Source organism: Giraffa tippelskirchi, chromosome 12, assembly GCF_054371585.1.
Source record: "Giraffa tippelskirchi isolate mGirTip1 chromosome 12, T2T-mGirTip1v1.2.pri, whole genome shotgun sequence".
In the NCBI taxonomy this organism is placed as follows: Eukaryota; Metazoa; Chordata; class Mammalia; order Artiodactyla; family Giraffidae; genus Giraffa; species Giraffa tippelskirchi.
This window is the reverse complement of record NC_137286.1, coordinates 5,299,291-5,585,052: the sequence shown is the minus strand read 5'-3', so window position 1 is coordinate 5,585,052 and position 285,762 is coordinate 5,299,291. Positions and strand designations below refer to the sequence as shown.

At 49.6% G+C, this 285,762-nt stretch overlaps 3 protein-coding genes across 20 annotated transcripts; all 3 read left to right on the top strand.

The window, feature by feature from the left end:
• Positions 1–13,451: 13,451 nt before the first annotated feature.
• Positions 13,452–39,207, top strand: HHIPL1 (HHIP like 1). The gene is made up of 9 exons (XM_081549762.1): positions 13,452–13,761; positions 20,442–21,088; positions 24,367–24,510; positions 27,222–27,550; positions 28,017–28,143; positions 30,631–30,776; positions 32,661–32,742; positions 36,204–36,286; positions 37,806–39,207. The coding sequence occupies exons 1-9, from the start codon at positions 13,468–13,470 to the stop codon at positions 38,324–38,326; spliced, it is 2,373 nt and encodes a 790-aa protein (XP_081405888.1). The 5' UTR covers positions 13,452–13,467; the 3' UTR covers positions 38,327–39,207.
• Positions 39,208–46,156: 6,949 nt separating this feature from the next.
• Positions 46,157–74,870, top strand: CYP46A1 (cytochrome P450 family 46 subfamily A member 1). The gene is made up of 15 exons (XM_081549761.1): positions 46,157–46,506; positions 53,171–53,251; positions 53,978–54,059; positions 56,735–56,808; positions 57,255–57,341; positions 61,720–61,858; positions 62,592–62,702; positions 64,684–64,834; positions 64,961–65,023; positions 66,241–66,313; positions 70,057–70,141; positions 70,798–70,908; positions 73,098–73,186; positions 73,877–73,943; positions 74,130–74,870. Exons 1-15 carry the CDS (start codon positions 46,340–46,342, stop codon positions 74,298–74,300), a joined length of 1,551 nt encoding a protein of 516 aa, XP_081405887.1. The 5' UTR covers positions 46,157–46,339; the 3' UTR covers positions 74,301–74,870.
• Positions 74,871–81,160: 6,290 nt separating this feature from the next.
• Positions 81,161–276,887, top strand: EML1 (EMAP like 1). Of its 18 annotated transcripts, none has more exons than XM_081549745.1 (23): positions 83,580–84,043; positions 192,466–192,648; positions 210,708–210,843; positions 224,539–224,673; positions 240,732–240,760; positions 241,675–241,731; positions 244,139–244,268; positions 247,026–247,175; positions 248,120–248,189; positions 251,584–251,694; positions 252,496–252,591; positions 254,051–254,185; positions 254,867–254,966; positions 256,988–257,142; positions 259,364–259,489; positions 259,965–260,096; positions 263,576–263,643; positions 266,399–266,487; positions 271,552–271,649; positions 271,761–271,848; positions 273,180–273,275; positions 274,701–274,831; positions 275,377–276,887. In XM_081549745.1, exons 1-23 carry the CDS (start codon positions 84,016–84,018, stop codon positions 275,500–275,502), a joined length of 2,469 nt encoding a protein of 822 aa, XP_081405871.1. In that variant the 5' UTR covers positions 83,580–84,015; the 3' UTR covers positions 275,503–276,887. The 18 variants fall into 18 exon arrangements, with proteins under 18 accessions (XP_081405878.1, XP_081405871.1, XP_081405870.1 ...); XM_081549744.1 differs by having other exon boundaries at positions 251,581–251,694; XM_081549748.1 differs by having other exon boundaries at positions 83,782–84,043; positions 241,705–241,731.
• The last annotated feature ends 8,875 nt before the right edge of the window (positions 276,888–285,762 follow it).

Genomic DNA, 285,762 nt, shown 5'->3' with positions numbered 1-285,762 from the left:
CGTCCTGGATGATACAGGGCATTCATCCGGGGACCCACTGACCACAGAAAGTTGATACACAACCTTCTGTGGGCGGGCCCCAGGAAAACAGGTCTTCCATCTCAGCCTCAAGAGATGCTCATTTAAAAGAAGACAATTTGGGGGAACAGTCTGTGCATTTGACCTTTCTGACCTTTCTGCACAAAGGCAGGTTATTCCAGCTCTCCTTGTTCAGTTCCATTCTGTCCCCTGTTTCACCTGCTGAGGTTCCTGGAAATGCTGTGTTCTCGTGGGATGTTGCCACTGGCACATCTGATAAGCAAGCCTCCCGGGGCTCCATGCAGATGCTTGATTGAAATGAGCAGAGCAGAAGGCCGAGTCCTATGGCCCACCTTTAGAGCTCCTCTCACATCAGACTGCACTGATTTACAGGCACGCTTTGCCCCCAGGTCACTGTGTCCGGGGAGTGACGGCTGCCCTCCTCTCTGCCCTCCTCTCCAGCCTGCATCCTCCATTCCACCGAAAAGACAGTGTGAAGAGCTTGCCTCCTAGACCCGCTCTTACCTGTCACAACTCCACGCCTTGGGCCACAGTGTTCCCTGTGCCTCGGATGCCCTGTCCCTCTTCCTACCACGCTGCCTGGACACAGGTTTGTAAAGTCCCTCTCCACGCACCCTCCCAACCCATCAGGCTCCCACAGGCCCCTGGGCTTCCCATTCATGCCCCCCGCCACCCCAGGCCCAGTGCTGTGGCCCTGTCTCCTGGCCCCTCACTTACACCCTGGGATCTCAGGCTTCTCAGAGCCCAGGCAGGACCAGACCCCTGCAGAGGCAGTTCTGTGCTGCTGAAAGGGCCCAGGCTCAAGGCTAGTTGGGTTTAAACCAATGGTTGAACCTCTCTGAGCCTTGCTTTCCTCGCTTCTCCAATGAGGATGCTCGCCAGGTCAAGGGTTAGTGAGGATCACAGACTCTCTTGCGCAAAATGCGGGCTGGGGTGGGCTCTCTGCGGTCACCAGGTGAATGAATGAGCCAGGAGCCACGATCCCTGTCCTCAAGTTCAGTAGAGAAGGGGACAGAGTCACGCTATGGGAACTGCCACGAGGAGCCGTGATTGACAGGAAGCGAGGAAAGCTTAATGGCAGAGGAGATTCATGCGCTGCAAGGGGACTCCTGAGTTCTGTAGGCAGCAGAGCTGGGGGAAAACATTCTAGCCTTCCTGGGTGTGCTATTTCCTACAGAGCCGCCGGCACTGGCTTTTATCATTTTAATGATGAGCATGTGTGTATGTCTGTGTGATTTAATAAGGGTGAATGGTGTTAGAACAGCCTTATTCTGCATGTCTTTGAATGCCTGTTTCCCTTTAAGGCTGGCTCTGAGAACCACGCATCTCAAAAGTATGTATGAGTCCAGGGAAGTCCTCTATTAGCTCAATATTGTGAAACGAGCTCAGCCCTGGAGCACTTGGGTGCTTGTTGGAAGTGGTGCATTTCAGATGATGAGAACCCCACTTGGCAGGGAGGAAGGGCAGGACCCTGGCATGCCCCAGGCGGCACCAGCCTCCCTGGGGCTGCCGCTCACTGCGATCTGAGAAACACGAAGAGTCTTTCCCAGCCGCCTCCTGGCCTGACACGACCCGCCGCCGCCTCAAATTCCAACATCCTTCACGTTCCTTCTTAAGGCAAGCGTTTCTCCTAGAATGTAAATATTTTGTCTGGGAGAGAACGCTTGGCTTTATCATCAAGAGAGTGGAAGATGGAAACTTACATTTATCGAGCACCTACTAGGTGCTTTATTGTCAAGGGAAAGGAAGCTGGAAACTTGCTGGTGTTGAGCTCTCAACACGTGAGCAAGGCAGGGAGTTACCCAGGGCTGCAGGGGGTGGGGGAGGAGCTCTTGGAAGGGCCAGGGGCTGCCAAGGGCTTGGCAGAGCCAGGAACTGGAGCCCAGAGCTGACTCTCCACCTTGCTCTGCTCACAACACCCAGTGGCTTCTCCTTCTTGGCAGGTGGCTCCCTGGAACGTGCGGTGAGACGGTTCTAGAATCCCAGGGCTCCCTGACCCGGGTTCCAGGGCAGCCCTGCCTCCCACTCGCTGTGTGGCCAGAACCATCAGTTCACCTCATCTGTGGATAGGACAGCAATAATACCTACCCCGTGGGGCTGTTGTTGGAGACAGGAGACATGCGAAGCTGGAGACACGTGGTCTGGACAAGGGATCAATCAGGGACACATCTGGTTTTCTTATCAACTGACAGGCTAAAGCCTGTGCAGCCCCAGCTCCCCCACCCCGGGGACATGCTGCCCCTTCTCTGACTCTGGTAGATGCACAAGTGGGACCTGCCTTCCCCTCCCCCGTGTCCCCACCCTGGAATCTGAGGGGACAGGGCAGGTGGCGGCTGGAGCGCCCGGCCTATAAATGCGAGTTGTTCACGAGACTGGTGGCCTGTGTCAGCCACCTGGCTCCCTTCCTACCCCATTCACATGACCATGAACTGGGCCTCTTTCTCTTGCCCCCAGGAGCCTCGTTCACTATGCAGAGGAGGCCAGATTCAGAATCCCACACTGGCCTTGGGCCCTTTGGCCCAAAGCAAGCCCCTAGCCTCAGTCATCCTATCTCTGAAATGGGTGTGTGTGCCAAGTCGCTTCAGTCATGTCCAGCTCTTTGTGACTCTATGGACTGTAGCCTTCCAGGCTCCTCTGTCCATGGGGATTCTCCAGGCAAGAATCCTGGAGTGAGTTGCCATGCCCTCCTTCAGGGGATCTTTCTAACCCAGGGGTCAAACCTGTGTCTCCAGCATTGCAGGCAGATTCTTTACAGCTAAGCCACCAAGGAAGCCCCTAAAATGTGCAGCCCATCCCATTCGCGTCTCCTTAGCAGAGGGGAGTCTGGAGAAATACCCAGTCCCTGGCTTAGTGAGAACTTCCTTAAGGTTGAAGTGCCAGAGATACCAGTTGAGGGGTCTGCCCCCAACAGGCAGGTGCTGCAGCCCAGGGAACTTGGAACTGATGGTCCCCTGGGAGCCCGGTGGGCTCAGGCCCCCCCAGGTGGCAGCGTCGCAGGGCCTCCTTTCCTGTGGCCACAGCTCGGTCCCCACCAGCCCGGCCAGGACTCCACCCTATGCAGCCCCACCCCGGGGGGCAGCCCACAGGAACTGACACCGCTCAACAACCTCATCCCTTTTTGCAGAGGAGAAAACTGAGGTCGGAGGGGGCGGGTCACTGGCCGAAGGTCTTGAGGCGAAGGTGTGCCGGTCTACCTGACACAGAGTCTGGTCTCTTGGCCGTGATGCCAAAACTGCTTCCAAGGTTATTATCGTCATTACAATAGAATATTCATAATAGCTGTAATTACCACTGTGGAGGGCAGTGCCCTCAGCAGACAGGTCTGGGTGGCGTGTCACTGGGGCCAGGTGCCTGGCTGGTGTCCAGAACTCAGTAGAGTTCTGTCCCAGCTGCCCCAGGACCGCACTGAAGATGTGAGGCTCCACCGTGGGGACCGAGTCTGCAGGCTGGGTCCACAGCGTGGCGCCTCGCCCACCCTCCAGCAGATCCTGGACTCCGGCAGCCACCCAGTGCCCATCTGCTCCTGGAAGCATTTGGTGATGGAGACAGCAGAGCTTCACGGATGGGAACACTGAAAATTGAACCAGAGGCACTCACTGTTTGGATAAAGCACAGTCTCCCCACACCTGCTCCTAGGCAAGCTAAGTAGCCCTGCTCCAAAGGGCAGTGTATACTGCTGGTTTGGGCATGGTTGCTGTTGTTCAGTCACTCGGTGTGTCCGGCTCTTTGTGACCCCATGGACTGCAGCACACCAGGCTTCCCTGTCCTTCACTATCTCCTGGAGCTTACTCAAACTCACGTCCACTGAGTCGGTGATACCATCCAACCATCTCGTCCTCTGTCATCCCCTTCTCCTCCTGCCTTCAATCTTTCCCAGCATCAGGGTCTTTTCCAGTGAGTTGGCTCTTCGCATCAGGTGGCCAAAGTATTGGAGCTTCAGCCTCAGTATCAGTCCCTCCAATGAATATTCAGGGTTGATTTCCTTTAGGATTGACTGGTTGGATCACCTTACAGTCCAAGGAACTCTCGAGAGTCTTCTGCAGCACCACTATTGAAAAGCATCAAAAGCGCTCAGCTTTCTTTATGGTCCAACTCTCACACTCGTACCTGACTACTGGAAAAATCATAGCTTTGACTACACGAACAAGTGACTTCACCTGCCGCTCTGTTTCCCCATCTGCACGACAGGAAAAAGCTCAAGGTCATCATGAGGACTGCAAGCTGGAACCACGTCTGGCCCATGCCCATGCTCCATAAATGTTTGCACCATTATCCCTGCAGGTGGGGACAGCTGGAGAAGGGGCTGCCCTGATGCTGTAGAAGAGGCGGACTTGACGGTGATGAGTCCTCGTGGCGTGGTGGCCCCCATCTGTGGCTGGGACAGCCCTGTGGCCCCAGTGGGCATTGGCTCTGGGCTGGGGAAGCCAGAGGGCTTGCTGCCCCAGGGGTCCAAGACCATGTGTTTGAGCCCCTCAGGCCTCCCTGGTTCCCTTGGAGCTGAGAGGCCCCGGGGAAGCCTGACTAATGGGTTCCTGCTCCCCACTTCCAGCTAGGATTCCAGCTCCACCTTGTTCTGCTCTGTCCTGCTCCTGGGACCAAGGGAAAAGGGGTAGAAATCTGAAAACCTAGCTCCAGCCTCTGGGACACAGCCCACCCAGCTGCCCAGCTCTGGGTTCAGAAACCAAGTCTGCAGCCTCAGGACGGGGAGCCCAGCACCAGTGTCAGCCCACAGCTGGCCCCGTGGGCTCCCCACGGGATGGGTGCCTGGCCTGGAGCCTGCCCAGAGGGCTGGGTTGCTGGCACAGCGTTGAGAAAGCCTAGGGCACCCGGAGGGAGACACCAGCATGAGCAAAGGGGAGGGCAGGGTGGATTTTCAGGTGCCTTCAGAAAATGGGCTTCCCTGGAGGTCAGACAGTAAACAGTCTGCCCACAATGCTGTAGACCTCGGTTCCATCCCTGGGTTGGGAAGATCCCCTGGAGAAGGGAATGGCTACCCACTCCAGTGTTCTTGCCTGGAGAATTCCATGGACAGAGGAGCCTGGCAGGCTACAGTCCATGGGACCGCAAAAAGTCAGACACAACTGAGCAACTGAGACTTTCACCCTTTCACGTCAGTCAGTAGGCAGCATGAAGGCGAGGAGGTCCCACAGGGGCCAGGATTCTCGGGGAGCGTTGCTAAGGCAGAGGGGCGTCCCAGTGACCAGGAGCAGCGAAGGGCCCGGGGGCTAAGGGGATCCGATGGAGGCGGGGCAGGCTGTGCGTGGGACAGCATCTCACTCTCTGTCTTCTCTGAATGAAAACAACACCCCAAAAGATGGCTTAAAATCTGTTGTCCTTTTCTTTTCAGGAGAGGTAACTGGGGTCACAGGGGACCTCTGCGTCTTGCCCTGGCATTCCTGGACAAGGACAGGGGCAGGATGGAAGAAGAGGCAGTGCTCCTGGAAATCCAGGATGCTGAGTCCCAGCGCAGGTTCGCCTCCCTCCCTCTGCGGAGTCTCCGGTGCTGTGTTGGTCACCTCTGGACATGACGCGGCCGCTAACAGGACTGGGCAGCTCCATGGGGCCCCCTGGTGGCCTGAGGAGTTGCTGCAGCCACACGGGCTGGGGTAAGCTCACCCGGACTCCCCCTGACACAGGACCTTTCTTGGGAGAATCAGACCGCGTGTCAGGCTCTTTGCTAGGTGTCATCGGGGAAAGTTCATCTCCCAACAGTCCTGTGAGGTGGACATTACCCCCATTTTACACATGTGGACATCTAGAGGGGACTGTCCCAAGTCATTAGGCTGCCACCAAAAATCCATTGTTAGAGAAACAAGCAAGAGACAGAACATAAATAAAAATAATGTAAACGTGTACTGACTTGAAGAGCAAGTGTGCTCTGGTGGGTGGTACAGAACCTGGTATCACCCTGTGCTTCCAGGAGGGGAGCTGAGGCCTGGGTGCAGGTGGGAAAGGAACCTTTCTCACTGGTTTAATTTTGTGCTTTCTGGTTTTTGAACCCTGTAGAAATATTGCCTGTAGTTAAAAAATACATGAAAGGTCTAAGTATTCAGAGACTCAGGGACAGAAAAGAAAATGGAAGTAACTGGATTTTCCCTGGGTCACAAAGGCACTGATAGGGAGCTGCTGGACAATTACTTGTATGCCTACAGCAATGGGGAATTTGCTCCTTAACGAGTCAACTCCCAATCTGGAAAGACTCTCTTTCTATGGGCTGAACCATATCTCTCTGGTTTAAACTCCCTCTCCTGGGATGACCTTTGGTTATTGGTAGGATTCCAGTACTGGCTGAGCATCCCCTGGGGCCTTGGGTCCTGGTTTCAGCCCCTAACAAGCTCAGAGGCCAGTTTCTGCAAGCCCAGCAATAGATGGGATTCTGAGACCATTGGGTACAAGATTGCAGCCAACACAGGACTTGACCACCACACACAGGGTTGGCAGCTGTTTGTAACAACAACACCCATTCACAGCACCCATAAATTCTTGTTGCATTCTCTTGTCCCACTTCCTCCCATCCAGTGTCTACAGATATGCCCTTGTATTACAGTATTTGATGGGTGTATCTGATTGGTCTTGCAGTATCAATGTCCTGAGCCTCAGTTTCCTCATCTGTAAAATGGGGTTAATATTAATTTTCACTCTGGAAGGTTGCTGTGAGGTGCCTGCCAATCTGCTGGTCTCTTTTTAAAACATCTATGTTTAATTTTTAACTTGAAAAAGAAAAAAAAATACAAAAAACGGAAGAAACCGGGCATGATGCAGCTTTGTGCTGCCTCTATGACCTCACACCAGCACGACTGCACACGTGAGCTGTCTGCAACCAGGTCTCAGCCATCAGGTCCCGGGGGCCACATGAGTCAGAATGCTGCCCCCACCCCTACCCCATGCCTGCAGGATCCCCAGGTCTCCCCAGTTACTCTGAGTCTCTGGGGGTCAGGTGTGAACTCAGGGGCAAGCTTGCTGGTGTCTTCCAGCCCCTGAGACCTTCTCCCACCGCCTGCCTGCACCAGCCGGTGTCACCGCTAATGTCCTGGTCACATGCAGATGGAGACACTCAGGCACAGGGTGCTGAAGGAATCACAGTGGGGTCAGGAAATGGGGGGACTGGGATTTGAGCCCAGGGCTCAGTGTCAGGACACTTCACTGAGGCCCTGAGGGTGGCTTCCTGAGCCCCTGGGACCTGACATTTTGAAAAGAGACCAGCAGATTGGCAGGCCAGTAGGTCTCCAGGGACAGGCTGAGCTGCCTTTTGGTGACTGGCAAGGCAGACAGAAGGTAGCCCTAAGCATCTGACGTGGCCTGGACAGCAGTTCAATGAGCAAGCTCCCATATTCACACGATCGAATCTCCAACACCGGGTGAGGGGACAGAAGCCAGTCATAGGTGTGAAAGTACACAGCACAGTTCAGTCATTCAAAGTTAGAGAAGGTGCTAGACGATGTTCTGAGTTCTCTGTGGTACCTGCATGCACCTGCCTTCAGGAAAGACCTCCCCCAGGAGCAGAGGAAAAGGCCGTGATGTCAATGTCAGGCACAGAAGGTGGGAGCCAGCCAGGTCTATATCAAGCACATACTATGTGCCAGGCCCCACCTGCCAGCCCATTTAACAGATGAGTAGACCGAGGTACAGAAGGGTTAAGTGGCCTGTCCAAGGTCACAGTTAGTAAGTGGCACAGAGCCCACGCTCTTGGTTACTAATCCTCCTGGCCTCTCACACTGTCCCTCACAGTTCCTCTTGTTTTGAAATAACACTTGAGACATCTGAAGCAAATGTGGTCAAATATTAATGTGGGTAAAGTCTGGTGGTGTGTCCTTGGCTGTTCTTTCTCCCACGCTGTATGATTTCTCGTAGGCGTGAGTTGTTTACAAAAGCCTCTGCTGGCCTCAGGCCCTTTGCCCAGCTGTGATCCACATCACACAGGTAGTCCAGCTGCCAGGCTGACTGAGCAGGGACCAGCCCAGCCCCCAGCTCTCACATTCTCCTGTGCTAGGATGCCGAGCAATCTCCTGCTGTGGCTGAGTGGCCTGGGACCTGGGGAAAAAGGATTAGCTGATTCGGGCTGCCCCCTGGAGACAGGGAGGGCAAGTGGCCCCCTGCACAGACAGGCGGGTCGGGGGCCTTTCCCGTCACTCTGGAGAAGGAACCAATGGCTGTGTAATTAGCAGGCGTCTGCTCCGCAGGGGCTGATGCATGGCTGGCTGCCCACACTGGCCCAGTCTGGCTAGAGTAAGCTTTAGGTGTTCCTGTGGTCTGTGTGTCCTGGTTCTGGCAGCCGACTCCTGCAACCTCAGACGATCCTCAGGCCCGCTGGGCTGGGACCCAGAGTGGCCAGCAGTGGCCTGGTCTCACCTCCTCTGCACCCCCTACTCAAGAGGTAGGGCAACCAGGGCTGAGGGTGGGGAGGATCCTGCACGGGGTCACCAAGGGTGTCGACGGGAGAACCGCATGTCCCTCTCATTCCAGGCGGGACCCAGATGGGCAAGAAGGCAGCCTTGGGGCCCAGAAGTAACTGCTGAAAGTACCCACGAAGCCAATGTTTGGGGAAGAAAGTCCGGAGGTTTCCTTAGCCACAGGCCTTGCTTCCGTCGCTGTTTCCATCACGTGGAGCTCGAGGGCACATCAGCTCAAAGGACCAGCTTTGTTCCTGCTGCCCAGGCAGTGTCCCCACAGCCCCCGAATATCCCTGGCCCCAGACGGCATTTGGTGAAAAGGTTCAGGCCATCTAGTCCGTGGCCTCCGGCTCAGCCCTCAGGGGCTGTGACATTCACTAGTGTTTCTTAGCTTGTCCCCTCAGGTAAGACGGGCAGGCTGGAGGTTAGGTTAGGGAGGGCTGGAGTTGGGGCAATGCTTTGCGAGGGGTGTTGGGGGTAATGTGGATGGGGCTCTGGTAAAGCCTCTCTCTCTCTTTTTGATATGCATATGCTGATTAGTATTCTTTCTTTTTTTTTTTTTAAAGTTATTAATGTGCTTGGGTGCATCAGGTCTTAGGTGCAGCCCCTGGGACCTCCTTTGTGTCCTGCAGCTTCCTCCACTGTGGCAAACACAGGCTTTCTAGTTGTGTTGTGCAGACTACAAGGCACATAGGATCTTAGTTTCCCGACCAGGGATCAAACCCACATCCCTTACATTGTAAGGCGGATTTTTAACCACTGCACCACCAGGGACGTGCCTCTGGTACGGTTCTTAATCCTGGAGAACGGGTTTGGTTATGGAGACGGTTGTGAGAGTATTTCGCGGTGGGTAGGGAGGGGGCCACAGACTTTCCCTTCTCCCTGCAAGAGCTGTGGGTGTCTTTGGTGAGGCTCCCTAGCGATAAAGTCCCTCCTCCTTTAGACTGTGACCCCCCCGCCCCAACAGGAGTTCCTCAGCCTCACTAAGCCTCCTGCAGTTCATCAACATGACCTCTGAGGCCATCCGATAGGTTCTGGATCCAGTACCTTCTGCTCCAAGTGACCGCTCACCCTTGGCACCCTGGGCTCGCTTGTCTCTTCAACTTTGGGGGTGGCGGTTGACCCTCAAACCTCAGTTCTCAGATGGGTCCAGGAAAAGTCACCGATCCAGTTTTCAGTCTGTTCATCCTTTTTCTTTCTTCTTCTTTTTTTTTTTAAGGTTCATTTATTTATTTATGGCTATTCTGGGTCACTGTTGCTGCCTGGGGGCTTTCTCTAGGTGCATCGAGCGGGGGCTACTCTTTGTTGCCGTTGCTGTACAGGCTTCTCACTGCAGTGGCTTCTCTTGTCACCATCACAGACGATAGAACACAGGCTCAGGAGTCGTGGTGCCCGGGCTCAGTTGCCCCGTGGCCTGTGGGATCTTCCTGGGCCAGGGATCGAACCCTCGTGCCCTGCATTGGCACTTGGATTCTTAATCACTAGACCAGCGGAGAAGCCCCGCCCTTTGCCTTACTGGGTGAGACAGGCGTAAGAACTTCCAAGCTGTGACACGACAGAGAGGAACCGGAGACCCTGGCTCTCCGACACCAGCTTGCTGCGTGCTGCAGCCCATGTTCCCGCCTCTGCATAGTGGACCTCAGCACAAAGGCTCTGCGTCCACACTGCCAAGACCTGTAAAGAGTGTTGGGGACCCTGGCAAGCGTGCGCCCATGATGGAGGCACCAGTCAGAGGAGTGTGGGCCCCCAGGCCCTCCTCCTCGTGACCGGAGGCAGCAGGTCTTCTCTGAGGTCAGACAGCCCAGCATGCCAGCAAACAGCCAGGTGGGGACAGGGGCCTTGAGCCAAGCGCCCTGTAGCTGCTTAATGAACATTTGTTAAATGAACTAACAAACACATCTCTAAAAGTTGTTCCACCCAGCTGGGGATGGGGGCTCCGCAGGACATCGTGGTCTCAGAATCTGCCTGAGTGGCTGGCGGTGTCCAGGTGTGTATGTTGGAGGGAAAGGTATCTGCCTGGCCATCTCCAGAAACTCCTGTGGCAATGACATTGGGCACTGGTGAGGCTGTCCCCAACCCCGGAGCTCATGGCTATGGCCCAGGCTCTGTGTCCCCCCACTCCCGCCTTCCCAGCCCCTCACACACATTCCAGGAGCCTGTGTTGATGTGCTGTTATTACCATCTGAATGCTTGCGTCCCTGCAGGACTCCCCTGGTGACTCAGCGGTAAAGAATCCGCCTGCCAATGCAGGAGACATGGTTTCAATCCCTGATCCGGGAAGATCCCACACACTGCTGGGCAACTAAGCCTGTGCGTCCCAACTACTGAGCCAGTGCTCGAGAGCCCGGGAGCTGCAACTACTGAAGCCTGCGTGCCTAGAGCCTGTGCTCCACACCTAGAGAAGCCACCGCAATGAGAAGCCCACCCACCCCACCTAGGGTGTAGCCCCTGCTTGCTGCATCTAGAGAAAAGCCCAGGATCCAGGAGAACCAAAAATAAATACAGTAATTAAATAATAAATTTTTAAAAATCTTATTTGAATGTTCATGTTCCTCCAAACACAAATCCTAATCCCTAAGACAGTGAGTGGATGGCATCACTGACTCAATGGACATGAGTTTGGGTAGACTCCGGGTGTTGGTGATGGACAGGGAGGTCGCAACGAGTCGGACACGACTGAGCGACTGAACTGAACTGAACTGAACTGAACTGAAGACAATGGTATTAGGAGATGGTGCCTTTGGGAGGTCATTAAGTCATGAGAGTGGAGCCCCCATGAGTCAGATTAGTGCCCTTGGAAAAAGACACGAGCTTGCTTCCTCTCTCTCTCTCTCTGCCACATGAAGACACATCGAGAAAATAGATGCCTGCAATGCAGACGAGAGCCAGCACCAGAACCCAACTGTGCTGACACCCTGATCTTGAACTTTCAGCCTCTGGAACTGTGAGAAATAAATTTCTGCTGCTTACAAGCCACTCAGTCTGAGGCAGGGACCATCGCCCTGTGTGGCTCCAGGCTGGGAGGAAGGGGCCGCTGCACAAGCCCTTCGCAGCTCCTGTCTGGCCCTGCCCTTGCCCCGATGGCCTGTAGAAGGGCTCCAGGGTCGTACTTCCCAGGCTGCAGCCCCAGCCTCCCCTGCAAGGTAGGCCAGTGAGAGGAGCCGGAAGGCCAGAGGAAGGGAGAAGCTGGGGGGTTTCTCTCCTTCTGAAACAGGCAGAATCTCTAATGGGGAGTCTCCAGTTCCACCAGACAGGCCCGCTGACCCTCCAGCTCTGGCCAGGTCACCCTAGCCCCTTGGTTTTAGTGACACGCCCTGCTGTTCCTCCATTCAGGTACTTGTAGAATCTTCCTGCTGGTCTCAAGGTTGCCTCACTGTTTCCTGTACAGCTTCTTGGTCATCAATTCTCTACATTAAATTCCCCATTTTATTGTATTTATTTATTTTTTATAGGGCATGTTGGCTATGGTAGAGATTTTATTTTAATTTAATTTATTTGGCTATGACACGAGGTATGTGGGATCTTAGTTCCCTGACCAGGGATTGAACCCGTGCCCCCCTGCAGTGGAAATGGGGAGCCTTAACCACTGGACTACCAGGGAAGTCCACCCTCACCCCATTTTAAATACTTAAGAGATGTTTGACCTGCTGTGGACACCCTGGCTCATACATGGTACCTGTTCAGGCCTAAACCACAGACCTCAGGAGCTTAGAGTCCTGCAGAATGGAATTCACCCTCAGTCCTGCCACGAGGGCTGGCACAAAGACACAGTTCCTGTCCCCCAGGGCAGCCCAAAGAGACCTGCCCAATGTGGCTGTGTGAGTTGGGGCCATGAAGGCCGAGTAGGAGTTTGCCAGACAAAGAAGACGGGGAAGAGCATTCCTGGGAGAAGCAAGTGCTAAGACCCACCTGAAAAAGTATACCCTGGGGGGATTTGTTGCTCTGAGATTCTGGCAGTGGGAGGCAGTGTGTGGGTGTGGGTGTGGGTGTAGAGGGGTCCTGTCTGGGCAGTGGGAGCCGTGGGTGAACTCCATATTACCCTGTGTGTTGTATACCAGGGTAGCTCAAAGAGTAATTCCAGAATTTCATGCATTAGAGTTCTACAGGGGGGCCATCAGAATCTCTGGGCCTCAGAAGCTGCATTTCAGGGGGGCTGGCTTGCTCAAGAGAGTTTGCAAACCCCTTCCCTGGGCTCTGAGAGGCCTCAGGCTTGGTCAGCAGGGCAAGGACCCCCATGGTATTTGCCTTTCTAGGGCTCTGTGGAGTGGAGCTGATCGGGAGAAAGGAGAGGAACAGGGCTGCGGCAGCTGCCCGGCCATTACCCGAGTGTTGATGCTGGTTCTGTTACCCGGGGGGTGATGCACGGCAGAAGCTGGAGGGTAGACAGCTGGAGGCTCACCCAGGCAGGAGCTGGAGGGAGGAGGCCCTGCAGTGCCAGGCTGTCGGAGTCTGCTGCCCAGTAGGGGAGAAGGCCAAGAAGCCTGGAGTGGGTGTCCACGGTGGACTCTCCAGGCGGCCCCAATCTCCCTCCCCACCTTGTGAGTCCCAGGGCAGCGCCACCACCCCTTTACATGACTGTGCTCCCATTTTAAGTGATTTTGTGAGAATTCCCACCACGGGCTCCATGGTGTCCCTCCCCTGGCCCAGTCAGAGTCTCCTGCACCTCCTGGGCTAAAAACCCCAAGGGGAGACAGCTACATCCCATATGAAAACGGGAAACACAGTCCGCACCCGGCCCCAGGAGGCCAGGTCACGGCCACGGTAATCGGAAAGACTCCGGATTCAAGAGGTTGCGCCGAGTTCGGCACCGCGCCCTTCTGCGCTCAGCCCCGGGTCAGAGGTGACCTCCTACCACCGGAGGTCTCCAGGTCTCCCAACCCGAGGCTCTGCGGGGCGGGCGTCCCGGGAGGCTGCCGGCGGGGCGGGAGGCGGGCGCTCAGGGCGCGGCCGGCGGCTACTCGCGGGCCGCACTGGGCCGGGGGTGCTTCCCTCCGCCTCTTCCTCCGCCGGCCGGGCCGGGGCGGAGCGGGGCAGCGGCATGGCGGGCCGGCTGGCCGGAGCCGGGGCCGGGGCCGGGGCCGGGACCCGGACGCTGCTGGCGCTGCTGGCGCTCCGGGCGCTCGGGGCCGCGGCGCACCCGCAGTGCCTGGACTTCAGGCCGCCCTTCCGGCCACCGCAGCCGCTGCGCTTCTGCTCGCAGTACTCGGCCTTCGGCTGCTGCACTCCCGAGCAGGACGCGGCGCTGGCCCGGCGCTTCGGGGCCGTGGCGGCGCGCGTGGACGCCGCGATGTGGGCCGAGTGCGCCGGCTACGCGCTCGACTTGCTGTGCCAGGTGAGCGGGCGCGCGGGTCGTGCGGGGCGCGCGGCGGGAGGGCGCGCGCCCGGGGCCTCGGTCCCAGATGCTAGGGTGGCGGCGGTGGCAACCCTACTGGGCAAGGAGGATCGAGACTGGGCATCGGGCTTCGGAACTCGAGGCCCCCGGGCGGGAGTCATTTGGCAGGGGGTGGGGAGTCGGGCATACTGGGATGGCTGTGGGCTTTGCCATCACTAACTTTGTGACTTAGGTTTTCTCTGGGTCTCAGTTTCTCCTCCTGATGAAATCATCGCTCCCTCCGAGTCTGGGGGGCTCTTCTGCCCTGGCACCTAAAGATGCCCCCAGTGTCCCAGCCCCAGAGAGCCCTGCCCTTGTCCAAGCTCCAGGATGGGAAGCTTTTGTCCTGCTCGGAGCTCCCTTGCGTTGCCCCTGGGGGGAGGTGGGCGCCCACCAACCCTTGCAGAGGGCATGATCGGCACGCTGGTCTTGGGTTTGTCGAGGGGTTTGGGGGACCCTACTCCCAATGAGGGCCCTTCCTCCCAACCTGAAGGAGTGCTCAGGGCCCCTCTGGACTGCGGGACCCTGACACGCCCTGGGGCTCCTATCCTGGGTAACCCCAGTAGTGAGATGTACCAGACGGTTCCAGACCCCCTAGGTTTGTGCTGTGCCCTCTCCCTGGGATGGTGCTCCCACCCAGTGTGGGTTCTCTCATCCTCAGAGACCACCCAAGACATCCCTCTGGTGAAGCTTCTTGGCCCCCGCCCCTCCTCTGAGAGCTGAACCCCGGCTTCTCCTCACACCAGATTGTGCCTCGGTTCTTCATTTTCCTGACTCCAGAGTGCCTGATGACCCCAACCCCTGGCGGGTAATGGGTCAAGGCTGAGAAGTCTGAAGGCTGGCCCTGGCCCAGCCCCGGACAGTGAGAGGACCCATGGGTGGAGGGCTCCTGTCCACGCAGCACAGAGTCCTAACCTTCAGCTATCAGAGGCAGGTGCTGGTGGGAGGGGCGGGGCCTACGGGGGCTGGCTTGGGTTCAGACCTACTAGGGTCTGATCCTGGCTCTGCCACTTCCTGGCCTTGCAACCCCGGACAGGTCATCACTCTACTTCAGTTGCATCATGTTTACATTGGGGGAGGTCTAAGTTGCCCTGCCCTCCCACACTCCCGCTTGCCATGAAGGCTGAATGACACACACTCAGGGCTCAGTGAGCCATTCTGCCTGGATTTCTCTAGTGCCTCCTTGGTCCCCAGTGGCTGCCCAGCCCCGAGAGGGGACGGAGTGGGGCCCAGAGGCTGGTTCAGGGAAGGCCCGGAGAGACAGGGACTGGCTTGGTGATCATACAACCCGGAAGTGGCCATGGTGACACATGGACCACACTCATTGCCAGTGTGAGTGAGCCATCATCTGAGCAAGAAATAAGAGGGGCTGGGAGGGCTCTCTCTTTTGGTGGACTCCCCTGAGCCCCTGCACTGGGCATCTCAGGGGAGCGAGAATGGTGCAATCAAGTGTCCATCCCTCGACAATCTGGGGACCCTGGAGGATCAGATCCTGTAGTCTTCCCATGTCGGTCACGTAGAAGAGTTCACGCATCCATTCCGTGGTTTTTTGCCTTTTTGTTTTAATTGAGCATTTACTACGTGCCAGGCTCAGCGGGGCACTGAAGATAGGCGGGTCTGCGGAGGAAGAAGGGAAGGGCCAGTCCCTCTACCCTCCCCCTGGCAGGAGGCTCCCCTCTGTCCTTAGGAACCGTCCCAGCAGGCCTGGCCTTGAGCAAGCTGTGGTAGAATGGCTGCTAGCAATTCACCCCAGGCGTCTTGGGAGTGACCTCATGTCTGGAGCGAGCTCGGAGAGTGCAGAGGAGGCTGGATCATGGTTTCCCTGGAGGGCCTCGTGGGAGGGAGGGAGAGCGCTGGGCCGGAGACAATGTTCCCAGCAAGCCAAGGCCGTGTCTGGACTCAGCACCTCCTGATTTCCACCAGGGGAGGGGGCCGAGGTGCCTTGTTTACAAGTTTTGGTCAATGGAATTCAGGCACTCACATCTGCCTGGACTCCTGATGGTGAAAGAGACCATGAAACCATGCCTGCGCCCACAGTCCCCCCAGAACATGCACCCATCTGACACCTATGACTCCTCCAGACGCCCACGATGGCTACCTAGCCAGAGGGTGGTGATCTCTCCTGGCCCCTTCAGACCCTTTCCTGAGGCTTTGCCCTGGTCCATCTGCTGTTGTAGGAAGGAGAAGAGAGAGCTTGTGACACAGGGTAGCTCAGGTCCCAGGCTGATGAGAGCCAGTCCACGCAACAAGCTTCCATATGACCGTGATGGCCTCTAAGTACTGTCATCGAGGCCTGTTTCTGATAGAAGTCTGTGCATAACATGCTTGCAGGTGCAGCCTCTGGGCAGACAGTGCTTTGGAGCCTGTCAGGAGCTGGCCCTGTGCTGGGTGCTGGGCCCAGGGGCAGTGGGCCAGTCACAAACCCAGTTCTCAAAAGTCTCCTTGTTCAATTCAGGAGACACCGAGACCCTTATCAGAATGGGCCAAAGCCTCCCCAGGGGTCACCATGGAGGCAGAGCTTGCCCTGAAAAAGTCAGGGAAGCCTTCCTGGAGGAGGGAACACTGAGTCGCCTCTTGATAGTTCATATTGTTTGAGCACTTACTCAGAAAACACATGTGTCACTTCAGTTTATTTATCCCAATAACTTATGCTTCAGTTTATTTCTCTAGGAAATTTTTTCCCCTTTATAGATGGGGACATAGGCACAGATAGGTTACGGAACTTGCCCAAGGTCACTCAGGGAATGGTAGATTTAGTCTCCCGTGGGCTCTGACTCCAGAACCCCTCTTTTAATCACTTTGCCATATTGCCTGCCTTCTTGAAGCCCCACCATGTGCTGGGCCCTGGGGTCCCTGCCCTGAAGGGTCCCACAGCCTAGCAGGTGGACAGACACACAAAGAGATAACTAAGTCCCAGTCAAGCAGAGCACCTGAACAATGGGGAGGTGACAGCAGAAACAGAGAGCTCACGCTGCAAGCTGTAGGATTACAGTTAGGTGAGTGTTGTGTCTGAGGTGTGGACAGAGAGCAGGAGGAGCATCCACAAGGGCTGGGGGAGTCAGGGAACAGAGGTGTAAGAGAAGGCTATTGAGTTGGGCGTTGAGGCATGCATAGGAGTTTGCCATATGCAGCAGTTGGGCAAGGAGGGAATGTCCTACAAGTGAATATTGTGTACAAAGACTCAGTCTTCCTGGGGAATTCCCTGGTGGTCCAGTGGTTAGGGCTCTGTGATTTCACTGCTGAGAGTTTGATCCCTGCTCAAGGAACTAGCTACATGGCACAACCGAAAAAAAAGACTCAGTCTTCCTAAAGAGTAGATGGTGGACATAAGAAGCCTTTGGGACTCTGGGCCATGGGTCATGAATGTCAGCAACCACACAGAGGCAACCTTGGGCAGTAATGTGGGCAGGCTGTTTGTCCCTGTGCTGAAATGCGCAGACAGCTAGGCAATGTGATACTGGGTTGGTTTTCCACGGGTTTTCTGCTGCCTGCCCCCACTGACCACTGTGAGGCTAGTTGCTTTTTTTTTTGCTCTTTATCTGTTTGGCTGTGCCAGGTCTTAGTTGTGGCAGACAGGAGTTTTAGTTGCAGCATGAGAACTCAGTTGTCACATGTGGGATATAGTTTCCTGACCAGGGATGGAACCTGGGCCCCTGCATTGGGAGTGTGGAGTCTTAGCCACGGGACCACCAGGGAAGTCCCGGGGATTGGGTTCTGATGTGTGGAGGGCACTCAGATTGGCTTGCAGAAATCTGTTTTGCTGCCCACTGTGTCTGGAGCTGAGGACAGTGCCTGGCACAGAGTCTGATCGCAGTAACACTTGTTGAATGAAATTCCGTTGAGTAATCTGAAAAGAGCCCTGGTCTGGGCGTCATGAGACCTGGGTCTGAGCTGTGGCTTGGCCACTTCTTGGCATGCGGCCTTCTTGAAGCCTCAACTTCTCATCTATATAGTAGGCATCACCATGACCCTACCTCGCAAAGCAGAAATGAGGTGTGTGCACGCACAGACCCTCCTGGTCCACCCACAGCTGCTGGCGGGACTCACGGGGCCTCCAGGGGAAGCGTAAGAGAGGGGACACGGGACCCAGGCCAGGGCTGGGCCGTCTGGAACACATGGAACACGGCCTCCCTGTCTGGGTCCGGGACGGTGCTCACCAGACCACAAGCACGTCACCAAGTGGCCCTCAGCCCCACGGTAGCAGGAGACAGGCCAGGAGGACTGGCCATGGTGTGACCACAAGCCACAGTCGGGTAAAAGGAGGGTGTGGCCTCTGGCCAGGAGCCTGAGAACACAGCCAAGAGGGCAGCCTGCCACCCACGGCCCCTGGGGGCCTCCTGTGGGAGCCCAGCCGGGCCCTGCCTGGGAGCGGGCTGCGTGTGCCTGTCTGTGCCTCCCCTACTGGGGGACGAGCATCCCTGGCCTGGTGAGCTCACGGTGGGGGCAGGGGGTGGGGGATGGGGGCTGTCAGACCCAGACACAACTACATAGGCTCGGTCAGAGGCTCTAGCTGAGGGACGTCCTTAGAGAGCCTGGGGTGCTGAGGCCTTTTTGCTCTGGGGGGTGGGGGGTAGTTGAGAGGGGGCTTTCAGCCCTCAGGTGGTGGGTTCTGGATCTCAAAGCTGGGAGAGGCCTGGTCACGTTGGTTGTCTCCAAGTGGATTCTCAGAAAGCAGAACCTGGGCCAGAACTCATGGGTTTTTTCCTTATTAGGATGAGTGGACCCTGCCAGCAGGAGTGACCAGGGGCAGAGGGAGACCCATCAAGGATGCAGTTGCAAGTTGGCTATTGCCAAATGTGACTGATGCTTGAGCTGGCGAGACCATGGGTCCAAGAAACCGTATAGACGGCAGATCAGGACTGGCCCCGGTAGGGGGTGAGCCCAGAGGAAGACAGAACAATTTATCTATCAGCTTCCTTCTCCCAGGGGCCCAAGGTTTGCCACATCAGGCCTTAACTCCCCCACATTCCAGATCCTGCCCACGTGGGTGCTGAGTGGGGTCCCAAGTGTCTCATCAATGAGGAAGCCCCCGGGGGGAGTTGAGGGGGGAGCCATAGCTGTTGGGATTTGCCCCGTGGAGTCACAGCCCAGCAGAGCCGGAAAAGGGGCCAGCGAGGTCAAGAGGCTCTGAAGAGGTGCTGGAGGGGAGGGGGAATAGGGGAGGAGCGGGTCTGATTCATCTCATGGAGAATCTGGTCTGGCCGCAGGGGACAGGCTCAGGGCTCCACCAGGAGGGGCCAAACCCAAGGTCAGAGGGAAGGAGGAAGCGGGTCCTGGTGGCCAGGGGGACATGAGGGCAGGAGTGTAATCAAGGTACTCACATTTGTACACGCGTCACCTCTGCGGTGCTGGGGGGATGGGGTCCACCTGAGACCAAACCCACACCCTCCATGCTCACCAAATGATGCTGAATGACACTGGGGGACCCACACCTCGGTCTCCCCGTGTGTAGGAGGGAGCTCCCCGCCATGGGCTCTTGTGGGGATTAAACGGTGGAGGCAGGAGCACTTATTCCCACGCAGGGCTGGTCAGGGTGAGTCAGTGTTCAGCATGGTGCTTGGGTATTCACCATGGGCCTCCTATATGCCAGACACCATCTCAGGCTCTGGGATACGACAGGGACCAACGCAGGCAAAATTCCTGCCCTCGTGGAATTTAGGTTCCGCGGAAGGCAGGCAATAAACATGTAAACCCATTGAGTTTTATTATATTATCAGGGAACGTTACAGTGTTTTTTGTTGTTGTTGTTGTTTTCTGTTTTAAGCCAAAACAGAGGTCAGGAGGAAATGGGGGTGATGGATGGGTGGTCAGTGAAGACCTTCCTGGAGGTGCCCCTTGAGTAGGGATCTAAAAAAAAGTGGAGTGAATCATGGAGGTATAAGGCAGAGGCAGCATATTAAGAGAGAAAGTGGAACTTCCCTGGTGGTCCAGTAGCTAAGTCTCTGCACTCCCAATGCAGAAGGCCACGGGTTCGATCCCTGGTCAGGGCAATGGATCCCACATGCTGCAACTAAAAGTTCACATGTGTTAGTCACTCAGTCATGTCCGACTCTTTGGGACCCCATGGTCTATAACCTGCCAGGCTCTTCTGTCCATGGAATTCTCCAGGCAATAGTACTGGAGGAGTGGGTAGCCATTTCTTTCTCCAGGGGATCTTCCTGACCCAGGGATCAAACCCTGGTCTCCTGCATTGCAGGCAGATTCTTTACCATCTGAGCCACCAGGGAAGCCCTGTAACATACTACAACTGAAGATCTCGATGGCCAAAACTAAGACCTGGTGCAGCCAAATACATAAGTATTTTTTAAAAAATAAATAAATAAAAGAAAAAATGTATTAAAATGCCTCAGATCCTTTCTGGCAGACAGTAGGTGCTTAAGAGTAGCTCCTGATGTTGTTAGTAGCAGGAGTAGTCATAGTGTGGTTATTCTAACAGAAGCATCAAGGCAAGAGATAGGAGGAAGGTGAGGAGATGCAGGCCCCCTGGAGCTGTAGTTGAGACAGTGGGTGTAATGGACAGAAGGCGTCTTCCCATTTTACAGATCAGCAGACTGAGGCTCTTGGAGATGGGGTGAACCATCCGCGGTCACACGGCTGGTAAGCCCACCCCAGAGCATCCCTGCGCCTGCCTGTCTCTGCAGGAATGCTCGCCCTACGCGGCCCACCTCTACGACGCGGAGGACCCGTCCACGCCCCTTAGGACGGTGCCCGGGCTCTGCGAGGACTACTGCCTGGACATGTGGCAGACGTGCCGGGGCCTCTTCCGGCACCTGTCTCCGGACCGCGAGCTCTGGGCGCTGGAGGGCAACCGCGCGAAGCTCTGCCGCTCGCTGTCCCTGGACGACATCGACTACTGCTTCCCGCGCCTGCTGGTCAACGAGAACCTCAACTCCAACCTGGGCCGCGTGGTGGCCGACGCCGAGGGCTGCTTGCAGCTGTGCCTGGAGGAGGTGGCCAACGGGCTGCGCAACCCCGTGGCCATGGTCCACGCCCAGGACGGCACCCACCGCTTCTTCGTGGCCGAGCAGCTGGGGCTGGTATGGGTCTACCTGCCCGACCGCTCGCGGCTGGAGAAGCCCTTCCTGAACATCAGCCGCGCCGTGCTCACCTCGCCCTGGGAGGGCGACGAGCGGGGCTTCCTGGGCCTGGCCTTCCACCCCAGCTTCCGGCACAACGGCAAGCTCTACGTCTACTACTCGGCGGGCGTCGGCTTCGACGAGTGGATCCGCATCAGCGAGTTCAGGGTCTCGGAGGATGACGTCAACGCTGTGGACCACGACTCCGAGAGGTGGTAACCCCCGGGAGCCCAGGCCGGGAGGGGGCGGGGCTGAGATCCGGCAGGGATGCGTACCTGCGTGACCACAAAACGGTCCATTTGATCTGCGCTGTGCCCCAAGGGGTGTGACATATTTTGACGGTCACACCCAGTAAGGGGGCTGAGTCCCCTAGGAGTTCAGGGGAGGGGCAGTTGCCAAACAGACATCACAGGGACTTGAGTCCAGCTCCTGGATCAGGTACTTTAGATGGTTCATTTCACTTGGTTCTCATACAGCCCCATTTTACAGATGAGGAAGTGGAGGCTCAGAGAGATGAAAGGACTGCTAGGTCACACAGCTAGAAGTGTCAGAGCTGGAACTCTGATCTGTCTGCTTCCCTCCCAAGCCCAACCCACTGCTCCCACCCCCCCAGCTCTGGCCCCAGGGGACCATTGTCACCTGGCTGGCCCCCACCTCTTACTTGTCACCTCCACACTCCACCCCCAGGCAAACTGCTCCTTCCCACCCTCCCCCAGCTGCATGTTTATCCGTTCTTTGCCTCCAGGCTTCTGCTCCTCCCAATACCCAGCCTGCTTTTTGGGTATTAGTTATGCTCCAACTGTTTTCAAAACAGATATGACAGGGCTTCCCTGGTGGCTCAGACCATAAAGAATCTGCCGTCCTGCCATGCGGGAGACCCTGGTTTGATGCCTGGGTTGAGAAGATCCCCTGGAGAAGTATTCTTGCCTGGAAGAATTCCATGACAAAGGAGCCTGGTGGTGCTGCAGTCCACTGGGTCGCGGAGTCAGACACGACTGAGCAACAAACAATTTTTGACCTAGCCTGGCGTGAAGGGTATACATAATCTGTCTCCAATAGGAAAATAAGTCCTGTGCCAGGTATTCAGATAGGCAGAATTTGATACCAGGAATTAGTTCCTCAGGTGTTGGAAATGAAGAATGAGAAATGGGGGCGGGGGGAGAGGGAGAAGGGAGGCAACTCCGAGTTCAGCAGCCAAAGGGAGCTGCCCTTACCTCTTGGACTGCGAGAGGCAGGGTTCCCGGAGCCCCTGAGCTGGGGCCACTGGGTAGAAGCTGGAACCATGGTGGGCCTGGGTGGGGGCAGCTGGAGCCAGGGAAGAGGTGTCGCTACTGCCAAGACACTGCCTGAAGCAGAGAGGAGAGAGGGAGGGAGAAATACCCCTGAATCTCCCCCTCCTCATCTCCTGCCAACGCTTTCCTTGGCTGAACCTAGCTGGAGGCCAGTTAGCTGGGGAGCATGGGAAATTTAGTTTGTAGGAGCTGGTAAAGTATCTGCCTGCAATTCAGGAGACCAGGGTTCCCATCCCTGGGTTGGGAAGATCCCCTGGAGAAGGGAATGGCACCCCACTCCACTATTCTTGCCTGGAGAATTCCATGGACAGGAGCCTGGCCAGCTACAGTCCATGGAGTCGCAAGGAGTCAGACATGACTGAGCGACTAACACTTTCACTTTCTCCCCCCCAACTCCAGTCTCCTGCCAATGCTTTCCTTGGCTGAACCTAGCTGGAGGCCAGTTAGCTGAGGAGCATGGGAAATGTAGTTTGCAGGAGCTGGCCCTCTGAAGTGGAGAGCAGGTAAGAGGAGGACCAGGGCTGATCTGAGGACAAATAAGCAAATAGCAGGACATCATGCATTTGATAAAATTGTAAACTCTTGACACTGAAAGTACAAAAAGAAGGAATCAAACTGGCTAATGTGAGGATCTAATGTATTAATAGATTTTGCCTGTGAGCTTCTTGGCAGCCAGGGCAAAAAGAGAAAGCATAATTCTTGTTATCTTTTATGAGGCCACACAACTGATTCTCCAAGAGAGGCCAAGTTTGTCATGTGAATCTCACAGAGGGGAGACAGAGGGACAGAATGAATGTGTCTTCAATGATGACTTTAAAAAATGGATTCCTGATGAAGACTGAAGGTGGAACACAAGATATACAGATGAACATATTTTAGAATTGGGGTTCAGCAAGGGTCCCTCTGGGGACCTCACAGTACAAGCCTAGAGCCTGACTCTTGCAGGGGAAGAAGTAGGCATGGCTGGCTTAGGGCAGAGCCAGGAATGAGTGGTCATTTTTGCCTGAGTCAGCTGTCAGTCTCTGTTCTCAGGGCTGGGATCCCAATGGGAGATGGATGTCCAACAGTCTGAGCTGTCCTTTCCGTGGAGGACCTGGTTTGGGGATTATGTGTGGCTCCCCGTGTCATGTATGTTGGTCTCACAACAGAAAGGCTTCTGGTCTTGGTTCTGAAGTTCTAAAGTCCTAGGTTCAAGGTACCTGACCTTTCTGTATCTCAGGTTTCTTATCTGCATTAATAAAGGATTGGCCAGTCAGTCGCCAATCCTGGAAAACCTAAACTAGCCTAAGCATTTTGGTCAAAGGGAATTTAATACAGGGAATTGGCTGCTAAGGTATTGATGAGGGCTGGAGAAGGAAAAGGAGAGGGTCAAGTTCCCTAGATATGAGTTCTTGTGAGAAGCGAGGGGAACAAAAGGCAAAAAGGTCTTGGTGCTGCTGGGTTTTGCCCCTCCTGGTACCCAGATGTCTGGGCAGAAAGCCAGGAGTCCACATTCACCAGCCACTGTCGCCCTTCCTGCAACCATTGCTTCTGGAGGCAGTGCCAGAAACCAGGGACATGTGACTCCTCCCTTCCCCTTGCCTGCCACCCTCTCCTGGCAAGCCCTAACTGGAAGCTAGCTGACTGGCAGTGTGGTGGAAGATTCCCGCCCTGGCAGTAAAGGAGGTCACTGAGAAGTTAGTGTGGAGCTGAGCACAGGCCACACCATCCAGCCCGCCTCCTTAGAAGTTAAAACCATAACAAATGAGAGACTGTGTCAGAAGTGCTCAGCTTAAGTGGCTGGTGTGTGCGTAGCTATGATGATGAAGAAACCAGTCGTGCTAGTGATTGGGTCAACAGTTTCACTTGACCGTAACAGGCAGGGGCTAGTTGTGGGGGAGCAGTGGAAAAAACACTAGACCAGAACCAGAAGTCCTGAGTTCCTGTCCCAGCTCTGCTGTCTATGGGCTGTGTGACCTTGGGAAAGTTGCTCAACCTCTCTGAGCCTCTTGGATCTCATTGGCACAGTGATGTGAATTATCCCTTCCTAGCCTGCCACATCTTTATAAAAATCACTTCCTATAAAGGATATGGAAAGTCTTTCCAACTACAAAATGGCATCTAAGAGAGAGGAGGTTTTATTGCTGTAATCTTGTTTTGTGTTTCTGGCTGAGATTTTCTTTGTGTGTGTGCGTGTGTGGTGGCTTATCTTCTCTTAGGATAATCCTGGAAATCGAAGAACCAGCCTCGAACCATAATGGAGGCCAGCTGCTCTTCGGGGATGATGGGTACCTCTACATCTTTACCGGAGATGGCGGGATGGCTGGAGACCCCTTTGGGAAGTTTGGAAACGCCCAAAACAAGTATGTTCTGATTTGGTTGGTGGGTGGGTTGGTTTATGTACTCTCCTGGAGGGGGAATGACTTCCTCAGCTGTGAAACTAGGGCAATAGAAATGGCTTTGGGTCCCAGCTCAGCCTGCAGCTAGCCAGCTGGGGAACCCAGTGCCTTCCCCTTATCAGTTAGAAAGGAATAATGATCGTCTGCATGGGGAGGCTTGTCATGAGGAATAAAGGTGATGGCTACCTGAAAGGCGGCATCACAGAGCCTCTGGGAAGGTGAGATTTTTCTTTGAAGTTCACCCAGCCCTGCTGGAGCCAGAGAAAGGAAAAGGGTGCTTCCCAGACCAAATGGGGAGTGTGAGCTGGCAGGAGCAGGGCTGTATGGATGGGCATGTGGGTTTTCTACCCCAAGGGTCACCAGAGATGGCCCCGAAATTTGAAGCAAAGTCTTGCTCTCAATTCCTCACTTCCGGGCTTGAGAAGATGGCCTGTCACCATTCCCCTCCTTACACATACACACACACACACACACACACACACACACACACAGAGTCTCAAGTTTATAGATGAGGATGCCCAGGAGTCTCAGGGCAGCCTCCTCCATTCTCTCAGCCCAAATCACAAAACCTTCCTCAGCCCAGAGAGTAAAAATAGCCCATATGATGTTGATTACAGTAATTAAAGTGTTCCCAGTTTGTGACTTGTGCTTTCATATGTGACAGCGTAAGAATCATTGCAGCTTTCTCATGTTTGGGATGTATTTAGAGATGAAGTTGAGAAAATAGAAATTAAGGATTTGAGGATAATTGGACAAGACTTAAAACATTATTTTGCTGCTACGAGTTTTGCCCAGTTACATATCAAAGCCTGGAGCGTGGTGTGTGGGCTCTGGGGAGTAATCCGTAGCTCGGTGTGGAGCAGGCTGGGGAGTGTGAGAGGAACTCACTGGAGCAGAACCTAGAAGTCCACAATAGGGGATTACCTGTGGGGCAACTACTGGGGCAGGGGGGAGCGTTTTATCATCATGAAAGAGGACACTTGTGTGGTGTCTTTAATGATGACGGAAATGCTTGGGTGCTGATGCTCTGTGAGAATGTGGGGTACACTGTTGCATCAAATGGGCAGACCAGCCAGTCCTGCCTGAAAAAGCAGCCCAAAGGAAGTGCACCCAAATACTAGGGGAAAACCTTGCAGTAAGTAAGTGCATCAAAAAATCACAGATGAAGGGACTTCCCTGGTGGTCCAACGGTTAAGACTCTGCTCCCAGTGCAGTTCAAGCCTTGGTCAAGGAATTAGATCCCACATGCCACAACCAAGAGTTCACATGCCCAACCTAAAGATCCCACATGCCACAACCAAGAGTTCACATGCCCAACCTAAAGATCCCACATGCCTCAACTAACACCGGACACAGCCAAATAAATAAATAAATACTGTAAAAAAAGCCACAGGTGAAGAGGGTGTGTTCCCCTCTGCACATCTTTAAGCACGTCCCAGATTCCATCGTGTGTCGCTTTTGTCCTGCAATGAATGAGACCCAGAAGCTGCTCACCCCAGTGGCTGCGTGGAGGTCCGGGCTGCAGCTGCACCCTGTTCCGCGTGGCTCTGGAGGCAACGTGCTGAGGTCTCGCTCCCAGGCCCCAGAAGCCGATGTTGCCGGGCACCCTGAAGGGACCTCACTTCCTGTCCAGAGCTGCCTGGGAGACTGGCAAGTTGTTCCCCTCTCAGAGCCTGGGTTCAGGATGGTGTGTGTGGAGTGTGGGGTGAACTGAACTGCTTCGGAGGCGTGTTTGGCCTGACATGCTGCGATGGCCCTGGGCACGTGTGAGAGAGAAGGCAAGAGCCCCATCTCCCGTTTCCTGCTAACATCTGCTGCGTTCTCACCCGTCTCCCTGCCCTCCTTGTACTCTTGAATGGTGCACTTGACTTTGACTGCAGTTATTCATACATTCACTCACCAAACACTAAATGAGCACCTACTGCATGCCTGTTGCTGTGCTGGGTGCTGAAAGTAAGCTGTAAATAGGCGTTATTTTTCTAGTATCATTTTCACCGTGTAGCACAGTTCTGCAAGTAGGCAGGAAACAGCGGGACCATCTAATATTACAGCAGAGAACCCCAGGGCCTGGGGAGGTTAGAAAGTGCGATGAAGAGCTTGGGTTTCTGCAGCCAGGCTACCTAGGCTGGATGAGGGGTGAGGCAATTAGGGGTGCTCTATGGCCTCTCTGAATTCAGCTGTCCCGTCTGTGAAATAAATGATGATCACAACAGCACGCACTTACCTAAAAGACTGGGGCTTCGCTGGTGGCTCAGTGGGTTAAGAACCCGCCTGCCAATGCAGGAGATGGAGGGTTCGATCCCTGGATCAGGAAGATCTCCTGGAGAAGAAAATGGCAACCCACTCCAGTATTCTTGCCTGGGAAATCCCAGGGACAGAGGAGCCTGGCGGGCTACAGTCCAGGGAGTCACAAGAGTTGGACACGACCTAGCAACTAAACAACAACAAAACCTGAAAGATTTCTTGTGAGAATAAAACAAAGCAACAGATGGTATGTAAGTCAAATGCTTAGGATGGCACATGGTAAGGTGTCTGAAAATGTCAAATGAATGATTGGGGTTACCCAGCCGGTGCATGGCTGCTGAGGACTTGAACTTGGGGTCTCTGGCCTCATAGCCAACGCTTGCCCTGCACCTGGGGCGGCCTTGGGCCCCAGTCGGTGCTTTCTCTCGCAGATCGGCGCTGCTGGGCAAGGTGCTGCGCATCGACGTGGACCGCAACGAGCGCGGCCCGCTCTACCGCATCCCGCCGGACAACCCGTTCGTGGGCGACCCCGCCGCGCGCCCGGAGGTCTACGCCTTCGGGGTACGCAACATGTGGCGCTGCTCCTTCGACCGAGGCGACCCGGTGACAGGCGCGGGCCGCGGGCGCCTCTTCTGCGGCGACGTGGGCCAGAACAAGTTCGAGGAGGTGGACCTGGTGGAGCGCGGCCGCAACTACGGCTGGCGCGCCCGCGAGGGCTACGAGTGCTACGACCGCAAGCTGTGCGCCAACGCCTCCCTCGGTGACCGCCCCACCCCACCCCCCTCCGCGCCCCCGGGGGCCCCTCTCCCCAGATCTGCCACCCCCCACTCCACGGCTGTGCGCCCACGCCTCCCTCGGTGGCCCCCCAACCTCACCTACCGCCCGCGCGATTGGCGACCCCCAGTCCTGGTACAACCCGCCCCCCATCAGGATGCGCGCCAGTGCCTCCGTCTGTAGCCAGCCCGCGCTCACCCCAGACTTCCCTCGCCCGCTCTTCCCTCCGGAATGGCTCCCCCGCCGACCTCCCCTAATCACTTCCTGGCTGGCAAACCCTTGCCCTCTCCCCACCTGACAAACTTTAAGCATCACCCTTTCTCGTTGACTCTCGGGCCCCATCTCGGGCCCTCCTAGGGACCTCCCACCCCCTGGCCTGGCAAGACTCAGGACCACCTGCGGAGCCTCCGCGGGACCTCCGCAGGCTCACCCGGCGTCTCCCCACTCTGCAGATGATGTACTGCCAATTTTCGCCTACCCGCACAAACTGGGCAAGTCGGTGACTGGGGGGTACGTGTACCGGGGCTGCGAGTACCCCAACCTGAACGGCCTCTACATTTTTGGAGACTTCATGAGCGGGTAAGTGACCTGACAGCAGTACTGAGGGGTAGGGACCGCAGAGGTGAAAGGTCGGGGAACCCGAACACCACCTTTGACGGCTCTGGGTCATCTGTCTCCTGGGAGCCAGGATCTGTCATTGCTGCCGCCTGGCCAGAGAGGTCACCTTGCTGGAGGGAGGGGACCCGGGGCTCCAGCTGAGGTCTGACCACTGGGCCCCATGGAGCCTTGCTGCTTCCACCTACTGAGCCCCCAGAGGCAGGTGGGTGTGTTGCCGGGGAAGGAGGGTGGGATAAATCACATCCCAAACAGGTTTCAGAGGGGGTTTGAGACTATACCTCCCAAGTCTGACGTGGGTCAGACTCTTTACCCCGGGGAGCTTACAAAGCCTCGTGACCACCTGTTTCTCCCATTGTACAGAGGGGAAAACTGAGGACCAGAGAGGCCCAGGGAAGCCACACACTTGGCATGATGTTTTAAAGTATAGCTGAGATGACCTGTGTCCGAAGCCTGGCATGCTTATTAGCTGTATGACCTTGAGCCAGCTACTTCACCTCTCTGAGCTTTAATTTCCTCATCTGCAAAATGATGATAGTACCTGCTTACTAAGGTTATTTGAGTCCTGTTCATACATATACAGCAGTTAGAATCTAGAACATGTCCAATTTCTAGTTGTTTTGTTCTATTAATAAAATAGAAGGATCTGTTGGTGGTCTTAGGACTTTCCCAGCCTCTTGTGAAATGAGTTTTTTTGTTGTAGTTGTTGCGCTATGCAGCTTGAAGAATTCCCCAACCAGGGATCAAAACCAGGTCCCCTGTAGTGGAAGTGTGGAATCCTAACCACTGGATCGCCAGTTCTTAATTATTCACACCCTAGCCTCTCCACGTAAGGGCAGTTGAAAAGGGTCTCTGTTCAGAGAGGAAGTAAGGAAGCCTGAGGCTGGCAGAATTCTTACCTCTCACAGGCTGCTGAACTGGGGTGGGTTTGTGGCCATTCGTCTATAGCTGGAGCTGACAGAGAACCCTGACCTGGGCCTCTGGTTGCTGGGTCCTTCTCCCAGCTTGGAGAGTCTCCCTCTGGACTCAGTTATCCCATCTGGAAAATGGGTCTAGATGAAACCTCTCTTTTTACTCCGATTCTCCTTTTACTCTTCTACTACCCCCCTACCCCCACCCCAGGAATGCTCAAGCCACCTGAACACAGAAATTCAGTGAATTTTGCTGGCACTTCCCAAGCTCCTCTGCTGGGTCAGGCTTCATGCCAGGGCTAGAGCAACGAAGTTGAAGAATACCTCACACCCAAGTCAGGAAGACAGACTCTCACTGGGTCCATTTGAGTCTGGCCTCAGAGAGCCTGTGCTCTTTGGGGAAGCCCAGCACAGGAGCAGTCAGGAGGGCTTCTCAAAGGAGGGGACAGACAAGCAGGGCCTGAAAGTATCCGTAGGTGACTGACAAGCGTAGAAGGGAGTAGGGACAAAATCAGCATATTCTGAAGATGCCAAATTCTCCACTTCAGGACTTCCCTGGCAGTCCAGTGGTGAAGACTTTGCCTTCCACTGCAGGGGGCATATGTTCATCCCTGGTGGGGAGCTGAGATCCCATGTGCCTTGCAACCGAAAAACCAAAACATAATCAACAGAACGAATATCATAACAAATCCAATGACTACTTTAAAAATGGTCCACATCAAAAAAAAAAAAAAAAAAAACACTTAAAAAAACCCCCCAAAACAAAAAACAGATTCTCCATTTCGTGCTCCCAAATGGAGGCAGCTCCCAAGTCTATGCAGCCTCCGTAGCTTCTGAACCCGAAGTCAGCTCCTGACTGTCTCCTGCTGGTCAGTGGTTGGAACTGAACTGAGGAGGCTGAAACCAAGTCGGTCTTGTTCATCCATACGCTTCTCCTGGGCTTCCCTGATGGCTCAGGCGGTAAAGAATCCGCCTGCAATGTGGGAGACCTGGGTTGGATCCCTGGATTGGGAAGATCCCATGGAGGAGGGCATGACAACCCACTGCAGTATTCTTGCCTGGAGAATCCCAGGGACGGAGGAGCCTGGAGGGCTACAGTCCATGGGGAAACAAAGAGCTGGACATGACTGAGTGGCTAAGCATACATGCTTCTCCTGCTGTGTATTAGGTTGGCCAAACCGTTTGTTCAGGATTTTCCATAACGTCTAACAGAAACACCCAAACGAACTTTTCGGCTGACCCAGTAGCAGGTGCTCAGTACAGGCTGCATGTGGGGCAGGCTTCCTGGATGTGCAGTCTGTGAGCTTGTACAGACATGCTCAGAAGGGCCCACGCTCGGTTTAACGATCTGCCATCACTGTCTTGAAACTTTTAGTACATTTTGAATAAGGGTCCTTGCATGTTTGTTTTGCATTGGACCCTGCATATTATGTGTGGTCCTGGTTGCGTAGCTAACAGATGAGTGGATGGATGGGTTGGTGGGTGGGCTTCCCCCAGGCACCCTGCCAGGCAGGACCCCACAGCCCATCCTCTTTTGCAGGCGTCTGATGTCCCTCCGGGAGAACCTGGAGACAGGCCAGTGGCGGTACAGCGAGATCTGCATGGGCCGTGGCCAGACCTGTGCGTTCCCAGGCCTCATCAACAATTACTATCCACACATCATCTCCTTCGCAGAGGACGAGGCTGGTGAGTACTCCTGAGGCCTTTCCATCCGCGCTGCGCCTGCCTGGCACTGACCTCTCCCACCCCTGGGTCCTTCTGGCCTGGGATTCCCCAGATGGTGTCTCAGGCCTGAGTCACCTTCAGGCAGGAGGGTGACATGTTCACCTTCAGGCAGGAGGGTGACATGTTCAGAGGGCTTGAGCCTTGCTTGGGTGTCAGTTCTCACCTGTCTGAGCCTCCATTTCCTCATCTGGAAAATGGGAGCAGTGGTCCCCCACTCCCACCATGGGCAGAGTTACTGGAAGGGATCACATGACCCCACAGGTAAGAGTCCGGGGAGGTTATGGGACCAGGAAAGGGTGTGATGGTGGAAAGGCAGGCAAGTGGTGGGAGAGTGCCTCCCTGGGGACCCCCAGCACCCTGGATTCCTGATGGCAAAAGCACTGGGGCCTATAAATGAAGCCGCATTGTCCTCAGAGAGTGGTGGGCACTGCTTTCTTGCCTGTTAGTGGGTCCCCTTTTCAGGCGCTTGTGTTTTCAATGCCAGGAGCAGAGGGGGAGGGGAGAGGAAGAAGGATCCTGGGGGCTGGATCCCGCCTTTGTCCTTGGCCCTGGATTGTTCCTGGACAAAAGCTGAGGGGCCCCCAGTGGGGCCCAGTGGATGCTTGGCCAGGTTACTAGGCAACACCCTCCCGAGGGCCTTTCGAGAGGTGTCTCCCTGCAGGGCCCAGTGCCCAGAGCCCCCCGGCCTAAGTCTGGGAAACCTTTGTTGAACCGACACCCGTCAGAATCTAAGTTTTCAAAAGGGCAGCCCAGCCCCCACTGCCCTCCCCAAGCCCACTGGGCCCTTGAAAGCCTTTTCTTTGGGTCAGTAGGGGGTTAACATGTTTTGGAAGGGGGAGTGCCCTTTCCTGGTGCCCCCTCACAGAACCCAGACCCCAGAGGCAGGCCCAGGGGGCTCTTCTTCTGAGTGACACCGAGGGACAGACACGTGCACCCCAAAGAGGAGGCCCCTCAAAGACAGACAAGCCGAGGGACAGCATGCTGGTGAGCTCAGGCAGGTGGCCCCTGAAGGCACAGAGATCCGGGGAGCTGATGCCAGCAAACTCCCCCAGCTCCCTGCAGCCTCTGCCTCTCAGCTTGATCTTCTGATGCTTGTAAATTGCACAACAAGGACCTCTGCTGGCCCCCAGTGTCCTCCAGGGACAGTCCGCACTGCAGAGATCAGGAGGACAGTGTGGCCCTGGGCAGAGCTTAGCAGCGCCATCAGGGCTCCCTGACTGTGCATGGGGTTGGGGGGCCATGGCTTCCCACAAATTAAGGCTGAATGGGGCCTTAGAGTGCTCCCGGTCCAGGGCTGTCACTTTACAGATGGGGGAACTGAGGCTGGGTGCAGATGACAATAACAACGGCGGTAATAGTTCATCCTGATGGAGCAAGTACCACGTGCTCTTGTCATCCTTACAACAGCCTTACGAGGCAGGCCCACTGGGGAATGCGGAAGCTGGTCACCAGTAAGCCGTCGGTGGGGAGCTGGGCTGTGGACCCCACTGGTGCTCAGAGGTGTGTGTGCTGGGCATGAGGCCAGGCAGGGACCAGGGGTGGGGCCTGGGTGCCCCTGGGGTCACCAGGAAGGAGGCACGAGCAGAGATCAGAGCCGGGGTGGGTGTGGGCAGAGTGGCCAGCACCCCAGGAGGCTGTGCTGCAGAGACCCCAGGATGCGTCTGGATGCCTTTCTCAGGCTCATTTCCCTGTTCTGGGGATGGGAGAGGTACACCGACCTGGAGCATCTCCCCTCCTGGCTCACTGAGGTTGGGGTGCATCCCGAAGCCTGAGGTGGGGGCGTGAGGCTGGCCCGGATGGTGTTCCAGGCAGCAGTCTCACCCTTTGCTTTGTTTCTTGTTCAAGGGGAGCTGTACTTCATGTCAACGGGCATGCCGAGTGCCACTGCGGCGCATGGGGTGGTCTACAAGATGATCGACCCTTCCAGGTGAGTACCCGCCTCCCGCCCACCCCGCCCCCAGCAGGGCCTGAGCTGCTTCTGTCTGTCAGGAGCACTCCCCTCCATTACCTCATTTCCCCTCTCTATTGCATCCTAAGGTGGGTGTGATTAACACCCCCATTTTTCAGAAGAGAAAGCTGAGGCCCAGAGAGGGGAAGTGACCAGCTAAGCTCATACTGCTGGTAAGGGCAGATCTAAGATTCAGAACCTATCTGCCAGCCTCGAAGTTCACCTGTATTCATAGGTGGCGCTATTGGTTAAAAAAAAACAAAAAACTAAAAAACCCACCTGCCAATACAGGAGATGCCAGAGATGCAGGTTCGATCCCTGGGTCAGGAAGATCCCCTGGAGGAGGACATGGCAACCCACTCCAGTATTCTTGCCTGAAAAATCCCATGGACAGAGGAGCCTGGTGGGCTACAGTCCCTGGGGCTGCAAACAATCAGACACAACTGAAGCAACTTAGCACTCACGCTTCCATCCTTAGAAAGGTGCCAAAGATACCAATGGGGGCTGATAACCATGGAGCCCACCATCACATTTTTAAAAATTCTTTTAAAAATTTTAGAACAGTTTTAGTTTTACAGATAAGTTGCCATGATAGCACAGTTTCCCATATATCCACCATTCAGTATTCCCTATTATTATGGTACATTTGTCGTGATTAAGGGCTTCCCTGGTGGCTCAGATGGTAAATAATCTTCCAGCAATGCAGGAGAACCAGGTTTGATTCCCTGGTCAGGAAGATCTCCTGGAGAAGGGAATGGCAACCCGCTCCAGTATTCTTGCCTGGAGACCGTGGACAGAGCACCCTGGCGGGTTACAATCGATGGGGCCCAAGAGAGTCAGACACAGCTGAGCAGCTAACACTATCACAGTTAATGAACCAATACTGGTACTTTACCATTCATTAAATGCCACACTTTTTAAAAAGTCAGGTACCTCCATACTTTTAAAATAAGGATTCCTCTGGTTTTTCCCTCATGTCCTTTGCTTTGGGATTCCATCCAGAATTCCACATTGTATTTAGTTACTGTGTCTCGTTAGCTTTCTCTGGTCTATGACCGTCTCTCAGACGTTCCTCGTTTACTACACTGTTTTGTTGAGAGCACAAAGCTCTTCATTATTGATGTAACTATTAAGGAAAACATAAGTGCTTGTTTCTTTCCCTCCTCTGAGGTCCTGGCCCTCTTTGGAATGCTGTCATCATGGAGGAACACATGCAAACTTTACATTTTTCTTCGTAGGTCTGTCCTTATTTTGCATAAATATTTCCACGTTGCAACATCACCCTCAGAAGGCTCGTTTTTGATGGCTGCATAATTTTCTGTTGAGTCACTGTGCCGTGACTGCCTTATCCATCCCTTGGACATTTAGGTTATTTCCAATTTGGAGGGGAAAAATGCTTCTGTAAGGAAATATCACCTAATTCATGCCAGATGCTGCCTGAGACCCACCAACTCCTTTAGTCTGTACAGCATCCTTCTGGGCTCATGTGTGCAAGATCAGTCTTTTCAGTTGTGTCCGACTCTTTGTGACCCCATGGACTGTAGCCCGCCAGGCTCCTCTGTCCATGAACCAACATTGGATTTTTCAGGCAAGAATACTGGAGTTGGGTGCCGTTTCCTCCTCCAGGGGATCTTCCTGACCCAGGGACTAAACCTGCGTCTCGTGCAGCTCTCTGGGCTCACGACCCCCTTAGAACAGAGAGACCTGAGGCTTAGGGATCTCTACTCGAGGTCTCATGGGTCAGAGGAGCAGGCAATAGGCTAGACTCCCCTTTCCCCCACCCTCTCTGACCCTTCTCATCCCTTGCAATTTTCTCTTTTGGAATCCACGTAATTTTTGCACCCACAACATATGGCAGAGGGGCCACATTCCAGAACATTTGGAAAACAAAGAAATGGGAAGTGGAGGGGGTGGGGTGAGGGTCCTCTGCCCAAACATAGCCACTGTGGGATTTTTCTGGGTGCATCTCCTAGATGCACTTTACCCCTTTGGCAAAGTAAAAAATTTTTTACGTAATTTCTTTAAGGAACAAAACCCAGCTGGGTCGGTCTGACGCGTGTGGCTATTATCTGGAGCTCAGAGCAGCCGGAAAAACCGCCCTTTCTGCAGCTTGGAGAAGGCTGTGAACCAGGCTGTGTTTCAGCCTGGGGCGGGGGAAGGGCCCACATCCCCCCTCGCTTTCTCCCTTCTGCCGGGGCTGTTTGAAAGCTCCCTGGGGTCACGTGGCTGCTTCAGCCCTTGGGCTCTCCCCTCGAGCTCCTGGGACCCATTGAAGTCTTGGACCCACGTGGGCTGGTCTCAGAATAGGGTCGGTCCCATTCAAAGACTCACAGATCAACGGCCAGAAGCTCATTAAAATGGGATTCCATTCCTTCCTTGTGCCCCTCCAAGATGCCCAAGGAGACCCAATTCAGAGCCCTGGCAACCCTTCTCAGGCTCTGTTCTCTCCCGGCGCTCTCCAACCTGGCGCTGCAAGGCCCCCGGTTCCCTCAGCTCTGCCACCAGCCCCGAGGCTCTCTCTCTCTCTCTCCCCCCGTTATTCTTCAGATCGACTTAACCTTTCCCTTTGATTTGGCATCACCAGAAATCTCAGAACCAGAGGGGCAGAGAGAGACCCTCCTCAAAGGCTGTGGGGGATGGGGGCCAGGGTAAGATGCAGGGATGGGGCGCGGTGACAGCCACCGGAGTCAGACGGGCAGGCTGGGGAGGAGGAGTGTGACGTTTGATCGCATCCCAAGGATGCTTCATGCCCTGAATTAGAAGTGGCCGCCGGGGCCCTCGTGCACTTCAGGAAGAGGCTTGAGTGGGTGTTCGGCAGGCAGTTCAGAGGTTCCTGTCCTGGGGTTGGGCTCTTGGGGTCCGGGAGGCGTGGTGCAGCAGAAGTGTGCTGTTGTGTCCGACTCTCGTAGCCCGCAAGGCTCCTCAGTCCACGGGATTCTCCAAGCAAGAGTACTGGAGTGGGTTGCCATTTCCTTCTCCAGGGGCTCTTCCTGACCCAGGGATTGAACCTGTGTCTCCGGAGTCTCCTGCATTGGCGGGCAGATTCTTTACCACTGAGCCACCTAGGTAAAAGTGAAACCCAAAGTGAAAGTCGCTCAGTCGTGTCCGACTCTTTGTGACCCCATGGACTATACAGTTCATGGAATTTTCCAGGCCAGAATACTGGAGTGAGTAGCCTTTCCCTTCTCCAGGGCATCTTCCTGACCCAGGGATCGAACTCAGGTCTCCTGCACTGCAGGCGGATTCTTTACCCCTGAGCCACCTGGGTGCTGCTCCATAAATGTCCACCCTTGTTACCGTCCACACCTGCCCAAGGCCTGAACATACACCGGCCCTTCCCCTTCGTGTGTGGCTGCAAGGGGTGGGTGACACCAGAGGGACACACTCAGGGTGGGCTCCCAGGGGGGTGGGGTGACTCATGACGTCCTGTGTGTCGGCAGACGGGCACCACCGGGCAAGTGTCAGATCCAGCCCTCCCAGGTGAAGGTCAGGAGCCGCCTCATCCACTTCGTGCCCAAAGAAAGTAAGTGCCTGCCAACGGGAGACACAGAGGGGGTTTCTGCAGCCCACACTTGCCCCCCACCCCCCCAGATGTGCATGCTCCTAGCTGGGTCTGGATGCCCTTCCTCAGTTCCCTCACTGTGCCCAGCACTGTGCCCGGTGCACAGCAGACACTCGGAGGGCATGGAACTCCTGAAACTCCCTTCCACTGGTGTGTATCAGTCGCAGGCCATGGTAGGCGGCTCTGAGGGGCTGCAGGCCTCAGAACCAACATGACAAAGGGAGAAAAAGGGGGTCCCAGACAAGGTTCACTCAGAGTTCTAGGGAGGGACAGAGAAAGAGGAGGGTAGATCTACATTTGAGCGGAAGGACTTATTCTCCGTGCAAGGGCACCTAGGGGAGGGAACGTTTGGGCCAGGTCTGCTATAAGCCGGTTCTGTTTTTGACAAGCTTCGTGGGGAGGGAAGGGGTGCCAGTCCTCCGGAGGGGCCAGGCAAGGCCACAATGACCGCCTGTGGGATCTGGGGCCCTCTGAAGAGGGTATGCCCCGAGGAAGGGCTGTTCCACTGGGCCCAAGCTAGGTGGGAATGGAGACAGACCCCGTGTTGTCACATCTTCCAGTTCTCAAGACAAGCAGGATATGCATGCTTGCATCCATCCAGCACATGTACGTGCTTCAATCTCGGGCTTTAACGCTGAGCAAACAGTTATGGTCCCTGCCTTCTTGGGTTGTTGCTGTACAATCTCCTGATTTGAAAATATTGGCGACTAGTTCACAATTTTAAAAACCACCCTGCGGGCCAAAGGAAATACTTTAGTGGGCTGAGTGTGCCCAGCAGGTCTCCAGTTGGCAGACTAGAGTTGGGGTTGGGGGGGCAGGAAGAGGGACAAGCTAGGCAGCAGGGCGGGTGGGGGTGCCTGGCCTTGAAGAAGGGGTGCCCCACCTCCAGGGAAGGAGTTTGGGGGAAGGGGGGAGCTGGGTGTTCGGGGTGCAAGTTAATCCTAGCCGCAGTTGGTTTCAAACCTTGGCCCTTTTCCACTCACTCATGTGGCAGTTTTCTGCTCTTCTGTGAGGTTCCGGCTCTGTGCTAGATGCCAAGGCTACAGGAGAAGTCAGACCAGGCCCTGTCCTGGCTGGGGCAGACAGAGAAGTCATTCAGTGTCCCAGGCCCCAGGAGAGAAATTGTGCAGGGCGCCACCGGACCCTGAGCCATAAGGAGCTGCAGGGCAAGGGGGCGGGTGGGAAAGGCCCTGGAGCCGATGAGGGTGGAGCCTGGGTAGGGAGGACCGTGTGGTCCAGAGGTGGGGGAAGGGCGGCCTGGGCACTGAAGGCAGCAGCAGGGGTTTGCAGAATGACCGGAGAAGCGCCTAGCCCCAGCTCCAGGTTGGCACCTGTGGGGTCAGGGTGACCCTCATTCTCAGGGTCTGAGCAGAGGGCAGAACTAGGACATCTTTCCCTGGGGTCTGCCTTCCGGGGTGGAGGACTGGAGTGGGCTGGGGCGGCTGGGGTCCCTCTGACCGCAGACTCTTCCTCTGTGCAGAGTTCATCCGGAGGACGGAGAGCACCCCACGGGCCACCAAGGCTCCCCGCCGCAGCCGCCCCACGGCCGCTCCGCCGGCGCCCACCTCGCGGCCCGCAAGGCCCACCCCACGATCCGGGCGCCGCCGGGGCAGCGGGCGGCGGCGGGGACGGCTGGGCACAGCTGACCCCGAGCCCTCGAACGGCGCAGTGCGCCTGGTGCGGCCAGCGGGCCTGAGCCCGGGCCGCGGGCGCGTGGAGGTGTTCGCGGGGGGACGCTGGGGCACTGTGTGCGACGACGCCTGGGACACCAAGGCGGCGGCCGTCGTGTGCCGCCAGCTGGGCTTCCGGTACGCGGCGCGGGCAGCCAAGCGCGCCGAGTTCGGCGAGGGCCGCACGCTGCCCATCCTGCTGGACGACGTGCGCTGCACGGGCAGCGAGCGCAACCTGCTGGAGTGCGCGCACGCCGGCCTGGGCTTGCACAACTGCGGCCACCAGGAGGACGCCGGCGTCGTGTGCAGCCGCGAGGACCCCGATCTGTAGAGGAGCCCGGGAGGCCCCTCCACCCAGGGCGCGCGCCTGGTGCGTGCGCCGGGGTCCGAGGGTGGAGCGGAGCGTGGGGCGGTTGCCTGGGGTGACCCATCTGCAATGCTGTCCTGTGGATGCCTGGGAGGCGTGTGCGGTGCGCACGTGTTCTCTATGTGTTTCTGCCCCTGCGTCTACCTGGAAGCGGCGGAGTGTGTGCTGGGGGTCGGTGTGGTCCCTGTGGGCGCGGGCGGAGGTGTTCTTACCTCCAAGCATCTCAAGCAGCCGGCCGGGAGCACAACCCTGAGCACCGAGGGCAGCTGCCCTTCAAGGGTGGACTTGCCTACTGGTTGCATTAACAGAGGTCCGCCGGTGGATGGAGGGAGGGGACCAGGCCTGCCCTGCTCAGCTGGTGAGTGGAAGGCCTGCAGACCAGCTGGACCATGGCCTGAGAAATGCGACCCAAAGGATGTGGACCGGTGGCCTGGCAGTCAGAGTTGTGGAGGAGAACCTGAAGGCATCTAGTGGGAACAAGGGAAGTCTTCAGATGGGTGGGTCCGGAGTGACCCGTGGGCCGTGGGAGTCAGGCTGCCCAGGAGGAAGCAAGTACCTGGGGAGGGCAGGCAGGGGGCACTACGTGACTTCAGGGAGAAGCCTCCTGGGCCCAGCTGGTCCAGGCACCGCGGTTGCTGGTGAGGCTTCAGGTCTCTCCACTTTCAAGCCTGTGCCAGGGCCACCTCTCCCATCTCCACCCTCCACCCCAGCCCCAGTGAAATCCCAGGGAAATTTCTGCTTCCTCCGGCCCCACCCCAGGGGCCGGCCAGGCTATGGACCCAGTGAGACTACTGATGCTCTGTCACCCAGGGCTGTGCCAACAACGTGACTGTTTACAAACCCTCCTTCCCGCCTCTTTTCTCTGACTCGCCCCTGCCTGGAAGCTGGGGGTGGGGTGGGAGAAGGGGCCCCAGGCCTGCGGTTGCCCTCTTGCTCACAGGTGGAAGGTCCTTTGCCCACTGATGGCCCCAGCCTGGGCTCATGCCAGGCCTGTCTAGAGACATCAGTGTGGCTGGATTCAGCCTCTGATGGAGGGGCAGGGAGGAGAAGCAGAGGGGTGGTCACCGGGCAGTGAAGACGGATATGGCCCGTGTCCGGGAGGGGGTTGTCGAGAGGGCTCCGGATGGGGCATCCCAACCCAACCTGGGTGTTGTCCTGAGTGCAGCTGGCACTGGGTAGTGTGCCTGGCAGAGAAAATGGTGCAGGCAGAAGACTGTCAGGGTCTCCCAGCTGCTTGATGAAGCTCATTGTGGAGTACGGGGCTGCAGAGAAAAGCTTTAGAGGTTCTTGCCCAGAGAATCCCATGGACAGAGGAGCCTGGCAGGCTACACAGTCCATGGGGTCACAATAGTCAGACATGACTTAGCGACTGAATCACAACTACCACCACCCTCTCCAACGCCCCCTACCTCTGCCCTAGGTGGGGGTGGCGAGGGCCCCAGACCCTTGTGGCTTGTCTAACTCTGTTGAGCCCCACCTGGAAACCACAGTTAACCCCCCACGGGGTATGGCTTCATCATAAGAAGGTGAAGCACACCTGAACTCATTCAATCCTCAAAACGGCCCTCGCCCTCCCCTTTTACAGGTGGGGAAACTGAGATGCACAGAACTTCAATATCTTAGTTGAGATATCACCCTGCCAGGGAGGGGAAGCCAGATTTGAACACGAGCTGCCTAGCCCTAACACCTGCCAGCTCCCAAACCACTGAAGCCCCTGGCTATACCTGCAGAAAGTCTCAGCTTGGCCCAGGGTCCCCCTGCCCCCTACTGTGGGCTGCCAGCCTCTCCAGGAAATAACTGATGGAGACCCCCGTGGGTCTCCACGGGCAAGCGGGTGGCCCACGGGGACCATCCCAGCCAAACTCCTCACTGGGCATCTGGGGAAGTGAACCTGGGAGGCTGAGTGTCCCAGGCCTTTGTTCACATGGGGCTGACCTAAGACTAGAGTCCAGGGGAGGCAGGGTGGCCCCCAGGACCCTCAGAGAAGGCAGCGCCATGGCCCTGCCCAGCGAGAGGATGACCTATTGGTCCCTCTGGCCGGAAGCCAGGGGATGGGTTGCAGCAGCCTCTGCCTCCCCGTCCAGGGGCTCCTCTGTGCTCTTCCCTGCCCCTCCCCACCCGACAGAGCTCCCCTCTAAGTTCATGGCCTGGAGGACATGACCCTACAAGGCAGGGCCTGGGAGGTGGGCACCTCCCACTCACCTCAGCACCCACAGCCTGGGCCACCATCTGCGGCCCCGGCATCTCCCCCAAGTGGTGAGATGGAGTGGTCCAGCCCTCTGCTAGGCCCTGAGTGACACTGCTGTTTGTGGGGGTAAGCGGGGGAGGTCCCAGACCCCATCGCTCCTCTGGGCACTGCTGGCCTTGGCCCGCCAGTCTTCCAGGCAGAGTGTTCCTCCTCCCCAACCCAAAGACCCATCACCCCCTCAGGCTCTGAATGAGGCTGAGGCTGCAGCCTAACTCCTGAGAAGGAGGCTCACAGACTCACTGCTCTTTCATTAGTAATAACAAGGGCGGGTAGCTGACATTGGCTGAACACTTACTGTGCCAGATGCTGTCCTAAAGGTTTTACATATTAGTCACTTTTTAATCCTCCTCTTATTAACTCTAGGAGGTAGGTGCTGTGATCACCTTCCCACCCATTTTACAGATGTGGAAGCTGAGGCCCCAGGGCCCGAGTTACTTGCCCAATGTCACACAGCCATATTAGAAACTAGGCTTTGGAACCACCCCACCCCCCCCCCTGCCGCCCTGGGCCCTGTCATGTGTAGTTGGGGACACAGCCCCAGGGAGGGGCAGAGTTGGACGTGGACTCCCTGTCCAGTGCTCCTCTCATTCTGCCGCCAGCCTCAGCAAGTGGAGGGAGCAATCACAAGTGACCCTGTCCCCCAGGGACTTGGCTCCTGACCTCCAAGTCTTCCAAGATCTCTGGGGATGGAGGCGGGTCTGGGCCAACACTCCCTCTGCTCCCTAGAGGCCTCTTCCCTCATCTCCTCTAAGCTGGGCTCCGGTCAGCAGCTAGAGTGGTCTCTCAGAACCTGCCCAGAGAGGGCCTGCCTCCACCCAGTATCACACAGCTCAGCCTGGAGCCCTCAGAGTCACCTGCGGCATCCGCGGCATGAATGTCCCAGGTGTGGCCCAGAGCCAAAGACTGCATCCTGGGTGTCAGCCTAAGGTAACAATACTCCAGGTCCCCGGTTGGCCCCATTCATTCCCTGTTCACCTGCATCCCTCCAGCAAGCCCCCTCTGGGCAGAGCCCTGGGTGACCACTTTTCTCCTCTGACGACAGGAAGTGCCCACTGCCCCACCCCACCGCAGCCCTGACAGCTAGAGTCAGTGGCTGAAGGCCACCCACATACGGGGCAATTTCCAGCTCTGCAAGGCATTCCTGTGTTTCCACCCTGCAAATGCTCGGCTCTGAGATGCTAAAGAGCAGGGTTCCAGCCTTGACTGTGTGACCTTAGGAAGGTCACTTAGCCTCTCTGAGTCTCATTGGAAAGCAGAAATCGTCAGCAGGATTGTTGGAAGAAAAAAATGAGATAATCTTTACAAACATGCCCAGGCTGTTCCATGTTGCTTTCTCGATGGAAAGCTCAGTAGTAGGTTGGTGGTGTTCACACCTACTACTTGTCAGCTGCACAAGACAGGGTGGGGAGAGGCATGTCATGTGGAGGGACCAGCGTGAGAATGGTCTAGCAGCAAATCCTTAACATGGGGGGATATGAGCTCTTCAGCTCACATGGAGAACCCACATCTTCCGTGGGAGCATCCGTCTGCTCATCCCCCTGCTGAGAACTAGACTCAGGTGTGCAGGATCATTTAATCCTCACATTTGCTCCATGTGGTACCCCTGACACTTGGAAGAAAAAAATGTTGCCTGCCATTCCAGGTAAACAAGGAACGTTGCCCGCCATCAAGCCATCAGCCACTGCAGCCACCCCCTACGGTGTGCCATGAGGGATTTTCAAGCTGGAGAAAAACTGGACACTGGCCTTATACAGTTAAGAGGCGTCTGTCGCCATTCAGTCACTAAGTTGTGTTCGACTCTTTGCAATCCCATGGGCTGCAGCCTGCCAGGATCCCTGTCCCTCACTATCTCCTAGAGTTTGCCTAAGTTCATGGGCAAGGTTGCTCAAGATGCCTACCTGAGGAATAATTTCAGTGAGCCCAGACTCTTGCGTGTCCAGCACTAAAATCATTAACTTGAAATGTCTGTTTTTTATGGTTAGCAGTCATCTTTTGATGTTTGACTACATGCTTTTTATTTTTGCAAAAACTCACATATATATTAATATATGGCAGTAGAGGTGGTTTTTGCCAAGTCGTATCCGACTCCTACGAACCCATAGACTATAGGCCACCAGGCTCCTCTGCCCATGGGATTTCCCAGGCAAGATTACTGGAGTGGGTAGCCATATCCTTCTGCAGAGGATCATCTTGACCCAGGGACTGAGCTCACCTCTATATTTATGGGGTTTCCCAGGTGGTGCTAGTATTAAAGAACCTGCCTGCCAATGCAGGAGACATTATATATTTATATGTAGTAGTAGTGCTTAGTCACTCACTTCAGTTCAGTTCAGTTGCTCAGTCGTGTCCAACTCTGCGACCCCATGAACCGCAGCACGCCAGGCCTCCCTGTCCATCACCAACTGTCTGAGTCCACCCAAACCCATGTCCATCGAGTTGGTGATGCCATCCAACCCTCTCATCCTCTGTTGTCCCCTTCTCCTCCTGCCCTCAATCTTCCCCAGCATCAGGGTCTTTTCCAATGAGTCAGCTCTTCGCATCAGGTGGCCAAAGTATTGGAGTTTCAGCTTCAACATCAGTCCTTCCAATGAACACCTAGGACTGATCTCCTTTATGATGGACTGGTTGGATCTCCTTGCAGTCCAAGGGATTCTCAAGAGTCTTCTCCAACACCACAGTTCAAAAGCATCAATTCTTCGGCGCTCAGCTTTCTTTATAGTCCAACTCTCACATCCATACATGACTACTGGAAAAACCATAGCCTTGACTAGACAGACCTTTGTTGGCAAAGTAATGTCTCTGCTTTTTAATATGCTGTCTAGGTTGGTCATAACTTTCCTTCCAAGGAGTAAGTGTCTTTTAATTTCATTGCTGCAATCTCCATCTGCAGTGATTTTGGAGCCCAGAAAAATAAACTCAGACACTGTTTCCATTGTTTCCCCATCTATCTGGCATGAAGTGATGGGACCGGATGCCATGATCTTAGTTTTCTGAATGTTGAGCTTTAAGCCAACTTTTTCACTCTCCTCTTTCACTTTCATCAAGAGGCTCTTTAGTTCTTCTTCACTTTCTGCCATACTCAGTCATGTCCAACTCTTTGTGACCCCATGGACTGTAGCCCACCAGGCTCCTCTGTTCATGGGGATTCTCCAGGCAAGAATACTGGAGTGGGTTGCCATGCCCTCCTCCAGCAGATCTTCCCAACCCAGGGATCAAACCTGGGTCTCCCACATTGCAGGCGGATTCTTTACCATCTGAGCCACCAGGGAATATATTTTTCTCCTCCCTTACTTCTTTGGAACAGTTCCTCAGGGCTATCTGAGAGGTTATCTCAGGCTTCAGTTCTCAGTAATGTCCCCAAATAAAACGTAACTCCCAACTTTTAGGTTGTACGTTTCTCTCATGGTCAGCCACTCCTGTCCAGGTGATCTCCAGGGTGGCTGTGTAACCGGGTCCCAGTTCAGAGCAGAAGTGAACTTTGAGCCAAGGAGCCTGCTCTTTCTTGTTCCCTGGGCTACCACTGGACCTGTGCCCTGCCAGACCACTCAAGTGGAAGCAGCCACTTCAGAGCCATTTCTTCTGCCTGCACCTCCCTCAGTGATTCCTGCTGGGAAACCACTTCCGGTATGGAAGCCACATGGCCAGAGTCCACCACAGTGGATAGCATTTGTCCAGACCTTCCCAGAAAAGGGCCAGGTCGTTGGCCACGTGCTTCCAGGCGGTGCCCTCTGCTGGGGACTCCCAGGCCAAGGGCTTCCCACCCGAGCCTCAGTGTTTGGTCCTAACAGTCTCTACTGCTCCCAGGAGAGCTGAGAGGATCAGAGGAGATGGCGAAGGGACAGAGCTAGAGATCACTGGTGTTGACCGATGCACCAGAGAATATTAATGCCCACTTCTCTTCCTTTCTTAGTTGGACAGGCTCGTACTCACAAATGTACCCTGAGGCTGTTCCATGGCTGCCCTGCCCTGTGGCCAGAGCAGGTTAAGATCTGACCCTGGCTTCCCAGGGGGTTCGGTCCCTGAGTTGGGAAGATCCCTTGGAGAAGAAAATGGCAACCCGCTCCAGTATTCTTGCCTGGAAAATTCCATGGACAGGGAAGTCTGGTGGGCTCTAGTCCAGGGGGTCGAAAAGAGTCACACACAACTGAGCACACACTGCCCTCAAGGAACAATCGTTTGGCGTCCTCCCTTCAAATGGCCACGGCCCCTGGAAGTTTCACAATCTAGAAGAGTCTGTCTGCTCTCCCTGCCTCCCTCTTCCCTGCCCCACAGGGCAGGCCAGTGCGTGCCTGTGGCTGCTTCTCACCACTACATGCGGGCACAGTGGCAAGCCACGGTCTCCCAGCCCTAGGGAGAGGCTGGTGCGGTCTCTGAGCTGGGATGGATGTCCAGCTTGCAGTGGGGGTGGGGGTCTCTTCCATGCTTGGCCCAGCTCTTAAACCTTGGCTCTCTCTGGCATCCTGTATCCCACACACCACAAACACTCATGCCCGTGGTGGGGACTGTCCCCGGCTGTACCTAGGAAGGAGGTATACAGACCTTCTCTGTTTTCCCCAAATCTCTCAGGATTCTGGGACTCCGGCCCACGAGTGGGGCCGGGGAATGTCCTTTTCTCAAAAACCCAGCAACATGTAAACTCTTTGGACGCTTCCTCCCCGGGCTAGAGGATCTTTATCTGGGTGAGAACGAGGGGCACACCTGGTCATTTCCATCCACTCCTTTCATCCTGGGTATAAAAATTGGGAGCTAAAAAGCCCCAGACGGAAGAGCCGGGCTCTTCTTGTCATACCTGGATCGGTAAGAAGAAACAGGTTATAAAAGGGAAGGAGGTCTTGGTTATTAGTTCAAAAATACCCTTTGGCCACCATGGGCACACTGCCCGTTTTCCCGCTTGACCGGGACTTTCCGCACGCAGATTTTCAACCACTCCAACTCTAGGTCCTTCGGACCTGGATCAACGCCTGGGACGTTGCACCCGCGGTCCCCCACTGGGGCTTCCCCTTGGCCTGGGTGGCAGCTTTGGGTCCAGCCGTGTGCTCTTCATTCGCAGACACAGGCCTCCCTGCGTGCGCAGGGTCCTCTTCCCCTGCCCCGTGAAGGGGACACCCGTTTTGGAGGTTGGGGCTTCCAGAGAGAGGGCTGGGAACAGTCGGCGTAATACAGAAATTTGGAGGCTGGGATGGGGTTTCCAGGAAGGTTTAGGCAGAAAAGAAGGGGCCTGGGACTGCGCGCGGAGGAAGGCCATTATTCGCCAAGGAGGGCGGACCAGCCAGCAGGATTTAGCGCCGCCGCCAGGGCAGCAAGAGCGGAGGAATTAAGGTTGCCCGGGACAACGCGTTCTGGGCGGAGCTGCTGTTGGGGTGGAGCTTATGGGGATGTGGGCGGAGCCTGGGGAGGAGGGAGAGGGCGGGGTTGAGGGGGGGTCTGGGCCAGAAGCCTAGTTGTGATTGGTGGAGACCACGTGCTATGGGCGTGGCCTAGGAACTGGGCGGGGCAGTGTTGCTGTTGGGGCGGAGCTTTAGAGTGGGCGGGGCAAATATGGGGCCGGCCCCGAGAGCTGGAGTCGGAGGCGGAGACGTGGTTGGCGGGGACCAAACGCCCTGGGAGGGGTCGGAGCTGGCGGGGGCGGAGTCGAGCGGGCGGGGGCGGTGCTGGGTCGCGCCGGGCCTGGGGCCGAGGCGGCGCGCGGCTCTGACAGCTGAGTCGGCTAGCGGCCTCCCGCCCCCTCCATGCCCGGCCCCGACCCCGACCCCGGCCAGGCCGGCCCGGGAGCCATGAGCCCCGGGCTGCTGATGCTGCTTGGCAGCGCCGTCCTGGTAGTCTTCGGCCTCTGCTGCACCTTCGTGCACCGCGCTCGCAGCCGCTACGAGCACATCCCCGGGCCGCCGCGGCCCAGGTGAGCGGGGGGAGTGGGGGCGGGGGCCTGGATGGGGCGCTGGATTGGGGGGGTCGAGGAACCGCGTCCAAGCTGGCATCCGGGCTGGGGGTCCAACCTTGCCACTGCGCGCGGCCGCTTGGAAACGGCGGCCAGGAGAGGGGCGCTAACTATTCTTAGTAACAAATTACTCACAGCCGCAGCAGCTGCTCGGCGCCCACCGCGCTCTGCTGGGCCCCGACAACGTGATGGTAGCGACAACCCTGTTAGGTAGGCGCTATTGTTACCCCATCGTTCAGACGAGGAGACTGAGGCGCACAGAGGCAAAGTCACCTGCCCAAGGTCACACAGTTGGTAAGCCTAGATTTAAACCCGAGTCAGCCTGGCTCTTAAAGTGGGCGCTCTTAACTTTGGGACTTGGATGAGGTCACTCAAGCTGGATTGGGGTACACTGTGCTTTGGTCACATTACCCCCCCCCCTTTTTTCTCCCCTGTTTCTGTCCTGGTATCTCCTTTTTGTCTTCTCCTTAGCACTTCTATTCCATCCTCGGCTCTCACCCCCATTCACGTTCCCTCCCCCCTCCCCACCGGAAGCTTACCTTTCTGAAGCTTAAATCAAACGTGTTGTTTCTTTGCTTCAGAAGCTTCCCATCACTTCAGAACTAAATCTAAATCAAGTCCATTCTGTAGCCAGCAAGGCCCCTGATGAGCTCTCAGAACCTGCTCTCCACTGTTCTCTCCCCTTGCTTGCTCACTGCTGTCCTCAGTCTTTCTGCACCCACCCACCCCAGCTGCATCCCTCCTCCAGGCTCCTCCTGTTCCCCAAGCCCACCTCCTAGCTCCAAACTCCTCAATGGGGCCCTCACCCCCGAACTTACCTCCTTTTCACCTGTTGACTGTTCACCTGTTGACTGTCTCCCCCTTTAGAATGTGAGCACAGGGAGGGCAGAGATCCTGTGTGTTCACGTGTGTATCCCCAGCGCCTGGCACTTTGCGATGCTCAATAAATATTTGTTGACTGAATGAATAAACCATGGTATTAGAACACCCTTTGTAAAACCTCAGGATACCAACATTCTAGAAGGCATCCATCTCCAGTGCATGCCAGATGCCCTGCCTGAGTCACTGTTTGGTGGATTCAGGACAGATCTCTGTGACTGGGGACACAGGGAGGCATGTTCTCCCTGCTGCCTCTTTGTCCTCCCAGGTGCCCTCTCCCAGCCTTTTCCCTTACTTCACAGCTGTGTTTCCCCCTCCTTCTAGATGATTCTTCCCCAATCTTCTAGGCTTGGCTTAAATGCCAACTGTTCAGGGAGGCCCTACCTGCTCCCACACCCGAATACATTAGGATCATTTTATAAAGTCACCCAAATGGTGCAACCTCTTGTTAAGTGTCTGTCTCTCCCATGGGCCTGTGTCTGTCTTGTTCACTGCTGTGTCCCTGACACCGAGCTCAGCAGTACCTGGTCCATGCACAGTAGACCCTGGATAAACTCTGATTCAGGATGGATGGTAAAAGTCTCTTGCCATTTTGGTTAGGTACACTGTCACCCTTTCAGGTTTTCCAATCAGCCATCAACAGCTTGGAATTGTGAATTTTGCGCTCATTCAGATAGGCCTCCTCCTGACTTGACCTTCTTGTAAACCCAAGTGCTTCAAACACTGCAGGCCTGGGCCAGTCTCTGTGTCTTGAGAAGACAGAACTTAAATCAAGCCCCTTTCTGCTACTCTACCCCATCAATTATTTGAAATTGTGTTTAAAAAAATAAAATTAGGTATGTTGTAACATGTCCCCCTTTAAAGTGTACAATTCAGTGCTTCTTAGTATAGTGACAGAGTTATGCAACCACCACCGCTAGCTCCAGAACATTTTAATCATCACAGAAAGAAACCCCATACCCGTTAGCTGTCACTCCTCATCCCCCCGAACTCCCTGACAACCACTAATTTGCCTCTGTCTCCATAGATTTGCCTGTTTTGGACATTTCATATAAATGGACCCATACAATATGTGACCTTTGTGTCTGGTTTCTTTAGCTTAGCAGAATGTTTTCCAGGGTCATCCATGTAGTAGCATGTGTCTGTGTTTCTTTCCCTTGTATGCCTGGATTCTCCCTGAGATCTTATACTGCAGAATTGACATGTGACCTACAGGGATGCGGGTGGGTGGGTGGAGGAGTGGGAGGAGGCTGGATATAATGTGGGTTGGGGTCTCTATTCTAGTGAGGTCAACTGAACAGTGCATGTGCAAAAGATTTTGGATTAAAAATTGGTTGCTGGTCAAATACAAAACTGCACTAAAGTAAGGTTCTGGAACCTCTTTTTAGCACAAATCAGATGCTTTGGCATTCAAAGTTTGGGTCCCTAAGCCATGACTGGCAACATCACGGTTGACAAGAAATCTGTGTGTGTATTGAGTTTCCAGTAGTGGCATTCACCCCTTGTGCTTTGGGGCTCTGCCAGCTTGCAGGCAGGGAACCCTCTTCCCTGCAAGATGCAGCTGCTGTGTTATCCCAGCCCCAGTCCTCATCCTCTTTATTCTGCAGGAGTCACCAGGATGCCCCCTCCTCCACGACACCCTCCCTGATTGCCCCAATTCTGTGTGCTCATTACAAATTACATCCTACTGCAACAATCCATGTAACATCTGAAAACACAGACCTCATGTTCAGATCCCACACAGACACTGTAACTTCTATATTGTCACTACTCTGAACTTCCTTATCAGCCCCACACCCTCCCAACCCCCACCCCCCGGGAGTGTGGGATGAATGTAAACTTGACAATGAAAAGTCTCTCTCTCTCTCAGTTTTTATTTTGTAATAATTTTTTTTTTCAAAACTCCTGGGCAACATTTGTTCTCTCTGCCCTCTCCTACTTGCCAAGGTGCCAGGCATGGGGGCAGTCTAACAGTTGCTGGAGGTTTCCCAGCAATGGTGGAGACCCATGGCTGGCTCTGTTGGGGGGGTGCATCTAGTAGACTTGGGGTGCCCAGCTGAGCACTCACCCCCACCCCCATCCCTCTGGCAGGAAGCAAATACATGGCCCCTCACCCTCACTTCCAGTGGGTGGCCCACCCCTGAACCATTTTGTGGGCTCCCTGCACCCCTCTGGGTGGCCTCACAGTGGGCCCTCCAGATAACTTCTGCTCCAGTAAGTGTCCCACACTTTCTCTGCCCACTGGAAAACTCAGATTCCCACGGTGCCCATCGTGGGATTATCAGAAACTAGGCTTGCTGGGCACCAGGCAGGGGAGGGGCATTTTTGCCCGCCCCTCGCTCCCTGGGCTGCTCTGCCATATCCCATCTGCTACCAGAGCCACACCAGGTGGGCTTCTGTCTCCCCCTCCCGGTGCCAGGAGTCTCCCTCCACTCTTTCCCTCATCCTCGCCTGCTTATTTCTAAGGCCTGGTCTCAGCGCTCCGTCTTCGCCTCCCTGGCGCCCCCTGTAGGAACAAGGAGGAACGGGCCTTAGACTCCTTTCTTGCCTGGCAGTGGGGACCCCACGCCACTCCATGCCTTTTACCTTCTTGAGGTGTCTCTCATCTTCCTGCCCAGGTGGCTTTGGACTCTGCTGCTTAGGATGGAGACTCTCAGACAGGCCTGGGGATGTGAGGAGGGTCTAGATTCTGTTCTCGCTCAGGGGATTCAAAGCTGAAAGCATTCTCCCCAAACATGCAACTTTGGGGAGTGTCCAGGGATGCTGGATTATTCTGGAAGTAAAGCCAGTCATGTGAGATGTCCACAGTCCATCTTGCTGCAGGCGGCGTGGTGTAAGTTCAAAGCCACTCCCCTCGAGTGGGTTTGGCGGCCCGCTGAACTCCCTTCCATTCAGCCACTGGCACCGAATCCTACAGTCCCTCATCTCTCTCCTCCAGCCAGCACACGCTTAGCCTTTATTCTGGCCTGAGCAGCCTGAGCGAACTTCCTTCCCGGGTTCTGCCGTCACAGCGGCCCCCTGCCCTGCACCCCCTCCACTGGGACCTCGGTGCTCCTGGCCGAGGACGCCCTCCACCTCCGCCACTCAGCACCCCCATCTCTTCTGTCATCACTCTTCCATCTCTTCTGCGTAGTTCCTATTTTTACATAATAGGCTGTAAAACAAACCTCTTCCCCCTCATTCCCTCCAGCTGCCACCCCCCCATCCTGGCTTTGCACCCCCATGGCAACACCCCCTCCAAAGCCTGCCTGGTTTTGGCCCCCATTCACCCCTCCCCTTCTCGTTTGAATCCCCCACGCCCTGGGCTCTGACCCCCACCTCTCCACCCCGTGGGTTTTGGTCAAGGCCCCAGTGACCTCCGTGGAGCTAGGCAGCTCGGTCAGTGCTTGGTCCCCATCTTGCCTGGCCCCTCAGCAGCCCAGGGCAGGGCCAGTCCCTTCCTACCTCTTGGAGCTTGTCTTCACAGGTTTCCCCTCTCTGTCGCTGGCCTCCCCACCTGGCAACTCCTGCCCCATCTCCCTGGCTCGTTGTCCCCTTCCTATCTGTCCCTCCAACAGCGGCTCACTCTTGGGACTTCTTCTCTGTCTGCACCCACCGCTTGTGGTCTACCCGTCTGTAAACCGCACTTCTTTGCTGAGGATTCACACTGACAGCTCTAGCCAGTCTCAGGGGACTGCCTGCATCCCTTCCACGTGAAATGTGCAGCGCACACCTAGCAGCTCCAAGGCTGGCTCCCAGTTTCATCCGCTTGTCTCAGGCTGGTTCCCAGATGCCCATCCTGAGACGAGAGTTGACGTGTAAGCAGTCTGGGGAAGGTGATTCTGGTGGGGTTGGAGAGAGAAGGTCAGAAGCCTGATAGAGCAAGTTACCTCTGGGGGCAACTGAGATGCAACCCCCCGGGGGAACTCTGGGACCCGTCCCTGCCCGGAGGTGGAGGGAGAGGGGGTCACTGATGGAGGGCTGGGCTAGGGGCTGCTGGGCTGGGATTTCCAGCCTGCCCCTCCCACAGGCGGAGCCAAGAGAGCACAGAGCAGGGTCTCTGGCTGGCTCGGAAGCCCCCACCTGCAAGGACAAGGGCAGGGGACGGGCATGGAGAGTTTGCTGCTGCCAGCATGCCCCCCCGGTCCTCCTCACCTTGATGAACAGCAGCTCCAGCCAGCCTCCCAGTGGCCCAGGCCAAAAGCCCCAGGGTCATCCCTGACCCCTCTCTCACACCCCACGTCCAGTCCATCAGCAGGTCCCCTTGGCTCCACCCACCTTCATGCATTCAGAGTCTGACATTTCATCTCCACTTACAGCCCCTCACTGGTGCCCCTGCTTCCACCTCTGCCTGCCCGGTTTACTCTCCGCCTTGTAGCAGTGAGGACAGTTCGTTTAAAACCCAAGCCAGATCCCATTTCTGTTCTACTCAAAACCCTCCCTTGACCCCCACCTCAACAAGGTCAAAGCAAAAGTTTGGATAACAGTCTACAGGGCCGCACATGATCTCAACCCCATCCTTGGCGATCCCATCCTGTACCACTTTCCCTCAAGCATTCTGCTCCAGCCACACCACCTCCTCGCTGTTCCTTGAACTCACCAAGCATGCTCCTACCTCAGGGCCTTTGCACCTGCTATTCCCTTTGCCTGACACGCTCCTCCCCCAGATACCTGTGTGACTGAGTTCCTCACTCCTTGCAGCTCACATGTCACCTTCTTAAAGTGATGTTGCCTGTTTAAAATAACCCTCCTACGTCCATCCCCAGCTCTCTTTATTTCCCCCAACTCTGATTTTTCTCCCATCTGACTTCCTGTTTACTTACTTATTTGTTTATTCATTCTGTCTCCCCCACCAGGAGAATGTGAGTTCCTTGCCCCAGAAAACCCCAATTGCAATTTTTTCATCACCCATTCTGGAAGCTATAGTAAGTGAACTTGATGGGAATAAAGTTAAACAGGAGACAGGAAGTCACTGGTACCTTGAAATGTGCCTAAAGTGACACCAAACAGGCTTGTTTACAATCTGGTTATCACACTGCTGAGTTAGTGTGACCAAAATATGCCCCGGTGAGAAGGGCTGCAGGGCACTCGGGTACCAGCCATGCACCTGGGGCCAGGTGACTTCTTTTTCCCAGGTTCAGCTGCCCTGCCTATGAACTGGGTTAGTAACAGACCTACTTCCAGAAGGTGTGAGGAGTTCAGATGGAGTCAGGCTTAGCATGGTGCCCGGAATTTAGTAAATGCTCAGTGAATGTCTCAGGTTATTCCCCACTGTGGTTCAGTTGCTCAGTCGTGTCCGACTCTTTGTGACCCCATGGACTACAGCACGCCAGGCTTCTCTGTCCTTCACTGTCTCCCAGGTTTGCTCAGATTCATGTCCATTGAGTCAGTGATGCTATCCAACCATCTCATCCCCTGCCGCCCTCTTTTCCTTTTACCTTCAGTCTTTCCCAGCATCAGGGTCTTATCCAATGAGTTGGCTCTTTGCATCAGGTGGCCAAAGTATTATTCCTCATGCCAGCCCCCAACTTCTGCACCAGGGAGATTGTTTTATTCTTCTCCGTCTTTCTAAGAAAACTTCTGGAGCCAGTCAGACTGGGATTTGCGTCCTGCCTGGTAACCCTGAGTCAGGGCTGTACCTCTCCGTGCCTCAGTCCTCCCATCTGTGAAGTGGGCCTGATAACACCGACTCCACAAGGTCCTACGGGGAAGGGAGCAGTCTTTGATGGTGACTTCCAGAGACCTTAATGTTTCCCATTTCTTCTAGTTTCCTTCTAGGACACCTCCCCTACTTTTGGAAAAAGGATGAGGTTTGTGGCCGTGTGCTCCAAGATGTGTTTTTGGATTGGTGGGTCCTAACTTGGTATTTGTTGCTCCTACCCCAGCCCCCACCCCTCATGGGCCAGCTTCCCCCCACCCCCAGTCCAGCACACACTCCCCACCCCGGCCCAGGCCATTCTCACCCCCAGCAGTTCCTCTTCTAGGTAGAGAGTCATACAAGGCTGGTTCAGAAGGCAAGCTCCGGGAAGTTCCTGTGGTCCAGTGGTTAAGAGTCTGTGTTTCCAATGAAGGGGGCAGGGGTTCGATCCCTAGTTGGGGAACTAAAATCCCATATGCTATGTGGTATGGCCAAAAAAGTGAAGAAGAAGACAAAGAAGAAGGCAAGTTCTCCCTTTAGCCAATGGCATGGCTTTAGACCAGCCATCAGAAGCTCTCTGAGCCTCAGTTTCTTCATCTGTAAATTGGGTGGGTGGATGACTACGTAACAGTCATTAGTGTTTGGGGTGGGATTTTACATTTCTCAAAGCCATGATATTGCTTGATTCACAGCACAACCTTTTGGGGCAAAGGAGGAGAGTAGGGACCCTGTTTTCAAGGATGTGGAAACTGAGGCCAGAGGGGGATGTAATTCAGCAGAGTTGGCACCAAGGCAGAACCTAGGCTCCAGACCCCTGCTGAGTGCCCCCCACCCCTGGGATGGGATGCCCTGTTTCTCCAGCTGAACCTGGGTTGATCTGATGATACTGACATCTCTGGTAGTTGACAGCCTCCTTCGCATCACTTTGGTTTCCAGGGCTAAGAAGTATGGGCCCGTCGTGCGGGTCAATGTCTTCCACAAAACCTCGGTCATCGTCACAAGCCCCGAGTCAGTCAAGGTAGGAAGAAGCGTGGTTTCGGAGGAGAGCCCGCCCTTTCCCTGGTTGGATGCACGAAACGCTACCCCAGGGACTGTGGGAGAAACATTCCAGAGTCACACGAATTTGGGCTGATTTCCCAAGGATCCCAAAGGGAAGAGCATCTTCCTCTCTAACCACCCACCGTTTGTTGGTAGCCGTGGGCGGGGGGCTCTTAAAGCAGAGCTGTTTCATGTGGACAGTGAGTTATTGTTAGACTCTTCTGGGTTGGGAACTGGTACACATACGTTTAGTTAGTCCACCTCTCTTAGCAGTTCCTTCCTCTGCAAGGTGGGGCTATAACCCCTCTCTTTTATGGCTCTGATGAGAAAGAAATGTTGATCCATTTATTTAACAAATAAAGGGACAAATAAAGGGTCAAAATTTGCTTCAGCATGCACTTCTGTGTACTTTACAATTATGAACCCACTTAATCGGTAGGGACTTTTTCTGTTCCTCATCTTGGAAGTGAGGAAACAAAAACAGGCGCATTAGTTGGCCTATAGTATGTGCAGGATCACGTCTGCCATGCTGGCACAAAGAATGGCCATCAGATAGTCTACTTTGAAGTTGGCAGAGCTGGGCTTTTCCACCAACTGGCTATGGAACCTCGGACAATTTACCTTATCATTCTGGGCCATCGTTTCCTTGTCTGTCACATAGGGATGCTGCCAATCTTGCAGATGGTTATAAGAATGGAGCTGAAATAATGTATGTGAGCCGTCCAGCCCATGCTTCGTGCACAGCAAGCGCTCAGTAAATGATGGTGCTGTTATTCTCCTAGTGGGTTCCAAGCTGACTTGTGGGTGTGGTACTCTGCTTGGAGAGTGACTGTGGTGATGAAGAGGGATAAAACACAACTCTGTGTCTCGATCATGAGACAAGTTGAATGACCATGATGTCTCTAACAGAATGTTAAAAGTCATTTTATTTATTTATTTATTTTTTAAAAACTCATTGCAAATTCAGACACAGTTTAAGACTTTTTAAAGCATGCTACCAAAAACCATACACAAGACCTTCATGATGTTCAATGAGTAAAGAAGATGAAAGATATATATTAACATGATGAATTACATTGACTAGCATTCAAGTGTTAAACTAACCTTGCATTCCTGGGCCTGATAACAATTTGTTCCTGGTTACATGGATACAATTTACACATCTTTTGTTAAAAACTTTTGTTTCTATATTTATTCTCTTCTTGATCCCTGACTTTGGAATCAGGTTAATAGGCCTCATAAGATGAGCTGGGAAATGTTTGCTCTCCTCTGTTTTTTGAAAGAGTCTGTATAGGAGTAGTGTTATTTCTTCCTTGAACATTTGATAGAACTTACCGGTGAAGCCATCTAGGCTTGTCATTTTGTTTAAGGGAAGTGTTTCTGTTTTCTTTAAATTATACAATTAATTTTTAAGATGATATATGGTCATTCGGATTTTTTTATATTTTCTTAAGTTTTGTGTCATTCAAGGAACTTGCCTATTTCTTCTAAATTGTTGAAATTACTAGCATAAAGTTGTCTGCCATATTTCTTTATTATCTTTATCATGTATACTAGTTCTGTGGTGTTGTTCTCTTTTGTTCCCGAGAATAACAATTTCAGTTTTATCTTCTTGAACAGATTAGCAAGAGGTTTTTTTCCCAACCATGTTAGTTTTATTCCTTGAAAGACTGCTGGACTTCATCAAATTGCCTGAATTCAAATCCTCTGTCCACCATTTACCATGTCTGTGACCTTGGGCCAGTTTTTCATCTAGATGTAAGAAGAGTATAGAAATGCCACCCACATCTTTGGGTTGATTGGGCATTAAATGAATAGCGGGATGCTGTCGTGCTCTGGCACTTATAGAACACCTGCTATGTGCCAGGTGCCATTCTCCATGCTTTTCATGTAGAACTAATTTACTCTCACAGCAATCCTACCAGGCAGGCACTCTCCTGATTCCCATCTTGTAAAATAAGAAAACGGGCAGAGGAGGTGAGTAACTAACCCAGGGTCATAGAGTTAGCAAGTGGTAGAAGAAAGATATTTGAGCCCAGATTCAAATTTAAGCCAGCAGAGTCCACAGCCTGAGCTGTCAAACCCTGGGCAGTGCTGCCTCCAAAGCTGTTTGCTAGTGTTACTGTTGCTACCATCCTGCTCTTGGTGAGGAAGTGGACCCTTCTTCCAGGAAGCCTTCCTTGACTTCCATGTTTGGGTTGGCACTAACAACACCGAATCTTTGCTGATTGCCTCTCCTGTGTCCTAGAAACCCTCCTACCAGGTTTTCCCCCTTCCCTATTCTGGTTTCAGAGCAGCCCATGCCTTTTCTTGTTTTAGCCACTGTGCAAGGTGGTGTGGTGTGGGCTCCTGGGTGTGGGCTCCTGAGCGTGGGCATTGGAGTGAGGAAGCCCCCTCCCCGACATCATTCCCCAGCTGTGTGACCACAGGAAAAAAATCCCTTCACCCCTCTGTGCCCCACTTTTCTCATCCCGGAAAGACAGGACTTCCAGAGGAAGTAGGTGAGATCACACATGAGGGTGTTCCCACTGTAGCTGGCACTCAGCTCAGGGTGACTTTTCGGAGGTGTGTTTCACAAGAGCCCAGAAAACTGCTGAGTCCTCTGCAGCCTCTCATGGGGGCACAAACTCATGTTGCTTTTTTGGGGATATTTAGAAGTTCCTGATGTCAACCAAGTACAACAAGGACTCCAAGATGTACCACGCGATCCAGACTGTGTTTGGCGAGAGGTAGGATTCAAGGAGGGGCCCAGGGGCAGCCTGGGAGAGCCTCTGGCTGCGAGTGGAGAGTCCACGGGGTCCAGAACGTTGGATGTACCATTCAGTCCCAATACCCTGGCTACTGGGCACACAACAGGGGCCATCCGCTCTTGACATCAGCACCTTCCCTGTCCTCCTTCCCCTCTAGGTGGTGGGTGGAAATACGGGGGGTCATGAGGTTGGAACGCATGGTCACCCCGTTTCTTACGTATTTGTCATGGTAAAATTCACATCACATAAAATCTACCTTCTTAACCACACTGGGTCTGGTACATTCTCCTCGTGTGTGATCGTCACCACTGTCTGGTTCCAGGACATTCTCATCATCAGCAATGAAAGGTGAGATGACCCCGTCAGGTAGTCAGTTCTCATTTCTTCACCTCGTTTCTCACATCAAGCGTCTGTCTCTCTTGCAGGCTGTTTGGCCAAGGCTTGGTGTCCGAATGTGACTATGAGCGCTGGCACAAACAGCGGAGGGTCATGGACCTGGCCTTCAGCCGGAGGTGAGTGTAGCCGCAGATGGGCCCCCGTGGGGTCATGGCTGGTTGCTCAGAGGTGGTGCTGGGCTCCCAGCCCGGCGGGCTTAGCGAAGGTGCGTCTTCATTTGAAGGGGCCTCACTTGGGCTGAAGGGAGAGAAGAAGGACACGGCATTACTGATCAGAGAGAAAGACAGGCAGGCCTGGGGGCGGGGGGCGGGCGGGAGTACAGAGGCTCCCACGTGCTTTGTGAACATCAGGAGCTGAATGACCTCAGTGCTGGGAGGTGTGGGGGTCCTTGCCCACCAGCCACTCCCCTGGTTCAGATCTCATCTCTCCTCATCTGGACTTCTTCATTTATTGTCGTTTTCATTTGTGGGTAACTTTTTTTACTTTTATTTTCTGTTTTTAAAATTTTGTATTGGAATATGATTGATTGACATTGTATTAGTTTCAGGGGTAGAGCAAAGTGGATCGATTGTACATATACACGTATTCACTCTTTTTAAGATTCTTTTCCTATATAGGCTGTTACAGAGTATTGCTGCCCTGCCCTGCTAAGTCGCTTCAGTCGTGTCCGACTCTGTGCGACCCCATAGATGGCAGCCCACCAGGCTCCGCCGTCCCTGGGATTCTCCAGGCAGGAACACTGGAGTGGGTTGCCATTTCCTTCTCCAGTGCATGAAAGGGAAAAGTGAAAGTGAAGTCGCTCAGTCGTGTCCGACTCTTAGCGACCGCATGGACTGTAGCCTACCAGGCTCCTCCGTCCGTGGGATTCTCCAGGCAAGAGTACTGGAGTGGGGTGCCATTGCCTTCTCCAACAGAGTATTGAGTAATCCACAATCCATATTCAAATTTTGTCATTTGTGTAATGACAGCTATTTTTTCCTCATCTAGGATCTAGTCCAGGTTCACGTGTTATATTTAGTTACCATATCTCTTTAGCCTCCTTTGTTCTAGAACAGTTCTTAGTCTTTCTTTGAATTTCTTGACCTTAAGATTATTGGCCGATTTTGCAGAATTTCCTTCAACTGTGTCTGTCTGCTGTTTCTTGCTCAGTAACCCTCGGGTTGTGCCTTTTTGGCAGGAATGGCCCAGGAGTAACGTTGTGTCCTCCTGAGGGTGTCGTATGGGGAAGCTTGTACTGATTCGTCCCTTTGCTGGAGATGTTAACTGCTTGCTTGCTTCAGAGGGCGTCCTCCAGGCTTCTCCACTATGAAGTTACTGTTTAGTATAAATCTGAGCGACGACCACATAAACCTTTTCACTTAGAGTTTTATTCCAGCCTCCTCCCTGGCCTCCCTGCCTCCTGTCTCCCTGCTCCGATGTGTCCACCTCACCACCCTCAGGAGATCCTACTGACTCAGATCTAACCGTATCTCTCCCCTGTCCTGAAGCCTTCAGTGGCTCCCTATGATCTGAAAGATGGAGGTCAGACCTCACTGCCCTCAATCTGCTCCCGAGACCCCCGCCAACCTTTGGACCCTTTCGCCTCCAGCTTTCTGGAACTGCTGGGTTCTCTCTGGCATCTCTGCCTATGTTGCTGCCACCCCCCTGCCCTCTGTGTCACCCCAGGGAATTCCTGTGCCTCCGTTGATACCCAGCTAAGATGTCACTGCCTTGGGGACGTGTTGCCTGACCTCCTAAGACTGAGGTCATGTCTCCGTCATGGCTCCTATCACATCCGCTGCAATGCTTCTCTTTCAGTCTGCCTCCCCCACTAGATGTCAGGCCCTTAAAGGCAGAAGACGCACGCTGTCCCTGGACCCCTGGACCCAGCCTGGCACCCGGCCCTTCACAGACCCTCCAGGAACGTCCCTAAAGTGAATGAATGCGTGGAATGGTGTTGGTTTTACTGGAAAGTTTCCAGGAATGATAAATGCCTACTAGGAGGAGGCATTTATTGAATAGATACTTGTGCTAAACACCAGGGTTATGAAGGCCAGTCAACGTGACATAGTCCTGCCCGCAGGAAGCTTTGAGGTCATCGGAGGACATGGATTCTAATCACGTGGCCGCTCACAGAGCTCATGACATCATTGTCTTGGTGGACTCTCTGTAGCACACTGAACCTCACGCTTGAACTGCACTTTACATTTTACTAAATGCTTTCACAGATATTTTTATTTAAAATTTTTAAAATTGTGGCAAGACACACATAACATCACATGTACCATCTTGTCCATTTTCAGGTGTACAGCTCAGTGGTATTAAGTATATTCATGTGGTAGCGCAACCATCACCACTATTTTAATTTTTTATTTTCACAATAAGGTAGTTGTCTAAGTTACATTTTATTGGAATTACAAAATTCACAAAGTTGTTTGAAAGAAACTTTGGGTGATTCCTGTGTTTATGAAAGTGTCAGTGACCCTTGGTGAATCTGAATTCACTACTGGGAGTAAAAAGCAGGAACCACTGGTGAGTTTCATCTCCCGCCGTTGTACACAGAGAATATCATTATTTACCTTTAATAAAATTATGAGAGTAAACTGCCAGTTTCTGCTTTTCCAGGTATTAATTTTACTGAAAGGCCTTGGTCCCAGTCACTCCATCATAAACAAGGGGTTGGGGCTTTACTGTCCTGCTAACATTCCAGTCTGATATTGTGTATGTGCAGTAGCTGTAAGGGATTCAGTACTGGTGTGATAACTGTCCCATGGGACCCAAATAGTCAATTAGAATGTGACATTTTTAAAGAAAAAGACAACTACAAGGAATCTTGCAAATTAATATATACTTGCAAGCCACTTGTAAGTGTTGTGTGAAACAAATCAAGAGTACTTTGGGGGGCACCTATTGAGGGCTTCCCTGGTGGCTCAGTCAGTAAAGAATCCACCTGCAGTGCAGGAGACTGTCTGCAATGCAGGAGACCTGGATTCGATCCCTGGGTTGAGAAGATTCCCTGGAAAAGGGAATGGCCACCTACTCCAGTATTCTTGCCTGGGAAATCCTATGGACAGAGGAGCCCAGTGGGCTACAGCCCATGGGGTCACAAAGAGCTGGACACAGCTTAGTGACTAAACTACCACCACCACCACCCAGGCTTAGGAGACATTTTCCTGAGGATGTGGCATTTGGGTGTCCATCTGGAGAGAAGGCAGATGTTAAGGTGCTAATGGAGTGTAGGGGTTGAGTCTGGGAGGGGAGAGAGCTCAGGCAGAGGGGACAGCATGTGCAAAGGCCCTGAGACAGGAAGGACCATTGTGCTTTGGAGGAGATGAAAGGCCATTGTAACAGGAAAGCAATGTGGCAGGTGGGAATGAACAAGAGCAGACAGCCTTCTGGGCCCAGGTGAGGGTTTTCCCCTCCCTCCTGAGAGCAACAGGATGCTTCAGAGGATTTTAGGTGGGCAAGGATGAGATCAGAGTGGTGCTTTCAGTAAAGTCCTGGACCACAGAGAATAAGATATGCAGCTGACATGGGATGGGGGCAGTAGTGACCATAAGGATGCCAGGACCTGTACTAGAGTTGGAAACCAAAGTAGAGCTGGCTGATTGGAAATGAAGAACTAATAGTCTTTCCAAACTAAAAAAGTCACTCTTTTTTTTTCTCTCTCTTCCACAATTTTCTCTTTTTACTGGTTTTAAAAACCTCTTATTCGAAAATAATTTCAAATTTCTAGATAAGTTTCAAGAATAAGAATAGGAGAGAAAACATTCTTATGCCTTTTACCCAGATTGCTAACATTAAAAATTACTTTTAATTTCAAAAACAGCACTTTCTCTTTGTAAAAATCAGAAATATGTAACGTACAAAGGAGCAATCCTCCCTCTTGCCAACCCCTCAGGGATACCACTTTTGTGAGTTTGGGATACATCTTTCCATACCTCTTTCTAAACTGTTTGCCAGGCAGACAAGTCAGGTAGCTATCCTGGGGCAGGGACACTGTGGGGTGAGAGTTCTGGGTCAGAAGACTCATTTCTGTCGGGCACTGTGGTTGCTCAAGGAAGAGAGTGAAATGGGATGATGAAGGGCTACGGACGGTGGCCTGGGTAGGGCAGATAAGGAGAGTGGGTGGTGTGAGCAGAGCGGTCAGAGGGGAAACCTCCCGGATTCTTGGAGGCCCCAGAGGCCTTTCTCCCCTTCCTCCCCACTGTCTTCTGGAGTTTCTACACATCTCCTTGGAGTCAGAGTTGAAGGGCCCAGTGGCAGAAAGGGTACATGTGGAATCATTAAAAGAAGCATAAAGCCATCCTAAGTGGAGGGGGATTGTGAACCCCAAGGCTTAGTTTGATTATTGCAACCCCAACCTGTGAGCTGGGCCTTGTGGGGAGACCGGAAAGGCTGGGGGGAGGCCCCCATCACCACTCTGCACACTGTCTCCCTCCAGAGAGGGGACAAAGGATATCTGCAGGTCTGGGCTGGTCCCAGTGACTGCTGATGCCTGTGCTGTTTCTCCAGCTCCCTGGTTGGCTTGATGGGAACGTTCAATGAGAAAGCGGAACAGCTGGTGGAGATCCTGGAAGCCCAAGCGGATGGTCAGACCCCTGTGTCCATGCAGGACATGCTGACCTGTGCCACCATGGACATCCTGGCCAAGGTGACGGGAGGATGGCGGGGTGGGGGTGAGGCGGGCCGCACGAGCAATGGGCTCTTCTTCCCTCCCGTTTCCCTTCCTTGCTTCCCTCCCCTCCCTCCTGCTCCCCCACGTATCAGCCACCCCTTCTCTGGGCTGGGAGGGTCATCTCCTTTATTTCCTTGAACATTCAAAACAACCTGTTGTGAGATTGGAGCTACTAACTCATTCTCTAGAAATGGACCCAAAGAAATACGGGGACTGGCCCTTGGCTGGTCAGTCGCAGGACCAGGACTGGATCTCAAGTCTGCCTGACTCTCAGCCCAAGCCTACCTCCCCCTTGGCAACCCTCCTCCCCCAGGCTCCTTCCTGCCATGGAGTATGGCTTGGCTTTTTACCACCCTGGCCATCCCAGCAAGGGCCCAGATAACTTCAAACCCAGGTAAAAGTTGGAGTGCAGGCATAATGAGTGAGGAGTTGTCACCATTCAAAAATTCACTGGGAGGCTAGGTTTAGAATAAACACCCAAGGAAGGCTGCATTTCAGGGGAAACATGTCTTGTCAAGGAAAGAAGCCTAGGTTCACTGAGTGGCTATTATGTGCCACTTAATCCTACCACATCCCACAGGGTCGGGATTGTCGCAGGTTGTCGTAAGGAGGCGATGACACAGTGCACGCAACGCTTGCCCAGGCTCTGCCCTGGGTCTTCAGTCCTCCCATCCCCCACATGTGACCTCACCCTTCTCTCTCCCCCCAGGCAGCTTTTGGGATGGAGACCAGCATGCTGCTGGGTGCCCAGAAGCCTCTGTCCCGGAAAGTAAAACTGATCCTGGAGGGCATCAGCGCATCCCGGAACACTCTGGCGAAGGTACCAGCCATCATGGCTTGTCTTGTCCTCCTTTGCTGGAGCACCTCCTCTGGTGATTTTTTTTTCTAGAATGGGTTTTGAGTTCTGATATGTCTGAAGTGACTTCTGAATCAGTCAGGATTTGCATGCATCCCCTAAAGTAGAGGCAGAAAATCAAAGTGGTTTAAGAAAATTAGGAGTAAATCTTTCTCTTATGTAAAATGATCCTGAAGCAGGTAACCCAGGATGGCAGTGATGACTCCACAATGTCAGATATTCCTGGGTTTTTCTATCTTTCTGTTCCAATGTGTTTAGTACACCACTTCATTGTTATAAGATGGCTGCTGCAGCTCCAGCTATCACCTCCTTGTTCCAGGCATGAAGGAAGAAGGAGGGGGAAAAGGTGGTACTATTATTGAACCAAATTTGGGTCTGCTTGCCTGCACACAGTAAAGCCCATCTATTGATACTGGGTTGTGGTAAAGGAAAGTGCAGTGTTTACTGCAGGGCACCAAGCAAGGAGTCTAGGCAGCTAGTGCCTAAAAAGCCTGAACTCCACTAAGGCTTTCAGGGAAATGTTTTCAAAGACAGAGAGAGGGAGAGGAGTTGTGAGGGGTGAGATCAGTTTGTGGATATTCTTCTGACTGACTGGTGGTGAGGTAATCAGGAAGCAACATTATCAAACTTCTGGTTCTGTCTGGTCTGGGGTCTACATGCCTATGGGCAGCATACTGTTAACTTCCTCCACCAGAGGAAGTATCTGCAAAACAGCTCAAAAGATATGGCTCCCAATATTATCTATAGCCCTTGAGGAGGAACTAAATGTCCTTGACTTTATTTAATGGCTAAACTATTTTTATTTTGTCTTCCTTGGCTGCTTTCCTTTCTTCCTGCATTTTCTCACTTCTCTGATTAAATTTAACCTTTGGAACTCGGAGAAGACCTTGGAGGCTAAGGTTTTCCTATACACCAGAGGCAGGTGGAGGATGGCAGGGGGCAGGAGGGGTTGGGTTCTGCTCTGGGAAGACCCCATAGGGTCACGCTCAGCTACAGTACTTGAGCTGATTCCCAGACAGATGCCCTCCTGTTCCCTGGGACTTCAGACTCTGTGCTTAGAATCCCGATGCCACTGCATCTGTTGGCAGTTACTTCCACTCCACTTCCCTCTGGCTTCTGTCCCTTCCGCCTTCAGTGCAATCCTAACAGTATCCATCCTTCAGGAATCCTTAAAAAAAAAAAAAAATATATATATATATATATATATATATATAAAATTTATTTTTGGCTATACCACCCACGACACATGGGATCTTGTTAATAGTTTCCTGACCAGAGATTGCGCCCACACCCCCTGCAGTGGAAGAAGCATAGAATCTTAATCACTGGATCACCAGGGAAGTTTCCCCAGGAATCCTTTCCTATTTTCCAGTCCTTCGTGGATTTTTTTTAAAAAATGATTAATTTATTTTTAATTAAAGGACAGTTGCTTTACAGTCTTGTGTAGGTTTCTGCCAACCATCAACATGAATCAGTCATAGGTATACACGTCTCCTCCCTCTTGAATCTCCCACCCCTGGAGGTTGTTTCAGATCCCTGCTTTGAGTTCCCCGAGTCATACAGCAAATTCCTATTTTACATATGAAAATGTATGTTTCCAGATTACTCTCTCCATACATCCCACCCTCTTCTTCCTCCCCCCACCCCCAGCACCACCGCCGCCCCCCTCAACTCCCCATCTGTCCATATGTCTGTGTCTCCAGTGGTCCATGAATATTTTAAGGCATCTTTCCCAACATTTCTAGGGATTCAGGGCAGGAAGGGGAAGCCAGTGCTTGGGCTTAGCCCACCATCTTGATAAAGTCTGGCTACTTGGTCTTTTCTAGAATGTTCCCAGATTCTTCTGACTTCCTAGCCTGCTGTGGATTTCTGAAGTCATTTTGGAACTGGGGGGCCAGGGGAGTTGGGGGGAGCACACTGACATGGAGCGGGAACTCTCCTGCAGTTTATGCCGGGGAAGTGGAAGCAGCTTCGGGAGACCCGGGAGAGTGTCCGCTTCCTGCGCCAGGTCGGCAAGGAGTGGGTCCAGCGGCGGCGCGAGGCCCTGCAGAGGGGGGAGGACGTGCCGGCCGACATCCTCACGCAGATCCTCAAAGGTGCCGGGGCTCAGCCAGGCCCCGGGAGGGGGGTGGGGTGGGGGTGCCCCTCCCCGGCCAGGGTGACCCATCACAGGGGAGAGGGGACCGGGCTCCCGGGGCCCTGAGATGCGCCTTGTCTTTCAGCTGAAGAAGGGGCCCAGGACGACGAGATCCTGCTGGACAACTTCGTCACCTTCTTCATCGCTGGTCTGTAGCTTCAGTGGCCACCAAGGGTTCCGAGCTTTTCAGGAACGCTGGGGACCATGGACTACCTGACTCAGAGGTGGTCTTAGACAGGCTGAGCAGAGTTCTACTCTGGGGTGGGCTGGGGTGAGGGGAGCAGACTCCCTCTCTTGCTGCTTGGAGAGGCCCAGGAGGCTCTCTTGGTGGCCCCCCCCTCACCTGGTTGCTGTCGCTGTCCAGTCGCTAAGTCATGTCCGACTCTTTGTGACCCCGTGGACCGTAGCCCACCAGGCCTCCCTCACCATCTCCTGGAGTCTGCCCAAGTTCGGGTCCACTGAATCGGTGATGCCACCCAACCATCTCATCCTCTGTCTCCCCCTTCTTCTCCTGCCCTCAATCTTCCCCAGCATCAGGGGCTTTCCCAATGAGTCAGCTACTTGCATCAGCCACCTGGTTAACTCCTTAACGCACCTGGTTAAGGAGCTGGCAATTGTGAAGTTTCGTGAAACTGCCTTTGGGGGCTCAGGAGAGCTTGGCTACGTGAATGCAAGGCTCTGCCTTACTCAGAATTGGTGGCGAGGCCTTCGGTAGATTAGCACCAGAAGACACGCTAAGCATGTTGATTCGTTTGCTCATCAAATACTTCTTGAGCATTGTCCTTCACCTGGAAAACTCCTCCTCACCCTTCAGCGATCCCGCAGGTGTCTCTTCCTCAGAGAAGCCCTCAGGGATTGCCCAGACTCATCTGGTCCCAGTTAGAAGCTCTCCATGGTGACCAGACAGGAGATGTACCCTCTCCAGACCTCAGGAGCTGGTGCCCGCAGCTTAGGCAGGTCACGGGCCTTGGCCCTGAAAGCCTTGCTTTGCTTGAGTCCCAGCTCTGCCCCTCCTGCTGTGTGACCCGAGAGAGACATATTCCTCTCAGCCTCAGCTTGCTCTTCCTCAAAATGGGGAGAAATATCCTTCTAGGCCAGGTGAGGCCCAAGGAGGGTTGGAGGAAAGGTCTTCCAGGGTGTGATACCTGGATGCATGGGGGTGAAGGCTGGTCCTTTGCCTGCGCTGGGTGGCACCGGGTGTGACGCTGGATGGCTGTCTCTGTATCTGTAGGTCTGGCTCAGCCATGGGGGAGAGGTAAGGCCTGGAACTGCCTCTCGGGGCTCGGGGTCTCAGAGGCCCGGCGGGCAGGGCCAGCCGCAGACCTGGAGGCCACATGGGGCTGCCACTCTCCTCCGTCCCCGCAGGTCACGAGACTTCTGCCAATCACCTGGCATTCACGGTGATGGAGCTGTCACGCCAGCCCGAGATCTTGGCGAGGTATGGGGAGGGGAGGTGGGGTGGGGTCCCCCTGAGGTCGGTGAAGGGGGCTGTCTGACATCTGGTTCCCAGAGGGCCACCTGCTCCTACCTCCCACGGCTGAGCCCCCCCAGCCCGGCTCAGTGAGCCCTGCTCCCCTTTACCCCAGGGTCTTTGCACATGCTGTTCCTACTTCTAGAAGCTCCTCTTCCTGCTTTTCTCCTGGAGAACCCCCCTCCTCCCCTCCCCCCTCCTCCCCTCTCCCCTCCTCCTCTCCCCCTCTCTTCCCCTCCCCCTTCTTCCCCCTTTCTCCTTCCTCCCTCCTCCCCTCCCCCTCCCCCTCCCCCTCCCCTCCTCCCCTCCCCCTCCCCTCCTCCCCTCCCCCTCCCCTCCTCCTTCCCCCCTTTCTCCTTCCTCCCTGCTCCCCTCTCCTCCTCCCCTCCCCCTCCTCCCCTCCTCCTTCTTCCCCCCTTTCTCCTTCCTCCCTCCTCCCCTCCCCCTCCTCCCCTCCCCCTTCCTCCCCCCTTTCTCCTCCTCCCTCCTCCCCCTCCCCCTTGCCTACCTTCCCCTCCCCTCACCCCCTTCCCCCTCCCAAAACCTTTCTGACCCCAAAAGCAGCCACTCTGTTTCCCCTCCTTGCCTGCTCCCCGCTCACACATGCACCTTCTCCTCGGACCGTCTGCTTTGAGTCTATTTCAGTCGTGAAACCGGAAGCTCCAAGAGGGCGGGGCCTTGGCTCTTTCCCTCCCAAGGTGTGTGCAGGGCCTCTCCGGGGCTGGCACTGAGGACTGAACCGAATTCCCAGCACAGTGCTGAGGGAGCGCTTGTCTTCAGCTGGCGAGACAAAGGCAGGCCTCCCTGGGGAGGTGGCATTTGAGCAGGGCCGTTGGTTTCCTTAAATACAGACAGGGTCCCTCAAGGACTGGGGCCCAGATGGGCTGAGCCAAACCCCAAGGACAGGCTGGGGGCTGGGAGCTCTGGGGGCGAGGGGAAGGGCCCGTTGGGGCAACGGTTGTTATCCCCAGCAGAAAGAGCAGACTGAACGACTGCCTGGGAATATAAAGTAACACATAGGGCTTCCCAGGTGGCACTAGTGGTAAAGAATCCACCTGCCAGTGAAGGAGATGCAAGAAACATGAGATCCATCCCTGGGTAGGGAAGAGCCCCTGGAAAAGGGAATGGCAACCCACTCCAGTATTCGAGCCTGAAAAATCCCTGTTTGAATCCCAGTTCAAACAACAGGGTTTGAACTGTGGGGCCCCCTTATACGTGGATTTCTTCCACTCAGTACTGGCTCCAGCACCACACGGTCCCCGGTGGGTTGAGTCCAGAGATGTGGAACCACGGACACGGAGGGCCGATTGTCCAAACTTATACTCAGATTTTTGACTATGCGGAGGGTCGGTGCCCCAACTCCTGTGTTGTGCAAGGGTCAATTGTAGCTTACTGGTGTTTAAAAATACATAATAAAAATATAATTATAAAAATAAATCAAATGAAAATACATAATAGTATTTATTAAAAATTTGGAATAAATGGAAAAGTTTAATTAATTATTATAATAAGTCGAGGGACTTCCCTAGCAGTCCAGTGGTTGAGACTCTGCACTCCAATGCAGGGGGTGTGGGGTCGATCCCTGGTTAAGGAACTAAGATCCCACATGCCACAGGGCACGGGCGAAAAATCAACAACAATAAATCCACCTGCGCTGCCCCCATCCGCCCAGTGACCGTTCATGGTTAATTCCTGAATTTCACCATGTATATTATCACGACCTTGCCCCACATTTCTGCAACCTCTCCCCAAGTCCATTCATTCTTTTTTTTCTTAAACTTTTTATTTTGTATGGGGTATAGCTGACTAGCAATGTTGTGGTAGTTTCAGGTGAACGCTGAAGGTGCTCAGTCATACATATACATGTATCCATCCTCCCCCAAGCCCCCCTCCCCTGTCATTCTTTTTTAAATATTGTGGCTGTGTGTGTGTGTGTGTGTGTGTATCATATATATTATATCACATATATAATAAAGTTTACCATTTAAACTATTTTCAAGTGTGCAGTCCAATGGCATTAAGTAGTCACAGTCAGGCAGCCATCCCCACCATCCATCCCCAGAACGTTCCAGCATCCCAAACAGAAACTGTCCCCATTAAGGACTAACTCCTCACTCCCTGCCTCCCTTCCTCCAGCCCCTGGCCACCACCATTCTGTTTCCTGTCTCTGTAAATCTGATTCCTCCAGGTACCTCATACCAGTGGAATCACACCGTATTTGTTCTTTTTGCTTGGCTTCTTTCACCCAGCATAACGTCCTCAAGGTTCAGCCATGTGGCAGCACGCAGGGGTGCCCTTCCCTTGTAAGTCTGAGTGATACTCCATCGTACGGACGGGCCACCTCTTGCCTATCCGTTCATCCATCAGTGGACACTTGGGTGACTTCCAGCTTTGGGCTATTGTGAATCGTGTTGCTACAAACGTCGGTGTGCGAATAATCTATTTGAGACCCAACTTTCAGTTGTTTTGGGTATTAAGCACCAAGCACCAAGAAGTGGGATTACCATCACATGGTAATTCTGTGTTTAATTTTTTGAGCAGCCTCCATACCATTTTCCATAGCAGCTGCACGATTTTACATTCTCACCAACAGTGTACAAGGGTTCTGGTTTCTCCACATCCTCACAACCCTTGTTACCGTCTGCCTCCAGCATGGGTAGGAAGTGGTCCAGGTCCGCTTGCACTGCTACATGTTATTGTTTAAAATTTATTTATTTTTAATTGGAGGATGATTGCTTTACAGTATTGGGTGCGTTTCTGCCGTACATCAACATGAATCAGTCATAGGTGTTCACATGTCCCCTCCTTCCTGAGTCTCTCTCCCACTTCCCACCCTACCCCACCCCCTCTAGGTAGTCACAGAGCACCAGGTTTGAGCCCCCTGCATCAAATAGCAAACTCCCACTGGCTATGTGTTTTACATACGATAACATGTATGTTTCAATGCTTCTCTCTCTATTCGTCCCACCCTCTCCTTCCCCAACTGTGTCCACAAGTCTGTTCTCTATGTCTGCATCTCTACTGCTGCCCTGCAAATAAGTTCATCAGTACCATGTTTCTAGATTCCATGTGTATGCACTAATATATGACAGTTGTTTTTCTCCTTCTGATTTACTTCACTCTGTATAACAGGCGCTACCGTGCTCATCCTAAGGCTGGTACCTATATCGTTCATGCTACTGTTTCCAGCTACTTTGAGCCCAACTAAAATAGGCCTCTTTGTGCTTCTCTTGTCTGTTTCAATGTCTAAAGAAAATTCAACTTGCATTTCATAAGGATGGCATCAAATTTATATTTTTGATAGAATGGGATTCTGAGAATAATTATTATTATAAAGACAATTTATAATCCTGAGAGAATGGGCATCAATATAATATTAAGTCTTCCAAACAAAGATATGGAATTTAATCTTCATTTATGAAATAGGCACCTTTGTGCAAAGACCCTGTTCTGAGGTGGTTTACCTCCTGCAGCTGATTCCAAGCAGCACACAATGATGGGTGAATGTTTTGAGGGCGGGAAACGTAGTTCCCAACTGCTTGGGCATCTGGGTTTGGACGTGGTGGTTCCTCCAAGAACAGGGCCCGTGGGCAGTGTGTGCACTGGGGGGCCCCAGGCTTCTCTCCTCACGCTTCCTGCCATGCCCCCTCTTAACACTCAGGTGGGGACCTCTCCCCTTGGAGACGAACTTGTCTTTGTCTGACCGACAGGCTGCAGGCCGAGGTGGACGAGGTCATTGGGTCCAAGAGGCACCTTGACTGCGAGGACCTGGGGAGACTGCAGTACCTGTCTCAGGTGTGGGGGTGGGAGAGAAGCTTCTGGGCAGAGGTGGGTGATTCACTGACCAGGCTTGCTGCCTCCCTGGACCCTATAGGACAGGGATTCTCCAGTGTCCTGGCACCTGAGAATCCCCTGGGAGGTTAAAGACCTGCCTGTGTCCAGGCTGCTCCAGACCAAGGATATTAAGCCGCTGGGGGCATGGCTAACGCTTCCCAGGTGATCCCAATATGGAAATCAGCCCATTAGTCAAAGGTGCTGTGTTCGAGTTTCCCAAGGAGCCTGGGTTCCAAAAGTCTTAGACTTTCCACCAGGGGGCCAGTCTTGGCCGGCAGAGTCCCATCCAGTCCCCGACAGAGCACAGGAAGAGGCCTTCCTCCAGCTGCCCTGGGTCCTCGGAATGGTGGGGGCCCCGGTTTAGCGGGAACCCTGGCTCCTGGCGCGGTGGCTTTGCTCAACCCCCTCCCCGGGCCTCAGTTTCCCCTTCAGTCCCATGAGGGGTTGGACATGGAGATGAGGCTAACCTTACAGGGGCTGGGGACCCAGTCTGGCTGTGGGCACACATGCAGCGCCATGAATGGGAGCAGAGAAGGGTCTGGGACATGCTTCTGGCACTTTCCATGGGGGTTCTCCTGACATCTGTCTCTAATCATCTGCCCTTGTGGTGTCTGCAGGTCCTCAAAGAGTCGCTGAGGCTATACCCGCCGGCGTGGGGCACCTTCCGTCTGCTGGAGGAGGAGACCTTGATTGACGGGGTCCGGGTCCCCGGCAACACGCCGCTCCTGGTGCGTGGGGGCCCTGCCTGCCCACCCTCGAGTGGCCAGCTCGGGGCTGTCCTCTGAGGTCAGGGGCTCCTCCCTGGCCACCCTGTGCCTTCTCTTTTGAGTCTGACCATAACCCTGTGATGTGCCTTCTTTCCCTGCCACACTTTCCAGTGTGAGATTACAGTGGATGCTTTTAAAACGGAGAGGCCTCATTTACAGCTGAGGCCACTGAGGCTCAGGGAGGTTAGGTTACTTTCCTGAGGTCACACAGCTAGCAAGGGGCAGATACGGAGATGTGCCCAGTTTCTGAGCTGGCCCAAATTTGCCCCAGTTCCTTTTCTGTCCACAGCTCCTGCTCCCACTAAGGCTGACTTTCTCCCCCTGTTCTCCTTTATTTGTGTTTCTCTGGCTGTTCCCTCGTTCATTCATTCAGGCTCCGTTCATGCACAATGACCTCCCCAAACTCACTACCCATCCCAAACCAGAATGTAACCCACCTGGGTATACATGGCTCTCCTGGTTGCCCCCAGAAGCTGTCACTCTCCCGAATTCTGTGCTTGCCACCCACTCACCTTTGTGTGTGTATGTGTGTGTACCCACACAATATGTTCTAGGACTTGCTTTGTGACTCAGCACAACGTCTATTAAGATTGTGTAGATTTCCACGTGCAGCTATAGGACGTCCATTTTCACTGCCATGTAACATGACATCAGTCATTCTGGATTGCTCTGTGCTATGCTGAGTCATTTCAGTTGTCTCTAATCCTTTGTGACCCCATGGACCATAGCCTGCCAGACCCCTCTGTCCACGGGATCCTCCAGCCAAGAATACTGGAGTGGGTTGCCATTTCCTTCTCCAGGGGATCTTCCCGACCCAGGGACGGAGCCCAAGTCTCTTATGTCTCCTGCATTGGCAGGAGTTACCACTAGCACCACCTGGGAAGCACCATATTGGATTAAGGGCCCCAATGACCTCATTTTCACCTAATGACCTCTTTGAAGAGCCTTTCTCTAAATAGAATCACATTCTGAAGTTAACTTCAACATATGAATTTTAGGGGCACACAATTCAGCCCAAATAAGACCCAGTTTTATTTTCACAAAGAAGAATGATGTGTCCCACCTGTTGAGCAGCTCCCCCTGCCCAGGGCCTGGCCACGTTCTCCCCAGCACACACCAAAGCTTCATCCACGCGTGCTTCTTTATCCTGTTTATCTGTGGTTTTTAAAAAACTACCAGCTACTGCAATGACCATCTCTTCAGAATGTCCTTACATCTGACAGGGTGAGGCCCCGGGGCTGACTCTCAACCCCTGTGTCCAACCTGCAACCCCGTGACCTTGAGTGGGCAGACCCGGGCTCTAACCCCAGCCCTGCTCCCTGCTGGCTGAGTCATCCCAGGCAAGACCCTGAACTCCCAGGCCTCAATACTCTCCTGGCAAGATGGGGATGCTGGTACCCGAGTCAACAGGATAATGTACATCCTGTGTCTGGCAAAACTCCCTGGCACGTAGTAGGCACCTTTTGCTGCCCCCAGACCCCTCCCCATCTTACGCTCCCACTCCAGCCCTGGCAGCCCTGAACCCCACACAGAGAAGGAGCAGTGAAGACTTGGAGAGACACTTTGTGCAGAGACCAGCACGCAGGGCCCAGGGCTGGGGCACAGAGCATCAGCCCCAATCAGGAGGCGCCAGGTGTGCAGGTGAAAGACTACTGGGGGGTCGGTGGCATCCCTACCCCTACTCCACTGAAGCAAGTCTTGCGTTGAAGACAAACTTTGAATAATAACGGCTCTCAGCAATCGAGAGAAGGATGGCCTTGCTGCAGACCTGAGCTTGCATCTCGTTTTGGCCACTTACTTGCCAGGTGACTTCAGGCATGTCATGAACCTCTGAGCCTCAGTTTCCTCATCTGTAAAATAGGAATAACTGTGGCTCCCCCACAGGGTAAAGCCAAGCATGGGATGATGTAGCGTGCCCAGCTGGTGGGCGACACATTGGGCTGCCCTCTTTCTTCCTCTTAGACACTTTTCAGGGGCCAGTGGGATCCCACCCTGGTCCAGATGGGCAGGTGGAGAGATGGGCGGGTGGTGGGGAGTTGAGGAGGGGGTACTCTACTCCGAGTCTCCCCAGTGGGTGACTGTAGCAGGTGGGGGAGGTGTGAGGGGACCTACCCTTGGACGCAGAGACAAGCAGATCCTCTGCCCGGCAGTTCAGCACCTATGTCATGGGGCGGATGGACACATACTTTGAGGATCCTCTGACTTTCAACCCGGATCGCTTCGGCCCCAAAGCACCCAAGTAAGTCTGTCTTCAAGCTGTCCACGAGTGGAGGCCTGGTGGGAGGATGGCCCCAGCGGCCTCTGGTCTGAGCTGCCTTGACCACTGATCACTGTGAGGGAACTGAGATCCCCACTCTGCCCCCATTTACAGGGAGGAAATCACAGCTCAGAGAGGTTAGGTAACTTGCCCAAGGAGGCACAGCCAGCAAGGACTGAGACTGGTTTTAAAGTGTGTGCTTATAACCAGTCCCTTTTACCGGAAAGCCCTGTGACTCGGGCAGGTGGCTGAGCCTTCCCCAGCCCAGATGATCCTATCTGAGAAATGGGAATACCGACAGCTCCCTCTGGAGCTGGCTGCGGGAGTGACCGCTGTTAAGTACCACAGCTCTGATGGGGATGCGAGTCCAGACCCAGACTGCCCGGAGCTGGACGTGTGACCAGCTGAGTAAGCAGACCGAGTGATGTAGGATCTTGGGAGAGTGACTTTGCCTCTCTGAGCCTCAGTTCCTCCATCTGTGAGATGGGACTAATAACAGCTCCTTCTGGAAGGCTCAGTGGAGGATAAAATGAGAAAACGCTGACCCAGAGCTCAGCAGAGTCAGCCGGTGATGTCTTTAGCATGGTCAAAAGCAGCCCCAGGCCGAAGCCGTCATCACAGGGGTGGCCTTGTCACGACTGTCACCTCCTGACACCCCCCTCCGGTTCGCAGGCCCAAGTTCACCTACTTCCCCTTCTCCCTGGGACCCCGCTCCTGCATCGGGCAGCAGTTTGCTCAGGTAGGAGGCCAACCACGGGGTTTTGGCTCAGAGGTGACCGCGGGGTGGCGTCTAGTCAGGGAGCCACTTCAGAACTCCCCTGCTCCAGGGTCCCCGGGGCTGGGGGCTGGGGGCCTAGGCAGCCATGGCACCTCACATCCCTCATTTGCGCCGCTGACTCACCCTCCCCGCCCCCTGCGTGCACAGATGGAGGTGAAGGTGGTCATGGCCAAGCTGCTGCAGAGGCTGGAGTTCCGGCTGGTGCCTGGGCAGCGATTCGGGCTGCAGGAGCAGGCCACGCTCAAGCCGCTGGACCCTGTGCTGTGCACACTGCAGCCCCGGGGCTGGCAACCTGCGCCCCCACCCCCGCCCTGCTGAGGGGCCCAGGCAGGACCACACTCCTCGGTCAGGGCCCTGGGCACCCTGCTCCCCAACCCCCTTCCCCGGGAGCACCCTCCACGCTGGCTCCCAGTGGGCCCTCGGCCCTCCACTGACTGCTTCACCCCCTCCGAGCTCCCCCTCCCCGCTAACCCCGCCACCCCACCCCACTAGCCCCTGCCTAACCTCCAGCCACCACCCAGATGTGCTGTTGTCTCTCCCCACCCACCGCCTCTTTGCACACACCACTCCCTCTGCCAGACACCCTAACTCTTGCTCACTCCCTAAAGCCCTCTCCAGATGTCACCTCTTCCAGGAAGCCCTCCTGCCATCCCCCGGCTGTGCCAGGGGCCCCTCCTCTGTGCTCCCCGCCTCCATCACCTGTGCTACCTCTAACACCACACTGACCACACTGTATCATGAATGTCCTTTGACGTGACCGACTGCCCTGCCAGGCTCTGAGTGCCTCGAGGGCAGGGCCAGCGTGTGATTCATCTCTGAGCCCCCTGTGCCCACCCAGGGCCTGGCACAGTCGATGCTCAATAAATAAATACGTGTTGACTGCACAAATGAATGGCCAGACTGGGCCAGGGTGCTCTGGCCTCTGTTTGCTCATCTGTAAAATGGGGGCCATGTTGAGACCGATCTCCCTGAGGGCTGACGTAGCTCTGGAAGCTGCCCCCAGAGATGCCTAGACAATGCCACATCGAGAGAAGACCGCCCAGGTTCCCAGGTGGAGTTAGTAGAAGCCCAGTCCCTTGTGTGGAAGACCATGCTCCTGGGGTGAGGCTGGGACTGTGGGCAGTGTTGAGAGTTGAATTGAGGGGTTCGGGGGTCCCGGGGCCTTTGTGGTCTAGTCTACTCCTAACAAGGCCATGGACACCCCAGAGGGCCTCCAACAGGTTGGAGCCCCCAGGACCTCTCTTGGGGGCAGCCTGGTGGAGCTGAGCATGAATGCCCACCGCACCCTCTGCATCTGTTGGCACAGGGCTGCCCCTCTGGGGCTCGGGTGATGAGACTGCAACCCTCACGGCGGTGGGCAGGTAAAGAAATTTCTGCTTCCTGCTCAGGGCCAAGGGGTGGCCAAGGGGCAGGAAAACCTGGCCCCACCGTGTCCTCTGGGCCTGTCCAAGGAAAGAGCCACCCCCAGTTTCTCCTTCAGCACTTGGGAGTTTGTTTAGGAAAAAGAAACTGCCCCCAGACTTCCTTGGTGGTACAGTGGATAAGAATCCGCCTGCCAGTGCAGGGGACACAGGCTCGATCCCTGGTCCGGGATGATTCCGCATGCCGCGGAGCAGCTAAGCGCATGAGCCACAACTACTGGGCCTGTCGTCTAGAGCCTGTGCTTTGCAACAAGAGAAGCCACTGCAGTGAGAAGCCTGTGTACTGCATCTAGAGAGTAGTCCCCACTCTCCTCAACTAGAAAAAGCCCACACACAGCAATGGAGAACCAGCACAAACAAAAACACCAAAAATAATTAATTAATTAAAAAAAGAAACTGTCCTGGGCCCCCTGCCTGGGGTACGTGTCCCAGACAGATTCCCCCTGCTACACCCGGGAGGGTATGGATTTGGGATGTCCTTGCTCCTTAACCCTTGCTGCAGTCTTGAATGACAGCTCCTAGGGATCTTCCCATTTAGCAGATGAGAAAACTGAGGCTCAGGGGAGGCAGTGACATGCTCGGCACAGGTGGGTGCTCTGCACTGGGATAGAGCCACTGGACATGGGAACCTACAGTAAGAGCGGGTGCATCTGCGCCACTGGGCAGGGCGTCGGACCTCCAGGTGTGGCTGTGGCTGCAGATTCCTTGCTGAGTGAGGGTCCTATGCTCTCCCAGCCCCCTGCCAGACCTGAGCTCTCAGCTGGGCCCTTATCAAGCTACACACCACCCCCTCTATTTCCATCTACCTGCCTTGAGGGGGGGCCCGGGGGAAAGGCCAGAACCTTCTGTGGTTCTGAGATGGCTGTGCCAGCTGGACCAGCCTATGGGGTGGCGACCGGAAACTTTTCTTTTTAAGGCCCCCCCATCAGGAGATCCAAGCTTCCCTGGTGGCTTAGCTGGTAAAGAATCCGCCTGCAATGAGGGAGACCTGAGTTCGGTCCCTGGGTTGGGAAGATCCCCTGGAAAAGGGAAAGGCTACCCACTCCAGTGTTCTGGCCTGGAGAATTTCATGGACTGTATAGTCCACGGAGTCACAAAGAGTCGGATACGACTGAGCGACTTTCACTTCACAGGAGACCCCAGGATGCACAGGGCTGGTACCAGCCCCTGGGGCCCAGGCAAGATGGAGGAGATTAAGACCAAGGTCCTGCAGCCTGACCTCCTGGGGTCAAATGCTACCCCATCTGTCACTGGTTATGGGGCTTGGCCCCCACTCTCCCCATCATAAGGGAGGACAGATAATAGTACCCACATCCTAAGGTTGGTGGGAGAGTTAAGAGCGTCCTCCTTGGATGGTGCCCAGCACAGAGTCTTCCCCCGTGGGCGATGGCTGCACAGCCGCCCGCGGCGGCATCTTGACTGGCTGTTGCCTCCAGAGAGGGGAAGAGGCCGGACAGTGCAGTTCCAAGAATGGACGCATGGTGGCGCCCCGGCGCAGCGCTCGGATCCGCGTTCGGCGCCCGGCCGTGTGGACGATGCCTCCACGCCGCTCCGAGGGTCCGGAGGTCCGAAGGGCAAGGGACTCGAGGCGACGCCAGCAAGACCAGTCTCCCGGAGGAGGGGGTCAGGGCGAGAGGGTACGACGCTGGCCTTTCCCTGGTCAGGCGCAGGTGGTCTGGGGCCTTCAGTGACCCTGGGATGGCGGTGGGGAGGCGGGCATCGCGGTCCCCATTTCAGAGCCGGGGCCACTGAGACGGGCGAAGGTCAGGCTGGTGGGGCGGCCGGGGCGCCGCCACGCGTGGGGGTGCGGCGATCACTCGGTGCCTCCGTCTCCCCTCTCCGGTCTGGGGCCCTGGGTCTGGCGGGGGCGATGCTGGCAGGCCCGCAGTGGGACGAACTGGGCCGTCTGGACTCACCCAGAAAGGGCCCTGGGGGAGAGAAACGCATGAAGCTGAGTCCGGGGTCAGGCTGTTTGCTGCTGCTGCACCAGGTGGCTCTGATCCCCTCCCTGGCCTGCCGTTCCCTCCCACAGGACAGTGGGCAGCGATGGTCCTTTCCTAGCTCGCAGCCTCTCTGTCAACCTGGACAAGATGTGATGGGTCTACACGCTCAGCCTCAGGACGCTTCCAGCCTGCACCCTCACCGGAGCGCCCCTGATTCCTCAGTGCTGAGCTGCTGTGACACCCCGACTGCTCCCTGGACGGCATCTCCCCGTGCCCTCCCCTGCCCCAAGGGCCTGGAGACTTGGGGGGGACCCCTGGGATGTCTCTGGCCAGGCCTCAGGAGCCTTGTCTGCTGGTGTGGCCTGGCCGCGGTCGGGTGGCTGGTGTTTTTTTGTCTGTGCTCCGGGCTCTGGTTCGGGTGCTGGTGTGGAGGTGCTGTGCGAGGGCTTGGTGGCAGCCCGTGTGGATGGACAAAGGACCACAGCAAGCTGCCCCGCTAGAAAGGCACTGAGAGGGGTTCCTGGTGGTCTCGGCCAAGCAGGCCTGCTGTCCTCTACCCTGGTCTGGAGTCAGGGAGGTCCAACTGGGGGGACCCCACAAACACAGTGTGGGCAATCAGGAGCAGGGCTGGCCACGTGCAGGTGACCTCAGGGCAGGCGCCAGTGGGGACTCAAGCCGGGCCTCGGTCCTGCGTTGCACCCCCTCTGCACTGATGCTTGCTCTCCTCCAAGGGGAGAATCTTGCATCTCCAGGGGGCTTCCTGACGAGTGCGTGACCCAGATGGGTCCTGGTGGGGCTCTTTCTGTAGCCCTGTGGTTTGTCCAGTGCTGGGCATGCCCAAGGAGGGTCTTGATCCCGTAAATGCACGTCTGCCCAGACATTACCCTGGGCTCCAGGCAGTCCCGGACATCTCTGGCTGGATGTCCAAAAATAAGTCTGGCCGGGGGAGGGGCAGACACTGGGGGTATTTCTGGCAGGCGACAGGAGACTTGCCCAGGAGGGTCATTTCTCTGAATCAGGGAAAGGGTAGGGACGGATGGTCTGGAGCTTTAAAAACACTCATTTCTCCCAGAACATGGCTCTCCCTCACTTCCTTCTCCCCGGAGGAAACCATGGTTACCTTCCTGGTCTTGCCCAGCTTAGGCAGTCTCAGCTGGGGAGCTGGACCCAGCCAGTCAGGCAGAATGGTCACCCCCAGGGTGGGGGCCGTGAGGGTCTCTGCGGAGGACAGGGACCAGTGGAGGCCTTAGCCTCCTGCTCTTGGCTGGCTTGGAGTGGGGCGCAGCCCCCGCCTGCCATGCCTGGGTCCCAGGCCCACCTGGGAGGAGGCTCCATGGGCTTCAGGGTGGAGAGGCTGGGCAAGAGGCGGGGGGGGTAGGGGGGTCCAGGGCCTTTCATTCAGAAGCCCGGCCTCCCGGGTAGGGTGTGGAGGGCCCCAGAGTCAATGCCAGGTGGGCAGGGGCAAAGTCTCGTCTCCTCTCCCCACTCCTTGTCCTCGGGCCCAGCTCTGCTGGTCCAGGATCGGGGGGCGCAAGGGCGGTGACCCATCAGGGGCAGTCTCCTGCCTCCCCCAGCCCAGGGGCAGGGTCTTCGAGCAGCCCCGGGATCCTGGCTGAGGAGGAGTCTGGGGTGATGGGGTCCGTTCACCCATCGAGCCCCGGCTGCTCGGTCAGCCCCAGGCCCAGCTGTACTGTGACCCTGGGCCCCTTTCTACAGACAAGGCCCCATTGGTGGGGCCTCACTCTTCCTGGGGAGCCTCACCCCTGCTGTGAGCCCAACAGCCTGAGGAGAAGGCCAGCGCCTCCCCACCAGCTCCGTGTCCCCCCCCCAACCCCCCCACCCCACCCCCCCAACCCCCCCACCAAGTGATGGCAGCTCCTTGGCTCCCACCCAGGGGGAAGGGGAAGGGAACCCACACACGCCCTCACACCCTGGGGACCCCCAGAGCAGCTAATGGGTCCCTCAGGCTTCTTTCCTGGCCAGGAGCCTGGAGACAGGAGGCTCCCCCAAGGCCACCCAGGCGGTCGTCAACTTAAGGGGGGCCTTGGGTACGGGAAACCAGCTCCCAGTTCTACACTGGAGTGTGTATGTGTGTGTGGGTGTGTGTGTGTGTGTGTGCGAGCTGTACACATATATGTCCATTCATGGGCTTCCCTGGTGGCTCAGATGGTAAAAAATCTGTCTGCTATGCAAGAGACCCGAGTTCAATCCCTGGGTCAGGAAGATCCCCGGGAGAAGGGTATGGCAGCCCATGCCAGTATTCTTGCCTGGATAATTCCATGGACAGAGGAGCCTAGCGGGCTGCAGTCCATGGGGTTGCAAAGAGTCGGACACGACTGAGCGACTAACAGTTTCACTTCATGTCTCTCATGTATCTCTCTGTGTCTGGGGTCTCCCCATCTCTGTGTATCTCTGTCTCTCACATGTGAGGCTGAGTGTGTGGGTCTCAGCGTCCACGTCTGCTTGTCTCGGGCTGCGTGCATCTGGGTGCATCTGCCGTGACCTTAGCTGTGAGGAGCTCTCGTCTGTTTTAAGCTAAGGTGGTAGGCAGACCCGGGAAGTATTACAAGGCCCACGGGTGTTTGGCACTTACTGGGCATTGCACACCCCCTCCTAACCCCAACAGGTTAGGTGGCCTGCCCCGGGCCACACACGGGGTGGGGAGGGTCCACCCAATGGGCACGTCCTCTGTCCTTCTTCAAGTCATGGCCACCAACGCCCCAGGTGAGGCTCCTTGTTTAAAACCTTCCTGCCTCTATGTACAGGGGGCCCCAAGGCCCAGGAAGACAGGTCTCCAGCAGGGGGGAGGTGCCAGGACCCCTGAGACCCAGCCAGGGCCCACAGGAAGCTGGACCTCCACCTTGACCCTGCCACGCTCCGATACCCTCCGGCCTCTGATCAAGCCAACCCCGATCCTCCCACCCTCCCGGGTCCCTTCTCTCCCAGCGCCGGGGCTGGTTGGCTGAACAGTGGGAACTTGGGGGGCTGGTGGGGGAGCAGGTGTAGGGGTATGGGGAGGTGCAGAGCTCACAGTCCCCAGGCGAGGTCACTGCAAGGCTGGTGGTCACCCTCCCCTGGGAAGGGGAGTGCGCTTCCCCCTGAGACCACAAGGTGTAGGGGAGGACCCCAGCTCAGGGCTACCCCTGCAACCCTTCCAGCACATCAACTCCGGCCGGCTGCCAAGGCCGCAGGGGCAGCCTGCCCGCCCCCTCGCCCTGTCTCCCGCCTCGTCCATTCCCCAGGTGCCCCGAGCTCTGGGCCAGGGCTGACCTCCACCCTGAAGCTGACCCTCTTCCAGCCCAGGTGTCGGCTCCCCGGCCAGGTGTCTGCCTGCTCCTCCCTGACCCCGCCCTCGCCCCACTGCCCTCCATGTGCCCATGAGCCCCCCAGGAGGCTGTGCCCACGTCCCACTCAGGCCCCAGCACGAGTGCCCGCGGGTGACTGAAGTGGCATCAGACATTCATGAGCCAAGACTGTGCCAGCTTGTTTGCTGTCCCCCGACAGGGACACCAATGACCGAGCAGACAGAGGGTGGAGGTGAGAGTACACACCGTACATACATGTGCACACATGGACCTGCCTCTGCACACGCAATAATGTACACACACACGCTCCCATGCACACAGGTGTACACCACACCATTGCTGCACACATGCTCACAGACACGCACGCAGTGGGCCCGTGGCTGCTGCAGTGACCTCTGGAGCTGAGGAATCAAGTTGTTTTTTCCCCAGGACACAGTCCCACACTAAAGAAAACAGGAAGGGACTTGGGGCCGGGACAGGAAGAGGAAGTGGCCTGCGCACAGGGAGCCGGCTCCAGCCGGGTGGACCCCAGGCGGCTGGTTTGGGTGGGACTCAGGAGCAGACAGACTGACAGACAGACGGCTGCAGATTGGGGAGGTGGAGCGTCCTCCAGGGCGTCTCGGTCTTGGCGCCGGTCCTCACTGAAGGCCCCTCCTGCTTCCAGGTGAGAAACCGAGGTGGGGGTCAGCTCGTCCCAGTTACCAAGGAGGGCAGGGGGAGCTGGCATGGGACCCAGCCCCTCTGACGTCACACTCCCTCAGCCCTGGTCCTGCAGCCCACATGGCAGTGGGCAAGGCAGGGCCTCTGCCTAGGATGCCAGAGGCCTTGGTGGGGCTCTTTCTGTAGCCCTGTGGTTTGTCCAGTGCTGGGCATGCCCATGGCACCAGGCCTGGCCTCTGGAAGTCTCGGGGGGCACCCTCTAGGGGGCCCTGAGCACGCACTGCAGAACACACACAAAGGAGCCATCAGCCCAGCCTGCAGGCACCCCTCCCTCCCCGGGACCGGGCATGTCTGATGGCAGGGACTCTGTGGAGTCCCTGCCCCCAAGCCTGGCCCAGGTCTGGGTACAGGAGGTGCTTGTAAATGCTCCACCGATGTGGCATTGGAGGCACAGAGAGGGACCATTACTGGCCCAAGGCCACACAGGGAGGCAGGTCTGAACCCACTTGTGTCCTCCTGCTGCAGCTCCAGGGGAAAGCAGGGTGGAGGCCTGGTCACGTGGTCCCAGCTGGTCCCAGACCCTCCCAATCCAGCAGGCGAGACTCCTCCCAGCTCTGCAGGTGAGGGAGTCCAGGGGAGCTTCCTGTCTTTGCTGACCTGCCTCCTTTCTTCCCTGAACGCCCTCCAAAGGCACAGCGCAGTTGGGTGTCCACTTTTACCTCCAGAATCCCAGTCTTAGAATCACATCTAGATGGTGTGAAGGAAGGAGGAGGTTGGGGGCGGAGTTAGGGCTTCAGAGACAGATTGTCTTGTTTAGTCTTTTTATTTTTTCACTTAAATAAAAATCTTGCTTAGGAGGGACCCAGGATGACCAACAGTCCTGGTTTGCCTGCAACAGAAGTTTTGCAGGATGCATGAAGACTTTCAGGGCTAAAACAGGGAGAGAGGTCCAGGGAGAACAGAACAAGTTACCCTAGAGGGACTCCAGAGACATTTAATGTAAGTCTACCTGATGCTTGAATTCTCCACTGTGTCCCCAGCCAGTGTCTGTCCAGCCATGCTTACATACCTCCAGTGACAGTGAGCTCATTACCATTCAGAAGAGCAATAGCCAACCAAGAGGCAGAAACAGACAGGACAGGGCAGTGACCACAGTGAGGTCAGAGTTTGCAGAGCAGAATGCAGGGGCCCCTGACCAGCCTTTAGGGGCAATCTGACAGGGATTCCCGGAGGAGGAGACTGGAGAAGAGGACCAGGAATTCCCGAGCAAGAGAATAGTGCAGGCAAAGGCCACGAGGCCTAGACCCACTTCCCAGGAGTGAATTTCTTTGCTGTTCACTCTGACAGCTGGTGTGACTTTACCCACCCCACCCGGCCCGCTCTCTAGGCTGGGAAAGGTCTCACTGCCAATGGAAGAGCTGCTGGATGCCTTGGAATGCCATTCCATCCCTGCCCCCATTTTTCTGAGGCACCAACATCTGCCCCCTCCTCCAGGAAGCCTCCCCTAGCTTCCCCAACCCTGGATGACCCCCCTTCCGCCGGGACCAACCTTCTTCTCTTCTTGGGGTCACCCTCCAGTTGAGCTTTCCTGCCTCTTACTTTTACACCTACTCGTCTCTCTTCCTGAAATGTCCTCTCATCCCCTGAAAAAAACTTTATCTGTCAAAGATGGAACTCAAATGCCAGCTCTTCCAGGAAGCCCTCCGGTATTTCTCTGACTGGAGTTGATACCAGCCTTCCCTTTCAGTCACTGCACTCCCCCTGTGCTGACCTCGGGCCTGGGTCGGGGGTGGGGGTGGGCAGCCACAGGCCCCCAGCCCTGGGAACTCAGCCCAGAGCCCTCCACCTGCCTCATTGCCCTGGTCTCTGGTCCTTGTGGGGGACCCAGGAACAGAAGTGGGTTGGCTCTTAAGGCAAGCACAGAGCAAGTGCATACTAAGTGCTTGCTTTGGTATGTTCATTCAACCGATATTTCCTTAGCACCCCTCTGTGTCAGACAGAGTCACATGGCTGCCCTTGAGGGGTCCCTCTCCATCCCCCAGCACACATGGAGCAGTTAGAACCCCCGAGGAGCCCCTGCTGTCCATGGCTCTCATCTCCCAGACAAAGGCAAAGGGCACACCTTCTGGCCACCTTGGAGCCAGCCAGCTCCAAAGCCTAGCTCCAGTCACACACCTAACCTGTCAAGTGGCCTGGGATGGGTCATGCCCTCTGTGACATGGAGACAATAGGGGTGGCTGCCCGGGAGAGCTGAGAGAGGGGACAAGTGTGGCAGCTCTGGGTGGCATCACTCACTCTTATCCTTCTCCAAGGACTCTAAGTGCCCCTCACTGGGTGGGTGGGACCAGTCCCCAGGAGAGCTTGCAGGCACTCTGGGGTCCCAGGCTGGCAGAGAGGGGTCTTGCAGCCTGACCAAGTGCCCAGGGGTGCAATGGTCTCTCGGCAACCTTCTGAGTCTGCCGGAGAGGCTGGGGGCAGGGGAGGGCAGTGCCCAGATTTATCCACCAATCCCGCAGGCTCCTGGCCCTGGAGCTCGTTATCTGCCCGGCCCAGCATGGTGGGGGGGGTGGTGGCTGGGCCTGCTGGGGCGAGACGCCGCCTGGGGACTGGACGCAGCCGGGAGCCCCACCAGGTGGGCAACAGCCGCTGAGGTCCCTGAGCGTCCCCGCGGGCCGTAGCCGGCTGCCTGCCCATCTCCTGCACCATGTCGGACGGCGAGGGCCCCTCAGCCGGTGAGTGGCAGCGCTATATTTACCCACCGCGGCTCCGGTTGCAGAGCCAAGGCCACTGGTCACCGAGGACACAGGCCCCCCCACCGCAGGCTGCAGGCAGCTGCGGGGCTGGACCCCCTTCCTCTGAGCCCAATGCCTGGGGGTGGGGGGGTGGCTGTGCGTCTGGCGGGAGGTGCGTGACTTTCAAAGCTCAGTAGTGTCGCACCCCCGGCTTCCCCGTGGGGCTAGAGCAGGAAGCAGTTTCTGCTGCGGACCCTCCCGGCTGTCATCTGGGCCACGGAGCTGACCCACCCCCGGAGCAGGGGCCCTGGCTGCGGCTGGACCCTGGGTGGGCGCAGGGTGCGGGCTCCTGGAACCGCGTGTAAACGAGTGTGTGTAAACATCTACTTGGTGACGGGGAAGAGGGGAGCACACAGCTTCCATTAGACTTCCCAGAGGTCTGAGACCGCCAGGAAGTTCTGAGCTTCTGGTCTGCCTACACAAGACAGGCCCCCTCCACCCAGGGGCGCCCAAACCCTCTAGGCTGGAAACCAGGCAGGAAGAGGGGTGGTCAGACACTGGGGTCTGCCCACATGCCCTCTGGCCTGCCCGAGGCGAGGGGCTACGGTGGGGGCTGGCTGCCCGGGTCCCTGGCTGGTGGCCCCTGGCTCCATCCAGCTGAAGACGAGCTCTGATGTGGACGTCACCCTGAACCTGCCTTGGGTGAGGTGGGGTGGGGTGGTGGGCAGCTGGAGATGGCTTAATTCAGGGAACATATCGGGGACTTTGGAGTCAGGCTGCCCAAGTTCCGACTCCAGTTCCTTCACTTCCAAGTTGGGTGACCTTGGGCGAGTGGCTGAACGGCTCGAGCCTCAGTGGCTCCAGGTGAGGAAGGAGCAGTGATAACGAACCCCCAGGTGGTTGTGAAGATTGACAGCGATGATGCGTGCAAGCATCCACAGGTGTGTGGCGAGCGCTTAGCGGTGTCTTTGTGGGAACGGCAAGTGGGGGGTCCCGGGCTGGCCCCAGAAGCCCTCAGGTCTGTGCAGCCCTGCCAGGCCCCTTCCAGCCGTGCCTTGTCGCCTTAGCCACGTCTGTGGCCCACGGATTCCTTACCCTTCAAAAGCCACCATGGAGAATCTCGGCACATCAGGCTGTGATGGAAAGAGGGCCCTGGGGTGAGCAGGGGGCAAGAGCATGTGCCCCCACCCTGCACAGAGTCTGAGGGGCAGTTCCCTGCCTGGGCCTGGCCGAGTCAGGCGTGGAACAGAGTGTGTGTGTGTGTGTGTGTGCGCGCGCGTGCGTGCCTGGGCCTGGCCGAGTCAGGCGTGGAACAGAGTGTGTGTGTGTGTGTGTGTGCGCGCGTGCGTGCCTGGGCCTGGCCGAGTCAGACGTGGAACAGTGTGTGTGTGTGTGTGTGTGTGTGTGTGTGTGTGTGTGTGTGTGTGTGTGTTTGGGGAGGGGGATACCGACAAAGCTGGCCTGACCGCACCCTCTTCTGCCGGGTGCCAGTGGCGCTGACTGCCAGGAATTGTCCGCCGTGGTTGTGAAGAAGCCAGCGTGGGGCTGGGAAGGGGAGTACAGGGGGTGCAGACAGGCCCTTTTCTGGCTGGCTCTGCCCACACCTGACACCAACCCGGAATAGCTCTCTCCCTCCACCGGGGACATGGCCCTGCTTTTAGCAGCTTGTAAAACCACCCTGCTGTGGGGATGGGTATTTCAGGAAGCCCAGGACAATATTAACCCGTCAGGGCGATGGAATGGATACTGAGTATGTGTGTGTGTGTGTGGCCTGCCTGGAGCCTGGGGGCAGACTGCCTTCCCTGTTGGGGTTGGGAGAAGGTCAGCTGGATTGGAGGCTGGCGGGCAGCATCCTTGCCCTGCCCACCCTGGCTAGGCTGGTGACTCCTAGCTTCCCGCCTGTAGGATACAGTGTGATCGTCTTTGCTGTCTGATGCGCTGGGTTGCGATCGCTCTAGGTTGGCAGGAGTAAAGACAGCTCCTGGGTGCAGGGATGCATGCTTGCTTATGGTGAAGGTAGGGGAATCTCCTAGGGTGTGTTGTCTGCAATTCCAGTCTTTCTCGGATTCCTTCTGTGCAGTAGCGATTGGGCCCGGCAGGCTGCTGTGAAATGTTTCCACCTGTTCTCAGTAACCAGATTCTGTGTCCATGTGGACAGCAGGAAAATTCTCAGCTCTGCGCCCACAACCTGTGTGACCTTGGGCGGATTACTCAAGGGCGCAGAACCTCAGTTTCCTCATCTATTAAATGGGGACAATAATAGGATATCAGCGCTTTAAGTTCCAGGGAGCATTAAGTGACCGAGAGCATGCAGCACACTGAAAATCATGCCAGGCTTATGTCAGCTGTTGTAGCTGTTGTTTTCTATTATTCAACCAGTAAATGAGCTGTGACCCAAAAAAGGAAGCAAAGGGACCAAGTTGGCTGCTGTGTCTTGTGTCCCGGCCATTGTGGACGCACTCTCTGTTAAATCCCTGGAGATCGGTGGCGTGGACTTCACTGTATAACTAAGGAAACCAAAGCTCAGAGAGGCAAACAGACTTGTCCAAAGTCACTCAGCTGGTCAGTGGTAGAGCTGGATTTCAAACCCAGCTTCCTAGGCCCTGTCTGTGCAGAGCTCAGGTCAGATGCCTTTTCTAGGAAGTCCCCCCCCCGCCGCTCCCCTGGGGGTGGGGAGTCTGGCCATCTTGCAGGACTTTTTGGCTCTCCTCTGAGCAATGGCCCTTCTCATCTGGGAGACTGCTAGCTCAACATTGCCTCCAATGATTCGGAGCCTGTAAAAAAACCGTGGTACCTTGTTAGGGTTGTCAGGAGGATTCCCCAGCGCAGGAGTGCAGTGGCAGGTGGTCTGCTCCAGGAGTTATGGCCCTGAGCCTGGGCAGGGGAGCCTGGAGGCTAATGTTACCGGGAGTCAGCATCATATTTATAGCAGGAGCTTGCCTGCACCAAGAACTGCCAGCCCGTCACTGGGTCCAGTGAAGGTGCTTCCCCTACAGTCGCCTGGCTTCCAGACCTGGCTCTGCCCCTTGGCGACACGGAGAGCTGGATTGGTCACTTCCGCCCTGAGGCCCAGCTTCCTCATCCGTAAAGTGGGGTCTTGCCAAGTCCCTCACTGGAGACGGTGTGTGTAGGTGCCATCATGGGTCTGGGTGGAGGGGCTCCTCACATCCTGGGTCTGTTGCTTGGCTTTCCCTGCCTCTGACCTTGCGGTACCTCTGACCTCTCAGCTCTGGAGCTCCACAGGAAGAGTCCAGCCCCTGTGCTGTCCAATCCTCTCATGTTTGGGAAAATTTCCAGCAAAGCAGCTCTATTACTCCAAGCACCAAAGAACAGGCCCCTGGATTCGCAGCAGAGCGCCCCAGTGCGGGTCCATCAGAGCCCAGGGCTTGAATCCCTGCTCTGCCATTCCCTGGCTCTGTGGCTTTGGGCAAATCACTTAACCTCTCTGAGCCTCAGTGTTGGGTGGACATTTGTCCTGCCCCGGAGGGTGTGGCGAGGATGGACACCCCTAACCTGAGTAAGCGCTCAGCCAGTAAAGTGACCTTCTTCCTCATCCTGTAAAACCTTCCATCAATCCCACTGCCCACCCACCCCGACCCCCATCCCTGGGGGCTGCAGCCACATTGTTTGCACAGTGGGAAGTGGTTTTTCTGGGGCAGGTGGTGGCTGATATTGGGGTGGCCACCCCGTTTCTCACTCAGCTCCTGGCATCCCAGAGCCCAGAGACAACCTGCCCCAGCTTCGTGCTCCCGGTCATCATGGGGAGCCCCCTGCCAGGGCGCAGGGACCCCCCACCTCCCTCCGAGGTGGGCTGGGTTCTGCTCTCCTCTGTGGTTACCGACCGGCCTCAGGGTCACGGACCCGGTCTGTGCCGAGCGTCTCCACAAGCAGATAAAAGCAAAATGCTTTTACTATACAGGCCCCGCTCTTGGAGAGGAAGGGTCTTCTCCCAGGAGAGGCGGGCTTGGCCCCAGGCCTCAGCATCTCTCTACCTGCCTTCCCTCCTGTCGGTGAGGGCTGACCCCCACCCCAGACAGGCCACTGGGCTCTGTCTTTACAGACAACAGGGAGCCAGCAAGGTCTTGACCCGGGGAGGTGCCTGGATTGCTTCCGGGTAGGGGTGCGGGGTCAGGAGAGACTCCGGAGGCCAGGAGGCCCAGGAGGAGGCTGGTGACGTAGGTCCTGAGCAGAAGGGGTGAGGCCCGCTGGGGGGAGAATGGGAGGATCTGGAAAGTGCTGGGGGGGATGGGGGAGGGAGTGGGGGGGACATTGAGGCCCAATGCTGCCTCTCCTGCTAGGAGGGTCGGGGGCCTGGGGGTGGGGTGGGGTGGGGTGACCAGGCAAAGCCCCAGAGGCCTGTTTGTACATCCTGTTGGTGTCCCTAGAGAATGATTTCCAGGGTCAGGCAGACCTGCCTCCCGGACACAGGTGGGTCCTTCTCCTCTCTGACCCTCAGTCAACTCATCTGTAAGTGGAGGTGACGCCATGACCTCGGGGGGTTTTGTGGGGGTTAGATGAGATGTCACCTTCAAACTCCTGTGAACGGGGGGCCAGGGGAGGTGTGGGTGGTAGCCGCTCGACCCCAGGAATGAACCTTTAACCCATGGCCCTCGGTAGTCCAGGTGCTGTGCTGGCGATGGCAGGAAGGGTTTAACCCGAGGAGCATCTGACCTGGTGCAGGAGGCTGCCAGTGCAGGAGATATAAGAGATGTGGGTTCGATCCCTGGGTCAGGAAGATCCCCTGGAGAAGGAAATGGCAACCCACTCCAGTATTCTTGCCAGGAGAATCCCATGGACAGAGGAACCTGGTGGGCTACAGTCCAGGGGACTTCAAAAGAGTCAGACACGACTTAGAGACTGAACGACAACAAGAATTGCTTTACAATATTGTGTTAGTTTCTGTTTTACAACATGAATCAGCGACATGTATACATATATCCCCTCCCTCTTGAGCCTCCCTCCCACCACCCCCAAATGACTTTTTAAAAAATAGCCTATTTTAATTATGAAATGCTCAGAGCATATCTTACGCACTATGGTCAATAAGCCTTTGAAATGTATAAGTCTTTCTGATAAGCAGATCTCAAAACCAGGGGCAAGATTTCTCAAAACATGTTCTCTCCCTCAGCTCTGAACTTGCCTTTAAAGTCCAAAAATAAATTTCTGAAAGATCTGGTCACAGCACCGCAAAGAAAAGCAGAAGCAAGAGAAACGTTTAGCTGCTTGTTGCCAAAAAGCTCTCTTGATTTATTGTTCCCTCAGGCACAAAAGAGGGAGCTGGGATGGATAGTCCATGAGCCAGTTTAATCACTGAGACCGTCGGATGAAGACGTAGGATGTGATTTTAGAAGGAAATGGTTATGGAAATATATTGGAAGATAAAAATTGTGAGTCTGTACTTCATCCTTCTCGGTCAGACTCTGTTTCCTTGATTCTGTGACATCACCAAATAAATATAGCATCGTCGGTTTAGTTACAGGCTTTCCCACCAGACTTTAGTATGTTCCTGTTGTTTAGTCACTAAATCGTGTCCTACTCTTTGTGATCCCATGGACTGTAGCCCGCTAGGCTCCTCTGTCCATGGGGTTTCCTAGGCAAGAATACTGGAGTGGGTTGCCGTTTCTTTCTCCAGGGGTTCTTCCTGACCCAGGGATCGAACTTGCATCTCCTGCATTGGCAGGCGGGTTCTTTACCACTGAGCCACCAGGGGAAGCCCTTTAATAGTATACAACTAAGCAAATTTAAATAAAAACACGCAGCCTAACAGAGGCCTGTGGCAATGAACACCCACACTGTTATGCATGATGAGATCAGACCTGATTTAAAAATAATGTTTGCAGAGACTGGAGGTGGTCCGAGCCCTGTTTCAGAAGTCGATGATGTCACCCAAATCCAAGACTTAAAACTGGAGTTTGCGGTTGTTGAGCTCCGTGTTGGGGTGCGGACGCTCCTGCAGTTCTGGGCCCCATATTTCAATGTCTGAGCCAAACTGTTTAGAGTACTCTCTACCAGGTTTAAACACATTTCTAGGAATCCTGCTTCATTTATTTCAGGTGGAAAAACATGGCAAAGCACTGGTGCATTTGCTGAAACACCCTTCCTGCCTCTTCTCACTGGAGAGGTGAGCCTGCGGTCTGAGCGGACCTCCTGATTCATGTGTCCCGCCAGGTGCTGTGGTGGGAGTGGAGAATTGGGTCTCCTCCCACAGACTTGCCTTCAACAACCCACTTCAGTTTCCTCCTCCACAGGGTTAATAGGTTCAAGTTATGAGAGCAGCAGAGGAGAATGTATATAGTAGGAAAGGAAAGGAAAGGAAAGTCGCTCAGTCGTGTCCGACTCTTTGCGACCCCGTGGACTGTAGCCTGCCAGGCTCCTCTGTTCATGGGATTCTCCAGGCAAGAATACTGGAGTGGTTTGCCATTTCCTTCTCCAGGGGATCTTCCCGACCCAGAGATCGAACCCAGGTCTCCCGCATTGGAGGCAGACGCTTTAACCTCTGAGCCACCAGGATAGTAGGCACTACATAAATGCTGCCTCCCCTTCTCCTAGGTCCTTTCACATACTTAATTCTGCATGATTCTCCTTATAACCCTATGAGGTAAACACTGTTGTTCCATTTTACAGATGAGCAAACTGAGATTTAGAGACATTGAGTGACTTGCCCCAGAGCACACAGTGGCAGAGATGGGGCCTGGTTGCAGGTGTGCTGGCCCCTTCCGGGCTCCTCTTTTGCACTGAGCAGCCTTGCAGCCTGAGGAGGGCCTGGAGGCCTTCAGTCCTTCCCAAAGAAGGCCGGTAGATCAGGGAGCAGGGTTGGGAGAAGGGCTTTTATCAGGAGACAAGACAGCAGATGAGATTCCCTCTGAATTTCTTTGGAAGGCAAGGGTCTGCCAGGGAGAGCACTGGGGTTCAAGACTGAACAGCTGGACCTGAGCTCGGTCCTGATACTAAAGTACTCAGTGACCTCCAGCAAGTCCTATGCTCTTTCTAGAGAGGTTTCCATGAGAATCTAGGCCCAGGAGTGTCCCATGAGATAATCAGTTCTCTTTCCTGTAGCAGAATCTCAGGATGCTCAAGGGGCCTTGAATGGCTCAACATCTCTCTCTGGAGCAGTTCCCCGCTCACTCAGTGATGGTGAGCCAAGCCCCTGGCTCTGCCCCTGGACTAGGGTGGGCTCAGCCACACCCTCCACGCCCAGGGCCACACTACATCCCCAAACCGCTGCTGCTGGGTGCTCTGGGCACCTTCATGCCCAAGAAGTGTGGCTGAGGCTGGAACAGGGCCTGGACTGTGGCCACACCCCTTGGCTATCCCAGCCCTCCCCAGCTCCTCCCAGAGAGAAGCACCAAAGACCACAAGCTCCAGTTTACTGAGCATCGGCCATGTGTCCCGCTCTGGGCGGCTCCCTCCCACCTGCACTTGCTACCCCGTCACAGCTCTTCAAGGGACACTGTGCCCCTCTCACAGGCCTGGACGCCGCTGGGTGACAGATTGCCACTGAGTTCCAACCCGGAACTTGGAAGCCTGCCTAGCCGGTGCACCTTCCTGACATCTGGGGGCGCTGTCCAGTGACCAGGAGGAAATCCAGCACTCAGCGCTGTGGGAGGCAGACATGGGGAGGGTGAGGTTGCTGCAAAAGCCCCATCCCGCAGTCCCCATGGCATTCCTTCCCTTTTCTTTCCACCTGGAAACTTGTTGAGAGAGAAGGAGTCTCAGCCATGACCCCAGTCCAGGAGGCAAAGTGCTATAAATAGGTTCCACCAGGACTTGTAGCTGAGCCATCAAGAGACTGTGCGAGTCCTGGGTGCCTGGGGGGAGCCCCACTCACCTCTGATCAGCATCCATTAGGGCACACCCGGGGGAGGAGTGGACACAGCCGGATTTCTCTGTCTTGTGGGGTCTGGCAGTGGCCTTCGCCCAGAAGATCAGGAGAGCACGTCGTTGCTTACAGCATGCGGGGGTCCAGGCTCCCAAGCCTGCCCTGAAACTGTGGGATCAGCTGGGGGGTCAGTCCCCCAGGGAAGTTGAGCTCAGGCCCCTCTGAGTCTCCCAGGGTGGCTGGAGGGTAGAACCAGTGACCTTCAGAGCTGCAGGCTCTGTGGAGAGTCCTGGGCCGTCACTTTTTAAATTTTTTGGTGACAGCCTTATTGAGATGTAATCTACATACCATACAACTCACCCATTTGACCTGAATTTTATAACCATCTCCACAATCAATTTTAGAACATTTTTATCACTTCCTGGTGATAAAGTAACCCCTGGGCTTCCCTGATGGCTCAGGGATAAAGAACCCACCTACCAATGCAGGAGATGGGGGTTCTATCCCTGGGTCAGGAAGATCCCCTGGAGAAGGAAATGGTAACCCACTCCAGTATTCTTAAATGCCTGAGAAATCCCATGGACAGAGGAGCCTGGTGGGCTACGGTCCATGGGATCGAAAAGAGTCAGACACGACTTAACTACTAAATAACAATCAAAGAAACCCCTAACCCATTAGCAGTCAACCGCCCAGCCCCTGGCAACCGCTACTCTACTTTCTGCTTCTATCGCTTTGCCAATTCTGGACATTTCACGAAGGTGGACTCGTACAGTATGTGGCCTTCTGTGATCAGTTGCTCTCTCTCAGCATTTCGTTTTTAGGTTCATCCATGTTTGGATGTGTGTCAGTGCTCTGTGCCCTTTTGTGGACAAATAGTTTTCCACTGTACAGATCTAGACCTCATTTTACTCATCCATTCTTTTAGTGGAGGAACATTTAGCTTGTTTCTACTTTTTGGCTATTATAGATGGTGCCGCTGTGAATGGTCGTGCACGAGTTTCTACGTGAATGTGGGTCTTTGTCTCTCCTGGGTTGTTAAGCGCCTGGAAGTGGAATTCCTGGAACCGTGTTTGACTTTTTGAAAAAAAGACCAGAACATTCTCCAAAGAGACTGCCCCAGCGGGTGCATCGGTGCTGGAGCATTTGGCTGTAAAGAGGTTGCACTGTGTACACTCCCACCAGCAGCGGATGAGGGTCCTGATTTCCCCACATCCTTCTGGAACTTGTTATGATCTTCTTAAAGAGAGTTCATCACTCCTGTTTTTTTTATTATTTTTTTCTAACGTTTATTTTCATTTATCGCTGGCGGTGCTGGGTCTCCGTCGCTGTGCGGGCTTTCTCTTGTTGCAGGACACGGACTCTAGGGCACGTGGGCTTCAGCCATTAGAGCTCCTGGGCTCTACAGCACAGACTCAGCAGTTGTGGCGCATGGGCTTAGCTGCCCTGTGGCGTTTTGGATCTTCCTGGATCAGACCCATGTCTCCTGCATTGGCAGGTGGATTCTTTACCGCTGAGCCACCAGGGAAGCCCTGTTGTGATCTTTCTGATTCCAGCCATCCCAGTGGGTGTGAAATGGTGCCTCACTGTGGATTTTTTTAAGTATTTTTATTTATTTATATCTATCTGTGTCAGGTTTCACTTGTAGCACACAGGCTTAGTTGCCCTGTGGCATGTAGCTTAGTTCCCTGACCAGGGTTCGAACCTGCTTCCCCTGCCTTGTACAGCAGACTCATAACCCCCGGACCACCAGGGAAGTCCCTCATGGTGGTTTTGATTTGCTTTTCCCTAGTGACTAATGGTATTGAGCATTTTTTCCCATGCTTCTTGGCCATCACCTCTCGGCTCTGAGACATTATGCCTAAGTTTCCTCATCTGTAAAATGGGCATAATGACAGCAGGACCTGCTTCCCAGGCTGTGGTGAGGATTCACTGAGATAATTCCAGGGTCCTGGTGCAGAGAGGCTGCCAGCAAACATTGCTTGAAGCTGCAGACTGGGCTCCGAGCCCTTCCTCTGAGGGCTGGTGTGAAGGAGGGACTGGAAGAAAGGTGGAAATCCGGAAGCTTCTGCAAGCTCCAAAGGAAAGGGACAGACATCATCAGAGAAGGTGATGACTGGCCCTGGTCCAGCCCTGGATGATTTCTTGCCCAGCTTTGAAGCTCTGCTCAGCTGGGCAGCCCAAGCAACCCGGCCATGTCTATGCAGCCTGGTGAAATGCAGACGAGGCAGGTGTCCAGACCACATGCGCAGTGAAGACAAGCCTGGCCTGTCATCTGGGTTTCTGGGGAGGGGGGGCACCTGTGGTTTTCTTATCGTGAGTTATTTGGCCTCCTCCCCTTGGCTGCTCACTGAGGGGGTGACGTTGTCCTTCCTGGACTTGCACGCTTGCGTCTGTCAGTAGAGAACCCTGGAGCTGGGCCAGAAGCATCCTCCCACGAGATTGGGCGGGAGCCTGGGGCCTGGCGGAGGTGCCGATGGTCAGGCCGATTGTGTAGCGGAAACCTGAGCCGGGAGCCGGGCGGGAGGTGAGGGAAGGCAGTCACATCATCGCGGGTGGAAAACAAATGCACTTCCGGACAGCGAGCTCATCGGGCTGCCCCGGAGGGAACAATCAAGTTCTCTTCTGGAGCCCACCCTGGAATGTTCAATTGAGTCTACAATCTGGGAAGTGCGGGTCATATCCCAAGGGGACCCCAGGCCCTGGGGCTGAGGTGGATGCTGCAGCTGGCAGGGGTCCCAGGTTTTTCCTGGCCCTGCCACTGGGTCCACAGTCACGTGGGACACAGGTGGGAGACAGGGACAGGGAATCAGGCCATGAGCTCTGCCACCTGGTGCTGTGCGGCCTTTAAAAGTCATATAATCTCCCTGGACTTTTGTCTCCTCGCGTGCAAAACGAGGCTGATGATACATTATAGCAGGGGTCCCTGACCTCTGGGATCTAATGCCTGATGATCTGAGGTGGAGCTGATGTGATAATAATAGAAATAAAATGCACAATAAATGTAATGCGCTTGAATCATTCCCAAACCATCCCCACCCCTCTTTGTTGTTGTTTTTCAGTCGCTAGGTTGTGTCCAGCTCTTTGCAACCCCGTGGACTGCAGCACACCAGCCTTCCCTGCCCTTCACCATCTCCCGGAGTTTGCTCAAACTCATGTCCATTGGGTCAGTGATGCTATCCAACCATCTCATCCTCTGTTGTCCCCTTCTCCTCCTGCCTTCAGTCTTTCCCTGCATCAGGGTCTTTTCCGATGAGTTGGCTCTTCGCGTCAGGTGGCCAAAGTATTGGAGCTTCAGATTTAGTATAAATACTTCCAATGAATATTCAGCGTTGATTACCTTTAGAATTGACTGTTTTGATCTCTTTGGTTTGTGGAAAAATTGTCTTTCACGAATCCGATTCCTGGTGCCAAAAAGATTGGGGACCACTGCCTTATAGGATGGCTGCTAAGTGTGAATGAAACAGTATGCGTGGTCAAGGGCAGAGTGGGGGAATTCTATCAGACAGAAGCGGAGCTTCTAGCCTATGCACGTGGCATATTGGGAGAGGCTCCTAGGCGAAGGCAGTAAGGAGGGAGGGAAACAGGGTAGGGCATCAGGTGATGACTAGGCTTCTTTTTTAAAATAATAGTTTAATAAAATGAACAGTAATAATTAATACAAACTGTCAACTCCATGGGCAGACTTTGGAGAGAAACACATCTGGCTTTCTTTTGTCTGTTGTCTGAATCTCCAGTGCGGGCTGCAACCACACCTTCTCTGTGCCTGATCAGTAAACGTTTGTTGAATGACTGACTGATCAAATGTTGCTGCCACCTCTCCTTTTGTGTCGGGTCACCCAGGACCTTCCACGTAGCCTGGTCCTGTGAAAGCTCTGGGGTACATGCTGCACCGTGTAGTCTGAGACAAGAGGGCCTGGCTTTTGCACTCCAGCCCCAGTGAGTCAGGTTGAAACCAGGGAACTCAGGTTGGGACTTGGACCCACCCAGCCTGGACTTGTGGCCCCATCATTTCCATCTCTGCCTCTGCAGCCACGTTACCTGCTCTGTGCATCAAAGCACTGTCCGCTTCCCTCTTATAAGTATGCCTGTGGTGGCATTAGGGCCCCGCTGTGGTCCAGAATAAGCTCCCTGTCTTGAGATCCTTCATTTAATCACACCTGCAAAGACCCTTTTTCCATATGTGTTTGTGTGTGTACGTTAGTTGCTCACACACACAAGAGTCATTGTGTCTGACTCTTTGTGACCCCATGTACTGTAGCCTGTCAGGCTCCTTTGTCCATGGGATTTCCCAGGCAAGAATACTGGAGTGGGTACCCATTCCCTTCTCCAGGGGATCTTCCTGATCCAGGCATCAAACCCGGGTCTCCTGCATTGCAGGGAAATTCTTTCCCATCTAAACCACCAGGGAAGCCCTTTTCATATATAGTATTCAAAGGGTCCAGGGATTGGGCCCTGATATCTTTGAGGTCCACTTCATCTTCAGCCCACTATAGGCACGAGTATAGGATTCTGCAGAGAAGCTTGTAGCCTCCTGGAGCTCTGGGTGGGGAGCCAGGGAAATGGCCCGAGGGTCTTAGATGACCCCAAGTGGCTTTATCCCAAGGGAGAGCCAGCCGGCATCCTCCTTGCCTGTAGCCTCCCCCCTTTTCCCCCTCTCCTGGTCCCCTCCCTGCCCTCCCCTCTCTGTGTGCTTCAGGCTTTTCTCTTTTATGGAAAGGGAAGTTTTTGGACTTAGACACTCTTAATCTTTCTGTGAAAGCTTCAAGTCTTTTCTCTCCAGATGGACTCAGTCTGGGCTGAGCATTCCAGCAAGCTCTGGCCTCGGTGCAGGCTGTGAGGCCCGAAGCCATGGCCACCGAAAGTCCCATAGCAGCCGGGGTGGGGGGGCAGGGGAGGAGACCCCCTGCTCAGCCACTGGTGATTGGTTCAGAAAACATACTGAACAGGAGTTAGTTCCCACGCCTTCCATCTTCAGGGCCTCAGTTTCCCTGCCTGTGAAATGAACCAGTCTGGAGCCAGTGTCTCTAAAAACTTCCAGTGAAACACCAGGATCTATGAAGAAGAATTTAAAAGGAAAAGAAAAAGAAATTATGTAAGCCATTGTTTACTTAGCTGCCAGTCGTGTCCTGGGCACTAGCTGTTGGTCAGGCCACTACTGGGTCCTGGGACACAGAAGGCTCTCTGTCATAGCTGGGCATGGAGACAACTGAGAAGATGGACAATGAGAGCCTAGTGAGCCACCTGCTGTGACTGAAAGTTATGAGGGATAGTCAGGGAAGACTTCCTGGAGGAGGTGACCCTGAGCTGGGTCTTGAGGGACAAGTGGGAGGTGATAAGGGAGGGAAGGGTCCTCCAGATCAAAGCGCTGGTAGAGTGGGGGTGGTCAAGAAAGCATGGCCATCCAGGCTTGGAGACGATCTACCAGTGTGCTGGAGATAGCCTCACACGTGGGTTTTCCTATTACCAAGTGAGTCCTTGAATCGAGGCCTACTGCACGGAAGGTCCTGGGTGACCTAACACAGAAGCAGAGGCGGCAGCTGCATTCAGTCAATCAGTCATTCGACAAACATTGGTTGATCAGCTGTAAAGGATGTGTGGTCCCTGCCCTCCCAGGGCTGGCGCTGCTGTGTACAGACGATGAACAAAATAAATAGCCAAAGGATGTACAGTGGTGACCAGGGTGATAAAGCTGGAGGGCATTGACTCAGGGCAGAGAGAGAGAGGTCAGAAAGGTCTTTCTAAGAAGGTGACAGTTGAGAAGAACCTGGGGGCCTTGAAGAGTGAGCCTAGAAATATCTGAAGGAAGGGAGTTCCCAGCAGAAGAAATTACAGGGGCAAAGGTCCTGGGGTGGGGATGCCTGCTCTTTTCAAAGAACACCAGCGAGGGAGCTTTGGGCAGAGTGAAAAGGGCATGGGGGGAGATGAGCCCGGGGGGCGGGACAGGAAGGCAGCAGAGGACCTTTTTGCAGTCCAAGGGGGGTCCTTGGCTTTGACCCTCAGTGAGATGGGAGCCGCGGAAGGGTTGAGAGCAGAGGCGTGGCGGGACCTCACTTGGGTTTTGCAAGCAAGCGGCAGCAGGTGGAGATGTTAATTTCCAGTGATTCTGAGCTTCAGTAGATAAGAGGTGTCAAAACCAAGGACTTCTGCCAGCCCAGGCTGGAGTCGTTAATCACTGCGTCCCAGATGGAGCTGCTCCAGAGGCACTCTTGATGGAGCCGGTAAGTGGCTGAGGTTTAAAATGCCATCGGCCGGCTCTCAGTTCAAACGCTCTGGGAGCTCCGAGCCCTCTGCCTGGAGACAGCACAGGCAGCGAGCCCCGGGAGACGCATTTCTGCTTCTGTGCCCAGAAAGACACTCCGAGTTCCAAGTCCTTGTCCCTGGGCTCCCCCACAACACACACTCATTGCACACACGTGCAGGCACTCCCTTGTAACTCCTGTGACCAACACCGGGGCTACCGGATAGAACTCACGTGTCCCCTACAATGTGAATTTTAGATCAACAGCAAGTAATTCTTCAAGCGCAAGTAGAACCCCAGTAGGGGCTTCCCAGGTGGCTCAGATGGTAAAGAATCTGCCCGAAGTGCAGGAGATCCAGGTTCGATCCCTGGGTTGGGAAGATCTCCCTTGGAGAAGGAAATGGCTACCCACTCCAGTATTCTCGCCTGGAGAATTCCATGGACAGAGGAGCCTGGTGGGCTACAGTCCACAGGGTAGTAAAAAATCGGACACGACTGACTAACACACACACACACACACACACAGAACCCCAGTAGGGCTCCTTATCAACAACCAGAGCACCCCCCAGGAATATCCCCCGTGATGACCCCCCTGCACCTCCCAGGCTCACAGGACTGAGGACCCAGCTGGTCTGGACCTTCACCCCTAGCACATCCCTGAGCCCCGTGTTTGGGGCCGGAGAGGGTGAGGGTGAGGGTCTCAAAGGTCAGGCTTGCAACAGCAGAGAGGGTCCTGGTCCCACCGGTCCCAGGCACAGACATGGAGTTGGGAAGGGGGACATTGTCCCAGGGGAGCAGTGCCTGCTTCAGGGTCTAGTGACTCCTCTCTGCCCCTCTGGACTTCCATAGCCCAAACCCTTTTGGCTGATGAACCACAGCTTGTCAAGGGCAATTATCCCCCCATGGTCTCGCTGCCCCCTTTAAGAAACTGATTTATGGCTCTGTGAAAATGGGGCTGGTGGGAGGCGATGCGCGTGGGGGTGGCTGACTCCAGGAAGAATCAGCTGCTACCTTTTTAAAATTTGTATTAAAAATGCATACTTTTCTTTTTTCTTTTTTAAAAATATGATAACATTTACAGGAGACTTGGAAAATACAAAACAAAGTTACATATAGCCCTACTATATATTACAGCTCTTTTTTTAAATAGATAAATTAAGATGTTTAGTTGGAGTTTCAATATCAAACTCTCAAAAATTAGTAGAATTCTACAGAAAAGTAGAAGGATATACCAGAACTGAAAAGCACCATGAACCAATTCAACATAATGAAGATTTATACCATCTTCACACAACAGCAGGATACAAATTCTATTCAAGTTCCCATAGGCTATAAAGCCAGGAGACACTGGAACATATCCAGGGACATAAAACAAGGTGCAAAAAATTTCATGGTCTAAAGGTATTGAAGTCATATAGAGTCTGTTCTCGTATCACTGAGGAATTATGTTAGAAATGAATATCAAAAGATATTTGAAAATAACCTACATGTTTTCAAGAGCAATGTGACATTTACCAAGAGAGATCATTGACTAAAAAATGCACATTTTGAAACAGCAGTTTTTTTAAAGTAGTGAAGCTTGAATTAGGAAATAAACCCATACAATTCAGTATGGATAATGGAAGAAATACTCCAGGAAGCCTGCGGGCAGCCTCGTGGGGAAGAGCAAGGCCTGGGTGGGAGGCGGCCCCGCTGTGACTCCCTGCCGAGTGCCTGCCCTGGCCGAGCCTCGGTTTCCCCATCTGTAACCTGGGGCTCGTCTTGGGATGACCATGAAGAGGAGGCTGGGAAGGCGGCACGGTGAGCCCTGCCTATGCTGGGGGAGTTCCTGCCTGGTGAGGCCTTGTCCCCCATGGTATCGCCCCACCCCTACCTGCCCTTTCCAAGGGTCCACCTCTTGTCTCAGCCCAGGGAGCTGGGTCTCCATCAGTAAGTGAGCCCCTTCAGGGAGAATTCCCCGTTGGAGCTGAGTCTGAGCCCTTTGGCCAGGCACACACCGACCCTCGCTGGTGGCCTGACACCGTCACCCCCGCCTCCCCACCCCGGGGCTCCCTGCCCAGGACTGCCAGCACCCCTCCCCCTCGCATGCCAAGCGCAGCCAAGCAGATGGAACTCGCCACGCATTCCACGCCCTTTCTCTCCTCCCGGTCCTGACCAGTGCTGGTCCCTCTTCCTGTGCCTTATCATTCCCAGGCATGCCCTTCTTCCCTCCCACCAGCTCCTTCTCCAGCAGGACGGACCTCCTCTGGGTACCTTCATCGCTCCGTGCTTCTCATTAAATGCTAACCATCTTGAGGGCAGCGGTTATATGCAAGGCATCTTTATGCCCAGCACCTGGCTCATAACAGGTGCTCAACAAACTGTCTTTTCTTTTTTGTTTTAATTGAAGGATAATTACCTCACAGAATTTTGTTGTTTTCTGCCAACAAACTGTCCTGTTATTTCTCTGATGCTCCTTGTTCCTCCAACAGCCCTTATGAAACATTTAGGGTTGAGAACTGTCTGCAAGGCCTTTAACTCTGTTATTTTTTCTCTGCAACTCTGTGGTTGTTGTTGTTGTGTAGTTGCTAAGTCATGTCTGACTCTTGCGACCCCAGGGACTGTAGCCCGCCAGGTTCCTCTGTCCTCGGGATTCTCCAGGCAAGAATACTGGAGTAGGTTGCCATTTCCTTCTCCAAGGGATCTTCCAGACCCAGGGGTTGAACACACGACTCCTGCATTGGCAGATGGGTTCTTTACCACTGAGCTATTAGGCCACCCTTGCAACCCTGTTAGCTAGGTGTTATTATCACTTCCATTTTATGGACAAGAAAACTGAGGCTCAGAGGGTGTGGATCATCATATGGCTAGTCCAGGGAGGCATGAGGGTTCAGCTTCAGGGCTGCTGGGATGCATAGCCAGAGAGCTTTCCAACCATGCCACCCTCCTTTGAGACCCTCCTCAGTCCTGGGGGATCATGGATAAATCTCTTCCACTCTCTGGTCCTCAATTTTCTGATGTATAAAACGGGTGGAGCTACAGTTGGGTTGGGAGACACAAGACATCGCCATGTTCTGTTCATGTCCAGGTGTCCCTGAAGTGCCTGCCAATCTTCTGAAGACATTAATTTGTCCCAATACTAAGCGGCTTCTTGTGACATCCCCTTGATCCTGCGTGGGTAGCAGTATCATCAGTTTGGTGGGGTCTGTCGGAGTGGGGAGGGACCCGTCTCCTAGCCTGGAAGGCCGCCTCTCCACCCCTGCTCCCCACCTGGTGACTCTCAGAGACCACAGCCATCCACTGAGCCAGGAGCTCCAGCAGACCCCTGGCCGGGGCTGAGATTCACTCCCAGACCAGTGGCCAGGGCTCCCTGTGTGGAAGGAAGAGGAGGAAGGGTGAGGGGAGCTTCAGGCTGACCCCCCGAGGCTCCCGTTGGTGGCCTGGAATTTTTATTCTTTCTTGACAGTCTCCGCTTGATGTAAGTATCGAGTTAGACCCAGAGGTGTGGGTGGGCAGGGCTCGCTCATACATGAGTTCACTTCTTCCGAGTCTTGTTTGGAGGACAAAATGAGTCAGCCTGGCACCCAGCATGGGTCAGGGAGCCCCAGCAAAGCCATCCACCAGCTGTGTGGTCTGAGTGAGACTCAGGTTCTTCACCTCTAATATGGGACTCGAAGCACCGACCTTGCAAAGAGCTGCATGGGCTTCATGGGCTTCACGTGAAGCTGGGTTCCTGGTAGCCAAGGCAGCCCCGCCCGAGACCCCGCAGCGGGTAGGCACCCACCCCTTGTGCCCATGCAGGGTTACAGGAGAGAACAGGTGGCCCCCAGGAAAAGCCGTAACTCTAGCCCCGTAATCCTGTTGACGACTGGTCTGCCTTTCAGCAGAGGGAGGTCCTGCCTCCTGCACTGGGCCAGGAACAACAGGCCATCGTGTTCTTCGGGGAAATTGAGACGGAGTGCAGAGGAGGACGAGTCAGGTGTCCACGCCTTATCTTTCCTGGCAAAGCGGGGGCCTCTGGGTCAGGTCCCTGCTGGCAAACAAAGAGAGGCATGAATAATAGAAGGGCTGGCCTGGGCTCCCAGCCACCTGGGCTGTGTCAGGGAGCCAAGGGAGGACCCACAGGTGCTGTGGGAGCCCCAGAGGCCCAGGAGAGCTCAGGGCTAGGCTGATGCTGCTTAGAGAGGCAAGGTGGCACGGCAAAGGCCTGGGTTTTCAATCTCAGGTCTCATAAGCTGTGTGTCCTCAGGCAAGACACCTAACCTCTCTGAGCCCTCATCGCCTCATCTGTGATATCCCTGTCTACCTCTTATGATCATTTCAGAGGCTCCAGAAGCAAGCCTGCAGAGTGCCTGGTACACCGTAGGTGATTGGCAGTGGCAGCTATGGAAGAAAGCATTTAATGGGGCGGGAGCAGCAGAAAATGTTCCGTCATGGCTTCAGGCTGAGGGTGTGGTGCTGGGTCAGCCTCCTCCCCATCCTGGGGCCACTTGCCTCCTGGGAAACAGGGGGCCCCTCCTGGTCCCCCACCCCCACCAAAGCTTGAGGACCTGTACTGGGGGAACTCCATCCCTCACCTCCATGGGGCAAGGATGGGAAACTAAGATGCTTTTGGGGGTCTGAGAGGTGCAGGAGCTGCCTGGAGGAGGTGGGGCCTGGGGGGGGGGCAGGAGCCAGGCCCCGGGTCCAGGCCAGCCCAGGGACAGACTGTTTCACAGGTGAGGGAACTGAAGATCCCTGAGCTCATGGGGTTGCCCAGGGGCAGCAGCAGCCTGCTACCCCACAGCCCATCTCCCAGCCATGATGAGCTCAGCAAGTGGGCAGCGTCTTGACCTGGGATGGTTTTCAGTGAGTTGGAGCCTGGGCATGGAGTTATTCTGGTGGGGTCACCGGGTGCCAGCTGGGACCCAGGTGGGTGCAATGAGGACCTTCCCTGGGCTTCTTGAGGTGGCATCTCTGATGGCCCGAGCTTCCTTTGACCAATGCCAATCACTTGTGCTTTAGGGGGAGTCTCAGTGTGTGGAGGGGTCAGGCCAGGAACACGGGCAAGGACAGGCATCGGGGAGCAGGGCCCACTCTACGACCCACGCTGATAAATCCAAGTCACAACAGTGGCAGCCGTGGCCCCACTCTGCCGATGCAGGGGCTCAGGCGGGGAGGGCTGGTGGTCAAGGCCACTCTGTCCCGCTCGGGCGTGAGTCACCACCTGGCTCGGGGCCAGGAAGCCGAGGGAGGCTCTGGGTGGGGTTCCCCGAGGTGAGCGGCCTCCGGGCTCCTTGGCATTCCTGGTGGGCTGCTGGTCCTTTGGGAACCTAACTCGGACAGTGAAGTGGACAGTGAGATGGTTTGAGCTGCAGGAAGTTCTGAACACATCCTTAAAGAATGCCGCTGGGTCAGGGCCTTGACTTTCAGTGCCTAAACCTACGGCCAGTGGTTCTCAAACTGTCTGTAGTCACCTCGAGGGAGGGGCTCGCTGAAGTCCTGCATTCCTGAGCCACACTCAGGGCCCCGGAATCTGCATTTGAAGCTTCCGTGAGCTGTGGGCCATGCTCTCCGGCCCCCTCTGGCACGTGGTGGCCCCCTCACGTCCACTTTCCCAGCCCCCAACTGCACACGCTCTCACACAGGCCTGCACCCCATCTGTATAGACTCACGCCCACACAGACGTGCAGACACGCACATGTACACCCAGGCTGGTTACACAATTCGCCGGGCCTGGTGCAGAATGAATATGTGTGTCCCTGTTCAAGCATTAAGAATTTCAAGCAGAACATTAAAGTGAGCACAGGGCCCTGGGTGACCGCACAGGTCATGTGTCAACAAAGCCAGCCTGGCAGGCTCTATGTGGTACACCCCCGGACCCTCCTGGGTGAACTCACCCCAGGGCACATGCGCGCACATACGAATATACACTCATGGGCACACACGCTCAGGTGCAGGGAGGCTTCCAAAATGACTTTTATTGGGATGAGGAAGTGTGCTGGTTAATGTTTAATAGCAAAATCAAAGTTGAGTCACATGTGAGTTGCTTGTAAGCAAGAAATGCCAGCTGGAATACGAAATGAATCACTGTCTTGGGGTTCATGAGTAACATGCTAGTTGGGTTGTGACTAGTTTGGGAAAACTTTTCAACCCTCCCACCCCAAATCCTAATTCAACTGGTGCTTAATTAAAGCTTCCAAGGCCACGGAGCTCCTTGAATACAATGTGAATTTACAGGAGTTTCATGAACAGATTTTCAACCAGACAAACTGCGATGAGCAGGGCTGCCCTGTCTTCCTAGGACTGAGAAGGGGTGGAAACTCATTTTTATTGAACACCTACTATGTGCCAGCCCCTGTGCTCAGTGCTTGGCACACAGTAGGTGCTTAGTAAATGGTATCTTATTGCTGTATTTCATCAGCGCCTCAGTTCAGTTCAGTTCAGTCACTCAGTAGTGTCTGACTCTTTGCAACTCCATGGACTGCAGCACACCAGGCTTCCCTGTCCACCACTAACTCCCAGAGTTTACTCAAACTCATGTCCATTGAGTCAGTGATATCATCCAACCATCTCATCCTCTGTCGTTCCCTTCTCCTCCCGCCTTCAATCTTTCCTAGCATCAGGGTCTCTTCAAATGAGTCAGTTCTTCGCATCAGGTGACCAAAGTATTGGAGTTTCAGCTTCAACATCAGTCCTGCCAATGAATATTCAGGACTGATTTCCTTTAGGATGGAAATCAGCACCGTCAGTGCCTAGGATGCACTAATTGTGTACATGCTAAGTCACTTCGTCATGTCTGCTTCTTTTCCGCCCTGTAGACTGTAGCTCTCCAGGTTCCTCTGTCTGTGGGATTCTCCAGGCAAGAATACTGGAGTGGGTTGTCATTTCTTTCTCCAGGGGATCGTTGTGACCCAGGGATTGAACCCGCATCTCTTGCGTCTCCTGCATTGGCAGGTGGGTTCTTTACCACTGGCGCTACTGATTATAACACACACTTCATCTTCCAGACCACTAAGAAAGAGGAAACTGCCATTCAAACGCTAACCCCAGTCAAGACACTGATGGCAGGGCACGCTTCGGTCTCCAGGGTGCTTACACTTGAAAAGTGTGTTTCAGAGTCGATGGAAGGAGGGATTAGCCTCCCCAGTCAACAGATGGGAAGGACGGAGGCCTGGAAAGGATGGTAACTGGCCAGAGGGCATTTCAGGCTCTTGCTAGTCTGTGATCAGAGACATGGAAGGGCTTGGTCTCGAGTTCAACCTGCTGGGTATGCAGGGCTGCTCTGGGGATGGAGACCTGCCTCAGTTTCCCTGAAATGCTGCTGATGCAGCCTGCTCTATGCAGCCTGGGGGCTTAGGCGTTCCCTGTGGTGGAGCCTCCCTTCTCTGCAGCCCGCCCTCTGTGTTTGTGCACTGGTTTAGGTTGTGGATGTTCTCTGCTGCAGAGGGACAGAGAGAGTGCGGTTGCAAACTTTTTGTTTGTCCTTCCTGAACTGTGACACACAAGGGGCAATTCATTAAGGTCGTGCGTGCGAGCTAAGTCTCTTCAGTCGTGTCTGACTCTGTGTCACCTTATGGACTGCAGCCCGCCAGACTCCTCTGTCCACGGGATTCTCCAGGCAAAAATACTGGAGTGGGTTGCCTTGCCCTCCTCCAGGGGATCTTCCCAACCCAGGGATCAAACCCGTGTCTCTTACGTCTCCTGCATTGGCAAGCATGTTCTTTACCACCAGCGCCTCTTGGGACGCCCCCCCTCCCCTCATTTGACCAAAGGCAGGCACAGTTGGAAGCATTTTCTTCAAAGCAAGCTTTAGTGACTGTAGTAATTTTGAGGACTGGGGGCCTGCCCTCGGCTTCCACAGCTCTTTCATGCAATAATTCATCACAGGAGGATTTTTCACAGACAGCCACTGGCCTTGGAAGGCAGTGAGCTCATAAATATGCATAGGCTCGTCCTCATAAATTATGCATTTAATACGGAGATTTCCTGGGGAGGCCGAGGAGGCTGGGACTGGCTCGGTCCTGCCTTACTCCTGAGGACTTCTTGTAAAGCACGGATTCCGCCTCCCTCCCTCCCCATCACAATGAACTTGCAGAATGCCTCTCTAGCTCCGTTAAAACATGACTCCTTGGTTTTCACAGAGTCTGGAGTTCACATGCCCGTTGCTTCTCTGACGGCAAGAATGGCAGGTCTAGAGAGGCCATCGGGGTCAGAGCAGGACTGCGCTCGCCTGGGAGATTTGCTTCAGGCCCATACAACTTGGACTTTGAACTTGGACTTCACCGGGGGCCCTAGCAGCTGAGAAGCTAACGCCCAGATGTGTAATTTACTTATCATTTAAAGCGCTCACGCTCCTCCAGCTTGGAGCAAGCTCAGGGCAGGTGGCCCCAGCTTCATGCAACAAGCACTGGGCCAGGACTCAAGGTGGGCCCAGGTTTCCCCAGCATGAAGGCGAAACGGAGCTCTGCTTCCCCCAGCTCAGGCCCTCACCCCCAGAGCCCATCTCGGCCTCCCAAGGCAACGCGGTGCACACGATGGACACACACGCCGTCAGGGTTGGGGTTCAAGGTGCGCTCTGCCCAGCCTGCTTGGCTGGGGGTCACTTCTCCCTGGGGGACCCTCCCTCTTGCCCAGCTGCTGCCATACGTGCCCACTTCCTGCTCTCACCGAACCCATGGTTCTCCAACGGTTCAGCAGCTCCTCGCCAACCACAGCTCTGCCAGCCTTGCATGTCTGGGCCAGGAGGTTTCTCTTCTGAGTGATCATTCTGTGACTGCCAGTCCCTATCCTTCAGCACGGCCACCACGTGTGACCACTTCACCTTCCATTCATTTGAGCCTCCCAGCGGCCTGGGCAGGAATCTGGAGCACATCATACGGTCCAGGCCTTGGACAGAGAGGGAAGGGCCTGTCCTGGGCCTCAGCTGAGAGTGGGCACTGCAGGTCTGGAGGACAACCACCCGCACTGGGTCACTGCTTCCAGCCCAGCTGAGCCTCAACCATCTTCACGGGCTGCAGGGCCAGGGCCAACCCCTGAAAAACACTATCATCATTCATGGATCAGGAGCTAAGGGGCTGGGCTTAACCCATTCCAGTTTTCTGAAAAGTCAACTTCCAAATGCGTATAAGAAACAAAACCAAGTACTGCTGAACCTATGTGCAGGGCAGGAACAGGACACAGACATGGAGAATCGGCTTGTGGGCACAGTGGAGAAGGAGAGGGTGGGACGGACTGAGGGAGCTGCACTGAAACATACATCACCACGTGCAAAACAGATAACTGATGGGAAGTTGTGTATAACACAGGGAGCTCAAGCCAGTGCTCCGTGGCAACCTAGAGGGGTAGAATGGGGTGGTGGTGGGTGGGAGAACGTTCAGGAAGGAGAGGATATATGTAGACTCATGGCTGATTCACCTTGTTGTACGGCAGAAACCAATACAACATTGTGAAGCAATTATCTTCTAATTAAAAATAAACTAAAAAGAAATAAAGCCTCTACAGAGAAAATTCATTAAACGAAGGGAAAAAAAAAGAAAATGAAATCCGCTCTAGTCCCTTTATTTGGAAGCCCAGCACTGCCGGCCACGTGGCCCTCCCGCTCTGAGCAGGGCTGCCGGTCAAGCGGCCCCTGGAATGGCATCTCCTGGCCCCTCCCCTCAGCACTGTGCTGAGTTTCCCACTTTGCTGTGTTGTGTTCACAATCACTGCTTCTAATGACTGCAGAATATCATGTGTGAAATCAATCCATTACGTAGGGCATTACTGTGCAGGATTTTAAACGTCACTGTTCAGAGGAAATGACTTAGAGCCTTTCGTTAATTTACTCCATACGTTGTGTTGCCAATGGATGACCATCTAGCCACTGTCCCTCCTTCACCCCCGCTAGCCTCCAGCATCACAAAACGGGATTCTCTCCCCAGCACCCCCGGTAAAGACCTTGAAGACGGGATCGGCACCCACTCAGCTCCCAAGCACGTGCTTACAGCTGCCCGTGTTAACCTTGGCCTCACCAAGCAAGCACCAATCCTGGGCTGATGGTCCCCCTGTGGAGCAGCCCTGCTTCCATCTTAGGCTGTGCAGACAGTGTCTTGCTCAGCCAGTAAGTACAGAGCTGGGTTTCAAACACATCTAACCCAGGTGCCTCGGGTGAGAGTCTCACTCTACGCTGCCCGAGGGCCACAGAAACGACCAAGGCTTGACCCTGGGGCAAGCAGGAAAAGGAGACACGAGGAATCACAAGCAATGCCAGCCAAAGCTTATGAGGACATTTTCTGCTGGAAGAGCTTTGCAGTCACTAACCCACTTAATCCTCATCACATCCCTTGGGGGCATTATTATTAACAGATGAGGAAACTGAGGCTCAGAGAGGCTGAGTAGCTTGGGCAGAGTCACCCAACTTTTGAGGGGCACGGACAGGATTTGAGAGCAGTCTGGCAGCTTTCTTGGTGGCTCAGATGGTAAAGAATCTGCCTGCAATGCAGGATACGACTGAACGACTAACATTGTGTCTGGCTCCAGAGTTCATTATCAGTCACTTTGCTCCTGTGAGTTCCCTAGAAGCCAAGTTCAGTCCAGCTCTCTATCCCTACCATCGCCTGCACAGGGCCTTCTCATAGGAGGTGCTGGGTCAATATTTGTCAGTGGAGGACTGCTTGCCAGATAGCACACTGGCAGATAATTCGGGAGAAGGCAGGCTGGCAGAGACACGGGGTGGGTGTCAGACACCGGCCAGGATGGAATGCTGAGTCCACGGCAATCTGGCCAGGGTTCTTATTGGATGTTGTGGGACCTGGCGCCCCTCCCCAGATAGGGTAAGATCCCCAGCATTTTTAGGAGGGTCTGGAAGGACACATGGAAGGCATGCTTATCAAATCCGTGGATGATACTGAGCCTAGGGCCGGGAGGTGGCCTGGGAGATCACAGAATGAGTATTCGCAATGATCACACCTGGGTTAGAATCGAGGGCAAACTTAACATGAAATTTGAGGGTGACAAAATCCAGCCTGAGGAGTAGCATGAATGGAAACTGGTGACCAATTAGAGAAACACTGTGGAGTGTGCACTGACTGAGCAGCTGTGGGGATGGGTCAGGAAAGAGGCTTCACGTAAACTGACTGTGACGGTGAACTCAGCACCAGGTCATCACCTTGATCTTCAGCATCTTCATCTCTAAAAGAGGGATAATAATGACCCCTGTGCCCCAGATAGTTTTTAAGTTTACTTTTTTTGATAAACTTTTATTATTATTATTATATATGTAATCAAGATGGCAGATTACAAAATCCTTATTGCAAAATTCAGACTTAAATTGAAGAAAGTAGGGAAAACCGCTAGGCCATTCAGGTATAACTGAAATCAAATCCCTAACGATTACACAGTAGAAGTGACAAATCGATTCAAGGGATTAGATCTGATAGACAAGAGTGCCTGAAGAACTATGGACAGAGGTTCATAACACTGTAGAGGAGGTGGTGATCAAAACCATCCCCCTAAAAAAGAAATGCAAAAAGCAAAATGGTTGTCTGAGGAAGTCTTACAAACAGCTGAGAAATAAGAGAAGCAAAAGACAAAGGAGAAAAGTAAAGATATACCTATCTGAATGCAGAGTTCCAAAGAATAGCAAGGAGAGATAAGAAAGCCTTCATAAGTGAAAAATGCAAAGAAATAGAGGAAAACAACAGAATGGAAAAGTCTAGAGATCTCGTCAAGAAAATCAGAGATTCCAAGGGAATATTTCATGCAAAGATAGGCCCAATAAAGGAAAGAAACAGTATGGATCTAACAGAAGCAGAAGATATTAAGAAGAGGTAGCAAGAATACACAGAAGAACTAAACAAAAAACATCTTAATGACCCAGATAACCATGATGCTGTAATCACTCACCTAGAGCCAGACATCCTGGACCATGAAGTCAGGGGGGGCCTTAGGAAGCATCACTATGAAAGCTAGTGGTGATGATAGAATTCCAGTTGAGCTATTTCAAATCCTAAAATATGGTGCTGTTAAAGTGCTGCACTCAATATGCCAGCAAATTTAGAAAACTCAGCAGTGGCCACAAGACTGGAAAAGCTCAGTTTTCATTCCAATCCGAAAGAAGGGCAATGCCAAAGAACATTCAAACTACCACACAATTGCACTCATTTCACAGGCTAGCAAACTAATGCTCAAAATCCTCCAAGCTAGGCTTCAACAGTATGTGAACTAAGAACTTCCAGATGTTCAAGCTGGATTTAGAAAAGGCAGAGGAACCAGAGATCAAATTGCTAACGTCTGTCGGATCATAGAAAAAGCAAGAGAATTCCAGAAAAATGTGTACTTCTGCTTCATTGACTACTCTAAAGCCTTTGTGTGGATCACAACAAACTGTGGAAAATTCTTCAAGAAATGGGAATATCAGACCACCTTACCTATCTCCTGAGAAACCCGTACACAGGTCAAGAAGCAACAGTTAGAACCGGATGTGGAACAATGGACTGATTCCAAATTGGGAAAGGAATACATCAAGGCTGTATATTGTCACCCTGTTTATTTAACTTACATGCAGAGTACATCATGTGAAATGCTGGGCTGGATGAAGCACAAGCTGGAATCAAGATTGCCAGGAGAAATATCAATAACCTCAGATATGTAGATGATACCACCCTTATGGCAGAAAGCAAAGAGGAACTAAAGAGTCTCTTGATGAAGGTGAAAGAGGAGAGTGAAAATACTGGCTTAAAACTCAACATTCAAAAAACGAAGATCATGGCATCTGGTCCCATCACTTCATGGCAAATAGATAGGGAAACAGTGGAAACAGTGATAGACTATTTTCTTGGGCTCCAAAATCACTGCAGATGGTGACTGCAGCCATGAAATTAAAAGATGCTTGCTCCTTGGAAGAAAAGCTATGACCAACCTAGAGAGCACATTAAAAAGCAGAGACATTACTTTGCCAACAACGCTCTGTATAGTCAAAGCTATGGATTTTCCAGTAGTCACATATGGATATGAGAGTTGAACCATAAAGAAGTTGAGCACAAAAGAACTGATGCTTTTGAACTGTGGTGTTGGAGAGAATGTTTTGAGAATTCCTTGGACTGCAAGGAGATAAAAACAGTCAATTCCAAAGGAAATCAATCCTGAATATTCATTGGAAGGACTGATGTTGAAGCTGAAGCTCCAATATTTTGGCCACCTCATGTGAAGAGCCGACTCATTAGAAAAGACCCTGATGCTGGGAAGATTGAAGGCAAGAGGAGAAGGGAATGACAGAGGATGAGATGGTTGGATGGCATCACTGACTCAATGCACATGAGTTAGAGCAAGCTCCAGGAGACGGCGAAGGATAGGGAAGCCTGGAGTGCTGTAGTCCGTGGGGTCTAAAAGGGTCGAACGGAACTGAATGAGTGAACAACAATGAACTTGTTAATTGACATTGACCACTGCATACAGAAACGTGCACAGATTGTGAAAACACAGCTTGACACAGTGAAAACATACCCAGGTAACCAGTACCTGATCCCCAATCAAGAGACAGAGCGTTACAGCCCCTGAATACCCCTGGCACCCGCTCCAGCCGCTGCCCCTCAGAGGCAAACGCAGTCAGACTTCTCACTCTAGATGAGCTTTGCTCGTTTTAGACATTGAGTGGAAATGCAAATACTGGCAAAGCTCTGGAGCTGCTGAAACTCACGCCTGGCGCTGGTAGAGTGTAGCCTGTTAGAGGCATTTTGAAGGGTTGAGATTATCTGCTCAAGCTGAATTCACTCCTGGGAATGTATGCATGATGTATGTACATGTATGTAAGTAGGGTGTGTGTGTGTGAAGAGAGACATAAATACACGTATTCACTGTAAGACATGAATGTTCACAGCAGCACCCTTATTTTGTTAATTTTTAAAAAATTTTTATCTATTTTTGACTGCACTGGGTCTTCGCTGCCACGCGCAGGCTCATCTTGCGGGGCTCAAGGGTCTTCGGTAATTACAGAGCACGGGCTCCAGCACGCATGGCAGCGGCGCGTAGGCTTGGTTGCTCCGCAGCCCTCGGGATCTTAGTTCCCTGACCGGGAACTGAATCTGAGTCTCCTGCCCTGGAAGGCAGATTCTTAACCACTGGGCCACCAGGGACGTCCCAGCAGCACTTTTTTTTTCTGTAGAGCATCAGATTTTATTTTATTTTTTATTATTTTTAAAAACAACAGAAATTTATTCTCTCACAGTGCAGGAGGCCAGAGGTTCTAAATCAGATTGTCAAGAGCATTGGCTTCTTGCTAGAAACTCCAAGAAAGAACCTCTTGCCTCTCTCCTAGATTCTGATGATTACTGGCAAATCTTATTATTCTTTTTTTTTTTTAAGGCTTTAAATTAGTTTATTTATCTATTTTTTAACTTTACAATATTGTATTGGTTTTGCCATACATTGACACGAATCCGCCATGGGTGTACATGATTTCCCCTTCCAGAACCCCCCTCCCACCTCCCTCCCCATCCCATCCCTCCGGGTCATCCCGGTGCACCAGCCCCGAGCACCGTGTATCATGTGTTGAACCTGGACTGGCGATTCATTTCACATATGATAATTTACATGCTTCAGTGCCGTTCTCCCATATCATCCCACCCTCGCCCTCTTCCATAGAGTCCATAATACTGTTCTACTTATCTGTGTCTCTTTTGATGTCTCACATACAGGGTTATCTTTACCGATTAACCAAATACCATATATATGTGTTAGTATACTGTATTGGTGTTTTTCTTTCTGGCTTACTTCACTCTGTATAATAGGCTCCAGTTTCATCCACCTCATTAGAACTGATTCGAATGTATTCTTTTTAATGGCTGAGTAATATTCCATTGTGTATATGTACCACAGCTTCCTTATCCATTCGTCTGCTGATGGGCATCTAGGCTGCTTCCGTGTCCTGGCTATTATAAACAGTCCAGCAGCACTTTTATGATGACTTCAAACTGAAAGCTGCCCGAAGTCCATCCACAATAAAACTGATCCACAGTCAGTGCTTTCGTGCAGCAGACTGCTATTCAGCCACAAAAAGAAAAGAAAGAGGGACACCCGGATGGATCTCATAGGCTGAAGGAAGCAGACCCCAGGCACATCCACAGCCGGGCTCCCCGTGTTGTTCTGGGAAAGCACCAAGGCCACGCCCCACCCCCAACCCCGGGGACATGCTGGGAGCAGCACCCGTGGCCACCGCGGGCCCAGCAAGCGGAGTGGGTATCCTCCGCACGACCCTCAGGCTGGGGTTTCTCTCTTGATCCTCCATTAAGCTGCACAGACGTTTCAACTGATTTTAACGTTTACTAGATCTTCCCTCATAGCTCATCTGGTAAAGAATCTGCCCGCAATGCGGGAGACCTGGGTTTGATTCCTGGGTTGGGAAGATCCCCTGGAGAAGGGAAAGGCTACCCACTCCAGCATTCTGGCCTGGGGAATTCCATGGGCTGTATAGTCCATGGGGTCGCAAAGAGACACGACTGAGCAAATTTCACTTTCACTTTCACTCACATTCCTTGGGCTTCCTAGGTGGCTCTAGTGGTAAAGAACCTGCCTGTCAATGCAGGAGAGGAAGGAGCTGTGGGTTCAATCCCTGGGTTGGGACGATCCCCTGGAGGAGGGCATGGCAACCCACTCCAGTATTCTCGGCTGGAGAATCCCAGAGGAGCCTGGTGGGCTATGGTCCGTGGGGTCACAGAGCTGGACACAATGGAAGTGGCTTAGCATGCACACACGTGTTCACATTGCTTAGCCCCTGGGGGCTTCAGCACGGCTGTACAGCACACATGAGCGTGGAGAGCGATGTGAGGGCCGCTTAGAGCAGTGGGGGACACCAAGGACCCGAGACATCGCTGCCTGCCCTTCACACAAATCTGCCGGGTGGGGAGCGGCTGGGAGGGAGGCTGCTGACCCTGGAGGCTCTCCCTGGGGGGCAGGGCTTCCCTGCGCATTGTGCCAACATCCAAGAGGAGATGGCCGGCAGCTGGGCAAGGAGAGCCCAGGGGTTATTCAGGGTTTTCTAGAGAAATTGGTAGGGTTACAGAGAGGGAAATAGGAGACTTCTTACAGGGATTGGCTCAGCTGGTTATGGAGTCAAAGAGTCCCATGAACTGCCATCTGTGAGCTTCAGAACCAGCAGAGTTGAGCCCGTCATTCAGTCCCAGCCTGAAGGCCTGAGACCAGTCAGTCCCAGGAGGTGTGAGTCCCAGCCCGAGTCAAGAGCTCTGATGTCCACGGGCAGAGAAGATGGGTCAAGAGGAGAGAATGAATGGTCCTTCCTCCACTTTTTGTTCTATTCAAGTCCTCCGTGAATTGGGAGGTGCCCATCTGCACTAGGGAAGGCCAGCTTTTATTATTTTATTGAAGTATGGTTGATTTATACTGTTGTGTTCATCTCAGTTGTACAGCAAAGTAGTTCAGTTATACACACATATATATGTGTGTCTAATCTTTTTGAGATTATTTTTCATTACGGATTATTACAAGATATTTATTATAGTTCCCTGTACTAGAGGTAGGTCCTTGTTTTGTTTATTTTTTATATTTGTTATTTTATCTTAGTTGCAGCACCAAAGATTTTTCCTTTCAGCTTTCAGGCTCCTTAGTTGCATCATGTGGAATCTAGTTCCCTGACCGGGGTCTAGCTGGGGCCTCCTGCGTTTGGGAGCACAGAGTCTTAGCCACGGGTCCACCAGGAAAGTCCCGGCTCTTGTTGTTTATGTTTCACATACAGTAGTGTGTGTATGTCCAGCCCGAACTCCTAACCTATCCCTCCCAAGGCCAGCTTCTTCACTCAAACGCTCTTCTGGAAACACCCTCACAGACACACTCAGGAATAATGTTTTGCCCGTGATCTGGGCACCCTGACTCCCATCAAGCTGACACAGAAACTGAACCATCATACCCACTAAGGTGTGGAGAAAGGAGAGTGAGGAGTAGTACTCCAATAGTCCCCTTATGAACATCGGGGCACATGTGTCTTTTTCAGTTATGGTTTTCTCAGGGTATATGCCCAGTACGGGGGTTCCTGGGTCTGTGAATTTGGTTCCTCTAAGATCTTCATACGGGTGGAATCACATAGCGTTTGTCTTTATGTGCCTGTCACTTAGCATAATGTCTGTAGGTTTCATCTGTGCTATAGCGTGTATCAGAATTTCCTTCCTTTTTAAGGCTGAATAATATTCCATTTCATGCTGTACCATATTTTGTCTATCCATTCATCTGTCAACAGATACCTGGGTTGTTTCCACCTTTGGCTATTGTGAATAGTACTGCTATGAACACGGTTGTACTATGTCTATCTGTTCAAGTACTTGCTTTCAGTTGTGTTGAGTTTATAGCCACAAGTAGAATTGCTGGGTCATATGGTCATTCTATGTTTAATTTTTTTGAGGAACTCAATCGATGTTTTTTTTTTAAGCACACATAGATTTACTACAAACTTTAGGGAAGCTTATCAAGAGCAGGATAAGCCAGTCATTACGTTCAAACAATATTTAATGTTTGGCCATCATTTTAGACTTAAAAACCAGGCTTGACCTCTTCACCATTGAAATGCTATTGGACAGTGTTCAATATCCACCCAAATCAACATCAGTAATTTGTTCCACTTGGCAAGGAAAAATGTTTAAAATTTAATGAAGCCAGCAGATATCCACAACCCCATGTTGCCAGGCAGCAAACATGCTAACAAACGGCCAGGGCTCCTCTTATAAAAAGGAGAGGGGACCAGTGTTTGCCTGGAGACAGCAGGGCTATCAGTAATGGAGTGAGGCTGGCCTTCGAGTTTCTATAGGAAGCGATGTGCAATCCATCATTCTGGAGTGTTTACTTTGAAAATACGGCCTGTCCACTGGGAGTCATGGTTTTCCAAAGGCCCTTTTGCTGGTTCTGCTGATTCATATTCCCATAATTCCTTCACCGAATAATATTTTCCCATCACCATGGCGACTGTGTGAGAAGAAGCCATAAAGAAAAACTTCAGGACTTCTAATGTCACAGAACAGAGATTAGACTTCTGCTGGAGAGTGGGCTTCATGTTTATATTTTAAAGACAAGAGTTAGGTCCCATGAGGCAGTTTAGCCAAGACAAAACGGGGATCAGGGAATGAGAACAGCTGGGTCACTGGTCTTGGTTCTGGTACTTTCCAGCTGGTTCTGGCACTTTCTAGCCATTGACCTTGGGCAGTACTCTTCACTTGGTTCCTCTCCCCACAAAATGAAATGGTGAGGAGGAATTAAGATTCTCAGAAGAACTGATTGACAAAATGCAAGACATTAGTGAGGCTTCCCAGGTGGAGCTAGTGGTAAAGAAGCTACCTGCAATGCGGGAGACCTGGGTTCAATCCCTGGGTAGGAAAGATCCCCTGGAGGAGGACATAGCAACCCACTCCAGTATTCCTGCCTGGAGAATCCCTATGGACAGAGGAGCCTGGCCGGCTGCAGTCCATAGTGTAGCAAAGAATCTGACATGACCGAAGCGACTTTATCATAAGGACACAAATTGTAAAACCTTATTTAAAAAAAAAACACAAACCAAAAACAAATACAAAACCTCAAGTTTATTCTACATCAAGGTGCCAAGGCAGGTGGTTATATCTTGTGTTAATGTGGATGACATTTTGTACAGTCTCCCCGACCACCCCCCCATCCACTCTCTCTCTCTCACACACACACACATGCAGACACATACACACACCTATGACCTCCTAGAAGGAGGAACTTTTTATCCTGGACTCTGTACTTTGCAGCGCACATACTGTAGTATAGGCCTTAGTGTAGGCTTCAAGAAATGCTTGAGTTGAATTCAAATTTGGATCCAGCAAATGCTTGCCAAGTTCACTGCCCCAGGTTGTAGGGGCACAGAGGTGATTCGAGGGAAGGCGCTGAGTCACCCTGATTCTCAGACCAGCCTTTGATTTCACAGCACCTTCTTTGGGGGTGGGGAAAGGGGAGAAGGTGTGCATTGGACGTAAGAGTTAGTTATTTCAGAAACAAAAAGCAAAAAATAAAAATGTGTCTTAGAGTTGAGGAATTACGCTCATTAAGACGGCACGTGTGAAGCGAACTTCTCAGGAGGATGTACTGTCGGCAGAGGGGCCCAGAGGAGGGAAGGATTTGCTCTGCGTGGTGGGGTGGGGGCTCAGAGCGTTTCACGGAGCAGCCGTGTGAGCCGGGGGGTTGAGTCTGAGCTGGGAGGGTGAAGGGCTGCGGAGCTGACTGAGATGCTCCGGAGGAAGGGGTTTCAGAGGAAACCTGGAGGGTCGTGGGCAAAGGCACAAAGGCAGCGAGCAGCCTGACGCAGCCCCAGGAACTCTCCACACGGCTGGCGCATAGAAAGGGGAGGAGGTGGGGAGAAGGCGGAGGGCCCCATGCCAGGAATGACCGCATACACTGTAGTGCTCGGTTCGTGGGCACGAAGAAGAGCCCTGCTCAGATGCACCAGAACTGCTGGGCGAGGAGGGAGGACGTAGAAACTCACTGGGCAGATCCCTCGGGGCAGGTGTGTCTTTTTTGTCATCAGTTCTGGGTTCCAGGGTGACCCAAATCGACCTTGGTTAGTGGCTCTGATGTGGATTCAAGGCAGCAAGGGGCTAGGAACCGCACAGCCCTCAGCGACAAGGGGAAATCACTTTGTTGCTGTTCAGTCAGTCAGTGAGTTATGTCTGACTCTTTGCGAGCCCATGGACTGCCGCACTCCAGGCTTCCCTGTCCTTCACTGTCTCCTGGAGCTTGCTCAAACTCATGTCCATCACGTCAGTGATGCCATCCAGCCATCTCATCCTCTGTCGTCCCCTTCTCCTCCCGCCTTCAATCTTTCCCAGCATCGGGGTCTTTTCCGATGAGTCAGCTCTTCGCATCAGGTGGCCAAAAGTATTGGAGTTTCAGCTTCAGCACCAGTCCTTCCAATGAATATTCAGGGTTGATTTCCTTTAGGATGGACTGGAAAGGGACCCTTTGGTCCTCCCTTCTCAGCCGGCCTCTGGACCTCCATTTGCCAGCTGTTAATACTTGCCTGAGAAGCAGGAAAGCGAGCAGCATTAATCATCTCTTCTGGCGAGTCAGGCCAGCAGGGATTTTGCTGGGCAAAGGGGAGTTGTAGGGTGTCAGCATGCAGGCAGCAAGGCCTGCTCTGCAGATGGCATCCTGGTCACCTCGGGGGCCACTTGACCCAGGCTGAGGTCTTCCTGCAGGCAGAGCTCATCCTCGAGACGCCAAGAAAAGCACTGACCCAAAGGGCATGGCCCAAGCCCCAGGGTTCCTGCAGTGGGCATCGGCAGGAGGTGGCCCCTGTGGAAGTCAGAGCCAGGAGCTCCACAGAGTCACCCTCAGTAGGCAGTGCTGGCCTTGAACTTCAATAACCTTGGCCTTCCTGGCAGTGGGCAGGGACACAAGTGCCTTCTCATCCATGGGAGTCCCTTTCTCCCCTAGACATACATCTCATGCAGACAGTCCCAGCTTCCTCAGTTTATGTGGTCTATCTGATTCCACTCATTTTGGGGCCCTCTCAGATACTGAAGGGGAGGCTAACTGTTTACGTGTTCACATCCCCATCCTTTAAGATGTCAGTCTGGACCAGGGAATATGTGCATCAGCATTTGGACTAGTGTCTGATATCCTCTAGACGTCTCTGCTCATAAAGCTCAGCTTTTCTCAGGGTGTTACATTGGGGACCCTCAGTTTAAGTGTAGGGAAGCTTCCTCCCAGGCTGCATCTCCTACATGCAGCCAGCCAAGGAGGGGGAGATGAGTGAGATCCCCAAGTCCTCTTTATTTTGTTACTGCCTGCCTTTCTCCCTTTACTTGGGAATGGAAATGGGGGCTTAGTTTGATGTAGTCCCTGTAAATGCCTCCAGCCCCACTTCCCACCAGTCTGTCTTGTCTCCTCCAAGTTTCAGGCACGTGATATCCATAAATATCACATACAAGCTTTCCTTCCTCCTCCCCTCTCTTGTCCTCCCTATTCCAGGGGCATCTAAACTTCCCTGTACATTCTTCTCCACTTTCCTCAAAAGTAAAGGAATTACCTTCTCTGTCCTCCTATGGTCGTTTTGTAGGAATCAGGGCTGGTTCAAATTCCAGTTCTGACACTACCCCAGTAATTTTACCTCCCTGGGCCCCAGTTTCCCCATCTGTAAAATGGGATGATAATAAACCTGGCCAAGTAACAAGAATTATGTAATTGTGTAGTATGTTGAGCACAGGGCTTGGCACATAGTGGATATTCAGTAAACATTAATCCTCTCCCTTTCCTAGTCTTCCCCATAGCAATTTCCATTGTTATTACCATGATCTGTGTATGTTTCATCTACTAGATGTTGAATTTTAAGGGTCTATGATTCAGACAATAATAACTGTGTATGTGCCAAATAGTTGTTGTTCAATCAGTAAGTCGTGTCTGACTTTTTGTGACCCCATGGACTGCAGCACACCAGGCTTCCCTGTCCTCCCCGAGTTTGCTCAAACTCATGTCCATTGAGTCAATGATGACATCCAACTGTCTCATCCTCTGTCACCTCCTCCTCCTTCTGCCCGCAGTTTTTCCCAGCATCAGGGTCTTTTCCAAGGAGTCAGCTCTTCACATCAGATGGTTAAAGTATTGGAGCTTCAGCATCAGTCTTTCCAGTGAATATTCAGGGTTGATTTCCTTGAGGATTGACTGGTTTGATATCTTTGCAGTCCAAGGGATTCTCAAGAGTTCTCCAGCCCCACAGTTCAAAAGCATCAACTCTGGCACTCAGCCTTCTTTATGGTCCAACTCTCACATTCGTACCTGACTACTGGATAAACCGTGGCTTTGACTATATAGACCTTTGTTGGCAAAGTGATGTCTCTGCTTTTTAATATGCCGTCTAAGTTTGTCACAGCTTTTCTTCCAAGAAGCAAGTGTCTTTTAATCTCATGTCTGTAGTCACCATCTGCAGTGATTTTGGAGCCCAAGAAAATAAAGTCTGTCCCTGTTTCCATTGTTTGCCCATCCATTTGCCATGAAGTGATGGGACCGGATGCCATGATCTTCATTTTCTGAATGTTGAGCTTTAAGCTAGCTTTTTCACTCTCCTCTTCACCTTCATCAAGAGGCTCTTTAGTTCCTCCTTGCTTTCTGCCATAAGGGTGGTATCATCTGCATATCTGAGGTTATTGATATTTCTCCTGGCAATCTTGATTCCAGCTTGTGCTTCATCCAGCCTGCCATTTCGCATGATGTACTCTGCATAGAAGTTAAATAAGCAGGGTGACAATATACAGCCTTGATGTACTCCTTTCCCAATTTGGAACCAGTCCTTTGTTTCATGTCTGGTTCTAACTGTTGCTTCTTGACCTGCATACAGGTTTCTCAGGAGGCAGGCAAGATGGTCTGGTATTCCCATCTCTTTAAGAATTTTCCACAGTTTGTTATGATCCACACAGTCAAAGGCTTTAGCACAGTTAGTGAAGCAGCAGTAGATGTTTTTCTGGAACTCTCTTGCTTTTTCTATGATCCAATGGATGTTGGCAATTTGATCTCTGGTTCCTCTGCCTTTTCTAAATCCAGCTTGTACATCTGGAAGTTCTTGGTTCATGTACTGTTGAAGCCTCACTTGAAAGATTTTGAGCATATATAATTCAGTGGGTTTTTTGTATATTCACAAAGCTGTGTGATCATTACCAGCATATAATTCCAAAACCACGGCATTCAGTTCAGTTCAGTCGCTCAGTCATGTCCGACTCTTTGCGACCCCATGAATTGCAGCACGCCAGGCCTCTCTGTCCATCACCAACTCCCGGAGTCTACCCAAACCCATGTCCATCGAGTCGGTGATGCCATCCAACCATCTCATCCTCTGTCGTCCTCTTCTCCTCCTGCCCTCAATCCTACCCAGCATTAGGGTCTTTTCCAATGAGTCAACCCTTCGCATGAGGTGCCCAAAGTATTGGAGTTTCAGCTTCAACATCAGACCTTCCAATGAACACCCAGGATTGATCTCTGTTAGGATGGATTGATTGGATCTCCTTGCAGTCCAAGGGACTCTCAAGAGTCTTCTCCAACACCACAGTTCAAAAGCATCAATTCTTTGGCGCTCAGCTTTCTTCACCGTCCAACTCTCACATCCATACATGACCACTGGAAAAACCATAGCCTTGACTAGACGTACTTTTGTTGGCAAAGTAATGTCTCTGTTTTTAAATATGCTATCTAGGTTGGCCATAACCTTCCTTCCAAGGATTAAGCGTCTTTTAATTTCATGGCTGCAATCACCATCAGCAGTGATTTTGGAGCCCCCAAAAATAAAGTCTGACACTGTTTCCACTGTTTCCCCATCTATTTCCCATGAAGTGATGGGACCAGATGCCATGATCTTAGTTTTCTGAACCACGGCATTACTCCCAAATAAATCCAAAGCCCATTAGCATTCAGTCCCCATTTCCCCTTCTCAGCTTCTGGCTTTATCTAATCTAATTTCTGTCTTTATAGATTATCCTGTTCTGGAAATTTCCTAATGGAATCATGCAATGTGGTCTGTATGAATGACTTCTTTCACTTGATGTTTTCAAGGTCCACCCATGTTGCAGCATGTATCAGTACTTCATTCCTTTTCATGGCTGAATAATATTCCACTGTATGGTTGGATCACATTTTGTTTACTCATCAGTTGATAGACATTTGGATGTTTTCTACTTTTGGCTCTCAGGAATAATGCTACCAAGTGGTTCGTTTTTATATATTATACATCTTAACTGAGAGAAGGTGATAGGGTTAGGGTTTGGATGTCAAATATTTTTTATTAGGGCATATTTTACCTCACTATTATCATAGCTGCTTGAAGTTCTTGTCTATTATAGTATCTGGCTCATTTCAGGGTTGGTATCTATTGACTTTTTATTCTTGAAAATGAGCCTTCATATGAAGAGTAATTTTGGATTGTATCATGGACATTGCGAATGTTCTGTTGTGGAAACTGGATTCTGTGATATTGTTTTGAAGAAAGTTGATGTTTTTGTTTCAGTAGGGAATGAATTTGGCCAGGCTCAAACTTTGTCCTCTATGACACTTGTAGTAGGGGGTCCTCAGTTCTCAGTTGAGACTGCTTTTAATCTGCCATGTGCACGTGTGGCTTGGGGCTCAGCCAGAGACTCGGGCCGGCGTCTCCACACAAACTCTGGGCTCCTTCTTCTCCGGCTCTCTCAGTCACGGGGCTCCTGCCACCTCTCCGGTCACTCGGGCTGTCTAAGCCTCCTTCTCCCGGTTCCTCTGTCCACGAGGACAGTAGGCCTCCTACTGGAATTTAGTCACCTTGCGCGCCCACCGCACATGTGGCCGCCCTCAGGGCAAAGCCACAAAAATGGGAAGCTTGCCTCTTGTGGGTTGATTCTCGTAAGTTTTGACACTGCTCCAAGACATTTCTACTTATGTTTACCCTCTGGGGCCCTGTTGTTTTTGTTATATTGTCCATAGTTTGTGGATTTGTATGTGTTGTCTGTAGGATGGTTGGTTTGTGAGCAATTTATTCCTCCCCACAGAAGCAGAATATATATATATATTTTTTAAATATTTGAATATGTTTATTTGAAACATAAGTTTCATGAATTAATACTTACCTACTACGTTCCTGCAGATGACTTACTCTAATAATTTCTGTTCTATTCCACCATCTTTCATTTAAAAAAGGCAGCTCTCAGTCCTCCGCTAAATTGATCCTGTGACCCACAAGGGGGTCATGATCCCGTTTGACCCCCTCTGCTCTGACGCCTGGCAGACAGGAGCAGGGGCTCTTACTGTAAGAGCTCACTGAGCAGATAAAACATAAGAGCGTCTCAGTCTCCTGCCCAAGGTTTAGAAGCTCTGTGTCCTGAACATACTACAAGCAGGGTGCTCACGATACTGTCCCCACAGAGGAGGGGGCACACTTCTGTCCCCTCCCCCTGCACACCCCTCCAGGGCCATCACGACCAAAGCCTGCAGTGAGTCCTTTAGGACCCAGGACTCCTGCTAAACGTGATTCACAGACTTCATACGTCTCTGGCCATCTTGCTGAAGAAGGAAATTTAAAAATAGTGACCATCTACTCTGGCCATCGTAAACTAAAGGTTAGAAAAATGTCAGCTGGACAATCACAGAATAAGGCAAAGTCTTGAAATCAAATTTACTTCCTACCGTGGAAACCTCACTCCATACTTTCCACATCATTCCACAGATAGGTGCTTGAGGGTTCTAGATCGAGCAGGGACCACAGGAGGCCAGTCCTGGAACCCACCTCCCTCCTGTGTTGGCCAGAGAGGGATGGACATTCGCCCAGGGTCCCACACCAGGGAGAGAACAAACGCTTTCTGGTTTGGCATAGGTACTTCTCTGCTGAAATTCCAAGTGGCTCTGACTGCAAAGATGCAGGCGCTTGTTCTCAGATTCCTTCTCTGCTCCATAGACTCCCCAGGCCACAGAGCTCATTTCACTCACCGCAGCCGGTCCCCTGGGGGGGCTTCCTCCGCCCTACTTGCCATCACCCAGATGCGCAGAGAACAAAGGGTGGATGGGAAGAGGAACCAGCCGGGCCCCCGCGCGCACCCTGCCCGGCTCCCCGGAGCAGTGCAGGTCTGAGACCCGAGAGGCATTAGTGCCCGCATAATGGAGCCCTCCTCCTCTCTTCTTGGAAATCACCAGCCCATCTTCCTTAATGACCACGAGAGGAGTCAGATGCGAGCCCTGTGCTCATAAGGCTGGGCCGTGAAGCCCTGTCTCCACTGGAGGAGGGGCAGCGGCTGCTCACCCTGCGAGGAACTGGCCTGGTGTCTTCCTTCTGCCCAACGGAGGCTGGGTGAGAGCTCCCCCCGCTCCGACTCTCAGGCCATTCTGCTGAGGGGCTGGGGTGCGGGGCTTCTGAAATGCACCTGCTGGGGGGCTATGGAAGAGTCCTCTGCGGGGCTCAAGGGCAGACAGGGTGGGAGGGAGGGAAGCAGAGTTCCAGGCCAAGAACTGAGGGCCTGGAGACGAGAGGGTGGGAATCTAGGAGGTCTCAGAGACAGCGGAGCGGAGGTGGCTTTGGGATGTCTGCATGAACTCACCGTGCCCCTCGCCATGACCTGCCTGGGTATCTTTGGGGCTGGGCAGGGCCCTGCGTCAGCGGGCACACCCTGGATTGGCCTTGGCATTTGTTGGAAGATTCAGATATTTCTGCAGCGCTTGGTATTTCTGTAATGCCGTCCCAGCCCTCGTCTTCTGCTTAGGGCGCCCCTTCCTCCTGCCCCCACCCTCCTCCCCTGGGACCCCGCAGCCTCCCATGTCCAGCAGCAAAGGGGCTCCTGCCCTGCACACCGGGGGGTCTCCAGGCTCCTGCTCGTGGTCATATAGGTTGTGGCACATGATTTTATTGGGGTATAATTGCCTTACAACGCTGTGTTAGTTCCTGCTGTACCGTGAGGTGTATCAGCTATATGTATACACGTGTTCCCTCTCTCTTAGACCTCCTTCCCAGCCACCCTCTTCACCGCCCCTCTAGGTCATCATAGAGTACCAACCTGAGCTTCCTGGGCTTTATGACAGCTTTCCCACTAACTATCTGCCGGTTGCTGTGTATTTTTAATAATGCTTTGGGGTCTGATGCATGACTGAAGCTGATTTGCAGCCCCGGGCATGTGCCCTGACAGATTATGGGGGTGACCCAGGGATGTTGGCCCCATTCACAGGGGGCCAGCAAGTGGAGGAGTAGGTAGCCATCTGGCTGCACCCATGAGACGCTCCAGGTTGGGGAAAAGCTGACGGGAAGAAGGATGGGAAGAGGGGGTACATTGCCAACCTCCCCCCACCGAATGGGAAAGAAAGTTGAGAGTGAAAATTTTAATTGCAAAGATCCCACTGACAGCTTGACTTGAAGGGAAAAGATGAGCTAAATTTAACCTAGCCAAAGAGCCAAAAATGCAATTTACTAATTAGGTTAAAATGGAAACTAGTCCAGTGATCCTAAAGAGGTTTTCTGGTTACAAGATACCAAAAAAGAGGTGGTTCTTCTCTTCATACTGACACACACTTTGCATTTAATACTGTTGAATAATTAGGAACGCAGTTTGCTGGCACATGGCCCAAGACGTGGAGGCAGAGCTCCAGAGCCTTCTTGAAAAGTTACAGGAACCTGTGTTTTCATGTTAAACCTATTTTCTAAATCCAGAACATCCAGAGGGAGCAAGTCTGTCCTCTGGGAGTGCACAGCCCCCTGGGAAGAGGAGGCAAGGTCTGGAGGGGCTAGGGTCCCCCTAGACAGTATTAGGTGCCGAGGGGTTCAGAGGAGAGGGCCCCAAAGCAGGTACCAGTTGAGTAAATGGCCTCTGATGCGCCTTGAGAGGTGACGACTTCAAGATCGGGAGTATCTTCGCCCCTTCGGGCTGCCCTAACGACATGCTGCAGGCTGGGTGGCTTTCCATGTCAGGCATTGCTTTTCTCACAGCTCTGGAGATGGGGAGCCCAAGATCAAGTTCAGTTTCTCGGGGTGGGGGGACCTCTCTCCTGGCCCAAGGGTGGCCGCCCTCCCACTGGGTCCTCACGTGGAGGTGAGGTAGAGCTCTGGAGGCTCCTGTTTATTTATCTACTTATTTTAAAGATTTGTTTGATGTGGACCACTTTTTTAAAGTTTTAATTTGTTACAATACTGTTTTTGTTTTATGTTTTTCGCAAGGCATGTGGGATCCTGGCTCCCTGACCAAGGATCAAACCCACCTCCCCTGCATTGGAAGGTGAAGCCCCAACCACCAGGGACACCAGGCAAGTCCCATGAAGGCTTCTCTTTCTAAAAGGACACAGACCCTATCAGAGGAGGGCCTGATGAACCCTTTGAACCTTCATTACTTCTTCATAGGCTCTGTCCCCAGATAAGTCACCTGGGGGGGTTAGAGCTGCGACATAGAAATGCTGGAAGACACAGTTCAGTCCCTGGCAGGGCGCACAGGGAAGGGACCAAGCAGCTGTATATCTAGAGAACAGGTCCACTTCACAGGCTAGTAATTTGAGGCCTGAACACGTGTGTGAGATCCCACACAGGGAAGGCTGGCCTGGCCCCTGGCTCTTCACTCAGCTGGCAGTGGGGGGTCACAGAGGACCTCTGAGCTGGGCAGTGACAGGATCAGAACTGCACTTCAGCGGGCCAGTCTGACCACCAGGTGGAAAAGATGTCTTCATTACTCTGGGATGATTTTTGTTCCGATCCGAAAGGCATGCCTAACACACGCGTGGAACTCATTACCCTCTTCTCTTTCCCACATAATGGCAGTCTTGGGAGAGCAACAGGGACTTGGAATAAAACATTTTGGAGATTCATCCAGGACATTATAAATAGTCATAGCACAAAAGTAACATTTGGGAGAAAGAGCATTTTCAGCAGTGAATTTTCATGGTACGGTTTATGTGTATACTCTTCCAACTCAAACAGATGGTTTTTCTAAACGATGGCTATCTTTTAAGAATATTTTACTGCTTCTCTAATTTGGTGCAATAAAATGTCCTACAGGCAAAAATGAAATCTTAGCAGGTAACACAGCTGTTCCTTTATTAAATGTATAGAAGAGGTGCTCCTCTCTGCTCCCAATGACGCTGGAAGGCAGCAAGCATATCTGTTATAAAGGAGGGGATGAAAAACCTGTGAACTTAATCCATGCAGAATCTCAATGATGTAAAGATGAACATGTTACCATCCCATTTATGGGGTATGGTTAGTTTTTAATCGCTGAATGACATCATTAAGGATGCACATAATAATGCAATTAAGGACCACAGCTCAGTGTATGGAATAGAGATGAATTCTCATTTGTTGTCATTAGTAATATCGGTCATAAATGAATTCCCCTCTTGCCAAACGGCAATAACATCACCCATGAATTCGTTCTCAAATTACCTTTCCTGCTGCCACATCTATTTCCCACCAGACTGGCCAATATATGAAAATATGAGTTTACACATATACTATGCAGGATTTTTTTCCTCCGAAAGATTTAAATAGCAGGCTCCAGCCATACATTCTCCCAAGATTTCAAGTGATTTACAAATGTAGAATTTAGAGTTCTTCAGAAACCCATCTTGTATGCAAAACAAACTGAAAAGGCACATAAATCTCTAACCTCCTTGAAGTTTTTCTTATAAAGAGAGAAGGGCCTTTAAGGGCAGAAATCGAGACCTCGTTCTTTATCTGGCACGGCACCTGACCTCCAGGAGAAGGCCCACAGGAAATGTCTGTAGAGTGAATGAATGAATGAACCAATGAACAAATGAACTAAAGAGCAAATCAGCATAAGACAGTTTTATCCTATTGGGTTAAATGTCAAAAATGTTCCAAAGCCAAGGACTAAATTGTGTTTCTGAATAGCAAAAAAAAAACACCCAATATACACTCGTTGGAATGAATGAATAGATGAAGGCCTTGATAAAAGATAAATAAAAATAAAAAGACTATTTTTGTGGGAAAAAAGAGCAAATAAACAAATTGTAGCTCAAGAATTTACATTAAGATATACATATAATTTTAAACTTAATTTAAATTTATTAAAGTCATGATGCACAGATTTTAAAAAATCAAGCAGGTCTACAAGGCTTAATAAAAAAAGTAGCAGTTATCTTCCCTTATGCCTTGTGCCATTCACACTTCCCAGAATCAACTGTCCCTTCCAAATATTTTATCCATTCCTTTTGGAATGTATTTCTCTTTCTTGAAATAACACTGGTATACAGATGCTTCCTGATTTTTCCAGGTTCGGGAATTTCAGGAATTTGTTATCTATTTACTTCCCACCATGGAAGATGAAGACCTCCTTCTCTTTTCCATCACTCACTATACACCCACACATGCATACACACTCCTCCCCATCTTTCCAATATAGTTATGTCATAATTTTTAATTTAATTGTTTTGTGTTCATATTATAAGGACTATGGAACACTACTCATGGTTAAGCCGTACAGCATTTGATTGAATTTGCTTTCTTCTACAATTTGTGGTTGTCCTGGAGTGAGTCTTCTGTTTTCCTTGTACCTGTCACTAAGTCATCCCCAATACTCTGGCGTATGTGTGAATCTCCTTCCAGTTTCATCTTGGTGGCCTTTCTGCAGTCTCCGGGCTGCAATCTGACTGGCTGCCCACTAGCACAATCATTACTGTCTATTGCACAAGTGATGTCTTAGGATCTCTCAACCTATTTTCATGGAGGTTCCTTTTACCTCTTTCCTGGGTTCCTTGTGTCCTGGAGCGCATGTCTTCTTCTTTCTTGGTGACTCGCTCATTTTGGTGGAGCACATCCTTCAGTAGCTTCCTGAGAAAGGGGGCACACGGTACCTAAGTTTTTGAGAACTTGCATGACGGAGACTACCTTTATGCTACTCACATGCTTGATTGAATGGTTTGAAATTATAGGTTGAAATTAAGCTCCCCCCTAAAGTTTACTTTCTTGTATTTCCTTATTGTTTTCTGGGCTTCCCTGGTAGCTCAGGTGGTAAAGAATCTGCCTGCAATGCAGGAGACCCTGGTTCGATTCCTGGGTTGGGAAGATCCCCTGGAGAAGGGTTAGGTTACTCACTCCAGTATTCTTGGGTCTTCCCTGGTGGCTCAGTCTGTAAAGAATCTGTCTGTAATGCAGGAGCCCTGGGTTCGATCCAGGGTTGGGGAGATACCCTGGAGGAGCGTGGCTACCCGCTCCAGTATTCTTGCCTGGAGAATCCCCATGGACAGGTGGCAGGCTGCAGTCCATGGGGTCTCAAAGAGTTGGACATGACTGAAAGATTAAGCACTTTTTTTCTAGCTCCTCTTATTTCTGTTGAGAAATCCAATTTCATTCCAATTCTTAATCCTTTGTCCAAGACCTGTTGTTTCTCTCTGGAAGCTTTTTGAATATTTCCCTTTATCTTCAGTGTTCTAAAATAGAGACATAAATTTTCATGTTTGGCTCTCTCTTTCTTGTGCTGAGAACTTAGCTAGCTCTTTCAGTGCAGGAATTCATGTCCCTTTGTCCTGGGAGTTTTTCTTGAATTATTTATTTGAGGATTTCCCTCCATTTTCTTCACTTTTGCTTTCTGAAACTCCTATTATTCAGACATGTACTTCCCAATATGATTGTTGAACTTTTCTCCAATATTCTATATTGCTTTGTCTTTTTATTCTATTTTTCAGGGATATTTGTGTAACTATTTTATTGTTATATATTTCTTTTCACTGACGTATAGGTGATTTACAATGTCATATTAGTTTCAGGTATACATCACAGTGACTAAGTTATATTTGTGATGTATATATATATACTATTTTTCAGATTTTTTTTCCCTTACAGATTATTGGAAAATATTGAGTATAGTTCCCTGTGCTCTACAGTAGGTCCTTGTTGGTTCTCTCTCTGTATATAGTAGTGTGTATATCTTGTGTATGTTAGTTGCTCAGTCATATCTGACTCCTTGCGACCCTTTGGCCTGTAGCCTGCCAAGCTCCTCTGTCCATGGGATTTTTCAGACAAAAATACTGGATTGGGTTGCCATTTCCTTCTCCAGGGGATCTTCCCAACCCAGGGATCAAACCTGGCTCTGCTGCATTGCAGGCATATTCTTTACTGTCTGAGCCACCATGGAAGCCCATGTATATCATGCTCCATTTAATTAAATTAATTAATGTATTTATTTATGACTGCACTGGGTCTTCCTTGCTGCGTGGGTTTTCTCTAGTTGCAGCGAGTGGGGACTACTCTTTGTTGCAGTCCCTGGGCTTCTCATTGCCGTGGCTTTTCTCGTTGTGGAGCGTAGGCTCCAGGCACACAGGCTTCAGTAGTTGCAGCTCACAAGCTGCGTTGCTTCATGACACGTGGGATCTTCCTGGACCAGGAACTGAACCTGTGTCCCCTGCATTGGCAGGCGGATTCTTTACCACTGAGACACCAGGGAAGTCCTTAACTCTGTTTTAGACTCTTCTGTGGAGATTTTATTTCTACCATATTTTTAATTTCCAAATACCCATTCTTATCATCTAACTTTAGCATCTTGTCCTTGTTTTGTGGCTGCAATAACATCAATCTTTGAAGCTGCTGGTAATTATTTTATTTCCTTCTGTTCTCTGCGTTGTCCTTTTCTTCTTATTCCCCTGCCCTTTCTTCCTTTTATATTTTCTCAACTGTTTAGAGATTCTTGGTTCTCCATTCAAAGTTAGAGATGAACATTCAAAAGGTGCAGGAAGCTGAGTCCACAGATGAGATTTGTCCATGGGAGGACTTGTCAACAACTGTGATTCCTGACCCCTCCCTCCCTCCAGGTCTTTCCCCAGAAGGTTGTCATGGTCCCTAAAGAAGAGTCTTCCACACTCTGCCCTGGACAGCGGACAGTGGGCTGCCAGGATGCAGGAGCTGAGGGTGGGAAGGGGCTGGGGTGAGGTCTTAGCGTTCAGCCTTAGGCCATCACTTCTTCATCTTAAGAATCTTCCCTTCTGGTATCCATTTGTGGGAAAAACCCTTTCGTTCACTTGTTTCAGAGATTAAATCTCCAGTCTTCTGCAGGGAAAGGAAGTCTGGGGAGGGATCTAACTGTTTCTGTATTAGTCACCTCAGGCTGCCATAGCAAAATATGGCACACTGGGGGCTTAAACATCAGACATTTATCTCTTGCAGTCTTGGAGAGTCTGTGACCTGGGTGAGGGAGAAAGACATTTCTTCCTCTTCTTCTAAAGCCACCAATCCTATCAGATCAGCCTTCACCCTTATGACCTCATTTAATTCCGGCCCATGCAGCCATTGCGTCCCCTTTGGGCTTCCTAGGTGGCACCAGTGGTAGAGAACCTTCTTGCCAATGCAGGAGATATAGGAGACGTGGGTTCAATCCTTGGATCAGGAAGACCCCTTGGAGGAGGAAATGGCAACCCACTCCAGTGCTTTTGCCTGGGAAATCCCATGGACAGAGGAGCCTGGTAGGCTACAGTCCACGGGGTTGCAAAGAGTCGGACACAATTGAAGCGACTTAGCATGGATGGAATCTTAATTACCTCCTAGAAGCCCTAATGGACTTCCCAGGTAGCTCAGGGGTAAAGAATTTGCTTGCAAAGTAGGAGACCGGGGTTCAATCCCTGGGTTGAATCCCTGGGTTGGGAAGAACCCCTGGAGGAGCATATCTGAATGGCTATCCACTCCAGTATTGTTGCCGAGAGAGTCAAAATCCCATGGACAGAGGAGCCTGAGGGCCATAGCCCAGTCCATGGGGTTGTCAAGTTGGACATGACCGAGCACACAGAAGCCCTAACCCCAAATATGGTTGCTTGCAGGTTGGGTCCTTCATGTAGGAATCTGGGGGAACACAATTCAGTCCATAGCAGCTTCTTCTGCAGACTTCTGGTCAACCCTCCTGTTTTCAGCCTCTCCTGTGTCCCCACTTCCGTGGTGGTGCTATCAGTTCCTGAATTTTGGGGGGGGTCCCTGGGGGGAAGTGGGGTGCTCCTTGGTGGCCCCCAGCTTGCTGGCTTCAGTTTCAGCTTGTTTGGAGCAGATGAAATCATACTTCTCCTCTGCTGGTTTCCCAGCCTGCGAAGCTGGCCTGAGGTTGTGCCCTCTCCAGTCCTCTGTCTCGTGGGCATGAGGGGGGGCAGCAGAACGTGGAGACCAGCACTGTGCTCTGTCGCTGTCTTTCCCTACAAAGTCACTGTTAGGACGTCCTTATCAGGATGATCATGTTGCCAGCAAAGATTTGTTGAGCAAATGAATGAAACCTTGCATTTTCTGTGGCATCTTGCCCCTGTCATCCTCCGACCCTCTTCTCAGAAGACGTGCAATCCCTCCTTCTTTCCCAGATGACCACCCCCACCTCTCCTCCCCATATACACAGTTTCCTTTGGAAGTCTGTTCCAGCCACCGTCTTCCTTCTCCTTGAATTGTCACCAACTCCCCTTCCTCTTTACCAGCTGAGCCACCAGGGATGCCCCAAAATACTGGAGTGGGTAGCCTATCCCTTCTCCAGCGGATCTTCCCGACCCAGGAATGAAGCAGGGTCTCCGGCAGTGCAGGCGGATTCTTTACCAACTGAGCTATGAGGGAAGCCCCCAATTCACCTGCAATGTGGGAGACCTGGGTTTGTTCCCTGGGTTGGGAAGATCCCCTGGAGAAGAGAAAGGCTACCCACTGCAGTGTTCTGGCCTGGAGAATTCCATGGACTATGTAGTCCCTGGGGTCACAAAGAGTCGGACATGACTGAGCGACTTTCACTTTCACGTCACCCCTCCCCTGACCCATCCCTCCCGTCACCCATGCTGGCTCCTCCCATCCTGAGAAGGCCTCTCCTGTCCATGCTGCCCCATGAGGCAGGGTTTCCAGCTCTTTGCTCTTTTCCCAGTCTGACTGTCTGTTTTCTGGTCACTGCTGGTCTTCAGGCCTTGCCACTGCTCGCCAGTCCAGCCTCTGCATCCCCAAATACACCTTCGTTGCCAAGGTCACGGTCTTCTCTCTGCACTCAGCTCTCTTCTGGACGTCCCACTCCACCCTCCACTCCATCCTCTTGGAGTGAGACCCTCCCTTGGTGTCTTCTGTGTCCATAACCTGGTAGTACGTGCAGTCTTCCCTGGTGGCTCAGCAGTAAAGAATCTGCCTGCCGAGGCAGGAGACATGGATTTGATCCCTGGGATGGGAAGATCTGCTGAAGAAGGAAATGGGCACTCACCCCTCTTCTCAACATCTCACTCCGCCCTCTGCTCCATCCCCCTCAGGCTGAGACCCTCCCTTAGTGTCCTCTGTGTCTGTAACCTGGTCCAACCAGCCAATTCCCCACCCACCTGGGAGGTGGCTGCTGACCCTACCCAGTCTCTCACCGCCTCCCCTGGAGCTATGCCCATGGCCGGTAGTCTGTCCTTGCGATTTCTGGTTCCGTTCACATGCACTTCTCCGTCCATCGTCCTGAAGCACAGCCTCATTTTGAGGCTTCCAAGGGACTCCCCATCGTCCGTGGGCCAAGTCCAACCCGTTAGCAGGGGGTCCCAGGCCCTCCTCAATGGAGCCTGACCCCACCTGCCCAACCTCCTCGCCCCATCCTTCACTTGAACAGAGCTGGATGGCTCAGCACTTCCCAGACACATTGGGCATGCATTTCTAGCCCCTTAACCTGGATGACTCACCATCTCCCTCTCCAATTATTTCAGCTCTCAGATCTGTCAAAGCTAGAGCTCTGATCCCATCCACCAGCTCCAACCCGGCATTGCTTCCCCACATGCCCTGGCCCCCAGGGGTTCAGAAACCCTTCTGCCTTCACTCATCCCCAGCCCAAGCAGGGAACACTTTCTGAACATGTCCTGTTGGTACATGAATCTGGGAATGCTCCCCATAGGATGAGGTCCATGGCCCCATCCTATCTGGAGATGTTTCTTCCTTCCTGTCCCCAACAAGGTCATCAGTTTTTATTCTTAGGTAAATCTTCCCTCCTTCCCCCAGGCTCTCTTATCCCATCCTCAGCTGCAGAGGTGGTGGTTCAGAGCTGCCAAGTAAGGTTTGGGGTGTGACAAGGCCAGATTCAAAGCCTGGCTCTCTCAGCTGCCCTTCTGCTCACGAGGGATTCCCGTACAGGTAGAATTGAGGCACTGCTACGTCCCCCACAGGCCTGTGGCATGGACGGTCGCTGATGCACAGACAGCACTGGCCCTCTCCTGCGGTGAGCACCTGCGGGCCTGGTCCCCCCTCCAAGTGTGCCCGTGCGTTTACTCCCCTCCTGGACCATGAGACCCTCAGGAGACAGGCATTGCTCTAGCCTCCTTTGGGCCCCCTGTTCCTGGCACAGAGCAGGCACTCAGCGTGTGCAAATGAGTGAGCCAAGAGTCAGCACCCAGCAAACATCTGCGATCAGGATACACAGGGGACTATAGTAAATATCTTGTAATAAACTATAGGGCTTCGCAGGTGGCTCGATGTTAAAGAATATATGCCTGCCAAGGCAGGAGACGCGAGTTTGATCCCTGGGTCGGGAAGATTCCCTGGAGAAGGGAGTGGCTACCCACTCCAGTATTCTTGCCTGGACAATTCCATGGACAGGGGAACCTGGCAGACTGTAGTCTATGGGATCATAAGAGTTGGACACGACTTAACAACTAAATGACAAATACACACACACACACACACACACACACACACTGAGTCACTTTGCTGTATACCAGAAATACAACAGTGTAAGTCAACTTACACTTCATTCTTTTTTAAAAAGAGTGCAATGAGCAAGCCCATAGCTGGGGGTGATGGGAACAACGTCTTACCAGTGATCTCTGCTCAGAAGACCCTTTAAACCTTGCCTTAATCAGTGGGATAATTAGAGTCTGAGGACCATAGGCAAATAACTTAGCAAGGATTCCAGGACCCTTTGTTAATTACAAATAAACATTATGTATCTCGGCCACCAGGATGTAAAAGGCCATAATGCGGGTGATGAGAAGAGACCAGGCAAACCTCAGAAGTGGGCCTTTTACTTGACTTTCCTGATAAATAATTCAGATTGCCGGCAAGTTCTCTTTAATTCTTGCAGTTTTGACACTGTGAGGCAGCTTAGGATGGCATAGTAAATATAGCTGTATGAACCTCCATAATTTTTTTCAGGGCATGAAATGGATAGAGTCTACATCTTTCCGTGTTAGCTAGGATGACAATATAATCTGCCATGCCAACTGAAATAATTCAGAGTCAAAGGGGGACTATTGACGAAGACCCGGGACGTAAGCATAAACCCGGCTGCCCCAGCACACGGAAATGAGTGATTGACCTAACATTAGAATATTTACTCTGTGGTTAATCAGCTCTATGCCAAGAACTGCCATGAAACCTCACAGGCAACATGATGGAGCAAATTAAAAAATTCCTGAAAATGACATTGTTTGGTGGAGATGCCTCAAAGGAAATTTCGTTTGCCATCCACAGCGGTACTTGCATTACTGTATAGATAAGAGACGATTTGAACACTGAGTTTCCCAAATGGAAAGCCATTTAAAAAAAGAGAAGACTGGAACGTCCTTGGGGGTCCAGTGGATAGGACTCTGTGCTCTCACTGCCAGGCGCCCGTGTTCAATCCCCGATTGGGAACCAATAAGATACTGCACGCTGTGTGGCTAGGCCAAAAAATAAAAGGCAGGGGGTGGGAAAGAGGTCCAAGAGGGAGGGAATATTTATATACATAGAGCTGATTCACCTCATTGTGCAACAGAAACTTACACAAAACAGTAAAGCAACTGCACTCCAATAAAAAAATAATTAAAAAAAATAAAAGGGCTACAATGTTTAAAAGAGAAAACCAACCAACATTGCTTTTAATTTTCCACTTCAGATACTTCAAAATACGTAAATTCTTCTGATCAGTGTAAATCATTAAGAACATTTTGGAGTGAATAACCTACTGAGGGAAAAAAACCCCTAGGTTTCTGAGATAACAAGGAGCATTCATGTCCTTTTGGACGATGAACAACTATCTGTGAAAGGCTCAGAAGCTCATGGTTCTGCGATGACAACGTTTCTGTGACAGGATAATGACGCTGATGAGGCTGTGTGTTTTTACACAATGTGGTCTCTTATCGGGCACCACTCACGCACCCAGTCTGTCCAGGACAGTCTGTGCACAGGTGGTCAGGGAGCTGGGTTCACAGGCTACGGATATCGTGCCTTTGTAAGGCTTCTGGCCAGACCAGGGAGAGAACTAGGAAAACTTGTGTTGGTTGCTGGAGGAGGAGGCGTAAAAGCAGAGTGAAGAGCCATAGCCCTGCCCCCAGGGTGCCCAGTTTCTACAGAACTTCAAAAAGGAGGCTGGTTTAGCCCAGATGAAAGGTCCTGACAGCTGTTAGCGATGGAGGAAGCAGGGACTCTGGCTGGACAGAGGGGTGGGGGGCAGTGTATGAGCTGAGCTCAGAGGCTGAACGGAAGGACATTTCCAGAAGGCCACGAAAGTGAAGCCCAGGGGCCGACCCCTGCAGGGTGTTTGGGGAATGAAAAGCAGAATGACGGACATCCATGGTCGTCCAGTGGTTAGGACTCTACGCCTCCACCGCTGAGGGCCTGGGTTTGATCCCTGGTCAGGGAACTAAGATCTCACAGGCAGCGAAGTGTGGCCAAAATAAATAAATACTATTCTTGGGCTTCCCTCGGGGCTCAGCTGGTAAAGAATCTGCCTGCAATGCAGGAGACCCAGGTTCAATCCCTAGATTGGAAAGATCCCCCAGAGAAGGAAAAGGCAACCCACTCCAGTATTCTGGCCTGGAGAATTCCAAGGACTGTATAGTCCATGCGGTCACAAAGAGTCGGACATGACTGGGCGACTTTCTCTTTCTTCTTTTCTATATGTTTTTAAAGAAGGATTGACTGGGGCAGAGGAATGGGGGCCTTGAAGGACTCTGAAATCTAGTCTGCACATCTTGGACTCTGCAGGTTTCTTTTTCTCCAGTAAGGAGAGTAATTTGAAAACTGGGAAGAAGTTTATTTATTTTTTTTTAAAGTCCCTTAGGAGAAATTGTCAAAGGCCCAAGACAGGTGAGAGATAGGGGGTGGGGCAACTTAGTGACTGCGAATCCCTTCTCCAGGTCTCCACAAAAGGTCTCAGATTTGGCCAGATGGGAGTCACAGAAAACTAGGAAAGGAAAAATGTCATGATTTTCCCCAAAGCAGAATAAGTTGGGTTCTTGAAAACAGAGAGGATAAATTTGATATTAATATGGGTTCTGAGCAATAATTTTAACAGATTTTCGAAGAGCTGGTGTGAACTCACTTGGAAGGAAATGTTATTGCGAAGAGGCAAACCAAACCCATTCCCTCTTTTCACAGGTTTACCAGGCTGGATGTGCAAAGCATTGGTAAAGAGCCTTCACAAAACCCCGTGGGTGATATGGGGAAAAATAGGCTGGGAGAACAAATATTTAGGTGACAATATTTGGTTGGAAAAACACATTCAGAATATTTACAATGCACAGATCAGTGAAGATGCACGTGGTGAGATGTGGCTGACGTGAGAGCTCCACTCCTCCCAGCCCCGCCCCTGCCCTGCACTGCTAACACATTTATCAATTACAAGGATGAAGAAGACTTTAATGTGTTCACCGTGGCACGTTCACTGCTGCCCCAGTGCTGATGTGTTAGATGCCAGATATAAGAGTTTAAAAGATTTTGGTTGGTTAAAAGGATGGCTTGAAACCAATAAAATGACATTTTACAGGGGTAAAGATAAATCTCATCTTTAGATTTTAAAACGTCAATTAACTCAGTAAAGGTTGGAGAGGACCCAACAGTAATTTCATTTGACAAAGACTGATGGGTTTATATCGAACAGAAGTTCAATATGAACCAACAGCATATAGCCTGGCTAAAAAAAAAAATCAGTACAAACTTCAGTTGTATCAATAGAATCATAATATCCAAGTTCTATAAGGGCACGATTCAACCCAAACCACTAACTGAAAGGCAACTTCTCTTTCCTCTTAGAATAAAACCCGAAGCCCCGTGGGTACAGGCCGCCCCGTCTCCCGCCCAGCTCCCCGTTCTTAGAATAAAACCCGAAGCCCCGTGGGTACAGGCCGCCCCGTCTCCCGCCCAGCTCCCCAGAGGAGCCTTACTTGCCTGCAGCAGCGCCACTGGCTCTCTGCCCACTGTTGCTGTGTCTCCGTTCACTCCCCAGTCCAGTTCAGACCCTCCAGAGTCATCGGAAACCCCTCCTTCTGTTTTTGTGTCATCGCACTCCTCCCAGTTTGCACTGACGTTATTTATTTGTATGAGTATTCTATGTCACCTACAGGGAGAGATACCCTTTACCTCCCAGCTCAGCACAAATACAGACAGTTCAGGTGAAGATCAACGCTTTAGGAGAAAAGGCTTGTTCTTACTATGTTCAGGGCACCCTGATATTTCCTATTTCACTTATTTATTTTTTCTCATAGTAAAATATACACAACATAAAATTTGCCGTTTTAAGCATTTTGAAGTACACAGTCTGACGGCATTAAGTACATTCACCCTATTGGACAACCATCACCACCAGCCATCTCCTGAACTTTGTCATTATCCCAAATGGAAACTCTGTTTCCATTAAACACCAACTCCCCCTCCCCTAGCCCCTGGCATCAGCCATTCTATTGATACTTTCGGTCTCTATGCATTTGACTCCTCTGGGGACCTCATATAGGGCTTCCCAGGTGGTGTTAGTGGTAAAGAACCTGCTTGCCAATGCAGTAGACACAGGAGATGTGGGTTTGATCCCTGGGTTGGGAAGATCCCCTGGAGGGGCGCGTGGCAACCCACTCCAGTATTCTTGCCTGGAGAATCCCATGCACAGAGGAGCCTGGGAGGCTGCAGGCCATAGGGTCACAAAGAGTCGGACACGACTGAAGCGACTTAGCACTCACACACACAGGGACCTCATATAAGTGGAATCATCCAGCATTTGTCTTTTTGTGACTCGTTTATTTGACTCAGCATAATGTCCTTAAGATTCATCTGTGTGGTAGCACGTGTCAGAGTTTCCTTTCTTTCAAGAGTACATCATATTCTACTGTATGGATAGACCACATTTTATCTCTCCATTGGTCCATGGACAATGGGTTGTTTCCCCATTTTGGCCATTGTGAATGATGCTTGAATAAACATGGGTGTACAGACATCTGTTTGAGACCCTGCTTTCAATTTCTTTGGGTATACACCCAGAATGGAATTTTCTGCTCCTCTTTTCTTTCTTTAAAATTATAGCTGATTGTATTTCAAAGTGCTGATGTGACTTTAAATTAACTTCATAACACTTGCAGTTTAGAAGGCACTGTGTTTTTTTGTGCTTTATCCCCAACCCCAAGCGTGGTGTCTAGAACTGTAGAACTATTTTCAGAGGAATGTTGAATTAAACTATAGATGCACAAAGCTCTCCATTTTTGGGTAATTTTTTAAATTACTTTTCCATGAATAAAGGCTACAGAGCTCCCATTTTTCTTTCTTTTTTCACATGTTGTACAAATGCAGCTATTAATGTCACGGAATGCTATGGTTATATTGTCCTAGAGAGTGTACATCATTATTACAACAGCAACATGTTTTGGACTTGGGCCATAAATTATCTCAAAATGACATGGAATAACAGTCTGTTAAAATGTTTGGGTGAAAAATCTCACATTATTAATGAAGTTTTCAGAGATTTTTTTCCTTGAACTTTCTTTTTTTTTTTCCTCCACAGATCTTTTAAAAATGCTGTGTAGATTATACTTAGTTGACTGAACATGCATGTCCTTGTAATTATACTAAAATTTGCTTTTGTTAGAGTAAGCTTTTACCATTGTAAGGAAAAACATAGCAGTTGAATACTCTAGGTTAAGAGGGTAATAATGATCTTTATCATCTCAGAGCAGTAGACTGTGTTCTTGTTATTTGTCATTTTGTTCCAGCAGAAGTAAAATCTTCTAAGAAAATCTCCAGCTCAATTTTTCTCCCATCCCACTTCTGAATTTTCTTTAGCCCCCAACCTTTCTACTTTGGGGCCACCAGATATCATATCTTTCACATTATAAATCAGGCATGCTACCGATCTTAAAGAGAATCATCTTTTAATCATTTATTCATGATTACCACTTCCTTTCCAGAGAAGGCCACACATTAGTTTCTAAACACTAATTATCCAAAGTATCCTAATGTATAAAATCACAAAATGGAGTAGCAAAAGTATAAAGGTCAGACTGGAAGGGGAGAAAGATGGGAAAAGAGAAAACAGAAAAGCACCAAATTCAAATGTGCACCTGTGTTAAGTCCCAACCTTCAAAAGCCCCTCCCCGGGTGGGAGGCTTAAGAGGGAGCGGATATATAAAGTTACGACTGATTTGCATTGCTGTATGGCAGAAGCAAAAACAGTTGTCAAGCAATTTTCCTCCAATTAAAAAATAAATTCAAAAAAGCCCAGCACCTGCCTTTGGGATGCACAGGGTTTGCCGGTACTGGGTCGGGGCAGGGGCTTCATGTAACTCTTCTGCCACCTCTGCCCTCTGTATTTGGCCTCTATTTCTTTTCTCTGTCAAAGTTCTGAAACGTGCATCTACGAGCATTCTCCTTTTCTTTTTTTGAGTGTTCTTAATGATTTACACTGATTGAAAGAATTTACATATTTTGCATTGTCTGAAGTGGAAAACTAAAGGCAATGTTGATCATTTTTTCTCTCTTTAAATTTTAGCCCTTTTACTTTTTGACTGCACCGTATAGCTTGCAGCATCTTCGTTCCCTGACCAGGGATCAAACCCATGCCCCCTGTAGTGGATGTGTGAAGTCTTAACCACTGAGCCACCAGGGAAATCCCTATGTGTTCTCCTTTTGATGTCTAAGCAGCTCCACTCCGGTCCCCCATGCTTCACCAAGATGCTCCAAGTCACCTGGGGGCCCTCTTCCACCAGATCGAAGCCCTTTGCCCAGGCTCATGCCCCTTGACTTGTCCCGCAGAGAACCTTGCGGAAAGCCCCACCTCTGCGCAACTTTCTGTGCTCTTTGCTTAATGAGATAGCCCACTAGGCTGATGTCATGCCTCTCAGACAGCTCCTTCAGAATTTCCTTCTCTCCTGCCTTTCCAAGGCTCTGTGCAGCTCCCTTCCCACCCTCCATCCTCTCCTTTAGAGTGTTCCTGCTACAGCCTCTTTGCGGACAATTCCCACTTATTCTTTCACTGGCCAGCTGGTCTGCATCCCCAGTTGCTACAGGGCATTTCCAGTGGGAGGTGTGCTGTCCTCTGGCGGCTGGCCTTCCTGCCCCTCAAGCTGTATCATCCTAGAGCAGTTTCCCTCCAGCCCATCCCTCAGCTCCTTTCTTCCCTCGACTGTCCAGCTCTGAATGCTCCTTTCCAGAGAGCTGCAGACACCCTGAATGCTCCAGCTCCAGGCCCTGGCCCCTGTGGTCTGACTCACACTCAGCTCAGCTCAGTTCAGTTCAGTTGCTCAGTCGTATCCGACTCTTTGCAACCCCATGGACTGCAGCACGCCAGGCCTCCCTGTCCATCGCCAACTCCTGGAGTTTGCTCACACTCATGTCCATCGAGCCAGTGATGCCATCCAGCCATCTCATCCTCTGTCGTCCCCTTCTCCTCCTGCCTTCAATCTTTTCCAGCATCGGGGTCTTTTCCAATGAGTCAGCTCTTCGCATCAGGTGGCCAAAGGATGGGAGTTTCAGCTTCAGCACTCAGGCTCATCTCTAACACTGCTGGTGTCAGCCACCTGCTGGCGTGCAAGCCTCCTGCTTCCCTCTGTCTCCTGCCGAGTCTGGCTCAGGCTCCTCTGCCGGCTCTCAGGACCTCTTAGCTCAGGCCACTCTCATTTCCCCACTGTCTGAATACAGACTGCTCAGTCCTAGGGCCTGACAGCAGCCCCTGCTGCTTGTTTCCTCCACAGTCATTAACCCTGTCCTTCCAACCCCAGGACACAGTTAAACCCACAGCACCTGTAGCCCTTGAGGGTCAGCCACCAGCCCACCTCATCCCCCCTCTTCCCAACCCGGTGTACTTTTCCTGTAAACAGTCCCTGTGGTCTTCTGTTCTTGGTCTCCTTGACCAGGACCGGGCTTCAACCTTTCCCACCTGTCCACACCATCTAATGCCAGTCCTGCTAACCTATGTGCCAGGCACAGAGCAGCCGGGTCCCATCCCTGACCCCGCCCTCTGCTTTTGCAAAGAGAGGTCTCCATCCACCTCTGAACCCCAGCGAGGGCCCCAGGTTTTCCTAATAGTAAGTTTTTTACTCAGTGCTCATTTCACCGACTCGGGTTCAACCTTGAGCTTCCCCGGAGTCTCAGAGGGTAAAGAATCCGCCTGCAATGCCCAAGAGCTGGGTTCGATCCCTGGGCTGGGAAGATCTCCTGGAGGAGGGCATGGCAACCCACTCCAGTATTCTTGCCTGGAGAATCCCATGGACAGAAGAGCCTGGCGGGCTACAGTCTGTGGGGTCAAAAAGAGTTGGACAGGACTGAGCGACTAAGCCCAGCATAGGAGCTAACACCTACAACTGGAAACCAGTCAGAACTGAACATGACAGTGAGTTGTAACTACTGTGTAACCAGGAGCAAAAATGTTACACCCTCTGTTGTGGACAAAGTCAGTTCCGTTCAGTCCCGTTCAGTCGCTCAGTCCTGTCCGACTCTTTGCGACCCCATGGAGTGCAGCACGCCAGGCCTCCCTGTCCATCGCCAACTCCCCGACTAAGTCGGAGGATCGTCAAGCTCACCCTCTGTCTCGCATCCTCACTTGTCACATGCCAGCATCTTTACTTCAGTCCACGGTCAGTGACTGGCACATGTGCGCAGGAACTGGAAACGTTACAATCCCGTGCATTTGCGCGTTTATCTCCTTCTGTGGTACTTTGTCCCGACTCCCTGTCTCCCTGAGATAGAGTAAGTAGAGATTTCCGTGGGTCCTGTAACAAGTTAACAAGTGTCTCATGTGACAAATCCCTCCCCCGACCCAGGGGCTGATCAGAGAGGGGAGGGAACCCGGCAGATGTTTTAGCTCCCTTTAAAGACCCCGGCCTTTCCAGCCTGACATCTGGAGGGCCTCTTTGGGACGTGGGAAGCCGCATCGGTTCGAGCCGGGTCACCAGCCCGGCGCCGGTTCTCACTCGACGCAAGGCCTGGCCGCGGCGGAAGAACGCGCGGAGAGGGGCGCGCCTGGCAGGACGTCGCCAAAAGTGGAGCTGCTCCGATGCGGACACGCGGCCGAGATGGGCTCGCGAGTTGTCCATGTTTGGTCCTGGAGCCGCGCGCGGGGACAGCGCCCCCGGGGGAGCGCGGGCGCCGGCGGCCGCAGGAGGGGTTGCCCGAGCCGGGGCCGGGGGTGGGGTGGGGGGCGGCCCCCCGCTCCCGCGCGGCCCCTCCCGCGCCGCCGCCGCCGCCGCCTCGCCTTTGTCCCCGCGCGCCCCCCCCACCAGCTCCCGGGCCGGCGGCCGCGCGGGGAGGCGGGGCCCGGCCGCAGCACCCCCGCCCCGGCCGCGCGCTGCCCTCGGCTTCCCGGCGCCCCGGCCCCGCCCCGGCCCCGCCCGGCCACGTCCCCCCGCCGAGGCCGCCCCCTGGCGGGCGGAGCGGGCGCCCGGCTCGCGCGGCCGCGGCGGCGGGCCCGGGGTTGCCATGGTAACCGGCGGCGGCCGCAGCCACGGCAGGGCCGGCCCCAGCGCCAGCGCCGGCCGCGGCTCGGCGCGGCTCAGTGTGGGGGTGAGCGGGCGGCGGCGCGGCCGGGCCGGGGGAGCGGGCGCTGCCCGGCGGCCTCAGCATGGAGGACGGCTTCTCGAGCTACAGCAGCCTGTACGACACGTCCTCGCTGCTCCAGTTCTGCAACGGTGAGGAGGGGCGGCGGCAGGGGCGGGCCGGGGGGCCGCGGCGCGGAGCGGGCCGAGGGGCGAGGCCGGGGCGGCCGGGGAGGCCGCGCAAAGTTGCTGCGGAGGGGCGCGCGGTTCCCGCCGCCGCGGGCGCATTGTGCTGGGCCGCCGGTCCCCCGGGCCGCCCGCGCCGCGCGGCGCCCCCGCCCCCGCCTGGCTCCCGGCTCCCGGCTCCCGGCTCCCAGCTCCCGCTCCGGGCTCCGGCCAGTGCGCGCGGGGAGCGGCCGGTCCCGGGGAGACCCGCGCGGGCGCACCGGCAGGGCAGCGCGTGGGGAGGCCCGGGCGCCCCGGGGCTCCGCGGGGACGTGTTGCTTTCTGCCTCCAAACTCACATCTGTTCGGAAATGTCTGGATGAAGAACTCGGAAAACACATCACTTAATAACAAAACACTCCTTCGAGGATGTGCGCAGTGTTTGCTGCGCATGGACTCAGATTCATTCCGTTCTACTTTGATGAAACCGTCAACACTTTCATGCAATCTAGAGCTGTTTAAATGGACAGGCAGAGTGAACCGGGCTTCAGAGTGTTTCGACTGTTTACGGGGTGATACTTTGGGGGGTTTTTTTGTACTTTTTTTTTTACAGGGAGGAAATATTAATAGCTATCAATATGGCATCTTTAAAAATTATATAAAATCTTACGTTTCAAAGATGTTAGTTTCACTAGTAGGGTTGAAAAAGATTTTCACAGCAGACTGCATGGTTTATCAGAACATTCATGCACAAAAGTTAACCATACAATTTTTTATATGTTGAATTTATTGCTTTATTAGAGGATCCCAGAAACTTGTTAAAGAAAAAAATATAGTGTATTTTCTAGAATGTGCCTCTAGTACAGGTGGAATCATTTGGAATTCTAGACGCTTTGACGACTTGAGCAATTTATTTTGCAGTTGTATTTGTGATTTAGGCGAATTTCTCTAGTTACTCGACACCTGTTTGCAAATAGGCGGTATTAGCCTTGGCAATTAAGATCACTCGGTTGATTCATCCTCTATAATGATATTTTAACCTCTGGCGAATTTATCATCTTTTTCATGGGAGAGTGTATATTCTGATAGTTGTGGCAGCTTGTAATTTTCATATTAATCACATGTGAGCCTTCATTAACTTGTAATGGCCTCTTCAGCAGAAAGGATGAAAGTTTTGCTCTCCAAATTTAACACGAGTTTCAGAGCTGAAGGAGGATAGAATGTATTTGATGCCCTTCTGGCCACTGGAATTTCTTATATGTAGTTGAGCGTCATGGGAACAGTTTTATCCTCCACAACAGTAAGTAGATGTTTGAGCAGTTGTTTAGGGGCTGGTCATCTTGCTTCTAAATAGCAGTTCAGTCATAAAGTTGTGCATCTATTCATGAACATTTTGGATTTCTGCCCTTTCTTATTAACTGTGTGTTAGAGATATTGGTAAGGAATTTCATTGGTAAGTGTCTAGAAGACAGTAAAAACCAGGTTTTCTATTGTATGGCTAACAGTTTAAAGACAGATGACTTTATTGTTGAAGCATAGTTGATTTACAATGTGTTAAATTCTGCTCTACAGCAGACTGGCTCAGTTACACATGTGTATCTATTCTTTTTTTTATATTCTTTTCCATTATGGTTTTCCTGAAGATACTGAATATGATTCCCTGTGCTACACAGTAGAACTTTGTTGTGTATCCACCCTTATATATAATGGTTTACATCTGCTAATCCCAAACTCGCAATCCATCCATCCCCTACCCATGTTCCCCTGGAAAAAAAATGACCTTAAAATAGCTTAGAAACAAGCAATAAGATCAATTAAAAATACAACTGAATTGTAACTGTTGAATTACTTTTCTTTATAAAGCTCTTAGCTCTGTGCTGATTTTTTTGGTTACCTTATGAATAAAGTTTAAAGCAAGAATGGTCTCTGAGGTAGAAATGAGTGTCACACTGGGGATGTTTTAGGCAACAGATGTTTGGATGAGAAATTATTCATTCTAAGAGGTCTTTACTAAGTGAAAATATAAGTGAATACAACCCAATTAATGACTATGATGACTCAGTGAAAGCAGTGGATCACAGGAACACCATTTCACTAAGCATTAAATTAAACATTTGGATATTTTATCGGCTACAGTGAAAAAAAATTCTTTTTGAGTTAGAGATTTCCATGACTATGACAGGGCTACACCATGCAGCAGATGAACCCATCCGTGTTCATATGTTGAGCACACTCCATGCTTTCGATAGTGACAGGAACCAAAAAGTCAGAGCTGTTTATTAGCTTCAGAAAATACATCCCATACTTGTTATTTGGATGACTGCCACAGTTAACGTCCTCCTGGTGGGATCAAGAGAGAAGTTAGTAATAAATGTGAAAAGGAAGGAAGAGAAACCGTTGTTCTAATGAGTGAAATCTCTAGTTTCCACTGTATTTTTTCCCTTACTGTCTCTCATACTTAATTTGTAATGGGTATTAAATGTCAACATAGGCAGTATCTAGCCTCATGAAAAGACTATATCCATGCTCCTCTTTTAGATACTGGCTGTCTCATTTCAGTAGGAAATGTGTGCCGGGTTTTTTTCCCCAAACTGTTTAGGACTCTGTAAAGTGAGCTAGAAATCACAACTTCTGTCTGTCTAAGAAAAAACTACAACAGTTGAAAAGTGGACTGCAGCTGTCATTTATAAGCCAATTTCCTGTTTGGGAAATACTTGCCATCTTTTACTCCATTTTTCCTTCAAACCCTTCCTTTTGCATAGGAGGAAACTGAGGCTCAAAGAGATTTTTCTAACTTTATAAGGCCACACAACTAGTAAGGCTTGGATACCAGTATGAATTTTTTTGGTTTGTTTTAATAACAGCTATTGAGAGAGATAATTCACATTCTATAAAAATTCTCCCTTTTTAAAGTATTCAGTTAAGTGGCTTTTAGTATGTTCACAGAATTGTGCATGCATCAACATTATCTAATCTTGGAACATTTTCATCACCACCCCAAAGAAACCCCAGCACCCACTAGGTTGTATTCCCCACTGCCCTGGCCCTTTGGCAGTACCAACCTATTTTTCTATCTCTATGGATTCTGAATATTCAGTATAAATGGAATCATATAATGTGTGGCCTTTTGTCTGGCTGTTTTTACTTAGCATAATGATTTAACGTTCATCCATGTTGTAGCATGTGTCAGCACCTCATTCCTTTTTATGGCCAAATAATATTCTGCTATATGGGTAGACCCTACTTTATCTGTTCACCAGTAGATAGGCATTTGGGTTGTTTCTACTTTTTGACTGCCATAAATAATACTATTAGGAACATTCATATCCAGGTTTTTGTGTAAACATATGCTTTCATTTCTGTTTGGTTGATATCTAGGAGTAGGGCTTCCCTGGTGGCTCAGATGGTAAAGAATCTGCCTGCAATGCATGAGACCCAGTTCAATCCCTGGGTCGGGAAGATTCCCTGGAGAAGGGAATGGCACCCAACTCCAGTATTCTTGCCTGGAGAATTCCATGGACAGAGGAGCCTGGCGGGCTCCAGTCCATGGGGTCAAAAAGAGTTGGACATGACTGGGTGACTAACACACTTTCACACTTATCTAGGAATAGAATTGCTGAGGTGTATGGTAACTCTGGGTTTAACATTTTTGAGGAACCAGTCTGAATTTTTTGAGATCTAAACATCAAGCAGTCCATCCTAAAGGAAATCAGTCCTTAATATTCATTGGAAGGACTGATGCTGAAGCTGAAACTCCAATACTTTGGCCACCTGATGCGAAGAACTGACCCCTTGGAAAAGACTCTGATGCTGGGAAAGATTGAAGGCGGGAGGAGCTGGGGACGACAGAGGATGAGATGGTTGGATGGCATCACCAACTCAATGGACATGAGTTTGAGCAGGCTCTGGGAGTTGGTGATGGCCAGGGAGGCCTGTGCAGTCCATGGGGTCACAAAGAGTTGGACACAACTGAGCGACTGCACTGAACTGAACTGAAACATCAAGCTCTTTTTATTACACCTTGTTGATATGAGACTAGGGAGTCAAGAAACTGGATGGAAGAGGGAAGGAAGTGGGTGGGAAGAACATACTGTTGCTATTTCATTTCTGTGAGTCACTTTTGATTCTTCCATCAATCACAGTTCTTCAAAACAAGTCAACGCACGTGTTGGCTTAGTTGCCATAGGTTACAAGAATTTTAGAGTTTGAGGGGACCTAAGGGTGATCTCATCTCATGATTTACTTTCTTAAGTCTCTTGAGTGTTTCGTCAAAGTACAGCTCACCCAGGAACCCAAATGTCAGGCAGATAAACCACAGGGAGCACCCCCGCTGACCTCAGGGAGAGGGCAGCGTCTCTGGTCCTCCTTGCCTGTCCTGTCGTCCACTGATTCCATTCACCCAGCCCTCCAGGGCTTGAGATCTCTGTTCCAGAGGTTATTCAACCCATGTTTGGGCAGTTCCAAAGGACTGAAAATTCACTATCTCTCCATGCAGTCCATTCCTTCTTCGTGTTATTCAGACCGTCAGTTGCTAAATGCAGTCAAAATTTGGCCCAAGTTCTGCCCCTTGGGTCCATAGGAAATAGGTTTAATCTCTTCTCCATGTACTAGGTCATCCCATGTTTGAAGACAGTCATGATAGCTCCTTCTCAGGTCTGATTCCAGCTAAACATTAGCTTTTAAAAAAGAAATCCTCACAAGACACAGTTTTAGACCCTTCATCATCCTGGTTTCCCCAGTCTATACTTCTTTTTTTTTGTCTGTATGCCTCTTTGGGCTTCCCTTGTGGCTCAACTGGTAAAGAATCCGCCTGCAATGCGGGAGACCTGGATTCGATCCATGAGTCAGGACGATCCCCTGGAGAAGGGAAAGGCTACCCACTCCAGTATTCTGGCCTGGAGAATTCCATGGACCATATAGTCCATGGGGTTGCAAAGAGTCAGACACAACTGAGCGACTTTCACTCACTCACTCGTATGCCTCTTTAAATTTGACACAGCTCAATGTGTGCATATTCCAAGCGTGGTTTTTAAATAGAGCGGAGTAGAGCTGGATATGTCACCTCCTTTGTTCTAAAGTTTATACTTCTAATAATGTAGCCCAAGACCATATTAGTTCTTTTGCTTGCCACTTCACATTGTTACTTTTTATCAGTTTTCACCTAAAATTCTTGTCTGTTTTACATGTATTGTGGCTAACCCCCTTTTTTCATACTTTAACGTTTTCTTTTTAAAGGGGAATTTCCTGCCATACAGCATAATTGTAATCTGTATCATAATGCTGTAAATAATCCCAACACTTATATAAAATATTTCAGTGTTATAATAACATGGAGGTTGGTCATTGCCTTAAAGGTTGTGATCCTGGCTGATAGCTTTTTTCCTGTCTTGCCTGGAAAGGTGCTGGGAGAGATCTTACCGTGTTCCTTTCTGCAGCCTGTGCGTGACTCATCCACCACTTCTGATGTGACTGGACTTCCCCTGCAGGTGCTACTTGTTAATAACCGTAGCCTGTTGGGTCCACACTACCTGCTGCTCCCAATGACATTCTGCAGTCACTACAGTAACCTTTTGAACTTTGTTGTTGTTGTTCACTTGCTAAGTTGGGTCCGACTCTTTGCGCCCCCATGGACTGAAGCACATCAGGTTTCCCCGTCCGTCACGATCTCCCAGAGTTTGCTCAGATTCATGTCCACCGAGTCGGTGATGCCATCCAGCCATCTCATCCTCTGTCGTCCCCTTCTCCTCACGCCTTCAGTCTTTCCCAGCATCAGGGTCTTTTCAAATGAGTCAATTCTTTGCATCAGGTGGCCAGTGTATTGGAGTTTCAGCTTCAGCATCAGTCCTTCCAATGAATATTCAGAACTGATTTCCCTTAGGATGGACTGGTGTGATCTCCTTGTAGTCCAGGGCTCTCTCAACAGTCTTCTCCAGCACCACAATTCAAAAGCATCAATTCTTCAGGACTCAGCCTTCTTTATGGTCCAGCTCTCACATTCGTACATGACTACTGGAAAAACCATAGCTTTGACTATGCGGACCTTGTCGGCAAAGTGATATCTCTGCTTTCTAATGTGCTGTCTAGGTTGGTCATGGCTTTTCTTCCAAGGAGCAAGCGTCTTTTAATTTCATGGTCGCAGCTACTGCCATTTATTTTTCTAGTTATGAAACAAAAACTTGTCTTTATTTCTAAGCATTTATATTGAGGGAGTTAAGAATACTTTATTTAAAATCTTAGAAATATTTTGGCATCTGTGATTCTGTTAACTGTGATTCTGATAGAATTTTCAAGTTGGCAAATAGTTGGGTTTGAAACAAGGTCAAGGAACTCATGTGAAGAAATCACTCTGAACTCAACAATATGAAGTCTTTTCAAACCTCATGTATTCTTCTGTGGTGGCAGAGGATTGAGTTAGATTTTTTCTGATAGCAAAATCCAAAGAAAATGGTTTTTACAGGAAAATGCCAAGTAAGCACCCATGCTAAGTGAGAATTTCTAATTGGTATACTTGGTATTCTGGCAGGGAACCTATTTTATAGCCAAACCACAAGCATTTATGACATTATAAACAAACCCAATCTTTAAGATGGAAAGTTCACCAAACCAGGCTTAAAAGTAACTATTAGTTTTGTTAATTTCTGAGATAATATAAGCTTTTTCATATAGTCTCTTAAAAAAATAAGCATTTTAGTTGAGTGGAGAGCGGATAAAAAAGAAATAACATCTTTGTTTCTACTGTCGAAGTCTGTTCGAGCTATAAAACTAGAAGCGTGAAAAACTTAATTATGATAGCATTGAAAATTGAACATTAAAGCTTTGCTTTTAGTAGCAAAAACAGCTTCTCCAAGCACTTAAAACCAATGGTATTTTGTGCCACTTACAAAAATCTCAGGAAAACTATGATTATTCATCTTTAACATCCTAGCTTATTAGGATTTCTAGGATTAGCAAAATGTTTCAAATGCCACTGACACATTGGAAATTTTTTTAAAAGTATGCTGTAAACTGTAAATGCTATGTAAGTATTATCAATATACCCTCCCCACCAAAGCTTCACGTTTTTCTCACTAGATGTTTGACACGTAAGTTTAATATTCTGCTGAAAGCAGCATGTTTGTTTCAATGTCATGTGGGACGGGGGCTGTCTTATATGCCGCCCGGAGCAAGTACAGATCCTCTTTGGTTTCCTTTAAAGAAATAGCTCTTTAGAAGATTTTCATTCTTTAAAATATTTATTTTTCGATCAAGAGTTAGGTAGACATACTTCCAATTTTGTTTCCTCTCAAGCTGTATCTTTACTGGAAAATACTATTTGTGGGGAAAACTACAGTTTTACAAGAGTACTTAGTTGTGTCTTAAAATGCAGTAGCATATTTATCCTGCCAGCTTTCTGGAAAAGATTTAAACTCTTTGTCTTTAATAAACTACCCTCTCTGTGAAGGGGCAGATTTGACCGCTAGCCTTGGATGATGCAGGACAGTGGGATAACCAAGCCCAGAGCCTGCCCAAGGTGGGGAGTTCCACAGGAGACCTTGGCTACCTGCAGAGGGGGCGAACAGAGGTGCCGGCCTCTCGGGGTGGTGTCTCAGTGGCGGTGCGGTGGGGTCCAGCACTGGCTGTATCCTTCATTCTGTGCCCTCTGGAGGGGAAGGCATCATTGTCCTGGGCTGCAAATTATTCCCACAAAGAACCTTTCGAGGACAATGGGCAGCTCACAGTTAAGGATAATGAGGATAGAGACGATCAGGCAAGTATTCATGGAGAGAGAGGCCTTTAAGTTCACTTGGCAGATGGAGCCAATTTTGAGTGCGTCCCTACAATGTGCCCAGGACAATGAAAAATGTTTAAAACATGTCCTCCCTAGAAGCATCCGTTTTCCCGCGTCAGTGTCCTGCATGCCTCTTCCCCTCCGGCCTCCCATCTCCAGGGGCGAGTTCTCCTCTCCCACGTATCTCATCATTCCTGCCGCCGCTTCACTGAGACCCTGCTCAGTCCTCATCGGGGTGTGTGATAAAGGCAGCGGCCCCAAACTAGCCTTTCCGCCTCCAGTCTCAGCTCCTTTTTCTTACTCAACACGTGCTTGAGTACCCACCGAGCTCCTCACTATGCAGCTCTGAGGGTTCCAGCCCCATGCGGAGTCCACGCGGCCCTGGCTTTCAGGAAGCACGCGTTTCCCTTCAGGAGCTGGACGCTCGGCCTCGTGTTCTCGGTCTGGGCATAGATGGTGCTGAGAAGCAGGCTCAGGAGAGGGGCTGGGCGTGGGACCGGGAAAGGCCTGGGTGAGCTCTTCCCTGGGGAGTGGAAGCCACTCACCCACAGTGGATGGGGAGAGGGCGGAAAGAACATTCCAGACCAAGTGTGAAGCCCTGGGCAGGGAAGGACCTTTTGGGCACTGAAAGTCTCCCCCGAAAGGAAGAAAAAGGGGACAGAGCTGAAGTGAGGCGGGGAGTGTCCTGTGGGGCCTTTGGGCCACGCTAGGAGTTTGCTCCTCTTATTTCCGAGGAGCAGAGAGAATGTGGTGGAGAATTTTGAGGCAAGAGTGACATGGTCAGATTTTCAGGGAGTGTTGGAGAATGCCTCTCCCCGCAGTGTGGAGGAGGCGCTGGAGGGGCTGCTGAGGGAGAGGGGGGCTGTCGTGTGAGGAGAACGGTGGCGATTCCCACCAGAGGGCTGCTTGGGGCTGGCCTCTCCTGGAATTCAGCCTTTATACGCAGGAGGAGGAGGAATCAAGGATGCCTCTGGGGCCCCCAGCTCGTCCACCCAAGTGAGTGCCACAGGCCGAGCTAGAAGGCGCTGGAAGGGCGGACAGGCAGACGACGGTTCAGTTGGGGCTTGTGGGACCTAAAGTCGAGGGGCTGGCTGGCTCACAGGAGGCAGAAACCGCAGCCAGGAAGATGTCTGTCCTGGAGAGGAGATGTTTGAGAGCCATCTGTAGGTAGATGGGGGCTTCCCTGGTGGCTCAGGTAGTAGAGAACCTTTGCGATGCAGGAGATGTGGGTTCAGTCCCTGGGCTGGGAAGATCCCCTGGAGAAGGGAATGGCAGCCCACTCCAGTATTCTGGCCTGGAGAATCCCATGGACGGAGGAGCCTGGCGGGCTACAGCCCACGGGGTTGCACAGAGTTGGACACAACTGAGCGGCTAACAAACACTTTGACACTTCACACTCGCAGTGTGTAGATGGCGCTAAAATGAATGGTGAAGGTGAACTCACTTAAGGTGGAGTTAGAATGCTCCTTCTGAAAGGCAGATCTGATCTGGGAAACCTCCTCCTGTTGGAAAGTCTTCAGGGTCCCCCCACCTTTTTGGCACCTAAGCCCCCAAGAGGTGGCTGCCCATCTCAACTCCCGGCTCCTGAGTCTGGTGAGGGGTCCTTTCTTGGTGGCCACTAAACCTCTGTCATCACCGTGATCCCAGAGGCCTGTCACGGTGATTTATTTTCAGATCTCCCATTAGACTGTCACCACTTTCCAGGCAGAGGCTCCTGGTGGTTATGTTTGTATTTTTTTGCTCCTCAACAGAGCCTGCGCCTGGTGGGTTTCCTGATGGATGTTGTATGCGTGTGAAATATACATGTACCGGTCAAAACACCTCACCTGTAACGTGTATGCTAAATTGAGGTTAAATAGGTGCCACTTTTCCATATCCTTGAAATAATGTGTGTGTATATACGTGTGTGTGTGTGTGTGTGTATATATATATATATATATATACATATTTTATGAGGAGAGCATGGCCACCCACTCTAGTACTCTTGCCTGGAAAATCCCACAGACAGAGGAGCCTGGTGGGCTACAGTCCATGGAGTCCCAAAAGAGTCAGGCACAACTCAGTGACTAAACAACATGGGGTGGTTTCATAGGCTTAACACAAATTATATTCAGCCAGAGGAATTGACCCAGTGAAGTAGTTCTTGGCAAAATCAATATTTCTAGCCATAAAAAAAGATTGAACTGTTAAATCAGCCCCTCCCCCAAGTTATTTTGTGGAACAAGAATTTTTACCATTCTTAGACAGATATGTCCCAGTCGAGCAGTTGCTCAGAGTTGTTGTTGTTGTTGTTTAGTTGCTAAGTCCTGTCTGACTCTTCCGACCCATGGCCTGTAGCCCACCAGGCTCCTCTGTCCATGGGATTTTCCAGGCAAGAAAACCCACTGAAGCGGGTTGCCATTTCCTTCTCCAGGGGACCTTCACACTCCAGGGATTGAACCCGTGTCTGCTGCGTTGGCAGGCGGGTTTTTTTTTCTTTTTTTACCACTGAGCCGCCAGGGAAGCACTGGTAGGATTAGGACTGTCATCTGTAGCATGCCTGTGCATAGTAGCCCCAATTATAGTGTCACCAACAGTTGACAATCCTTAGGAACAGAACTGAGTGACGATACTTCATGTAGCATGAAGTCCCTTGTAATGCTGAACCATCCCGTGTGTGAAACACGGAGACTACTCCCCCGGGAATGCATGGGCCATATGATAAAGACAGTGATCAGTGAGCGTGGCTTTGCCGAATTAGCCCTTTAGAAGGTAATTAAGCAGCCTCGCCCGCACCCCACTGCTCTCAAAGACTGAGATCCAGCTCTGTGTGTCACTGCTTTGCCTGCCGAGAAAACGGCCTTGTATTGAGTTGATATAATTTAATTATATAAAAATGTGTGTTCAGACTGCGTCGTGTACTTAATTACAGCTCTGACAACACAGAGTTGTTATTTCCCAGCCAGAGCTTGTGCTTCTCCAAGGTGGGGGCTGTGTCCCATCCATCTTTGCCTGCCCAGGGCCAGCGCAGCCTCACATGTCTCATGGTCTGAGCACTTACTGTCCCCTCATTTAACCCTCCCTGAATGAGATGGTTGGGTGGCATCACTGACTCCATGGACATGAGTTTGAGCAAACTACACGAGATGGTGAAGGACGGGGAAGCCTGGCGGGCTGCAGTCCACGGGGTTGTAATGAGCGACTGAACAGTAACAACCACCCCTTTGAGGTGGCTTCTGTGTTCATCTCCATTGTGACTGGTGAGGAAACAGAGCCCCCCCCAGTTTGAGAAACGTGCTCAAGGCCACCTGGCTTGTCCTGTTCAGAGCTGGGATTTGAACCCAGGCATCTGGCTCCTGATCCATAGCCTATTAAGTGCTCAGTTATGTTTGATGGGGAGAAGGAAATGGCAACCCACTCCAGTATTCTTGCCTAGGGAATCCTGTGGACAGTGGAGCCTGGTGGGCTGCTGTCCCTGGGGTCACACAGAGTCGGACACGACTGAAGCGACTTAGCATGCATGCATGCATTGGAGAAGGAAATGGCAACCCACTCCAGTATTCTTGCCTGGAGAATCCCAGGGACAGGGGAGCCTGGTGGGCTGCCGTCTCTGGGGTCACACAGAGTCGGACACGACTGAAGCGACTTAGCAGTAGCAGTAGCAGTATGTTTGATGAGTGAGTGATGGATCCAAAGACGGGACTGGTCACAGACACGAAGGGGCGTAGATGGTTTTCGTCAGCCCCTTGCTTCTGGAAGAAGCCACACACTTGTCACTAGTTGGATCTGAGGTCCTTTCACCGGCTTGCCAAGGGAGTCTCGGGACACGTTTCCTGATCTTCACCCGTGTTTCCCTTCAAATAGCACGCCTGCCGCACTTCGTAGAGCAGGAGTCTCATTTATCTCTGATTTACCAGGGATGTGTGGTAACTAGATGCGTAGTACCAGCTCCAAGTCCCCAGGCTGCTGCCCATTGCCCCAAGGATGCGGGACCGCGTCCGGGGACAGCCTCCAGCCTGCTCTCCTGACCCACGGCGGCCTCCCCTCCCAGGTGCCCTGGGATGGCACCCCCTGGGTGGTGTCTGAAGGAGCCCGGCTGGTTGACACCTTTTCCCACACGCTGTGCCCCTGGCTTCCCTGCAGGGACCCTTCCCCAAACCTCCTCCACCTCCTCGGTGTGGTCCTGAATTTTGGCAGTGGGACTTCCCTGGTGGCCCAGTGGCGAGGACTTCACCTTCTCTCTCTAAGACAGGCTCTAGTTTCATCCATCTCACTAGAAATGAATGAAGTTCCTTCTTTTTTACTGCTAAGAAAGAGAAAAACAAATATCGTATATTAACGCATATATATGGAATCTAGACAAATGGTATTGATGAGCCTATTTGCAGGGAAGGACTGGAGATGCAGACGTAAAGAAAGGACTTGTGGGGAAAGGACCCAGTGGGACAAGTGGAGAAAGCAGCCTTGACCTGTATACACGACCATGTGTGTGTACAGATAGCTGGTGAGAAGTTGTTATATGACATAACGTAGGGGACCCAGCCTGGTGCTCTCATGACCGAGAGGGGTGGGAGGGATGGGGGAGGGAGTCTCCCGAGGAAGGGGCTATGCGTATACTTATGGCTGATTCGTGGTGTTGTACAGCAGAAACCAACACAACATTGTAAAGTAGTTTTCCTCCAGTTTTTTTTTTTTTCCTGAAAAAAGGACCTCACCTTCCAATGCAGGACATGCAGGTTTGACCCTTGGTTGGGAAGCTAAGATCCCACTTGCCTCATGGCCAAAAAAAACCAAAACATAAAACTGGAGCAGTATTGTAACAAATTTCATAAAGTCTTAAAACAAAAATGAATCTAGGCGAGGCTCTCTTGGGGCCCCAAGCCTGGTGCCTGTGTGTCTGTGCCCTGCGAACCTTGATCTCCCTTCAGACCTGCAGATCCTGGAGGGACCCATCAGAGCCCTCGGTCCCTGAGTGCTAGACCAGAGAGTGAGTCATCTCAGAGTAGAAATAGGAAGCAATCATTTTGGTCTGGTAATTGCTCACACAGAGGTGTGACATGATCTGTGTGTTGCCCCCTCTCCTGTAGTAAAGCATTAATGAAACTGTTCACTCCTTTTAAAAAAAAATTATTTATTTTTTAACTGAAGGATAATTGCTTTACAGAATTTTGTTGTTTTCTGTCAAACCTCAACATGAATCATCCATAGGTATGCCTATATCCCCCTCCCTCTTGAAACTGTTCACTATGTCAGCAGTTCTAGTTCTTCCTGTGTTTTCTCCAGCAGCCTCATCCCATTCATTGCTCCCTTGCCCTTTTTAGAGCCCTGTTTCAGTTTTTAGTTGTGGCAGTGGTGGTGGTTTAGTTGCTAAGTCGGGTCCGACTCTTGCACTTAACATGAAACGGACCCGTGTCAGCCATTTTCGAGTGTACAGTTCAGCATGAAGTTCATTCTCATGGTTGCGCAGCCATCATGAGCATCGGTCCACAGAACTCTTTTCATCTCGCAAAACTGAAACTTTGTCCCCATTAAACAATGAATCCCATTCTTCCCTCCCTGGGCCCCTGGCACCCTCCATTCACTTTCTGTCTCTAAGAATTTGATTACTCTAGGGACCTCATATAAGTGGAATCCTACAGTATTTGTCCTTTTGTAACCGGCTTATTCCCCTTGCAGAACCTTTTGTAAAACTCCAGTTTCACGAGTGACAGAATCCCAAACCGAACAATGTCTGACTAAGGATTCAAAGCTGGGTGCGAGGGGAGAGGGGTAATTACCTCGGAGTTGGAGGCGGTCAGAGCCCCTGCTGGGTGTCACTGGATTGCACCCACGTGCGCTACCAGCAGCTCTGTTCAGCCTGTCCCGGGTAAAGTCTAAACATCTTATCTCTGGAATCCCTCTAATAAAGTGTGTGCTCTTCCCCTCCCCGCTCCCCCCTCCCCCCGCCCCGGTGTCAGGGCAAGACCAGGCTCGGGAAGGGTGGTGCGGAGTCCTGGAAACAGGGCTCCGACTTCACACTGTCCTGTACACGACCCACCAGCGACAAAGGCCTCTCTGACAAGCAGGGAATGGTGACAAGTGTCTAAGCTCTCTTAGGAATGGGGGAGGTGGTGGTGGAAAAAATTTTAGGGCAGTTTAGAAAGATGAAGAATGGCATATGTTTGCTAGAGAAATTCCATGACATACGCCTTCTGATCACCAATAGCACACATTCTCTCTCAGCTAGCTAAGAACCTAAGAAAGGAAACAGCAGGTGTGAGACCCAGGGTCTAGGAAAGGATCTGGCCCAGAGTCTTGGAATATCTCCGGGTTTTTTGTGCTTTTTTTTTTTTTTTTAAAGATTGCTGTTGCACATTTGGCACCATCTACTGACGTGAATGTCTGATTGGAGTATCACGCTCGCAAGACTGTTTAAAAAGATGAGCAAGCGTAGGCTACACGTGTCCAAAATGAGTCACTGACTCTTGAGAATTAGCGCAAAAGATGACGTGCGTTTCTTTCAAGGCCCCCTGTAGTCTGTCACCAGGCTACATCCTCGAGATTCAAAGCATGGGCTTTGGAGACAGACAGGTTTGGGTTTGAATCTCGATTCTACCAGTGATGAAAAGTAAACACCCTGACCTCACTCTCCTCCCTTCCACCCATCTGCTGCTGTCTGTCCCACTGGGCAAACCCAGAGGGGATCAGGGGGCCATGTGGCATCCCCCACCCCTGCCAGGGTTAGCCTCCCAGCACAGAGGACAGGGAAGGGTCAGAGGACAATCGCAAGAGGTCCAGCAGTGTTGTCTAGAATTGAAATGTAAAGATTTATTAATGTGTTACCTTTGTGTCGTCTTGATGGTTGCAACTGCGTTGATCTAGCCTCGTTCCTGATGCCATGTTGGCGCCCCATCAGTGCTAGATTCATCCGTCTGTCGACTGTGTGTGTTGCTTTTCCAGCATGCCAGGAGTCTCCATGGCTCTGTAGTCTTGCTTTATCAATCCTTATCCCCTTGTGTTTCCATATAGAAGTAGTTTACCCCGGGGACCCAGCCTACACACTGTTTCCTGGCTGAAATCTTCCATGATCTACCCAGGGTCACTTCTGCGTTTCCAAGTTCCAGTACATACCCCTCTAAATGCTACTTGGTCCCTTCCATTCCACCTTCTGGTTATCTGTGCAGCCTTTGTTTCCACCACCGGCTGGCACGTTCCTTGAGGGTGGGGACCTGTATTGTCTTTTTGCTTCCTTCCGTTGCTCTGAACAGAGCCTTGGTCATATGTGTGTCTAGTAAATGCTTGTTGAATGAAAAACCAAATACTAAAATTAGACAAGGGGCCTTGCTATCTTTAAATTATCATGAAAGGCAAAGGGAGAACTTCCTGATACTGAAAAGCTTTTCAACATTCCCAGAAACACACCGTCATTGTTTACAGAAGTGAAGTAACTCCCAGTTGCATGTAGCAAAGCCTTTTAGTTATCATAGAGTGGAGTCAGTGTGTGAGTTTTCAGCATTCATGGATTGTCCATATTTGTGTATACACTTGGTAAAAGAAAAATGTATGTATATGTATATACACACAATTTTATTCTGTTTATTTACCTTTTGGGAGTTGACATGGCCTCTAAACACAGGCCAACTGCTGTAATTTGTTCCAATATTGAAAGGATTTATTGAGAGACGCTATAGTTTATGCAAAACCATAGTGTGGAACACTGTGGACTTCTCAAGAAGGGATTTTTCAAGAGTAATTTTGATACATGCTATTTCATCTCATTTACTGACCTTCAAACGTAACCGCAGCGTAAAACGGCCTAAAACCCTCCACTCAAGTACGTTATAGTTTTTAAAGTACCTTCAGATCTATTTCTCACTAGATTCTCACAACCAGACTCGGAGGTGAGCTAGATAAACACTCCTCTGCCACATTCACGTGACAGACGATGAGCTCCATCAGGTGACTGATAGGTTTTAAGTAACTTCCTCAAGACCACTCAGTTCAGGAAGTGACAGACCCCAAACCCAGCCTCCTGGCAAAGCCCAGGGTCCTTTGAACGGTGCCGTGTCCCCTGCTCCGTGTTAGTATCTGCATTGGTCGGTTGGTGATCAACCTTGGTAAGAGGACTTTATTTGAAAAAATACGATATAGATGATTGCATCTTCTATTCTGTACAGTTTGTTGTGGTGGTGGTGGCTTTCCTGGACCTTGGAAAAATTATGTATAGATACCCCTCGCTTTTAGAAAAACCTGACATCCAGCATTCTGGATGCAGCATAAGCCATTACAAGATTCTTTACCGGATTCCATAGCCTCTTCTTAAACCTGTAGAGTCCCTTATCTACTTAATTATCATCTTTGCCAAATGTTGATCTTGCTCTTTTGAAGGCCACATCTTGGGTAAAGTGCCTTTTTTTTTCCTAATTCCTGTTCTCCCCCCAGTCATCCTAAGGAGTGGGGAGACCGCTGGCTTCGCAGCAGTGCCTCTCGCTTCTGTGGATTTTCCATTCTGGCTGAAAGCGTGGGCGGAGACGTGTCCAGAAGTCACATCCAGTGTCCTGACAGGTGCGGGGAACCCTGGCTGGGTGTCTGCTTGGTTTCCCTCCCGTGTGTTTGTCTCAGATGCCTTAAGATCCAGTGGCCTGAGGGAGAACTAGCTTCTAAATCAGCCCATAATCCTTAATCTGTGATTTCAAAACTCAGGAGGCTCTGAGCACCATATGTCTTTTGGTAACTCAATTTTTGCTTAGACTTGGCCTGATGGGACATCATTTGGTGGAGGGTTGTGGGGGTGGAGGCATGGAAAAACCTCCCCTGTATTGAAACATGTGGCTTTTAATGGTTTCTAGCCCTCTCTTTTCATATGAAAGTTCTTCTCTTCTGTAGAGCCGTTTTCAAGCGTGATTGCTGGTGCTGCCCCAGCCCCTTCTGGGGTATTGGGTGATACATTGGGTAATACGCCTTCTGCTTTTGTTCTTAGGTCAGAACCTGGATGAGAAGCCTGTCAGGCCCCAGGGGACTGGGAAGGGGTCCATGGACCAGTAGGACCCAATGGCTAGGCTGGCGTGTGCCCAGGGCGCGGCCTGCTGAGGACCGTTTCCGTGGATGCTGGCCTGACGCTGGACTTATGTTCATGGGAGAGCTTGGCTTGTAGGCGGGTGGTGCCCTGGGGGTGCCATGAGGGCCCCGTGGCACAGTCGTCGGTTGCAGCCGCCTGCAGAGCCAGGCAGCCAGATGTGCCAAGGTTTGCCCTGCGAAAGCGGAGCTCAGGGAGGGTCTACCGACGCTTCTGAATCCACCTGCCCCACTCCCTCCTTCCCTTCCTTCTGCAGCAATCTGTGTCTCCCAGTAACAAGGCCTGGCTCTTGGCTTGTGAAGCCGGACAGGGCTATTCCACATCTGCTGAGTATCTGCAGCTTACCATGTGCTGTCGTTCTCAGCCCGTCCCCGCACGAGCAGTCCTGGGTGCTGGGCTTGGCCTCTCTCACAGCCGGGGAGCTGGGGGGTAAGTCACCCGCCCAGGATTCACAGCTGTCTACAGAGCGCAGCCCCAGGCGTTTCCTTCTCTGCTGCTGCCGCCAGAGGCCCTCAAATCATGTGTTGATTCAAACACATTCCTCCCTTCTAGGACTCAGCACCTCAAAACCCAAGCTGGGTGGAGTGGGTGGCTCCTTTTCGGATTCCTGGGACCAATCATTTAACCTCAGTTTTCCCCACCCTAAAATGGGCTTCCTGATCCTGGCAAGTCAAACACCCTATGAGATTGAGCCTTGTGAACCTCAGCTTCTACCACGTGGTGCAGTATTTCCTAATTCTTCTCCATCCCCACATCCAGATGTGTCTGTCCCCGCCGTGGGGTTCCCCCCCAGGTCTCTGGGGTTCACCTCCGCTCCTTTCCGCGCTCTGCTTCTTGACCTTCTCAAGGGCAGAGCCTCTGCTGTCTTTGAGAGTGTGTGTTGCCCTGCTCACGAGGGAACCATAAATAGTTGTTCCCTAGTGGCTCAGTGATAAAGAATCCACCTGCAAGGCAGGAGACGCGGGTTCGATCCCATGGTCGAAAAGACTCCCTGGAGAAGGAAAATGGCGGCAACCCACTGTGGTATTCTTGCCTGGAGAACCCCGTCGGCAGAAGAGCCTGGTGGGCTGCAGTCCATGGGAGGCTCAGTGATTCAGACACAGCTCAACAGCAGCAGGGGTTTATCCAGCAGAGGGGTGTACACTTGTCATGGGGGTGGCTTGGGACGGCTGACATTGTCAGTGTCACCTTGGCAGGTGTGGCAGGCTGGCCCCTGTCAGGTGTGCCTGGGGGCTTTGACGGGACTTTATCCTTATGACACCAAAACCGCTGGGTGTGAACTGAGAAAGAAGTCCAATCAAGGAGTCCTTTCTAACCCGAATTGAATAGTGCAGATTTCAGGCGACATCCAGATGAGATTCTTCTTTAATACACTGGAACTGGAAGCACTAATTCTGAGGCTGGCAGATTGGTCTGCAAACCACACAGCCTTTGGAGGAACCCTCCAGCATTCAGGTGCTCGTGGGAATGTCTGCCCTACCCGGCACCTCTGGGTGACCTTTCCTCCCCGCACTCTGCCCCCTCCCTTTACAACGGCCACTATAATGTGTCTGGCTCAGAGGTTTCCTCCATACCAGCGAGACTCCCAGAGTCAAGATTTAGGGCTGGTTTGCAGTGGGAGGGGGTGGGAGGGGGACACAGGCCTCTCAGCAGGGCTGCTGAAGGCTTCAGGGGTCAAGGAAATAATATAACCCTTTGAATAGAGCCTCCTGAATGGTTTGTTTGGCGTCCCCAGTGACTAGCGTCTCAGTTACCAACTGCTTTGTTACAATTTGCTTTTCCTTAAACATTCTTATATGGTTTTTACAGCAAGTGAACGGGACAAAGTGTCTCTAAGTAAGTAATTCTCTCTTCTGATCCATGGCTAACAAGCGGAGGAGGCAGAGGGGCCATAAGCCAAAGGAGCTCTAATTTGCCAAAAACTCTGTCCACACTGTCAGCTCCCATCCTGCCCCTTAAGGATGAATAGATTAGTTGCCGCCCTTGGGGAAAAAAATGTACCCCATTTTGGCCCAGGAATTAGTTACCTTTCTGAAGGGAAGATGATTTATCTTGTTACGCTGAGCAAACCTGTTTTGCATGCTTTGCAGTTCCAACCTTGTCAATTTTGTGTTTCTCAACCAGGGACAGCAAATGTCAGTCTCCTGCAAGAGAAATACTGGCTTTTGATTTAAGGGGAAACAAATCGAACAGAAGCTTACCTTTTGTTCTTCTTCTAAACTTTGAGGCAGAAATTCAAATACCCCAGCTTATACATTATATGATTTTGTTGTTGTTGTTGTTTGTAGAGAAAATAATCTGGTAGATTATTTTTCTGTTATCACCACTTCTAAGAGTTGATGCTGTTTTTTCCCCCAAACACTGATGATGTTGAGCTCTGTTGTCATGGAAACCTGGAGATGGAAAAGACCTAAAAGGATTCGGGGTGAAAGTTCATCTTTAAAAAAAAAAAGAGTTCAAAAAAGAAGGTCAAATGAGCCAATTTTATTATCAACTATTTTTTTAAATTAATAGGTCATAAAACTATAAAAGAAAGAATAGGTTGGGACTTCCCTGGTGGTCCAGTGGTTAGGATTTCATCTTCCAGAATGTGGGTTTGATCCCTGGTCTGGGAGCTAAGATCGCATATGCCTTGTGGCCAAAACACCAAAACACAAAGCAGAAGCAATATTGTAATAAATTCAGTAAAGACTCTAAAATGGTCCACATCAAAAAATCTTAAAAAAAAAAACCTGAAAGGAATAATAGATTATATAAAGGATCATGTTAACAGTGTTAACACTATTTCACAGAATTCAGAGGCTCCCATCCGCCTTCCCTCCCCCAACCCCATCCTCAGTGAATCCCAACCCAATGGACCAGTTATCTCAGCCAAGAAGCTGCTGGCCCTTTCCTGCTTTCCCAGGCTACAACTGCACGTCTGGTGCAAGGCAGCAGTCATGTAGGTGTCTTGGTGGGCGTCATTCTAGCAAAGACAGTTCCTGAGTGAGTGTGTGCGTACTCAGTCACTCGGTTGTGTCCGACTCTGCCACCTCCTGGAGCGTAGCCCACCAGGTTGCTCTGTGGATGGGATTCTCCAGGTCACAATACTGGAGTAGGTTGCCATTTTCTTCTCCAGGGGATCTTCCCAGCACAGGGATTGAACCCAAGTCTGCTTCATTGGCGAGTAAAGATTCTTTACCACTGAGCCACCTGGGGAGCCCCGCTGAGCAAGTGACTTTGTGCCAAACCCTGTGCCGGGCCTGTATGCTTTTTACTCTTCACAGCTGTCTGGTGGTGGGCAGATTGGGTTACCCCATACAGCAGAGGGGTGTCCACTTGTCATCGCGGTGGCTTGGGATGTTTAGAGGTGACGTAGCTGAGCCTAAGAGAGGCAGAGTCACTTGCTTGAGATCGCACAGCTCAGGAGGGGCAGAACCAGTATTCAAACTCTGTTCTGATTCCTGTACAACCCATGTTTCATGGTTCGAGCATTGCCTGTCACTTTGATACCTGTAAGCTTGCATTTGCTCTGCTGCTTAAACTGAGGTCTGTGAGACTTTGTTTGAAAAACACACCTTCTCATAAGGTAATGATACACCCCCCTTTGTTGTGTCACAAGTAATGCTGATTTATTTTATGTGAACTAACCAATCATAAGCATTGAAATGGAAACAGTGATTAAAAACCTTCCAACAAACAAAAGTCCAGGACTTGCAGGCTTCAGAGGTGAATTTTATCAAGCATTTAGAGAAGAGTTAACACCTATCCTTCTGAAACAGTTCCAAAAAATTGCAGAGGAAGGAAAACTTCCAAACTCTCTTTATGAGGCCACCATTTACCCGGTACCAAAACCAGACAGTGGAGAAGACAGTGGCAACCCACTCCAGTCCTCATGCCTGGAAAATCCCATGGATGGAGGAGCCTGGTGGGCTGCAGTCCATGGGGTCGCTAGGAGTCGGACACGACTGAGCGACTTCACTTTCACTTTTCACTTTCATGCCTTGGAGAAGGAAATGGCAACCCACTTCAGTACTCTTGCCTGGAGAATCCCAGGGACGGGGGAGCCTGGTGGGCGGCCGTCTCTGGGGTCGCACAGAGTCGGACACGACTGAAGCGACTTAGCAGCAAAACCAGACAGAGATGCAACCTTGATTTATTTTAGGCAAAATCTGAAATGACGTGGGTTTTTTTTCCCCTACAAACAGTGGCTTCTTCTTGTTTGTCTTTAAATGGGGAGAAATAGATATTTAATTTCAGCAGCCAGGCAGCAGCAGCTCTGTGAACGCACTGGGCAGTGAGAGCAGGATTTGATGGGGCAGCAGAACTGGAGCTGGGAGAGTAGCCTTGGGTTTGCATAAACAGAGAGGCTCTTCAGGGCGTTTCTGATGTCTCTTCATCTTTGTGATTTTGTTTTTTGGCTGCGCTGGCTCTTCGCTCCTGCCTAGGGGGGTGGGAGGAGCTTTCTCTAGCTGGGGCAAGTAGGGGCCACTGTCTGTGGTATGCGGGCTTCTTTCATTGGAGAGCAGAGGCTCTAGGTGTGAGGTTTTCGGGAGTTGTAGCTTGTGGGCTCAGTAGCTGTGCCTCCTGGGCTCTAGAGCTTGGGCTCTGCAGTTGTGGCACATGTGTGCACGCGTGCAAAGTCGCTTCAGTCATATCCAACTCTTTGCGACCCCATGGACTGTAGCCCACCAGGCTCCTCTGTCCGTGGGATTCTCCAGGCGAGAATACTGGAGTGGGTTGCCTTGCCCTCCTCCAGGGGGTCTTTCCCACCCAGGGATCGAACCCTCATCTCTTGAATCTCCTGCATTGGCAGGCAGGTTCTTAGAAGCCCCAGTTGCCCGGCAGCAGGTGGAGTTTTCCCAGACAAGGGATGCAGCCCGCCAGGGAAGTCCCTTCTTTGTGATTTGAAAGGTGAACCACGTTGGTGACTCTGGCGTGGCTTCTATGGTGGAGACGCTTGTAAGCGCTTTGTGTTTGCTTAGAGGTGAAAGGTGGCTCATGGGAGATAGGAATCTGGCAGGATGAAGAATGTGGGCATTCCTGTGTGGCTGGCACTCCCAGAGATGCCTGCTGACTGCGGAGCGCAGATGTTTAAATGCTCGTTTACTTTTCCCTCATTCCAGCCTTTTCCACTTTATTCCTCAATACCATGTCACCCCACTGACTTTTTAAAAATTTTTTTAATTGAAGTATACTTACTGTACAATAGTATATAAGTTACAGGTGTACCATATAGTGAGTCACAATTTCTAAAGGTTATAGTCCAGTTATAGTTATTGTAAAAAATTGGCTATGTTCCCCGTACCATATATCCTTGTAGCTTATTTTTTTTTTTTATTAAAAAAGCTCCAGTAGCTTTTTTAATAGTTTGTACCTTTTAATCCCCTACCCCAGGGGTCCCCAACCCCTGGGATCTAATGCCTGGATGGAACTGATGTAATAATAATAGCAGTAAAGTGCACAATAAATGTAATGTGCTTGAATCATCCTGAACCTCCCCCCACCACCATCCATGGAAAAATCTTCCACAAAACCGGTCCCTGGTGCCAAAAAGGTTGGGGACCGCGGCCTCGCCCTGTGTTGCCCCTCCCCTTTCCCTCTCCCTACTGTAGCCTTTGACTTGCGACACCCCTGCCTTTTGGAGGATTAGTACTGATACCAGATGCTGTTGGGTGACACCTGACATCTGGCCTGGGACACCTGTGGTCCAGGAGCTCAGCTGCAGGTCTCCCCTCATGCAGGTGCACTGCAGGCACACAAGGGCTCCTCCCGCAGCAGGTAAAGGCACTGCCATCTTGGAGGTTGGATGCTTCGCTTAGCTCACCCGGTGGCACCCCGGGCCCCTGGTGACAACTGGAGCACAGTTCTTGCGGCTCCTGGTCCACGGGCCTCTTTCCGATCCACATCACCTCTGAGTTTTCCCCGCCTTTGAAAGGTGCACATTTCCTTTGAAATGAGAAAAGCTCAAGCTGCCACAGTCCCATCGTAGGATGCAAGTCATAGGACGTTATCTCTAACTGCTAGGGTGCATGGCCAATTCCTGAGACAGGAGGAGATGGAGATTTGATGGAGACGTGTGGGCCTTTGTGTCTCTCTCCTCTGAGTCCTTCAGTTTGAGTCTGGAGGTTAGAGGGTCTCAAACATTTTGGTCCATCTGGCCTTTGAACATCTCATTGGACCACATGTGATTTTCTGATGTCACGCTTTGGTCACTCGAAAAATATTGATTGACTCGGTTACACAGATCTTCTGAATGTTGACACGTTTCATTATACAATTTAGAAGAATCACGTGGGTTAATATCACCACCAAGTCAACAGAAAAGTCAAGTATTAGGAGGCTTTCCAGGCTTTCCAGAGGCTGGTACAAATTTTCCAGTGTTCTGGTTTTTTGTCCTTGAGAGCTCAGATTTTATCATTGGCACCAAACACTGTCAACTGTTTTTCTTGATGGGACAGGCTCACTTCATTCCCTTTTGAGAGAATGGTTGCAGAGCACCCCTGTCTGAATAATGCAGTCTGTTGCGCAGGTGAAAATGATGCTCCCGGAGTCACAGCTCACGGGGGCTGTGCGTGCTCAGCCCTGAGACAGCCTTGAGCAGCCAAGGGGCCCCTGTGCTTTTTGCTCCTCACACAGGAAAGAGGCGTGTTCTCCAGGGTTTGCTTTAACAGTAATGTTAGGATATTGGAGATCCAACCGGTCCATCCTAAAGGAAACCAGTCCTGAATATTCATTGCAAGGACTGATGCTGAAGCTGAAACTCCAGTACTTTGGCCACCTGATGTGAAGAGCTGACTCAATGGAAAAGACCCTGATGCTGGGAAAGATTGAAGGCAGGAGGAGAAGGGGGCAACAGAGGATGAGATGGTTGGATGGCATCACCAACTCAATGGACATGAGTTTGAGTGAACTCCAGGAGTTGGTGATGGACAGGGAGGCCTGGCATGCTGCAGTCCATGGGGTCGCAAAGAGTCAGATACGACTGAGCGACTGAACTGAACTGAACTGATTGTGCAGCATCATTAAAGACGTTCTTTCATGAGCCCAGCTTTCCACACTCAGTGGCAGCAAGGGTTTGGGCTAAGGCACGGCATTCCTGCCTGCCTCCCTTCTGCACGCTCAGCACATGTGCCAGGCCATGACAAAGGCAGGTAACATCTGGGTATTACTGTGAGGCTAGTCTTGACCTCATGGATGCCCTGAGGGACTCTCAGGGGTGTTTCTGTACTTTTAGAATGGCTGCTATCCATGTTAGAAACAGCTCTTCATTGGGGCTGAAGACGCCCTGTGTGAATGGCCCGTCCCTGTCTTCAAGGAGCTCACAGTCTGGTGGAGAAGGTGGTCAGGTGAACAGATGGCTTCGAAACATCCATGTAAGTGCGGTGATAACGGTCAGGCAAGCAGATGCTGGGGAAATATGTGAGAGGGTCACCCAGCCCAGCTTGCTCTCCTAGTGGTGCTGGTGAGAGGTGTGTCTTGGAGGAAATAGCCCTGAGCTGATGGGCTTCGAGAGGAGAAGCAGAAGTTAAGCCAGGTGAAGACAAGGGGGAGAGGCCCATGAAGACTGAGTGGCTTGGGAAAAGGCGTGGAGGGAGGAGAGAGCTTGAAATATTTGAGAAGCTCCAAGTAGCCCAGCTGAGTTTTCCCAGTGGCTCAGTGGTAAAAAAAAAAAAATCTGCCTGCCAATGCAGGAGACGTGGGTTCCCTGGGTTGGGAAGATCCCTTGGAGGAGGAAATGGCAACCCACTCCAGTATTCTTACCTGGGAAATCCCATGGACAGAGAAGCCTGGCGGGCTACAGTCCATGGGGTCACGGAGAATCAGACACGACTTGGTGAGTAAACAACAACAATAGTCCAGCTCAAGCTGGAGCACAGGAGTTAGGGCGTCACATGGGCTGAACTTGTTACAGAGGGCAGATCCCAGCTGCTGAGTGTTTTGTCCCGAAGACAGCGGATTTAAGCAGAGATATGGCCCAGTTTGTATTTTAGAAAGATCACTCTGCCGTATTAAGAGGAGTGGGAAGGGAACAGGTGAGACTGTTGGCAGGTGAGCCCATGGCGGCTGCTTGGAGTCCAGAGAGCATGTGACCAGGGCCCGACCAGGGCGTGATAGACAGTTTGCTTATGACCAGACTGTGAAAGGGACTCCCTCATCACTCAGAATCCAGGAAGGGTTATGATGGAAGGACTGGGCGTACACATGGAGGATGGTACCTTCACACCTCGGAGACAAGATCTGTACACATTGAGACTATTTAATATTCTGAATATTTGGGTACTTCAGAGTCAGCAGAGTTTAAGGACTGATTTGATGTTGAGGGTAAGAAATATGGAAGCAGCCAAGGAAACCCCGAGATTTGTAGATCAACAACGGGCTGCACTATGCTGCGTCCGTAGAGGTGAGGGAGCAGGGTAGCGGTTCCAGGCCAGACGGCCAGTCTAACTTCGTGTATCACGTTTCTATGCATACACGTGTGCGTATACACATCTACACATGCCCACGTCTTCAGGTGAAGATGTCGGCGGGCGGATGGAGTTAGATCGGGAGCTCAAGACGGCTCTGGTAAGAAATGTTGGTTGAGGAGCTGACAGTGGAGGTCAGGGCTGCAGCCAGGAGGGCTGATGAGGTCACCCAGGAGGAGCAGGGCCTGAGTCAGGAGAGAAGTCACAGCAGGTCAGCAGGTTTGACACCCGGAGCCGGGTCTTCCTGGTCTGTGCCACGTGCAGAAGAAGTAAAGATGTGAAGTCATAACTCTTCAATTAGTTTAGTTATGATCTGAGCATGCTTTTAAATGTTTCACACTAAACACGACTGCCTTATGAGCAGTACGGCTGCTGCAACACATATTTTTGTTCTTGAACTTAACCAGACTTGAAATCTGTAAAGAAGGGTGAAAATACCAGTTATAGTTTATATTCCTTATACACCCATTCAAATTTTTTTTTTTTTTAAAAATAAGGTGACTTCGTGCACTGTAGCTACAGAGTAGCCCCTGTCCACTACAACTAGAGAAAGCCTGTGAGCAGCAATGAAGACCTAACCAACCAACCATAAATAAATATAAATTAAAAAAACAATAGAGTGCCTTTTCCTCCCATCCATGGTTTTTGCAGTTTGCAGAAATTTTACTCTTCTTTCTTTATGGCTAATAAGGTGTATGGTGATTTTAGAAGGTACAATTTCCAGTCTGTCGGATGGCCAGAGATGGGAACAGTAACACCGGAAGTGCCATCTGTCACGTGAGGTTTGGACGCACAGTGGGCTTTGGCACTGTGGTGGCAGGAGGAGGGAAGCAGGGGATTTCATTCTCATCTCAGAACTAAGTAGTATCAGGCGCTTTTCCTCGTGGTTTCCACCGTGGAGCAGGTGTGAAGCAGACGGGTGGGAAGACGGGAGAGTCTGTACCCTGGTAACACCCACATGGGTCCTGAACCCTGGCTTGGCACCGGGGTGACCGACCTCACTTGGGGTGCAAGGTGCTTGCTGATGACTTCTTTCTCTTTACATTTTAAAATCTTTTCTAATATGTTTCTGTACTTTAAAAATCAAGATCAAATAAAGAATAACCAGTGAAAATGTCTTCTAATTCTAAACTTGGGACACTCAGACAATTTGCTTATGCCCTAGACTATCTGTGAAAGGGACTCCCCCATCACTCGGGATCCAGGAGGGGTTAGGGTGAAGGACTGGGCATCCACGTGGAGGATGGTACCACCTCATAAGCAGGCAGCTTGCCAGAAAGGGTTTTAGAGTTTTATCAACCGGCTAGGGGGTCGTGAAAGTTGATCTGTCTTTAAATGTTTGCATTTAAAGCTTTTTAGCCCTACTATATATTCACCGTGGGGCTTCCTAGGTTTCTCAGTGGTGTAGAATCCACCTGCAAATGTAGAAGCTGCGGGTTCGATCCCTGGCTTGGGAGGATCCCCTGGAGGAGGACATGGCAACCCACTCCAGTATTCTCGTCCAGAGAATCCCATGGACAGAGGAGCCTGATGGACCATAGTCCATGGGGTTGCAGAAGAGTCAGACACGACTTAGCGACTAAACAACAACAATCTATGAAGTGTGCTCTTTTTGGCTGAGGGGTGGCATTTTTTTCAGTATATTCTTAGTTTTGTGTTTACTGAAAATGAATTGTATGATGTGTCGCTCTTGCTGGTAATGAGTATTGTTGGATCCCGAGAAGCCCAGGCTCAACCGCACGGCCTGGCTTGGAGGAGACCTTCAGAAGGAAACATCCCACCTCAGCTCTCACTGTCAGCTGTCTGAGGTCCAGCATGGGCAGCTCATAGGGAGAGGCTTATCGAGGATGAAGAAGGAGAATCTTGACATCCCAGCCCCTTCCCTGTCTGCTTTCTGCATCAGAGTTTTGGTGTGAAGCTGCATGCCATGTGTGCTCAGGTGTGTCTGACTCTTTGCGACCTTGTGGACCATAGCCCACCAGGCTCTTCTGTTCGTGGAATTTTCCAGGCAAGAATACTGGAGTGGCCATTTCCTACTCCAGGGAGATCATCCCTGCATCTCCTGCACTGATAGGTGGATTCTTTACCACTGGACCACCCGGAAAGCCGTTGGTATGAAGCAAGTTCTTAGAAAAGTCCTATGTCTCATTCAGACAATAGAGAAAACATCAGACCAAAGACACAGAAGCATTATTTTTCGCTTAACCCACTGCATTTCCTGTGAGCAAGCCAGTTCCTACCATGTCCTGACCTCAGGTAAGGATCCAGGAGCAGGTTCAGAACCAAAGCTGCGTTTACTTTAGTTCAGCTCCATTAACAGTTGTGTTCAAGTGTAACATCTAAGTCATTGCTTTAAAGTGAGCCAGAGTGCAGTGATTGCAAGGACGTCAGGAAAAGCCTGAGAGAGGCAGCCATGTGGGGGGGCGGCGTGCAGAGGCCCAGCAGCAGATTTTGGCTGAGTTTTTAAAAAAGCCTATACACTTCCTGACCTAGGAATCCCCTGCCTTAGATAGTAGCCTCCTCTGGGACTTCCCTGGTGGTCCAGTGGTTAAGGCTCCAAGCTTCCACTGCTGGGAGTGCAGGTTTGATCCTTGATTAGGAAAGATCCCACGTGCCCTGGCCAAAAAAAACAAAAACAAAAGGTAGCCTCCTCTGACTTCATTTGCAGGTGAAAGCAGAGGCTGGTAATTAACATGGTTATTGTAGAAGAGATTCTTATGCCCAGTCACTCAGTCCAGTCTGACCCTTTGTGACCCCATGGACTAGTCCATCAAGCTCCTCTGTCCATGGGATTTTCCAGGCCAGAATACTGGAGTGGGTTGCCATTTCCTACTCCAAGAACAGATCCTTGCACTAACTTTAAAATTGTCCCTGCTCTCACATAGAGCTGTTTAAATCCAAGCCTCTCAGCTTGGTGACCTTGTGAAATCAGATTATGACCCCTATGGTACAGATGAGGGAAGTGAAGGCAGAGTTAAAGGGCTTATTTGATGTAACACACCCCTATCCCGGCTCTTTAAAGGGCTCTGTTTGTTACACTGGCTGCCCTCTGCCCCCAAGAAGGGGGCACTCACCTCTTTATATTCTAGAGGTTCTACACCACGTGACAGCGAATGATGCCGTGGAATAGGAGCAGATCTAACAAGCATTTAGATTAGGATCTACAGTTACATTTTGTCTGCTCACGTGTCGGCTCTATAAAGTATCTCTGTGGCTAACCACAGACCATTAACAGCAAATGTATCTGTGGTTAGAAAGCTAGAATGTTCACTGCCAGTTAGGAGGGCAGTAAATCAGGAAGGCAGGTGGGAGCACAGCTTCAGTGATGGCTCGTCGCTGTGGAACACTGAGTAATAGGAGCAGACAGACAGCCTGGTGTGCAGAAACGGGAGATGGGGTTGCTCTTTTCTGAACAAAGGCATTTTGCAGCCTGTGAGGTAGTTGCAAATGATTGCAAATAGAAGCTCCGGCATCTAACCAGAGGGCAGACGATGTCTATTTTCAATATGGTTAGAACTACTTGTCATTCTAAGGATCTTTTGGGAAAAAAAAATTCTACCTTTATAGACCATGGCACTGTCATGAATAGTGTTTTTGAATATCAAATGCAGGGGTTGTATATATGAGAATATATGTGAGTGAGTGTGTGTGTGTGTGTGTGTGTGTGTGTGTGTAGGGAACCATGGTGGCCGATGAATAATGATTTAACAACAATTCAATTGTTTGAATAACACTGGTGATAATCCCTTATATTTATAAGGTGCATTAACATTTCCACAGCACTTGCCCAGATGTCATTGGAATGATAATTCACTCAGGATTACAGACCATCTCTGTTCCCACCCATGCTCTGAGGGGGTGGACCCCCCAGTGAGGGAAGAGGGAAGCAGAGACCCGCCGCCCCCTCTCTTTGCTCTCTCCCTTCACTTTCCTTTATTCACACTGATAACATTTTCTACCCCATCCCCCACCCCGGGTCCTTTCTCAGCCTCTTGGACTGCGTCTCCCAGACCCAGGTGATTGTGGCAAACATCTCTGTTTTGTTTGAAGATGCCATTAATTTTCCTTCTGCTGTCACGTGTCCCACCTGAAAGGCCCTTGCACTTGAGTTTGCCCTCACTGGTTGGTGGTCGAGGACGCCCCCTTGAAGTGGACCTCCTGGTCCACACCTCGCCCATCTCCTCTCTCCAACTGTGTCTTTATTTCTGCTCCTTCAGTCCCCGTTTCAGGCTGCCGGAACCTCTCTTGAGCCTCTTCATATTTTAGCGCTCCCTCTTTTGGGCCTGCTGTGCCCCACCAGACATGCTGGCTGGCACCAGTCCAACCCATCTGTGTTTTCTGGATTCACACAAGCGCCAGGGCCTTGACAAGCTGGGTCCCCGCACGCCGACGGCTGGCCCTCCAGCAGCCATCTCCTCCGGGAAGAGGACCAAGACTCGCCACCACACACACACCCCCATCCCTGAGACTCACCGTCCTGCCGTGCCCGTTGGCCCCAGGGGCTGGTGGGGAGGCTGCCTTAAGATGTGTAACCAGCATCTTTTTACACTGACTCCATTTCTTTGTATAAAATTGCCACTTCGGAGACCATACTGCTGGCAGAATAGCTTCCTTTCTTAGGCTGGTGCTGGCTCCCAGCTCCAGCAGCATTGCCTGTACGTGGGCCTTGTCAGCTGCCCTGGGCAATGCTCTTGCCATGGGCTGGCAAAGCTGTGTCCCAGTCAGACCCAGGGCCCCTTCTGGTGGGGTTGGCATGATAGAGGGTGCCAGGGCCTGGCTTCATGAGAGCCACAGGAGACCTTGGGCCCACAGGTGGTCCATCCTCTCTGAGGCTGAATTTCTGTCATCTGTGAAACTGGATTAGAGACTTCCCTGGTAGTCAGTGGTTAAGAATCCACCTTGAAATGCAAGGGACACCAGTTTGACACCTGGTCCAGGAAGATCCCACTTGGCACAGGGCATCCGAGTCTGTTCAGTTCAGTTCAGTCGCTCAGTCGTGTCCGACTCTTTGCGACCCCATGAACCACACAGCACACCAGACCTCCCTGTCTATCACCAACTCCCGGAGTCCACCCAAACCCATGTCAATTGAGTCAGTGATGCCATCTAGCCATCTATCTCATCCTCTGTCGTCCCCTTCTCCTCCCGCCTTCAATCTTTCCCAGCATCAGGGTCTTTTCAAATGAGTCAGTTCTTCAAATCAGGTGGCCAAAGTATTGGGAGTTTCAGCTTCAGCATCAGTCCTTCCAATGAATATTCAGGACTGATCTCCTTTAGGATGGACTGGTTGGATCTCCTTGCCATCCAAGGGACTCTCAAGAGTCTTTTCCAAAACCACAGTTCAAAAGCATCCATCCTTCTATGCTCAGCTTTCTTTACAGTCCAGCTCTCACATCCATACATGACCACTGGAAAAACCATAGCCTTGTCTAGACGGACTTTTGTTGGCAAAGTAATGTTTCTGCTTTTCAATATGCTGTCTAGGTTGGTCATAACTTGCCTTCCAAGCAGTAAGCGTCTTTTAATTTCGTGGCTGCAATCACCATCTGCAGTGATTTTGGAGCCCAGAAAAATAAAGTCTGACACTGTTTCCACTGTTTCCCCATCTATTTGCCATGAAGTGATGGGACCAGATGCCATGATCTTAGTTTTCTGAATGTTGAGCTTTAAGCCAACTTTTTCACTCTCCTCTTTCACTTTCGTCAAGAGGCTCTTTAGTTCCTCTTCACTTTCTGCCGTAAGGGTGGTGTCATTGAGCTCATGCTCTAGAGCCTGGGAGCCACATCTACTGAAGTCCAGGTGCCTGGAGCTCATTCTCCACAACAAGAGAAGCCACCATAATGAGAAGCCCTCACACCACATCTAGAGACCCCTCTCTAGACCCCGAGTTCACCGCAACCAGAGAAAGCCCATGTGCAGCAACAAAGACCCAGTACAGCCAGAAAATAAAAATAAACCTTTTTTAAAAATTGGGCTAAGTGTCCAAATAACATCAATCCCAATGGCTTGTTCATTATGGAGACATGAAACAGTGAGTGTGGAAAGGCCATGGACACAAGCACTGGTTGGTTTACTTAATCTTCCAACAAGTTTTTATTGCGTGCCTCCAGCTTGCCAAGCCCACTTCTAGGCTCTGGGAAAAGAGCAGTGAAGAAAGCAAACCCCAGGAGGCCCTTCCATCCTAGTGGGAGAGGGACAGTGAGCAAGCAAGCGAGAGTGAACAGGTCATTTTGTAAAGTGTTTAAGTCCTCTGAAGTAGATGAACCAGTGACTGAGATGACTTGGAATGAGTTGTCCAGATATCACTTAGTATCACTCCAGGTCAGGTACCATTTCCTCCAGGAAGTTCTCCCTGATTGCTCAACTGAAACAGCATAGCTGAGTAATGTGGTTAGGAGACAAGGACTTCCCTGTGTCTTATTTCCAATTTCAGTCTCCTCTCTAACACTTAGAGTATGTATAATACTTTATAATAAGGAGACGCAGGCTCAGAGAGATCAACAGTTGCCCAGTATCTCAGAGCTGGAAAGAGGCAGAACTGAATGTCTAACTGCAGTCTCTACCCTTCCTACCACACCTCCTGTCCTCCCTGTTCTCTCAGGACCACATGGTCATAGCTGATCCAACACTCACCGTAGCCTATGGACTCTGATGTTTTTCTGTGTTTTTCCATGTGAGCCTCCCTGCTCCCGAGGGATGGGACTGTTGCCTGAACACCGGAGCAGGGCCTGGAGCATCCTGGGAGCTTTTCCCAATTTCACTGAATCCATCACCAGCTTCAGCCGTGACAGCCCCTGGCCATATATGTGGATGCCATGGATTTCCACTTAACCGGTTCCCAGAATTCTACTCTATAGACTAGGTGAACCGTCAAGCTGGATATGTGTGGAGAGAAAATAGGGGAAAGGAAAGTTCTTTCATGTTAAAAATTGTTTTGGATGTTAGCCATCTTGATGCACAGACACGAAGAGTTGAATCGTACATCTCGACTTTGGGCTTCCCTGGTGGCTCAGATGGTAAAGACTCTGCCTGCAATGCAGGAGATCTGGGTTTGATTCCTGGGTCAGGAAGATTACCCCCAGAGGAGGAAATGGCAACCCACTCCTGTATTCTTGCCTGGAAAATCCCATGGACAGAGGAGCCTGGCAGGCTACACAGTCCATGGGGTCACAAAGAATCAGACAATGACTGAGCGACTGACACGTTCACTTCTCAACTTTGCCTTAAGCAAGTGTAGATCCCTACCTACAGCAGCAGAAAAGCCTTAGTGCACAAATGTACATAATAGCAATTGGCTTATCCCGAGTGTTCATTCTTGTGAGGGGTGTTGTTTGACATCTGGAAAGTTTGTAGCATTTTAAGTATGTTTCCATGCACTGATTTTGAGCAGGAAAGGGATACAGTTAAACTCTGTGGATGGAGACTTCCCTGGTGGTCCAGTGGTTGGGAATCCATCTTGCAGTGCAGGGAATGTAGGTTCCATCCCTGGTTGGGGAACTAAGATCCCACATGCCACAGAGCAACTTAGCCCACACACCACAACTACTGAGCCAGCATGCCGCAGAGCCTGTATGCCACAACTGAAGAGTCCATACTCCACAACAGCAACAGCAACAAAAAGGATCCAGCATCATGCAAAGAAGACCCCACGTGCCATGGCAAAGACCCCACACAGCCTAATAAATAAATGCATTAATAAATAAATACTAAAAAAAAAGGTTCTGTGGATGAGCTGAGCACCTGTCAAGGAGGGGCTCGCATTCCAGTCCCGACCACCCTCTCCACCAGGGGACTGCCATCCGCTCATGCAGAGCATCGTTACTTTGAGCCACGTGCCACAGCTCTCTGAGGCTCCCATCCGTCTTGTGAAAATGAACCCTGGTTCATTTCCCACCTTGAATGGCGCTCTGCTCTGCTCACTGACAATGTCACTATGTAAGATGGTGGTGGTGTCTGGTTTTACTATTACCCTGCTTCTTGGAAAATGTCTTAGGGCAAAACTCACATGATACTACGAGCCTTACAGATGTGATTCCATTTTAGAGGAAGAAAGCTGAAGTCTCGTCAAGGACAAAGAGAGAACTTGAGTCAGGAATGGAGTGCGTTTAGAACTTTGTTGTGACCAGGAATGTTCTACAAACAAAGACTTTTGTATTGATGGGGGACAGAACCCGATTGTGGGTCAGAACAGCGGAGAAGACTATTCAAGATGGTTCCAGATACAGATTTCAGCGAGTTAGAGTGTCAGTAAATTCATCCATTCATTTTCTCATTCATTCAGAGCCAGGCATTGTGCACACACTAGGTGCAGAATAAATACCACAGTGATGAAGGCAGTCACAGTCCTGCTCCACAGAGAGCCATTTAGCGGCCGGCAGATCCCTGGCAGAGCAGCCATACCCAGTAGGTCCTAGCACTGTGTCAATATCCTTGTAGCGCATATGGATCTAGAAGGCATGGGTGCTGCAAACACTCTGTTATGGGCTGAATCGTGTCTATTCCCAGATTCATATGTTGAATCCCTTGCCCCCTAGAACCTCAGAATGTGACCTTGGAGAGAGGGTCTTGATAGAGGTAATGAGGTTAAAATGAGGTCGTGTGTGTGTACATGCACGCGCGTGTTGTCAATCACATCTTTGCCATCCCATGGACTAGCCCACCAAGCTCCTCTGTCCATGGGATTTCCCAGGCAAGAATAGCGGAGCAGGTTGCCATTTCCTTCTCCAGGGGATCTTCCCCACCCAGGGATCAGACCCATATCTCTTGTGTCTCCTGCAGTGGCAGGAGTGTTCTTTACACCAGTGCCACTTGGGAAGCCCTAAAAGTCACTAGGGTGGACCCTAACGCAATCTGTCTGGTGTCCTTATAAGAAGAGGAGATGAGGACCCAGACATGTTCGCGGGGACACACGGAGAAGACAGTTGTCTGCAAGCTGGAGAGTGAGGCCGCAGGAGAAACCGACCCTGCGACGCCATCATCTTGGGCTTCCAGCCTCCAGAACTGTAAGGGAGTAGGTTTTGGTATGTAAGTCCCCTTCATCTCTCCCCTCTCCCCACTGGTAACCACTGATTTGTTCTCTGTGTCTTTGAGTCTCCTTCTTTTTTGTTTGATTCACTAGTTTGTTGTACTTTTTTAGATTCCACAGATAAGTGATAGCATACAGTATTTTTCTTTCTCTGTCTTAGCATAACACCCTCCAAGTCCATCCATGTTGGCTGCAAATGGCAAGATTTCATTCTTTTCATGGCTGAGTGGTATTCCATTGTGTATGTATATTTACCACGCCATCCATGTGCTGATGGACACTTAGGTCACTTCCATGTCCTGGCAATTGTAAGTAATGCCGCTGTGAACATGGGGGTACCTGTATCTTTTCAAATCAGTGTTTTGTGTTTTCCAGATATATTTTCAGGAGTGGAATTGCAGGGTCATATGGTAGTTCTATTTTTCGTGTTTTGAGGACCCTCCGTACTGTTTTCCATAGTAGCTGCACCAATTTACATTCCCACCAACCGTGTACAAAGGTTCCTTTTTATTCAAACCCTTGTTTTCTTTATTTTAAAATACCAGGTGTGTGTTTGCTCGCCCTTGTTCGGAACACTCCCTTAGCTATTCTTATACAGAGCAGTGCTTCCTGGGCTGCCTTTTTTTCTGTTTGTACTCCTTTACTCCTTTAAAACTCAGCCACCACTGTCACCTCTGGTGTGGTCTGAGGGCCCCTGTCTGTGCTTTTTCTCTCCCACTGCACGTCACCCGTGCTCTTGTCCAGCCTGCAGCCTCCGCTGCAGGGTGAGCAGATGAACTAAAGGATGGATGGATCACTGCCAGTCATCACTGCCAGTCATTCAAAATGGTTGAAGTTCGAGGAGTACTTTTTTATTGTGGTAAAATACATATAACGAAATTTGAGATTTTAACCATTTTTAAGTGTACAAATTCAGTGACATTAGAGTCACATCGTTGTGCAACCGTCACCAGCATCTATTTCCAAAATGTTTTCATCACCCCAGACAAAACAGTCCCCTTTAGCCAATAACTCCCCATTCCCCCCCACCCCAACCCCATGTCCTGGTGACCTCTAATCTGCTTTCTGCCTCCATGAACTTGCTTATTCTAGACATTCCGTCCTCTCCTGTCCATGGGATTATTCAGGGAAGAATACTGGAGTGGGTTGCCATTTCCTCCTCCAGAGGATCTTCCCGACCCAAGGATCAAACCCAAGTCTCCTGCATTGCAGGTGAATTCTTTACCGTTTGAGCCACCAGGGAAGCCCTTCATATAAGTGGGATCATGCGATATTTGGCTTTTTAAAACTGGCTGATTTCACTTGGCATAGCGTTTTCAAGTTCCATCCACATTGTAGCATGTATCAAAACTTCATTTCTTTTCTACCTGAGTAATGTTCCATTTGTGGAAAGACCACGTTTTGTTTATTCATTCATCGTCTGTAACTTTTGGCTGTTGTGACTAAGGCTACTATGACATGAGTGTACAGATACCATTTAGACATCCCTTGTCTTCAGATATCTGTGGTGTATAGCCTGGAGATTGAGGAGAAGGGGGTGACAGAGGATGAGATGGTTGGATGGCATCACCGATTCAATGGACGTGAGTCAGAGCAAACTCTGGGACATGGTGAAGAACAGGGGAGCCTGGCGCGCTGCAGTCTATGGGGTCACGGAGAGTCAGACATGACTTAGCGACTGAACAACAGCCACCACCTTAGGGGTGGAATGGTAATTGATAATTCTGTGTTTACCTTTTTGAGGAACTGCCATACTGTGTTCCACAGAGGCTGTACCATTTTATTAATACTTTCCTACCAACAATGTACAAGGTTCCGTTTCTCCACATCCTCTCCAACACTTGTCATTTTCAATTTTGTTGATTTTACCCGTCCCAGTGTATGAGGTGAAGGGCTGGCTCATTGTGGTTTTGATTTACAATTCCCTAATGACTGATGATGTCCAACATTCTTTCATGTGCTTAGTGGCCATCTGTGTATTTTCTTTGGAGAAATGTCTACTCAAGTCCTTTGACCGTTTTTATCTTTCTGTTATTGCACAAAATGGTTGAAACTTTTTAAAAAATGTGCCCCTTGAAAGGATGACCCCTCCTAATACTCAGCTTTCTAGGAATGTTATTCCCCAGGGGTTCTAGACTGACAAGGGTATTTCAGTCACCTCCTCCCCCTCCACTCTCTTGGCTCACCGCCCCCTCATTTTTTCTAGAGTTCATCTTTCAGATTAAACGTCACACTGTACTTGAATAAAGAATCAGGCTGCAGAATTTCATTTTGGGAAGCTGCCACAACTCAAATGTACCCATATCCTTTTCAAGTACGTTAAAAAGATAAGAGAACTAGATTGTCCATTTGTATTATTCGAATGCCCTTTGACAGTGACAGTGGTATAGATATGTACTGCAGGCAGCCGAATGGTTCTGTTGGTTGTTTAATCTCAGCCTCACTCTCTGAACTCTCAGTGGAAAGAGAACCAGGTCGGGACTGGGGAGACTGCAGCCCTCAGGGACAGGTGCCATGCACGTGTGTCTTCAAGGCCTTGGACCTGAGCCCCGGGCTCCGAGGCACCGCTCGCTTCGGGTGATCAGCAGCTCTGAGCCAGGGAAGTTGTCTCTTTTATGGAATTTGTAATGAGGAACTTGAGGAGAATTTTAAAAGCTGTTCTGAGTCACATTGGGGGATGGGAGATGGGGGTGTCGTTTTGCTGTGACTGCTGGATATATAGCACTGACCTTGATCAAAACTATTTTTCTGTTTTTAAGTCTGTTAACAAAAAGTCTGTTATAAGCTTTAGGTCCAGAAGTAGTTCAGTTTATCCTTTTCCTTTCTTTATCCAAGCCAAATATTTTCTAATCTTTTGTATTTTTCCTCATTCCACAAAGGATTTTTGGTACCTTGTTAACACTGGATTTTCTGGAATCATTAAAATGTACATACTTTTTTTTTTCTTTCTTTTTTTTCCTGCTACTGCTTTTCTCCCCTTTAAAAAAAAGCAAAAAACTTTCTGGAAGTATCATTGACATACAATAATCTGAACATACTTAAATGAGCAATTTGATAAGTTTTGACATATGCGTGTATCCATGAAACCATAACCACAATCAAGATAATGAAGATAATCATCAAGCCCTGAAGTTTCTTTGTGCCCCTCTATCATTGTTCTGCCTCGTCCACCTCTTCAACCACTGATACTCTGTCATTATAGATTGGTTTGCATCTTGTGTGATTTTATATAAATGGAATCATGCAGCATGTACTCTTATTTTCTGGCTTCTTTTACTCAGCATAATTATTTTGAAATTCCTCTGTGTTGTTGCTTGTTCATTGTTAGTATACTTTTATTCCTGACTAGTATATCCGTTGTATGGACATACCGCAGTTTGTTTATGTATTCATTTGTTGATGGACGTTTGGGCTGTTTCCAGTCTTTGTATGCGCGTATGTTTTTGTTTCTCTTGGGTGAATGCCTAAGAGTGGAATGGTTGGATCAAGCAGCAGAAGTGAGTTTTGTCTTCAGTCTTGCCCATCTTCAGGGTCTTTCCCAGTGAGTCAACTCTTTGCATCAAGTGGGCAGGGTATTGGAGCTTCAGCCTCAGCCACAGTCCTTCCTGTCCCTTCTGGGGTTATTTTCCTTTAGGACTGACTGGCTTGATCTCCTCAGGGACTTGAGCTACGTAGATATTAGGACACTTGAAGTTGTCTTACAACCCTCATTCATCCTTCCTCTATCTCTTCCTCCTCTTTTGAGTCCTTTTTCTCCGAGTTTCACGTTGGGCAGTTTCTATTGCTGTCTCTTCATGTTCACTCATCTTTTCAGTTACTCTTATCTAGTGTGTTATAGTTTTCACCTCTAGAAGTTTTCCTTATTTTATATCTTAATATATATTTTCCATGCATCTTCCTAACACATTCATTTCTTTCTTTTAGCTTCTGGAACATAGGCAATACAGTTATGACAGCTTTAATTTCCTTGCTTTGTAATTCTATCATTTCTGGGTTAGTTTTGTCCGTTGGTTCTTTTCCTTTTTATGGGTCATATTTTCCTGCTTCTTTGAATGCCTGGTGGTTTTTATTTGATGCCAGACATGAATTTTACCTTGTTGAGAGATGGATATTTTATATTCCCATAAATTTTTTGAGCTTTTTTCTGGGATGTGGTTAAGTTACTTGGAAACAGTTTGATTCTTTCAAGTCTTGCTCTTAAACTTCATTAGGGGGAAGCAGAGTAGCATTTAGTCTAGGGTAAAATCCTCTGTGTTCTCTACCCAGTACCCTGTGGATTTTGTGGTTTTCCACTCTAGCTCAGCCTGACAGGAACTATTACCAGCCCTGTGTGAGCTCTGGAATGGCTGTCTTTATTCTTATTGGGTGGCTCCTGCCCAAGACTGGGGTAATCTCCTCACAGCCGAAGACTTGCAGGCATTCTCTGTACATTTCTGGAGTTTCCTCTCTTTGCGGGTCTCTCCACTTTGGTATTCTGCCCTCTGAACTCTCATCATCTTGGCTTTTCTGGACTTCCAGCACTATCTCCCCCACCAAAGGAGACCCCTCCAGGCTCCACCCAGTTCCCCTCTGGTATCGCTTCCTGGGAACTCTTCAGGCTGTGCCCTGGAGCAGTGATAGGGTTCACCTCTTTGCTTGTCCTCTCTGAGCAGTCACTGCCCTCATTGTCTGATGGCCAGTGTCTTGACAAACCACAGTGTAATAGATCTCGTCTGTTCTTTTTAGCTGTTTTAGGTGGGATGACAAATCCAGTCCCTGTTGCTCCATCTTGGCTCAAAGCAGAAGTTGATGACACCTTGAAAAAAAAAAGTAGTTACACAATGTCAATAAGAAAGGGCAAAGAAAAAATTTTACATTAATGATAATCACAGAGAAGAATGTGGATGGGAGAGCTTAGAGTTCAAACATCCTTTTAGATTCTAACCTTAGAGTGTTGTAGCTCCACTTTTTTGATAACAACCTAAAAGATAATCTGTATAATGAGAACCTAGGTATTTTCCGTTGTAATGTCATCCATGAACCAGTCACGTCTGCCGTATTATCCTGAAGATAGAGCGCTGGTTTTCAGTATGTTTTAGAAAGTTGTATCTTGAAGAACCAGTGGTCTGGCTTTAGCCCCAGTGGTGTATTTCAGACCATTTAAATTGTGCTTTTCTGACCTTCATCTCAACTATTAAAAGCACAGGCTTTTGTGCAGGGGAATATTGTCTAAAACTAATCAAAACAGTTCACTATAGAAGCCAGTCAGTGTTATGGGTAATGTGACTGTAGAGAACTTTAAATCAAAACATTTTTATACTAATGGCAATTAATAGAAAAAATCATGAGAATAGCTTTCATTTTATTTCTTTTACTGAAAGGTTTTAAATCCATTGTATCAAATAAAGACTTGTTAAAGCTACCTTTTTTAGATATTTTTTGTTAAGTCCATTTATGAAGTGAGGCCCTCTTATGGAGAGGTGTACAACAGATACAGTGAGTGAATGTTGCACTCGTCTCCACGTGAAATAGAAACGTAGGCTCTGGTTTTAGATCTCCGTCAAGTCCCACCCTTGTGCTGTTATTCTGTCTGCTCTCCCCTTCCCCACCTCCAAAATTTTAATCTTTCCTTTTATGGTAAGGATTTGGGGATCCTGCATGACTTGCTAGGAGCTTTGTTACAAAGCTTTAGCCTTTTTTTCTTCTCCCCCCTCTCCTCTCCCTTCTCCCTTCCCCCCTCCCTCCCCTTCCCCCACTCCCTCCTCCCAGCTGTCCCAGAGACTGGACATGCCATTCCTGCCTGAGTGTGGTGCTTCTGAACTTCAGAGCAAAGCTCAAGTTTTAGGGCCGATCACTTCACGCATTGTTGGAAGTTTCTCTTCTGCTCAACTGCAGCATCTCTTGTTTGCTTTAAAACTGTGAAGTGGGGATGTCTCTTACCGGAAACTTCACGTTTCCCCGTGTGATAAGAATTCCTTTATGACCACACTAGATGTCAGAGATCTTAGAATTACTATATTAATTTCTTGATTTTAATGTCATTGGTTGCTTATGCTCTTGGGGACACTGAAGTTTAATAATCCTGGTCCATAGCCTTGGGAGACTTCAAGATGTTTGCTCAAAAGATGTCTTGTAAATACTTTCCTCCCTTGCAGAATTCACCCCCTGCAGGTTTGTGTTGCTGTTACGTGAACTGTGCTCATTAAAGTCATGTTCTCTGAAGTGAAAATCAGGCTTGATGTATACTTGATATGTACTAGGCTGTCAAAGATATTTATTAAATAAATCTGGAAAATTCAGGGTTAAAAAAACTGTAAAGTGGATGGAAAAGGTATTAACCATTTTACAATGTCTAGGTCTTTAAATTTGTAACAGAAACAAGACATAGAATTACTTCTGCAAAGTTAAGGGTGTGTGTGCCTGCAGGTGTGTGTCTACACGTGTGCATGTGTGTGTATGTGGAAGTGTGTATAGTATTAGAAATGAATATTAAAGTGTTAAGTGTTAAATAAGCATTCTAAGGATTTCAAGAAATCTCAGGGCTCTGTGGGAAGTCTTTGCTGGCTTGGTAACTATCGTTAGACAAAATGAAATTAGAGCATATTTCAAGATAAAGTAATCAACACATTTCCTAAATACACAACCAGAGAATTTCAAGGCTGGTCTTTCCATAAAATTGTTCTTGTTTCTCTTTTGTTTCATGTGTTATGCATTAAGTGAAACCCAGCAGCTCCCCTGGAACCTACTCTTTGCGCTCCACCTGTGTTTTGTTCTAGGTTTGTCTAGTCCTTGTGTCGCATCTCCAGCATGCTTTTTGCCCAGTGAGTGATGGAGGTGGGGTGGGGACAATTTAATTGTTCTCTGGTCTGCGTCCCTGTTTTTCTGGGATAGTTATTTGTTGACCAGTCTCTGTTCTGCTAGGTAGAGAGCCCTGAGCTTAGGGAGGTCACAGTGTCTGGCCCAGAAGATGCTTAGTAACATCTTATTGAATTGAATGGAAGGTTTGTTAGCTTTAAACTCTGTGTTATCTAAATTCAGATGAGTCACATATCGCTTCTTAGGGTGAGCTTCTGTGTTTTTTCTGGTGTCCAGCACCACTGTTTCACAACCCAAGACTCATAAAAGATCTTGATACAATTTCCTTCCAGATTCAAGAGACTCTGTTGAAGTATCTTTAATCAGTCACAATGGCAGCGACTGATTTTTATATATATTTTATACTTTATATCAGTCAGGGGCTATAGGATTCTTTTACAATCAAGAATATGAACTTGAGCTCAACACCATTTGAAACTGGTTTGCTAGTGGAGAGGGTCAGCTCTTGTCATTGTCTATGAAGTGATGAATTTCAGAGCCAGACCTCAAGTGGCAGGTCCAGCACCGGGAAATAGTCAGAGTTCCTGACCAACCCAGATGATCAAAGGAGAAGCCAGAGTCTTAGAAGTGAAATAAAGCTGGAACCCTTCAGCTGGGGGTGGTGTACAAGGCCGCAAATTTGACAGTAGGGCTGAAATTCAGACCTGAAAATGACAGAGCGTATGTTCCTTCTCCACGCTACCTATTTCCATATTTCTTTTGCTAGTGAATACTGTAGTGATATAACATAACTTTTATGCAAACAGTGCGTAATACAGAAAGCCAGCTTTTACGTGAGATGTCTACCTACAGATTATTGAGACGTCGTTAGTCCCTATTGCTTTTGTGATTGGTTCCTAAAATACTTGAACCCTATAAGACTTTTTCTAAATAGCGTTTGTCTAATATTTTGGAAAAGGTAAAATGATGCAAAAATTACACGTTTATTTTATGCTTAGTACCACACACGTCCTACTGGAATGAATACTTGTCATTTGGAGGGACTCCAGGGTCCCGTGTAAAGGCTCGCCCTTGACTTGCTGCATTCACTGCCTGACTTAGATGAGGTGGGTGAGAAGCCTAACTTCTTCAATCTCATCTCTGAAACGGGCATGACACCCAGATGGAGCCAGTTGTATGAGGACTTCCCCGGTGGTCCAGTGGGTAAGACTCCAGGCTCCTAATGCGGGGAACAAGGGTTCGATCCCTGGTATGGGAACTAAGATCCCGCATGCAGCAGAGCCTGGCCAAAAAAAGGAAAAGAAGAAGTTGTATGGATTGGCGATAATGCCCCATAAGACCCAGGGTTTGACACATAGTGCGTAGGAAGTGAAGGTAGCTATTACTGTTTGGTGCTAGCCTTAATGTTTTAAATAATTAAGGAAAAGAGAGGCCACCTCAAAATAAAGGGGGCAGATTCTCAGTTAACCTTTTAAATTGAATAGCCCCACATTGACCTCCTGGAACATCAGTCAGATAACAGCAGCACCTTCATATCACCAAGAGATTTAGAGTCAAGAGTCTGTTTTTATCTCTAGGTAATGAGATGATCATATGAATGAAGAAAAAAGTGTACTTTCCTTGCCTTTTTAATAAAATAAAACAGATAAGTTACCTGAAGATCTTTTTGTGCCACTTTTTACTGTAAAACCATAATTAAGCTTGAAAGTCATAGCCACAAATAGCAATATGAAGACCAGGTAAAGGGCACAGCTCGAGGTCACCTTTTTACCTACGGAACCAGGTGTGCTATAGGACCTACCAGGCCTATTGACATCACTTGAAACTCAGAAAGAAGCTGGCGTTTGGCTAGGTTCTCATGAGAAGCAAATCAAGATGGAGCCCTGGATGGAATGCTTGGTACGTGTTTTGGCCACCAGTCAGGTGCTGTCAAGGGTTCCCCGTTGGTTCAGATGGTAAAGAACCTGCCTGCCAATGCAGGAGATGTGAGAGACGCAGGTTTGATCCTTGGGTTGGGAAGATCGCATGGAGTAGGGCATGGCAACACACTCCAGTGTTCTTGCCTGGAGAATCCCGTGGACAGAGGAGCCTGGCGGGCTACAGTCCATGAGTTTGCAAAGGATCAGACACAACTCAGTGACTAACACTTTCCCGTGACAGCACCCGCATGCGTACTAAGTCACTTCACTGTGTCCGACTCTTTGCAACCCCATGGACTGTAACCCGCCAGGCTCCTCTGTCCATGGAATTCTCCAGGCAAGAATACCGAAGTGGGTTGCCATTTCCTTCTCCAGGGGATGTTCCCGACCCCGGGATCAAACCTGGGTCTCCCGCATCGCAGGCAGATCCTTTACCGTCTGAGCCACCAGGGAAGCCCTACTGTCATGGCAGAGGACTTTTATGAAACTGTTCTTCATCTTCAGCTTATGTCACATTTCCTCAACTTGATCAGGGTGCTGCAGAGCCAGAAATGGTACTTTTTACTTTAGTCTCAGCCTGTCTCATGGGGCAAGCACTGCACATACTTGCAGGATGTGTTCAATAATTTATTAAAGTTGATTTCACTGTTTTCAGTGTTTGCTCTTTGCTGTGATAAACAATATTAACAGCAATGAACTATAGAAATACTAAACCACCTAGGGGATTTGGGATGGACATGTACACACTGCTGTATTTAAAATGGGTAGCCATCAAGGACCTCCTGTCTAGTGCATGGAACTCTGCTCAATGCTCTGTGGCAGCCTGGATGGGAGAGGAGTTTGAGGGAGAAGGGATACATGTATGTATGTGTATGACTGAGGTCCTTTGCTGTTCACCCGAAACTATCACAACATTGTTAATCAGCTATACCCCAATACAACATAAAAAGTTAAAAAACATAAAGCAGTATGAACAAGTAAACAGATACTAAACTACCATTTGTGTTGAGCACCCATTTGCCATCATCCTATTTGATGTTTCGTATACATTAACCTCTGACCTCACAAGAACTTCAGAAGGCAGGTTATGGTATTATTCCTGGAGGGGTCAAGTCGTTGGCCAAGATCACACAGTTTGTAAGTGCCAGACCCAGGAGCTGAGCCCTGCTGAGTTTGAATCCCAGGTCAGTGTCCTCTCAGAAGCCCCAGGACCCAGACAGTCCAGTGCAGGTAACCCTGATCATTATCTTTTCCAAGACCCAGTCTTCTGAACTGTGTTCAGACCTTGACAGAATGCCAGGAGGCTGGACTTGTAGCCCCAGGAAGGTCTGTGGCTGGCCGAGGACTCACAGTGTCCTCTAGAGCAGCTGGCCAGCTGAGACATCTGCCCTGAGGTCCTCGCACCACTGTGGGGCTGGTCCTGCCTCACATTGAATCCTGTCCACCCCCTCGCACACAGCATCATCACCATCTGAGGGATCGTCACCGATACTGAGATAAAGGGACACCCTGCCCATCCTGTGTAAATAGATCCCGGGTCTTCCTGAGAAAATGAGCAGTGCCACAGCCAGTAGTTCTAGTTAAAAACTCAAGAGGTAATAATACAGAGAATATCATCTTTTTTCAAGCTTCCCCAAACACACCCCAAAGTGCAGTGATGCTTGAAAGAATGCGAAAACTTTGAAAACCGATCAAGCTGCCCTCTTGTTAACACCGTTTTAATGACCTCTGTAGATGAACTTTAGAGGCCTTGGAATGAAAATTACTTAAATAAATAACCTGTGAATGTTTCATATGGGCCGGATTCCCAATCTCATGAGGTTTTCTTTGATGGAATTCAGATGCACTCGCCCATCCTGTGCTGTGCCATGCGCAGAGGTTGGAAATGGTTTGTGCTGGTTAAACCGAGCTTGGGGTTTTGTTTCTCATTATGCTAATCAGCTTGGCCCCAGCTGAATTGGCATGGTAAGTCGTTTGAACAACACTGGCCTTTTCTGTGCACAAGGTTAAGAACGTCAGGCAGCTGCCACTGCTGCCAAGAAGCCTGAGTCTGATCTTGAGAGTCATTACCCGCGGGAGCAGAAGACATTCCACAGCAGGTGAAAGCAGTGGTGCTGGCAGGATCTGATAAGCACTGGGATTATATGGCCTGGGGAGAACGTCAGCCAGTCTCACAAATGGAGGTCCTCTCAAGCAGATCAGACATTTAAGTTTTTAATCACTTGTATTTGAAGGCAGATACGAAGGTTCTTGGGCTCCCCTGGTGGCTCAGATAGTAAAGAATCCACCTTCAGTGCAGGAGACCTGAGTTCAATCCCCGGGTTGGGAAGATCCCCTGGAGAAGGGAACGTCTACCCACCCCAGTATTCTGACCTGGAGAATTCCATGGACAGAGGAGCCTGGCAGGCTGAGTCACAGAGAGTTGGACACGACTGAAGTGACTTAGCACGGATGCATGTACATAGCACAAACAGGCCACCAGAATGCTGTTTTGCATCATAAATCTTGCTAATATAGAGCAAGCTGCCTTATAGCTGCCTGATTTACATGCTGGATTGTATGATATTGATTATAAGATGCAAGGTTGAATGGTAGAGCCTGACTTATTCCCGTCCGGGACTGTGCTGGCCAGCACATTCTGTGTGTTCAGGTCCTACTGATGGATGTGGCACCCTCCTCAAAGCTGCTTTCCACTCGGACAACCCAAAAAATGTGATTCTATAAGCAGATTTGGGGCTTCCCTGATAGCTCAGTTGGTAAAGAATCCACCTGCAATGCAGGAGGCCCTGGTTCGATTCCTGGGTTGGGAAGATCCCCTGGAGAAGGGATAGGCTACCCACTCCAGTATTCTTGGGCCTCCCTTGTGGCTCAGCTGGTAAAGAATCCTCCTGCAATGTGGGAGACCTAGGTTTGATCCCTGGGTTGGGAAGATCCCTTGGAGAAAGGAAAGGCTACCCACTCCAGTATTCTGGCCTGGAGAATTCCATGGACTGTATAGTCCATGGGGTCACAAAGAGTCGGACACGACTGAGCGACTTTCACTTTTCATAAGCAGATTATTTTATGGCTTAGAAAATACGTTATTAATCAAACCCTAATGTCTAATGAATGTTTCAGTTCTATTTTATATCATGATATTCAGTCAGAAATGAAGAGACAGAGTTTGGGGATCCCCCCCCCAGCTTTTTTCATTTGGGGATTGCCCCACTCTCTCCAGTGTTCACAGTTTTCAGAGTTCGTTTTTTTATTTTTTAAGGACAAAAAGACTGCAGGTTTTCCCACACATGTCCTCACCCACCTGTGTGTTTACTGCTTAGCCCAGGGCTAAAAATCATGAAAAGGGGAGTTTTTTTTTTTTTTATAGTTCCCCATCTGCCCTCCACCAAGCGAGTGCAAACTCCCACTGGAGTCTGTATGCTTATGTCCACGCTCCAGTACTTCTTCTGTTGTTTGTATAATTTGCAGGCTTAGCAATGCCTTTCTGCAGGGAACGCTGTCCAAGAGAAGTCGTCATACCCAGGAGCAGAAGAGATTCATGATGCTTACATGTTAGTTGGGAGACATAAATAGTAGGCAGATAAGCAAGGTGATTATAGTTCATGGTGATGCTATGAAAGTAAGAAAGAAGGTGGATATGACTTCCTTGGTGGTCCAGTGATTAAGAACTTTCCACACTTCCGCTGCAAGTTTGATCCCTGATTGGGGAACTGCCATCTGCAAACTGCATGCATGTATGCTAAGTCATTTCATTCGTGTCCCATTCTTTGTGACCCTATGGACTGCAGCTCACCAGGCTCCTCTGTACACGAAAATGAAAGTGAAAGTCACTCAGTCGTGTCTGACTCTTTGCAACCTCCATGGAGTATACAGTCCATGAAATTCTCCAGACCAGAATACTGGAGTGAGTAGCCTTTCTCTTCTCCAGGGCATCTTCCCAACCCAGGAATCAAACCCAGGTCTCGGATTCTTTACCAGCTGAGCCACCAGGGCATGGCATGTCCAAACAAAAAGAAAAGAAACAAGGTGAATGTGACTGAAAAGAACAACTTTAGGGAAAGTTATTAGCCAGGTTCTCTGAAAAACTCCCATTTGAATTGAGACTGAAAGAACAGAACTTGGTCATGAAAAAAGCTGATTGAGAAATGCTTCAGGCAAAGGCAGCAGCAGATACAAATCCTTAAAGTAAGAGAGAAAGGATAATTTGACTGGAGCTCAGAGAGAGAAGGGAAGAAGAATGTAAGATGAGTTGGAAAAGCCCTGATGGACCTTGCTAAGGAATTATGAGTTAGCAATTCTAGACAAAACTGTGATGACTCTAGCTGTAAGCGTATGCTTATGAACAGATTTGGGCATTCCTTTTGTCAAGGCTGTATATTGTCACCCTGCTTATTTAACTTATATGCAGAGTATATCATGCGAAATGCTGGGCTGAATGAAGCACAAGCTTGAGTCAAGATTGCCGGGAGAAATATCAATAACCTCAGATATGCAGATGACATCACCTTTATGGCAGAAAGCAAAGAGGAACTTAAGAGCCTCTTGATGAAAGTGAAAGAGGAGAGTGAAAAAGCTTGCTTAAAACTCAACGATCAAAAAATTAAGATCATGGCATCCAGTCCCATCACTTCATGGCAAATGGATGGGCAAACAATGGAAACAGTGAGACTTTATTTTCCTGGGCTCCAAAATCACTGCAGATGGTGACTGCAGCCATGAAATTAAAAGTTTCTTGCTCCTTGGAAGAAAAGCTATGACCAACCTAGACAGCAAAAAGCAAAGACATTACTTTGCAGACAAAGGTCCGTCTAGTCAAGGCTATGGTTTTTCCAGTGGTCATGTATGGATGTGAGATTTGGACTATAAAGAAAGTTGAGCACAGAAGAATTGATGCTTTTGAACTGTGGTGTTGGAGAAGACTCTTGAGAGTCCGTTGGACTGCAGGGAGATCCAACCAGTCCATCCTAAAGGAGATCAGTCCTGGGTGTTCATTGGAAGGACTGATGCTGAAGCTGAAGCTCCAATACTTTGGCCATCTGATGCAAAGAGCCAATCATTGGTGATGCTGGGAAAGACTGAAGGCAGGAGGAGAAGGGGACGACAGGATGAGATGATTGGATGGCATCACGGACTCAATGGATGTGAGTTTGAGTAAGCTCCAGAAGTTGATGATGGACAGGGAAGCCTGGTGTGTTGCAGTCCATGAGGTCATAAAGAGTCAGACATGACTGAGCGACTGAACTGAACTGATTGCTTTGTCAGGTTTGTTGTTGTTTAGTTGCTAAGTTGTGTTGTCTGACTCTTTGTGACCCCGTGGACTGCAGCCTGCCAGGCTCCTCTGTCCATGGGATTTCCCAGGCAAGAATACTAAAGTGAGTTTTCATTTCTGTCTCCAGGGAATCTTCCCAACCCAGGGATCAAACGTGCATCTCCTGGCAGGCAGATTCTTTACCACTGAGCCACCTGGGAAGCCTCTCTGTCAGATTAGCCGATCCTTTCAAGTCTTGACTGGTGGGTAGTGTGGCCCTGTGATCATCGCACGGACCTGTCAGTAGCATCATTGGAACAAAAGCCAGAGGCTGGGCAGCAGATTTCCGCCACGTGTGGGAAGTTGTACTAGATGAATGCTAATATCCACTCTACTTCTAGGGTTCTCTAATATCATGCAAAGAAAATGGCCCGGCTCTAGAAAAATATCATGGCAATTAAAACCACAGTTTAAAAAAAATGAAAAGCACAAACCTAGAGAATGAAAAGACAGTAGCAGAGTGAAGCACTGTAGTTCCTTGTAATAAAAGATTTCACACAATTCTGCCGTGGTCTCCAGTGGTGGTGGTTTAGTTGCTCAGTTGTGTCTGATTCTTTGTGACCCTGTGGACTGTAGCCCACTAGGCTCCTCTATCCATGGGACTTTCCAGGCAAGAATATTGGAGTGGGTTGCCATTTCCTCCTCCAGGAGATGTTCCTGACCCAGGGATTGAACCCAGTCTCCTGCACTCAGGTGGGTCTCCTGCACTGCAGGCAGATTCTTTACCGAGTGAGCCACCAGGGAAGCCATGGTCTCTAGTTTTTAAATATTACTGTGTGATGGCAACGTCTGGTGTGTGTCTCTTGGTCTGATTTCTCTGGGCAGCAGTTGAGACTCATTTGTTCCTTTTTCCCTCGGTCCAGATGACAGTGCTTCTGCTGCCAGCAGCATGGAGGTGACAGACCGCATCGCCTCCCTGGAGCAGCGAGTCCAGATGCAGGAGGACGACATCCAGCTGCTCAAGTCGGCTCTGGCCGACGTGGTTCGGAGGCTGAACATCACCGAGGAGCAGCAGGCCGTGCTCAACAGGAAAGGACCTACCAAAGGTGGGCGTCGGAGACGCACGGGAGCGACAGTGGGCTCGGCAGTGATGCCTTGTGTGTTTTTCTCAGTTTAAGTATTCTTTTCTAAAAAATCGAAGTTCAGTTGATTTACAATGTTGTGTTAGCCCCAGGTGTACAACAAAGTGCTTCAGTCATACATATACATGCGTGCGTGCTAAGTTGCTTCAGTCGTGTCTGACTCTTTGCGACCCCATGGACTGTAGCCTGCCAGGCTCCTCTGTCTGTGGGATTCTCCAGGGAAGAATACTGGAGTGGGTCATCATTTCCTTCTGCAGTGACCTTCCCGACCCAGGGATCAAATCCCCGTCCCCTGCGTTGGCAGGAGTGGTTCCCAGGTGCCACTAGCGCCACCGGGAAGAATATACGTTACACGTGGATCTCTTCTTTTTCAGGTTCTTGTCCCTTTATGTGTGTGTGCTCAGTTGCTCAGTCATGTCGGACTCTTTGCGATCCCATGAACTGTAGCCAGCCAGGCTCCTCTGTCCATGGAATTTTCCAGGCACAGATACTGGAGCAGGTTGCTATTTCCTTCTCCAGGTGATCTTCCCGACCCAGGGATAGAACTTGGGTCTCCTGCCTTAGCAAGCAGATTCTTTACTGGTACATCACCTGGGAAGCCCTTATAGGTTGTCAAAATATTGAGTATCGTTCTCTGACTGTATGTCCAGTAGGTCCTTGTTGGTTATCTATTTTATATACAGATGAGATGGTTAGATAGCATCACCAGCTCAATGGAATGAATTTGAGCGGACTCTGGGAGATAGTGGAGGACAGAGGAGCCTGGTGTGCTGCAGTCTGTGGGGTCACAAAGAGTCGGACGTGACTTAGTGACTGCGCAACAACGACAACAACAATTTGTATGTGTTAATCCCAACCTCCTAATTTGTCCCTCTCCCACCTTTTTCCTTTAGCAATCATAAGTTTGTTTTCTATGTCTATGCGTTTATTTCTATTTTGTAAATAAGTTCATGTGTGTTTTTTTGGATTCCACATATAGGTGATAGCCGGTGGTGTTTGTCTTTCTCTGTCTGACTTCACTTAGTATTGATAATCTCTAGGTTCATCCATGTTGGTGCAAATGACGTTATTTCATTCTTTTTTATGGCTGAGTAATACTCCATTGTATTTAATGTGCCGCATCTTCTTTATGCACTCCTCTGTTGATGAACATTTAGGTTGTGTCACTGTCTTGGCTATTGTACCTAGTGCTGCTATGGACAGTGGGGTGCCTGTATCTTTTTGAATTATGATTTTCTCTGGATATATGCCCAGGAGTGGGATTGTAGGATCACATGGTAGTTCATGGCAGATTCTTGCTCCAGGAGATATGTTGCTCTCTTAATATTGACAGAGAACCCAAGCTTAGAACAACAGTGAAGTAATTGTAGGATTGTTGAAATCATCCCACAAAGTGTGATGGTATCTTTTGGCTGGACGTTGGTGACTTGTAGTCAACATCGGTGAGTTGTAGCCGACATTGGTGAGTTATAGCCAATGTTGTAGCCGACATTGGTGACTTGTAGCCAACATTGGTGATTTGTAGCTGACATTGGTGGGTTGTAGCCGACATTGGTGAGTTGTAGCCAACATTGGTGAGTTGTAGCCGACATTGGTGAGTTATAGCTGACGTTGATGAATTGAAGTTGACATTAGTGACTAGTAGCTGACATTGGTGACTTGTCACCAACATTGGTGAGTTGTAGCCGACATTGGTGAATTGTAGGCCAGGAGTGCACGGTTGTAGGTGATCAGTAAACACCAGTTGAGTCAAGGAAGAAATGTCCACAGTGGACTGGAAAACAGTTTATTAAGACTCTGGGATAGAGAGAGCTTGCAGAACCAAAACCACACACGATTCCTTGGCCCCTGTGGAGGCTGTGCCATCTGGATACTTTCAGTCTCTCTCTCTGCCCTCAGTTTACACTGTCGTCCAGTTCCGCACAGCAGACACTTTTGATCAGGGGCTGAGAGGGGGCAGGCCCCTCCCTGATATGCTTAGAACCTGAAGCTTACTACTAACTTCGCCTCCTTCTTTGCTAATAAGCTCCTAGTAAGGCAAAACCTCCTGGTTTTTTTTTAAATCTCTTTTTCTTTTTTCTAGTAGAACACAGCCTATGACAGAGTTCTATACCTATAAATAGTGGATTTCTGGCACATTTAAATCACCATTTCATTCCCCAGTGGTGCCTGGGAACAAAATAGAAAGCAATATTTGTGTGTTAAGTAACTCTGTAGTGACCCTCTTCTTACAGTTGTAGAAATAAAATGCCTCGTAAAAGCTTCTCTCCTGCTAGTTAGAACCCTGGCATCTGATTTCAGCCAATATGCATTACTCATCTTTGGCCAGAACCGCTTTTCCTCATGGCTAACTCTTAAAAACGGAATTCATCTTGGCTGTCAAATTCCTTCAGTTAAGCCGTTTTAAGTCTGCAGCATGTAAATGTCCCTTTAAAATTAACTTTCTTATTTTGTTGAAATTTAACAAATCACTTCACAGTTACCATCTTTTCCTTGGAGTCAGGAGAGGGTACTATCTTGATGTTGCATCTGCTTGCTTCTTCTCTGGTCCTGGATACATTTTCACATGTCTGTGGAAAGCAGTCTCTTTTCCCCGTCCTTCAGGGTAATTATCACCAGCTCCATGTGAGATATACATACTGGGTGATGCCTACATTGTGAATAATCCCTTTAAATAATCTTTTTCTCCTAAGTTACAACGCAATTAGGGTATTTTAAATAGAAACCAGGTTATTCTAGATATTCTTGACCTACTCAGCTTTCCAAAAATAAATCTGATGACTGCTGTATCCTGAAGGGTACATTTGAAGTTGTTGCTTTATATACAACTTCAGGCTTCTAAAACTTCTATTTTTAGAAAAGGAGGGGGAAAAAACAAAGGGGCCTGCCCAGGGGTTTTCTTTTCTTGATTAAGAGTAAAGTTTGAGTTTTGGAAACTTCTTTTTTTTTTATATATACTTAGATTGGATGTTTCTTTATAGCATTCTTTTTGAAAATGAAAATAAACCAAATCATGATAAAGTCACACCAAGAAATAGAAAAAAGATGGTAAGAGAGCTGGTGAGTGGCATGGCCTGAATGCAGGGGGCTGAGCGGTTCCCTCTTTCATTTGCGCTTAGAGGATGGCGGGAAGGGAGGGGAGAAGCCGAAGTGATCCCATCGGAAGCTCCGAGTCGCTGCTTCTCTGTCAGAGCTGGCCCTCCATAGCTGTGGCTTCACTGGGGGATGCTTAGACAAGACGGCTTTGAGACAGACCTCCTTTGGTTCTTCGAAGGCCACATTATTACTATCACGTGCTGTTCTTTGGGTTTGCTGTCCTCATACAGATTGGACACGTGGCGTTCCAATTTTTAAATATTAAACGATTTTCCCTCCAAGGTGAGTTGTCAGAAGCTTAGGGCTCAGTGTCTTGAGCTCCTGGTGCACAGTGTTGAGCTGTTTGCCCAGTGACAGGGATGACTGGGCTGCAAAGAAACAGGCCACCTGGTCAGACAGGGAGCCTCTGGTGTGGCTCAGCTCCAGAGAAGGGCATGGTGAGTGCCGTGACCATCCCAACAGCCATTCTAAAATGTCAGAGCACAGTGTCCACTCACTGGCCTCAGTATTGCCAGGGAGACCATGGACAATAACTCATCCTTTTCATGACGGTGTGTGTGTGTACTCAGTCATGTCCGACTCTTTGCAACCCCACGGACTGTAGTAGCCCACCAGTCTCCTCTGTCCATTTCCTCCTCCAGGAGATCTTCCCGACTCAGGGATCGAACCCAGGTCTCCTGCGTTGGCTGGCGGATTCTTTACCACTGAGCCACCTGAGAAGCCCTTTTCCCAACTGTACTTCACTTGAAGAAAGTTTATTCTGACGTCTAAGCTTTGACTTACTTTGTCATTCTTCACGTGACTTAATTCATACCCCAGTGAGAACTGTAGTCTCGTGAAAGTAACTCACTAACCGATCAAGTTGAGGGCCTCCTGAGACGGAGGAAAGTTTGTAGCCAACCCCGGACAGATAGCTCACACAGAGAGAGCTGTGTCTCAGGCTCTGCTTTTCCTTGGTAACCTTCCTCTGTCCCCAGGACTGGTTTTTTGTGCTGATTTAACATCTCTTCTTAACCCTGGGTCTCAGAATTGCTGTCCTCCTTTTCCTTTGCTTATGTCATTTAAAAAAATAAAATAAAACACATGAAGTACTTGTTCCTATGTCGTGCATTTCAGCTTTGTTCAGGTGGGATTACCTTTCAGAGGGGCTTCCCTGGTGGTCCAGTGGTTAAGAATCTGCCTTCCAATGCAAGGGACATGGGTTCAAATCCTGGTCAGGGAATTAATATCCCACATATCACAGAGCAACTAAGACCGCACCTCACTATTGAGCCGGCACTCCAGAGTCCATGCACCACAACTAGATATCCGCACACTGTAACCAGGATCCCACAGGACACAAGGAGGATCCTGAATACCACAACTCAGACCCAATGCAGCCAAGTAAATAAATAAAACTTTCAGATAGGAAGATTTGTTGTTGTTGTGCGTTTGCTAAGGTGCGTCTGACTCTTTGTTACCCCGTGGACTGCAGCACGCCAGGCTTCCCTGTCCTTCACTATCTCCCAGAGTTTGTTCAAACTCATGTGCATCGAGTCGGTGATGCCATCCAACCATCTCATCCTCTGTTGTCCCCTTTCTCCTCCTGCCTCCAATCTTTCCCAGCATCAGGGTCTTTTCCAGTGAGTCAGCTATTTGCATCAGGTAACCAAAGTATTGGAGCTTCAGCTTCAACATCAGTCTTTCCGATGAATATTCAGGGTTGATTTCCTTTAGGATTGATGGGTTTGATCTCCTTGCTGTCCAAGGAGCTAGGAGGATTTGGGATGTTTTAGTTATGCTGAGCTTGGGTTATCATAAAGTGGGGAGAAGAGAATCAGATAGTTTCTGGAGGCCTCTATTCTTAAAATTCTTGCTAATATGAAAGTTTTTTCAGTATTGTGGTTGGGCTGGGGGCACAGAATGCAGTGACCATCCACCGTTATATTGCTATTCTGAGTGTAGATACAGAAAAATGCATGTGAATAAGGGAATTCCTTACAGAATTACAAGTATTGGAGAAAAATTGTATAGAAAACAATAGCAAAAGCAACCACTAGGGACATGACCAGGAAACTGTGGCACCTCATATGAGGAAAAGCTTTGTAATCTTCAAAGATGCTTCTGTTTTAGGTCAACAACATGGGAGATGTTTGTGTATTACACTAAACTGCAGAATCAGAATATCAAACCGGATATGTTGTATTTTCCAACTAAACAGACAAAAGTATGCAAAGAAGAGTGAAGCGTACCAAGAGTTATCTTTTTTCTTGTTTTTTTTCCCGAGTGAAGGGGTGATGATTTTTTTTTTCCTGTTTGTACTTTTATAGTAAATGTTCTTTGGTGTACACATTCCTTAATAACCAGAAGGAGTTTATGCTTTAAAAATGACTCCTTTTTTACTGTCAAAGGTGATCTTTACTGCACAAGGCTAGCAACAGGGCTCAGAGCAAATGTCTGGAGGCTGGAACTTGCTCATGTGTGTTCTCAAGAAGACAAGCAATGTGCTTTGGAGTTAAATTCACAATAGATCCATTGTTGACATACACGCCTAATTTCCATTTTGGTTCTAGGGAAGTGTTATGGGATTTTAATGTAAAATGTAGGTTGAAATCTAGTTCTTGTCCCTTGTATGAGAGAATTGTCGGCTTTTTTATACATTAACCAACAAGAGTTCTTATTTCTCATTTTAAATTTTGCTTGGTAGTTCAGACTATCATTTGACAGCTTAACTTTTTAAAAACCTGAATATACCTTCTGCAAACTTTTCTGTTCTTTATGTTAATAGTCCCATCAATCAACAGATCAGAGAGTAAATCACTATAAGCAGAAGCCATCTGCTGGAGGCGCTGACAAGCAAGACAGTTCTGTTAATCCAGGACATCAAAACCTCGTCTCAGAACTTAGTCTTTGCGAGTACTGTTGAAAGCAAACTGCAGGTCATCCTTAAGTAGCTCCTGCGAAATTAACACTTAACCCTGATATTCACTATAATACTTGAGGCTACCATTTATTAATGGGATAGGTGTTGGCTTTTGCAGTAGGTATTTTGGATATATTAACGCATGTCACCTCTCCACAGCCCTTTGAGGTGGGTATTATTGTTCCCGTTTTACAGATGAGAAGGCAGCCCCTAGGAGACTGGATAATTCGCCCCACACAAGTTGTCCATCTGGTTAGAGAAAATCCGGAACTTGACCCCTGTAGGCCTGGCCCCACTTATGTTCTTTCAGTCATCTGTGCTGCTTGGATGTACACGCCTCTTAGCAGTATTATTTAAATTAGCATTATTCAAATCAAACAAAGTATTTAAGAAATGAATAACTATGTGACTTGAAATGAGAGTTCTTTTTTCAAGATTTAATTTAATTTGCAAAGTATCCCAAATACATTAAGTCATATTCAGCATGTAATTGTGTAAAATATTGTATTATAGTCTTTTCACTATAAATTTTATTAGACAGGTGTAACTAACAAATTAAAAAATTTTAAGTTCTTTGCAGTGAATGAAATCAGTGCATATTTAACTTAGTTCTTTATCCCGGTTAGCCAAAATTAGCAATTTTTCCCTCTGTCACATCTATTGTGCTTTTTCCTTATCTTTCTCCTTACAAATTGGTTAATTACAGAAAATAACTTGTGCTTTCTTTTATACAGAACATGCTATAGTTTCGTCCATTTTCCTCTGTAATTGCCCTTGCCAGTTTAAATAGATGTTCGTTAGTGGTTTTGTAGAAAAGATTTGATAGATATGGAGTAGGAAATGGCAGCCCACTCCAGTATTCTTGCCTGGAGAATCCCATAGACAGAGGAGCCTGGTGGGCTTACAGTCCATGGGACTGCAAAAAGTCAGACACGAATGAACGGCTGAGCACTTGGTAGATATATTCAGTTTTTCGGAGACTGAGAAAGATTGTTTTTAAACTTTTTATTATGAATACGTTCAAATGCATATAAAAGTAGAAAGAAATGGGCATGTGCCATCCCTGTTTTACAAATAATTGGCCTTATGCATATGGCATTTTTATTTCTCCAGTATATCTTTAGGATAGGTTCCTAGAAGTGGGATTGCTGGATCCAAGGATAAATGCGTCTGTAATATTGCTTGGAATTAGTGATAAGGCTCTTAGCCAGCACATGAGTAATTATCTACTTTGTCTTACAATTTAGCAAAAGCAGGTCACCTTTTCTGATTCCAAATACAAACATCTTTTCAGTTTTGAAGTAGATAGTTAGGAATTCTGGGTTCATAATGGTGAGTTATGTTAAACTTTGAATTTCTACATATAATCACATACATAGTCATGCTTTTCATAATTAAATTTATTGTGAAACCTAACGGAAAGTTTTACTTAACAAATGTTGCACATTTGATAAGTTGTTATTTTTATTGAGTTGTGATTTATTGAGTTGTTAATGTGATGTAAATTAAAAGGGTGACAGATTTCATTTTCTTGGGGCTCCAAAATCTCTGTGGACAGTAACTGCAGCCATGAAATTAAAAGATGCTTGCTCCTTGGAAGGAAAGCTATGACCAACCTAGACAGCATATTAAAAAGCAGAGACATCACTTTGCCAACAAAGATCCATCTAGTCAAAGCTATGGTTTTTCCAGTAATCACATACAGATGTGAGAGTTGGACCATAAAGAAAGCTGAGCACCGAAGAATTGATGCTTTGAACTGTGGTGGTGGAGAAGACTCTTGAGAGTCCCTTGGACTGCAAGGAGATCCAACCAGTCCATCCTAAAGGAAATCAGTCCTGAATATTCATTGGAAGGACTGATGCTGAAGCTGAAACTCCAATATTTTGGCCACCTGATGTGAAGAACCGACTGATTTGAAAGACGCTGATGCTGGGAACAACTGAGAGCGGGAAGAGAAGAGGGCAGCAGAGGATGAGATGGTAGCATCACCTATTCAGGAGACATGAATCTGAGCAAACGCTGGGAGATAGCGGGGGACAGAGGAGCCTGGCGTGCTGCAGTCCATGAGGTCGCGAACAGTTGGACATGACTTAATAACAACAGCAACAGTTAAAAGGGTATCTTGATCATTAGATTATAACAATATCATAATAACAAACATTAGTAGATTTGACTACCTATACTTGAATGTCTATGTTTACATCAGCTATGGTTTTGAAAGTATATTGTCAAACATAGTATTTCATGAAAGTCTGGGTATTCCAATCCTCCCATTTCGAATGATGAAAACTTTTTCATCTCAAGCATACTTGTGAGTGCTTTAGACCTGAGATTCTGAATACCTTTGTTAGAGATTTTCAGTTCCCACAGTCTGGAGTCATTTTGCAGGGAAGTTGACTCAAGGGTGGTTTGTGGGGAGCTTGTATGAAATGGTGCGCACGCAGACAGGTCGTAAACACTCTGTATGTGACTGCATCTGCTCCCCACAGGGCCTGTCCACTTCAGCCTGCCCGCTCCTCTCCTTCACTTCCAGTGGGGTAGCAGGTCTAAGAGAACTTACACAGCGTGGTTAAGTCACATAGCAACTCGGGCGTTTCTTTCCTGAACACTCTTCTCACATAAAATCAGGGTCCCAGGTTTCAGAGCAGGACGAATGACCCTTCGAGCATTTATGAAGTCTTTACCGTGTGGACTAGGGAAGCAGGTCCCAGGGGGTCTTGCCTGCGGTTACACTGTCAGTTCGGGACACTCTGGACCTCACACCCTGGCCCCCGTCTCCCAGACCTGATCTTCTGTCCTCTCCTGCTGCCACTCAACCTGGGCACAAGTGGAAGAGTGACTGTTTGGGCCATGAGAGCTGTCTGCGGTCTTCCTCGCCCCCTGCCTGTGTGTGCAGGATACAGCGTGGACACTCACTGGCCCTTCGTCGGCCTCAGGCAGCTTTGATCATAACTGAAATCCTGCATTTAGTTCTTCTCACATTGCATTCAGGATACTAGGTTGCGCATTGGTATCCAAACTAGAGCGCTTCACCATCTAGGTGCAGCTAAGGGGCTATTCGTCTATGTTTTGCCCCTAAAAACAATTAAATGCATGCGTGTTCATGCTCAGTCATGTCCAACTCTTTGTGGTCCCGTGGACTGTAGCCCACCAGGCTCCTCTGTCCATGGGATTCCCCAGGCCAGAATACCAGAGTGGGTTGTCATTTCCTGCTCCAGGGGACCTTTCCAACCCAGAGATCGAACCTGGGTCTCTTGCATCTCCTACATTGGCAGGTGGATGCTTTACCACTGCACCCCCTGGAAATAATTATTTTTTAAAAAGCTTCCCTGAACCAGAAGAATGTCTCATATCTCAGTGTCATCTCGAAGCCAGCGATCCATTCATCTTAGCACCTGATGAGCTGGATATTGTGTTTGAATCTCCCTTCCCTGGTGCTGTTTCTCTTCTGTAGTTTTCAAGATCGCTTGTCTGAAAATGACTCATTGTAGCTGCTCTCGTGTCCTGCCAGTCTCACGATCCAGCCTGGTACCGGTTCAGATTGGACATTAGGAAATACGCTTTTCTTCAAAACTTTTCTTTATGGCAGCAACATTATTTCCTTGAGTGGCTAATCATGTTTAGATACAAAGACATGAAAGAAATCTCATGTGATGTTCTGTGCAAAATAGGTATTTAGCAAACATATTGGTGTAGTTGTGATGCTATTCAAGAAGTCAGTGGTGACACAGGCCGAGCACAGTATTGACAGGGATGTAGCAGTGATTGGATCTTGTCAAAGTAGGGACTCTTTCCAACCTCTTGTCACTCCAGCGGTGACCACCATTCCCTCTCCTTCCTTCTTTTCCCCTTCTCTACACACACACACACACACAAAACACGTTAGTCGCTTAGTCATGTCTGACTTTTTATGACCCTTTGGACTGTAGCCCATCAGGGTCCTCTGTCCATGAAATTCTCCTGGCCAGAGTACCGGAGTGGGTTGCCATTACCTTCTCCAGGGGATCTTCCCGACCAAAGGATCAAACCCAGTCTCCTGCATTGCAGGCAGATTCTTTACCATCTGAGCCACCAGGGAAGCCCCTTTCCTCTCCATAGCCACTGTTTCTCTTTTAAGATTTCTCCTTACAGCTTTAACAATTCTGTTTGCTTTTGACGCTGCTCTATTATAGTTTAATATGTGAGGTTTATTATGCCCTCTGAGAAGGCCTGCTGCATGCAATTGATGTTCTTTTTATGGGCTTTAAAAAATCCCATCTCCTTTTTGGGGAGAAGAACAGTACTCAGTTATTATGAGACTGAATTTTGAAATTATGACTCAAGGAAAAATTAAAAACAGTGACTCAGGGGATTTGCTTGGCAGTCCAATTGCTGAGATGCTGCACTTCTGCTGCAGGGGGTATAGGTTCGATGCCTGGTCAGGGAACTAGGGATCCCGCATGCCTGTGTCGCAGCCAAAAAAAAGACTCAGAAACGGCCACACAGTCCTTTTCTTGGAAGCAGGATCTTTGTTCTTGAAATTTAGTGCAGTCTGATCAACAGATACACGTGGAACACCTTCCATGTCAGCATCATAGCAGATGCTGCCTTCGTGGAGCCTTCAGGTGACGGGGTGGACAGGACTAGACAGCATGAAGATGGCACAAAGCAGGCGCTGTGGGAGCCCAGGGGGGCACCCAGCCTGGCTTGGCGGGCATGTAAGTGTGTGGGAGGCAGGTCCTGCCTCAGATGCTGGAGAGGAGCAGGGGGCCAGCCATCGTCCATCAGCCCCGCCACGTCATTTCTTTACCCTCCTCCAGCCAGCTCTCTGCCCCCAGGGGCGGGGCTGTACGGACCACACCTTTCAGCCGCTTGCCTTCGGCTGCAGTGAGGTTTGAGCAGCAATATCCCAGTGGGGTCTGGAGGGAGGGAGAGTGAGGTCAGAGGCTGTACCCCTGACTCCTTCCAGGCCGGTCCCCAGGTGGACTGTGGCCCCGCCCTCTGGGTCTAGCTGCTCCTCCCCCAGCAGCTTCTCTGCTCTCAGTTCTAGTTACCTGCCAGCCTGTGGCCCCATGGGCACGTGACGGGGCTTGGTGTGGAGTCCAGCCCACTCCCCAAGCTCACAGAGAAGGATCTAGGTGGTGCCTCCTCCCAGCACGAATGTCTCTCCATTTCTAACTGGGTGTGAATGAGACTAGCCTGCTTGAAACAGCAGCCCGTAATCAAGCACTAAATTCCGAGATATAGACTGGTGTGTCATAGAGCCAGGGCCGCCAGGGAGGGCTGGGCTGGTGAGGAGAGGCCCTTCCCAGCTGGAGGTTGGCACAGACCGTTGGTGCTCAAAGTGCAGTGCCCAGAGCAGGTGTGGCACCAACCTGGAGACTGGTTAGAAACGCAGGGTCACAGGCCCCGCCCCAGACCTCGGATGGGGCCCAGCGAGCTGCATGTTAACTCCACGGGATTCTGCTTCACAGGAACAAGCTAGGTGGGTTTGCTTGTTGTGGGTGGAGGGAGGGGGCCCAGATAGTGACGAGCTTGGGCTCCTGGTGGGAAAAAGAAAATTGGGTGGGGATGGTGATAAAAGAACAGACTCTGTGTGATATCAATACCTTTAGACCAAGTGATTTTTGCACCGTGTTTTATGTCCATGGATATGTTCTAGTGTCTCCTAGTTTATAGTCTATGGGAACCTGAATAGAATTTGTATTTACTGTTGTGTGAAAATTGTATAGATCTTAATTACGTTGAATTGGTTCATGGTGATTTTCAGGTCTACTATTGTTTAGTCGCTCAGTCGTGTCGGACTCTTTGTGACCCCATGGACTGAAGCACGCCAGGCTTCCCTGACCTTCACTATCTCCTGGAGTTTGCTCAAACTCACGTTCGTTGAGTCAGTGATGCCATCCAACCATCTCATCCTCTGTTGCCCCCTTCTCCTGCCCTCAGTCTTTCCCAGCATCAGGGTCTTTTCCAAGGAGTCGGTTCTTCACATCAAGTGGCCAAAGTATTGGAATTTTAGCTTCAATCCTTCCAATGAATATTCAGGGTTGATTTCCTTTAGGATTGAATGGTTTGATCTCCCTGCGGTCCAAGGGACTCAAGAGTTCTCCAACACCACAGTTTGAAGACATCAGTTCTTCAGTGCTCAGCCTTCTTTATGGTCCAGTTCTCACATCAGGTCTACTACATACTTCTACTTTTCTGTGTATTCATCCTATTAATTTTTGAGGATTTGATATTGAAACCCCAGCTAAAAATTTTGACATATCTACTTTAAAAAATAATTGTAATATATAGTGGAGCTATGGGCTTCCCTCATAGCTCAGTTGGTAAAGAATTTGCCTGCAATGCAGGAGGCCCCAGTTCGATTCCTGGGTCAGGAAGATCTGCTGGAAAAGGGATGGGCTATCCACTCCAATATTCTTGGGTTTCCCTTGTGGCTCAGCTGGTAAAGAATCCGCCTGCAGCGAAGGAGAGCTGGGTTCGATCCCTGGGTTGAGAAGATCCCACGGAGAAAGGAAAGGCTACCCGCTCCAGTTTTCTGGCCTGGAGAATTCCATGGACTATACAGTCCATGGGGTCGCAAAGAGTTGGACACAACTGAGCGACTTTCACTTTCACTTTCATAATGAAACTGTATGTAGCTTTGTTTTGTATTCCAAGTCTCCTGTAAATGTATGGTCATACTTTCATAATTTAAAAAAGAAAGAAAGAAAAAAATTTGGTGACAAGTGAGCTGCGATCCCTGAGATTATAAAAGAATAAAATGATGGAGAGCAGCCCGAGGCGCATGGGCCTGGGGGTCGGGGGACAGTGTCCTCTCCTCCCTCCTCCAGGCCTGGGTGTGCAGTGGAGCCGGACCACACGTGTGGTTCCCACTGGATGAGATAAGCATTGTAAGTTGTTACTACCCTGTCTGATGTCCGGCACTCAGAGCTGCCATCATGGCTTCAGCTTTTGCATTTTGGTTGGTCCTGATGACCTGTCACGTGGTGCAGCGGGCTGTGAGGAGCCGTTAGAGACCATCTATGAGGGATGTTAGGACAAGGGGTTTTGAAGGAGGTTTGCCGGGACAGAGCCGGCGAAAGCAGTGGGAGACCAGGCCTCGGTTTTAGGGGTTGCGCTGGGGGAACCTCTGCAGAGAGATGGTAACAGCGGAATGCAAGGCAGACGCCCAGCAGGCTGATGTGTGTGCTGTAGTCACTCCCGAGGGCCTCTGTAGTGAATGATACAAACAGAAATTGATTCGCTGACAGTTCTGGGGACTAGATGTCTGAAGTGAGTATCGCTGGGCTGACCTCAGGGTGCTGGCAGAGTTGTTCCTCCTGGAAGCTCCAGAGGGGAGCCTGGTCCATGCATGGTGCCCGCCTTCTGTGGCTGCTGGCTGTCCTTGGCTAGAGGGTGCGCACTCCAGTCTCTGCCTCCGTCTCACATGGCGAGCCCCTCCTTAGGCACCTTCACATGGGCTTCTTTGTTTCCCCCCAGTTGATCTTATTTACAGTGTGGTCTTAATCTCTGCTGTACAGCAAAGTGATTCCGTTATTTATATATACTTTCTTTTTCATATATATATATATATATATATATATGTATATACACATTTTTTTCCATTATGGTTTGTCACAGGATATTGAATATAGTTTCCTGTGCTATACAGTAGGACCTTGTTGCTTATCCATTCTATACATAATGGTTCGCATCTGCTAATCCCAAGCTCCCGTTCCATCCCTGCCCCCACCCTTTGGCAACCACAAGTCTGTTCTCAATGTCTGTAGGCCTGTTTCTGTTTTGTAGATAAGTTCATTTGTATCATATTTTAGATTCCTCATCTAAGTGGTATCACATGACATTTGTCTTTCTCTGTCTGACTTAATTCACTTAGTATGATCATCTTTAGGTCCATCCATGGTGCTGCAAATGGCATGATTTCATTCTTTTTTATGGCTGAGTAATATTCCATTGTATGTACATGTATACACATGGGCTTCTTATGAGGACATGAGTCATTGGATTTAGGGCCCACCCAAATCCAGGGTGACCTCATCTTAACCAATTATATTGGGGTTTCCCAGGTGGCACTAGTGGTAAAGAATCTATATGTAATGCAGGAGATGTGCAAGAGATGTGGGTTTGATCCCTGGGTTGGGAAGATCCCCTGGAATACGAAATGGCAACCCACTCCAGTATTCTTGCCTGGAGAATCCCATGGACAGAGGAGCCTGGCGGGCTACAGTCCAGGGGGTCACAAAAGAATCAGAAAGAACTGAGAGTTTAAGCAGCAGCAGCAGCAGGGCCTCAAAGATCCTATTTCCTAATAAGGTCCCATTCTGAGGTTCTGGGTGAACGTGAATCTCAGAGAGGACACCAGCACAGTACATATATTTTAGTAAGACTAACAAAGCGGAGACTGAAATGGTAGGTGGCGCAGAGAGAGGAGGTGGAGAGGAGGCGAGGATGGCATTTCTTCTGGAGCAGGTTCTGTCCTGGCAGAGAGTGGACATCAGCATGGGAGCAGACTGTGCGTGTGAGGAAAGATTTAGAATCTCTGTTTTGGAGCTGTGGTGTTTTCCTTGAGGAATATTCGCTCCAAGCACTGGGCTAGGGCCCCTGGCTGGAGCAGGTGCTCAGAGAATGAGGAGGCAGAGAGAGCCTGGAGCCGGTGGAGAAAGGTGTCCTGCTGTGACCGGAGGAGCCTGACTGTGGCTTTTTAAACTCACTTTCACAATTTAAAAAAAAAAAGGTGGGCTGGCCCTCAGCTTTCAGGACTGAAAAGTTTCAGTGTGTTGAAATTTTGGCTCTCTAGGCAGTTTTGTCATTGGTAGTATTTTTAAGGGCCTACTCTGAGGCAGATTTAATTCGGGCATGAACAAAATAAATTCTGCTAGTACCTTAAAATAAACTTTTAATTTTAGAAGAGTTTTAGATTTACAGAAAAGTTGCAGAGCGCAGAGTTTCTTTATAGCCCTGCACCCAGTTTCACTTATTGTTAATATTTTACATTAGCATGTTTGTCACAACTGATGGAACGGTATTGATACATGATTATCAATCAAGCGGCATCCTTTATGCAGATTTCCTTAGTTTATTCCTTAGGTCCTTTTTTGGTCTCAGGATCACATCTGGGATTATATTTAGTCATAGTGCCTTCTTAGGCTCCCCTGGACTGACAGTTTCTCAGATGTTCCTTGTTCTTGGTTACCTTGACAGTTGTGCAGAGTACTGTCCTTCCTTTGCGTTTGTCTGATGCCTTTTTCCTGATTAGACTTGGGGCGGGTTTAGGAGAAAGACCGCAGAGGTAAAGTGCTGCCCTCATCACATCTACTCCAGGGTGTGTCCTGTCTACGTGACTTGCCGCTGTTGATGTTCACCTCGATCACCTGGCTGAGGTGTGTTTGCCCGATTTCTCCTCCTTGTCACACCTCCGCACTGCGTGGTTTAGGAGGAAGTCAGTGTGCACAGCCCACACTTAGGGGGCAGAGAATAGGCTCCACTATCTGAAGGACAAAGTATCCACATAAATCATTTGGAACTTTTCTGCTTGGGGGTGTGTCCTCTTCGTGTGTTTTTTCCATCATGTATTTGTATCAGTGTGAACCTGTGGATATTTATTTGATAGTTTGGGATATAATCCAGTACTACATTATTTATTCTGTTGCACAGAGTGTTCCAACTTTGGTTCTTCCCATTGGCTCCTGTGTCCCTTTGCCATGCCCCCCATCAGTGTGGGTTTTGTGAGCCCATGCTTACTTTCTCATGCCATAAGGTGCTCCAGGCTCATATTGGATGTTCCCTGTCCCAGCCCTCGTTTCAGGCTTTTCCCCAAGGGTCCCTGGTTCCTTTTGTTGTAGAGTGGGATTAGAAACCAAGGCTTGGGCCCTGGGTCTCTCGGCAGACAGAGCTAGGAAATAGATGTCTATGCAGGCTTACCTATCATTACGGACCTGTGTGTCTCTGTCTTTGTTAAGCCAGACGTGAGTTCCCACTGCCGCCGCCTCCTCCGCTCCATTCCAGCCGGTTCACTCTAGCCCTCCCCCTTGCTGGTCTGCACCTTCCCCTCCAATAGCCAGAAGCTGGTTCCTACCATCCTCTGCTGCATCTGCCAGTTGTTCAGTTCTCGTGTTCATGCATCGTGGTTTCAGGATTGTTAACCCACGGCCCCGTGGGAAACAAGTTTGCCAGCTGTTATTAGAATACGGCGCCCACGTGCAGTTCCTTTCGTGGTCTTCCAGTCCCGACTCGTTCCCCTGCTGGCCCCTCTCCTCTCCACCCCCTTCTGTGAGGCTGTGCTGTGTATTTCTAACGTGCTTGCTTAGATTCTTTGCTCACAATGTACGTTCCATCATGGGGTTCCCCCATCTCCTAATTGACGATTATCTGCATATATTAGGGTTCACTCTTAATAAAATAATAAAAGGATCTATGGGTTTTGACAGCTGTGTAGTATCATATGTCCACCATTACAATATCATACAGAATAGCTTTGCCACCCTGAAGAACCTCAGCGCTTCATCTAGTCATACCATCTCCAGTCTCTGGCAACCTCTGATCCACTTTCTGTCTCTGTAGAGTAACTTTTTATAAAGTGTCGTTTTAAATGAAATCATACAGTGTATAGCCTCTCAGACTGGCTCCTTTCACTTGGCAGTGTGGATTTAAAATTCATCCATGGTTGTCTGGATTGGTTCATCCCTGTTATCACCGAATCCTATTCCGTTGTCTGCATGGACCACAGTTTGTTTACCCCTCACCCACTGAAGGACTTCTTTGTTGCTTCCAGTTTTGACAGTTTTATGGCATCACTGACTCAATGGACATGAGTTTGAGCAAACCCTGGCAGAAAGTGAAGGACAGGGAAGCCTGGCGTGCTGCAGTCCATGGGGTCACAAAGAGTTGGACACAACTTAGCAACTGAACAGCAGCAAATACTAAATGCAGGTTTTGTGTAGGCGTAAGTTTTCAAATCAATTGGGTAAATACTTAGCGTCCAGCACAATTATTGGATCCTATGGTAAAATTTGGGGCTTCCCAGGTGGCTCAGTGGCAGAGAATCCGCCTGCCAATGCAGGAGACATGGGTTTGATCCCTGGGTCAGGAAGATCCCCTGGAGAAGGAAATGGCAAACCCAGTCCAGTATTCTTGCCTGGGAAATCTCATGGACAGAGGAGCCAGGTGGGCTACAGCCCATGGGTGGCAAAAGAGTCAGACACAACTTAGCAACTGAGCAACAACCACAATGGTAAAATTTATAAGCCTTAGTTTGGTAAGAAACTGCCAGATTGTCTTCCAAAGTGGCTGCCCCATTTTGCATTCCCACTGGCTCCGCAGAAGAGTTCCCGTGGCTCTGCCTCCTGGCAGCAGTTGGTATGTTGTCTGTGTCCTGGACTTTGGCCATCCTGATAGGTGGAATAGACATATCTCATTATTGTCTTCATTTGCATTTCCCTAATGACAAAAGATGTTGAGCATCTTTTCATATGCTTATTTGCCATCTGTATATATTCTTTGGTGAGGTGTCTGTTCAGATCTTTTGCCCATTTTTTTAATTGGGCTATTCATTTTCTTTCTGTTGAATTGTAAGAGTTCTTTTCCTATTCTGTATACAAGTCCTGCATCAGATATGTGACTTGCAAATATTTTCCCCCATCTACGAATTGTCTTTTCATCCTCTTAATGATGTCTTTCATAGAGCAAAAGTTTTTTTTTTTTTTTTCATTTTAATGAGGCCTAAGCTATTAATTTTTCTTCTCTCGTGGATGTGCTTTTGGTGTTATATCTAAAAACTCATCACCAAACTCAAGGTCACACAGATTTTTCTCCTATGTTTTCATCTAGAAGTTTTGTAGTTTACAGGTTACACTTAGGTCCCTCCTGAGTGGTCCCTCCTGAGTGGCTGGGTTTGTCGTTTCAGAGTTATCTTTGTACCTTTGTCGACTCTGCTAGCATTTTGAAATGGACACCCTTTTTCTTTCTACGTTATCTTAAGTCCTGTAAAGTTCCCTTGAAAAGGGAAAAGTTCTAATTGCCTTTTCTGCTTGTTTTCCAGCAAGACCACTGGTGCAGACCTTGCCTTTAAGAACCACCGTCAACAATGGCACAGTGGTACCAAAGAAACCCAGTGGCTCCCTGCCAGCCCCCTCGGGGGCCAGGAGAGAAACCGCTGTGCCTGCCACCACCAAAAGGTAGGCAAGAAGCGCCTTCGACGAATTCTAAAAGCTGTTGCAACTCAGATGCTAAAATAACCATTAGTCTTTTGTATGACACTTGAAAATTTCTCCTTTGAGTTAAAGTTTGTGAAAGCACAATATTTGGTGTGTTGCCAAAACAGAAACCATGTTGATTTATTATTCTGCTTTTTTTTTTTTAGATTTAATCACATAGTCTGAAATCTCATTCACTGAAGCCACAGTGTACCATTTTGTGTTTTTACTTAAACTTCACTTTTAATAAAAAAAAAAACAAGTGGGAATGTAACCTATACAAAAAATGAATAAGCTGTTCGCAGGTCCCAAGGGCTTGGAATATAGCAAAATTCAGATTGCTGTCCCGACTTAAATTTTTGTCAGTAAAATTTGGATGGTGCTTGACAGTGGAGCTTCAGATGCTGATGTTCGTCAGAGAGAGTGCAGGTTGCTCTTAACTTTTTTATAATTTCATAATTGCCATATTAAAATTGTAGATTTTATATGCCAGCCTACTTTTCCAAATTTTTATGCTCTAAAAAATAAAACAGCTGAAGGTCATATAGCAAAGAAACTCTTAAAGAAATCCTTCTGCAACGCTACCTCATGAGCTTGTTCTAAGAACTTGTCGAGTTCATTAAAATGCTACCTGCTTCATGGGTGCTGAGGATTCAGTGTTAAGTGTGCTCTGCCGTGCGCTGGGTACTCCGCGGGTTGATGGAGTAGATGTGAGGCTGCATTGTGACTCAGAATGAACATGTAGCAACCCCATCATCTCTTGCAAATACGTAGTGTTTCTACATAGACTCTTCATGGAGCGGATTTGCATGGTGTTTCATCAGATAGAGCTCTATGTACTTATTGTTTGTGAATTTTGAGAAAATTGATTTTGCAGGGCTTTTTGAACTTTAAAATGAAATTCTTGGCCTCATTTCATACCTTTTTATTACTTACTTGAATCATTTATTTATAATCAACATGAAATGACCTTCTGGATTCTAACCGGCAGCAATAGATATAGTCTGTCTCTTATTCATCTAGATGTTGTAAGGCTGACAGTTCTGACTTTTTTTTAAGTTTCAGGTTGCCATCCGTTACCATCTCTTCCTTTCTTTTTTTTTCATTGTGGCAAAAAAAAACAAAAACACATCACATTAAATTTGCCACCTTAGCTATTTTTAGTGTACAGTTCAGTAGTGTCAAGTATATTCTCGTTGTTTTACTGCAGATCTCCAGAACTTTTTCATGTTGCAAAACTGAAACTATACCTCTTAAACAGTAAGTCCTCCCCAGAGCCCTTGGTAATCATGCTTTTCCTTTTTGTTTCTGTGATTTTGACGACATCAGATGTTCCATATGAGTGGAATCACACAGTATCATCCATCCTTTTATGGCTGACTTATTTCACTTAACATAATATCCTCAAAGTTCATTCACATTGTAGCTTGTGACAGGATTTCCTTCTTTTTTAAGACTGCATAACATTCTGTTGTGCATATATATACCACCTTTTCTTCATCCGTTCATGTTGATGGACATTTGGGTTGCTTCCACCTCTTGGCTATTGGAATAATGCTGCAGTGAACGTAGGTGTACAAATATCTATTTGAGATCCTGCTCTGAACTCTTTGGGGATATATACCCTAAAGTGAATTGTTAAATCATTTGGTATTAGGTTGGTACAAAAGTAATTGCAGTTTTGCATTGTTGAACTTGGCCATTTGATATTGGAATACATTTTTAAATAAATGTGGTTATCTTATATATCATTTTAATGAGGATTTCTAGCTTTATTTTTTTTGCTAATGACTTATTACTTGATGTTTATTTTATATTTATTTTAAACTAGGGAAATGATATTAGACAAAAAGCAAAGTCAAGCAATTTTCTTATTCAAGTTCAAAATGGGTCACAAAGTAGTGGAGACAACTCACAACATCAACACTGCATTTGGCCCAGGAACTGCTAACAAATATACAGTCCAGTGGTGGTTCAAGAAGTTTTGCAAGGAGATGAGAGCCTTAAAGATGAAGGTTTCAGTGACTGGCCATCGGAAGTTGACAGTGACCAATTGAGCAGATCATCTAAGCTGTTCCTTTTAAAACTGCACAAGCAGTTGCCCAAGAACTCAAAGTCGACCATTCTCCAATCATTTGGCATTTGAAGCAAATTGGAAAGGTGAAAAAGCTCGATAGGTTGGTGCCTCATGAGCTGTCCAAAAGTCAAAAAAATCATCATTTTGACATGTCTGCTCTTCTACACAGCGGACCATTTCTCAGATTGTGACGTGTAATGAAAAGTAGGTTTTATACGGCAACGGGCGATGACCAGCTCAGTGGTTGAATCAAGAAGAAACTCCAAAGCACTTCCCAAACCTGCACCAAAAAAATGTCACAGTCATTGTTTGGTGGTCTGCTGCCCGTCTGATCCATTACAACTTTCTGAATCCTGGTGAAACCATTGCATCTGAGAACTATGCTCAGCAAATCCATGAGATGCACCGAAAACTGCAGTGGCTGCAGCTGGCATTGGTCAACAGAATGGGCCCAATTCTTTTCCACGACCATGCCCAACCACACGTTACACAACCAATGCTTCAAAAGTTGAACAAAGTGATCTACAAAGTTTTGCCTCATCTGCCATATTCACCTGACCTCTCACCAACTGACTACCTCTTCTTCAAGCATTTCAACAACTTTTTGCAGGGAAAACGCTTCCACAACCAGCAGGAGGCAGAAGGTGCTTTCCAAAAGTTCCTCAAATCCCAAAGCATGGATTTTTACACAACAGGAATAAGCAAACTTATTTCTCATTGGCAAAAATGCGTTGATTGCACTGGTTCCTATTTTGATTAATAAAGATGTGACTGAGCCCAGTTGTAATGATGTAAAATTCACAGTCTGAAACTGCAATTATGTCTGCACCAACTTAATAATTCAGTTTTTAACTTTTTGAGAAACCCTCATAATGTTTTCCTTAATGATTGCACCATTTTACATTTGAGGAGCTTTGTGATCTACAATCCATTGGGGTCACAAATGATTCTGACACGATTTAGCAACTAAAACAATGACAACATCTATCTTTATTTCAGTACCACACTGTCTTGATTACTGTTACTTTGTAGTATATTTTGAAATCAGGGAATGTGAGTCCTCCAGTTTTGTTCTCCTTTTTCAAGATTGTGTTGGCTCTTCGGATCCCTTGGGATGTCATATGAATTTTAGGATTTTTTTCTACAAAAGATGCCATTGGTATTTTGATAGGGATTGCATTGAATCTGTAAATCATTTTGGGTAGTATGGACATTTTAACATATTAAGTCTTCCAATCCCACGGAGGATGACTTTCCATTTCCTTGTATCTTCTTTGATTTTTTTCAACAATGTTTAATAGTTTTCTGTCTGTAAGTCTTTCAACTTCTTGGTTAAGTTTATTTCTAAATACTTTGTCCTTTTCGATGCTGTCATAAATGGGGTTGTTAATTTCCTTTTTAGGTTGGTTATGGTTAGTGGATAGAAATGGAACTGATTTTTGTGTTTTGTTTTTTGTATTCAGTAACTTTAGTGAAATTGTTTATTAGTCGTAACGGTTTTTTGTGGAATATTTAGGGTTTTCTATGTATAAGATCATGTCATCTGCAAACAGAGATAATTTTACTTTCTTTTTTCCAACTTTGGATGCCGTTTACTTCTTTTTCATGTCTAATTGCTCTGGCTTGAACTTCCAGTACTATGTTCAATAGTAGTGGTGAGAGGGAGTATCCTTGCCTCCTTCTGACCTTAGAGGAAAAGCTTTCAGTCTTCCACCATTGGTATGATACTCATTGGGGCTTTTCATTTTTACTTTTTGAGGTAGTTTTCTTCTCTTCCGATTTGGTTGAGTGTTTTTATTGTGAAGGATGTTCAATTTTGTCAAGTGCTTTTTCTGCATCGGTTGAGATGATGGTGTGATTTTTGTCTCATTCTGTTAATGTGGTGTATTGTATTAATTTTCTTATATTGAACGGTCCTTGCATTCCAGGTGTAAAACCCACTTGCTCGTGGTGTATAATCCTTTGAATGTGCTGTTAAATTCAGTTTGGTAGTTGTTGCTCACTCGCTCATTCGTGTCCTACTCTTTTCGACCCCATGAACTGCAGCACAACAGGTTTCCCTGTCCTTCACTGTCTCCTGGAGTTTGCTCAAACTCATGTCCGTTGAGCTGGTAATACCATCCCACCATCTCATTTGCTGCCACCTTCCTCTCCTTCCACTTTCAATCTTTCCCAGTATCAGGGTCTTTTCCAATGAGTCAGCTCTTCACATCAGAAGAAAGTATTGGCCAAAGTATTGGAGCTTCAGCTTCAGTATCAGTCCTTCCAATGAATATTCAGGGTTGATTTCCTTTAGAATTGACTAGTTTGATCTCCTTGCCATCCAAGGGACTCTCAAGAGTCTTCTCTAGCACCATGGTTCGAACGCATTGCTTATTCATAGTAGTCTCATAATCCTTTTTATTTCTGTGACATCAGTTGTAATATTCTCTTTTGTTTCTAATTTTAGTTATTTCAGTCTTCTCTTTTTTTCTAGTTTAATGGAGGAGTTAGCACTTTTATTGGTCTTTTAAAAAATCAACTCTTGGTTTCTTGATTTTTATCTATTGTTTTTCTTTTCTCTATTTTGTTTATCTCTGCTATAATCTTTATTTTCACTTTCCCTCTGCTAACTTTTGGTTTTATTTATTGTTGTTTTTTCCTACTTCCTTGAGAAGTAGAAATAAAGTTAATTTGTTGATTTGAGATCTTTCTGTGTTTTCATAGCTGTAAACTTCTCTGTTTATAAAACTTGCATCCCACAAGTTTTAGAATCTTTTTTGTTTGTTTTCATTTGTCTCTAGATATTTTCTAAATTCTCTTGTGATTTCTTCTTTAACCCACTGGCTGTTTAAGAGTGAGTTGTTTAATTTCAAGGTTGACTTTTTAAAGTAGCAAATAGTTAATGAAAAATGAGATTCTTTGTCTTTATTCTTGAAAATTGACTTTTATAATTGACATCTCTTTGTGTATTTGGAGTTTAAGTAAAATAAAAAAAATTTCAGAGCAAAATATGATAAAAGTAAAATTTGAAATGCAGATAGAATTTCTAGCTTTCAGTTCATTTCATGAGAGCTTATGTCAAGTATTCTTGCAGTTTGTTTTTGTAGAAGCCTCTGCGTTTGATCCAGAGTAACCAGTACTCTGCTGCAGAATCTAATTGATTTGTTGTTATTCAGTCACTCAGTTGTGTCCAGCTCTTTGCAGCCTGGTGGACGGCAGCACGTCAGGCTTCTCTGTCTTCCACTATCTTCCAGAACTTGCTCAAACTCATGTCCATTGAGTCAGTAATACCATCCCACCATCTCATCTGTCACACCCTTCTCCTCTTGCCCTTAATCTTTCCAGCATCAGGGCGTTTTTCAGTGAGTTGGCTCTTCACATCAGGTGGCCAAAGTATTAGAGCTTCAGCTTCAGGATCAGTCCTTCCAGTGAATATTCAGAGTTGATTTCCTTTAGGGTTGACTGGTGCAATCTCCTTGCAGTCCAAGGGATGCTCAAGAGTCTTCTCCAGCACCACAGTTTGAAAGCATCTGTTCTTTGGTGCTTAGCCTTCTTTATAGTCCACCTCTCACATCCATACGTGACCACTAGAAAAGCCATAGCTTTGACTATGGTCAAAGTTGGCAAAGTGATGTCTCTCCTTTTTAATACGCTGTCTACTTTTTCACAAAGACAAAGAGGCACAGTGGTGTTTCAGCCCCTCTTTAAATCAGTGATGATGGCAGAAATCATTTTTGATGATAATATAATGAAAGCCAACTAAGCACCAAGCTTTTAATACCATTATCACTTATCCTCAAAATAACCTTCCAAGGGACGTATTATTATCCCTGTTTTGCCAGTGGGTAAACTGAGGCTCAGAGAAGTGAAGTAACTGGTCTGGGATCAAGTGAGTGGAGAGAACGTGGGCTCAAACCCAGGTCTGTCTGGCGCCAGGGCTCACACTCCTTTCACTGTGATGGGCTGGTTCTTGCAAAGATTTCCAGGTCAGCGCTTGCATCTCCTTATAAAAAAAGTGCTTCATATAATTACTCTTTGGAAACCATCCCTCTTGTGTGCCCTTGTGTGTGGATGATGCTCGTTAGAAACAGTTATGTTCTGAGAAGCCCCAAGAGTGCTGACAGGAGCAGCAGGCAGAGGTGAGGGTGACTGAGCAGAGATGCCGGCAGCTTGCAACTCTGAGAGATAGACCTGCCTGTTAATAAGGGGCTGCAGGCCCTGAACCCCCAGGTCAAGACCCAGGCCTGTGCTGTGAGAGAGGCCTGGGTCCTCTGCTCCTCCAGGTATGAAGGAGCTCATGGACAGGGCTCGTTCTCAGCAATATTATCTCGGAAGGAAAGAAGGAAGGGAGGATAATTAGTAACCATTATATTTGATACGGGCTGCCCCAGTGGCTCTGCGGGTAAAGAATCCACCAGCAATGCAGGAGACACAGGAGACTCGGGCTCAATTCCTGGATCGGGAAGATCCCCTGGAGAAGGAAATGGCTACCTGCTCCAGTATTCTTACCTGGGAAATCCCATGGACAGAGGAGCCTGGTGGGCTACCGTCCAAAGGATCGCTGAGCAACGACCGAGCAACTAAGCATGCATACTTTATATGTGTTGTATTAGCACTTTTGAAAGATTTTTTTTTTATATCAGCCAATTTTAAATCGTTACTGAACTTGTTACCACATTGCTTGTGTTGTTTATGTCCTGGCTTTTTGGCCATGGGACATGTGGGATCCTAGTTCCCAGACCGGACACCGGCTCTGCACCCCTGCACTGGAAGGTGAAGTCTTAACCACTGGTGCACCAGGAAGTCCCTGTATATTAGCATTTAGACAATAACCTTCCTTCTATAAATATTCTTAGTCCTCTGTAGACTTTTCTTTTTAATTTACAAAATGATCAGTCATAGTCATTTGATAAGCTGTTGTTTAGCAGTCAACTAGAAATATGTGGTTTTCTAGATCATCTGAGACTCTTGGTTTTCAGCAGAGGGTGTAGTGATTCAGTTATTTTGTTTCTTTGCCTTATATAGGCTTCCCTGGATGTGAATTCTCATCCATCTGGAAGTTGGAAACCCAAACAGTGGCGTGTTAACAGTTACTCTGTGATAAAGTTCCTATAGATCTCTCCTGAGGAGAGAGAGTTTTGAAAACAGAAGCAAGCTGGGCATCCTGACTGTTAGGAGTAAAACAACCTCCAAGCCATTTAAAATACATGTACAATCGTGTTAGAATTTTTCTGTAATCAGAGTTCTAAATTAAACGAACTGGGGCGTCTGTGGCGTCTGGATGGGTATGTTTGTTTTCTTTTCTCGGGTTTTTTCAGCCGAGTATGGAAGAACAAAATCCCCTTTGGAAATTGTCCAGCACCCAGGGGTTGTGCTTTGTGTTGCCAATTAAGACTTCGATTAGGGGCTTGATTTGGAATCCTTGGGAAAAGCTTTGTTTCCACTAGTCAAAGAAGAAAAGGCAAAGAATCCGGGAAGACATTGTAGGTCATACCTTGCTCAGTGGGGATGCTGAAGCTGACAATAGAATAACATTCCCACTGGCTCAAAACGGAGACAATCACTCATTCTTTCCACCCCTAAGTAGAGCTTTACAATAGGGCAGAGCTGTGAGAAGAGAGATCAAAAGAACAAAACTGGTACAAAAAGAGAGCGTTATTTTTAAAATGCTCCGCTCCGATTGGAAGATAGTATGGTAAATATCCATGGTTTCCAAACAAACAGCTGACAGTCCTTTGGAAAAATAACTGCACTCATTAGCAATACAGTGTTTGTGAAAGTCCCGAAGTCGGTGCCGGGTGCTTAAGGATTTAAATCTGCTTTGGGTTGTTGTTTTTGTTTTGTTTTTCTAATATATTTATCATTGAGATCCACTGAGATGTATGTGTTAAGTTCATATTCTGAGTCTGATCTCTGTGGCAAGATTAGAGATGGGAGTCTTTTGCTGTTGAACAGAGGAAGATGAATTGGCACCTACCCTCTTATCAGAAAGGATGCGGTTCCCCGCTCTGGGCTCAGGTTGTGAAGCGTTAGTCGCCCAGTCGAGTCCCACTCTTTGTGACCCCATGGACTGTAGCCCTCTAGCCTCCTCTGTCCATGGAATTTTCCAGACAAGAATACTGGAGCGGGTAGCCATTCCCTTCTCCAGGGGATCTTCTCAACCCAGGGATCAAACTCAGGTCTCCTGCACTGCAGGTGGATTCTTTACCATCTGAGACCAGGAAAGCCCCCTAGGCTCAGGTAGTTGACTTCATATGATAGAAAAAATATATATATATTTTCATGTGGCAAATTCTCTAAGACCACCAGCCTTCTTAGAAAATGCCTTGTTTTTGTTACAGTGGTGTCTTTAGCCTTTCTTAATTATTGAAGTGCGTGACCTCAGTCTGTCACAATTACCTCACCCTTGCAGAACAAAAGCCAGGTTAGTTCTGGTCCCTGTTGACTTGCCAGTGCTCAGCACAGCGCCCAGTATAAGTTGATTCCAAGTAAGTACTTGTCAAGCGTGTGCTCAGTCGTGTCCAACTCTTTATGACCCGTGGACTGTAGCCCACCAGGCTCCTCTGTCAAAGGGATTCTCCAGACAAGAATACTGGAGCGGTTGCCATTTCCTTCCTGCATTTGTCAAATAGATAATTCTTCTAATCTAGTGTTAATCACTCCAGCTGTCATGACAGATGACCTCATTAGAAAATCTCTGGTCACGCATACAAGCTTCCCCTCAAGATTGGTATTTTTTTTTTCAGTTGTAAAAGTTTGGGGTCTTTTTCCCAAAATTTTGCAAAGCCAGTTCTCAGTTCCAAATCGCATAATGAAAGAAAGACATCAGTCATAGTAGCTTATTACACTTAGAGTTACTGTCTAACCATGAGAAGAAAGATGGCCACTTTTCCTCCACTCTCCATTTGCAGAGATTCAGTTTTACATCTGAAATTTAGTTTAAGTTGGCAAAAGCCATTGAATGCAACTGCAGTGCAGTGTAAAGAACTATTACATTTTCAGAACTTAGAAAGTTTGGGGTTTGGGAGTGGGGGTTGAGAGCAGAAGGGAAAAGAAGAAATGATGGTATTACTAGTGCATTGCTACACCAGACGTACTTGCCTTAAGCACTAAAAAATGTGCTGTGTGATTATACATTTTCTCCCAAGCTGGGACTTCTACCACTTTCAAAATAAAGAACGTGGTTTTTCCCTTGCTGTCCTTAGGGAACACAGCTGCTTCGGTTACTCCCTGCTGGTATTGCAGGCGGCTCGTCCAGAGTGTGTACAGTATTGACTCCTTCTGACTGCCCTTGTTCCTGCAGGTGTCTTTTGTCTTCAAGCTCTACTTTCTGTCCTTAGCTTTGAGTCCTAGTAAGTCCTCTTTTAATTCATGAGAGCCCTTGGCTCTCAAAAGGAAATTTCCTGTTCGTCTTGAGTATACAGCAGTCGTAGGTTTTTTTTAAAAAAAGATTAGCATTTTAATGCAAATGTGCAAATAAAAAATATCTTTCAAGGGTTGTGATGGATGATACCCAAGTCTATATATGCAGACTGAAATGTTTTCCCATTTTAATGTGCTGTATATTCTGTAATTTATTGAAGTTTACCAAAATAATTGTCCACGCTTTTATTCCTGCCCTCATGTCTATTCTGCTTTGTTTCCGTGCCTCTAATACATAGGTTAGACAGGTCTGCGAGCCCTCTCAAAGCTTACACACAGAACAGATCAGCGGCCAGCTGAGGGTACTTAGATTTCCTACGTAGCCCTCGCGGATGCTGCTTGGTAGTTTCACCTGCCTTCTAGTGTAGTCGCTTAGAGGGTCTTACCTGATGCCTGCCATTGCTCAAGTCTTAAATCACATAGCTGTTACTACTTATTGACCTTTGCTGGATTTTTTAAACTTTTTATTTTATATTGAAATATAGCCAATTAACAATGTTCTAATAGTTTTGAGTGGACAGCAAAGGAACTCAGCCGTACATATACATGAATCTATTCTCTGCCAACCTTTATTGGATTTTTAGACGTTCAGCACCTCTGTTCAACAGGTCCTCAAAACTAATGTACTGCAGTGTGTCATAACTGGCAGGTGGTCTCCATTTTTGGCCTCACCATGTGGCTTATAGGATCTTAATTCTCTGAGCAGGGATTGAACCCAGGCCCTTGGCAGTGAAAACTCGGGGCCCTAACCACTGGATCATCAGAGAGTTCCCTAGGTGTTGTTAACTAAGAGATCCAGTAGATTGCTAGGGGTCAAGTGACCTCAGCCGTTTGACTTTATACCCTGAAGCTATCCCCCCATCTGTTGTTGTTGTTGTTGCTCAGTGGCTGGGTCACGTCTGATTCTTTGCAGCCCTGAGAACTGCAGCACACCAGGCTTCCCTGTCCTTCGCTGTCTCCCAGAGTCTGCTCAAACCCATGTCCATTGAGTCAGTGATGTGCCATCCAACCATCTCGTCCTCTGTCGTCCCCTTCTCCTCCTGTCCTCAGTCTTTCCCAGCATCAGGGTCTTCCCCGTAAGTCAGCTCTTCCCATCAGGTGGCCAAAGTATTGGAGCTTCAACTTCACCATGAGTCCTTCCAATGAATATTCAGGATTGATTTCTTTTAGGATGGACTCGTCTGATCTCCTTGTAGTCCAAGGCACTCTCAAGAGTCTTTTCCAACGCCGCAGTTCAAAGCATCAGTTCTTCGGCATTCACCCTTTATGGTCCAGCTCTCTCGTCCATACATGACTGCTGAAAAAACCATAGCTTTGAGTATACGGATGTTTGGCGGCAAAGTGATGTCTCTGCTTTTTAATATGCTTTCTAGGTGTGTCGTAGCTTTTCTTCCAAGGAGCAAGCGTCTTTTAATTTCATGGCTGCAGTCACTGTCTGCAGTGATCTTGGAGCCCAGGAAAATAAAGTCTGTAGAATAGGAATGATGATACATTCACTAGGGATTTGAGGTTTAAATTTAATGATGCGTATGAAATGCAAAACTCTTAATAGATGTGAACTGTTGCTGCCCGCAGTTTCATCATCGATCTCCCCTCTTAACTCTTCCAGGAGCTAGGTTGAGTGCTAATTATTAGCAAATCGGCTAACGTTTGCTATCATTGATTAACAGAGACGGTGTTTCAGCTCTTTAAGGGTGCTTTATACAAGCTTTCAAATTGCCATGAACTTGCCCTGAACTCCCACAACGATGCCACAGAGGTGATGCTGGAGACTGCCAGCTGCCAGGGCGGGGTGCCTGAGAGCCTCACGTCAGATGCTCGGCAGAGAACACTCTCGAGACGTGAACTGAGCTTGGTGTTTATCGTCACTGGAAGATCTTGAACTTTAGCACAAAGGCTTCTGTAATTTTTAGACTTCAGTCCTAAATTTCAGAAATGTAATGCTCTCCTAAGAGCTGTAATTTCCTTGTCCTCAAATTGAGGGTTCTAAAAATTCACATTTTGCTCTTAAGGCACACCCGTGTGGATCCCAGCTGTGAGATCCTGGTGCTGTCAATTCAGAGTTTCCTCGGTGACCAAAGAGCCTACGCAGAAAGTGTCTTCCAATCATTGTGATTATGCTCATCTTATTTATGTTCACTCACTCAGAGAACGAGATGTTTTTTCAAAAACCGATACACCCTGCAGTTTTAAAAAAACATGCTAAGACATTATTTACTGACTGTTTGGACATTACAGAGGAAGAAGGACTGAAAATTGGCTGGAAGGAAGGCAGAGATGAGAAGGAAAAGCGAATGAAGGGAAGACAGCAGGAGCAACCCATGTGCAAGGCTCTTGCACGTTCTATGTTGTTTAATTGTGAGAAAGGAAGGTGTATCCAGCCCAGGGGTAGCAGTCTCGCTGTCTCAAGCTCCTGGGCTCCTGTATCCTCCTGATGGAACTTCGGGTCCTATACACCCTCTCCTGGTTCTGTGCTCAGTGGAGCCTCTGAGGCTTCATCATCAAGGTCCCCTCTTCCACCCACAGCCCCAGCACCTTAACCATCCTCCCTGGGTTCTTGCTCCTCTGGTCTCTCCAGGTTTCTCTGCCTCCTGAGATTCCCATGGCAGTTCTTCAGCCCACCTCACCCAGAGTTTCTCTTTCCCAGGAGGCAAAGGTTCTCCTCATTTTCATCTCTTCTCCTTCCTGATGTTGAGATTCCCTCTGCGTCCATGGTTCAGTAACCCTCGCTGACATTGGCGTCCTGAGCCCCCTCTGGGGTTGCAGACGTACGTTCTCGCCCCCCTGCACCTTGACTCTGTGCATCCACCAGATGCGCCCCCCGCCCAGTCCTGCCAGGGAGCAGCACCTCCATTCACCCTTCTTTTTTTTTTTTCTCATGGAGCAGATGCTAAATGATAGCATCTCCCTGTGATCCTTTGTCAGTGTGACACTCCCATGTATTGTTTCATTTATTTCACCCTTTCATTTAATAAATATTTATCAAGCTTCTATACTAGACCTCTGCAAGGAATACAAGCATGATAAATGAGATGAGATCTCAGGAAACATAGGACCTAATGATGAAGGTTAAAAATAAACTTTACAGGATGCCTGTAGTACGCTTCCAGGCTCCAAGAGCAGACCATCAAGCTACAGCCCCTGCCCTGGCTGATTGACCTCTCACCCCTGTGGGTTACTCTGCAGGGTGTATCCCTTTTCCTAGGACAGGCTCCTGCCTATTGTGTAACTGTAGCACATCAAAGGCACTCATTTTCTCTCTCCCAGAAATTCACAATCTTCCGGAAGTCTTCCCTAGACACCCCACAGCAGTCTTCTGACTACTCTAGGCCCTCTGGTTATACAGAAGGAAGTAAGCGCTGGCATGGGTGCCCCCTCTAATCGAGGCATCCCACAGAGAGGGGACTGTGTTTGTCCCACGTGTGCCTTTAGACCAGAGTTCTTAGTAGCAGCACCGCTGACACTTGGGTCTGGACCACCTTTCTCATAGTGCTCTTCGGGGCTTTATAAGGGTATTTGGGGCTTCCCAGGTGGCACTAGTGGTAAAGAACCCACCTGCCAATGCAAGGGACGTGGGTTCAATCCCTGGGTTGGGAAGATCTGCTGGAGGAGGGCACAGCAGCTCTCTCTAAGTGAGTTAGTATTCTTGCCTGGAGAATCCCATAGACAGAGGAGCCTGGCAGGCTGCAGTCCATGGGGTCTCAGAGTCAGACACGACTGAAGTGACTTAGCTGTAGCAGCAGCATCCCCGGCATCCACCCGTTAGATGTAGCAGCCCTCCCTTCTCCCCGAGTTGTGACAAGCCAAAGTGTCCCTGTCAGATGTCCCCGATGGGCAGAGTCACCCCTGGTTGAGCACAGTGGTCTAGACTGAAGCCTGCACAAGGGCGGGGTCACCTCCCACTAAGGCCGTGGAGAGCTCTCACGGTATTGCTGGGCTTCGTACCTTTCATCTTCCCCGATGACCTTGAACTTCACTAACTGTTACAAAGGCAGTGAGGAGAGGCATAGATCTCAAGTGACATTCTGAAAAAAATTTTGATCTCTGTAGTAAGGAATTTAGAACCAGTCTATCTTTTAAATATCCACATGGGGATAGAATGTTCTATGTATATGTTTTCATATTCAGCAGTAGGACAAAACCACTCCGGGAAGGATTTCTCTGTCATTTCACTGTCATTTCCTTCGCACTTTCAGTACCATCAAGAGGACCAGCTCTTCCGAACGGGTGTCTCCCGGCGGTCGGAGGGAAAGCTCTGGGGATTCCAAAGGAAACCGCAACCGCACGGGATCTACCAGCAGCTCTTCTAGCGGCAAAAAGAACAGTGAGAGGTAAGGGGCGTCTTCCCGCCAGCCCCCGCTGTCTGATGTCGTGTGACCTCTCTTCCCCAGAGGTGAATCCGAAGGCCCCCTAATGTGCACACAAGCTAGGAGCCCCCTGTGGCTTGTGCGCCTTCTCCGGACGTCACTGTGGGCTCGTCACAGCCCACCCCAGTTACCAGCCAGGTGGAAAACGGTGACTTCGACTCCCTATGCATGCAAAAGGCGTTCTTGAGAACTTGCTTAGTACCAACTCCGTGGAATTTGGGAAGCTTCTGAAATGATAAAGTGTGGGACACTTTATATTTCTAATACTCTCAGCTATGATTTTTTTTTCTGTTTTTTGGCTGCGCTGTGTCTTCATTGCTGTGCCTTCTCTAGGTGTGGACCATAGTCTCTAGAGCACAAGGGCTCAGCTGTCGCAGCGTACGGGCTTTGTTGCCTAGTGGCACTAAACCTGAGTCCCCTGCATCGCAAGGCGGATTCTTGACCACTGGACCACCAGGAAGCTCCCTCTCAGCTGCCCTTTTTTTTTTTTTTTGGTGCCGAAACCCGGGAACGAATCAGCTGCCCTTTTAAAATGAACTTTAATGGCCTAAGTTTGTCAACAATATTTTCTATGATAGACTGGGTAAAAAGTTGTAATTGTGTGATTTGTCAGAAATTATTTTTAATATCAAGCGAACACCAGAAATAGGAACCATTTTCTTTCCGGCTTAATGAGTCTTATTCTTTGAGGTTGGTTTATAATGGATTATGATAACTCCCTGTTAAACTAATAGTAACATTTTATTAGTGAGAGCTAATTTGGGGCAATTTAACAGCTTGTTTTACGTCTAAGAATGCATTGTGTATATGAGGACAGTTTTTCTGTATATATCTACTCAACATACTTTATTCTCTCTTTTTAAACATTGTGCTTTAAATTTTATTCTCTCTGTTGAGCAAAGCTTAGAAAGGAGTTTCAGCTTCACAGGCTAACCATGTTTTGTTTTTTGTTCTTTTTCCAATTGTTCATGTAAGGAGAAGGCTTAGTCATAAAGCAGTGGACTCCAACCCACAGGCTGTAAAAGTTCCAAGTTTGTAAGTCCACTCTGATTCAGTCCTGTAAAAGAAGCTTAAGCACTTCTTTGGTTTTATTCAAGACATGCTTTGTATGAAGAGACGCAAGCACCTCTCACGTCTCTCGCAGGTCAAATCCACAGCCAATTAACAATCTCAAAACCACTGACATGGGGCTGTCTTCTAATTTAGACTATTAGAACTTCTTATCAGAAGATTATGCTAATTGGGTGATAATACCTTGGAAATAAGGCCAAGTGGTTACAGCCGCAGAAGAGCATGAGTAAGTGGGGGATGCAGGTAGCCTTCAGGCTTCTCTGAATTTAGGGTAAGCTTGGAAGTTGGCCTGAGATGCCGAGATCTAGGCAGGTCTTAAAAACTTGGCTCCTTCTCTGCACATCTGATTTGTATTAAGATTTTCCAGAAAGAATCTACATTGTGCAAACTCCAGATCTGTTGTATCTTTTAAATCCTATGTCTTTGCTCAATGTGCTGGGTAAATATTTCCATGAAAGATATTTACAAAGGGTGTTTTTTTTTTTAATGCCAGGAAATTTTGATTTGGAAATTAAGGACTGGGAAAATTTACTAATCATTTTCTAAAAATAATTCAGGCAACTGAACATGGCCTTTTAAACATAAGTTATTTGTCTTGTTAGATCACAAGAATAGTTGAGGCCCATGTAGTGCTGGACTCTTGAGAGTCCCTTTGACTGCAAGGAGATCAAACCAGTTAATTCTAAAGGAAATCAACCCTAAATATTCATTAGAAGGACTGATGTTGAAACTGAAGCTCCAAGCCTTTGGCCACCTGATTCAAAGGGCCGACTCATTGGAAAAGACCCCGATGCTGAGAAAAATTGAGGGCAGGAGGAGAAGGGGACAGCAGAGGATGAGATGGTTAGATAGCCTCACTGACTGAATGAACGTGAATCTGAGCAAACTCCGGGAGATGGTGAGGGATAGGGAAGCCTGGTGTGCTGTAGTCCAGGGGGTCACGAAGAGCCAGACACAGCTGAGCAACTCAATAACAACAACACCACGTGTAGTGCTGAACTGGTTGAGTTGCACCTAAGGAGTTGCAGAGAGAAAATTCCTGCCTTCTGTGGGTCATTGCTGGTACTGGCAGACACCTTTAGGGACCCATGGAAATGATGGCAGAGGTAACTCAGACAGAAGGAAGAAGCAGCTAGAAGCAATAGAGGTGAAGGTCAAGCCTGTGCATCCGTCACTGCCTGTCCACTTCCCTTCATCCTTCCATTCCATTCCCCATCAAGAGCCCCTCTCTCGAGTTGCCTGGAACTTGTACCAAACCAGAGCTAGAATCTAATGGACCAATGCCCAGTCTCCAGGGCTTAAAGCAGGCAAAGAAAGGGATAGAAAGGTGCAATTCCTTTTTTAAATATTATGGTCCTTGATAGGCTAAGACAGCATGACCTCTTCTGCATCACACACAAATATTTGTGCATGGTCTTACCTTTTAACCCATTGTCCATGTTTGGTTACTATACACAACTAGATGTAATGGAAAGGGCACAGGTTCTGGAGTAAAAGAAAGATCTGGGTTTGTAAACAAACTTGGCCACTTCACACCCCTGAGCCTCAGCTTTTCCCCCTCTGTGAATGAAGGATTTTATGTCTTAATGCCCTTGAATCTTGTCAGAGAGCTAACTGGTAGGAAAACACCCAGCATAGCACTTGGCAGTCAGTAACGGCAGCTGTTGTAAATCAAGACCTGTGCAGAGTAGGAGAAAATACAGTTCATGAGGCTTTCCAAAATTCTGAACTTGATTTTCCTCGTTTGTAAGATGAAGGTGGTAGATGACGTCTGAAGTTGTTAGTCTTTTTTCAGTCTAACACATACTAACTTATATCCTCAGGACACTCTTATGAGTACAACCTGGATTTTGGCAAATTCTAATTGGCTGGGGAGACAAAGTATTATACAGTCACCCCAGGATGTCCAAGGGCTGATGGTTCCAGGACCCCACCCCCGCTCCCGTCCCCAAATCCATGGACGCACAAGTCCTTCAGTTAGTGGTTCTGCATCCACAGATTCAGCCAATCATGGATTTTTATGCTTGTGTTTGATTCCTTGGATGCAGATGTAGAGAATTGACCGTATATTCTCACGGTTGTTAATGTCACATCAGAACAAGCTGGTGTGCAGGCGCTGAGACCCCCAGGAAAGCTCATCAAGACATGAGTGAGTGAGGGTGACCTTAGAGCTGTGACTTTGAGTCTGTCCTGATTCACAGAAGAAGCAAGTCATTCACACCGGGCCGTGCCTGAACTTATATCAGTCCCAAAATATTTGCTGTAAAGCTCACTACCACCACACACCATATGCAAAGCTGTCTTAGCACATCTGGCACTTTTGTGAAGGTGAGAAAGAGGCTCCTTTCAGCATTTATGTTTCTCTGTAATAATAATCACAACAAATATAAAGCCATTTCCTATCAATTGTATAGATGTTACTGTCAAACATAAAGTAATAGTGTTTTGAGGTCCTAGACATTTACATTTTCTAAGATACATTAATTTATTGAATAATCATCATGTTTTATGTTCAAAGCAACTATTCTTCTGGTAGTTTCAGTCTTCTTGCACATGTATCTCATTTTCTTTGGAAATGGTCACGAGAGTCAACAGTCTTTCTCGTGACACTTTAGACTTTTATCTTAGAACAGTTAACATTTTAAATATTTTCCTTGCAATGAGCCACAGAATTTTAACAGCACTTATTAATCTTTGCACTGATGAAATTTTCATAAGAACAAAAGCAATATACAGCAATGTAATATTTATCTCATGTATTATTGATCGTATATTGTGAATATTAACAATTATTTATATAGTGATTTGTGTCATAATGAAGTACTTATTAAATTTAAATAGGGACTTGACAGTAACATTCTGATAAACAACCTGTACTATCTAATGTAGCCAGTAGACTAATCCAAGAAAGGGTTTTTTTTTTTAATTTTTTTAAAAAATATTTCATATCAGACAGAAAAACAGCTACTATTTAGAATGTACAGTTTATGTTGCCAGATTGATAAAATGTTTCAATTATCCGACTGGTTCCCCCATTGTGGTTTTGACGGGAAGAAGATATATCAACTTTGTAAGCAAGACACTTGGTTTCCATCAGAAAGTTGTTGCAGTGTGAGCTGATTTTGTTCAAGTAAGAAATGTTACAGCCATCTGCTGGAAACCTTGTTGTAACACACAAACTGCCCATCTTTAGAGTCAACAAATATGACAAAAGCTTCAAAACTATGAAGCTGTCTACCACACGAAGACTTTCCCTTGGACCCCCTTTACCGTTGCGCAGCTGGCTGCTTTACCCAGGCTCTGAGGTCCGGAACCCTGAGCGGGACACTCAACTCCATCCTTCCTAAAACTTCAGCGTTCAATGAGGAAGTCTTGTCTTTTTTTTTTTTTTACTGAAGTATATTGATTTATAATGTTGTGTTAGTTTCCGCTGCACAGCAAAGTAATTCAGTTATATATATGTATGTAGACAATACCCACTCTAATGGCAGAAAATGAAGCCAAACTAAAGAGCCTCTAGATGAGAGTGAAAGAGGAAAGTGAAAAAGCTGGCTTGAAACTCAACATTTAAAAAAAAATAAGATCATGGCATCCAGTTCCATCACTTCATGGCAAATAGAGAAAAAGTGGAAACAGTGACAGATGTTATTTTCTTGGGCTCCAAAATCACTGTGCATGGTGACTGCAGCCATGAAATTAAAAGGTGCTTGTTCCTTGGAAGGAAAGTTAATGTTTTAAAAAGCAGAGACATCACTTTGCTGACAAAGGTCCATATAGGCAAAGCTATATGGTTTTTCCAGTAGTCATGTGTGGATATGAGGGTTGGACCATAAATAAAGCTGAGTGCTGAAGAATTGATGCTTGCAAATTATGGTGCTGGAGAAGACTCTTAAGAGTCCCTTGGACAGCAAGGAGGTCAAACCACCCAATCCTAAAGGAAATCAACCCTGAATATTCACTGGAAGGACTGCTGGTGAAGCAGAAGCTCCATTACTTTGGCCACTTGATGGGCAGAGCCAGTTCACTGGAAAAGACCCTTATGCTGGGAAAGACTGAAGGCAAAAGAACAAGGGGATGGCAGAAGATGAGATAGATAGCATCACTGACTCAGTGGACATTAATTTGAGCAAACTGCAGGAGATAGTGGAGGATAGAGGAGCCTGGCGTGCTGCAGTCCATAGGGTCACAAAGGACCAGACATGACCTAATGAATGAACAACAACAAATATATAATTATAGTAATATATATATTCTTTTCCATTATGGCTTATTACAGGATTTATTACTATTGAATATAATTCCCTGTGCTATACAGTAGGTCCTTGTTGGTTACCCATTCTATGTTTAATAGTTTGTATCTGCTAATTGCAAACTCTCAGTCTATCCCTCCCCTACCCTCTTCCCCTTGGCAAGCACAAGTCTGTTCTCTATGTCTGTGAGCCTGTTTCTTTTTCATGGATAAGTTCAATTTGTATCATATTTTAGATTCCACATATAAGTGATATCATTTGTCTTTGTCTGACTTACTTCACTTAGTATGGTCATCTCTAGGTCCATCCGTATTGCTGCAAATGGCATTATTTCATTCTTTTTTATGACTGAGTAGTATTCCATTGTGTATACACACATACTGAACACACCTTCTTGATCCATTCATCTGCTGGTGGACATTGAGGTTGCTTCTGTGTCTTGGCTGTTGTGAATAGTGCTGCTGTGAACATGGGGGTGTGTTCTCTTTTTGAATTACACTTTTGTCAAAATATATGCCCAGGAGTGGGACTGCTGGGTCATATACTAGCTCTCTTTTGGTTTTTTAAGGAACCTCCACACTGTTTTCCATAGTGGCTCCACGGTTTACATTCCCACTGACAGTGTAGGAAGGTTCCCTTTTCTCCATACTAGCAGAGACAGTCTTTTTGGATGACACCTGGAGGTCCTTCTTATTGTTCAGTCACTCAGTCGTGTCCAACTCTTTGCGACCCCATGGACTGCAGCACGCCAGGCTTCCCTGTCCTTCACCATCTGCTGGAGTTTGCTCAAACTCATGTCCATTGAGTCGGTGACGCCATCCAACCATCTCATCTTCTGTCACTCCTTCTCTTCCTGCCCTCAATCTTTCCTAGCATCGTGGTATTCTCCAATGAGTCGGCTCTTTGCATCAGGTGGCCAAAGTATTGGAGCTTCAACTTCAGCATCAGTCCTTCTAATGCATATTCAGGGTTGATTACCTTTAGGATTGACTGGTTTGATCTCCTTGCTGTTCAAGGGACTCTCAAGAGTCTCCTCTAGCACCACAATTCAAAAGCGTCAACTTCTCGGCGCTCAGCTTTCTTTATGGTCCGACTCTTACAGCCATACACGACTACTGGAAAAGTCATAGCTTTGACTGTATGGGTGTTTGTCAGCAAAGTGATGTCTCTGCGTTTTAATTCACTGTCTAAGTTTGTCATAGCTTTTCTTCCAATGAACAAGCATCTTTTAATTTCATGGCTGCAGTCACTGTCCGCAATGATTTTGGAGCCCAAGAAAACGAAGTCTGTCAGAGGTCCTTAAGGCTCAGCCTTGCTTAGCTTTTCCTTGAGCATCACTGACGGTGGAATCTAAATCTTCATCTCCAGTCTGGGTTCAAGTTCTTCATCTACTGGCTGCTCACCCTCTCTTGGGCCCTGATATCCACACCTGCCAACACTGGCTCCTACTTCCCCCAGCAGGATCTATTTTCCTTTGTGAGGTAATTTATTATTACACAAGGTAACCTGTGTTTTGGGATATCCAGGTATACAAGAAAGAGGAAAGGAAAACCCCCTATAACCCTGGCAGTCAGAGGACTCGCAGCTACCATTTTGCTGTGTTTCCATCCAGACTTCATTTCTCGGGTGTCGTGTAGTGTATAATTTTTACATAAGTTATATTCTTCTGCATACATTTTGTAACCCTCTTTCTCATTTGCTGTGTAAGCATGCCTTTGTGTCAGGAAATACACTCTTACAGCATTTTCTCAGATGGGGACCATCATTTACCTAGACGAATGCACTTTAATTGGGCATTTGGGAACTAGGAAGACTCTTCCAGTGGTCAGACCAGCCCGGCATCTAGAACAGTGCCCAGTATACAGGAGGTGCTGGGTCACTTAGCTGTGTCTCTTTGTGGCCCCACGGAGTGGAGCTCACCAGGCTCCTCTGCCCATGGGATTTTCCTGGCAAGAATACTGGCGTGAAGCACCATTTCCTTTTCCAGGGGATCTTCTCAACCCAGGGATCAAACCCACATCACTTTCGTCTTCTGCATTGGCAGGAGGACTGTTCCCCACTAATGCCACCTGAGAAGCCCTAGTAGCTACAGTAGGCACCCAATAAGTATTTGTTGGATGTATCTTTTTTACCCCAGTCAATATAACAGAAAGAATTTAGGCTTGAGGACCGTCGTGGCCATAACCACATTGTAATCCCAGCTCTGCCACTTTTGTTCTGTGACTGTGAACTAGTTACTTAATCTCACTGAGGTTCCTCTCTGCACCAGTGAAAGCTAGCACCTACCTACCCCCCAGGGCTGCTGTGAGGGTTAAACAAGATGGTGTACGTCAGTAGCATCCTTTGCATGGGGCTTGCCAGCATTGGGACTCCGTAGGTGCTAGCCACTACTGTTATTTGCCTTCTTCATCCCAGCGTTTGGGCTGATGTTTGCACAGCTTTGCTCACCCCAGTCCTCAATCCTGAGTGCCTCTCCAGGACATTCCAGAATTCTCCAGCTCCCACGAGAGACCTCACAGAAATTCTGTCACCTTATTCAGTCACTTTCCCAGCACTGCTTGACTCCCTGAGCCCCTGATGTGTGCAGGACACAGCGTGAGGCATGGTGGGAAGTGAAAAGGAGCAGCCCATGAAGAGCGTGCTCCTTACAAACAACGGCTGACACCCGCACCTGAAAAGGGTCAATGTCCTCCATTTCCAAAGGTCGCTACCCACACCGTGGAGGCAAAGGGCAGTCAACAGGAAAGTAGGTAAAAGGTATGAGCAGAGGCAGTTCAGTGAGAAAGAAGTACAAATAGCCAATTAATTAAGGAAAAGGTGTTCAAACTCCATCTTCATTAAAGTAATTCACATCTAAGTAAGAAGGCAGCATATGTAGAAAAATCTTTTTGTTGTATTATAAAATCAAAGAGCCCAAAACCAAACCAATGCACAGCTCAATGATTGACAGCTTCTAACACTTAGTACACGGAGGTTCTCCCTTGTCCTAAGTGATGCATGTGTGTGTCTGGGAACCTGGCAGGAAGAGGAGAACCCCAGCCAGTCCTGCAAGACCCAACTCAGGATGCGCTTCTCTGGGAAGCCTGCCTGAGAGCCCTGGTCTGAGTTAGCCGCCCTCCAGATTGCTTTGTTCCTGCCCACTAACTTTGTGGGCTTCGCTGGTGGGTCAGATGGTAAAGAATCCGCCTACAGTGCAGGAGATGTGGGTTCGATACCTAGGTTAGGAAGATCCCCTGGAGAAGGAAGGGGTAACTCACTCCAATATTCTTGCCTGGGAAATCCCATGGATAGAGAAGCCTGGTGGGCCACAGTCCTTGGGGTGGCAAAGAGTCAGACACAACTGAGCGACTAGCACACACATTAACTTTGTAACTCCCTCCCCACCTGCCAGGGGCATCACCTACACCGTCCCCACCGCTACACCTTTAAGTTTTGGGAGGGCAGAGCTGGGTCATTTTTCTTCTTTGTATTCCTAGCACTTTGCACAGGTCTGGCACACAGTAAGTGCTCAACAAACATTCACTGAATGAATGAAAAAATGTTACCCATATACTTAATTGTTAAAACTATGATCATTTAAGAACTATGCAAATAGCACCACCTATTGGTGGATGCTTTTAACACTACATTTTGGATTCTAAAACATTTACACTGGAAATGAGGTAACTTAAATGAATCTTTTTTTTTTGTTTGTTTAAATTAATGAAAAGATTGTTTCGGTCTTTAAGCCAAGGGGTCATTTACTTTTTAACAAATGTTAAAATATATAAGCACTGGTATTCTTTATTTCGTTTCAGTTTTGAGGCTGTTGGGTGAGGAGCTCAAAAATACATGTAGGTTATTGTCAGTGAAATTAGGAGGAAGAGGGAAGATAGTAATTAATAACCACATATTAAGTACTTTATTACATGTTATATTTGACCCTGCAGATACCCTGTGCCTCACAGTGGTTTTGGTCCTGTTTTATAGATGAAAGAATCTAAAGTTTGTGGAGGTGAAGTGATTTGCCCAAATAAAATACGAATCCAGCTGACTTCAAAATCTTTGCTTCTTATGCCATGTTAAACTGAAGTATTGGTTGGAGATGTCTATGAAGCAATAGTTTTTGACCGCAGAAGTGACTTCTAAATATTTTAAATCAATAGTTCCTGAATGACCCTACTTATATTATAGTTAAAAGCTGCTTACTTAGGGCAGTTTATAAAAGAATTATCATTTACATAGCAGAGTATTTCGACTTCCAACAGGAATTATATTCCATCAAGTGAAATCATTTTCAGAAGGAGTCATGGTATGTGTGCTGGGAGGTACCATTTTTATAGATGAGTAAGTTTCAGGGGAAAAAAGTTTAACTTGGGAACAATGTCCTCCTTAACCAGGCCTTCTTAATCATTTTCTGAAGCCAGCATGTCTTCTCAGAAGCATCTGGCCTGTATCAGTCTTCCCTAATCCCCGTCTCCCAGAGTACCCTGTTACACAGGTCACCCATGTGTCAGAGACCTGCTCTCAGGACTTCGGGGTAAATTAGTAACAGATACAGAAATACTAGGGCTTCCCTGGTGGCTCAGATGGTAAGGAATTCTCCTGCCAATGCAGGAGACCTGGCTTCAGTCCCTGAGTCAGGAAGATCCCCTGGAGAAGGAAATGGCAACCCACTCCAGTATTCTTGCTGGGATAATCCCATGGACAGAGGAGCCTGGCGTGCAACAGTCCATGGGGTCACAAAGAGTTGGACAGGACTGAGTGACTAACACTTTTCACTTTCACAAACATGCTAAATGCAGATCCCACCGCAGGGGAAGAGTTTGGGGAATATTCATTGCATCCGAGTCTGAATGAATTCTTGGCTGGACTCCTCTCCCCTGACACCTACCCAGCCCGCAGCGCAGCATCTGAATTATGGCACACGAAGGGGGAAATAGCCGCTGTGTCAGCCCGGGTGCCCAAAGTCCGCACTGAACATTTACGGGGATTTGATGTCACGTGACTTGGTCCTGGGTGATTATAGCTGCTTCGTGGGTGTGAACTTGCAGCTTCCGGTGGGAGCTTGTCCTTGTGCCCACTGTCTGGTTTCCTCTCGCTGCCTCCAGATCCAGCTGCTGGTCTGGGGAAGGCTCCAGGCGACCTCACCTCCCCCCTGACCCCCAGGTACTGCTTATATTTAGAGGAATCCTTCAGAGAATCTCCTGAACCGTCCCGCCCTAGGGAGGGTACAGCCAAGCTTTTTCAGCAGATTGCCTTCCTGCCAAAAAAAACAACTGCACCGGATGGCACCACTGTTCATTTAGGAGACACTGGCCCCAGCCGCCTAATGCTGGACCCACCAAGAGATGAGGGTCTGCCTGCCAGGACGGAGAGCCTTTCTCTCCTGCGGGCTCATTTCCACCCTGCACCTCCATCAGTACTGACTCCGGACTTGGATGGGGATGAAGGGAGCCTCGCTCTGCTCCCCGAGTTTGTCCACTCTCCCCCCCAACCAACCCCACGCCACCCCTGGGGACCAGGCCCTGGCTGCGGAGGCGATGTGAAGTCACCCACTTCAGTTTTCCCTGTAGCTCACACTGAGGAGTGCGTGAACAGAGACAGACTACACACCTCGAGAGGTAGTCATCTCTTGGTCTGAGTGGGTTCACAGCCCGGGCGTGTTTCCAGCGTGCTCGGTCTGAAGCTCTATTGAGGAGCTCACTCTCAGCTCTACTGATGCTGAGTTCAGGATCAGACAGGTGATGGGTGCCCGGCTCCTGTGAGCTGAAGTTGACTGGGGTGACAGCGTCTTTAACTTCGGATCACCGTCATCATGTGTTCTGTGGGTTTTCCCTTCTGTCCGCGGTTGGGAAGATTCATTGTCCTTTTATAGCTTTGTATGTATAAGACATGCACTCATGACTGAAATAGGCCCTTTGCCTGTCCTCTTGCCTTTCAGGAGGGTGGTGTGTTGGAAGGGATCATGGATTCTAAAGTAAATATATTAAGAGTATATTTTTCTATAGAAATTTAACTTTCTAAAATAAATGAAACACAGCAGTAATATGTTTCCTAAATACAGTTTGTGTCAGTCATTCAGTTGTGTCCGACTCTTTGTGATCCCATGGACTGTAGCCCGCCAGGCTCCTCTGTCCATGGAATTCTCCAGGCAAGAATACTGGAGGGGATTGCCATTTCCTCCTCCAGAAGATCTTCCTAGGGATCCAACCAGGGTCTCTTGCATTGCAGTCAAATTCTTTACCATCTGAGCCACCAGGGAAGCCCGGTACCCAAAGGGAAGCCCATCGTTTAGAGCAGGATTTGAAGAACTATGAGCACTTCCGTATCTGATACTTCTCAGTGACCTTCAGCTGATAACACTCAGGCTGCCTTTTTCTGATCTTTTAACAGAGATCTTTTATCCATCTTCTTACGGTGCTTCAGCATCAGAATTCCACTAGCCTCCCTACATTTGGAGTTCACATTCCCCTATGAATGTTCTCTAAGGGAAACATAATCCATAATTGCTTATATCAGTCTCACAGACTCAGCATCTTTCTGCTTCTGTGATCAAAGTCATGATGGAGAAAAAAATAGCTTTCCTGTCTTCTAATTCCCTGCCTAGCTTCCCTCACTAGCGGCTGTGCTTTGCAGTGATCGGGTGTAGTTTTTCCTCTTGTGCCCTTACCCTGCCGTGAATCTAATAAGATATAAAATTTGGAATTAAGACTTGTTCTTCCACTTAAAAAAAAAAAATCACAAGAGTGTTACTCCCCCTAGTAAGGAGAACAAGCCAGGTAAGCCCACCATGGGGCCACAGTCAACCCCAAAAGTGACAGGCCCCTCTTAGGAGGGGCTGCGACCACTGCTGCAATCTTCACAGAGCTGCAGGAGGAGAAGGAAGGGGGGAGAAGAGGAGGAAAGGAGCTGAAAACACAGAATCCTGCGAGGCCAGGCGTGGACCAGCATGGGTGGACTCTCGGGAGCCCTAGGCTCAAGGTGAACCTTCATGCACGCATGCTCACACGCGTGCACACACACACACATGTTCTTCCCACAAAGCCGGGCAGCAGGACAGAGTCCTGAAGCCACCCTTTCAGAGCCCAGGCACGGTAATTGCTTGAAGGATCCTCCACAGTGGGCCTTTCATGGGAACCAGGCACTGTTCTGGTTCATGGGAATCTGCCTGCAATGCAGGAGACCTGAGTTCAATCCCTGGGTTGGGAAGATCCCCTGGAGAAGGGAACGGCTACCCACTCCAGTATTCTGGCCTGGAGAATTCCATGGGCTGTACAGTCCATGGGGTTGCAAAGAGTCGGACACGACTGAGTGACTTTTATTCACTCAGGCACTGTTCAGCTGCCCTGAAGGAGAGACGAGGACCCTGAGGGGGGCCCTTGTGGGGCAGAGCATGGTGAAGGCCGAACGCCACCTAGGAGGACGGCGGGAAGCATCACGCACCGGGCAGCACCAACAGCTTTGGGGGGGGGGCGGGGCCAAGGCCGCTGAGATACGCCCCCGCCCCCCGCCCCCAGCCCCCGCGGCCAGATGCAGACCCACAGGGCCAGCCAGGGTCAGAGGCAGGGAGGGCTCCAGACCCTACCAGCTTCCAGTCAGCACCTGAAGACGGTTACAGGACCTGGGTCACAGCTGTGAACAGCGATCCCTGCCCTTCTGTGCTTCTCTCCTGATGGGGACACATGATAATGAAGATAAATCTGGGCTTCCCAGGTGGTGGTAGTGGTAAAGAACCCGCCTGCCAGTGCAGGAGACGGAAGAGACCCGGGTTGGATCCCTGGGTCGGAAGATCCTCTGGGGGAGGGTATGGCAAACCACTCCAGTAGTCTTGCCTGGAGAATCCCGTGGACAGAGGAGCCTGGCGGGCTACAGTCCATGGGGTTGCAAAGAGTCAAGACGTGACTGAAGCGACTTAGCACGCACACATGGGCAGGGTGTGAGGAGCAGGACGGGGCGGATCTGAGCACAGACCTGGCCGTGTGCCGTCCCTGGCAGGGAGGGGGTGGTATCCAGGGGCCGGGAAGCTGGGGTCCACGCCTGGCTCGGGAGGTGCTGGCCCGGTCTCTGGACAGCGAGGACAGAGCATCTGGAACTCCATGACTGAGGGGAGAGAGAGAGAGATGGGATCAGAAAAATATCGGGGTCCATAGAGGTTGTTCAGGGCCTTCAAGGCCGGTGGAAGGCAGGCTTTGTGTTAAAAGGTGTGCTGGACCCACAGAGTACTGTTTCAGCGACCAGTGGTTCATGTTCAGGAATCTTGGCCCATAGCAGATCCACCTCCTCGAAACACATTAAACCCCTTTCAAAGCACCAGCAAAGAGTTTCCCATATATACGGCATAAAATCAACTGAAAATCAAGGCCATTAATAAGTAATATCATTTATCACATCATGGGATTAAGGGCAGTTTTTACTGGTGGTGTTTCTCAGCACATCCCAAGTTAAAAGGAGAAAAGTAACATGAGGATGGTATCTGCTCCGGTTTGTATCTTTCAATACACGGACTCGGAAAACGTAGGCGCCTCTGCAGGATAGTCCTCCCAGCCCTCCCTGGGTGGTTGTGGTTTTAATCTCTAAGTCGTGTCTGATTCTTATGACCCCACGGACTGTAGCCCACCAGGCTCCTCTGCCCATGGGGTTTCCCAGGCAAGCATACTGGAGTGGGTAGCCATTTCCTCCTCCAGGGGATCTTCCCAACCAAGGAATCAAACCCGAGTCTCCTATATTGCAGACAGATTCTTTACCAACCGAGCTATAAGGGAATCCCAAAATCTTTGGGGTGGGTTTCATTTATTTCCTGTGTCTTGTTCTGTATGTTAAAGTGGGAGGTATTCTGGGAAGCAAGGGGCAGGAGTGGGCGTTGGAGTCTCGCACACTTGGTTTCAAGGGCTGGCCCTGTTTGAACAGGATTCACTTCCTGCCGTACTTGGGGGTCCCTTCCCCTGTCTGGCACGAGGTGGCAGTCTTCGCACAGGCAGCTGTCTGGTTGTCACAGGGAGGACCGTGCCATCCTGCACTTGGTGGGGGGCTCCCCGGGCAGGCTGTCTTGTGGGAAGCTCGCCCCTAGGGGTGACCTCAGCCTGTCCGTGGTGTGCCCTTGAACATGGTGGGCGTCTGGTTTCCCAGGTGCAGCGATGGGGTCTCAGCCTGGTTGAGACAGTGGGGTCCCCCCATGTCCCAGGATGTGGCCACACCCCAAGAGTCCTTATTCTTCCCTCCCTTCCCCTGCCCCCTCATCTTCCCCCCAGTAGCCATCCCTCCTGGGAGTTGTTCAGTCACCCAGTCACGTCCGACTCTTTGCAGACCCCATGGACTGCAGCACGTCAGACCTCCCTGTCCCTCACCACCTCCCGGAGTTTGCCCAAGTCCGTGTCCATTGCATCGGTGATGCCATCCAGCTATCTCATCCTCTGACGCCCTCTTCTCCTCCTGCCCTCAATCTTTCCCAGCATCAGGGACTTTTCCAATGAGTTGGCTGTTTGCATCAGCTGAGCAAAAATACTGGAGCTTTAGATTCAGCATCAGTTCTTCCAACGAGTATTCAGGGTTGATTTCCCTTAAGATTGACTGGTTTGATCTCCTCGCTGTCCAAGAGACTGTCAGGAGTCTTTGCCAGCACCACAGTTTGAAGGCATTGATTCTTTGGTGCTCTACCTTCTTTACAGTCCAGCTCTCACAACCATACGTGACCACTGGGAAGACCACACCCTTGACTATAAGGACCTTTGTCGGCAGAGTAGTGTCTCTAACTTTCATCACACCGTCTAGGTTTGTCATGGCTTTCCTGCCAAGAAGCAGTTGTCCTCTGATTTCATGGCCACAGTCACCATCCACAGTGATTTTTGAGCCCGAGAAGAGGAAATTTGTCATTACCTCCACCATTTCTCCTTCTATTTGCCATAAAGTAATGGGGCCTGATCTTAGTTTTTTAATATTTAGTTTTAAGCAGGCTCTTTCACTCTCCTCCTTAACCCTCATCAAGAGGCTCTAGTTCCTCCCCTCTCAGGAGCCGGGTGCTAAAGTTCTCTCGCCAAAGCCCCTGTGACAGGAGTTTGCTAGTTTTAAGTCAGTTCTTCAAATAATCTGCCAGAAGCACGTGGGGAAGAAAAACAAACCTTTCTACGCATTTAGGCAGGGCTGTTCCCGTCTTGATTAACCATGCATTTTCCTTCTCCAAACCTTTCTTTGCTCTCGTAAAAAGCACAGCTTGGGTGATAGAGTTGGGGTTGTCGTCCCTGGCGCTTGGTTTTAGGCATTTTTGTTTACGCTGTTCCTCTTTGCACTTTCATGGCTTTGTGTTTCTTTTTAACGTATGTTCTTCACTCAGCATGTGTGTGACGAACTAGTGCGGCCTGTGGGCATGGGGTCTTCTGTGACTGAGACTAACCACCAGCCCCTGCTTCCCTTTAGGAACTGTTTTGGGGAACTTCCCTGGTGGTCTGGTGGTTCAGACCTCGCCTTCCAGTGCAGGGGATGTGGGTTCGACCCCTGGTCAGAGAGCTAGGATCCCACATGCCTCCTGGCCAGGAAACCAAAGCATAAAACAGAAGCAATATTGTAACAAATTCAGTAAAGGCTTTAAAAATGGTCCATATCGAAAGCTGATTTGCGTTGTTGTATGGCAGAAACCAACACAGCGCTGTAAAGCAGTTTTCTTCCAATTAAAACATAAATTTAGAAAAAAATAAAATAAAACCTATTTTGGTTTTGTCTCCACAGCAAACCCAAGGAACCGGTCTTCAGCGCAGGTAAGGCTGGTTGAATGTCAGTGCGGGCGCCCCTTACTCACCGCAGTGCTTGAGGGGCAGTAAGAAGCGGTTGTTCGGGGCAGCTGGGATGGGCAGAACACGGGGGTCTGTGTGGCGGGGCTGGGGGCTGAGTGCTCACTATCAGCCTGTACCTGGGGGTCTGGCGACTCACATCACTCAGAGACCACCCGGAAAAGGGTCATAAAGACTAAACCCTTTATTTGCCCCCATTTAAAACGGATTCAAGATACATCCATAAGAAGAAAGAGTGACATGCCATTACATGAAATTTCTCGGTTAAAACACCCTGTTGCCTTTCTCGCCCCTTCCTTACTAATGGGGGCTCTCCCATCACCAGCATTTGCGTTTCTCTTGAAAGGGAAAGTCTCTGATGCATCCAGTTACAAGTTTATCTAAAAGCGACTTCTTTTTCTGCCTGTGATTTCCTAAACTGCCAACTAATAGTCCATATATATCTTTCCATGTATCTTTTCTAACACGTGTTATAATAAGGGAGCTGCTATTTTTAGAATAGTAACCTTATTTGAAAGCATATTTAAAAGTGCAAAATCTTTGACAAGATTTTGTGCAATGGGCTAGATAAATTCATTTAATTTTCCAAGTCTTTTCTTCCCTCCCTTAAGTTCAGCATCGAAACACGAAAGTCAGACTTTCCTATTTATGCGCCTGTGCTTCAGTATCCATTTCATTTTCAGGAAGCATGAAATTACTCACTGAAAATGTAATCGCCCTCGGTCTGCAGAGTAGGTCTGGTGTGCACTTGTCAGAACCCCTGAAATGCGTCCAGGGTTTTCTAGCGGTGGGGGCGGGGGAGCCTCCGGGCCTGGGGGCTTGAGAGCGCCCCCTGCAGGCAGGCCAGTCATGCTTGCAGTGCCCCTGGTCTCTTTACCCAGCACTTCTGTCTCTGTCTCCGAAACCCCAAGGGAAACGCCGGGTGACACACTGCAAAGGTAGGCGGCATTCTGAAACCTCATAGGAACCCTCATAGCTCTCTGAGCAAAGCTGCGCCCCGGGCTGCAGAAACTCCTTTCATACAGGCCACCAGCTGCCCTCCGTGTATGAAAATGCTTTGCGATGCAAACCACGTGGGTTTATTGGACGTTCAAGGCAGCCCTGAGCATTTACTTGGGCGCGTCTTACTGAGGAGCTAAAAACTGGACCTTCAGTGATGATTGGCTGATGACAAGAACTCTTCTTAAAATCTGTATGAATGTTAAGAGAGCTATAGGGCGAACCCTGGATGCCCCGTTTTTTGGAACCTGCACCGCTGCTGGCCGCTCCCTGTGGCACCTCTGGGTTTGGGGGTTGTGTGCTGTTATCCTAACATGCCTGAAAAAAAGAACAAGCAAGCAAACATTGCTTTCCCTCGCTGCGTTTTTTTTTTTCTTTTGTTTTAGATGTAGAGTATCTGACTTAGCTGTCCAGAACAGTGCCAAGGCTCCCTCCAGAGCTTTTCTGCTCGGTCCAGTGACATAGATCTGCCCAATGAGTAAACCTGTCATAAGGACTTTTCCAGCACGTAATGATATACTCAAGTAGATATTCCATCTACATGGATTACATACACCCATACGAGGCTTTTGGTGTGCTGCGGGGTGACATTATATTCCCTTTATTCTGAATCTGCATTCTGTGACTCCCCTCTTACAAAGAGAATTCATGGAATCACCTGTCATTTAAGCCATCACACTCGCCCCTCTTTGTCCCCCTTCTGTTGATCTACTGAGTGCTTTTAGGGTCTTGGGTTGTGATGGCCACACCGTCTGAGGAGCTGAGATTTGGTTGAGGGATGAAGGAAGGGAAGGGAGTGGGTGAGGCGAGTGTGGGAAGGTGCACAGAGCGGTGGGCGTGTAGGTGGCAGAGACAGAGAAGGACCCCTGGGGTGGGGGGCAGTTGTGGCCAGTGATGTCATATACGGGAAGAGGCGCCAGGGCACGCAGAGCATTGGGCCCAGGAGGTAGGAGAGCGGGAGAAGGACCCTGAATCCAGCGTGGGCCCTGATGGGTTTGGTAGCTAAGATGACCAGAGTAGGGGGTGGGGGCCGTACGAAAGCCTGCAGCCCTGGGGGTTCAGATGGACTCCTCCCAGTGGAGCTGGGGAGGATGGAGTCTAGTGAGGAACACTCGCACGGGAGCACCACAGAACACAGCCCCTGGCACACGGCAGGAGTGAACACGTGTTGGTTTTTACTTAAAAGTCAGATTTAATATGCAGAGTGGAGCGTGTGTCACATGCATGCATTGAAGACCTGAATTGCACGTACACCGTAAGAGTGCAGCGGCCTCTCCATTTTTAGGCAATACCGCATGTGGCTGTGTCTGAAAATCCTCAGGAATAAGGCTTACAAAACTAATTCGTGAATGAGGTCCTTCCAACGTTACAATTATTTTATGACTTCCTTACCAGTCTCCTCTCTGGGCATGATTTTCTTGTTGAGTTATGGTACAGCCCCAACTGCCCAATTTAAATGCCATTAAGGGGCCCAGTCCTTTGATCTGCAGTGAAGCATCAGAATGCAGTGAATTCTAAATCCGAACAGAATTCATCAGGAGCTCACAAGACATTTTCTTTGGCCTTATTATACCTTGAAAACTGTAGCCAGAAAACCCTATATTGTTTGGTTTATTTTAAAGTCCAGGAGTGGCCCCTTGTCAATGTATTATTGGGTTTTACTTTCATCCCTATAATTTATTAAAGTATCAGAAGTTATTTTGTTATAAAAATGTTTGTTCTAGAAAGGTTTATTCCCCAGCTTCTCTCCCTAATGGGTCTTTGTTCTTTTCTTTTCTATTTCTAGCTTTTCTTTGAGCATTTTCCTTTTTGCATGCATCCCAGCATGTACTTCTGCCGGTTTTGTGTCCTTTACACTTTAATTATCCAATGTGAAAGATACATAAAGACACATTTTTACATTGCACTATAACAAACCAATTTAAATATTGAAAGATATTTTATGAATTTTGATACTGCAATTGTATATCCATTGAACTCAATAAAAAAGTTTAAGTGGATTTCTTGTGTTAGTTGTAATTTTTTGGGGTGGCATTTTCCCCCTTCTGATGATAAAGAAAATATAAACACTAAAATTCCATGGAAAATAATTGTTGGAATCTAATTCTTTTCTGCCTTTTATAATTTCTTACATTACTTAAGTAAGCAGAATGTCAAAGGCAAACAAGGTGAAAATTTTTGTTTCAAACTGTTTGTGTTTTAGTTGGTTTTCCCTAGGATTTTAATCAGAAATGACATAAATGGCAAAGTTTCTACTTTTGCATTGAAAGGATAGAGAAAATATAACTTTTTTTCAGGTACCCTGGGCACCAAGGTATCTTACTGACCTCTTTGTTCTCTTCATAGAAGAAGGATATGTAAAAATGTTTCTTCGTGGACGCCCTGTTACCATGTACATGCCCAAAGATCAAGTGGATTCTTACAATTTGGAAGCAAAAGTAGAACTGCCAACCAAGAGACTGAAGCTGGAATGGGTGTATCCTTTATTCATTACGTCTGACCTGAAGTCATCAGTTGATGAGTGCTTTTATTGAAGTTCAGTTGTAGATACCCATAAAACTAAACTGTGATGGCAAAAAGTTTTTAAACCCAAAGGAAGAAAGAGGGATTCCCTGGAAGGAAGGACTAGCATTCCCCCTCAACCAAGTAGGGCTTTGGCCAACCTTGGGAATCTAACTTCAAGTTAACAGTGACTAGGGACTTCCCTGGTAGTCCAGTAGTTAAGGCTTTGCCTTCCAATGCAGGGGGTATGGGTTCGATCCGTGATTGAGGAACTAAGATCCCACATGCCACAGGGTGGGATCTTAACATTGTAAATCAACTACAAATCAATTTAAAAAAGAAAAAAAAAGCTTAAAAACCAGTGACTAATTGAACATGAGTATGGACTCAGTACTAAATGAAAGGAATACAATACAATGTATGGCTTAAGGTAAATGGACACATAGCATCAACATAATACCACTGGAAAAAAAAGAAAAAGCTCTCATAACATCTAGGCCACAGAAATCTGAGTCAGCTGTATGACTAGCGTTCTTGAAATAAAGCTCCTAGAATCTTCACAGTATGAGACTTGGGAAAGTGAATGAACTACCAAGGAGGGAATAAAAGAAAGACCAGAAATAGAGCCTGTGAAAGAGGGTGAAGTGTTGTTTTTTAGAGTTTTTTTATTTTACTATTTTGTTTTACTTTAGAAGCCCACAGAAGCCACTTTCCAGTCCATGCAGACTTTAAGACAAAGAGCAAAAATCCTTTCTTCACCCTCAAACAAATATTTATTGAATACCAGTTTAATTCCAAACCCTGACAACAAATTATGTGAAGTTGGTTTAAACTGAAGCTATTGTCATTTCAGTTAGAAGAATTACTATTTGAAATTATAAAGTCATATTCCTTGGAAATTTTTTGGAATTATTTCTGTACCTAAATTTCTCAAAACATATTTTTTTATTTTTTGAGATTCAGATGTCGTAAGTGTTCACCTGCACCTATATTGCAGTCTGTATTGGCACGTGTAATTGAAGTGATCCCATTCTTCTTTAAGTCAGTAATTGTTTGAATTGGTTAAATCAAATCTGAAACACATTATTCAAGACATAGTTGTTCAACCTGCTCCCAACTCATATTTTAAAAGGTGTGAAACAGTGGAATTTGCAGCAAATAAATGGTTGTTTTTCACATCCAAGTTCAAGTGATGTTTTGCTGTGAAATAGTTTTCAAGCTTTGGAAGCATATATGCTAAAATCTTAACAGGTTATTATCCCTGAGGACCTGTGGATGGTTAGGACAAGGAGGACCTAAATTTGTTACCTTTTATTGATTGATATATAGATACATGAGCTTCCCTGGTGGGTCACATGGCACAGAATCTGCCAGCAATGCAGAAGACCTGGGTTCCATCCCGGAGTCAGGAAGATTCCCTGGAGAAGGGAATGGCAACTCACTCCAATATTCTTTGCCAGAGAATTCCATGGGCAGAGGAGCCTGGCAGGCTGTAGTCCATGTGGTTGCAAAGACTGGACACGACTGAGCGCGCCTGCACGCACGCAACACTGCCAGATATATTTTGTTTTCCACACAAGCTACAAAAGCCACCAACCATAATAGGATTCAGCTAATCTTCCAGCCATGATTCTAGAACCAGGCTGAGCCTCTCTCCTTAAGCCACCCGTGATGGCAGTTTCAGGTCCCCTGTTGCAGGTGTGTGTCTGAGGATGACGGTAACGTGGAGAGTTCAAAGATGACAAGACTCAGTGGCCCTGTTCTTCCTTTCAGTTCCAGTCCCAGAATCAAGCCCTTGGCTTTAAACGTTAGATTCAAGACAGCAAGTGGACACATTCTAGACTGTGGTCATGGTTCAGCAGATTCAGCAAGTAGTGTGGTAACTAGAATAAATGGTACACAAGAGAGACAGCAGAAAGGAAAGAGGGAAAAAAAATGAGCAGAGTGCCCCAGCATTCTTGGGCAATTAGTGTCAAGTCACCCTTCAGGTGACTTTCATTCTAGAGTCAGGGTGGTACCTCTAGTGGAATGTTATGACCACCGGCCTTTCAGGAGACCAGCTTGGGAAAAATTTAAACCCAGCCTAAGTGTGAGGAAAATGCATCCACCTAAGATTTCAACAGTTTAACAAAGCAATGTATGCCATGGCCATTGACTTCCCAGATCCACGACTGATGGACCAAATTGAAGAATTCACTTCCTAGTTATTACACAAGCGTCTGATCCAGTTACTGTTAGCAGTAGAACAGCAAATCACCATGATTCAGCAAGCTGAATCGAACCCAGATCTCCCACATTGCAGGCAGATTCTTTACCATCTGAGCCACCAGGGAAGCCCAAGAATACTGGAGTGGGTAGCCTATCCCTTCTCCAGCAGATCTTCCCAACCCAGGAATCAAACTGGATCTCCCTCATTGCAGGCGGATTCTTTACCAGCTGAGCTACCAGGTCATATTATAACACATACTTTCAAAAAAAAGCCACATCTTTGTGTTATTAAAAAATATCAGCAATTACCACTACATCAGTTACCATTTGCAACTTGATTGCCTGCCTATTGAGGGGGTCCGACGTATTGAATATTTGGCACGGAGTATTTCAAATTTAGTCTTTAAATTAGTGAAATTGATGGTAATAGTCACATAGAAATTTAGTCCCTGTGCCGGCTGAAGAAATCTGATGTTTTGTTCGCTCCTAATAGAAGACAAGTTTTGTCTTGACGTACACGCAGCTACGGGTACAGGGGTCGAGACTGCCGTAATAACCTGTACCTGCTCCCGACGGGAGAGACTGTCTATTTCATCGCGTCCGTGGTCGTGCTGTACAACGTGGAGGAGCAGCTTCAGAGGCATTACGCGGGCCACAATGACGACGTGAAGTGGTGAGTCCTCACAACCGACGCCTGTGACGCCTGTGCGAAGGGTGTGCGCAGAAAGGGTTCTGTCCTGGATAGAACTGGAGAGAAGCAGGGAGAGCTGAGAAAATGGGATCTTTGGGAACAGCTCTGGTTTGTGTTCTGGCTGCCTTCTGGCTCCCTGGCGCTCTAAGGCCCATTATTTGGTTTTCTATTCTCATGACACATCGTCTTAAACAACCGTGTCACCTAAACAAATAGCTCTAACAGACCCCTATCTGGAGGTCTTCTCATGCTAATGGCTTCTAATTTGGGTGTTCAGTTTTTAATAAAAATGTTGTGCCTCTTGTTTCTGGCTGGGTCTGCTCTTCCTATAATTCATTTATACCTTTGGTAATGGTCTTACGTATCTTGGAAAGATGGGTGGATGAATAGATGGATTTATGTTGTTTCTATTTGTCCTAAGTCCCTGATCAGTTATAAAAATCCTGTTGAAAAAAAAGATGATGTCTTTGCTGTTTGATGGACTCAAAATGACTTCTTAATAAAGACTGTACACTAATTAAGCAATTCCGAAATCAAAGTGGTATTTCCCAAGCAGAGGATGCTTTTCCCTTGAGTTTGAAATTCCCTATAGATAAAGAAATGAAGATGAAATGAAATATGCACCAATTGTCTAAGGTCTTTGGAAGCTCAGAGAATTTATAAAGAATCTGTAAGAAGTTGGGCACTGTATATTTATCACATTAAAATTTTTGACCACAGTATATTTGATCAAGGGAAAAGTGAAGCATACCTTCAAAAGAGTAGATGTTTTGTGTTTTCTTTGTTTGGTTTGTTTGGGTTTTTTTTTTTTTTCAGTCTGAACATTTAATCAACATAGACACATTATTAATATAGGTAAATTAAACTATTAAAAATTGAGTTTGGACTTACCTAAGAACAGATGTTTTATGAAGATCTCTTTTTAGCCTTGCAGTTCACCCCGATAGGGTCACAATAGCCACAGGACAAGTTGCAGGCACGTCCAAGGATGGAAAAGTGAGTGATCTTTTCATGTTTTTGTAATGAACTGGTAACACAAAATGATTTTTCTGAAAATATTTTGCTGATGAATAAGCCTACTTAGATATAATGTCTGTGAGTGTGCATGCTCAGTTGCTTCAGTCGTGTCCAACTCTTTGCAACTCCATGGGCAGTAGCCCACCAGGATCCTCTATCCGTGTGATTCTCCAGGTAAGGATACTGGGGTGGGTGGCCGTTCCCTCCTCCAGGAGATCTTCCCAACCCAGAGATCGAACCCGTGTCTCTTACATCTCTTGCATTGGCAGGTGGGCTCTTTACCACTAGCACCACCACCTGGGAAGCTCAAATTTGAATTTAATCTCTCAATTTGAATTTTTATTGCAAATGAAAATTCTTACACTGACCTTAAAAAAAACCCTTGATTTTAAATAGCATTGCTCTTGCCTAAGAAGTCAGTAATTCTTCAGATACGTATTTACTCACGTGATAAACACTAACATGTTAAGTTAAAATCACGGGAAGTGATCATTTGAATATGGGGCATTTTGCCTCTTCGGTGAATTTCAGATACCTTGTGCCCTGAGTCCCTTGTTATCGTGACTTTAATCCACAGAGTTTGTGTCTGTGTATCATCCACAAGGGCTGCTGGAAGGATTTCTGCAAAATTTTATAAGCAGACTTCAGTTTGTATTTTAAGGAATCAGAGAAGGAGCTAGTGGAATTTGGCAAATACAGCGATTCAAAACTGGCTTCCACTTATTTACCACAATCTATGGTCATTGTTATGTTTTATCCAAAACACCTTGTAACTTTTCTGATGTCTACCTTTGTATAGTCTGTCAATGCACAATGTATAATCTGAAGCTAATTACATTAAGTAGTTCCATTTTTATCATGAGTGCTACCATTTTTCAGAAAGTATTTTAAATATTTATGCTATTTTCCATTAAAATCCTACACTTGAAAGGAGGTAACAGGAACAGTGGAAATCAGACTGCTATTCTGTAAACACACAGGGAACAGAGTCTTCTTTTTTCTTTTTTTTCAATGTTAAATGACCTTTAAAAGTTATTCGAAATCAGTAGTAAATCATTTGTTCCTCCCTCTAGTGGATGAACTATGTATTTCAGTTTCTGGCCTTGAAATGGAATCAGAACCTTAGAGCCAGAGAAAATGTTATTTTCTCTGAATAGCTGAGCTATTCCTTTCCATTTACAAGTGGAGAAGTCCAGAGAGGCCAAGTGACTGTCTGCGAACATCCAGCTACTTAGAGACAAGTCCAGACTAGAACCCAGTTCCTCCGTCCATTGTGTACAAAGCTAGTCCTTTTCTTGATAAATCTGCTGGTGGTTTTGTGATGCTTTCTCCTATTAAGGAAGAGAAAAATCAGCACAGCTGAGAAGGTTTTGAACTAATCATAACCATTCTAAGTTTGTATTTGTGTATTATCAATTTCCTGTGGGGCCCAAGAATGTGAAGTTCTTAATACCACTGGTGGTAATCATGATGAATTTAAACATGCTTACCCCTTAGTAGCAATACAAACTTTAAAAGAATAACCATTATATGAGACTCCATTTTCTTAGTCATTTTTAAGTTTTAAAACTCAAATGTATTAGATATACAAATGGGAATATCAGTTCCTGTGGGACAGTTATCAAGAATTGACTATTCAAAGTTTGAAACTTGGTATTAGTTGCTCAGTTGTATCTGACTCTGCGGCCCCATGGACTGTAGCCTGCCAGCCTCCTCTGTCCATGGAATTCTCCAGGCAAGAATACTGAAGTTGGTTGCCATTCCCTTCTCCAGGGGATCTTCCCGACCCAGGGATCAAACCCGGGTCTCCTGCATTGCAGGCAGATTCTTTACCATCTGAGCCACCAGAGAAGCCCCTAAAACTTGATAGACCTCCCCTACAGCTAAATTGGCCGCAGGAGCCATGACCTCTGGAAGATATTCAGTTCAGTTCAGTTCAGTCGCTCAGTTATGTCCGACTCTTTGCGACCCCATGAACCGCAGCATGCCAGGCCTCCCTGTCCATCACCAACTCCTGGAGTTTACCCAAACTCATGTCCATTGAGTGGGTGATGCCATCTAACCATCTCATCCTTTATCTTCCCCTTCTCATCCTACCTTCTATCTTTCTCACATCAGGGTCTTTTCAAATGAGTCAGCTCTTCACATCAGGTGGCCAAAATATTGGAGTTTCAGCTTCAACATCAGTCCCTCCAGTGAACACCCAGGACTGATCTCCTTTAGGATGGACTGGTTGGATCTCCTTGTAGTCCAAGGGACTCTCAAGAGTCTTCTCCAACACCACAGTTCAAAAGCATCAATTCTTCTGCGCTCAGCTTTCTTTATAGTCCAACTCTCACATCTATACATGACCACTGGAAAAACCATAGCCTTGACTAGACAGACCTTTGTTGGCAGAGTAATGTCTCTGCTTTTTAATATGCTGTCTAGGTTGGTCATAACTTTCCTTCCAAGGAGTAAGCATCTTTTAATTTCATGGCTGCAATCACCATCTGCAGTGATTTTGGAGCCCCCCAAAATAAAGTCAGCCACTGTTTCCCCATCTATTTGCCATGAAGTGATGGGACCGGATGCCATGATCTTAGTTTTCTGAATGTTGAGCTTTAAGCCAACTTTTTCACTCTCCTCTTTCACTTTCATCAAGAGGCTCTTTAGTTCTTCTTCACTTTCTGCCATAAGGGTGGTGTCATCTGCATATTTGAGGTTATTGATATTTCTCCCGGCAATCTTGATTCCAGCTTGTGCTTCTTCTAGCCCAGCATTTCTCATGAGGTACTCTGCATATAAGTTAAATAAGCAAGGTAACAATATACAGCCTTGACGTACTCCTTTTCCTATTTGGAACCCATCTGTTGTTCCATGTCCAGTTCTAACTGTTGCTTCCTGACCTGCATACAGGTTTCTCAAGAGGCAGGTCAGGTGGTCTGGTATTCCCATCTCTTTCAGAATTTTCCACAGTTTATTGTGAGATATTGGGAATATTTTATTTATTGTAAAAACACAGAGTCTTAAATGCATTAAAAAAAAAAAAAAAAAAACTTTTGCTTTGGGGCTTCCTTGGTGGCCCCATGGTTAAGACTGCACTTCCAATGCAGGGAGCATGGGTTCAATCCCCGGTCAGGGAACTAAGATCCCACAGGCCTTGTGGTGTAGCCAAAAAAAAAAAATCACTTTCACTGACTTTCAGTGTTTTGCATGTAAATATCAAACTGATTTGAAATAAAGTCTTACAAAATAAAAGGATAAAACAAAGAACTCGGGGAAAATAGAATTTAAAAAAAAAAGACTTCTGACAAAGTTGAAGTAGCTTCAATACAAAGGTAAATCTGTAGACCTGGCGTGATGAGTGACCCAGCATTTTCTTCCGAAGCAGCAGTTACCACCACACGTGCGCATCTGGGATTCCGTGACGCTGAATACGCTGCATGTCATTGGAATCGGGTTTTTCGACCGAGCCGTCACCTGTATCGCGTTCTCAAAATCTGTAAGTATGAACGCCGTGGGTCTTGCTGCTTTGTCCACACAGGGAGGAGAGACTCAGCTCAAGGCTGAAGAGGGAGAGGTAACACGCCCGTACCTGGCCAAGTGTGTATACAGATCTGAACTCTGAAACCTCCCACTTGCCAGGCCCTCTCATTCAGAGGGAGCACATGCTTGGTCCCCCATGCTCCCAGTCAGACGTTTCCATGGTAATAAGAAGAGGCCCTGCGGCCACACTGTCTCAGGCTCACGGAGCAGTCTTGCCTCCGCTGGCCTTGAATTTCCCCTGCCTGTCTGTGCCATCCCCATCCACTGCCTGGCCATAAGCAGGGGCTGGCGGGGCCTTGTGGTCCCCAGGCTTCCTCAGGATGAACCGCCCTTTAAAGCACTAGTTCAACCAGTTAGAAACACGTGCGTGTTCACAGCAGTATGCCCTGTGCCCCACCCCCGGCACCTGTCCCCTCATACAACCATGCCCTGTGCCCTGTGCCCCGGAGCTGCAGACACTGTCTCCTCCAGTGCAAGAGCTCTGCAGCCCCTGGGAGGCTAGTTCTAACGGAAACGGTACTGAAGTCCCCCCCAGACCCCTCCCTCCTGCTCCTGTGCCTGTTAACCCCCACATTGCCCTGTCCCCACCATCTGTCTGCCCAAGTCCTAAACGGATCTCAACAGTGACGGGTAAATACTCTTTAATAAAGATGTAGCAGACCCGAGATTAAAAATAAAATTATGTTCCTTTTTAATCACGTTCAGTCTGTTTTATTCTCAAGTGTAGTCTTCCTGTGAATACCTGCTTTCTTTCTAGAATGGAGGCAGCAACCTCTGTGCAGTGGACGACTCCAATGACCACGTGCTGTCCGTGTGGGACTGGCAGAAGGAAGAGAGGCTGGCGGACGTCAAGGTCTGTGTCCACGCCTGCTGCGGGGCCGCCTTGTCCTTTTCCCGCGTGGAGGCTTCTCCCCTGGGCCGTGGGCTCTGTTCCCGCTGCAGTCCCCGGCAGGACCCCTTCTTGAGAAGCCCTCGGGCTCCGCCTCCTCCCCTCATTCCCAAGGCCTGGCGGGCTTCCTGCCTCTCTTCACAGCGTCTGTAAGGGTTTCGCGTCCTCATTTTACAGCCACCACCCTTTTAATTTGCTCCATCACTCTGGTGGTCACTTTCTCCCTCACTTATTTGCTCCTGTTCTTTCCATCATCCACAAATACCGAGGTCACCTTTTCACGCACGTGTTAAGGAAGTACTGGCGGGGTGGTGACAAGCGAGATGTGCCCGCTGCCCAGGCGGAGGGCCAGGCAGGGATCCGGGGATCAGGGAAGCTTGTCCAGAGCTGAGTGGACTCAGGAAGGGGGCACGAGATCTTGGTCCTCCCAGTGGGGCTTTTCCTGCAGGGGGGCCCATTGAACGTCCCAATATGTCAGTGAAGTTTCCGTAAGCTCTCTTGTGCTTTCCTCCTGTTAAAACCCTGATTGGGTCTATTGTTACAGAAATGACTTCAGATTTCTCACCCTGGCGTCCATTAGCCTTAGATCACTTTACTGACCTAACCGTAGGACCACCATTGGGTCACCTGAGCTCGCTGACATTAAGAGCTCCAGTGGGGTACCTGGCTTACATAACTTTCTCTCGTGTGTGTGGGATGCAGACTGTATTCTAGCAAGGCATGAGTAGACCTGTTTTTATACTATAGCTGTGCCTTCTATGTTTTGCTCACATATTTCAGTTCTTGCTGTGTCATTAGGTTGGAAGTAATCAGAGCAAGTTATTGTCTAGGTTTAGGAATGTATAACTGAATTATCAAGCAGAAGGAGCAATCAGGGTCAGATTCATGGGAACAGGATGCAAGTCATGGAAACTGATAACAGGATGAGGGTGGTGAAGTGATAGCCAAAGAGCCAGCTCCCCTTCTGGACTCCAGGCTCAGTCACCAAGCTACCAGCAGAGTCCTGGGGATCGGAACCAGCCAAACAGGGCAACCAACGTGGGCCAGGAGTGGTGGAGCTGAATAAAATCCAGGTTCCGGGGCCCTTCCCATCCATCAGTGAGGATGAGACCTGCAGTTCTTAAGTTCCAGCCCCTCCTTCAGCCAGAGCACGCTGGGTGCCTGCTCCATGCCAGGTCCTGAGAGTCCCCATGCAGAAGGAGGCTCTCTGGTCCCGTCCTCAGGGCCCAGTGAGGGAAACAGACAAGGAGAGGTGTCGGCACACAGACACAAGTTTAGTGACTAGAGAAGATGAATTCGGGGGGAGAAGTATCAAGAGGCCTGGTGCTCACCCTGATGAGTTACTTATTTGTGGTTCAGATTTTGTTTATTTCCTTAAGTGTCTCAGGAGATCTGAGACATCTGATTCCTGTTTTGTGCAAAGTGTTCAAATGAAGCCGTATTTGCCGCGGATTTCCACCCCACCGACACCAATATAATCGTAACCTGTGGAAAGTCCCACCTCTACTTCTGGACACTAGAAGGAAGCTCCCTTATTAAGAAGCAAGGATTATTTGAGGTAAGGTGAAATTGCATTTCTCATTTTATTTTTCTTCAGTGGTGCTTGTGATCACCAGGCTTTTAAGGAAGCTCTGAGGCATCGCAGCCTTAGAATTTGTTTTAATTGGCCTAAGTAGGGGTGTCATGGTAAAGACTATTCCTGGAGATCCCTGACAGAGTTGGGGAGCCCCTCATGGATAACATTGGTGATGCTGATAAGGAAGGACCAACACAGGGAGAAGTGCCAGGAAAGGGTGCCAGAGGGCCACGGCCCTCACTGTGGTCTGCTGATTGTAAAGAGCAACAAAGAAGGTGCCCAGGAGACTGCAGCGCAAGTCTGCCGAGGGTGATGGGCAACCTTGGGGCCGATTAGCCCAGCATCTGAGGCCTCATGAGGGCACCAAGATGACACCTGATGCCCTGTGGGCCCAGAGGCTGAGTTGGAGAACTGCTTTATCCCCGTGCTGGGCTGTAGTCATGGCAACACTGCCCCTTAGCCTCTCCAGCACCCTCCCCTGCTCTGACCAGATAATCTCAGGGCGTAACTTACATAATGGTGGATGAGAAGGAAAGGCACGCAGTGTGGTAGTGACAGCTGACACTATCCAGCTTGGGGTGCCTGTGATTCTCGATGTTCTTAATACAAACATAAGGATGTCTTGATTTTACATATATATATTCTTTTTTAAACATTCTGCAGAAGCAAGAAAAACCAAAGTTCGTCCTCTGTGTGACTTTTTCTGAAAACGGTGACACCATCACCGGAGATTCAAGTGGCAACATCCTGGTATGGGGAAAAGGTAACAAGCGATGCTTCTCAAGCAGACTCTTCTGGGTAATGTTCTAAGTAAGAAGCCCAACGTGGCTCCCATAAGAATTGTCTGTTAATATCATTTCCAAGTTTACTATTTGATTCCAAGGTACATAGGTACCTACATACGTGTGTGTGTGTGTGTGTAACTTGGAATCAAAAAAACTAGGACAGAGAAAAATGAGACTAGTAAGCTGTTGGCTTCTGTTGTTCTAAAAGGTTCTTTAAGCCCAAGACGTTGTAATGAAATTAATTGCTTTATGGGGAGATCTGATAATAGCTCGTAATGATGAAATCATCGAAGACTATTTAGCTCTACAGTATTTGACTTCTCTGGTCCACACAGCACTTGGCAGACATTGACTGAGGATTGATTGTGTGTCCGAAGCAGTGTGCCAGGCACTGAGCATACAGATGAGTCAGGTGGGCATCAGTGGGCAAGCAGTGTGATAGGGAGGACTCCTTTCTCAGAAACACTCTTTCAGTCGAGTTCAGTGAGCCTCTGTGAGTGTTTACCATGTGCCAGGAAATCAGGGAAAATGCACCATCTCTGTACTCAAGGGTCTCAGTGTTTGGGCTGTGGGGTGAAGTTAGAAACGGAGGCACAGGTTAACACGGTGACCTTTGTAGCACCCCTGCTACCCTGGGTGCCACGGGCTCTGTACACACACAGGTTCATTTCACCCTGACAACAGTGCAGTGGGAAAGCAGTAGTCCTGTGACTCCAAGGAGGAGACTGAGACAGAGCAATCAGGTCGCTTGTGCAGGGACACACAGCTCATCTCTCAGCCACGTGTGGTGCGGCTGTACTCCCAGCACACTGTATGCTTCATCTTAGCATGTTTTCCTTTATTATGTTTTAATTTATTTTATTGAAGTATAGTTGATTTGGAGAAGGCAATGGCACCCCACTCCAGTACTCTTGCCTGGAAAATCCCATGAATGGAGGAGCCTGGCGGGCTGCAGTCCATGGGATCACTGAGTCGGACACGATTGAGCGACTCCACTTTCCTTTTCACTTTCATGCCCTGGAGAAGGAAATGGCAACCCACTCCAGTACTCTTGCCTGGAGAATCCCAGGGACGGGGGAGCCTGGTGGGCTGCCATCTCTGGGGTCGCACAGAGTCGGACACGACTGACGCGACTTAGCAGCAGTAGCAGCATAGTTGATTTACAATGTCGTGTTAATTTCTGCTATATAGCAAGGAGATTCAGTTGTACATATATATATATTCTCTTTTTCATTATTTTTTTGACTGTGCTGGGTCTTTGTTTCGTTGCGGCGAGCGGGAGCTGCGGTTCACAGTGGTGTGTGGGCTTCTCGCTGCGGTGGCCTCTCTCGTCGTAAAGCACAGGCTCTAGGCACGCGGGCTTCAGTGGTTGTGGCTCATAGGCTTAGTTGCTCCAAGGCATGTGGGATCTTCCTGGGCCAGGGATCAAACCCGTGTCCCCTGCATTGGCAGGTGAATTCTTGATCGAATTCTTTACCACTGAGCCACCAGGGAAGCCCTGTATATTCTTTTTCATATTCGTTTCCATTATGGTTTCTCAGAGGATATTGAATATAGTCCCCTGCTCCCTACAGTAGGGCCTTGTTGTGTACCCATTCCATATGTGATACTTTACATCTGACTCCAGTCTCCCTGTTCATCCTCCCCTCCCCCTTGCCCTGTGTTCTTTAATTAGAAGGTAACCCAGTTCATGTTTGTCTGTGTTAGCTGCTTAGTCGTATCTGACTCGTTGCAACCCCAAGGACTGTAGCCCGCCAGGCTCCTCTGTCCATGGAATTCTCCAGGCAGGAATACTAGAGTGGACTGCCATTTCCTTCTCCACGTTTGTCTCATGTTTGTCTAGTGCTCTGAGAACATGCAGAAATTGAATCCTTTATAGATTCACACTGCATTGGTGTTCTAACTGATAATATCTCATTTTAAAACAAAAAATGAGATGAGATGGGCAGAGGTGAGCCCTTGGACAATGTCCTAAGCCTGGTTTCCTTGTTGTGTTTAGGTACAAATCGAATAAGCTACGCGGTTCAAGGGGCCCACGAGGGCGGTATTTTCGCACTTTGTATGTTAAGGGACGGCACGCTTGTGTCGGGAGGAGGGAAGGACCGCAAGCTCATTTCTTGGAATGGAAACTACCAGAAACTTCATAAAACCGAGGTGAGACAGCACGCCCCACTCCTGACAGCCGTTTTGAACCTTAAACTGTTATGTCAGCCAGTTTCCTTATGAGTTCGAAATCTTTTGCTAACCGTTTTAAAAACTGTTTAGATAAAAAATTTTACTAAATGAGGTAACATTTTACATAAAATCATGAAGGCAGTTTACTGAAATGGAAGTCAATGTATAAAATGTGAGGTGGTCACGTTTCACGTCTAGAATATTATCACAGAACCAATCTTACAAGGGAGTATTATCCACATTTTGATTAATCCTTAACATATTTATTGTCTTTTCCCTGTAGTTGCCAGCATGTTGCTTTGGAGACATCATCACTTTGAACTAATATTTACGGAATATCTGCTTTGTATGTGACTGAACACCAACACTGTCTCTAGAGCTTTGACTTCTTTTGGCATTCCTTTCACGTCCTTATTACCTAATTAGCAACCCTGGACTCCAATAGGAGTCAGAGGCAAGAAATTCAATATTCCTTCTACACACTGTCTGAATTTTCTTTCCCAGGCCTTGGGAAATTGTGAGCAGACAGAAATCAAGGTTGGCATCAGTCTGAAGGTTGAGGATCTTCCTCTCTAGCATAGTGTGGACACCTTGTAGAACTTTGTTGTTGCTCAATTGCTAAGTCATGTCCAACTCTTTGAAACCCCATGGACTGCAGCATGCAGACTCCTCTGTCCTTCACTATCTCCCGGAGTTTGCTCAAACTCATGTCCATTGAGTTGATGATGCCATCCAACCATCTGATCCTCTGTCACCCCCTTCTCCTCCTGCCTTCAATCTTTCCCAGCATCAGGGTCTTTTCCAATGAGTCAGCTCTTGGTATCAGGTGGCCAAAGTATTGGAGCTTCAACTTCAGCATCAGTCCTTCCAGTGGATATTCAGGGTTGATTTCCTCTAGGATGGACTGGTTGGATCTCCTTGCAGTCCAAGAGACTCTCAAGAGTCTCCTCCAGCACCACAGTTCAAAAGCATCAATTCTTCGGCTCTCAGCTTTCTTTATAGTCCAACTCTCACATCCGTACATGACCACTGGAAAAACCATAGCTTTCTAAGTCAGACGCCCACAGCACAATGACGTCAGAGAACAGCATGGCCCGTGCTCTGACAGTGTGAGAATTTTGTTTTGCTGATTACTGCTCTTCATAAAGAAAGGCCTTCATCTGAGTTTTGGAAATCACTTTCTTTTCATGGAGGCTTTAATTGTGGTAGCATTTTTTATAATAAGATTTGACCAGCATTTTTTTGAACCCAAGTAGCATTGCAATCCTAAGAAATAGTCCATCTAGTCTTATAGAAGATACTCACCATTTTTAAGTATCTATAATTCTTTGCCGGCATGGATTGTTACCATCTGTTCTCAGATCTGCGCTGACCCACTGATAAAAAGTTTGTATAAGAACAAGCTGCTCTTTACCTTCCCAGAACCACGGTGCCTAGAGTCGACCTCAGGCTGTGATTTTTGTTCCTTTTTAAAAGTACAAGAACCTCTATTTATTTTGTCATAGCAAACTGTTCTTGAATGATGTATTTTGAAATCATTTTTATTAACACTTAATCACACATATACCAACATGAGCCATGGATTTTAAAACTAAATAAAGTTGCCAAAGGATTTATCATTCCAAGTTACAATAAAATTTTAAGAACTCTTATTACAGCATGTTACATATTCCTTACTGCCTAAATTTTACCTGCTTCTGCTATCAGAAGTCATAACAAGAGTAAACTACCCAGTAGTATTTATTATTTTTTTATTTTGTCCAGAAAAAAGTGCCTCATTGTAGATTTTTTTTTTTCCAGTTGAAGTATGATTGCTTTACAATGTTGTGTTATTTTCTGCTGTATAACAAAGTGAATCAGCTTCACCTATGCATATGTCCCCTTCCTCTTGGACCTCCCTGCCACCCCTCCACCCCCATCCCACCCATCTAAGTCACCACAGAGCACCCAGCTCTTCCTCATTTTTCATTACAACCTTACTCTTGCTCATTCTTTTCAGGTGTATAAAATGTTTGGAGTTTAAACATAAGATTTGGGGTTTGGATCATTCACTCAAGTACTTTCTCTGTCCCTTGTTACGTGTGTGTGTGTGTGTGTGTGTGGGTGTCATTATGATAGGAGCTGTCGTCATGATAAATAAACAAGTATTTTGAATGATGGAACTAGTAATTTAATGACACCTGAGATCTTTTCCATGCAGATTCCAGAACAGTTTGGCCCCATACGGACAGTGGCCGAAGGAAAAGGTGATGTGATATTGATAGGCACGACCAGAAACTTTGTTCTGCAGGGCACGCTGTCAGGGGACTTCACACCCATCACTCAGGTAGGCATCAGCTCAGCAACTCCATCAAACACCTTCATGTTGTGTAATAGTAGAATATAAGATAGGGCCTCCCTGGTGGCTCAGATGGCAAAGAATCTGCCTGCAATGCAGGAGACGCAGGTTCAATCCCAGGGTCGGGAGGATCCCTTGGGGAAGGGAATGGTAACCCACTCCAGTATTCTTGCCTGGAGAATCCCATGGACAGAAGAGTCTGACAGGCTCTACAGTTCATGGGGTCACAGAGAGTCGCACACTAACACTGAACAACTAACACTTTCAGTTTCATAAGACAGCGTTACAAAGAGGAGATTCTTCCTGTGTTTTATATTAACATCCCCTTCCTCAGCTTCAGTGGGAGGAAGACAAACAGATGGGAATAGTTCCAGAGCCTGCGGTGAGCCGTGGTGCTCTGTAGGGCCCCCGAGTGCTGGTGGTAATGTTTCAGAGGGCGTGTATTTGTCTCGGTTCTTTGTAGGGTCACACTGATGAGCTCTGGGGACTGGCCATCCATGCCTCAAAACCTCAGTTCTTGACCTGTGGGCACGACAGGCATGCCACCCTGTGGGACGCTGTTGGTCACCGGCCCGTCTGGGACAAAATTATAGAGGTAGACCTGCATGTTCTATTCCATCTTTCTTATAAAAATTCATCCGCAACACATTGGTTTATTTTTATTTTTTGCATGAGATTAATGGTGATATAAATTTGTCCCAAAGAAATTGTCACTTAATTTATCGCCTTCAAATTGCATTGCTTTAAACACCACCTCAAGGGGTCTCATTCATGTATTTCTGAAGTTTACTGGTGCTTTTTCAGACAACACGTAAGCCTTTCTGATTGGTTGTTGGGTTTCCTGAGTGCAGTCTCTTCTGGCTGAAAAGCTGAGGAACCCTTGTGAGGAGCCTATATTCTATTTACAGAACACCTTTTTGATGGGAATGGATTAGCTGTTCTAACAGCATCCAGTTTATCTCTGCACTTTGAGTTTGACGGTACAAGTCAAGTTTAAAGTCAGTGCGTCTCTGAGTTTGCAAAAGGAACTCCTATCGTACATCAGAGTGCTGAAGGACCCTCTCCCTACGTGCCACGCAGCAGTGTTGGCATTTATTGAGCACTGTTTGCGTACTGAGCATTGCACATATGTTACTGCTCATCCTGACAGCAGCCCTGCAAGGTGAAATTTTTAACCTTGATTTTAGTGATTAGGAGATTGGAGCTTAGAGAAGTCAGATGGCTTGGCAAGGTCAGTGTTTACACTGCACTCAGTTCACACCCGACGCCAAGCTCTTCTGCTGCATCTGTAGTGATTCAAAGCACCTCCCATGTTGCTTGCACTGCTCATGACACATAACAGCCTGGGTGAGGGGCAGCCCCTCTACAGACCCCCCCATGAGTCCTCTCGACACCCATGGAGTTGCTGGCACTTCTCCGTATGCTGGATCCATGTTTCAGCCCTTCGCTTTTGGAGAAGATCTGCGAGTGAATGGAGGTGACTGGTCACTGGAGATGTTGAGCACTGGGGTGATGGGCCTTGGGGAGGTGATCTGGCACCAGAAGGGTTGGTGCACAGCTGGCAACCAGGAATCCACAGCAGTGGTCCGGGAGGGTGACCTTCCCTGCGGCCTCAGTCCACATGGGCAGCCTGGCTGAAAGCCGAGCCGGCTACTCCAGCACCAGAGTGTCAACCCACTCAGCCTGGCATCATAGCACGGGCGCTGAACCGGACACCAAGGAGATCTTAAGCCCTAGCTCCTTTACGCACTGGCCGTGTGACTGGGCAGACGCACTCAAGTATCTTCCTCTCAAAATGTTATGAGCCTCGGATGAGCTGCACAGTAAAGCCTCCAGGGCACGTGATCTCTGTCTGTGGAGGCCCCGAGCTTCATCACAGCTCCCACTTCGGAAAAGCATCGCAGGAATGTAATCGGCTTCCCAGGTGGCACTAGTGGTAAAGAACCCCACCTGCCAGTGCAGGAGATATAAGAGATGTGGGTTCGATCCCTGGATCAGAAAGATACCCTGGAGAAGGGATTGGCAACCCACTCCAGTATTCTTGCCTGGAGAATCCCATAGACAGAGGAGCCTGGTGGGCTATAGTCCATGGGGTCACAAAAAGTTGGACATGACTGAAGTGACTTAGCATACAATATAATCAGTCCCTGCAGAGTTTCCTTCCTGTCTCTCTTTCTCTCTTTTTTTTTTCCAGTTTATCCGGTGATATCTCAGTGCCTCCTTCCATTTCCACATCCAGAGTTACTCCTTTCTTGATCTTCCTGTAGTTAATCTCTTTTCATTTCAATTCATCCTAAGTACTCCTACCAAGTCATCTAAAACACAGATGCAATCACATCACTCTTTTCAGTGAAAGGAAAGAGTCCCTGTCACTGTGTTTTTCCTGGTGATCACGGTCCTTGACCTGGCTATGCAGCCCACATTATTAGCATCATCCATATGATTTCCCGTTCCCTACCCTGTAGGTCCGGCATTGAAAAACCAATGACTCTCCCTTGTTATTGTTGTTCAGTTGCTAAGTCATGTCCAGTTCTTTGTGACCCCATGGACTGCACCTTCCCGGGCTTCCCCATCCTTCACTATCTCCCAGAGTTTGCTCATATTCATGCCCATTGAGTCAGTGATGCCATCCAACCATCTCATCCTCTATCACCCCCTTCTCCTCCTGCCCTCAATCTTATGCAGCATCAGGGTCTTTACCAATGAGTCGGCTCTTCCCATCAGGTGGAGATGGGTATTGGAGCTTCAGCTTTAGCATCAGTCCTTCCAATGACTATTCAGGACTAATTTCCTTTAAGACTGACTGGTTTGATCTCCTTGCAGTCCAAGGGGCTCTCAAGTCTTCTCCAGCACTCTGCCTTCCACTCCTCAAATATGCTCCAAACTGTGTTGCTTCTATGTCCTTGATCGTATTCTTGTCCCCTTAAGACCCCATCCAAATACATACTGGTGTGTCCACGTCCGCCTTCACCAGTGGCAATTCTTTCTATATCAGAAGGCCTGAGTCAGAGGCCCCCAGCACCAGGACGCCTCAGCCCAGCTCGCCCGTCTGACTTCACCCGGGCTCCCTCTCCGCTGTGCTCTCTCTCCCATCAGCCTTGCTCCACCTTGTTAGTAACGAACAGATACTTGTCTCACTAGCGCTAAGTCTGGCATGTGCCTTACTCATCTTGAGATCCCTCTAGGACTGCCAGGTGTCCTGCACCCAGTGGGAGGTGCTCATCCAGTGTTGACCTCATGGCCTTGGGTGCACGGGTCATCTTTCTAGACAGATGGAGCTCAAGCTTCCCATTCAGCATGGGGGTCAACCAAAGGGTCTTCCAAGACTTGAAGGAAGAGCATGTCTTTGTTGATCTGTCCTCTGATTACTGTAGATATGAAAGGATATAAGATAGACTGGGCTTCCCTCGTAGCTCAGTTGGTAAAGAATCCGCCTGCACTGCAGGAGACCCCAGTTCGATTCCGGATCAGGAAGATCTGCTGGGGAAGGGATAGGCTACCCACTCCAGTGTTCTTGGCCTTCCCTTGTGGCTCAGCTGGTAAAGAATCTGCCTGCAGTGTGGGAGACCTGGGTTCAATCCCTGGGTTGGGAAGATCCTCTGGAGAAGGGAAAGGCTACCCACTCTAGTATTCTGGCCTGGAGAATTTCATGGACCATAGAGTCCATGCGGTCTCAAAGAGTCGGACATGACTGAGCGACTTTCACTTTCTACTTTGAAGATAGAATGAGAGAGACTTCCCTGGCAGTCCAGTGGGTGGGACTCCACGCTTCCACTGCAAGGGGCATGGGTTCAGTCCCTGTTCAGGGAACTGAGACCCCTCATGGCATGAGATGCAGTCAAAATTTTTTTAAAAAAACTTAAAAGACAGAAAGAAAAATTATAAAAGGATAAAATTGTACTATTTTTGAGACGTGACCTCCATTAAAGTAGGAAAGCGTTTTCCTCTCTGGAGAAAAGAGTTTTTTTTTTAATGGGGCCACGGAGCCCTAAGGGATTAGAGTTGTGCCTGTGTGTGTTTATGTAATCACGCTGTGTCTGGCCATCAATTTACACTTCCTTTACAACATTTTAGGATCCAGCTCAGTCTTCTGGTTTTCATCCTTCAGGGTCTGTGGTTGCAGTCGGAACACTGACCGGGAGGTAAGTGCGTGTCGGTGTGGCATGTGCTTTCAGAGTTCACGGGAAAGAGGCTTGTTGTCTGTGTTTCCCCAACGACTGGTCAGGGTAGCCCTTGGCTGCCCCGCTCAACGTCTTAATGACCGACTAGGAATTCACATCAGAACTCGGAAGTGAAACCTGAGACAGTGGTCCTTCCCGTTTCGGACTTTGGGAAAACCTAAAGTTGGCTGTGGTCCCCTCTCCCAGAGGAGGCCCCACCCCCACGCACAGACGGCTGTGGGGCTCCTTGGTATCAAAGCATTGAGGGTTTTAAGATGCTTTTTCCTGCTGCCTTTCAAAATTTTAAAAACTGCCCAGTTCCTGGGCCTCGTGTTTGACTCAGCTAACCCTCACTTGCCAAGTGCCTCTGATACGCCGGGCGGCAGATCTGTGCCTGAATCCCAGCTTCACCACCTAGCTGCAGTGTGTCTTTGAGCCAGTTCCATAACCTCTCTGAGTTTGTTTCTTCCTCTGTGAATGGTGGCAATATATGCGCCTTGTCAAATACTGATGATTAAGGGAGATAGTATATGAAGCGGCTCCTGGGGTTGCCTGGCAGGCAACTTTGGTGGTTATTATTGTCATCGTTTTATAAGATTTGATTGTGCTTTTATATTGTTTGTCATACTGTCTACACTTACTCTAGCTTGATTCATATACTATTAGTGCTTTCCTGCTCTCCAAAGAGTGTACCACTTACGGACAGGAAAGTGGGCAGGGGCAAACAGGGCTTGGGGAGTAAGAGTACTATCTATTCAGTATGAATCAGCTACAGGGATATGTTATACAGCATGGGGAGCATAGCCAGTATTTTATAATAATGATAAATGGGGTATAAGCTTTAAAAACTGTGAATCACTGTATTGTACACATGTAACTTACATAATATTGTACAGCATACATCATACATACTTCAAAAGAGAGCATACCACTTAGATTATGTTGTTAGGACTGTAGCATGTATGTAAAGAAAGAGTAACCACTCATAAGTCATAGTTGGCAACATCTTGAGAGTTGAGCAACTGTCCAGCAGAATTCTTCATGAATTCTGCAAAGCCACGCCCGTACACGTGCCCACACACACACACACTCCTCTGAGCTCTCTTAGAGACCACTGAAGCTTCTGACTCAGCAGGCTCTGATGAATGGCCGCCAGCCAGTTATTGTCATCAGTCATCAGCTGCGTGCTGACTCTCTGGCAGGACAGAGGATGGGACGAGGCCAGGTGATCAAAATCACAGACGGTGTCCTGTGGGTGGAAAAGAGATGGACACGCAGACTAATCCCTCCCCTCTGTTCACGTTTCCCCCACCTCTAGTCCTGGTCCTAGGCTTAGCTCTCAATGGGGAAGCTTAACACGGTGTTTAGAGGCATACCCATAGCTAGTCCCCACAGTCTCTCTGTTTCTTATATTCTGACCTGTGTTCAGGTTAAATAGCACATTAAAGATAAACGTGGAGAAGAAAATAGCAACCCACTCCCGTATTCTTGCCTGGAAAATCCCACAGACAGGAGCCTGGAGGGCTACAGTCAGTGGTGTTGCAGAGTCGAACACGACTGAGCGACTAACACCAACACACAAAGTCAAAAGGAAGCAAAGCTGAGAAGCTAAATCCAGGTGTCGGGCCAACCAGCCCCATTGAGTGGTACTGATTCGGGCCCCGAGTGCATAGTGACGCTGGCTCAGTGGACACACTGATGAATGGATGGCATCAAAGTTTGAAACGGCAGCAGCAGGGTGCCCTTGTTCCTTTTCACCCCGGAAAACACTGCTGCCACCACTTGAGAACATATGGGCAGGAGAGTTCAATCTTTGCACCATTTCACACACTGACCGAGCACCATGTCCTAATTAGAGGATTCGGAGCACTTCCAAGTCCAGTTATAATTTGACTGATTGGATCCTGAGCCTGCAAAGCCATTCTGGGCCCTTATCTGCATTTTACAGTTGAGGAAACTGAGTCCAGAGAAGCCAAATTCAAAGACCAGTCCTCTACTCGCCCTCTGCCATCCTCTGGGTCCTTTCCTTCACCTGCTGGTTGCACACCAGCATTGCAGAAGCTCAGAGGCTGGCCCAGCTCTGCTTGTGTCAGCCCCGAGGTTGTCCCGGCCCCAGCCTGCTGGACCCTTTCTGCCTGGCCCGGGCCAGACGTCTGGGTAAGCTCATGCAGTGGCCCCTTTGCTGCTTGCTCTGGCCACAGGCCCGGGGTTAGATGATGGGCCATCTTCCCCGCCCAGGGTTTTCTCTCCTTTCATATGTAAGTGACAAAACTCAAACATTGAGGAGCCCTGCCATAACGTCAGTAGCTAAATCTTTCCTGTGATAGCCAGTAAGCTGCTCCTTTTTTTTTGGAAATGTTCACATGCAGGTGGCTCACACGGTAAAGCGTCCGCCTGCAATGTGGGAGACCCGGGTTCGATCCCTGGGTCGGGAAGATCCTCTGGAGAAGGAAATGACAACCCACTCCAGTACCCTTGCCTGGAAAATCCCATGGACAGAGGAGCCTGGTAGGCTACAGTCCATGGGGTCGCAGAGAGTCGGACACGACTGAGCGACTTCACTTTCATATGCAGGAAATTTTCTTTAAATGAAAGCTGGGAATAAGCATTCTTGTTAAGCAAATACAGAGCATTTTTAAGCTCTTAATAGTTTTTAATAGCCTGGCTGTGACTGTCATGGTCTGACTTCATTTTCTCAATAAACAACAGGTTTGTACTTTTCCTCATGTTCATGCAGGTGGTTTGTGTTTGACACAGAAACAAAAGACTTGGTCACCGTCCACACAGATGGAAACGAACAGCTCTCCGTGATGCGTTACTCACCAGGTTAGAATACGGACCGTTCACTGTAAAACTCCAAGAGATAAAGCCCTGCAGAGATGGTCTCTAAAGAAAAACATTCACAAGCCCCCTCCAGAGTGAAATGTACAGTCCATCTGTACATAATTGTGGCACCTGGGGGCTCTCCCCCTCCCTCCTTTGGAGCATTATGCTTGTGTGGTTTTATCTGTTTCAGCGTGTCAAGAAGAACCTGTGTTAACATTTATAATAGCTTCTCACTCACTCATGCTTTTTTTTAGTATTTATTTATTTGGCTGCATCAGGTCCAGCTTGCGGTAATCAAGATCTTTCACTGAGGCACACAGACTGCTCTCTAGTTGCGGCGCACGGGCTCCAGAGTGCACAGGCTTGGTTGCCCCATGGTATGTGGGATCTTAGTTTCCTGACCAGGGATCGAACCCAGGTCCCCACATTGGCAGGCAGACCACTGGATCGCCAGGGAGGTCCCCACTCAGGCCTTCTTGACAGATGCTTTTGGAGCAGGTTGCTTGGGTGGTTTTTTTTTAACTCTTTATTATGGAAAATTTCAAGCATGGACAAAATTAGAATAGCATAGTGAGTTTGCTGTACCTATTCCCCAGCTTCAGCGTTTAGCCATTTGCTCACCCGTAGCTCCACCCAGCAGCCCCACCCATGTTGCTTCTGAAGCCTGGTCCCAGATGTCTCATCCTTTCATCTGTTACTGTTAATATATAGAGGGATCTGGGGACTTCCCTGGTGGTGCAGTGGTCAGGACCCTGTGCTCTCTCTGCCGGGGGCCCAGGTTCAGTGCCTGTTCGGAGAAGTGAGATCCCACAAGACGCGGGGTGGAGTGAAATATATATATATATATGGAGAGAGAGAGGGTAATATATATATATATATGGAGAGAGAGAAATCCAAAAATGATGAGGACTTTTTAAAAGCTTTATTGAGGTATAATTTACATATGATAGTTTACCATTTGTGAATGTACAAGTCAGTGATTCTTAGTAAATCTGTACAGCAGTGCAGCCATCACATCCAGTTTTAGAAGCTTTCCATCATCCCCAAAAGTTCCTTTCCTGCCCATTAGTAACTCATCTCCACTCCCAGCCCCAGCCCTAGGCAACCGTGAATTTGCTGTTCTGTGTCTATAAATTGCCTTTTCTGGGCATTTCCTATCAATGGAGTCCTACACACGTAGCCTGTTGCATCTGGCTTCTTTTACTTAGAATAATGTTTGTGAGATTATTCATGTTACTGTATATGCATCAGTAGTTTATTCCCTTTTAACTTCTAGATAGTATCACATTTTATGGATATAGCATGTTTGGTTTGTCCATTTAACAGAGAACATGGGATTGTTTCTGTGTTTTGGCTGTTACTAATAATGCTAAGAACATTGATCATATGTCAATTTTGGCTGGGTTTTGTTTTTTTTTTTTTTGCCATGCCAAGCAGCTCAGGGAGTCTTAGCTCCCTGACCAGATGTTGAACACAAGTCCTCGGCAGTGAAAGCATGGAGTCCCAACCACTGGACCTCCAGGGAAGTCATCATGTCCATTTTGTACTCATGTTGGTTGCTCAGTCTGTCCGACTCTTTGTGACCCCACGGACTGTAGCCCACCAGGCTCCTCTGTCCATGGGATTCTCTAGGCAAGAACACTAGAGTGGGTTGCCATTTCCTTCTCCAGGGTATCTTCTCGGCCCAGGGACCAAACCCGGGTCTCTTGCGTTGCAGGCAGATTCTTTACCGTCTGAGCCACCAGGGAAGCCCCTTTTGTACTCAGAAGTCTTTTTTAATCCATGGGTCCTCCCTCCCCCTCCCCCTCTCTCTCTCTCACACACGCCGTCCTCGCCTGCGGTTTATGTGTTGAAGAAGCTCGTTTTTCCCAGAGCGGTTTCCACACCCTGGGTTTTTCTGAGTGCATCTTTGTGCTTCACACATCCCTCTGTCCTACACCTCTGTCTGTCCTCACATGTCCCCCTGCCCCCACACAGCCCTCTGTCCTCACACGTCCCCCTGCCCCCACACGTCTGTCCGTCCTCACACGTCCCTCATCCCCACCCGTCCCCCTGTCCCCACACGTCCCTCTGTCCTCACACATCCCCCTGTCGTCACATGGTCCTCTGTCCCCACGTCAGTCCATCCCCACACGTATGTCCATCCCCACACGTCCATCTGTCCCCACATGTCCCCTCGTCTTCACACGTCCCTCTGTCCTCACACGTCCTCGGTCCTCACACGTCCGTCTGTCCTCACACGTCCATCCGTCCCATCCGTTCTCACACGTCCATCCGTCCCATCCGTCCTCACACGTCCCTCTGTCCCCACATGTCCATCTGTCCTCACACGTCCTCTGTCCTCACACGTCCCCCTGTCGTCACATGGTCCTCTGTCCCCACGTCAGTCCATCCCCACACGTATGTCCATCCCCACACGTATGTCCATCCCCACACGTCCATCTGTCCCCACATGTCCCCCCGTCTTCACACGTCCCTCTGTCCTCACACGTCCTCTGTCCTCACACGTCCATCTGTCCTCACACGTCCTCTGTCCTCACACGTCCATCTGTCCCCACATGTCCCCCCGTCCTCACACGTCCTCTGTCCTCACACGTCTGTCTGTCCTCACACGTCCATCCATCCTCACACGTCCCTCTGTCCTCACACGTCCTCTGTCCTCACATGTCCCTCTGTCCTCACACATCCTCGGTCCTCACACGTCCGTCCGTCCTCACACGTCCGTCCGTCCTCACACGTCCCTCTGTCCTCACACGTCCTCTGTCCTCACACGTCCATCTGTCCTCACATGTCCCTCTGTCCTCACACGTCCATATGTCCTCACACGTCCTCTGTCCTCACACGTCCTCTGTCCTCACACGTCCATCTGTCCCCACATGTCCCCCCGTCCTCACACGTCCTCTGTCCTCACACGTCTGTCTGTCCTCACACGTCCTCTGTCCTCACACGTCCATCTGTCCCCACATGCCCCCCCGTCCTCACATGTCCCTCCGTCCTCACACGTCCCTCTGTCCTCACACATCCATCTGTCCCCACATGTCCCCCCGTCCTCACACGTCCTTTGTCCTCACACGTCCATCTGTCCCCACACGTCCATCTGTCCCCACATGTCCCCCCGTCCTCACACGTCCTCTGTCCTCACACGTCTGTCTGTCCTCACACGTCCTCTGTCCTCACACGTCCGTCTGTCCCCACACATCCGTCTGTCCCCACACGTCCGTCTGTCCCCACACGTCCTCTGTCCTCACACGTCCGTCTGTCCTCACACGTCCTCTGTCCCCACACGTCCGTCTGTCCCCACACGTCCGTCTGTCCTCACACGTCCTCTGTCCCCACACGTCCGTCTGTCCTCACACGTCCCCCTGTCCCCACACGTCCCCCTGTCCCCACACGTCCCCGTCCCCACACGTCCGTCCGTCCCCACGCGTCCCCCCGTCCCCACGCGTCCCCCCGTCCCCACGCGTCCCCCCGTCCCCACGCGTCCACCCGTCCCCACGCGTCCCTCCGTCCCCACGCGTCCCCCCGTCCCCACGCGTCCCCCCGTCCCCACGCGTCCCCCCGTCCTCACGCGTCCCTCCGTCCTCACGCGTCCTCTCTCCTCACACGTCCGTCTGTCCCCACACGTCCGTCTGTCCCCACACGTCCCCCAGTCCTCACACGTCCCTCCGTCCTCACACGTCCCTCTGTCCTCACACGTCCTCTGTCCTCACACGTCCGTCTGTCCCCACACGTCCGTCTGTCCCCACACGTCCCCCCGTCCTCACACGTCCCCCTGTCCTCACACGTCTCTCTGTCCTCACACGTCCTCTGTCCTCACACGTCTGTCTGTCCTCACACGTCCGTCTGTCCTCACGTGTCCCTCATCCCCACCCGTCCCCGTGTCCCCACACATCCCTCTGTCCCCACACGTCCCCCATCCCCACACTTCCCTCCATCCCCACACGTCCCTCTGTCCCTGTATTTCCTGTGAAGTCATTTGGAATCCAGACCCTTCCGGCGCTGTGCGTCCTGGTCTCTTCCTCCTCCCGGAGACTCATGCGTCTGCTCATCTCGCTTTCTGTGCTGGTAGAGCCATCGCTGCACAACACTCCATCCCTAAACAGAGGCTGGTGATTGGTTTTCCTATTTTAGCCTTTCTTCACTTATCAGACATAATACGTCTATGAAGACTGACTTCTCTTCATCCATAATATTAATACCTTTTTGTTACCTAAACAGTATTTTAGGACAGTATTTTGTTAGTATGGCTGAGATGTATGGCAGAGTTCACATAGGAAGTCAGGGTAGACGCTTGGTTTCTTTCACTTTATTTACCAGTTTCCAAGATAATGAGTTTGTTCTCTGTTCCCTTTAACAATGATTAGTTGTTGTTAGTGGTGGTAGCTTCGGTGCCATTATGAATTTAAGTGCATTTGGTATGTTTCAATCTGTGATGATTATGGTAGGTAAAACAGTTTATCCGTTATTGGACACTTCAGGTTAGTTCCTGAGTCTTTCTGACAACATGTGTGCTGGAAATGTTCATGGCAAATGGGTGCCATAAGGGGCTTCCCAGGTGGCTCCGTGATAAAGAATCTGCCTGCAATGCAGGAGATGCGGGTTTGATCCCTGGTCCAGGAAGATCCCCTGGAGAAGGAAATGGCAACCCACTCCAGAGTTCTTGCCTGAGAAATCTCACGGACAGAGGAGCCTGACAGGCTACCTACAGTCCACGGGGTCGCAAACAGCCAGACACAACTGAGCGACGAAACAACTAGGTAGGATATTGTTTCTAAGCTTCATCCTTTATGCTTGTGCTTCAGGAAATGCTCTTTCTCTGTGATCCACAGGACATTCAGCTTTGTGGACACTCTTGGAAACAAGTGATTTTAGTCCTTGGAAATACTTGGCTAAGACTGAATTACCATCACTAGGGGTATCAGATTCATTCAAAAGCAGTATTGTCTCTTTGAAATAATTCGTGGCTATTTTTTCTACATCCGTGGTGGCCACTAGCATTATCCTTTGCCATTGATGAAACAGCTGTTGTTCACAAATGAAGCGTAACCTTGCATGTCTTTGCAGATGGGAATTTCTTAGCAATAGGCTCCCACGACAACTGCATCTACATATATGGAGTCAGTGACAACGGGAGGAAGTACACGCGGGTCGGCAAGTGCTCGGTGAGCTCGTGGGTCACCCCTTGGGGGCCTCTGCAGTCATTCGACACGTCCAGACAGCGTGGGTGGGAATCTGTGAGGCGAGTGAGGCTCACCCGGTTTTCCCTCTCCCAGGGTCACTCCAGCTTCATCACCCACCTGGACTGGTCTGTGAACTCACAGTTCCTCGTGTCGAATTCCGGAGACTACGAAATCCTCTACTGTGAGTGGCTCCCCAGGCCTGGCCTGGGTGCGGGTCTCCTGGAGCGTCACTCTGACTCCACGTGGGGCCTCCTGCAGAAATCCACCGCCTGTCCGCGTTTCTCGGCCTGAATCCCTCCTCTGCTCAGCAGAGGGGACAGGCTGGACAACCCCCTCCTTGGCACTGAGATACTTGGGGGTCGGGCCCCGAGGAGGGGAAGGCCCGGCCCTGCAGAAGAGGCACAGAGAGGGGTCAGAGCTGTGCCAGCGAGAGGGCGAGAGCCCCGTGAAGACCTCACCCTTCCCAACAGAGACCATGAAGTCTGTCCTGCTGAGGGGACAGCAGCCCCCGGGGCCCCTCCTCCGTCTCCCTCAGCCCCTCCCGGCCAAGTCAGAGCCCAGGCAGGGCCAGGCCACGTGCGGGTGATGAGCAGCGAAGGCTGCGTGCCGTGCACTGGTGCCCCCACAATCCGTCAGGCACCTGCCACGTGCTGAGCACCGGGGTCGCAGGGCAGAGGGAGTCCGGTCTCCGCCCCACCGGAAGGTACTAAGAAGCGCAGTGTGCTTCACCCACACACTCTCGGGTGACCCACAGCGCGTTCCCGCTTTCGTGTTTCGAAGACAAGAACGTGTCGGCTCAGATACAAGGGCGCAAACATCAAGAGCCAGTGGGTGGGGAGGTGGGCACCCCCCTGTTGAGAGAGAGGAGGAAAGGGGTCTCCCTGGGGCGGGGCAGGCGGCCCTGCCTGATGCAGGGCAGAAGCAGGGGGATGGTTTCCAGGGACGGGCTGTGGGCCTAGAATCTTCTCAGACATGGTCTCATATTCCTCCAGCGAGAGTTTAGTTGAGAAACACGCGAGTCACCTGTGAGGCCACAGGTACTTGGTATGTCTGGTTTCCATCAGCTTTCATAACTCGGAGCAGAAAGGACTGTGTGTGTGTGTGTGTGTGCGTGCACATGTGTGTGTGCATGTGTGTGCACAGGTGCACGCCTGTGCCCAAGCATGTGTTTGGAGAAGGCTAGGGAGCCTGACGGAAGGGGCAGAGTTGTGTCCAGGGAGACAGTGAGCAGACGGAGGTCTCGGAACCAGAGGTGATCAAAGAAAAGAAGCCAGACAGGGGAACAGACCCAGAGAAGGAGATGAGCAGAGATGGAAGGAATGAAAGAGGGCTCCCCTCCGAGGCCTCGGGGCTTAGGCTGAGAGCACGGTCCCCACGGGGCTGGGAGGTGGATGGTGTCCCTCTCCCAGAGGGCTCTGTAGCCCATGGGGCCTGGCTCTGGGGGCCTAGCCGTGCCCGGGGAGGAGGGTGGCTTTGGCCCAGATGTCACCAGACCTGCATCTGCCCTTCCAGGGGTTCCTTCTGCCTGTAAGCAAGTCGTGAGTGTGGAGACCACAAGAGACATCGAGTGGGCCACGTACACCTGCACTTTGGGGTTCCACGTCTTCGGTAAGGTTTCTGCATCGTTCATTCTGTTCCAACGTAAGATGTGTCTACTTGGAGAATGACTTTCCAATAGTGAGGGAATTTCTTGGTTGGCTTCAAACTGCTCTGCCGCTGCATGGACCCCACGGGACTCAGGACACGCTCCCTGCCGCCCGGGGAAGGGCCAGGCTTGTCCAGCTATGGCCAGTCAAGAAGAACCAGAACCCTCTTGTACCCAATGGGTTCTGAGAGAATTCCGTAGAATCCTCATATATGAGGTTGTGTCAGACTTCTGAGATCAGTGAACCAGATGTACATGTGTGCTCAGTGCCTTCAGTCCTGTCTGACTCTCTGTGACCCCACGGACTGTAGCCCACCAGGCTCCTCTGTCCATGGGGATTCTCCAGGCAAGAATACTGGAGTGGGTTGCCATGCCCTCCTCCAGGGGATCTTCCCAACCCGGGGATCCAACCTGCAGTTCTTATGTCTCCTCCACTGGCAGGCAGGTTCTTTACCACTAGCGCCACCTGGGAAGCCCAATGAACCAGATGGCACCCAATCAATTTATTTGTCACTTGTTAGACTGATTGTGGTTTGACCCTCAAACTAATTTTTTTTTACCTCCTTCAAAGTTTAAATTAGGAGTGTATTCATAAATGATCTAAAATAAATTGCCACAATTTAGTAGAATGAAAAAGAAAAGGTAGTATTTAGAGACTCTTTATGTATGACCATAAGTCAGTAAGTCAGTCAGAATTTCATAAGTTCCCTTATAGCTGGCGTTTCACCATCTTGTGGTGTTAAACTCTAGAATGCCCTGGGTTTACTCCAGACTTCCTATCGAGAAAGCCATGTGTGTGCAACTCTCTCATATCCAAAGTTATTGGGACTAATAGGGTTTTCTGGAGCCACGATCAGAAGACCCCAGACCACACCCCACCTGCACAGTGCCACCAGGCAGGCAGGCAGCAGCCATGAAGGGCTGACACCAAGGAACACCTGAAAGGCACAGGCAGTCCCAGAAATTAAAACTCCTTTGGAGAGACTCTCATATGTAAAGAGTTGCCCCCCAAAAAGAAAGGTTATGAAACTGTAGGCTTAAGACTAGTCAGCTTCCCAACAGATGCTTTGGGGATAAAGGAAAGGCACTGTGTCCAGAACCAGGAATTCTGTCCCAGTTTCTGCTGTAGCGTCAAGAAGGGGCCCCAGAGAGGTAGAAGCCCAGGACTATTAACTGCAGCTCTCATTCAGCAGAACAGGCTTTGCCATGGGGGTTTCCAGGGGTGGCCTGCAGGGAAATGATCACCGAGGCTGGAAGCCAAGACAAAGTGTTCCTTGGGCCTGGTTTCTAAATCCGGGACATTTCTATTCTCATGGGAGTTCGATGGCCAGTCCCCACACAGTGTGGCCCTCATATTTCCAGTGCTCTGTCTGGGGTCTTTCTTTTAGGAGTGTGGCCAGAAGGCTCGGACGGAACCGACATCAACGCCGCCTCTCGGGCCCACGAGAAAAAACTCCTGTCAACCGGCGACGACTTTGGCAAAGTGCACCTCTTCTCCTACCCCTGCTCACAGTTCCGGGTAGAGTCTCCTTCTTTGATCTCCCCGGACAGGGCACACTCCCCCGCCGGCCGGCTGGTAGTTGAACAGAAAGGCACCGCGGGTGACAGCCCCGGGCACAAACCAGGCAGCGGTGACATCAGCCAACTGCCCCAGAGCATTTAGCGGGGAGAGCCCAACTGCCTTCCGCAGAGAACCCTGTCCCCAACATGGTTCTGGCTTATCCTTGTCTGCAGTTCCTGGGCCTCACCCCTCTGCCCTCCACCACGGCTCCCTCTACTCTAACCCTGCTGAGCTGAGCCAAGGCCTGGACCACCCCTCTTCGTCCTCACCAGACCTGAGCCCTCCTTCCAGGAGACCCCTCCCCTCCACCCCCGACTCCCCACTCCTGCGTCCGGTCCCCGCTCCTTTGAGGGGTGCCTGGCACAGCAGCCTCTGGGGCTGAACTTCTCCCTGCCCACATCCATCCCCCACCAAGACCGGCCTTTCGATATGCAGGTGCTCCAGCACTTCTGACCCTCCTCCTGGGCTTAGCATTCACTGCCCTCCATGTCTTTACTCCCCAGGCTCCCAGCCACGTGTACAGTGGGCACAGCAGTCATGTCACCAACGTCGACTTCCTCTGCGACGACAGCCACCTCATCTCCACCGGCGGCAAAGACACAAGCATCATGCAGTGGCGGGTCGTGTAGTCCCGGCAAGCACCGCGGGGCACAGAACGGCCGGGAGGCACAGACTCGCATCTCACTCGGTCACTGTGATTTCTGCTTTGTTTGAAACGTCCTCACAAACCTCAGGAAAACCATGCCCTTTACCGGTTACCTTAGCTTAGCGGATCGGTGAGCGTCACAGCGGGTCAGCCGTTCAGGTCTCTCTTTCGTTGTACAATATATGAAACATTTAATATAAGAAAGATGCCACGGTTTACATTACAGTGACATTGAGACTGGCGTATCCTTTGTAACTTTTCTATGAACTCTTCAAAAACGGTCACAGAATGCCTTTTTCAAAGATTGTATATAGGCTTTAGTGTTTCACCATCGAGCTTGCTGAGTCAAATATTTATGATAACGAGGTACTGAATCGTGATCACTGTTGATTAATTGGTCCTAAAAGGATAAATCAATGGAGAAGAGAATGGATAACTGATCTGCACAACTGAATCAGGAAATGCAAATAAGACTTTATTTGGTTGACATTTTCTAAGGTTTCGTTCAGTCGTCCCTCTAGGAGGCTGGTGAGAAAAGGGGTCAGGTTCTTCTTGTGTCAAGCAAATTCTGCCTCAGATTAACTTAACTATTGCAGCAGGGTGCCCAGGCATTTCGGAGTCCCTGGACTGTCTGCCTAACCACATGCAGTCAGCCGCTTAACGCTACACCAATCGCATCCCCTCTCCCCCATTCACAGGCCCGGGTGAGTGGTGGGGACAGTTGGCCACCTTCCTCTGTATATTAATTGGCATGATATGGTATTGTATAGGATTTTAGCAATTCATAATAAATACATCAGGCTAGGCTTTACTATCTTAATGCTTATGGACAGTGTATATTTGTATTTTAAGACCAAGTAGACCAAGTCACAAAGGTCTCTCTCTAGTGTACGATACAACCGCGGCCGGGAGAAGTCTGGAAGGCTCCACCAGGTTCTGAGGGCAGCTTCTCTTCCTGTCTTCTGTGCATGGACGGCCTGTTACACTAGGAAATAAGACTGCGCTCCGATGGGTAACGCAATAGGTGGCTTACGTTGTCAAGAAGGCCTTATCCATTTCGATTGTGTGACAGATTGAAATTTATTGTTTACACTGGGGAATGTATCTCAGATTTTAAAATAGAAGAGTAATAAACAGACTTAAAGGCGAATATTAAGATTTTTACTTGTTCTAGGCAAGTACGTGAATTGAACCGTCAACTCTACAGCACTGGTTGTTTAGAGTGGCTGATGAAGCTGAACTTTGGGAAGCATTTTTTATTACATCTCCAGCCTGCTGCGGAAGTGCCGGGCACCAGTAAACAATATGTATTAAAGATGATTCTGTTTGTATGTATCCTTATCAAATATATTCTATAATGAAATAAAATCTGAAAAGTGAATTTCTTACTGAACCTATAATCATGAAAGTATATAAATTAAAATATTTAAAATTAGATATGATTCACACTATATTCTGTTTCATATCCAGATTTTTTTTTTCTCACCTGGGTCACTTGCAAATAAAACTATAGTTTGCATATGGTGTGTCAGCTTTCATCAGATTAGATAACTCTCAAGAATTCAGTTTAAGACTTTCCCTAATAGTCCAGTGGTTAAGAACCCACCTGCCAATGCAGGGGACACATGTTCGATCCCTGGTCTGGGGAGATCCCACATGCCTCAGGGTGACTAAGCCTGTGCACCATGACTGCTGATCCAACACACCCTAGAGGCCGTGCTCCGCAACAAGAGAAGCCACCGCATGAGAAGTCCGAGTGCCGCAATGAAGACTAGCCCTCCACTCGCCACAACTAGAGAAAGCACGCTCACAGACCCAGTGCAGCCAAAAATAAATAAAAAATGAAAAGAATTCAGCTTAATTGTCATGTCCAGTTGTTAGTTAACTTGGTTATGTAAGTGCTGGCAAAAATAATGATTTTTAAATTAATAATTGAGGAATAACCAAATCAGAGAAGGGAATGGAACCCATTATTGACTTAAAAGTTCTGAGATCTCCTTGTATTTCTATATATGTCCACTGTTTTCGAAGCTCAATAATGGAAAAGAGTTATGTATCTAGACCATTATTGCCACTTTCATACTTGCCTGCATTTTAAATGAAATGCCCAGTATAATGCCCAGTATTAGCCTTGCAGGTGTTCATTAACATATTGAGCATTAGCCACGTACTACCGCTCACCACCTCTCAGGCAGACAAGGCCTAGAACCCTAGGATTCTGCTGGAACAGGAGATCCCAGGAGCAAAGCCAGGTGTATTCCTTCCAGTGGCCTGTGGCCACATCAGCTCTCAGTCCGACTGCAGAGACTGACAGGTGAGGGGCTAAGACTCTAACTTAGTGCAGTGATGGGGGTGTGGACTGGGGTGCAGGCAGTGATCAGGAGGGAGGTGAATGGATTGTCAAGAGAGGTTTCTGGGGTGACATCGGCAGGGCCTGGTGATGGATGCAGTGGGGGCAGTGGGTGAGGCCCAGGCCCCTGACTGTCCTCTGGGCAGATGTTGGTGCTGTCGACTAAGATGGGGAGCACTGCAAGCTTGAAAGAGGATGCTGAGTGGGGCATGGGCCAGTTGGGGTGAAGTCAGGAACCTTCCGAGACATCCAAGTGTAGTGTGGGCAGGTGTTCGGCCAGCAGGTGCAGAGTGCAAGTCTGGCTGGAGGTCCCACTGTGAGTGATGCTGTCCGCGGGAGGCTGGCAATGGCTGGAGCCAGGGTGCGGCTGAATCTGGACAACCAGGGCAAGGAGTGGGGGTGGGGGGTCCTCCGACCCAGCCAGGGAAGCTCGGATGACTTTGAGGGTGGGTAAAACACGAGCGATCAGAGAGGAAGGAGAAAAGCCAGCAGAGGGCTTGGATGCGGCAGAAACCAGATCGGCACTCAGGGGTGTGGATGGCTCAGTGGCTGGAGCCACTGTGGGCTCTTTACTTGTCGAGCAAACCGCTCTCCAGCATCTGTGTGCAGAGTGCTGCTGGGCAGGGGATCCAAACATGCTGGGAGAGCTTCGGCATGGGATGGGGGACCTCCAGGGCCACCTGGAGCCCGTTGGGGGGAAGTTCAGCAGATCCTGGCGTCCGTGGGCTTTCATCTGTGGTTTCCACTGGGTGAGTGCACCCTGACAGCAGAGTGGGAGGGGCGGTCTGTGGTTCACTGGAAAGCCCCCTCGGGCATCTTCCCACGCCTCCCCCCACCACCCCATTTTGAGTTTTACTTGCACTTCCAGAGGTTGTGCGTTTTGCACTATTGGTCATTTTTTCTGTGGTTTGGAAACAGGGTACCCTGGTGGCTCAGACAGTAAAGAATCTGCCTGCAATGCAGGAGACTCGAGTTCAGTCCTTGGGTCAGGAAGATCCCCGGGAGAAGGGAATGGCAACCCACTTCAGTATTTCTTACCTGGAGAATTCCATGGATAGAGGACCCTGGCAGGCTACAGTCCATGGAGTCGCAAAGAGTCAGACACAACTGAGCGTGCACATGCCACAATATTCCATTGTGTGTGCACCACAGCTTGTTTACCCGTTCATCTGTTGACGGACACTTAGGTTGCTTCTATGTCTTGTTGTTGTTGTCTAGCCTTAGCTATTGTAAATAGTGCCATATGAACACTGGGGCACATATGTCTTTTCCAATTAGAATTTTCATCTTTTCTAGATATATGTCCAGGAGTGAGATTGCTGAATCATATAGTAACTACAGTTTTAGTTTTTCAAGGAACATCCATACTGTTCTCTATAGTGGCTGTGCCAATTTATACTCCCACCAACAGCAGAGATGGTGGTGGTGGCGGCTTAGTCACTCAGTCGTGTCCAACTCTTGCGACCCCATGGACTGTAGCCCGCCAGGCTCCTCTGTCCACGGGATTCTTCAGGAAAGAATACTGGAGTGAGGGTTCTCGTTCCTCCACACCCTCTCCAGCATTTATTGTTTATAGATTTTTTTTTTTTTTGATGATGACCATTCTGACCAGTGTAAGATATCTCATTGTAATCTTGACTTGCATTTCTCTGATAATTAGCAATGTTGAGCATCTTTTCATATGTGTGTTGGCCATCTGTATGTCTTCTTTGGAGAAATGTCTATGTAGGAGTTCTGCTCATTTTTTGATTGAGTTGTTTGTTTGTTTTTAATATTGAGTCATATGAACTGTTTGTATATCTTGGAAATTAAGCCCTGGTCAGTTGCATCATTTGCAGATATTTTCTCCCAGTCTGTAAGTTGTCTCTTCATTTTGTTGATGGTTTCCTTTGATGTGCAAAAGCTTGTGAGTTTGATTAGGTCCCATTTGTTTAGTTTTCCTTTTATTTCTTTTACTTTGGTGGACTGACCTAAGAAAACATTGTGATGATTGATGTCAGAATGTTTTGCCTATCCTCTCTTCTAGGAGTTTTATGGTATTGTGTCTTATATTTAAATCCTTAAGCCATTTTGAGCTTATTTTGTGTGCATGATATAAGGAAGTGTTTTAACTTCATTGCTGAGAAGACTCTTTTCTCCTTTGTATATTCTTGCCTCTTTTCTCCTTTGTATATTCTTGCCTCCTTTGTTGAAGATTAATTGACCATAAGTGTGTGGGTTTATTTCTAGTCTCTCTATTCCATTCCATTGACTTTTATGTCCATTTTTGCGCTCATACCACAGTGGTTTTTTTTTTTTTTACTATTTTTTTATTTTTTTCGCTGTGCTGGGTCTTCACTGCTCCGCGTGGACTCTCCCCAATTTCAGTGAGCTGGGGCCACTTTAGTTGCAATTCAAGGGCTTCTCACTGCAGCAGCACCTCCTCCCCTCTGCCTCTGTCTCGGATCACGGGCTCTAGGGAGGGTGGGCTCAGTAGTTGTGGCTCTTGGACACAGTTGCTCTCCAGTATGCAGGATCTTCCTGGACCAGGGATTGAATTTGTGTTCCATAGAACCACCAGAGAAGCCCTGTTTTGATTACCATAGCTTTCTAGTACTGTCTGAAGTCTGAGAGGGTTATGCCACAGCTTTGTTCTTTTGCCTTAAGATTGCTTTGGCAATTATGGGTCCTTTGTGGCTCCATGTAAATTTTATGATTATTTGTTCTAGTTCTGTGAAAAATTCATGCGTGATTTGATAGGAATCACACTGAATCTGTGAAAGGTTTGTCTAGTCAAAGCTATGGTTTTTCCAGTAGTCATGTATGGATGTGAGAGTTGGACTATAAAGAAAGCTGAGCGCCGAAGAAGTGATGCTTTTGAACTGTGGTGTTGGAGAAGACTCTTGAGAGCCCCTTGGACTGCAAGGAGATCCAACCAGTCCATCCTAAAGGAAATTAGTCCTGAATATTCATCAGAAGGACTGAGGCTGAAGCTGAAACTCCGATACTTTGGCCACCTGATGCGAAGTACCAACTCATTGGAAAAGACCCTGATGCTGGAAAAAGTTGAAGGTGGGAAGAGAAGGGGACGACAGAGGATGAGATAGTTGGATTGCATCACCGACGCAATGGACATGTGTTTGAGTAGGCTCTGGGAGTTGGTGATGGACAGGGAGGCCTGGCGTGCTGCAGTCCATGGGGTCGCAAGGAGTCGGACACGACTGAACAACTGAACTGAACTGACATTAAATCTGTGGATGGCTTTTGATAGTACGGCCATTTTTGCAATATTAATTCTTCCAATCTAAGAACATGGGATATCTTTTCATGAGAAAGGAAATTCTTATCCTACAATGCTGGTTCTCACTCTGTGGGCAGGTGTTTCAGCTGACCCTTCCCAGAGAGCTTTCAGAGGTTCTTGGGGAGTCCTTCATTGTGCATGTTCTCTCACCCCTAGTGTGGGCCCCTTGACCTGGGGAAAGGCATTCTGTTAGTGGCTGCCCTCTCCCGTGGCCCTGAGTGCAGGGAAGCCCACCTCTTGTCCTCTCTCTGTGGAAGTCAGCACCCTGCAGACAGCCCTGTGGACAGGACCTAAGATCACCCAACCCTGGCTCACCATGGTCCCGCTTCTGACACCCTGATGCTTATAGACGGGTGGTTATGCCCTCGCCACACGGCTTCCTCTGGAGTCTGCTGAGTGCCACCCTGTCACCTTTAGATTTTTCAGCCACTAACTCTGCAAATTCCAGGGGACACACCTGAGCTCTCAATAGAAACCACACCACCCCTCCCTCTTGGGAGAAAGGGGGTTGGAATCAACAGCTTAACTTTTCCCCAAAGAAATTCTCCTTACAGATACTTTATAAGAATTGGAATTTCTGACCCTCGCATACCCTTGATGTGGATATGGGAGGCTGAGAGTTCTCTCGGGGACCTCCTTTGTAAACTCTGCCCCTGGCCCAGCAGCTCCTTCGGAACACAGGTCCACTGGGTCTCAGCTCCTCCCCCAGGACTGTGCTGGCGTCCAGGCACCCAGGCATATGTGTACAGGTGCACACACGTAGGCTCAAACCTGCTCAGCTTCACTGGATCTCACCCAGCCTTACTACTCGGAGGCCGTACCAGCAGGGGAGCCGAGTTCCCATCGTTCCACTTCCTCTGGGCATGACCGGCCTGAGAGGTAGGATCACTTGCCCATCTTCCAAAAGGAAGAGCCCGAGGGTCAGAAAGATAGAGGCGCATGCCCACGTCACTCCGTGAGCTGGCGGCAGAGCCAAGACTGAACACCCAGTTCTCAGACCTGCGCTCCGCAGAGCGCCGTTCAGGGAGTAGCAAGAGGGGTTTCCGGATAAGTTGAGAAACACCATGTGCTAAGTACAGTGTGTGGACTATGAGGACACAAGACATCAGGAAACTCATATAAAACCTGTTTACATCAGCAGTTCCCAAAAGTGAGCACTGTGTACCTGTACTCCCGATATGCTAATTATTGGCCATGAATATTCCATCTGGGGAAATGCAGTGGGAGAAGGTTCATCACCCAGGAGCTTAAAATAGCCAAGAAAAAAGGGAACTGCAGACTTCTCTGGTGGTCCAGAGGTTAAGAATCCACCTGGGATTTCCTTGGTCGTCCAATGGTTAAGACACTGTGTTTCCAATGCAGGGGGCTTGAGTTCAATCCCTGGTTGGGGAAGTTCCACATGCCCCATGATGAGGCCAAAAAAAAAAAAGAAAATATCCGACATGCTGTGGAGCAGCTAAGCCTTGTGCCACAACAAGAGTTCATGAGCCACAACGAGAGATCCTGCTGAATACAACGAAGATCCCACATGCTGCAATTGAGACCGGATGCAGCTGAATAAATAAGTAAAATTTTTTTTTAAATCCACCTGCCGATGCAATGGACACAAGTTCAATCCCTGATCCAGGAAGATCCCACATGCCATGAGCAGCTAAGCCCATGAGCCACAACTACTAAAGCCTGCATGTCCTAGAGCCCACACTCTGCAACAAGAGAAGCCACCGCAAGGAGAACCCCACACACCACAACTAGAGAGGAGCCCCCGCTCACCCCAACTAGAGAAAGCCCATGCGCAGCAATGAAGACCCAGCACAGCCGGAAAAAAAAGGGAACTCAGAGGCCACATGGTTCTCCATCCCCTCCTCCATCCCCCGTTTCTGCTAGGAAGGGCTTCAAGGCCATGTGCTGACCGGCAGGACAAGGCGCACGAGGGCTCTTCTGCTTTTGCAGGGTTCCCAGCCACTTCCTTTAGACTATGTCCTGCTTCCGTCTACAGCAGCCAGCCTCACTGATGCACAGCATCGGTAACTAGAGACGCTAGGGAGCAATGGAACACGCTTTTAGACAAGAACAAGCCTTTTAATAGTCAAGTTGCCATAGCGATGAGAGGGGCAAAATGGCAGACAACCGGGAACGAATTTGCTTAGAATATTTTGGCTTACAACGTTGAGGGGTAATTTCTCCCTCCTTATCAGGCCTGAACTAGGAAACTACTTGACTCCCTGCTGTGTGACACAGTCTGTGGCATCTCTGAGATCCACTTCCCCAAATGGGCCTCTATATCCCTGAGGTAACCCCAGGACCCTACAGCCACAACGACCGACAAGGAGAAGGGCTGTGATAGTCACAGTCCAGCGGGCTGCCCACCCCCCGTACATGCCCACCACACTGCACAGCACTCTCTTCCCGTGTGGTTTATTTTACTCTGATTCGCACAGAAGTGGCAGGCGGCAGACGTGATGGTGGTTTAAAACCACAGCATCAGCTCATCGTCTGGATTTGAAACTAACTGGGAGAAACCAGACAGCGTCCCTGTGTTTCTTGTCTCCGGACCACCTGAGGCTGCCCCATCCTCACCTTCAGTCATCCCTGGCGCTAGGCCGGTGTGAAACCACCTTCAGAGACTCGGACGCTGAGGGGAAGGCTTTTCCCTTGTTCTGGCATGTTCATTCCTGTGCATCTCCTTTCCAGGCTGAGGCAGCTCGCAGGCTCAGACATCGGCTGGAAGCGGAGGAGGGGAGGACCTGACAGGCCCGGGACAGCGGAGGGGGGCTCTGGAGTCCAGGGGGAAGCCACAAAGCTACAGCACCCTTACCTCCCCCGAGGTACTCTGGCCAACCGCAAAGGCAGAGCTGTTTATTCAAACAGTCGGGCTGCAGGGAGTTCGGGAGGGGGGCACCTTGGGGAAGTATTTCCCCAAGTGTGTTCCGTGGAACATTGATTTATGGGGTTTTAATGAACCCTGGGTTTGCGAGTCAGTGAATTTAACAGGTTTGAGCAGGCTTTTAGTGTGGGTCTTCTGAGAGTTTTAATATTAATACACTGATGTGCATTGTCTGGAGGGACTATTGTACCCGTTCATCCATCCATCCATCCAACCATCCAGAAAGTACCATCCCCTCTCTGAGCCAGGCACTATAGTAGGACCCCAGATACCAAAGGATACAACAGATCTTCCCTGGAGAAGGGAATGGCTACCCACTCCAGTATTTTTGCCTGGAAAATTCCATGGACAGAGGAGCCTGGTGGGCTACAGTCCCTGGCATCACAAAGAATTGGACACAACTTAGCAACTATGCATGCCCATCTCATACCTGGACGTTTGTACTTCTCGCTAACCTGAATCCTGTATCTCCTCCTGCCAATTCTCTGCCTTTGGTAACCACAAGCATGATGCATGATTTTCTTTTTGAGTTTATTTTGTGTGTTCAGATTTCACAAACAAATATGATCATATGGTTAAAAAAAGAGAGAGAACAGCACAATTCTTGGTCTTGTGGAGCCAGACAGCTGGCCACAGTCAGGACAGGACCACAGGGATGGAAGCAGGGCACTCAGGAAGGTGGCAGAGAGTAGAGAGCAGAGAGTAGAGAGTAGAGTGGTGGAGTGAGAACCTGAGGCTTGAGGCCATCTGGGGGAGACCCTCCGAGGGCACAAAGTCCCCAGGACTATCTGACCACAGTCCCTGCCTTTCCTTCCTGGGATGTGTCTTCAAGGCAGTCTCCAGGGCAAATGATGGGGAGGATGCTATTTTGTTCAGCCCTGTCTTTCTATAGATGTAGAGACCAGAGTTCTGGGGGAACAGGGATCTGCCCAAGGTCACTGTGACCTGGCGGGGATAGCCCCCACCTCAGCCACCTTAGTTTGTTTCTTTTTATAGAGTAAAGTTGATTGTACTTCGTCATGATGAAACTAATACGTACTCATCATAGCAAACTCAGAAGGAAGAACTGCCATATCCCTCCCGCCCAGAAATAGCACTGTTATTTCTCAGTGCATTTCCTTCCTGCATTTTTTTCCCCCAGGAGTACATTTTGGGATGTGTTTCTGTAGTTAGCATATTGCATACACAATGCTTTATATTGCTTTTTATGTGTAACTTTATAAGCATTAGCCCCTGTCATTATAACTTCATTATAAATAACTCTGATCTGCTGTATATAAACAGGCTTCTATCATTGACATCACTCTTAGTTCAATCCTCTTGAAACCATTAGGTGTCATTTTGGATGCTCCAAAGAGCTCTGGTACCATAGACCTTTATGTCTCAGTGCAGAAAGAACTCAGTGAGAGGCAAGGTGAAAGATAAGAAATGGTTCATTAGAAAAAAAAAAAAGAAATGGTTCATTAGAATAGGATGCATGTGAAGCTTACAAGCAGGTGGGCAAGAGTGCCACACCCTGGGAATTTACTGGGCTACCGTTTCATTAATCAAAGGAAAAGTGGGGAGGGGAAAAAGACCACTTTTTTCCTCCTTCTTGAGTAACAATCAAGCTTCCATCATCAGCTCCTCCTTCAGATTGGGCAGAGGAGTTTTCTTGTCTCTACATTGTCAAGCATGTAGTGACATGGCTATCGAGATATTATTTTAGGTCTCAGTACACCGAGGATCT

Bases quoted from the DNA above. Each gene is read 5' to 3' on its own strand.
- HHIPL1 (XM_081549762.1), top strand. From the start codon at position 13,468: ATGGCGGGCCGGCTGGCCGGAGCCGGGGCCGGGGCCGGGGCCGGGACC. The intron at 24,511-27,221 runs GTATGTTCTGAT...TTTCTCTCGCAG, and splicing joins TTTGGAAACGCCCAAAACAA to ATCGGCGCTGCTGGGCAAGG. The intron at 27,551-28,016 runs GTGACCGCCCCA...CCCACTCTGCAG, and splicing joins GTGCGCCAACGCCTCCCTCG to ATGATGTACTGCCAATTTTC.
- CYP46A1 (XM_081549761.1), top strand. From the start codon at position 46,340: ATGCCCGGCCCCGACCCCGACCCCGGCCAGGCCGGCCCGGGAGCCATG. The intron at 46,507-53,170 runs GTGAGCGGGGGG...CATTTCTTCTAG, and splicing joins CCCGGGCCGCCGCGGCCCAG to TTTCCTTCTAGGACACCTCC. The intron at 62,703-64,683 runs GTACCAGCCATC...ACTCTCCTGCAG, and splicing joins CCCGGAACACTCTGGCGAAG to TTTATGCCGGGGAAGTGGAA.
- EML1 (XM_081549742.1), top strand. From the start codon at position 143,232: ATGGAGGACGGCTTCTCGAGCTACAGCAGCCTGTACGACACGTCCTCG. The intron at 240,761-241,674 runs GTAAGGCTGGTT...CTCTTTACCCAG, and splicing joins GGAACCGGTCTTCAGCGCAG to CACTTCTGTCTCTGTCTCCG. The intron at 252,592-254,050 runs GTCTGTGTCCAC...TTTTGTGCAAAG, and splicing joins AGAGGCTGGCGGACGTCAAG to TGTTCAAATGAAGCCGTATT.